Genomic DNA, 288,358 nt, shown 5'->3' on the forward strand with positions numbered 1-288,358 from the left:
CTTCTTTGGTTGAAGACATGTTCTCCTGTAGATTGTCCTGCCTGTAAGACTGTTTACAGAGAACTGAAAGTTGTTAATTCGCCTTCCAGGGAAAACTCCCATTAATACTGTATTTTTTTTACTGGATTGCTGTTTATTCCAGGATCCATTTCAAGATGTTATTACTTATTTCTAGGTGTCTCAAAGGTACAGTATAGCACTGCACTATTTGTGGGAACTCTTGAAGCCTCAGACTCCAGTAGGAGCACCCAGGTCTACAAACCAGTCCGTCCGGGATGTTATCAGATTAAGACAGAAAAACACATGTAACAGAGTATGTTCACATTGAATATCAGAGCTGTTAGCACCCTTGATCATTTTAAAATTGTCCTGACAATGTATTTTCTTATTTAGTGGCTTTTGTCACCATTGAGCATAATTTGTACAAGTGCTGATTTTATTCACGTTTGCTTCCTTTTATTTATTCATGCGTTATTGTTCTTAGTTAAGCATTTATTGTTGGGACGTTTTGTTTCATTAGTGCAAATAGATCATTAACATATGATGCTAACGAATCTTACTTTATATTCAATCTGATCGAATCCGTCAATCCATCCTCATTTCGGATGTTGTCACCGAAACAACTGAGACGAGGACTGTTGGAGCTACTCACCTGTCTAAGATCTAACCTGGCAGGGTTGGCAAGCTGAGCTCAGGCTACTCTTCCTTTTTAATGTCATTTTTTTTTTTGTAATTTTAGCTCTACTTTTCAGGTCCAGGAGCAAACATCTAGCTCTTTAGGTGTTTAACACTCCAGGATGTGAACCTGCCTATTGCTAAGTTTGTCTGTCTTGTTTTTTTTCTTTCTTTCTTTCTTTCTTTCTTTCTTTCTTTCTTTCTTTCTTTCTTTCTTTCTTTCTTTCTTTCTTTCTTTCTTTCTTTCTTTCTTTCTTTCTTTCTTTCTTTCTTTCTTTCTTTCTTTCTTTCTTTCTTTCTTTCTTTCTTTCTTTCTTTCTTTCTTTTTTTATTGCAAGGATAGCGTTTCACGGATAGCGGATTTTTAGGGCTGTTCCGCTTGTTGGGTCCGGAAATGAAGCCGATGGAAGGAGTAAAACTGAACCTGGACAGAAAGGCTGTGGAGGACAGCCAAAGCAATGACCTGACAAACACCAAAATGCTCTGCAGAGACGGTAAACACCAGTGGAAGCTAGAAGTGTGTATTCCTCAGTTTCAACAGGCTTGTTGAGAAGTTTGCTGTTAAACTAGTTTATCACTGCATAAATATTAGTAACATGACTTTATATGTAATGGTAAGGCACTATTCCAGGATCTTCTGACCTAAATATAAACAGTTCTACACTGGCACTGAGCCCCGGGGTGGCTGCAATGGGCAAGAGAGGCAAAGATCAAGATGGAGAGAGAATCATTGTGGACATAGTTTGTGGCGTCGAGCTTGTTTTTTTTTGCTCTCTGTGATGAATTTGGTTCAAACCCTTGAGATGCACAAATGAACTGTGACATGTATGACAGCCAGGGATGACGTTCGCTGCCCTGCCAGCACATCCAGAACATCCAAGTATTACCTTTGGATGGCTGTTGACAGTTTCTTAGACTAATTCAAATCCTTAAGGCTGAAAAAGCTCTGCTATCTGATGGACGTGGTGTACAGCAGCAAAATAAGAACAGTGTTTTACAGCAGTGTATTACACACACACACACACACACACACACACACACACACACACACACACACACACACACACACACACACACACACACACATATATATATGTATATATGTATATATGTATATATATATATATATATATATATATATATATATATATATATATATATATATATATATACACTGTGGTGGATATACACACACAAGACAATTGTTAATTCTCAGAGTTATAATTCACGGCGACCTCGCCCATGTTACAATGCCTTGTTGTTCCTTTTACAAGGGATATTCTTCCCTTTAATTATACGTGCTACTTTAAGAGTAGAGACACACCTCGGAGGTGTTCACGTCTTTACCTGCGCGAGAGTTTGCTGTTTGGTGGTTTTTGATTATTCACTTTGTTAATTGAATTAAATGGAGTGCTCTCCAAAGAGGAATTAATCTCCGTCATTTCTCTGCCTACATCAACCGCACTCCCACATTGGTGACCCCGTTTTTCTCTCGGACGTTTCCAGGGATTATTACTGAACATGTCTGCTTCACTGAAGTTGCCCGAATTTTGGGAACAAAACGCGAGCGCATGGTTTGCACAGGCTGAGGCTCAATTCGCCATTAAGGACATTACAGCGGATGACATAAAGTTTTATCATGTCGTGGCATCACTCACCAGCGCAACTGCAGGGAGAGTGGTGAGTCTGCTAGAACGTCCTCCGACGCGGAACAAATACACCACTCTGAAGGCACATTTACTGGACACTTTTGGACTCTCTGAATCCGAGCGGGCGCGCCAGCTCCTCTCTCTCCCCGCTCTCGGCGACAGCAAGCCTTCTGAGCGGATGGATCACATGCTGGCTCTGCTGGGAGACCACCAGCCCTGTTTCATTTTCCAGGAGATATTCCTGCAGCAGCTGCCTGACCAGGTTCGTTTGGCTCTGGCTAACTCTTCTATTACTGATTTTCGCCAGTTGGCCAGGGAGGCTGATAAATTTTTCTCCGCTGGGAAAAAGTGTTTTGCGGCCACGCCCCCTTCTACCTCAGGTGCCGCCAGTGATGCAATTATGCAGCAGCCTTTCTCCATCTCTGCAACTACAGCTGTGCCCCGACGTGCAAAGCAGTCAGGTGGATTATGTTTTTACCATGCCAAGTTTGGCAACAAAGCCAGAAAGTGCCTGGCCCCCTGTACTTTCAATGCATCGGGAAACGCCCCGGCCGCCACCTTTTAGCAGCCATGGGTGTCGGCCATATCAGCGGCTTGCTGTTTATCACTGACTCTCTCTCTGGTCGTCGTTTTCTCTGTGACACGGGCGCCCACATTAGTGCACTGCCAGCATCTGCCACGGACATTAGCGCAGGGCCACACGGTACCCCCCTGGTGGCCGCCAACGGCAGCACGATTCATACCTTTGGCACACGCACTGTGACGGTGTGTTTGGCAGGTCAGCGTTTCACCTGGGATTTTGTGTCAGCTAAGGTGTCCACCCCCCTCTTGGGTGCTGATTTCTTTTTGGCCAATAAACTTTTGGTAGATGTGAGCAACCGCCGCCTCGTCCACGCTGAGACTTTCAGCTCCCTGCCCTGCGAACACAGTGACACCGCCCCTACAAGGCTGTCCAGTGCCCTCTCACCGGCTGATGTTTTCTCGCACCTCCTCGAGGATTTCCCGGAGATCACTGCACCTACTTTCTCGTCCGCCTCCACGAAACACGGCGTGCTGCATTACATCTCCACTGATGGCCCGCCTGTGCACGCCAAGTCCCGCCGTCTGGACGCACACAAACTCGCTATAGCTAAGGCGGAGTTTGACTCCATGGAGCGGCTTGGCATCATCCGCCGGTCCAACAGCCCCTGGGCCTCTCCTCTGCACTTGGTGGCTAAGTCCAATGGTGGTTGGCGCCCGTGTGGCGACTACCGGCGCCTTAACGCAGTCACCACGCCGGACCGCTACCCTATTCCTCACATCCACGACTTCTCAGCCCACCTGGCAGGCGCGTCCATTTTTTCCAAGGTGGACCTTGTCCGGGGTTATCACCAGGTCCCCGTCCAGCCTCAGGACATTCCTAAGACGGCCGTGATCACCCCATTCGGGCTTTTTGAGTTTCTGAGGATGCCGTTTGGCCTGAAAAATGCTGCTCAGACCTTTCAGCGTTTGATGGACACTGTGTTGCGTGACTTGTCATTCGTTTTTGTCTACCTGGACGACATCCTCGTAGCCAGCAGGTCCAAGGCTGAACATTTGTCACACCTGCGTCTACTCTTCAATCGCCTTCAGCAGCACGGCTTGATCATCAACCCAGCGAAATGCCAGTTTGGACTGTCATCACTGGATTTCCTGGGCCACCACATCACCATCGCTGGGGCGATTCCACTGGCGTCGAAGGTGGAAGCAGTCCTGAAGCTCCCGCGGCCTCCCACTGTCCAGGCTCTGCAAGAGTTCTGTGGCATGGTCAATTTTTACCACCGTTTCGTGCCTCGGGCTGCCAACCTCATGCGCCCCCTGTACAGCGCTCTAAAAGGGAAAAAATCGGCAAAGCATGACATTTCTTGGTCGACGGAAATGTTGGAGGCTTTCTCTGCCACAAAGGATGCCCTCGCTGGTGCGACCATGCTGGCTCACCCCGTGCCTGGCGCTCCAGTTGCCCTGACCACGGACGCCTCGGATTATGCTGTCGGTGCGGTTCTCCAGCAGTCTGTTCATGGTGTTTGGCAACCACTTGCTTTTTTCAGCCGCCAACTGCGTTCCAGCGAGCAGAATTACAGCACTTTTGACAGAGAACTCCTCGCGCTTTATCTGGCCATCAGGCATTTCCGTTTCCTGCTGGAGGCTCGCCCGTTCACTGCCTTTGTGGACCACAAGCCTTTGATTTTTGCCATGGCCAAGGTGTCGGAACCATGGTCTGCCAGGCAGCAGCGCCACCTGGCTTTCATCTCAGAATTCACCACGGACATCCAACACGTGTCAGGCAAGGACAATGTTGTGGCCGACTGCCTCTCCCGGGTGCTCATTGGCGCTGTCCACCTGGGAATAGACTATGCCCGCATGGCTGTGGACCAGGCTTCCGACCCCGACGTTCAGTCGTACAGGACAGCAGTCACTGGCCTCCGGCTGGCGGACGTCCCGTTCGGTGAGGATACAACGCTGCTCTGTGACATCTCTCTGGCCCTCCCCCGTCCTGTGGTGCCACATATTTGGAGACGACAAGTTTTCGACGCCATACATGGCCTCTCGCACCCAGGCAGTAAGCCGTCTCAACGTCTTGTAGCTGCGAAGTTTGTCTGGCACGGCCTGAAAAAGGACATTCGCGACTGGGTCAGGACCTGTGTGGCATGCCAGCGCGCTAAGATCCATCGCCATGTTAAGGCCCCAGTGGAACATTTTGCGGTTCCTGAAAGGCGGTTTGATCATGTCAATGTTGACTTGGTGGGACCCCTTCCTCCCTCCAGGGGATTTACTCACCTGCTAACAATGGTGGACAGGACCACCCGTTGGCCAGAAGTTGTCCCGCTGTCTGCGACGACTTCAGCTGATGTAGCCAGGGCCTTTATTGGTTCCTGGATCGCCCGGTTCGGGGTCCCCTCTGACCTCTCTTCAGATCGTGGCCCTCAGTTCACCTCCGACCTCTGGACTTCTGTTGCTCGTCAGTTGGGTGTCATTCTCCACCGCACTACGGCATACCACCCGCAGGCCAACGGCATATGTGAACGCTTTCACAGGGACATGAAGGCCGCCCTCAAGGCTTCTCTCACGGACGACGGCTGGGTGGATAGACTGCCTTGGGTGATGCTGGGGATTAGAACTGCGCCTAAAGAGGACCTCCTCTCTTCCTCGGCGGAGTTGGTTTATGGCCAAACTCTCAGGGTCCCAGGTGATTTTGTCCCCCACCCCACGGTCCCCTGGTCTGCATCTGACCAACGCCGTACTTTGTTGGACTCTGCTCAAGCGTTCCGGCCCGTTCCAACCTCACACCACTGCCTGCCTCGGGTGCACATTCCCCCCGACCTGCGTGCTGCGGAGTATGTTTTCGTCCGCCACGATGCCCATCGGGGACCCCTGCAACTGCCTTACGATGGACCATATCGGGTTGTGGAGGCTGGTGATAAGACTTTTGTCATCGACGTCGGGGGCAGGATGGATTGCGTCTCAGTGGACCGTCTGAAACCGGCCCACCTCGATTTGGGCCGCCCGGTGGAAGTGGCTCAGGCACCACGGCGCGGCCGCCCCCCGGGTAAGCCTCCCTTGGAGCTGGTCCCGCCCCCTTTGGCCTCCCCACACTGCCACCCAGCACCTGCTCGCCGTCAGCAGCCTGCTCGCCGTCAGCAGCCTGCTGCCGCCACCCCCCCGCCTCGACCCCCTCTGCCTGCTCAGGGGCTTCGGAATAGCTTTGGGAGGGTCATACGGGTCCCTGGTCGTTTCACTGGGCCTGTTCTTGTGAATTCTGGGGGGACGTGTGTGGTGGATATACACACACAAGACAATTGTTAATTCTCAGAGTTATAATTCACGGCGACCTCGCCCATGTTACAATGCCTTGTTGTTCCTTTTACAAGGGATATTCTTCCCTTTAATTATACGTGCTACTTTAAGAGTAGAGACACACCTCGGAGGTGTTCACGTCTTTACCTGCGCGAGAGTTTGCTGTTTGGTGGTTTTTGATTATTCACTTTGTTAATTGAATTAAATGGAGTGCTCTCCAAAGAGGAATTAATCTCCGTCATTTCTCTGCCTACATCAACCGCACTCCCACAACACCATATTTTCTGGATTATAAGCCGCACCTGTATATAAACCGCATCAGCTCTATTTTAAAAAAAAACAATAAAAAAAAGATATATAAGCCGCACCCGTATATACGCCGCATCCGCTCTATTTAGAAAAAAAGATATGCAAGCCGCAGATATTTCTGTTGTTAGATTAGATATATACTACATGTACAGAAGGATTTTGAGCTGTAAATGATGTACATGTTTGTACCTAAATAGATCCTTTCCTAACAGTGTCTTTTAACATGGCAACAACTTTGCTGATTAAAACGGGACAGAACCAAGAGAAAATAACCGCTATTTATTTATCTATTTATCTGTTTGAAATCTGCTTCTACTTCTATCTGCTAAAGAAGAAGTAGCGTATTCTTCTTTGCATTTATTTTGTCTTAGTTAATTAATTAATTAATGCTAACCTTCAGACACATTTTGTATTAAAAAGGATATTTCAGAATATCTAACCTCTGCTTCATCTGGCTCACTGGCCGGTCCTGTCATCTCTCTTTTTACACCATTTCCATATCCAAACGGTACTCTGAGCTGCAGGACTGTGAGCAGTTCTGATTGATATGAAACTGCACATATCAATATTTATCCAGCTCTTTCTCCCGCTGCTGTCAGACACCTGAATTAACAGAAGCTGAGACTCTTTCCTGCGATTGAAACCAGTGGAACTGTTGATTTATCATAGATGACTGATTCAGTGTTTCTAATCTGCAGAGAATATTATTTATTTAAGTTATCTTCCCATACGGTCACAACTGACTAAACGCGCTGCTGTGATTCAGACTCAACATGTTTAAAATGGTTACTGCTATTCGTATTGTATTCGTATTCATATCACTTCGGTGTAGAACAATGTAGGACTAAACAAATGGGTTTCTTTCTCTGAAACGGGTAAAGGTTTTTGTTTATTTCATGTTACTGTCAGTCCCTTGCTTATGAACATGTTCTGTTCCTGCATGCTGCTCCAGAGTTTGTTTTGTAAGTCCAGTATTTTTTACTGTATAGCATTAGCAATGTGTTGATAATACCTGAGATAAAAAACACATTTTTTTCAGTTTTTTGTTCATCATCAGATGCAGGACTTGCAGGTGCTGGCCTGAATGTTGTAAAACCTGACGTTTATGGCACTGGTTCAAGCCGTCAACTGTAACATTCCGATACAAACGATCCAGTAAGCCTCTTTTTCATCAGCACCCCCGACTCCCATGGCAATGAAAGCCGTGGCTTTCATCTTCTTCAGCTGATCCACCCCTGATGAGCTGTGGACGTTTGCTGCCGAATATCCCTTTCCCTTTCCCTTTCCAAAACTTGTTTTGGTAACGAAATCATAATTAGCAGCTGCGTTTAGTCAATGCCGGGTTAGCAGAAGTTGCTGATTGTTCATTTTCATGGCATGACAATGACTGATGAAAAAGTGATGACGGTTATCCATTGGCTAAGCTAGATGTCAATCAAATGTTTATGCCCGTAATTGTACATGATTTTACTGTTTTGTACAATTTTAGCTGATGTAGTACAAAAAAATATTGCAGCACATACAGTTGTCATAGATGTAAAAATCAATGGAGACCAAAATCGTTTTTTGAAACAGACTGTAAATATGTTGTTTTCTGCTGCAAATTTGACATTTTAACACGGAGGTCAATAGAGATTGAGTCGCTTTTGAAGCCAGCTCCCAGTGGTCAATTGATGAACTGCAACTTTTCTTATTTCCACATTGGCATCAATCTGGAAGTTAGATTGTTGCGGCCCGGACGGGGACACCTTGTCATGAGCACTAAAAGTATTTTATTTATTTTTTTTATCAAGGTATCAGGTAAGTGAAAATCCTGATTTAAATTGACATAAAATAAGAATGATTTCACTTGTCCTGAATGACAAAAGCAGCTTAAGTGCTGCAAGACTATAGTACATGCAGTCCAATTAAAGTCCATGTGCATGTCCCTGGACATTAATCAACGCATTAAGTTACAGTCTGTGTTCAACAAGCGTCAGGCTTCATCTCTCAGCTGGATTGTGAATGTTTGTGCAGAAGCTGATTGTTTACACATTAGATATGCTTATTTTGCTCTGTTTCCTTCGGCCATGAGCATAAAGGAAAGCATTATCTAATGTGTGCATCCATACAGGGAACAGTCTCTGGACTACTCACTATTTTTACTCACCACTTGTGGTGGATGTCTTGTGGTCTTTTACAATTTTTGCATTTTGTGTAAGATTTTCCAGCCCAAAAACCATGATAGCTCCTATTAAGAGCATAGTCTTTTTTCCTGGACTAATAAACAATCATGGTATCAGTGTCAAAACTAACCAAGTCCTTCATCAAAAGAATATTTAATGTGAACTGCTGCCTGAAAATAAACAGTCAGTCTGAGGATGTGAGACCGAAATAATCTGAAAACAAATTGTGACACTGATATGATTTTGTAAAAGTTGCACAAATTAGTTTGTCTTTTTTTTATTCAGTCACTCCCTTTTTGCCTCTTCTATCATCAATTTTGTGAATCTATCTATATATATATATTCAGATATCATAATAAATCCAGTTTTTATGCCAATGGCAAAAGCTCTGTCCCCTATGGTGCGGCATTTGGTCCTGGAGTTGGGGGTGAGGGTGGGGATGAATCAGGCGATAGAGGAGATATGTCAGGTATGAAGGGGCAAGGTTGTTTAAACCTTGTAGGTGGTCAAGAGGATCTTGAAATGTATGCGTTGTTTTATGGTAAGCCAGTGAAGTTGACAGAGGATGGGCATGACGTGTTCTCTGGAGGGGGTGTGGGTGAGCAGTCAGGCAGTGGAGTTTCAAACATATTTCAGTTTTTTAGGAACAGTGGAGGGGAGACCATACAGGATGCTATTAAAGTAGTCGAGTCCGGAGGTGATGATGGCCCGAATTATGACACTCTTCCACTAGTACCTACTCGGCTCTACTCATCTCAGCTTAGCTCAACCCAACTTGGCCTGGTTTCTTTTCCATAACAATCCAGCACCTGGAGCAGAAGTAGGCAAGTTGGAGCGAAGCTGCTGTGACATATTTGATTGTGTGACACAAACAAAGAAGATAACAACACTAAATATGTAGAACATGGAGGACATGATATACGTGCTGCTTGATCTGTGGCTTGTGTACGACATTAAGTTAAAAAATTAGAGTAAGAGAAGGCTTCAACTGGCGATGCTTTTTAATATTTTTTTAGTTTGTCTCAGTGCTGCTGAAAAGTACGTTGATAACCGCTAGCAGCTATGAAGTGACAGAGCTCCTGGTAGATCTTGTTCATTATCGCCCCATCTAGATCCCTTTTTAATTCTCTCCTCAGCCACCTCAAGTTTATGAACACCTGCGCCCCAGTGTTGGATCACGAAACAGACTTTTGCGCTACCATTGCTTGTCAAATAAAATGAACAATAAGCCACCATCAGAGTCTCTCTTTCGCTGATGTCACATCCTGACTCAGACATCTGACTCCCAACCTCCTGACCAATCGGTGGTATGGAGTGTGATGATGACAGATACAGCCAGACTCAGCCCGCTTAGAACCTTGGCAGAGTAGTTACAGAAAAAGTATTTACTGGGCACGGTTAGACCCCGAGCAGCAAAGCGCCAAACCGAGTCGAGGCGAGCCGAGTTGGGCTGAGTAGGTAGTAGTGGAAAAGTGCCATTAGTGTTTCAGCGGCTGGGAAGGAAAGAGTGGGTTGAAGCGGTGCTATTCTCAGGAGGTTGAAGAAGGATGTTTTGGTGACGTGGTCTGTGTGACTTGAAGGAGAGTGTGGGGTCCATGTACAGTAGATGCCACGGTTTCTGACCAGGGGGGAGGGAGTGACAGAGTGAGAAGTTCTGGAAGGTGGGGAGGGTGGATTTTGGAACAAAGATTATAATTTCAGTTTTATTGCTGTTGAGTTTGAGGAAGTTGAGGTTCATCCAGGTTTTTATGTAGGTGAGGCAGTTGGTGAGGATGGAGAGAATAGCAGAGTAATGGCTTTGGTGGTGATGTAGACTTGAGTGTTGTCGTCATAGCAGTGAAAGTGAAGTCCAGGCGATGTGACCAAGTGAGAGCATGTAGAGGATGGGGCCAAGCACGGAACCTTGGGATACTCCCTGTGAGACAGGGGTGGTGTGGGATTTGTGAATGTTTATTGCGAGATAGAGATCTTTCAGACAGATATGAGTTGAACCAGGAGAGGGCAGAGATGGTGATGCCTATGGATTTCAGGCGGCTGAGGAGGATGGAGTGGTTGATGGTGTCAAAGACAGCACTAAGGTCGAGGAGGAGAAGAATGGTGAGGGGGCGGAATCAGAATATGAGGTCATTTGTGACTTTGATTAGAGCTGTTTCCGTGCTGTGGTGGGTTTGAAAGCCGAATTGGAATGTTTAATATAGGTTGTTGGAGAAGAGTTAATACTTGAGTTAAGTTGCGATGGTTCTTTCCAGTAGTTTTGAGATAATTGTGAGGTTGTAGATGGGTCTGAAATTGGTCGTCAGAGTCAAGACTAGGCTTTTTAAGGAGAGGGGTGATGGCAGCAAGATTAAGAGGTAGGGGGACAGTGCCTCAGCTAAGGCAGGAGTTGATGGTGTCAGTAATGATGAGTAAGGATGAGGCTAGAAAGAGTGTTTGATATGCAAGTGGAGGGAGAGACTGGTCAGATGGATTTAAGGTTGCTAAAAGTGATTGTGCTGTCCTGTTTGGGTTCAGGGGTGTCAATGACAAGTGTGATGGCCAGGTGGTCGAATATGGAGAGGTCGGTGCGGAGATACTATGGATTAGAAGCCAGTGGAGTAAACAAGATAATGTTATGGGTTTTTTTTGGAGGTAATCAGATCTGATCTAAATGTCCTTGCTGACATTTCCTTATCCAGATGGTTGCTAAGGGAGCCTACACTCATAGTTATGACGTAAACAAAACAAAATGCATGGTGGTGAATTGGCTTTGCAGCTACTACTACTACTACTACTACTACTACTACTACTACTGTCATTTAGCAGATGCTTTTATCCAAAGCGACTTACATCTGAGAGAACAACACAAGCACGGAATTAGGTTACAGCTGGATAAGTGCTAGTCGGACTGCTGTGAGTCCATTTGGACACAGGTGCTGTCATGCTAGTGCTTGATAATTGTTTTATTTTTTATTTTTTTCACCCAACCCAACAGTCCATTTATACAAGAGAGCTACGTTTAAGAAGACACCATCATGCGATCATCTTGTCATAAGTGCATGCAGCTTACTCAGTGCTGAGTCGTGCAAAGAGACACATTTTCTAATTAATTCTGATGGGCAGAGAAGTTTACTAGATGCAGAAGTGCTCCTTAAAGAGCTGAGTCTTTAGCTTGCTCTTAAAAGTAGATACAGACCCTGCAGATCGGACAGAGTTTGGTAGGTCGTTCTACCATCGGGGAACAATGGAGGAGAAGAGTCTAGCTACTGATTTCACGCCACCTTGTGGTGGAAGCACCAGGCATCTTTCACTGGCTGAGCGTAGCTTTCGAGAGGGAGTGTATCTCTGGATGAAAGAGTGAAGGTAGGCAGGAGCTGTTTGGGTAATTGTTTAGTAAGCCAAAAGGAGAGCTTTGAACTTGATGCGCGCTGTAATTGGAAGCTAGTGCAGGGTGATTAGCAGCAGAGTGACATGAGCTCTCTTGGGTTGGTTGAAGACCAGACATGCTGCTGCATTCTGGATCATATGCAGAGGTTTAATTGAGCATGCAGGGACTGAGCATGCAGACCAACAAGGAATTACAGTAGTCAATGCGTGACATGACCAGAGCCTGAACAAAGAGCTGTGTCGTATGTTCTTTCAGGTAGGGTCCCATGCGCATGTCCCATGCGCGCACTCGCTTCCAGCCCCCCGTGTCCACTTCCCACGGGTCCTCCTGGGCTCACAGTGTCCCAGTGTAACCCCCCCTCCCTCCCCTCTGCCACGGACCCCCAGTATGTAGTTATTATGTAGTTATTTCCAAAGCAGCTCGGTCCCATTGTGTGTGTGAGAGCGGGGAGCAGAGGCGTTAGTCCGGGATGCTGCTGCAGGACTCTCTGCCCAGCAGCAGCAGCCCGCGGGGATACGAGCAGCCGCAATGAAGCGCCGCAGCAGCTCCGGCTCGGAAGCTGTATGGGGGTACGTGGGGATGGAGACGTTTCCATCCCGGCGAGAGCAGAGAGCGGAGAGCGGTGCGCCGTAGGCCGCCACCCGCTCTCCATTCTCGCCGGGATGGAGACGCCGGTGGGCAGGATGCACGTTTGGGTGGGCACAGCCCCACCCTGCCCCCCCTTAAAACTGGCCTCGCTTACAGGTGAATGAGACATGGGGTAGTTTTGTTGAAAATGTGCTATCCAAAATGTCCTGGAAACCTCGACTCCTGCAAATGCGCGTTCCCCAAAGTTTGTCGGGGCGTGACTTTGGACGGACTCAGAAGTTGCATATTGCACCTTTAAATGTCAGCTTAAGATTCCTTGCAGAAAATGTGGGAACAAGTGTGGTGGAATCCAGCTGCACGCTTATCTGAGGAATTAAGGAATGACTGGCTGGACAGGCAATAAGCTCAGTCTTGGACAGATTTAGCTGAAGGTGACAGTCCTTCATCCATGCAGAGATATCAGAAAGACAGGCAGATATTGAGACGGCAGTGTCCCCAGGTGGGAAGGAAAGGAAAAGCTGGGTGTCATCGGCATAGCAGTGGTAGGAGAACCCTTGAGAGCTGATGATTCCACCTAGTGAAGAGGTGTGTAATGAAAAGAGAAGAGGGCCAAGCACCAATCCCTGTGGCACCCCTGTTGCCAGCTCATGCGATCTGGACACTCGTCCTTGCCATGACACTCTGACGGATCTTCCTGCAAGGTAAGACATGAACCACAGGAGGACAGATCCTGAAATGCCAAGCGTTGACAGTGTGGAGAGGAGGATGTGGTGGTTGACCGTGTCAAAGCCAGCAGACAGGTCCAGCAGTATGAGGACTGAGGATAGACCAGCAGATCTGGCTGCCCGTAGTGACTCAGTAACCGACAGAAGGGCAGTTTCAGTCAAGTGGCCCTGCCTAAAACCAGACTTATGTGGATTGTACAGGCAGTTGTCGTGAAGGAACTTTGAGACCTGACTGAAGACGGCTTGTTCTAGAATTTTAGACATGAACGGGAGCAGTGAGACTGGCCGGTACTTTTCAACCTGGGCAGGGTTGAGTGTGGGTTTTTTCAGCAGTGGGGTGACCCGAGCTTGTTTGAAGGCAGCTGTCACAAATGTGTATCAGCTGCGTACAGTTTCTACAGATTGCAAGAAAGTGCTAGAGGTGCACTGCTTTATTTCAACATCCACCTACAGACTGTTGTTGTTATCGTCATGTCAGCTGTCCACCATGTGAGAACTACACTCGTTTGGTCAGTCACATGTAGGCAGCTGACCATAAAAACGAATACACAGTAATTATCTCGTCATTCAATTTTCCTTCAAATGAAAACGACAATAGGCCCTTTTACTTTGGCGATTACCCTGTGTTTAACGTGCGGATGTAGCGTGTTGTGTGCCCCTTTTTACATTGGGTGGGGGTGGCGTGTTGAGCTGCCCTGCAAATAACTCGCCTCCAAGGGTAGTCTTTGCCGCGGGTCAGGTCTAATGTAAACAGAACTTGTGGAACTATACTGCACTGGCTACAGGGATTTCTACAGAAAATGATGATGGGGATACATGTTTTAAGATATTGTCTGTAATGCGAACATCCAGAGGATTTCATGGAGCATGCAGCTGGCTTGGAGATTCACACTGTTGCCTCACAGCAAGAGGGTTCCTGCTTCCTTCTATTACTTTAGTGTATAATGATAGTTTCGACATATTATGCGTTTGATAGTAGCCTAAATCTTCTATTTTTCTGTTTAGAGTTGAGAGGACCAGTCTGCAAATGGAATTTCTACTTTCATGAACAAAAAAAAATCATTTTCAAAAAGTATAATAATAAATGCCTTTGTGAGGAAACTCCTGGTGTGCCTGCTCTTTCAAAACCTTATTTAATATTCAGTCAAGCTGAGCAACTTTAAAGTGATAGTTAAACAGCCTGAAAACTGAATACGTTACAGTTTTTTGAACCTTGTTGCTGTGAATTCACTCTAATCTCACAGCAAGTGTGGTGGAGGGGTGTAAAGCATCCCAGAAGGGACTGTCCGCCCTGCTCCGCTAAAGATTCCCATCAAGACTACTTTGGTGGTGGACTGCAGGTAGCCTGCATAAATTTACACATAGCTGAATGAGCTGGCAGGAAATCAGACATGAGAAAGGGTAGAGAAAATCAGGTGCATTCTCAAATTTAAACACCACAATATGGGTCTGACTTGTGAATCGACATTATGTTAACCCATAGAAGCTGTGGGTCAGACATTTTTAGAGGAGAATTGAGCCACATATAAGGAAAGGATCTGTGTATAAGTCGAAAAGCCTTTTGTTTGATAGCACTCACCCTTTTGATATGTATAATTCTAGAAAGAAGAAAATAAGTTGAGATATACAGCTGTAAATGAGCAGAGTATTTTATCACAGGTTTGTGAAGCCTTGGGGTAAAATTGTAATCTCACAACCCTAGCTGAGGTGCATACAAGCTCCCTCTGCTTTTGAAACCCTCCCAGAAAGACCTGAGGATCGAGTACAATCCCTGTAAAGCTGCTACAAAGTGGACCACGACAGTTTTGTGCCCTGTGAGATCCAAACTTAAGAGCTTTCTGGGGGGTTGTGGCGGCTTTGGAGTTCTCTGGAGGACAAAATAATTTAACTGACTTTCTCTCTTATTACATGTGAACCATAGATGAGAAGCATGAAGTGACATAACCAGCCGGCATTTGGTGGACCAGTGAAAATCACTCTGTAGCATATAGGAAAGATAAATCCTGAGTTTCACTTTTGATCATTCTGTTATTTATTGTTATTTTAGATTGATAACTGTTCCTTATATGGCATTTGTTTTTTTTTTTTTACCGATGCATACAAACGTTTGAACCAACCAACAGTCTCTTCACAGACCAAATTCAGACCCTGTATTAAAATGCATTCAAAAACAATCCAATCAGACATGGCCGTTGCTAATGCAAGGTATGAACACATTTCAAGATTAATTCAGATCTGATTACTCAGCATGTGTGGTGGTTTGGGATGCTTGAATTTGCCTGCAAGTGACCGCAATAAATCTCTTTGTCATGTGTATTCTGATTTGTTTTCGCGGTAGATATTCTATATTGTATTTTATTCCCAGCATTTTCTTATTTTTTACTTTTTTATTACAGGTCTTTATTAGTGTATAGATTGGGTACAAATACATTGTCAGCCAAATTTTAATGCCAGGTGTGATCACATCCACTAAGCATTGATTTCTCAAAGCATTTTAATACAAGGCCAAATAGGGCCACAGATGTTTTTCCAGCTTTTGGGAGAACTACAATTTCCATGGTTTGTAATAACCTAGTATAGAACTTTTTGGAAGCACACTTAATAAATCATTACTATATTTCTTGAAAGATTTATTCAAACAAGACACATTGATCAACGCAGTATGAGTGCCTATAGACATTTCAGTAAGTCAGTCAAAACTTTATTTATACAGCATTTTGTATGCATGGAAAAGTCTGTTCATGACCCTTCATCCCTAAAAAACAAACAAACAAACAAAAAATCCTAGAGAAATTTGTCTTCAGTTCCAGAGAGTGATGTCAGATTTCCCAGTCTGCTTTTATATCTATAAAAAGCCCTTATATAAGCTGAGTTGTCAACATAGTTCACAGCAGACAAATGGTACAGCATACATATATACACAAGTAGTACAGAGCAATCCAAAGCAGCCTATTGCTGCCATTACAAATTATTATGAAACAATGCATGACTATTTTTTTGTTCATTTTTTTTCTTTTTTGCAAGTGCAAAAGCTGTACAAGAAATCATTGAATCTTCCCCTTCATTTTCAGCTATAGTGTTGGCAAAGCACTTAGATACAATGCAACATCTTTTTAACATTAAATACGTGAGTGCATTTTACCTACAGTAACAATGAAAATCAGAAGATCACAAGCTTCAAATATATGACATATAATGAATTTCAAAAGATCCTCTGTGATCTTTGGAGGTACATTGTGTGTCATATGTTGGGAGGGAGCGTGGGAACTGAAGGATGTGCAGCCATGAGTCTAAAATCTGGAAGCACTTTTCACTTTTCATATGTCAAATCCATGTTTCTTTTTCAACGTTTTTGACGAAAGCTCAGTCATTGAAAAACACAGTACAAAAACTGACAGAAGACGAAGAAACAATCGAACCATACACCATAATCTATATATTGCTAACGATCATGGAGCCCAAGTATCTCTACTAGGTTGCATTCAGATAACCTTGAGTAGAATACTTGCATTGTGTGTTTTCTAAAGAGAAACTTTTACAAACAACAGTCAGTTTGCTCTGAGGCGAGCGAGCGACACCATTGTCTGTTTGTTCATCAGGAGAGATTGAGTAAATGCACTCTAAGCTGACGATCCAAAGCAGTCCCAGCATTCTCACTGTTTTGGATGTTCAAGCATCAGTTAGGTGTACTCAGTTTCTCCTGATTCAAGGCTTTTGGTCCTGTTTCATGCCACAAATTTGTGGTCTTTGTGTGTAGATTGTACAGTAACTTCGAATATACTGTACCTCTGTGACTTGATGACTTGCTCCTGTGTGTTTCCGTGTATGCTTGTGCACGTGTTCAAGTATTTAGATTGTCCACACCAGAGGCTAAATTGTGACTCATCAGGGTTTTCCAGTCTAATTAACTCAACTTCACCAACTGATGTTGTTTTTGTTTAAATCCAGTTTTTGAAGGAAAGTACTCATGGAAGTCCATCCTGAACAGAAGATGGGGAAAGAAATGATCCTTCAGTGCTTCTTGACCACTGCATATTTTTTTTTTTTTTTTACATTTCCATGGCTGTTTCTTTGTAATGCAAATATCCAAACGTCACTATTCATTCACAGTGCTTTCCTAAACTGTCAGCCAACCTGGATGAGACACATTAGGCAACAGAAATTCAATGTATTCACCCGTCTCCTTTGCATCGAGGTAGCATGTCCTCAGGCTTTCTTTGTCCTCAAAGACATACTGCACTCATAATTGTAAATCCTCTAGACACCATTGTTGCCGTGTCTATGCTCCAGTTCCAAGGAATTCCAAAGAGGTCCAGGTCCAGCTGTCCAACTGTTCAGATTCAGAATAAAGAGAATAAAGAGCTACTCGTCTTTCCAACTAAAGTCACAGAACATCCCTCAAAACCGGTTCTTCTTCTTCCCAAAAAAGTGTTTGGAGTACACAGACAAATCAAAATGGAAAGCAACCATCATGATATCAGGTTTGTCCATGCAAGCACAATGCTTTTTCTTTTTTTTGTCTTCGTCTCATCTCCATCCTCTATAAGATCCTCTGTGGAGTGTATTCTTTGGCTCAGCTTGCCAGTGGGTTAATCCTATGTTTACACTGCCAGCCCGAATCTAATTTGTAGCAAATCAAGATGGGATGTAGACAGATTTGTTTTGACACTCTGCACATTCAGATGTGTTTTCAAATGTGTCTCCAATCAGATTTCCACAATAGTTTTTTTAAATTTTGTCTAAATGTTCTGGTTGCTCAAATAGGATTTTGAATACTCTTTAGTGTCAATGAGACACAAACAGCAACTTTGTCTACCAGAGGGATGGGAGTGACAGGGGTTTCCTGCATTACAGTAGTTAGTCTCAGCGGTTGTTGAGCTAATCTGACAGCTAATCAGCTAATCTGTTTGGACCATGCAACCAACCATACTGACATCTGGGAACAGCTGCTCAAAATAAAACAAATAGAACATTTTACATGTCATCTGCTTTCTTAGAATTTGTGAACATTTGGACTCCTACAGTTCAACGCAACCATTTTTGACAGCAGCAAAGCCAGTTCTCCATCCTCCGTTCTTTTTTTTTTTTACCTCAGTTCTATGTGTGCAGGCTACCATAGCAACCGTGAGTTTGCCTATGTTTCCATAGCTCTGATAACCTAACCTTTACTCCAACTCTTGCATCTGATCACTTACAGTATATCTTGAAAACGGTCAGTCAGACGGATTGGATTCTGATTGGATATGCTAGAAATCATATTTATGCCTGACAGTGTGAATTATAACATCAGTAACCTCACATTCATCCGTATCCACCTCTCAACTCTGAGCAGAGACACATAGGGATTCACCTAGTGAGTCCTTATTGCTTTACTGACGCATATTGCTTGTTTATTTACTGCCACTTTGCATGCCTTCACTACTTCTAATGCATTCAGAGTGATTAAGGACAGACCGCACGCAAGAGTTTCATGGATATTTAAGAGGCCAGTAAGCTTTTCACATGAAGTGACCCACTAAAAGTGTTTGGATCTTATGGGAATAAAAGTCAAAGAAACAAGGATGCCACATAGTAGTGCTGCAGCACAGTGCATTAGTACTATGCAGAGTTGAAGCGAGCATAAGCAGAGATGTATTTGATGCATATTCCACGCATATCCCATCGGTGCTTTTGTATTCATGATTCCCATCCTCGCTTGATGGCAGCCACCCTTAGCGCCACTCCGACAGCTTGTCTAACAGGTTTTTCACATCTTGAAGAGGTAAAGTGGAGAAGCCATTGCAGCATTACAAGCAAGCATTGTATTGCTAATGTATTCTATCTTGTTAAATTTTTACTCCGTTGTTCAGTTTATTTGCTTGAGTTCATGGGCAGAACCAATAAATTGAGATGCAAATTGGAGAATTTGGCTCACTAACCTCACCAACTCTCAGGGAATTCAAAAATAAAAAGTTCATAGTTAAGATTGGCAATAGTTTGTTTTTTTTCTTCCGATATGAAAAGGATATTGCCGAGCATCTGGTCATTCATGTCACGGTCTGCATCTGTGTGAACGTAATTATTCCTGTGTGAAAATGTGATTGAGCAGCAGGGAGTAAATCTGGAGCCTGCCATGCTTTCCCTCACTCCGTCATTCATTACAGCCGACTCCTAATGCAGACGTTCTCACATCATAGGAGTACCAATTTAGGCTTTCATGGCTTATGACAGCTTGGATCTGGGTAACAAACACAAGATGAGCACTCGGTACCCATCGCTCATCCTTTTCATGGATATGAATGCTTAGAGCGAGGTGAGAAGTCTGCCAGAAGAAAAAAAAGAGTAAAAGAGGGGCAGATGGAATAAAAGAGAAGGCGGAAAAGAGCTAAATAGTGTGTGACTCTGGGAAGCGGTGCGGTTTGATGAGGTTCCACCACCTGCCCGATGCGCCGGGCATATGCACTGCGGCATATCTGGTGTCCTCATGATAACAAATGAAGGTGAATTCAATCAGTCACTTCAGATGGTCTAGCCCATGCTCTCAAGCTGAGAAATTATTCTTCTTGGCATAATATACAGTTACCTTATAGCAAAAGAGAATTTTTTTTACATAAATCACTGAAATATTTTTAGGGATTTTAGGTTTATATCAATTTATTTTCCACAAAAGTAACCAATAACTGTATGGGTGGTACTAAGTTTATGGTCCAACCCACTGTAATTCTTTATCAAAAGCCCTGGCTTCATATTTTAAAGCACTGTCGAAAATGATAGTGAGATACATATTCTTTGTTTTTTTTATTAAATATTTTTAATAAAATATCTCCATGCCTCATCATGCAATCAAAGAAGCGTGTTGTGGAACAAAGTGTCACAGGGAACTTCATAAAAAGGTATATTTTAATGAGGGGTGTCACAGTTTCATGTGACAGATCTTGCAGAGCAGGTACTGCTGTTTATTCAGATCCACGGATCCAAACTGTAGAAGGCTGTCTGTCTTTATAGATATTCTAGTAGCTTTGTGCATTGTCTTCATCAAGGAAAATGCTGATTTAAATCATAACACTGCACAGAGAACAACAGTTCTCATGAGGGATCTAACCAGGCGTCGCACTTGAGCAGTGCAGAAGTGTTGCATTTGCCCCCTCCATAAAGGTTATGGGACATGAAATCTTAGCAAATTATTTCAAATGATTGTCTTGTAAATGAAAGTAGCCTCAGGATGGTAATTATGGTGAAGGAGTATGGATCTTTAGTACAGTCAGGGGAAACTTGCTTCATGCTGCATTTTATCAATGCTGCATTTATAAAATGTAAGTTTACTTGGAAAAATGTAATTGTAGCATTAACACTAACAAGAAATGACATTTCATTTTGGACTTTACATTGTATACAGAGGACACTGGTCACAGTCCTCTCAGTCTTAGGTTCAGCTAACAGAATAGTCAGAATAAGGGACATGGAGGACATGTAGTGATGAAGTAAATGTCTAGGGCAAAAGTGACATGGCATATGAAGGTATACTACCAGCTTTAATCAAGAGCATAGCTTTTCCAGTACAAGAACCCGTCAGAGAAAAGGACGTAGTACAACGCTTACCTCCGCCACCTATTTATGGATTTGTGGAAGACAAATGATTTAAAATGTGAGTGCATTTTTTCATATTAGTTACAACTGAACAATATTCTGAATTATTGTGAATGAGTTGAATAAAATGAAGCCAGAGCATCTGTGCGATAGCACCCTCAAATTTTGGTCGTTTTGTTAGGAAGTTACAATCGATAAAAAGTCAAATTTTTGCCAGAAAATGGCCAAAACGCAGGTGAAACACCCAAAGACAGAGTCCACCATCATGTTTCTAGGAACAGCAAAGCCTCTCTTATACATTGGGACAGCAGTCATTCAAATGCACATGTAAGAACAGTGTGTACAGTGCTCTGCCTTTGAGTTTACTCAAAAGTATAGATGGCCAAAAGAAACATAGTCAAAGTTTTGAAGAAGAGTACGATGATAGTAGCAGGTAAAGAATTCTGATCTTGAATCGAAGAACTATGTTCTTAATTATAAAAAGCAGTATATCCCTCTCCGTATGTCCCCAGCGGTGAAAATATATCTAATCCACCCTTCCCTTTATGAAATTTATAAAGTTTGAGGTGGTTTAAATTTTGGTAAATAGCTCTTCTGTGGCCCTCATTCTACGTAGCTGTTTGCCATATTAGCTGTTTGCTGTCAGTATTAGTTATTAGCAATTAGTTGTAAGCAGCTAACTTTTAGCATAACATATTAGCCATTAGCATTAGCGATTGCCTCTTAGCCTAGCTCTTCATCAGAATTTCTTTCTGATTGTTCAGTCTGAGAACTGTATTACCACTATTTAATGCAAGTAACTAAAAAAAAATAAAAAGCAAAACTCATCAGTAATTCAACCCAGGAAAAAAATAGTAAAGAGCAATCAGTTTACTAAAGGATGAAAAACTATCTGCTCTGTACATTTAAAGTACGACCACCGTCACCTGAATAGTAATCGGTGTTCCCAGCATGCATCCAAATAATGAATTACAATCATGGTTTGATTCATTGTTAGCAGTTATTCACTTGTGGTGCTACGGTGCTCAGTTTAGCTGGAGTAAAGTAAGTTGCAGTTCAAACAGCAGATGTAGGTGCACGGATCAAACACCTCCGGTTGGGAACAACCATATTGGGAACATGTTTAGTTGTATGCATCTCTGGTTCTCTTCCTACAGCCGGAAACACTCCACTGATGATTCGTGTTTGGTTATGAAAGCAGGCCTTGGTAAATGTATGGAGCTGAAAATAGCAAAGCGGATCTTGGAGGATGTACATGATCCATATTCACATACTGGATATGCAAATGGAAATTCTTTGACAGATTTGTTGAACTGGCATAGAATATTCAGATTTTTCCAATGATCTTTCTGGGTATAGGGACGACTTCACCGTTTTCCCTGACGTCAATCATTTCTTTTAGATCTAAAAACATCTACAGCCAGAGAAGAGACCATTCAACAAATCCCTACAATAACAACAACAGAGCTTTTTTTATTCATTTCCCTAGTCTCTGGGAATTAGTGTGTTGAAACTGTGTGTGTTTGTCTTAGAGAGGATGGGTATGGGGTGGGCTTGCCTGTGGCTTCTGCCAGTGCCTTGGACCTTCTGTAATTTTTGACAAATGTGTATTGTGTGTTTTCATGTGTTCACACGTGCATGTGTGTGTACATTGTTCAGATCCTTCTCATCGCATTTGCCTCTGGAATGAGATGAATCCTTCCCTCACTCCCCTACCCTCTTCCCCGGTATGAGTTGCCAGGCTGATATCTCACTCTTCCGCGGGCTGGAGGGCAATGAGAGCTGACAATACAATGGCATTTTCTCTGTTGATGGGAAGCCAGAGTCTTAGGGGAAACACTCCCCACCAGCCTTTCTGACAGCCTCCAAGTCTGGGCTATAGTTTGTGGGGTAAATGGGAGTATCTGTGTGGGATTTGAATGTTTGAATGCTCTGGAGTGGTGCTACAGAGCAGGGCAGACAGTAACTGAGCTGCAAGAGGGTTGAGAGGAGACGAAGTAGAGGCGTGCCAACACTCTTCAAAGGTCATTCCATTTTTTTTTTCTTATAAAAACGTCCATGTTCAAAGAGTCACAGCCAATTTATCTGCCTCTGCTTTGATCCAGTGCTCTTAAAAATACACATACAGTATATCGCTCACATTTTCATTACTGTTTTAGTTAAAAATGATGCGGAAATGGAGAGTTAAAAAATTTCAGTTATGATATTTGCCTGTTCCCACACACCATTCGTAACTTTGGATATAAAGGATATCAGAGCATTTTCCTTCAACTTCGTCTGTTTTTTTTTTGTTTGGTTGGTGTCTTCCCAGTCTATTTATCACCACGTTCACACCGTCACCTCCGTCTTGCTGTTGGTGGCGAGTCCCTTGTGCTTGGGATGCATGTGTGGAGAGTGCCCGTATCCCAGCGGCTGTGAGAAGAGCTCGGGCAGCGTCTCGATGCTGAACTGCCTCTTGTTGGAGTAGACCTGGCGCCGGCTGTTCTGCTGGTGCAGCGTCTGGTGCTGCTGCTGCTGCTGGATGGGGTGGTGCTGCTGCCCTACGATGCCCATGTGTGTGGCCGACGGGTGCTGGATGTGGCTCTTACTCGGGTCCCACGCTTTAAAGGCCGAGCTAGAGGTGAGAGGGTGAGTGTTGGTCTTGGAGATCTTAGGCTTGGGAATCTGGGAGGCGTTGATCGTGATGGCCAGTGGGGCATGGATGTCCGGTGGTGGGAGGAACGGTTTGTCCTTGGGGTGGAAGTTGACAGGCTGGAAAGTAGGAGGGGACTGGCGGTGGGTGTAATCTACCATCGGGTAGCTCTTGTAGTAGTCTCTTGCACCAGTGTCTGGATGATAGGAGAAATGGGGAATGGAAAAAGAGGAAAATATGTTAAATTCAAATTTTTTTCCTGATAGCTGATAAACAATAACTAGGTCATGAAGTGATTCTTATAACCTCTACGGACCAGGCATTTTAATAAATCTGTATCTTTCTGCAAGCATTAAATACTCCCTGTTCATTAAAATTACATATTTACAACTTTTACCATACAAAAAACCCTTTGAAGCTGTAAAACTGCTCAGATATAGCGCTTCATCTTTGCATCATTTAGTATATGCGATTCTATGAATATGCAAAGAGGCGCTTCCATCAGCAGCTGCATCCATTTGTCCCAACCCTTCATCTGCATTTTCTAGCAATTCAATAGTGCTTCAACAACGGGTAAAAGCAGATCACATAGTCAGCACTGCTAAAGTGTGGGATATTCCAAGCAGGAAAGGAAAAAAAGAGTGCTTCTTTACTAAACTAATTTATTATTTTTTGTTTATTTTAAATCTCGATAGCAAGAGTTCTGTGGCAGAGGGTTATCACTTCTTAATATGCTTGATTTAAAATTAAACTAATCAATGAGCCGATTCATTGACTTTTAATTTGTTGATGATGTATGATTTATTCATAGATTTTTTTTAATTAATTTTCATTTTATTAAATGTCTTGAAGTCTGGTTTAAATATTTGATTTAGTATTTGAATGCAAGTGTACCATTTATTGCTGCAGCTGCATAATTCATATGATTTGTAATAAACAACAGTTGATTACATTTTTGTTATTTTATTGTCTTGGGAAATTATTATTTAGTTTTGAAAGAAATGTTTAAGTCAAGCCTGGTGAGATGTGCAGCTTGTTAATTCAACAACAGGTGGGATCGGTGTTGGGTTTCTTCTATTCTTATCAGTCTTTGCAGAATGATGAGATAAGTGAACCACTGTCTACATTTGCAATGGTCAAACCTAATGGTTAATTTGACTGCCTTATAACCGGGGTAGATGCAAGGTGTTGAGTTTGATTGGAAAACAAGTGTTCTGTTTGCTCCTCATCACAGCTGCCTTCAACCATCATTGCCAGCATTATCCCGCTCCTCATATCCCTAACAGACACAAACAACCTTGTTTGTTTGCTCCTATTTTTCCTGGAGTCATGTTAGAGGCAGTTAGAAAATATTAAAAACACCTCATATGTTACTACCTACTTTTTATCTCTCTCTTTCTAAATGTGTTCTCTGACATGACGGGATTCCCTCATCAGCACGTACTGCTCTTATCAGTGTTACATTCAAAACAGTGTCATAACAGTAAGACTGTGCCTCCTCAGAAGATGTATAAAACGTTTGGTTTTAGGTTATTGTAGCTGGGGTCATTGAATGGATATGACTCTTACAGTTTGTGAGTAGAGATCCCAGATTTATTGTGTATTTGTTGGAACACACAATTAACCTTCGGCTGGTTTTCTGCTCTGTGGCTAAAGGTGTCAAGTCGAATTACAATAGCCAGGATGGGTGAGAACGTTTTTTTTATGTTCACTTATCCAGAAGGAGTCTTGCATCCACACGTGTCAGGACAGTGTCCAGCACTCTCACAGGCCTACAATTACTCATTGAACATCTCATATGCTTGTCCATGGACAACTCCAGGGCACTTCAACAGCAGCTGTTAGGGAAGGACGCCAAGTTCCGGGACATCATTTACTCCCTCAGAGAACTTCTCCATGCTGGCTCAAGGATTCATACAGTCTCCTACTTTTTCCAATGTCCTTCCCTTTTCATGGGGTGCCTCAGGGCTCAGTTTATGGACATGTTATATTTCTTTATATATGTTCCACATGGGGCACCAGATCTGAGGGAGCTGTGTGTTCATCATTGCTCAGAGCCAAATAGGAATGAGAAGCCTATGTGGGCCAAATGGGGCCTGTAAGGGTTACAAGTGGACTAAATAGGCATGGGCCAAAAAAGAAGGGCAATTATGTGGGTCTTATTTAGGAAAATCCTTTTTTACTGTCTTGCAGATCCTTCACTCACCGTATCTGAGCTGAGTTCAGTGAATCACACAAAGTACATATTTTCAAACTATTTTCTCTGAGAAAACATGTTCCATACACCAGGGGCATTTCTAGATATGAAGCTCTGCTGGGGCACAAGTCCCTTATTAGTCAGATTAAATATTTTTATTGTGAAGCCTTGCGACATGTTTGAACTATACAATACAATACAATACAATACAATGAAGCTTAAGGTTTTTGCTGCAGCCATACAGCTGCCGCTGAAACAGAAAAAAAACAACTGCAAATGTATTACATTAATAAATGAGTAAATTAGTAGTATATGCATATTTTTCATAGCAAAATTAATGTGCATTTGCTAAAAAAAAGTCTCAAACCCAAAAATAATTAATTTAACATCAAAGGAAAATCTTTCTGCTCTAGCATTTTTCTCATTTTAAAATAAGATTTTTATAGTTGAAATCCTTGAAAATCTCAAATTTTTAATCTTGTGTCTTCAAGGTTTGTAAAGCATTTAAACTTTGTAATAAAAATAACTTGAAATGTTGCTCATTGGATGGAAAAATATAATACTTTTGTATCAAAGATTACAATGAAAATTCTTCCTCCTGAGCCACAGTTATAGCTAAGCTTGAATTGCCTGTCTGTTTTCATGTGGAAGCACATCAAAAAAGTATTGGCTCTAAATAGTTTGGAAAAACTGCACCACTTTTGTTGCCTTTATAGTGACATTTGATGAGAAAATTACCAAAACAAAACAGAAAAGACAGATCAAATCCAAGAGCAGCGTCCTGTCAAAGGATGTGCAGCTTTTCATATTTGCAGAATCCATTCCCTGTCATATGAAAAGTTAATTGTAGTAGAGAATATGAGCAGGCAAACATATACTTTTACAGCGTAACTTAAAAAAAAAAATTACAAATTAATTCCATAAACATATAACAAAAACAAAGGAGTAGGAAGAAGACCAAATTCTTATGAGATCCTACCCCAATGCTTGAGAACTAAAAAAAAATTTAATTTCAAATATAATTGAAACATTTCTTGTTTGTACTTGTGTCTAAACTGATAAATAGTAGAACAACATTTTAAATAATTTTTCAGAGAATTCCAGTGTTTCACTCCAGCCACTGAAACATAAATCTGTTTGAGTGTGGTTCTTGCAAAAAGATGTTTGAAATCACATTTTCTTCTGGCTGTCTGACTGTTGGTAGTAAAAAGGGTTTGCAGATTATATGGTAACAGGCCATGTTTTGCTTTGTATAAATCTAATAATGTCTGTAAAACAACCACGTTTTTCAATTTTAATAATCCTCACTTCAGAAAATGTCCTATACTATGCTCTTTTGCAGCTATTGATTATTCTTATGGCTCTCTTTTCTATGAAAAATAAAGGCATTAAATTAGTAGTATATGTATTTCCCCATACCTCCAAACAATACATAAAATACGGCAACATCAAAGAGGAATGAATTATTCTCATTGCTCTATAATTCAGCACATTGTTGACTTTATTCAAAACTGCAATATTTTTTACAAACTTTCTTCTTTACGTATGCTATGTGTGACTTCTATTTTAATTTGTCATCGATGAGTACTCCTAAAAACATTAATTCAGACACCCTCTCAATACTAATTCCATCTAGACTCTAGAATCTAGTTAACATGTTCAGGACATTTTTGTATTGTGAACTAAATAAACTTTGTTTTACTTAAAGGGGACCTATTATGGCATCTAATACCTATTTTAAACAGGCCTTGAATGTCTTAAAAACAAGCTTTAGATTGTTTTTGCTAAATAAATTAGAAATTCAGCCTCTAAACCATGTCTTTATCTTCCCATTTTCTAACCTCATTCTCCATGAGGGATTCTGAGTGGGCGGGGCTATGATAATGAGGCTCTGTGCTGATTGGCTGCCTGAATGACGCGATACACCGCTACGAAAAAATGGCGGAAGCTCCGGCCGGCAGAGTTAGTTGTGGGCCTGGTTTCACGCATCGAAAGCCAACCTACAGTATGTAAATCGCTCCCGTCATTACGTAACGACGGGAGCAGAATCTCGTAGAAGCCACATCACACTGGATGGCTCATCCGGGCGGCTGTACAGACACTGCAGAATTTGGTTACTTTCCTCCTTCTCTGAGTTGGCAGGCTGAGGGGAGACCACTTTATATATGTTAAAGCAAGAAAAAACGTGTTTTTCATAACTTTAACTTTAAACTAACAGAGTTTATTTCAATTTTTTAAGTAACCCCATTTATTACTCAATAGTTTTCACTAAAGTTCTTCCCAGACAAAAACATTTCTATCATCTGCAAAGAGGACAAAAAACAATATATTTGATTTATTACAGTGGTCGTTAATATATAAAATGAAAAACTTGGGCCCCACTACAGCGCCTTGAGGAGCGCCTTGAGGAACTCTACATGAAATCATTTTTACGTTGGATTCATGGCCTACACATTCGACGTATTGTTGTTTATTTTCTAAATAACTAATAACCCAGTTTAATACTATACCTCTAATTCCATATGTTTGTGATTTAAATACCAGGATACTGTGGTCAAGAGTATCCAAAGCCTTTTTTAAGATCAATAAAAACTCCAACTATATGATTTTTATTTTCAAGTTCTGCTGTAATGTCCTCTGTGATTTTCATTAAAGCCAAAGCTGTTGAGCAAGTGCTTCTAAAACCAAACTTTGATTGCTGAATCCTTCTCAAGAAAGACAGGAGCAGAACATTGAGAACATTCAGAAAAATTAAAAATGGGTCAATGGGCTTAGCAGCATGCGCAGCGTGGCTGGTACTGGGTCTAACTGTTTGAAAAAACTGCTGTCCCATGCCGCCCAAAAAATGAGGGAACATAGCCTTGTTCTTTGTCGGCATCTGCCAGACTGACAACTGTGATTAGTAGTTGAGCCAGCAGCTCCAGGGCACTGGCACCGTATCTTGAAACTCAAAGACTGTGACAGCTAATAACAGCATAAATGTTGCCAAACTTCCTCAAGTGTCTCTACACGTACAGTCACCACATTTGTGGCTTATACATAACATTCTCCACATATACACCGTCCACAGCAATGTGTATATCATCACAGTCAAAGCAGAGGAGACAAAGTTGTTGGAGGATGGAGTTGATATGACAACATCTGAGGTGAAAACAAACATTTGTAAGCGACTGACCTGGTGTAGTGGCGGCAACGCTGGACAGTTACCTGTTCACTTTACATAGAAATGGCTCTGGTACCCTCCCCCATTCACAACCACCTCCACCAGTATCTTGATAGGGCGGGGGTGGGATTTATATGATAACTCATACAGGAACATTTCTCTACTAGGTTGGATGCCTAACCAATGCCATCCAGAGGTACACTGCAAAAACTCATTGCTAGGAGAGTTAAAAAGCCTTGTTTCAGGAAAATTTGTTTTAGAGTTGTTAGCTTTAAGAATTCTAGTCAATAATTATATTTCTTGTATGGGGGTATTATTGTTCCAATATTATTTGTGTGTCTGTATTCAGATTTGTGTGTGCGTAAAAAGATTCGTGTGTCTGTATTCAGATTTGTGTGTGCGTAAAAAGATTCGTGTGTCTGTATTCAGATTTGTGTGTGCGTAAAAAGATTTGTGTGTCTGTATTCAGATCTGTGTGTGCGTAAAAAGATTCGTGTGTCTGTATTCAGATTCGTGTGTGCGTAAAAAAAGATTTGTGTGTCCGTATTCACATTTGTGTGTGTGTAAAAAGATTTGTGTGTCTGTATTCAGATTTGTGTGTGCGCAAAAATCAGCCGGTAGCTCTCGATTGGCTGTCTTTGCACACGTGGATTTTGACACACTTCTGCCGCGGCAAATCTGTAAAAAGATCTGTGTGTAAAACGATTTGTGTGTCCGTAACTTTTCCTTTGCCCTGAGCTCGGACTCACAGGCTCTCGCCAGGCTACAGTAGCAATGCAGCCTTCACACACCACTAGTCGGCGCGTAGCTCTCAGTCAGTACGTTTACCTGCAGTTCCATCGGGTTTCTGATCATATTAGACATTGTTTGGACTTTTAAACTGCATGCAAACACCTGAACCCCATCTACTTCGGACCTATGTCGGACATTTAGTAATCGGGTTGCATATGGAGTAAGATAACTTCCAAAAAGATGTGTCCATGTTATAACTATTCGTATTCGTAATGATAAACATTTGTATGTAAATAAAAAAGTTGTACCCAAAATTCTGCTGTCACGCACATGAGTCTGATAAATTATTAGAAAATAAGAAAAATATATTTTCTCATCAACAAAGCATATTTTACATAAACATATTTAAAAAATTTCAAGTAACAAAATAACATATTTGAACAATTCTTCAGATTTTTTCAGTTCTTTTATTGTCTGAAAAATGGTTCAAATGTGTTATTTTGTTATTTGAAAAATTTGTTTTGTTGATGAGAAAATATGTTTCTCTATTCTTATTTTTGTGAGGGGGGATAGACTATTGTTTTTTTCAGCATTACCTTGTTCTCTATAGCTGATATAACATGAATTACTCCTATGTGGGATCAATAAAGTTCTTATTTTTGCCATCTGAGAAAATAAATAAATAAAATAAATAAAAAATAAAAAATAAATAAAAATATTATATTTGGTATAACATGGACACATCTTTTTGGAAGTTATCTTACTCCATATGCAACCATATGCATTCCATATGCATTACTAAATGTCCGACATAGGTCCGAAGTAGATGGGGTTCAGGTGTTTGCATGCAGTTTAAAAGTCCAAACAATGTCTAATATGATCAGAAACCCGATGGAACTGCAGGTAAACGTACTGACTGAGAGCTACGCGCCGACTAGTGGTGTGTGAAGGCTGCATTGCTACTGTAGCCTGGCGAGAGCCTGTGAGTCCGAGCTCAGGGCAAATGAAAAGTTACGGACACACAAATCGTTTTACACACAGATCTTTTTACAGATTTGCCGCGGCAGAAGTGTGTCAAAATCCACGTGTACAAAGACAGCCAATCGAGAGCTCCCGGCTGATTTTTGCGCACACATAAATATGAATACAGACACACAAATCTTTTTACACACAGACAAATGTGAATACGGACACACAAATCTTTTTTACGCACACACAAATCTGAATACAGACACACGAATCTTTTTACGCACACACAAATCTGAATACAGACACACGAATCTTTTTACGCACACACAAATCTGAATACAGACACACGAATCTTTTTACGCACACACAAATCTGAATACAGACACACAAATCTTTTTACGCACACACAGATTGAGATACGCACACACAAATAATATTGGAACAATAATACCCCCATATTCTTACCCCATTGGCAGATATACCTTTGTAAAAACTAGGATAATGTTGACAAGATTTAGGAATATTTGCCATATTTTTAGAGGGGCTGTTGGTTCGGTCTAGTTTTTTTCTCCATATGTTGGTATTTGGTGCTGCACTCTAGAAATCAAAGTCGTATCCAGGAGAGTCAGAAGCAAATATCAAAAGAATTTGGGGGTTTCCTGAAATCTCTAACCTGATCTGGCCCTTCACAAAATTATTTCTCTTTAGAGCTCATCGCTTCCAGGCCTAGATAGATACTATTCATGTCCATCAAAACCTTAATCTCTTCTTTAAAATCTGATCCACCGTCAGCATACACTTGAGGGTTTAATTATTAAATGGTTGCCTCTTTGAATCAAACAATTGAGTTCCTCAAATAGAATTGAAGGACAGAATCAGTTGGGAGTTGTCTCAGTACACCATTCCATCAAGGACGCCATTACAGAGCCGAACGTGAGAAATGCACCAGTTGTCAAACATAACAGTATTAGAAATGCAGCTAAAATGCTAATGCTCTAACTGCTGGTGCCCCGGAGATTTTATACCACTGAATGTTTCCAAAGGGTGAATAAGGAGATGACTGTCCCACCTATCTCCAGTTGTGGATGTCAAACAGTACCGCCACCTCTGGTCCTGAATGCAAATTAATTTAATGACTTATTCATGTAGAATTTCAATCCGTACCAAGTATTGTTTGTGATTATGCAACACGGCTCTGTTATAGTTAAACCTGGCTGCAGTACGTTTATAAAGACTGCAGAGCAGGTTAATCTAGATTATACCGGCTGTTTCACCTGGAAAATTGTCAGTTCCTCCATCCACACAATTCCTGCGTCCTAGCTGTGACTTTTCCTGCACAGGAAGGATCTTTGGATCCACCGGCTTGCTTATTATCCAGCAAGAGAGCTGATGAGGCAAGTGTGAAAAGATGCCTGGGAAGTTTGTACTGTTCTCCCCTGGAGCATGTAATGGATTTCCAGTTTTCTTTAAGGGAAGCAGCACAGCTGGAGAAAATTATATTAAGAGTTGTTTGGCAATTTAGGCAATAGGCCTGTTCGCGTTCCTGCTGAGGACTAAATGAAAAGATCGATACTGCTCCCAAATTCCAGTGATGTATAAAGAGAAGAAACAGAAGGGGAACAGCTCGCCTGGCTCTGCTCAAAACAAACTAAATCTGCCAACCAGCAGCTTTCAGGTTCAGTTTTACTCACTGAAAAACACGAAGAGCTCATCTGATTCAAAAACTGCATCTCTAAACTTTTCCATCCCAAATTATGAATAAAATCAACTGATATGAGTGTAAAAAAAGATAAAGATAAAGTTCTGCCAAGCTGGTTTAGATGCTCTGTCATGATATGAATGTGCAGGGATATGATTCCCCCCCACCTGCCTCACCTGGATGATTTTATTATTGATGCACATTTGCTTAGATGGTCAAATGCACATTAGAGCAGCAGCTGAGGAAGATAGAAGTATCTGAGGAGACACAGAGAGCTACAGTGCAAAGGGACGGACATGCAAGTGTTGTGTTAGGAGTTAGTGCGGGTTACGAGCACGTGGACTTGAGGAGGATCAGCGTCCACACTGAAACTGTTTGTGTGTGAGAGTCACCAGGGGCACAAAGAGGAGCGTGCGTGTCTTCAGAGAGACTGAAGTCGGTGCCTCCGCATTGAGAGAGACAGAGAGACGAAAATATTGAACCTCGGTTTGTGAGAGATTTCTGTTTCTCAGTGAAATGTGGCCGATGTTCCTTCTTGCTGCTGCTTCTGCTGCAATCAGCTTGTGTTTTCTCAGTCACTGAACAGAATAATGAGATGACTTGGTGTATTCCTTGCTCTTCTTCCCCTCGTTCAGTTTATTGGGCTCAGTTTTTCCCTACTTACTGTCCTTGTACCGGCTGTATGTTACTTCCCTCTCCTCGGGATTACTCTGGTCCTTTTTGGGGGAAACAAACACTGTTTTACTACTGGTAGCAAGCTGCTATCATGCCTTGTGGTTTTGCTCAAGAAATTAGAATTGACCTAAATCCTTCTCTGTTGCTACATCCGGGGCAGAATAACCGGATGGCCAAAACAGCCGTCTCTTTCGTTCACATCAATGGAAAAAGCGTAGTTTTTACTTGCCTTGTATCAACATTTAAATCACTGGCTTATTTTTTAAAACTTTGTATTAGTAAAAGGAACACTTCGGAGCACACTGCACACATTGTTGTGAGAGTGCAGAATATTTTTTATCGCCGAACTGGCAGAAATCTGATCCGTACTTCCAAAACAAAGTTGGCTCGGCAGCAGGTTACAACCCATAGCTACAACCGCAAAAGCCTATTATTTATTTATCTTAAAATGGTTAAGCGGTGTGCTCGGGGCGCTGGTAAAAGTAACATCCGCTACCCAGAGAGAATCACAGTAATACATTTTATCCCATTTTTTAAATTTAGACTAGCCTACAATTCTATTAGTCATTTGTCTAATCCAGGGGTCGGCAATCCGCGGCTCTAGAGCCGCATGCAGCTCTAAAGCCGCATGCGGCTCTTTAGCGCCGCCCTAGTGGCTGCTGGAGCTTTTTCAAAAATGTTTGACCTTTTTTTTTCCCTTTTTTCTTCTTTTTTCCCTTTTTTTCTTCTTTTTTTCCTTTTCTTTCTCTTTTTTCCTTTTTTTCTCCTTTTTTTCTTCTTTTTTTCGTTTTTCTTCTTTTTTTTCGACTTTTTTCTCAACATTTCAACTTTTTTCTCAACATTTCACCTTTTTTCTCGAGATTATACTTCAACATTAATCTCTCCATTTCGACTTTTTTCTCTCCATTTCGACTATTTCCTCGACATTTCGACTTTTTTCTCAACATTTTGACTTTTTTATCGAAATTTTGACTTTTTTATCGACATTTCGACTTTTTTCTCATTTGCCTTCATTCTAATACAATACTTTTCATTTTTTGCGGCTCCAGACATATTTGTTTTTTGTGTTTTTGGTCCAATATGGCTCTTTCGACATTTTGGGTTGCCAACCCCCAGTCTAATCAAAACTTCGATAAACTTAACAAATCATGAACCTGATTGAACTCCACTCTAACATGTTCCTATAAGCATCTCCGCAGCCATGCAAAGTCTTTCACTGCAGGGCTAGATATGTTGAATTTGTTGCGTTAACCTCACCAAAAGTCTCAATTCACGTATTAGTAACCACAAAATGTACAGCTCATTTTTAAACATTTTTCCAGGGCGATTATCTCTCCAATGATGTGCTACACACTGAGCTAAGCCTCAGATGCTCACAGTCTCTAGCTGTGTCCCTGCCATTAGATAATTTAGGATGATTTATCAGAGTTTATCCTTCAAAACCTGGATGTGTGCAGCTCCTCGGTCTCTGTGTCTCATATATTCTTCAGCTGTGATAGCCACTCATGTCAGTCTTTGCATAATGTAGCAATGAGGAGTCCACATACATGTGTCAGACTGCCGCTTCTTGTCTCTGTCACAGTGTCCTTATCTGTCTGGACTCATCAGATGAAAACAGCATGTGTGTCTGTGTCTACATTTCCATACTCATGTTTACAACTCTGCCCCTCAAGAGTGCTTGTCCAGCTAGAAGGGCTATAGAATACATTGTGAGTCTGGGTGTGCGGAGCGCATTTGTGTGTCATGTTTTCAAAGGGTCTGAACCGGCAGCTTCACCCGGCTCCTGTCCAGACCAGTGTCAATCACCGCGTACAAACCCTGATTCATTCAGTCTGTTACGTCTTTGTTCGCATATTTTGAAGCAGTTGAGGGTATTACCATTTAAAGTTATGTCATCATCAGCGCCGGTTTTATGGCCTCATCTTTTTTGATTTCCCCTACAGCTGACTTACAGTTACTATTTACAGAGTGGGCTGATGTCAATAGCTATCAAATTAATAATGATTGAACCCACCCATAACAAACAGTACACAGTGTTTTGAAATGGTTTTAGGGCAACAGTGATCCTAATGTTTGTTGTGCTCAATCCAGGCTCTACTCCAGTTCCATAAAGGAAATGCATCACTCCTGTAACATGGATAGACTGTATGAGCGAAAAAAACAGACATCCCCTCTGTGATGTCACCCATTGGTTTCTGATAAGTGGATTTGAAGCCCGTTGTTTTGGAGCTATAGGAGATGTAATCCAAGTTTGCTTCCTCCCCGTGTCCCATCAACCCAGCTTCTTCAGAAAGAAATGAGTGTGTGTATTGTAACTTAGGTGACCTCCGCTACGCATTCATGGGACGCTTGAAGCTGAAACTCAAACCTTACCCGGCAACAAAAAAAACTAATTTTCTGATTGGCTGATAGGTTGGTAACTCCAGACAGCTGCTCTGAGTTGAGTGCTCTGCGCACAGTTGCATGCACAATGTAGTCTACATTTGACTTGTTTGTAAGATGAGCTGTTGGAATTACTGCGCAAGTTAATTTCTCAGCGTGAGAAATGCCATGTGTGGCGTGAGAGTGCGAGACCTCGTTGAAATATGTGAGTCTCACACTCAATGCGTGAGTCTTGAGAGCCATCCTGCTGCAGTTGCCTCAAGTCAGCTATTTTAGCTCAACTTGTGCTAACTAAGAATAGCTGAGATTTGTTCTGATAAAATTAGTCCATCCATTCTTGTTTCAGGTCCTGATACCCAAACATTTCTGAAAGGAGGAGAACTGTCAGAGTCAAAACAAAGTCTACCAGAACACCAGTTTAGCTCTGCCAGAGCTACCACAGTCATCCGTCACTGGCTAGATGGCTCAGTAGAAGTAGGAAACACCCACGAAGGCAGTCGGTTGGCAGCCCCTCCGTTGCCTAAAGGCTACTTTAGTTTCTAGTTCTCAGGCCTCCAGCCAAAGGCAGCTAGCCAGTTGGTGGATGCTGCACTCGGGTGAGCGGGCCTGGAGATGCAGCTGCTGCTGGCTGCAGTGGGTGGGTTGGCAGCCAAAGGCAACTAGTCAACTAGATTAGATTAGATTAGATCTTTATTAGTCATTGTTATATAACAACAAATTAATTATTAGTGCTGTGTTATCTTTAATATAACAGTGACTGATCTCTCTGAGCTTTCAGAGCTCACATGTCAGGTTCACTGACTACGCCAATGCTAAAGTGATGACGGCTAATCATTTAAGACCATAGACTACAACATAGTTGTCACTCCAAAAAAAAGCAATAAAAAAATCATAATAATTATCCAATCCCTATCCAACTTTTTTGCGACGCACTTTTAAAAGGAACCCTGCATATTAAGACATGTAGGTCTTAAAAGATAAATGTTGGTATTGTTGAGGAACAGTTCAAAGCCCTGCAGGAGGTAGGACTGGGGCAACCTGCCCCTGCAGGGGGGCCAAGCTGTCACAATTCTTCATCAGTATCAATTATAACAATGTGATATAAAAAACCTTTTTGATGTCTTCGTTTTTATTTGAAAATATAATTTTAACACGTAGGTCGCCATTGTTGTTTACATTCTGGGTAGTTACGTCAGACGGTGGCTCCTGCTAACCCCCGTACACTGTTTTGACACCCAGAAACAGATGAAAACACAGCTAAACAGGTGACGGCGCACCAGAAACACAGATTAAAACACAGCTAAACATTAAGGTGACGGCGCACCTACAAAAAAGTAAAAAAAAAAAAAAAAAGTACAGCACCATTAAGCATGAACTATAAAAACACCATAAAACTCAGACAGACTAACCGACCACACGTTTCAACTAGCAGATAACCGATGCTACAATAAAAACCCCAGCCAGATCTGGCGTCATTAAATTAAATAAAGATGTTCTTGCCTATTTGAAGCAAAGTCTGTGCCTCCCGTTTCGTCAAAGTCCCGGGCCAGCCACGGCTGCGGCATAGCCATGGCTGGCTAGAGCCTGCAGCGCACCGCTCTTCGCTCTCCGCTCTCCGCCACCCGCCGGGATGGAGACGCCGGTGGGAGGATGCACGTTTTGCCGCCCCCCTAAAACCGGCTTCGGTGCTGGGTGACGGGTCCACCGTTTGATGACAGACCAGATGCTGAGGGGACTGGCCCGGGACTTTGACGAAACGGGAGGCGCAGACTTCGCTTCAAATAGGCAAGAACATCTTTATTTAATTTAATGACGCCAGATCTGGCTAGGGTTTTTATTGTAGCATCGGCTATCTGCTAGTTGAAACGTGTGGTCTGTTAGTCTGTGTTTTGATCTGTGTTTCTGGTGCGCCGTCACCTGTTTAGCTGTGTTTTCATCTGTTTCTGGGTGTCAAAACAGTGTACGGGGGTTAGCAGGAGCCACCGTCTGACGTAACTACCCAGAATGTAAACAACAATGGCGACCTACGTGTTAAAATTATATTTTCAAATTTTATAAAAACGAAGACATCAAAAAGGTTTTTTATATCACATAGTTATAATTGATACCAACATTTATCTTTTAAGACCTACATGTCTTAATATGCAGGGTTCCTTTTAAAACAACCACAGTGGACCAAACAGAAGAATAAATATAAAACATCCTAGATAAAAGACAAAAATGTTAAATAAAATAGGTTAAAAAGACATAAAACATTGGTAAAAGTAACATTCATACAACCAAAGAGAAAAAAATGGGATAAAAGATCAAAGAATAAAAGAATAAAATCAAGTAAAGTATACCGCTAGGTGTCAAAAGCCAAGCAAAAGAGGTGGGTTTTGACAAGGGATTATGTAATCATGCAATTATGCATTCATATGGGGGTTATAAAATTATATCTAATGAAGTACATAAAAATTCACTCACCCAAGAGCCCCCACCTACCGATGATGTGACATCACATCATAGGAACATTTATTTAGAAAATGCCATCTCACATGTTGTGGAGGTAATCAATACGGTCAATCATACTACTGAAGTCAAAGATCAACAGTGTACCTTATTTCATTGGTTAAAATCCAAATCCAACTAACAAGGTTGAAGAAACCTCACCTGTCCTAAGTGTGGCTGCTGATTATTTTCTGATTGGCTTATAGGTTGGTAACTCCAGACAGCTGCTCTGAGCTGAGCTCAGTGTAAGGTAGGGGAATGTTCCTTTGTAAAAAAAAAAAAACACTATTGTACACGAATAGTACGTCCCGGCAGAAGCCGCTCAGCAGTGTTGTCTTCATGTTCTGCAGTTCATTCCTAATGAATACTTAACAGAGCAAACACAAGCAAGTTTCCTACGAGTCTCACTACGTGCACAACGTAGTCTACATTTGATTCGTTTGTAAGATGGGCTGTTGGAATTAATGTGCGGTGAAGTTCAGCTACTGTATGTCAGCCGCTTTTTCCTTTGAGTCAACTATTTTCATGGGTTTCCCTCCTCGTTCAGACTCAATGGGTGGAGTCACGTGCTGACTTGGGTGTGACGTCATTCCAAGTTACAGTATCCGAATTTCAACGTCAATGAAACGCATCTTTATAAGCTAGAAACTCCCCACCAGTCTGTTTGAACTAAGAGGTCAAACACCTTCAAGAAACAAGAAAAGAAGTAGCTTGCCCCCAGTTTAGAAATTCCGGTTTACCATGACCTGGATGACTCAGAACCTACAGAGACAGCTTCTGAACGTAGACACAGTGTCTTCTGAGAAAAACATTTAAAGAAAAAACATAAACGGATACATTTTGCAACATTCAAAAGCTTACAGCCACAACAGAATTCAATTACCAGGTCTTAAATTAGTAGATGCTGCTGTTGCATCAGTATTTATCAAGTCTGTGCAACATTTCTTCACTGAAGAAAGAACACAAACTAATATTGAAGACTTTTCAAATTTGTTTTACATTTAATTTGCAAGCAACCCATTTTTTCTGTTGATATCACTCCTTTATGTTAGGCTATGATGTTATGATAATTGAGAAATTATTTGCTGAGAAACCCACCAACTGTTTGTACCGGCTGGTGATAGCTGGTAATGCTTTTTATATTTACGTACTGTATACCATCCATCCATCCATTATCTATACCCGCTTTATCCTTTGCAGGGTCACGGGGGTCTGCTGGAGCCTATCCCAGCTAATTTCAGGCGAGAGGCAGGGGTTACACCCTGCACAGGTCACCAGTCCATCGCAGGGCTATTTACGTATACATTTATGGATATTTATGGATCTGTATGGAAACTGAGAAGAGCTTTGGGATAATTCTGCAATTATATTTGCATACGGTAATGGTGGTTATGATCCAGTCAGGAATCAGACAGAATGTAGAAAATGAATTAACATCAGTTTGAAAAGTGGCTGCTTGGCCTTTATGAGCCAATTCTTATCCTCACTCAGTACATTTACATTCACTGAGAGAAAGTCGAATAATTGCCTTAGTCCGACTGATATCAAAGTTTTAAAAGTCATGTATACACTTTAGTCGGGCTGTCGGTCCTTGAAATCGAGCTATTCCGGCAGGTGTACACAAACCACGGTTAGCCGAGCTATTGACTGGCCCAGGACTCCCCCATCCAGAAGTGACAAGACTGCAGAAGCGGGAATAACAGTCACAGCATCACAACAGCACAGTAGCAGAAGAAGAAGAGGATGAGAAACAGCAAAGTTGAGTGGATTTTGAGTGGACAAGTGGGGTCTCCTAGTAAGAGGTTTGTTTACTAATTGTACTAACTAACCGGAATAATGCCAATGCGAAAGGGCTGTAGCGCCACCTAGCGTTGCAGAGTCAAATAATCTCACTCAATAATTCAATTCTCTTCCTGCACCTGTATACTCAGATTTCTCGGAAACTCCAGTTAAATCCTTAGCTGTTTTTTTGCCAAAAGGTCGATTTAGATGTGTGACTGTACTGACTGACCTTCACCAAGTGGTCAGTGAGTGTACAAGGCCCACTCTGCCCTGTACTTGTCTGGTCATATTCACAGTTGCATCTGTCGGCAAGGTTTCAAACATCCATATATCTAGTTATCAAAGCTCATGCATCCATGTAAATCAGCACATATTTGTTGCTGTACAGTAAGTAGTGCCACTCACCTAAAGCCTTTAGTGAGGTGTACTTGTTGAAACCAATCCCCAGGTTGTTGTGAGGGTGAGACAAGGCCATAGCTGGTCCCAGGGGAGATAAAGCTGCATTGTTCAAATGGTTGTGATCTAAAGGTGGGAAGGAGACAGACAGAGAAAGAGAGAGATTTAAACATCAAACAAGCATTTGAAGACGGAAGGAACAATGAGCACTGGCATTGGTAAAGAAATCCTCTGTAAATCTGGTGAATTGTGGCATCATGGGGTGCTATTTTTTCTTCATGAACACCCGTTTTTATATCTATCCATCCATGCAGTTATGTTTATCTGCTTCTTTCTATTCAGGCTCTCAGGTGTTAACTGTTTAAGTTTGAAAGGTGGATATACCCTGGACACGTCACCATTCCCATTGCAGAGTTTTGGCAACATATTTGAAAAAAAAAGTTTCATTAGCAATCACGATATTTACATTCATGAATTAAATTCTGTTGTTGAGAGCTTGTTTAAAGACTAGATGTAGGTGTGATAAGCAGCTGTGCATTTTCTGTCAACCTCATCTTAAAACAAAGAATAAATCTATCCATAAACCCGTTCTATGTAAAGTTTATCTACTGTAGGACTGGATGCAACATCTATTCAACAAATGCATGTACAAACTAGAGACCAGAAAACGATGTGTATGAGCGAGAACTATGCATGACACCTTTTATTTCGCTCAAACATTCTCAATACATTTTCAGTGAAAGAGTGTTCTGCAAGAATGCGCACAACTCTCACATTTTCATAAACGTGTTTAGTGGAAGTAAAGCTGCAAATGATCTTTACATGAAAAAACATTCTTGTACAGCCGATTAAAGAGCAAGGAATCAGCTGTGGTCACCATGAGGAAGGGAATGTTACTGAGCAAGGGAGCGATGCTGCCAACTTTCAATGAAACACAACATGTCAGACCACGGTTATGGGAGGTAATTACTTTTTCATTACAATTGTTTAGCCCATGTACTACAGTAAGTAGCATAGTGTACTCACATGTGCTTGTCCTTTCCTTTGTCATTATTCATTGTCTTTTCTTTTTTTTATGAATGTGGTGGCCAGAATATACCGTGCTTCACTTTTTCCTATGTTCATTCAGTTTCCATATGAACAACTCATCGTGTATGTGGTTACACCTCATGTCATGAGTGTTCTTTGCTGACTAAAGTGGTTTGGAGACCTGGGTGACCAAGTTGTTTTCAAATCCTGTAGTATGTGACCCCAGTTCCACTGTTAAATGAATAAGCTACAAGCAATGAGGTTAAAAGGATTTCCTTACCACAAGCAGCACTCTTTTACTGTCAAACCAAAAAAAAAAATTGAAGAGGAGTGGTTAAAGAGAGACAGATGGAGTGTCACACTGGCATTGCTTAATACTTAATACAATGCAGTGTTTCTTTTATATGCTATATTACGTTATAATGCTACTTGTTGTGCAATAGCATCCCTTTTGTGTATTTCTACAGTCGCAGTTGTGAACACTAAATATATCTAATGCAAAGTCACTGGAGAGTGGAGGCGACAAAAAGAGATGATCTCACGTGTGTCTTCATACTGCGATCTGGGTGTGAAAATATTAAGAGTAAAAGTTGCCGAAGGATTTGAAGTTGGGTGTTGTTGAATGGAGCAGAAACTGGATAATGCTACTCTGGTCTGGATCTATGATGCCACAAGTACCCTGGAAATCTGAACACCTCACTGAATGACAATCCAGTGACACGGAGGTGACACAGCATTGTGATAGTACAATTCTTGAGTTGGTAATCACTTAAGACACTCAAATATTCGATCTGAAGCACACCATTTTACATTTTTTTATTTTCCCTTTACTCTTTCTGGGCATCTGAATTAACAGGGTCAGAAGAGGATTACCACATTTCTCTTCCAAACATCATCTTCCCAGTAGTATCAAACTTAACTACAACTTTTCAGCAGCGAGAAATGCGCATGCACTTTCATGCACATCCATAAACACAAACAGAGACCTCATAACCGACTCCACTAGCTCCACATAAACCAAAGTAAATCGCAGAGAGTCAACTGAAGGAGGGGGGGTGGATAGAGGCAGGGAAAAAGCCGCAGAGCGAGGAATGCGACACCAGCGCTGACTCATTGAATTAAGAATAGATCTTCACTTCACCGTGTAATTGATATGCAATAATGACACGCTGTGTGTGGCGTGGTTATCGTCGTAAGTGTAAAAGGGGAGACTTTATTATCCTCGGTTAACCACTGACACCACCTACTCTCCTCGTTCACTCATGTTCCACCGCGCGGGCCAAAGGCGTTTAAAAGGTGCACGACTTTAGCTCATATAAAATATACTGTAAAAATGGGTTTATGGAATATTCAGTGATTACATAACAATCAAAGCAATAGCTTTAGCTCGTTAGGTGTCCTATATTCCAACGCCACGCTTTCAAGCGTTCTGGAGAGCCAACAACAGTGGAACTAACGAGAGGGATGGAGAAATGGAGAGAGGAACTGAAAGACAAAGCAAGTTGAAGGCAGTGACAGACAAGGGAAAAGGACCAGTTAATAGATGAAAGATCTCTGGCCGGTCTCCAGTTTGACCACAGGGTTGTTCCAGAGAGAGCAGCACGGAGACATGGAGAGAGTTTGTGTTATTACATCATAGATGCTGTAATGAGCATATCCATTTTTTTCCCCCTTTTTCTCCTAAATGGGTTATTAGCAACCTACTTTGGCAATGGAATGCCTAATAAGTCATGTTTTATTCCCTTACATGACTTTGAATAAAGTGTAGAAACTTGTCTTCAGATATGGTTTGATCTTTAAATTTCAGCTCCAACTGATGAGCCAGTAAATCTTATTTTTTTTCTGGGTTCAAAAGTCATTTTTTCCATTAGTGACAAAAAGGAAATACGAGCTCAGAAAGGTATAGTGCGTCTTTTGCGCTATATCTTTCACTGGACTGGTTTCTTACTTTCGCAAATTCTGAAAATACAACTCGGCATTAGTTTCCAGATCAGAAATGAATTTTTTAGCAACTTCATCATAGAAGTGTTGCCAGTGTTTACAACTTGGGAAATAACGTAAAGTATTTCAAAACTTGAGTCATTGCAAGCTTATTTTTATTAAGCAGGTATGAAACATCAGCGGCATTAGTAACGGACTAAGTGGTGGGCTGATCAATCATGCAGATAATTTGCCATTTTTGGGGTTATCTGCATGAGTAATGCAGACAGAACTACAGTTCATGCAGCTTTATCAGTGTGGAACATGGAACAATGTTTTGGATCAATGATACCGGCGTATTTTTGTCTCAACCATCCCACCTACCCACTCAAAAAATGTTTATCATTAGCATGAATGTGAGTGTGCTCATTTTCCCAGCCGCTGGAAAATAAAAATCCACCATCAGTGATTCCTTTGATAAATATGTGTCAGTGCTGCTAAAATTGGGCTCATTCTGAGTTTTTCCAACAGATGGGACTAAACCCCCCCCCCAAATGAATGATCTCTGGTGTGTGCAAGAGCAGTGTTTGATGTGCTTTAGATCCAGGGAAATGTCATTTATCATATGCAGATCTGACTTTGACACCATGACAAGCTCACTAAAGTCTTGCACACCGCTGGAGATCACCTGTGGACATTTATGATGCTGACACTGCACAGAGCACTATAGATCTACTGAAACAGAGACAGCGCTGACATAATAATGTTTGTTCAGACTAAGCAAGTTTTTATATTGCCGAATTTAAACAGATCATATCAAAAAAAGCAGTGATTCGGCCGGGTTTGATGATGCTTCCATGCATTTAAATCAGGTAATATTTTGCCTGGTTTCCCTGAGTTTTGTGTCTACTTTATTTTTAAAAGGAGTAATGTGTACTGTGGAGCCAGAAATTACATGTATACTCCACACTCCAATCAAAATGGGGGCAAAATAACTGCGTAAAGTGAGTTGGTCTACTCTAGCGTAAGAAATTAGAAAATGTACAGTCCCTCCTAATCACTTCTACGTCGTCAATTCTACACCGAATGTATTGCGACCCAAAACCCAAAGTCTGATCGTCAAAACCTCAAATTTCAAGTTGAAGTATATCCACAAACTGTGTGACTTCTTCGTATCTTTATGTTGTACTGAGGCCTCTATGTTGCTCACTACCACCACACATGACAGAAACTGGTATTACAAGACTTGATGACCTGAAGCTACAGTAGTTATTTAGCACACTAACTCAGTAGATATCTCAGCATGCAAATACATAGTCATCACTTTTATGGCATGACTGTTCTTATTTCTTCTAACTCTATCGCTGTTTCTTGATTATTTGGGGATATTTTAACCTAGAATCTTATACAGTACATTGCTCCTTTGAGCTACGTTTCCATTGGGCAGAACAGTTTAGTTTGGGTTGGTAAGCAATAGGGGTGTAACGATACACTAATCTCACGATACGGTACGATACACGATATTGAGGTCACGATAATGATACGATACAATATTATAGCAGTATTTTTTTAACAACCTTGAATGAGGAACATATGACTGGAAAAAATTGTCTTTTATTTGAAAGACACAAAATACAAAACAATGCTGTGCGTTTGCCCTATTGTTACCATTTGTAATGCTTTATAACTGTTTAAGTTTTAAAGAGAAAGCCAGGCCAACCATTTTCCACAAACTGAACTAAAAGTAAATGGCAGGTTTGCATTATGCATCTTCAGTTTCATACATTACAAATATTTTGCCACAAACTGAATAGTTTCTCTCATGTATGATTTGACTTTTTTCTTTTCCAGAAATTTAACAACTAACATTAAAGAAATAAATAAAAGTAAATAAATACATACAATTTTACATCATAAAAAAGATTGATTCATGCTCACCTTATAAGTGTAAGAGGAGATTTATTTTTGTTAAGAAGGTTATTTTGGTAATTCAGGGTTCATTATTTTATAAATATATTCTTTATATTCTGTAAATTAGGGACTATAATTACACTAGTCAGTTTATCTGTAGTTGTTAATATGTTTTAGATTGGGCGGAGTGATACAGCACTAGGTGCTGTGTTGATGTTCTAAAATCCTACGCTGTTGAGCGGACATTAAAGTACACTGGAACTCAAGCAGAAGTTGTCCTCGTGTTTATCCTACTCACGACCTGAAAAAGGTTTAATTTAATAAGGTAAGGCTTAACTCTACACCAGACTTACATAAGTAAAGGTTCAGAGCTCAAAACGGGGCCGCAAAACGAGACTAGTTTCTTCTGAGCGGAGTAAGATTTTGGTCCGCGGGTCGAGGCGCGGTCGCGGTCGGATGCGCGTTTCTAGTCAACACAATAAATTAATATTAATAACCCAATATCGCGATACACTTTGTCACCTCCACGACACGTATTGTTACGTTTTTGTTTCGCGAAATTTCGTGGCACGATATATTGTTACACCCCTAGTAAGCAATGATCTAACTTACATTTCCATTGCCAGATGTTGACTGTAACAGTGCAATATTGAACCTCTGTAACACTGTGCCTCCAGTTAATGAAACCAAGGTGAAAGAAACACATCAGCACACTGTGTTCTTTCGTTGTGGCAAGAAGAAGCAGAGCTACCTTTATCTCAACGTCACATGGAAGACACGACTGTTTGTAGACCGATCAACGGACTACAGTGTTTCTATTACCGGTACTGTATACCACTGGTTTCAGTGCCAAAAACCAGTAAGGTACTAGGCGCTTATTTTTGGTACAGTTTTCAACTTTACTGAACTATACCGCTTGTTGGGAAAGTTTTGTTAGTGGACCATGTAGTCGATGGCAGGTTTTTAAATGTATTTATTTAGTTTTCTATGTTTCTTCTTTTTTAATGTCATAATGATACTTTTACACATTTCACACAACCTCACGTAAAATAGTCTTCTATATTCAGTCACTGCCTATCCTGATTTGTTAACTGAAAGTACTTCCAACTGTCACAACTCCATATGATCGACATGTATCTCTCCTTTTTGTGTAGTCTTATCATTCTTTTGAATAAAATGTGATTTCATTTTGTTGTTACTGAGGAGGCTTGCTGTTTTTGTCATGCCGCTTCAGTACAAGCCCCTGCAGAAATGTGCAGCGGGAAGATTGAAAAGCACTTTATTCTTCCCCATATTCTGCATTCTTGCATAAATTCTCTCTGAATGTCCTACATTTTAGCTGCTTGTGTGTTCACTGGCATGCACATGTTTTTGATGTACCATTGTGTGGAGGCCTCAGAGGGGAAGCGCTCATAAAAATTTACATTTATGTTTATTTAGGAAAAGCACAAGCGGATGAAGGAGCGTGTAAGTGCTCGTCACATTGTGTGGAAAACGGCGAGAGTGATGAAATGTTTTTGGGCATGGTTTAGGGCTGCGCAGCTACGTGTCCACGATGCCTGCATGTGTAAACTTCCTGTGCTTTGCTGCCAGCATGAGTTTTTTTATTTTTTTATTTAAGTCTTTATCTGTGTACCTTGTTTGTGTGTGTGAGAGACGACTGTGTGTGGGTGCATGCAGGCAGCAGAGCACCGCTGGGTGATGGCCTAATTCGGGAGGGCTCAACATCAAAGAGGCTGACTGCTGCAAGGGCTACAGCCCATCTCACTCTGACATGACTACTGTCACACACACACAGATGGAGAGAGATGGAAAGAGAAAGAAAAGGAAAATAAATGCTAAGACGTCACAGGGAAAAAAGGAAGAGAGCGGAGATCAGTGTTGCCTAAAGGAGACAATGAATTAAGTCAAAAGTTGACACATATACCTGACATCTTAATTATTTATCTGAGACCTGTTTCGATGAAACTAGCGCAGAGCTTCCCTTTTCAGTCACTTGACTCCACCTTTTCTCCTCTAGCAGGATATCGGTGTTAGATGTACAGCAAATACAATCATTAAAAACTAAATGATACAGATTAGGAAGCTGGAGAAAGGGCTCTGATCTGGGTCTGTGATGTCACAGACATCACTATCCTGCACTGATGAACTGCTTTGTGAAGACGAAACTTTCAGACTTTGACCACCACAGATGTGACAAGGTATATTCAAGTAGTGGCTTAAATTACCCAAATAAATACATTATTTACCCCTGACAATTTTCTATACCCTCTTTAGGACATTCAACACACTGGAAATGTTTGTTGAATTAACACCCCACATTTGGTAAGCTGAAATGGTCTTTATATGGAGAACTGGGAAGAACACCTGTGATTTCCCACATATCCTTCCTAAAGAATGCTTTTAAGCCTCTTTTTCCCTCATACTGCGCAGCCTCATGTTGCGAATGGGTGGAACAAGCAGGCCTGGAAATGTACCTACTTTACAAATTCAACCAAACATCTATTTATTTCATTATATATGTCGCTGCTGAAACAACATTGGAAACGAGTGCTGCCAGAGCTGAGAGGAGGGATACTGATGGGACCAAACCAAGCCGAGCATCATAGCCGAGTAACTGCAGGTTCCAGAGGACCTCCTGTAGTTCTCGCTCCAGTTCTGACAGCACTGGTTTCAGATTTTGTTGGCCAGTTGTCTTGTTAGTAAACCTGCAAGGGTCCCGTAATAATCAGAGCCAAAATCTGCTCAACCTGGAGAGCAAACTAGTGCAGAAGATTTCAGAAGATTGGGAAGCTAATGTTGCTTGGCCAAGCAAGGGTCTCCTTATCAGGGATGGTTGTTTGAGGACCCAGACGGCAGGAGTTCCAAAAAACAGGGTTTATTTGACAAAAAAACAAGGACAAAAAGCACTGCTTGGCAGGATCAAAAAACTTGGACCAGCATCATGAATAACAAAACTGACGAGGAGAACATGGAGGGCGCAAACAATATGGACCGACAGGGAGCAAGGGAAAGACAAGACCAGATATACACATAGTTTGGAGAATACAGGTGTGGCCTCTGGACATATGTCCCATGTCTGCCAAGCAGTTTTCTTGCCCTTGTTACGGAAGGCTGACACAGTGTCGCATCCTGTAAATGCGTGGAAGAATAGCATTCCTTTGATCTTCTCCTGGCCAAGACAATGAATTAGGTCAAAAACATGCATGCCAAAAAAATGTTTCGTAGTTGCTAAAATGATTATTTCAAGTTCATGGCAGCCATCTTGAACACTGGACTTAGAATTTTATAATCCTACTTAAAACCCAACTTTAATAACCCTACTTAAAAAGGTTAGGAAAAAAACATTTTCATATTAGCCTACAATATTCACTGAACAACAATCAATGTTCAAATGTCTATTTCTCCCGCGAGTCTGTAAAAGTACCTATATGCTATATGCTGTATTACGAGAACCGTAGTAGATACAGACATGTATTTGGTACCAAAATTTCCGCAATGCCCAAATTTATAGTCGCACTCAATATATTTATGGGGCTTAAAATTGATGCATTTCGAGTTATAAAGGAAAAACCACATTTCTGGGCGGACATCTTGGATTTTGGAGGCCGTCCCCTTTGAATTTTGCGTGGCACGCGGTACTTTTTAATAGAGTGGGGTTTGAAGAGTATGTGTACCAATTTTCATGCTTGTTTCCGCAACTGAACGATCCTTGCTATTTTTGGCCTTAATCTGCTCCACTAACAGGGGATAAGGAGACACAGGTGCGAACAATCAGGGTAGATGGAAAACAGGCGGGGCAGAACAGAAAACATAAACTGGGGGAAATGTCAAACCCTGACACTTCTGCTTTTCCCTGTTTCCCCTTGCTTAATTTCCTTAATTTGGTCTTTACATAAAATCAGCAGAAATGAGCTATTTTAATGTTAAAATACGACTGTCAGTTTTGCTGATCTTTAGGACACATCATCTAGCTCTCTCTATCATCCCTACTATCAGCAAAAAAAGCCGCCGAATTAACTTTGAACTCGTCACCCCTTTCTTGTTACATCTATGTATCGCTTTAAGGCACTATGCCGCACTTCAACATCAATAAAGCTAAGTCACAGAATGGCAGAGGTGACTAAAAGACTCAGGAAAGTAGTAACTGAAGAGAAAATGAAAGAGAGACTGAGCAGGAGACCAGACAAGACAGTGTCAGACAGCGTTAAAACACAGAGGATTGTACAATGAAGCAAGAAGAGGTTGATAACATTCATTGAGTCTGAAGCTATGATTTGCAGACTCTCTTTCAAATTGGCTGGATCTCCACAAAATTAAGGTGAACTCATACTCTGATCCAGAGAAGGTTAAGTTCAGAGTTTCTGATTAAACTGCCTGTAAAAATTTTCATTGAGCAGAAATCAGCCCCTTTGACCTGAAGTCTATGTTTATATCTTTCTACAATCTGTGAAGTCACCACTTTATACAGAAACTTGGATTGCAACAAAAATGGGACTTATTTTCTGTAACAATAGTGCAGGATTGCTGAAGGTGTTCACTAGATAAGCAAACACTTTGGTGAAAGTATAATACCCCTCCATAAAACCAGTCTTTTGTCATTGCTTCGTCTATGTTTATTACATTTATTTGGTTGTCCGAGATGGGAGCAAGCTTCAAAGCTTGGTAGTTATCAGCTGCCAAAAACATAGTGCCTAAAGACCATAAAGGTAGTATCTAAAGTGGCTAAAGCTTAGACAACTTTACATCTTCAGTTGAACTAGCATGTGATGTTTTAGTGCTCCGTCTCCACTGTAATGATGTGATTATAATGGTCTTAACTGGCTGCACCTATCAGGCGAGCCTGAAGTTGTTTGTCTTCAAGAAATCAACTTGCTGAAATGAAAGATATGAGGATCCATCACTATTATTCTTGAAATTACTTATTGCGAGAGGAGAAAACATATTTTGCAGCAACAACGTAAAGGAAATGCACCAACTAATGTTGGCTCTGAACAAGCTTTACATAAGTGTGCCTCTTTTGCAAAAGAAAGCTTTAATTGGTCTCTTAGAAAGTATCTCCATATCTTTCATATCATATCACTTGACAAAAGTTCTGCAAAGTAATCCCTTGCCCATGTTTATTTGAGGGATTGGAGATTGCAGGGGTCTGGTTTAAGCATGGGCCCCTGACCTTTAGTAAAATTCCTCCACATTCTTTGATTCATTTTATGATATTATGGAACAAATCCCTTCTACTTGTTGAAGACATTTTTTTTTATATTTTAATAGCTATTTCACACACTTCTAACATCATTTATCCGTGCTCCTCACAGACTCAGCCTTTCATGGATTCTCTTTTTGTACCAAGTCCTCACATTACTTTAATACCTTTGGCATATGTCACTGAGATGTTTCTGTGTTAACAGTAAAGAAAACTAGCAGCATTTGTTTATGTAAAAAGTAGAAGCAAAAGGAACCAGCAAGCAGGAAGAACTCCTACAATGTAAATGACACTAACCAGCTCCCTAAAGCTCCCTTACGGGTCATTGTTTTGTTTAATATGTTGTATTCATTTAGATTCCTTTAAATACCATTGTTGGCGGTGTCCCGAGCACATACTGTATAATTGACGCTTATTTTCAGAATATTTCCCGTTTTAAATTTCAGATTTGAGCAGATGTCTTCAGAAACTGTAAGTAAGTAAGTAAGTAAGTAAGTAAGTAAGTAAGTAAGTAAGTAAGTAAGTAAGTAAGTAAGTAAGTAAGTAAGTAAGTAAAATTGATTATATACAGCACTTTTCACAGAGGATGCTCACAAAGTGCTTCACATAAAAACACAAACGTAACAAGTTAAAACCATAAAACAGATACACAGGGAAAATATAATCCATAAAAGCACAAAACCAAGACAATACCAACAGACAGAACCAGTCAGAAAAATGACTACGTCCCCTTACTAAGCATGTTTGAAGAAGTTTTATAAAAATGTCCACAGTCACTGAGAACTGTAAGGAAAAATGTAAGTGTAACCGGGAATATGTGGAATCCCTGCATTGTTTGAGCTAAAGCTTCCAGTGGGTGGTATGTGTGCAACATATGGGGCTCCTTCATTAATATTTCTTTCTGTCTCAGGGTCTTTTAAAACAAACATGATCATTTGAAGTGTTGCTGAGGATGACGTCGTCCCGTCATCTCCTTAAATCATGCACTCACCCACAGAGAAACAGCAGATGCTGCTTATTGCAGAGCTTTCCGTCAACCTGCTCTTCCTTCATCCTCTTCTTTCAACTCTCTTTATGTTTTTACATCTTTTCTTACTCACCTACTTCTTCTTGTGACTCTCGTTTCATCTTTTTTATTTTCTTTGTGAATGCAAGACAGGCCATATGTTTTCCTGCTGATTTCCACTCCACCTTACACATATTTACAAAATGTTCTCTCCATTACTTTAATACCATAATTTTTAATATACTGCTTGAAGAACTAAAGAACTGACATCTATTATTGGGTTTATATGAATATAGAGCTCCATAAACCACTCCGCTCTGTAATACCTCTTGGTTTTAGGGTAATTTTATGGCACTTTTATGGCACTTGAAGAACTGATCATCAGCAGGTGATCATCAGACGTCTATAAAAGCAGATATTTTGACTGTTTTCTGGTCTGAGCATTCAGGTATGTGTTGACACAATGCCAAAGACGGGGAGAGACATGAGCAGCGGTCTCAGAGAAGTGAAGAAGGGTTATAAAACCATATACAAGCAACTTTGGAGATCAGCGCCCTACAGTTAGAATGATTACTCACAAGTGGGAAGAATTCAGTTCATGTGGAAAGACAGTAGCCAGTCTTCCCTGGACTCATCGTCAAATGCCAAGACCATGCAATGATCAGAGGAATACAAATTTACCCTGGAGCTACATCACAAGCCCCACTGGGCGTGTTAAATGTTAAGTTGTGAGAGCACAATTAGAAGAAGACTGAACAAGCTGAGTTCATTTGGCAGGAGAAAGTCTCTCATGTCTAAATAGAACATGGAAGCAGCACTAAGGTTTGCAAAAACTTATCTGAACAAATCACAACAATTTCAGAACAATGGACAGATGAGACAAAGATGGACTTATTTGTCCTTGATGCCCAGCACTCTGTATACGAAAAGCAAAATTGTGCACTTCATCAGAAACAGTGCATGCCCACTGTGAAGCACGGTGGTGGAGGAATCATAGTTCGGGGTTGCTCTGCAGCCGCGGGACCTGGACACCTCGCAATCATTGAGTCGCCCATGAACTCCTCTACAGACAAGTGCATTTTAAAAGCAAATGCAAAGCCATCCATCCAACAGCTGAACTTTTTTGTTGGGTGACACCAAATAATGCCACGGTATAAAAAGTTATGCGCTGGTGCTCAGCTGAGGTATCTGATTAATACTAAGGCCTAGTATGATGATGGTCTTTACAATCACACACAAAAGCATGCAATTAAAATATGAGGTACAAACTTTTGAAAATGACTGTAATTACACAGTGATGTAATACATGGCTAATGGTTTAAAAGCTCTCCACTAATTCAATGCCCCCCTGTTGTTTACATGCTTTCCCAGCCTCAGTCTTGCTTGTGTGCATTAAAAATAGTATCAATTTAAGTCCTGTGATTTTAATAGGGACGCTTATCTGTTACCACTCCCTCCCTTCTATCTTTCTCTCTCACTTTCACACTCTATTTGCAGGATTTAGCTCAGAATAGCACCGTTATTTTCTGCCTTTAGCTTTCACACTGAATGCATTGAGCTTTGCTGCTCAGCACTTTCTATGATGCAATGAACAACTGAACAGCCGACTGGCAATAAATATGTCAATGGACAATGCTTTTTACTTTAGAAAAAAAGATGGCTGAATGAGGGCATGTTATGCTCAAAGTAGAGGAAAAACAGAATAATAAATGAAGATAGCTAAAAGAAGAGAAGACTGTCCTATTATGGCTTGAGAAACTAATTACAATGTGCAGCCATGATAAGTTCTCAACATGAAAGAAAGACAAAGCAAGAGATAATCCCACTTGTAAAATGTAGGATTACTGCTTCACCCAACGTTGAAGCAGGGACTAATATGTTACCTGGTTAATAAATGTTCAGAGCTGAAAAGGTAGAAAAGGTTTTAATGTAGAAGTACCGGTAATGTAGTAGTTTTACTAAAAAGAGAAAAAAAGGCTTCTTTGCCTGCTTTAGCTGAAAATTAGATGTATACTGTATAAAAAGATGATACCAGAATGGTTAAGAAGTGGGCAATAAAACAACACGGAGACGAAGGATTCTGAAAAACTTTGGGGAACTTAGAGGAGCTGCCAAGTCGGGGGATAAATCTCAGTGGCTTAGCCGCAAAGTGAATCCTTCTTAACCTCTTTATCATGTTTGATCCATTCTTGATCTGAAGTGGAAGCAGTTGCCCTATACTGTGGACTTCTGCACATGAGATAAAATAACTCAGTTAAGTATTATGCGAATAGAACTCGTGTGGTGATAGAAAAAGAGATATAACAATTGTGAACTGTGAGCACACAATTGTGGATGAAATGTGCCTGCTGGAGCCACTGCAATGTTGTTAACGGACTCAAATCTGATACACAGATGGATTTATGGATTCAATCATGATGACTGTTGGGTAATAAGCATGGGTTAATGTAAAAAAAAATCTGGTGTAATAGCCCATCTTTGGCTCTCACCTGCTGCAGATTTCACCTGGCAGGAGTCCAAGAGAGTCAGAGAATTTCCCACATCAGGATGTGGCGGTAAAAGTCCGTTCCTCACAGACTGACTTTTGGATGTCAGTCTGTGGGAAACTTATTTCCATGACAACATTGATTCCACAGGTTGTTCGTTTGTTTTTGCTCCTTTACACAATGTTTCTGCATACATTTTCAAGCATTTGTTAATGGGACTGCAACACTCATGATTGATGTTTTTTGTCACTTCCATTTCCTAAATAAACTTCAGTTGGGTATAATTATATATCTCTTTGGACTTTAACATTCAACATCCAAGTTGAGTCCAAAGCAGAACTTGGAAAAATTGCAGTTTTGCATTTGACCACTAGGGGCTAACTCTGAGAGCGAGTTCATCTCTGTTGCTCCCAATGTTATAATGTCCAAGTTTACAGCAGAAATAAACATGTTTACAGCCTCATGAAAAAAAACAAAAACGATTTTCTTCTCCAAAGCTAGATGTTTTTATGTTTTGCTGTTAATTGTACTAATAAAGATGGTAGAATTCCAGCAGTTCCTACGAGTTCCACCCATTTTTTCCCCCCCTGTCTGCATATATATATTAATGGTTAATACCAAGTTTGGTAAAACCTAAAGCATATATTTGCAAATCAATCTTCAAACAAAGGGTTTGTGTTTGTGTGTATGCGTGCATGAGTGTGTTTCCTTCACCAGCCCTCTCAACAGTCTACTATATTTTATTGTTCCCTCAAGTAAAGGAGAGAAAAACAAATCTTTCAAAGCACTCCTGTGAAAACCTGTGGGTGATGTCACAAGGAGTTTGTTGAATTCTCCTAGGATCGTCTACGGTGGACTACAGCCTGGCAGAGGGGAGAGGTCCTGTAAGCGGATCCTCCTGCACCGAGCCGTCGTCAAGCAGAACCCTCCATGACTACTGGAGGAATTACAGGGTTCAAACTCAAAAATTACAAAGATCTTTTATTATATCTAATCTTATACAGTGGAATTAAGGTAATTTTACACCTTCACCTAACATACTGTTTGTAGGTAATCTTAAATTCGACTACATTTATGTTCTTTTTTATTACTATCCTGATATGACTCTAAAATTAAGGTTATCAGGACAACAAGCCATGTTATATCTAAAATAAGAATTTATACTAAAGAGGTACATAAATACACCTGTATTGTACTGTATGTTAAATCTAAACCTGGAGAAATTAGCTATTTTTTAATTACTCCTGTTAAAAGTTGGACATTTTAACATTAATAGAGAACATTTGAAGAGTTGCATTGTTTTCATTGTTTTCAAATAGATGAAATAAGTGTGAAAGCAAGCCAGATGTGAGAATATCCCATTTCGTTTATATCAATTTTCTAGCATTATGGAAATAACCACGAAACATCCCACTTACTGCACTTTTTCACAATTTCACTGCACTTCTAGATAGCACCATCAGAGTTCTGGAAACATTTGTGCTATTCAGATCCCTACCTTCAGCTCCACTAGTTTTGAGCCAACCCATTGTAGTCAGGGATGCTACATCAGTGGAAAGTGCTGGAATTCTTCACTTTTCAGCCTATGGAATATGAAATGCCAACAATAATCACACAAAACAGCCGACTCTCTTTTTTCTCAGCTAAAAGCACATTCTGAACAGAACTTCTTCCCTGTTGGTCAAAACCTAACACCAAAGTATATTCAAAGCATAATTCTCATTTGTTTGTGAAAAAGAGGCCATGTATCATACACTAGAGTTTAATTTATCTAAACTTGTAAAGTCAGTCTCCCTGACTGAACTATTAAGTAAAAAATGTAAAATGCTGTAACCAAGGGAATACTGATGAAAAGCTTTCCTCTGAAAAGATTATTGATGCAAGGACTCCAACTTGTGTTTCTGCATGTGATCATTTGTGTGTATGAGGGAGATTGCTTTTCTTTTTTGTGCTTGTATGTGTGCGTTATGTAACAGTGAAACTAATAGTTTGAGTTAATCTAGTCATGCCATTATTTCTTTTTCATAATCTACAAAGAACTGCTTCAACCCTGACAGGCGGCTAAAGTCGCTCTCATCGCCAGACTCATTCTCGCTCTCTGTCTCCCCTCGTTTCAGAGTAAACAAAGGAAACCCATGGCCTCCTTCTTAACTTCAGAGGATTCATTTATTCACATTGTGGTAATTGCACAGCACAGTTATCTTATAGTTATGCACAAACTTAAAGACGATAACTGAGGTCTATCGGTGGATGCATTTGTCTTAACATTTTCAGTATATCTATACCCTCCAGAAAACACAAAACTTGTTGTGGGCTTCACACTCGGGGTCTTGGCGTGCTGATGGTACACGTGCAGCTTGTATGTGTGTGAATGTGAGCGTGTTGCATAATGGCCCCCAGCTCCATCTATTAGCTGCAGGAATTTGGAGAAGTAGAAAAAAAAAGCAGTTATGCAATAGCCAAAAAGAAGGTCTCAAACATTCCGCTAATTTGCATAAATTAAACTTTCATGAATGAACCTTGTTTATACATGCCTGTGTGTGTGTGTGTGTATATATATCAAAATTAAGATGTAGTGTGCAACGGAGAGGCTAATTTGATAACAATCAGCAATATTGCCGGTAAGATATTTTCTTTCTGTCTATTCTAGTTTGCCTATTTGAGTGAAATTTGGGTTCAAAGTCTAACAAATTAATGTACAATGCTGACCTACAGAAAACAATTATTTTGGTACCAGCGGCATATAAACGTTGATGATTGTAATTAACGAGGGTTTCACTGCTATTGAAGATCAGGTGTCTTGCTTATAATTAAATATAGGTGCAGTGAAAAGTCATTTTGTAAAATATCTTTTCCAAAATGTTTATTTTATACTATTACGGGCAGATGTCCAAGATGTGCACCACAGCAAGAAAAGAAATTGCATAGCCTCAGTTTCATGGAGTCTCATGAACTTTTTCTGAAATCCTTATTCACTTGCGAATCATTGTGAATTCACATATGACCGACATCATCATGAAAACTTCACTGACACAATCAACAATAAAGTTCTATATTTCAAAGCAAAAATGCTACTTAAGCAAGACAAATAAAAGACAAAATACTCAAAACAAAAGCAAGCAGGACTGGGAATCACACTGACGAAGAAGGAGCAGAGGAGAACAGATGAACAACAGACTGGCAGGGAAGGAGGGGAACGTGGGGATGATAAGACACGGGGCGTGTGGAGAATCAGGTGTGAACAATCAGGACACTTTTCTACACTTAACAGCATGTATTGTGGTGTCTGAAGTGACAACAAACATATCATATCTGTGACTTTGTTTTCGAGCAACCCAGGTTTGACAATTTCGCATCCAGTAGGTCATTCAGACCTGCAGGGAACTGTGACATCACAGATCCAGATCACAAGGACTATTAAGCGCCACCATCTTTGTCTCCGCCCAACTTTTCAATAATCCCACATTTTCTAGTCATCGCAGGTAGGTAGCGTAAAGCTATAGGACCCGTTATAAAGATGAGACTGAAGAGGGACGTAGCTTGGAGGGAAGTGTCTGACTCCAACCATTAAAAGCTGCTCTGTCAGCTGAAAGCTCAATTTCTGTTTCTCCGTTGTATCATTTATAAAATCTTTTTTCAAATGTCCCGATGCTATTTCTTCTTCGTCGTTTTCAAGTCAGGTAGAACTATAGTTTGCTGCAGTGTCTGTAAAAACGACTTGTAGCCAACTCGTGCTACCGGGATCAGCCGACAGGAATGAGGACACGAGGTTTAGCGGAGAAATGGTCGACTTTATTCGTCACCAGACACGTACACGCACACAGCAACGGTCCGCCGCTCCGTCTGGCTCCTGAGCAGGGCTGTCATGTCCGCCAGCACCTGCGTCAGCCACGCCACCCCCTTTGCGGATCCGATCCCCGCGTTCCTCAGTCATCCTGCCTCCGCCCCAAGTTGGGCGCCACTGTAGCCAACTCGTGCTACCGAGGTTTAGCGGAGAAATGGTCGACTTTATTCGTCACCAGACACGTACACACACACACACACGGCAGCCGTCGTGTCCGGGTCTCAGGCAGCTCCGTGTCATCACCCTCTGGCGGCTCCGTTTCACCCCTCCAGGGTCAGTCCACTACTTAAACACACAGGCAGGGAGGAGAGATCGATTGGACACACCTGTGCCCAATCAGCTGATCCAACCCGCGCCCCCTGTGCGCTGCTCCACCCTGCCACAGACTGATTTATACTGATTTCAGCTCCAACTTGCCAAAAATATACTTTATTTGCTCCGGTGCTATGTGTGAGCTACATATAAGGCGTACGCTCCCCCCTAATGGTTGGTGAGGTACGGATTCAACAGCCCTATGGCCCCTATTTGCGTACAGAGCAACGCGAATAGGGGCCATAGGGCTGTGGATTCCCTATGGCCGTCGCTGCTGCGCAGAAGCATAAGCTCACGATGTCTGAAGTGAAAGCCTACTACGAGCAGAGGTGTCAAAAGTATTCACATTCATTACTCAGGCAGAAGTATAGATACTAGAGTTTAAAAATACTGTACAAGTTGAAGTATCAACTCAAGTTTTTTACTCAAGTAAAAGTATAAAAGTTCTGGTTTCAAAACTACTTAAAGTATAAAAGTAAAAGTAATGTAAGGGGGAAAAAAGCCATTAAGTACAAAAGCCATTGAAAATGAATGCATCTTAATATAATGCAAATATATTAAAGAACCATATATGTGTACTATTGAGCATTAACATGTATTTCAGAGAGCAGGAGATCATTTATCATTATCATTTATCCTAACCTTTATTGGAATGTACATCCAAGTTTAGTTGCAGGAATCTGAGGGAACGGATGTAAGAACAAAACTGGACAAGAACATCTGAAACAACCACAACCAAATTCACTCTATCCGGATGGAGCAATTTAACTGGATAGTTTTTGTTTAAAGGCCGAAATGAAATAGAGTAACAAGGCTGTTTTTAAAATGTAAGGAGTAAAAAGTACAGATAATTGCGTGAAAATGTAAGGAGTAAAAGTAAAAAGTTGTCTGAAAAATAATTTCTCCAGTGAAGTATAGATAACCAAGATTTCTACTTAAGTAAGGTAACAAAGTATTTATACTTTGTTACTTGACACCTCTGACTACGAGAGGCGGCTATAAAGTTTTCTCTTTGCTCTGTAGCTGAAATCCTCACATCAGTATCTGTATATGTAGTAGTTGCTGGCTAACCCCAGCCTCAGTGCAACAAGATATCAGTCTCCGTTCTGGAGACACTGGTATGAGTGTCTCTTGTTGTAGCTGTTGTTTTTTATGTATTTGTTCTCTTAGTGTTTTTATGTGTCTGTATGTTTTTTAATGGACCTTGAAGTCTGCACAAATAAAGTTGATGATGATGATTATGAGCATTATATTTCTGGCTGCATTTACAGTATACCTTTTTGACTGACTTTTTTCTTCAGTGCTGTAGGAGGATGACCCAAATATAAATTAACTGTGGTTTCATTTATCACCAACTCCATTCCAAAAACTTGATTCTTTAATTTTCCAGCCATCCTCATGTGATGGTGTGCTTTAGATCATTGCACGGTTGCATGACCCACTTTCAAACTAAGATTCAGCTTGAACAGACAGTCACACATTTGTATCTAGAAAACTCACATGTTTAGTGAGGGATTTTATAATCTTTTCCAGATGGATTTGGATGAACAATTGCTTCTCTAAGACCATTGCTTATGATCTCTCCTTGTGACTTTATGTAAACACACCTGAATGTTTCCAGACCTCCAAACTGCAAAAAGTTATTGGCCGGGTTTCCCAGATCCAACCTCTCTTAAGGATTTAAGAGAGGTTCAAAGAGGGTTTGAACTAAGAGAGAACCCTAAGATACAGGTGTTTCCCAGATGACTTCTTAACACCGTCCTTTAGTTTCTCTCTTTCAGACGCTCTTTGGAGCAGCTGTCCGGTTCTGAAACCAAATAATCGATGTCAGGCAAATCGATCACCGATCACTATCAGCGCATTTTCACACGCAGCACTGCTACCTAACGCACTAATTCCCTGCTGCCTGTGCGTTATAATAAAAAATTAAGATGATAAATATAATTCAATGACCCTTTTTCATGATGAAAACAAGACTGCAACTAAATAAGAAGTAGTCTTGGTAAGAGAATGAGGGAATGTATTGTTTTTATTAAATGTGAAAGATGGACGAAAGGAGAAATTAACTTAACGATCATTCAGCATATAGGACCACATATCCTCCTGACTAGTAAAACAGAATCCTTCACCTCAAAAAAACATTCTGAAGTTTATTTAGCTGCTTGAATGTTTTCACCATTGCATTTATCAACGTTGTATTTGCGGATGTTTGGAGACACAGCGGGTGTGGATACGGGTTACAGTAACGCTGTTAGTTTTGCGGTAACTAATACCGCAAAATAATAAAAAGTAATGCGTTAGAGTAGGCTATCTAACGCATTACTTTTTAAATTCAGTCACGCAATTACCGCTACCAAACGGTGCGTTACTCCGTTATTTCTGGCTACAGTGAGGCTTTTTTTCCCCACACGCGGAGACCAGAGGAAACGTGGTGGGCGTGTGTGTGCGTTCAAAAACATGAGCGGTCAAGAGCCAAGAGAAGGCGAGTTTCGCAACGTGGAATTACAGCAATCCCTGGTTTTTCGCAGGGGTTATGTTCCAAAAAGAACCCGTGATAAGTGAAATTCTTTTTACAATTATAGAGGGCTTCTAATTGCGGAGATCAGCACCGCCTCGCACGTAGGCTATTCCACTGCTATCCTGACTGCTGCATCCCGACTCGGGCTGTAACGTCTTTTTATCCTAAACCCCGCGGTGCAGGTGGGTTTTTTCAAGAGAAGAAAATAGTTATGGGTTGTTGTCTTCGCTCTTTTTTCTTCTGGGCAAAAAGATTCTTTAATATAAACCGACACCATTGATTATATTTGAACTGAAGTGCTGACGCATGAATGCGTTCATAAAAACAGTTCTGCTTCGCGCGGTTGATTTGCAGAGAGAACATGCTGTATAGCAGCCAAATTATCAAATAAATGATATTCATGATGATCGTTTTATTTGTGCGTAATGCATAAAGCATATACAGGAACACACTTGTTATTCGTTATTTTTCTTTTTTTTCCCCTTTGCTGTCACCAATAAATGCTAAACAATATAAATCTAAAGTATAAAATAGATCAAAATTTGTGCGGGCTGCATTGTTTTAATATCTCATTGCTTGGTGTGATATTGATTTGCCTGACGCGGCTGGATCTGTGAGTCTTTGTTCACTAAGATGGTTGTAAAGACTGGGTCAGCAGCATCTTACATTTCCTTTTTAATGAAAGAGATTCTTAAGCTAAGAGCAACTCTGGGAAACGCGATTTTCTTTCACAGGCTCCTTAAGAAGGTTTGAAAGAAGTCTTTCGCTGTTAAGAACTACTTAACTGATCTGAGAAACCGGGCCATTTTCTGTTATTGGAGAGGTCGTCACTCATGGGGATAATCAATTTCTTAAGGTCTGAAAATTAGCAAAATCCTCATATATACAATGTAAGCAGTGAGGTGGTACTTAGGGTTGCCCACTTGATTTTTTTTTTTTGCTTTATTTTCTTAAATAAACAGTGAGCAAGTTAAACAATATTAATGCTGTTCATCTGAGATGATATTCACATAATACTAAAGCAAAAATGTGAATATTTTTCTTATGTTTTACACCAAACAAATAGCGAGCATAATTGCAAAGGACTGCATTTCAGTCGTACTCAGTTTTGACCTCCTCCCATTACTCCCAGTCTGAAATTTTTGCCAATCGATGACATCATGGCCTTGAATACTTCTGAAGCTTGTTGGAGGTTGCAGGTGACTCTTTTTAAAATAAAAACAATAGATCTGTGAAATATATTCTCAACATGTAATGACGACAGTAACTGATTTCACTTCCTTACTGTACATGTATCCATTTGCTGAACCTGCAACCGTCTTCAGTTATCAGTGTGTTACAAGTGTAACCTGTATCCGACACTTTACCCGCACCCAAACTCTGGTCTCATAAAAATTACATGGCCGTGTTTCAACATAGCCATGTAATATTACTTTGTCTTCTTTGATCATCTGTCTGAGCACATAAATCACGGCCAAAGTCGGGGCTGCTTTGAAAGATTTAAAGCCAGTTATTCTCCTCCTCCACGGATCCAGTGAAGTTGTGTTCAAGAGCTCAAGTTGCACAAGTAAAATCAGTGAGAACAAAAATAATCGTCAGATTGATTTGAAACACCTTAAGAGGATTAATAAGGAGTCCTTATTTCAGGCTGACAGAACACAGCTGCAGGCTGAAGGATAAAGAGTGAGCTTCGTTAGCGCTAAATTTGTTTAAAGAACATTTTGGTGACCGTTTCCTGGTCGGTTTTGAACGAAGAACGCTCAGTCTGCTTGGTTCACATTCTGGCGAGGCTGTCGAGTCTGTGTACAACTAATCAGCATCCAACTAGTAGATGAAGGACGGACACATGGCCAGGAACAGAGAGAACACACTCATGTTCGCTCCAACAGGTCATGTGACCTGGAGCGTCAAACTTGTCTTGAATTATTTATGAATGCAAAGAAAGGGCAGGGGATGTGCCTATTAGTTCCTCTATGAAATATTACAGTAAAGACCTTTGATGCAGCCAAAGAAGAGGAGTAAAAGATGAAAGTGGGAGAGGGAAAAGAGATGCAGAGAACAGAGGATGATGTAGAAGAGTGAAGGTGCTGGAGGTGGAAAAAGAGAGAGCTATGACAACACAGTCTCACCCCAGCTTGAGGAGGTTGGTGCATAGTCAAATTGTTGCAGTTTGACAATCAAGGTCCAACATTTTAATAATTACTGCAGTTTAGTTTAGTTTAGTTTATTGTTTTGCACAGTTTTTAAAAATATACAGGAAATATCAAATATAAATACTATAGGTGCAGGAAGAGGCAAAAAACCCAATGGGCTTATTTGAAGCCTCCACCGAAGTTATTAAAATTTCATGTGTTATAAAGAACACAAGATTAACATACAAAAACAGAAAGTATAACTACACAAAAGTGATGGCAAACGAATAATGCAATATATAAATAATAAAGAATAAAGACAAAAAAAAGTGTGTGTGACTGTGCATGGGATATTGTTTTTACAACTTATATTACTTATATTGACTCCTGAGCAAATAAGACAGCACGTGTCACTATGAGTGAAACACAAAAAAAAAACAACAAAAAGAACATGGTTACATGAACAACAAAACATTGGGAAATGTTACAAAACAGCGGTGAAGTGGTCTTTCAAACGTCTTTTGTAATATTTCAAAGAGGAAGAGCTCTTTGCCAAGTGGGAAAAATCATTCCACAATTTAGTGCACTTTATACTCTCCACAAATATTTTTAAAGGTCTGAACATGCCTATATTTCTTTTTTCATTTTTTAAATAATCACAAAAGTGATGACTCATAATTGTAACGTCTTTATGTGACCATATTTCTTCAATTTCTGACTAATTTCAGAGTTGATTTTCAATGACAACATGGTTACAAGTTTGCATCATATCGCCACAAGCCTTCTTTTACAAAAAGCAACTGTCAAAAATAAAACCTTGTCATCTCTGCAGATTGTTTTGACTGTTTTTTTCTTTTCTTTTGGAGTTCAGGACCTTCACATGTGTTTCTATGCAGCTCAAAGCTTCAGAGGTCCGAGTTCTGGTCCCTGTGCAACTGATACTCAACAACCATTGGTTCATCTGCGTTAGAGGGGCGGGGCGTACTGTTTATGAGTTATATAGGCTTCAAGTGTAGCTGTTAGTTGGGAACAGAGAAAAGGTTTTTCTTCCATGACAGCAATGAGCTGACAATTGCCACGTTAGCAACAAGCCAAGCCAAGCCCCAGACGTAAAGACCTTTACTTCCTTGTGTTGAACACCAGGGGGATGTTTGCAATTTCATATGGATTCATGTAGGGCAAATGGAAATGAGGAATTGTTGTTTATATATTCCAATATTGTTAATAATAATAATAATAATGGATTTAACTTGTAACGCACTTTCCATTCAATGAATCTCAAAGTGCTACACTTAGATCATTATTCATTCATACACATTCTCACTGGTGGTGGTAAGCTACAATTTGTAGCCACAGCTGCCCTGGGGCAGACTGACAGAAGCGTGGCTGCCATTCCGCACCAAACGGCCCCTCCGACCACCACCAACATTCATACACATTCACACACATTCACACGGGGCAAGGTGGGTAAGGTGTCTTGCCCAAGGACACTACGACAGCAACTGGGATAGAGCGGGATTCGAACCTCCGACCTTCTGATCATTGGACGACCCGCTCTACCACCTGAGCTACTGCCGCCCCGATATTGTTACTTTGCTCACTGCTTCAAAAAGATTGGAAGTTGGAATGCAGACTGTTACTGAGCAACAGTAAACTTTCTCTACTTTGCATTGTAAATAGAGAGGCTGTTTCACCATTTGGACAATAATTTGTGAACTTAAGTGAAGGTGATCCTACATCAAGTCATCCATTCATTCATACAACTGTAAGCTGATAAATGTGATGTTTTAAATCTGCCATGTATTGTTGCGGTTAGCTCACATTTAACAAGAAAAGAATGTTGATGTCTAATCAACACTTCAATAGTAATCCCACACAGAGGGATGATTCTTGTCGAAAACACAAATTTATAAATCATTCAACAGGACTTAACCATTGTATAAAAACTCTCTGGGACTTTACCAGAAAGAGGCGGTGAGTAACTGGTAAATGGAAAGTAAACCGTAGAAGACCACATGGATGCAATTTGGTACCTTTGGTCTTAATGGCTGCATGAACGATAGCAGAACATCAGTGAGGTGTTTGGACTATATCTCATGTCTGACTTAGGAAAAAAACATCCAAGATGATAGCCATCAAATCATAAATCTAAGACTACAACATATAATTCACATGACAATAAAGAGACACCAAGAAGTCAAAATATCAGTTTCAATTTCAGTTGAAGAAATAATTGCTTTCTTTACTGGTGCTTCCCAACTTTTTGTGGCCGGCCAGTAGCTTGATTGAAGTGGCACGACGTTTCGGTTCTCTCTTTTACTGCGCAGACACACACTTTATCACATTTTCCCATGTGTGTATGTTCCTGAATTTTATCCTGTGTGTGCAGGTAGCCACATTAATAATATATACAGTTGTCTGAGGCCATTTATTTCACGCGTGCTCTGTGTGCCCGTGTGTGTACGTGGGGGATTGACCTCATCCGTATTCTCCAGGCAGCATCGCGGGAATCACTCAGTTCACTGGCTTCATTCAGCACCATAAAACCTCAGCAGCCGGCATTGTCCTTCACTAAATGTCTCCCATTACAACACTTGGGCAGGCACAACTGATCAAGAATATTAACCATGTTCTTACATCAGGGTGAAACTCATGGCCTCAGTCATGTCTGCAACATAAGGGGGAAAAGAAATGGAGCGCCATGTCGCGTCCCTCTCATTCTTCACTGCTAAATCACATGAATAGCTTTTTAAATCCTCAACAGCTGCAACTCTCAAAGGAGGCGCACGTGTCAGACATTTATCGTGCTTTTGGTCTTCATGGTTTCCTACGTTTTTCCCCTCTAAGTGCAGGGACAAGGCAGGAACAGAGAAGAAAACCTCTTACAAGCAGTGTGCACATATATAAAACATTCCTGTCTGAATAGAAAACTAAATGAACCCCACATTGTAATATACTCTGAAGAATATCAAACCTTTTCCTCAATAATAGAGAACAATACATTAAGAATGACACACTGGGAACCTCCCGTCGCTCTGCTCCCTTTACTTTCCATGTCTGCCTGGTTTATCATGGTTATGCTATTACTCATTTCATTAACTTTGTCTTTTTGCTTTTCCTTCCCACAGAAGGAGTACAAGCCAGGCGTTCCTCTTTCCTGTACTCTCACCAGTGTGAGTGAGGACAGATGGCCGCCCTCCCTGGTACTGGTTCTGCTGGACAACTCTTCCTGTTGTAAGGCTGTTCTTTCTCTCCACTGTCGCCCATTACCTGCTGCGATGCCAGGAGTGGAGAGGAAGAAACTACTGGGAACTGAAGGGACGTAAAAGTTTTGATGACCTTCGCTAGTCAGATTAGCACAAATACTGATTATACTGAAAAAAATGTGTTGGATTATAATCTGGTTGAATTGGACTATGTATAACTGGATTTAAAGCTAACTTGTTTACTTTCTCTTTAAAGGTTGACAAGATGAAGAATAACGAGCTGTTGTGAGTTTGTTCTAGCTGCTAAGTGAGCATGGCCCTGGCTCTGGTCTGGTTCATTACAACTTTATGTCCCTGACTTTGCTGATTAAATTACTAAGAAATCATTTAAAAATTTTAGCTAACTACATATATAATCAAACGGACCTAGATATTGGGGAAGCAGACAAAATAATGAATAATTAATAATAATAATCAACAAAGTCCATCAATTACGGTACAACTTGTATAGTAACAAAGGTCTGTTTAAAATGTAAGGATTAGAAAGAACATTATTTGTGCTAAAAGTAACACATTTTTGGAATTTTACATAGAGGTGGGAAGCATTGGAATCTTAAGGTCATTGTATTAACTTGAAAAATAAAGAAAAAGTTCTGAGTTTTTAATTAACAACATCCTTTTTCCTTTCCTGCCCGGTTTTTCTGAATGGCCTTTTTTGGGGTTTAAACACAGGGATATACTCTTATCTTTGAGTTACATTGTTACAATTAAGAGTAAATGTTCTATTTTAGATACAATATCAATATTTATGATACTAACCACCTTACTCTTATTATTCCAGGAGCGAACTTCTTTTTTTTTCCACAGGAGTGTGAATAAAGATTTATTATTGTGTCGTAAATTCAGGTATGGTTTTTTTTTTTTTCTCAAGTGAATATGCTTCCGTAGGTTGTAAAATGACCTACTAATCATTTTCAGTGACCCTAATAAAGTTCCCGGACCGCTGGCTTGTCTATCACATAGCTTCAGAAGTGAACATGTGGTTCAGATCCTCAGAACCGGGTCTGAAGGTCGCTTGTACTTAAGTGAATTTTCAAAGATCTCGCTGACTCTTACTCAGAGCCGGATTAAATAAATGGACTACACTAGGCAGACTGTGATTTTCGGGCCCCCCTCCATCGATGTTATTTATGAAATCTTAAACTTACCAAAGTTACTAATAAAACTTAATTCACATTTTACATAGCAAAGTCATAGTCAAGTTGGTTCTTTGTATTCCAAAATAAGTCATGTGTTGTATATTAAACAGTCTATCAGACTATTTTTAGATTTGTATTATTTATACGTTATTACAATGCTCTATTAAATGCTATTAAATTATCCTTATCTTATCGATTGTGAGCATTTTGCAGAAAATCTTAATTAAATGTGTTGATTAAATTGAATAGTTAAATAAGAAGTAAAATCTACAAAGACCAATACAATTTGCAGTAAGACAAAGTGTGCTGTAGTATGTATGTCTGTATGTGTATATGTATGTATGTGTATGCGTGTGCAGAGCCGTTAGAGAGATTTGCGAGGCCCTGTGTGAAATAGCCAGGGTGGCCCTTGCGCGTGAGCGTAGCGAGCGCGCGCGAAATTTTTGGGTTTTTCGGGTCGGATCTGGTGTCTCTATGCGCAATTTTAACTCTCCAATTAGCAAAATACTGGATACCTTCCCCTGCCTCATCATCATCTGGGCTTACCTCGACGCGGGGCCCCACGGCTGCTTGAGACCCGAGCGGATCGGTGATTTTTGTAACAAATTTATCAAACGTGCCTTTCAGAGAGGCATTAAACTCTTCCATTGTCTTTAGTTTTTTTCTTTTTTCATCCCCTGATGGAAATTTCCTGAATCTGTCTCGTTTTCTCGACATTCTGTGACAGTTTGTTCCACCTCCACCCGTCTGGATCAGAGCAGCTTGTGTCTGCGCTTGGTCTGATCATTGGATTGAACAACAGACACGCGTCATCATTGCACATATATTTATTGATATGCACAGACTAGTACACATTTAGGTCTGTAATGGAACGTGACTGTTGATATTTATAAAGAAAAAAAAAAAAAATAGGGGAAAAAAAAACGGCCCATAGCGCCAGGCCCCTTGGGGCGCCAGGCCCTGTGCGGTCGCACGGTTCGCACATCCCTTGCGGCGGCCCTGTGCGTATGTATGCGTATATATATATGTATGTATACTAAATATAGTAATAATGCACATATATATATATGCCTTAGGTTTTTACCGGCATGTTATCAACCATTAATATGTGTGCAGACAAAAAAAAAAAAAAAAATTTATTTTTTTTTTATTTTTTTTTTTCCCCTCTGTCTGGGCCCCCCCCCTGTCGGGCCCTAGGCACGTGCCTACTCTGCTCTCCGTTAATCCGGCTCTGCTCTTACTGCCAGCATCTCCTGCCCAACCTTCAATGCACCAACAAGCATCTGGACTTTGATACTTCCTACAAGAAATAGTGGAATTTAAAACTTTTTAAATTAAGACATATGGGAACAAAATGCTTTTCTCATTGCTTTAAATGAAAAAGCTGAGGTGCAGTTTTTAGTTTGTCAGGAGTGTAATGTATACTGTTTTTGGAAACTTTAAGATCCTATACTGGAAATTAAATATGACATATCTCTAACAATTCTACTATTAGTTATTCATTAATATCAAAAATTATTGTAACAAAGGGGTAATATGTGGCGTTGACTTGAAACCACAGCAGAAGCCAACACTGAGAAATGCTTGGAGTGTAACTGAGGTCCTTTCATGCAGTTGCTTCTACCTGTGCACACGTTTTACAAGCAGCACATGCACACAAACCACTTGTCACACAATGTTGCTCTGAGGTTTGCATTCAAATGTTAAAGCCCTCCTAGGATCAGGCCCCGCTACTCCCATATGCTTCCTTAGGCGTGACTCTCCAGCTCGTGTGCCAAACCCACCATGTGGAAAAGTGATTGATGCTTTGCGGACGCACCATCAGGCACACGGTGCGCATGTCTGCTAGTGTGGGTGGATGTTTGACCTCTAAATCCCCCTCCCCACTACCTCCCACCTCCTGCCTATGTGTCTCCATCGTACCATGTTCTGAATTAACATGTGTCAGTGCGGCAAGGGCCGCCTGGAAGACAACTGGGTTGCGGTGTTGGGCGTTGGCTGAGGGGCGTGAGCGTGTCCTGCATAACCTGCAGAGGTGCAGGTGGGGACAGAAAGACGGGAAAGAAAGAGAAAGACCAGGATTTTCACCCTGGAGAAGTATGGTAGTCCTGAGGATAAGATGATGAAGAGAGTGAGGACTGCCACATGAAGAGAAACAGGGAGCAGATGGCTGTGAAAAAAAACAGATGACATGAGACTGACAAAGGAGCAGAAAACGAAATCACTGTATCCTGCTGCAGTTCTGTCTCCCAGAGAACACGTCTGTCCTCTTTTCAATGTGTTCATGCTTTAAGTATTGTCATCTCTTTTTTTTATTCCTCCTCTCATCAGTATAAAAAGCTGTAAATCACTGCATGCATCATCTGTCCTCCAACCGCTTTGATGCGTTCCCGATTAGTTTCAGTGTTTCACCTTTTCTTACGCTCTGCTGTTATTTACTAATCTGCTCATGTTGCCCGTCGGTTTTTCATCCCGCCTCTTCCTTCTCCTCCTGCGGTATCTGTCTCTCCTGCCTCTTTTGCTCCCCCAAGGCTGTGATTTGTGGATATGTCATACCCTGGCAGCTAGATCCCCTGTCTATCTCCCTCGGAGAGGGGGAACAGAGGCAAAGATAGCAAAAGAGAGGAAGGGTGAGGACGAAAAGGTCTAACTGAATAATCACACATCCCTTCTGTCCACGCCCTGTCATCCAAGACCAGGTTCCTGCTCTTTGTGAACTGCTTTAAATCCCTTTATTCAATTTTAAAACAAATCATGAAATAAGATTAAAGAAAATTGTCTTGTCAAGGGTTTAAATTTACAATCCTGAAGCTTACAGCTCAGAAGAAATGTAAAGATAAATGCCAATAAGAGCGCTTCTCGTGTTCACATTTTAAACCTTAATCTTTTAAATAATTGCAAATAGGCCATCTTCAGTGCAGATGTTCGGATTCGTCACAGCAACAGCACACATTATTTTTTTTTCTGGCCGTGAAACTGTCTATTAAGCCAGACTGATGAAAAACAAACATGTTTCCCACAGAAGGCACTGTGACATGACTTACTTGGTAATAGAAAGGTTTAACTAACAAAATCAGGGATGTCTTAACTTCATTTAGCAGCTTCAGATTACTGAAAGCGTACCACTGTCGTGGTTCGCCGGGACATCTGAGCTCCCCATTAACTCTTTTAGGCAGACAGTCGGGCCTTAATTCACAGCTGTAAATGAAATACTTCAAACGCTTGTTCACAGATTGTTAACGGAGAGTAAGGACACACTTTCACTCGGCAATCAGTACCTTGAGAGAGCTCGATTGGGACCTCTGAGAGTGCTCTGCTCTGTGCTCAATCACGGCCTGATTCCTGGTCTCTGGCATGGTTAAACGAGCCGTGATTGGGCATGGTATGGCTGTGCATATACGCTGAAGAGGGTGTGTGAGAAATGTATGCATAACGTGCAATGATGCTGCAGGATCCACACAGAAATGTGAGAGAGCTGTATCTAACTGCAACTACGAATAAGTCACAAAGTCAGCAGAGAGCGTGGGAGACTGGAGTAATGTGAGTTCAGAGCAACACTGGAGTCTGGAAGGAGGGTCAATCATGCCTGGGCACGACACGATACAATTCAGCAACTGTGAGCGTGCCCTCAGCGCATGATGATAGATTTCACACTTGAAGTATGGATGCTCAAATGGTCCTCTAAACAAAGTTAGAGGAATTCATTCACACGCAGCAGCTTTGGCTCTGGAGGGAAAGCAGTCATCTGCCCTTCGGAAAGTTGGTGGATTCCTGGCCTCGTGTCAAAGTTTCCTTGGGCAACACACTGAACCCTACATTTCCTTCATCGATGTAGGATTGTCTGTATGCTGGAGAACGCACTAGTTAGACTCAATCTGTACAGATCTCTTCAGGCTAAGAGAGCACTATATGGACATGTGTGCAAGGGAGGGTGAAAGTGACTTGAGTAAAAGTGTTTTGAGAGGTCAAGTCTCAAAAGTATCCCTGGAATGGGTACATTTGTACACATCTTTGAAGTGTAGTAGTGGCAGTACAAAAAGTGGCTTTTTTTTTAACACCAGCAGTGTTCATTCAATATAAGTCCAACATACAATCAGGTATTCATTAATATCTATACCAGACCCTTTGTTTTCTTATCATTAATCCTATAACCCTGTATAAAGCCTTTACCTAAATCAATCATGACAGACTACAAAGTTGACTACTGCATGACTTCTGCAACAATTAATTTTGTTTCGGGGGAATAATAAAGTATTTTTGAATTGAAAGTTGAGGAGTAAAGATCTTTGGAGAATAGATGATCAGTGGGCTTAGATTTGGTTCTCAGGCCTCCTGGCCAATTTTTAAACATGATATATCTCTTTTTATCTTATTTTCTTTTTTTACATGATGAAAACCTAACGTTTTGAGGTACTGCTGCCCACCTGCTGGGTTTTCCATAGAGGAGTGATGCACTTACTGCACGTTCTGGAGCGAGGCTTTGATGTCCATTTCTGTTAATGCAGCAGTATTGCATGTGCTGACGCACATCTGATAGGAATTCAGCCACAATCCTGTATCACGAATAACTCCACCTTTGCTTCACACTCCCGTATACAACAGAGTATTAGAAGTAAGAAGCTAAAGTTGGCCTGAGTGATGTGGACTCATGTTTGCTCTTTGTTCGAGATAATTAACCTTGGGAGTTGACTTTTGTTGTTGAAACACTACAAGGACAGATGGCTGTAATTAGAACTGATGATTTTGACGACCTGTTTGCTCTTTGGACAGTATCCTGTGGAGTTGTAATCCCCTGCATAGCTCTGTACAATTTACACCTCAGTGGAGGTCTGATCTATCAATCACAGAAGACACTCATGTGGGAGTGAAGATCTTTGTGCTGCAATGTACAGGACTGTCTCAGAAAATTAGAATATTGTGATAAAGTTCTTTATTTTCTGTAATGCAATTAAAAAAACAAAAATGTAATACATTCTGGATTCATTACAAATCAACTGAAATATTGCAAACCTTAATCTTAAACTGTAAGCCATGATCAGCAATATTAAAATAATAAAAGGCTTGCAATATTTCAGTTGATTTGTAATGAATCCAGAATGTATGACATTTTTACATTACAGAAAATAAAGGACTTAATTTTCTGAGACAGTCCTGTATGCAGATTAATTCTACAGTTTGGATTAATGTATACTTGTTGTTTTTAAGAGGTTATGTGACGTCTTTCACAACATGCTCTTCAGTGTTTCCAAGACTGAGAGGAAGTGGCTGTAACTGATAATCTTAACAGGGACACTTATCCATCCATTAACTGATTTCTGCTTTTCTGAGTTTGGGTGACAGAAGTCTAAATAAAGAGGCCTAGACTTTCATCCTTCCTCCTCCAGCTTTTCTCTGGGAATACCAAGATGTTCCCAAGCCTCCACCTGGTTGGACATTGCAGAAAAAGCCATTGAAATGGGGTCATTTAAAAAGAATCCCTTGCCCAGGCATGGATCACTGGGGTCCAACCCTGGGGCTAGACCTGTTTGGGGGTATGGCAGTGCCTGGTGACTGGTCGGGTTTAGCCCAGGTGAATAATCTGGCTTCTTCCTCCTGTAAGTCATGTAAGTCAGGAACTCTGTGAGACGGATAACAGGTCAAGGATGGACCTCAGCATTCCAACCACTAGTCACGCAAATTGGCTCATAAAGGTGACATGTTGTGAGATAATTGTGAACAAAACTATGAGACTGATTTACAAAAGGGCCACACTCTGGAAGAAACACATGGAGTAGAGTGACTCACTCTACCCACTAAAACCAGCTGCTAGGAGTAGAGCTGTAAAGACATGGTTGAGGATGGCACTTTTATACTGTATTTCCGTAGTACTTTCAACAAAACATGTCTTTTTTTTAATGTCTCAGGAAATTGGGCCACGTTTTGGACAAAGCATATAATATGCCTCCTGTAAGGGTGGTTCGTTCAGTGCCAGTGCTCCAGTGAGCTATTGAATTGATGCAACGCAGTACAGACCATAAGGGTCACGTCAAGAAGAATGTCTAAATTAATAGCTGATAAAATGACACAGAAACACAAGTTGTCCTCTTTTGTTTACTCAGCAATCGCTGTAACTACGTTTTGTAACTCCTCATGTTTGACACTGACTCCTCAGAGCCTCACAGGTGGCGTGTCCAGAGTTGAGGCCGACGGGAATAAGCAGAGGTTAAGTGAAATCACTACAACTGCACTTTTTTGCTGCTCTCAACTTTCTCGCAGGTCTCAGCGGCTGTCGATCGATTGGTCACCTTTTGTATTCACTTACTGTTTTATTGTAGTTTTCACTTTTTAACAGTTCTGCGTGATACACACGTTTGGAGAGGGAACGAGGAAGAGACGTGAATATCAGGACTGCACGTGATTCAGGGTGTTTTTGATGGAGAAGTGCACCACATCAGGGTTGTTATAAAACAGTGGGTGACATTTTTGTGACACCCATACATGCTTTATATTTTTAGTTCTTGACTGTTTTCATAAAGACCTTCTGCTAAGCCTAAATGCAATACAAGAAATTAATTGAATGTCTTGGTTTATATTGTAGCTCCAAGATATCCTACATAGTAAAAAAAATGGCATATGCCTTTTTTTTGGTATAATTTCACACATTTGCTATATATGTTTGCGCCTTGAGCGCTACTACACTGTGTTTTCATGCCCAGGAAATACACAATCTGCCTAATATAGCACACACACGTATTGAAATAAGTCAGCGGTTTCACCATGCTTGACTTTTCTCTCAGGCTGTATCCAGCACATGTAAGCTGTCCAGTGACATTTGACACACTGTGTGGCGGCAGTGAAACAAAAAGAATTGTTTCAAGTATAAACCAGGAACTAGCCAGGTTTATACAGGTTTTTTAAATCTGCATGAATACAAGCATCCTTTTTTAGATTTCATCCCTCCTTCACAGCCATCTCCTTTACCTCCCTGTTATCTTTTTCACTCTCTATATGAAGTCTATTTCCCCCAAGTCCCATCATGTTTCGCACCTCATCATCACCTTGTTGTCTCCATCTGTCACGCGTACATGCACACACATGTGCTTTGTGCACAGGGAGGCACACACTCGGATATTTTTGGCATCTGCACTTCCCCTTTTTAGCTCTTTACTTTTGTTTCCTTTCCATGTTTTTCATCCTCTTCCTGTCTCAGTTTATCTTCAGTCGTGTTGGTTTACGCTGTTGCTGGTATGAAACTTCAGTACTGCGGTTGCCTGTCAGACTGTCGGCTTGGGTTTGATTGTTTTCACTTGTGTCTCATTAGCATCTGTGCATACATATACAGTAATATAGTTTCATCTCCATCATCTCCTTTTTTTAGTCCGTATGTTCACCTTGCCTGCTAGGGGTTTGTGCACAGGCTTCATTCATCCTGCCTGTTTTACCCTCGATCCACACTTTAAGGTTACAATATGAATAGTTTTAAAAATTTGAATTAATGAAATAGTAGCTGTATTTCGATCTGGCTTGATCACCAGGGTAAACAGAGTTGGACTTGGAGAAAAATAAACAAATTTGGCACATTTGGCCCTCCCGTCTGTGGCCCGGAACAACCCTTTTCAAGTGGTGTCAAACACCACACACCACATTTGTAGTTCCTTCATACTCTATGTGTGCTCTGCACAGCTATAGCATGGACTAGTATAGTGTAGTAAAATACTCACTTGTCTGTTTTAATCATACCACAGTATTGTTTCATTCTTTTCTGCACTGACATCTGTCCTGGAGGGACAGGCGTGAGACAAAAATCAACAGTTTGACCGGAAATCAATGTTGAATCAATATCTCGTGATGCAAATTCTCGGCAGAGGGAACGCATGTGAAATCCACACTCACTGAACTCTACATATAGTTAAACAAGCTTTAGGCTATGTGTCACTTTGTTATGGGACTACTATTACAGTATATACCACAACTTTGCTGGAGTATCTATTTTCTTTATTTCTTCTGTTGTTTTAACTGCAACACAATTATATATCTTTTTCTTTTGTCTTTTCAGACACAAGCCTATGAATAAAGTGTTAGGTGAAAGGTGAATTTTAACGCATCAAATAACGTTCGTGAGATTTGCAAAGTTCTATGACATTACAGATCTGGATCATAGAAGAATTATCCAGCGTTCCCATCTTTATGTCCATTAAACTTCACATTGTGATGCATTTTCTGTATCTTGGGTGAAGGCAGCACAAGGCTGTAACACTCAGTAACATCATTTACATCTAAATCAAACTATTGGCAACAATCTAGCCAAGGATTAAACTGGAGTTTCCCAGAAATCCAAGTATACATGCAACCGATTATTGAGTGAGGTGCGTTTGATTCCTCAACGCTAGGTGGCGCCACACGCACTTTCGCGTTGACATTCTTCCGGTACAATTAGTAAACAAGCTCTAAGGAGGACAACAACATGCAAAAAAAATGGACGCTCAAGATTCAGTAAATTTTGTACATACTAAGCCTGATCATGTTGCAGGTAAGATGCACACAAAGATGCTCTCAAAGTCTCTTCTTCGTCTGTTACCGTGTTGTTGTTATGTTATTATGTTATTATTCCCGCTCCAGCGGCTCGTCACCTCTGGAAGGGGGAGTCCCCGGGCAGTCAGTAGCTCGGCTAAGCGTGGGTTGGTATACATTCCAAAATAACTCGGATTAGGACCGCATTAACTGGCACTAAAAACTCGATCTCAAGAGCTTCAGTTCGGCCCAGTAAGGTGTATACATGGCTTTTAAAACTTTGATATCGGTCGGATTAAGGCAAAAATTCGAATTTCTGTTAACGTAAACGTAATGACTGATATATTAATACGCCCCACAGAATATGTTGGGTGGCATGGTATCAAGCATCCAACTGCACCTTTAGAACTGGCTGCTGTGAACAGAAGTGTAAAGTCAGAGTGGAAAAGTGTGCATGTGTATTGTATCTCTATGGTATTTTGACCAAAGGATGTCACAGAAGTGTCATCTCCAGTTTTCCTTCCTTTCGGATTCTTGAACTGAAAAACCAAATGTTAGCCTGTTACTGACAACTCTGTTGTGCAGAATGTTTCCTCCACTTCCCACTTCCCCTCAACTCTTTTTTTGTCCTCCCCCATCAGGCGTCAGCTCATGCATGGTAGCCAATGCTGGCCCCTGTTTGATCCCCAACCATAATGCATTGTGACGGCTGTGTCGGCGCTCAGCCTGATCTCGGAGGAGCTCTCTCAGAGCAACAAGCTAAGATCAATAGCACTGTGTCACCAGGGAACTGTTCCCTCTGTTGGTCTGCTGACTCTGTCTGCCTGATTAGCTTATATTCCTACGGCTCTTCACCAAATTTTATCTTTTTAGTGTGTGTTTGTATTGTCTATCCGTCACCTTTAGGAACTTTTTAAATCCCTCGCTGCCTCTGCTTTCACTTCATTGTATTCTGCTTTTTCTGATATTTATTCAATATCTTTCACTTCCCACTCTTTTTTTAATAACACACACACTTAAGGAGGAATTCCTCAGGGCATATTACATGTGACATCATTATTAAAAGTTGAACAAAAATGCCGTCTCAGTGCTGTTTTCTACTGTTTGACTGCCGTGCTCGGTGCAACAATTTAAGCACTCAGTTTGTTTCTATTTTCTTGGAAAAGATAAAGGTACATGAGCACTCTTGAGTGAACATGGCAATTTATTTTCCAGAGTGAAGCACTTCCCAATATTGATTTTGTGCCCACAGAAAGGTCTTACTGACATGAAATACTTTCAACAACCAGCCAATAACAAAATGATGCTGGCTTTTCAATTCTAGTAAAATTGGACAGTGCTGGTATTCTAGTGAGAAAATATTTTAAAAATCACACATTATTTGCAGCTATGCAGTAGTAATTTTTTTCAGCTAAAATGAGAGAGTAAAGTGACCTTAAGTTGGGTCATTTTATTTCTTTTCTTTGTTTTCACAATACAAACAATGATACAAATATTGATGATGATGATAAATGATAAAATGAAAAGAAAAATATGCAAACACATCCTAAAATAGCTTGAAAAAAGTACACTAAAGTCAGTCTATGCAACAATGCCACTTCTAACCAAATTGAGACAGGATATCACAAGAAAGAGTCAAACGATGCAGTAAAACACAAAGAAGTGCACCGCTTATAGGACAAAGTGGCATAACAAAACCTTTCCTGTTCATTAGCACGTAGTTACTTTTTTGTCAAATCTTTGCCCCATGTGGTCAGATCTGGTATTACACAGTTAATTTTAACTGTGATAAATCATCAACTGTGATGGAAATACTTGCATTTGCTCAGTAAAGTAACTGAGCAAATATACTTTACTACGCCTGCCTGAAGGTCACTTTGCCATGCCACTGTCAGGGGCACTTTACGTTGCAAAGATTAAAACATAAGGGGACATCCCAAAAGTTTAGAAGAGCAACTAAAAACTGTCCCATGATATTCCATTTTAACAAGTAGGCCAAGACTTTTAAGCAGAAACTCCCATGAATATAATTATTATGCTGAAATTAACATCACCAAAGGCTCAACATCCCTGTGTTTCTGCACTGTGTAATGATCTCAATGAATAAATAATACATCATTATTATGTATTTTTTCTGTTGGCCTTTCATTTAGATGCTTCTCCCTGCATAACCCTAAATCATATACATACAAATCACATGTAGTGTGACATGTAGTGGAGTATTTTTACACTCTGATATATTGGTGTTAAATGTATCAACATGATCCCCTGTCATAACACATCATTATGAATTAACATGTTTCAGCACGTTACTGCAAGTGATGCTCAAACAGATGTGTTTGAGAATTTTCCTTTTAAACAGAATGAAAACCTACTATTGTCTGTGCAGACTTAATTAATAACCTTTGGATTGTACACCGACTGAAATAATATAGGTGAAATTGCAATATTGCAATAAGGGTCATGATTTTTGCTCAAACCTGGTGAAATGGTTGCTGTGGAGCTCCTGTCTTATGGTTCAGGAGTTGACGAATATCTGAATGATTGATGGGACATGTGTGACAGTAACAGTCAGGTGGAAGCATTGCATCGTAATGAAGCAATGATTTCACCTCCATTATGTTGGTTTTATATTAAAGGACCTGCTAGTTTCTGTTGTAATCACATCATACTGTATGTTTAAAAGATCAGGATGTACCGTATTTTCACGACCATACGGCGCACCGTGTGAAAAGGCGCACCCTCAGTTTTGTGTGTCATTTTTGGTTTTAAAACACACATACGGCGCACCGACCCAAAAGGCGCCGTCTACAGAGACGGAGCTGCACACACGCGTTGCACAACACACACACAAGAGTGCTTATTTAAAAATATAGTGGAAGCAAAACTTAGTTTGATATTTTATTTCACTTTTCACATCAATCAAACCCTTCAAAGGTTCATATTCTGTTTCCACATTAAAGAATTAAAAAAAATTCTGTGATAACGCGTCCCGCGTCCCGGGTCCCGCGTCCCGCGTCCCGGGTCCCGGGTCCCGCTCCGCCCCCCCGCGCTGGTCCCGCTCACACACACGCGCATGTCGGTACCGGGGTTTGTCGTTTGTATCCGACAGGAGCTCCGCTCCGCTAATTCAGCTGCGCCAGTCCGAATTTCCAGACCTGTCTCAGCCACTTGATCATCATCCCTTCATCCCATAATGACTCCGGCTGGAAGCGTCTTATGCAAAGTTTTTCTTTTAAAAATCACCATACAGTTTCTGTCCATCAGGCAGGCAAACACCACATAAATGAGAATGTGTGTGAGTCGCGCCGCGAGATCCGGTAGATCCGGTACCGGGTTTGTAACCAACAGATTTCGCTGAAAATCTCGGAGGGGGAAGCTGATCCGACCTGAGACGTACCCCTGAAATCTCTGCTCCCAAAGCGGGCGGGAACCAGGAGAATTCGATCGGACCCCACTTGGGGAACCAGGAAGTCGGGCTGGAGCAGCGCGCATCACCGCGGCTTCAACCCACACACACAAGTGTGCTTATTTAAATAGAGCGGGAGCAAAACTTAGTTTGATTGTATTTTATTTCACTTTACACATCAAGCAAATCCTTAAAAGTCTTCATCATCTGTTTCCGCATTAAACAGCTCGGTGGATGGTCTCATTCAAACCGCAACTCAAGGCTTCACCCGCCCCCTTCTCTTTTTACCGTTCTCATGGTGGCCGGCCTCACATTACCGTAATTCAGGTAATAGACACGGCGCACCGTTTCATAAGGCGCCTGGCACATTTAAAAAAAAAAAAAAAAAAAAATTATGTGCGCCTTATGGTCGCGAAAATACGGTAGGTGCATTTTTAAAACAAGCAGATGTAGAAGACAGACCGGTGTAAAGCGTTTGCTTTGTACATCTGTTACCTGTAGCGTTGTATCCAAATATCTGATGGACACCCAGTGTGGCGTTGAGTTATTTTTTGTAAATAAACGGTCAATTTAAAACTTGTGTATGTATTTGTGGCAATGATAGGAAGCTTTATAGAATGTTTTTTGTGTTGCTGGTGGATGAATGATATATGTCACATAGACACTCATATACTGGCAGTGTTTTACGGCTTCACTTTGGTGTATAATAGTATCACCTTGTCTGACATCAAATATGCTTCTGTGGGTTTCAGAGTTTGATTGATAGTAACGTCAACAAGTCAAATGGTGCAAGCAAGAATGATGAAATTGTAGTAAACTGGCTTGAAGTTTGATGGCTCTGAGTTAAACAATGTGACGTACTCAGGAATTGTAAAAACCTAACTTTTAAGCTTGTTACGCTGTTTTGTTCATTATCAGAAAGCTGCAGAAATTGTATTGCTTTTAGCATGACTGCTTTATCTTGTGCCATTTATTTATTTTTTTTCTCCATTGTGGATTAAAGCATCTTTGATTAATATTTTTGCAATTACAGGGTTTATGGTTCGCTCTTGTTTTCAGTTGCAACATATTTTATCCAGCTCTTTTCTGCATTAAATCCATAAAAAGCTCTTGCACGCAAAGCGCCTTGGCAGAGACAAAACACAAGTGACAAGTGTATAGCGGACGACTGAATATCCTTGGTTTGCTTCTTTATCTTGGTCGAGGGGTATGCATGGCTGAAGTTTGCCCCTGGTAAGGCCTCCCAAAGCATATTGGTCTTAAGGGATGAGACAGGCTATGAACTATTTAAGTATTGGATAACTGTAATTTTTAGTCTCTTTAAATAGGAAATGAAGAACAGGAAGTAATAATTTTCACATACAAAACAGTTGAAGTTAAAGCAAGTCTGCTGCAGGCCACTTTACAGTAAAGACAGCCTTGAATAGTTTGAAGCCACAAAAACAACCACTACACATCTTGAAGACAGCGGTTATCAAATCCTTTTTGAAAAAGAACAATCTGGACAAGTTGCTAAAGCAAAATTACATATTCTTGTCAAATCCTCCATTTATCAGTAAGGTTATTGGAAAAGCTGTGATATGACCATCCGCTTTGACATCTTCCAGTCTGGTTTTCGGGCTCACCACAGCATTGAGACTGCCCTCAAGGTGTTCAATGACAGCCACATAAATACAGACTGTGGAAGAACCACAGTGCTGCTATTATTGGACCTCAGCGCAGCATTTGACACCGTTGACCATAGTATATTGCTAGAGCGATTGGAGAATTGGGTCGGACTTTCTGGCACAGTACTTGACTGGTTTGAGTCTTACTTAAAGGATAGGGACTACTTTGTGTCAATAGGTAACCTTACAGTGGAATCAACAAAAATGACATGTGGAGTTCCCCAAAGTTCCATCCTAGGACCCCTCCTATTTAACATGCTAGCTCAGATAATAATAAACAACAAGACAAGTTACCATAACTATGCAGATGACACAGAACTTGACATTACAATGTCACCAGGTGACATTGAGCACATACAAGCGTTGAGTAGATGCACGGAACAAATCAATGAGTGGATGTGTTATCATTTTCTTCAGTTGAACAAAAACAAAACTGAAGGTGTTGTTTTTTGGACCAAAACAAGATAATTTAAGAGTCAGCACACAGCTTCAGGTATTACAGCTAGAAACCACTAATAAATCCCAAAAGAAAAACAATAACAAAGTCGGCCTTCTATCTTTATTTTGCCTTAAAAGTCAGACAGCTGCAGCTTACCCAGAATACTGCTGCTCTCTACATGAGAGACTTGTCGTTGTCATATCAACCATCCAGACTGTAGCATGCTCGTGCCACTGGGGTGGACCGACAGGACAGAGGACACAGGGTTTAGTGGAGGAATTCTTAATTATTTTATTTCAGCCAGGCACAGATCTGCACTCAGCACCTTCAGTAGCTCTGTCTTCTCAGCAGAGCTCCGCTCTGCGTCATTCCTCTCAGCAGAGACCTCTTGCTGGTGTGCAGCCGCTGTTCAAGTTACCAGGCAGGGGGGAGAGATTGATTGGGCACAGGTGTGCCCAATCAGCTGAGTGGCTGCACCCCGGCAGCCCACACCCAATCCTTCACCCTGCCACACAGACCTTTCAGGTCTTCTTGTTCACATTTGCTCTTTGTCCCCAGAATCAGAACCAGACATGGAGAAGCAGCATTCAGCTTCTATGCTCCACAGATCTGGAACAAACTTCTAGAAAGCTGCAGGAATGCTGAAACCCTCAGTTTCTTTAAATCAAGATTAAAAACTAATTTGTTTACAGCTGCCTTTGGCTCTTCTGAATTCTGAATTTATATTTAAAGTAGTAGTAGACTCTAACTTTAGTTTAAATCTACTTTTTCTTTACTATGCTTTTGCATTGTAACTCAATTTTTTTTATTTCTTCTCTTTACTTTTCATGTTTTCATAATGTAAAGCACCTTGAATGGCCTTGTTGCTGTAATGGCTATACAAATAAACTTGCCTTGCCATTAATTCACTAGTTTGATGTGCTTTCTGTATTACTAGTGTGTACGATCAAAGGCTGGATGAACATGACTCACTTGTTCAAAGAGTTCATTTATAATTATCAGCTTAAAAAGAGTGTGAAACAGAAACCTAATTATACATTCACTTCCTTTAATGACACTTTTTTTCTAAAGGATCATGTTAACGTGTTACTGTAGCATTAATCTTGACAGCTCCATTAATAAGCTGAGATGTTTTTTTTCACAACCTTCCCAGTTCTCTGTTGCCTCCTTTTCAACATGTTGCTGGCATTTTCTTAAAAGTCTACATAAATTTTTCAAGAAATCATAAACATGTTTAAATATACTTTTCTTTGTTAAGGAGTTTGAAAGATTGTTTTATTCTGTTCATATTTTATACAATGTGTCAAATTTTATAGATGAGAGATTTTACGTGAGAATGTTGTTTAATAAACTTTGGGCTGTTCAAGTAATTTTAAGTTATTGGAAAATTTTGAAGACATTGTCATTGTTTCACTACCTCATCCATCCATCCATCCATCCATCCATCCATCCATCCATCCATCCATCCATCCATCCATCCATCCATCCATCCATCCATCAACCCAAGTAATGTGTCTAAGAGGCATCCTTAGTAGATGCCCAAAATACCTTATATGGCTTCTCTCAATGTGACAATGTGATTCCCTCTTGAATGCTTCTCACGCTATCGCTCAAGGAGAGTCCAGCCAAATTTATTTAAACCGCTTATCTCTGTTGACATTGCACATCCCAAGAGTCAGTTTCTTTGACAGAGGGTTGGAAAACACAAGCCCCTAACTTCGGCCGCTAGCTGTTCCAGCTGACTCACATGGGGTCTCCTGTGGTGAGAGGGTGAACCCACATCAGTTGTTCAAAGTCCCATGGGTGAAGGCCCAGCCACCAGGCACTCTCAAACAACCCCCACCCCCAGCTCTGGCTCCAGGGTGGGACCCCAGTGACCCGCATCAGGCTCAGTGACACTGTTCTCAGATTTTTCTTCATATGTGTGCATTTTAAGTCTGTTTATACAGTCAATGTTATAGATAACTCCAAAATGTTCTTATTTAAATTATTGTGGCCTGTGCATTATGTAAGATGTGACAACAATCATTATGGTAACGGGGTGGCTAGCCAAAGGCCAGCGGTTATCGCTAACTGTGGCCCCACAAGCAACCAGACCCATATGTTTTCATATGTGGACAATCTACAGGTTGTCAAAGCTGATTTCAAACTTTGGGGCTGGCAGTCTAATAGTTCCCGCTGACTTCTCAAACTGTCTGACTGCCTGTCACCTGGCAACAGTGATGCTGTAGGCACCCCGGTAGGAGTGTTTCGTGAAAATGTATAGTTATTTCTAACCAACATAAGTGTACAGTCACAACATGTAAATTAAAGCTGCAAGCAGCGATGAACGGGCCCTCGCACTCATGGCCACCGCCCCCATAAGCATATCAGAAATGACACCTGTAGCAGGGCGAGTGCTACGGAGCCCGACCGACAGGACAGAGAGGACACGGGGTTTCAGTGCAGAACTCCTTTATTTCCCAAACACCCAGGACACACGTGCTTCGGCTTCAGCAGCCTCTCCAACAGCAGCCCCAGGGATCTGTGCAGCCACGCCTTATGAAGGCAGGCAGGGTGGAGAGGTTGATTGGGAACACATGTGCCCTAATCAACCTGAGTGGCTGCACCTACACCCTGCCACAACACCACCCACGACTCCTATGTCAAACCATTCAAAAGTTATAGTCAGAAAATAGGGACAACCAATCAGAAGAAGGGGCTAAATTTCACCAACTATGGTCAAGGACTCAATACCGAGTCCGATGGCACCACCCACGACTCTTTATATCAAACCATTCAAATGTTATGGCAGAGAAAAGTATTATAGGGGGCGCTGTTGAGCCATTAGGCCACGCCCATTAATGCAAACCATGAAATATCAAATTTATCGCCAGGCCTGGCTTGCCTGCCAAATTTGGTGACTTTTGGGAAACTATCAAATATGGACCAATCAGATGAAGGGGGGGGCGCGCTTTTTGGCGTCTTTGGCCACGGTAACACTTTTGAAAGAGAAAAGTAATGCGCGTAGTCGCAGGATGGAGACGCATATTTTGATGTATAACACACCTGGGTGCACGTTACGGTTCGGGCCGTATTAACTGTCGAAGGAATGGCATAAATTGCTCCAAAATTACGCGATTAATTCAGAATGTTCAAAATGGCCGACTTCCTGTTCGGTTTCGGCCATGGCGCCAAGAGACTTCTCTTTAAGTTGCGCCATGATACAGGTGTGTACCGATTTTCGTGCATGTACGTCAAACCGTATTATGGGGCTTGAGGCACAACGTTTTCTAGGAGGCGCTGTTGAGCCATTTTGCCACGCCCATTAATGCAAACCATTAAATATCAAATTTTTCACCAGGCCCGGCTTGGTGCAAAATTTGGTGACTTTTTGGGCCCGTTTAGGGGGGCAAAAAGTCCTTCCTTTCGTCAGAAGAAAGAATAAAAAATTCCTACAGATACAATAGGGCCTTCGCACTGTAAGTGCTCGGGCCCTAAAAAGGAAACTACTTGGAAACTACTTAGTAAGAAGTTGATTTTATCCCTTGGTGGTCCACTTCCAGTGAATATGCTATAAGTTACTGGCTTCACCGGGAAGTGAGGTCCTGACAGCTGACACCTTTGGGCTTCACCTGAACTACTTTTGGCATCTGCAACTCAGCTACAGGACTTACAAGTGCAAGGTGAGCCAAGTATGTCCTAAGGTTAATGAACTGAGCTGGACTTGGGTTTTAAGATTTGTTATATGAGCCAGGCGAAGTCCAAAGGGTCATAGAAAACTAAAGATAATGTGATATCTAGTGGATACGTGACTCAGTGATGTCAGTCAAGAAAATTGCAGCTTTGGACAAAATTTGGACACTTCTTTTCTCATATACTAATTCTCACACATTGTTATTCATCTACCTTTGACTAACTAGAACTAAGGATGCGTCCCAATACTCCCCCTCGCCCTCCTTTTCTTCCCTAACCCTAACTTTTGCGCGTTCCCGTGAAGGTAGTGGTGTCCCAATTCCTCTTTTCACCTAGGGGGAGGGGGCATAACGAGGGCTAGGGGCTGAGAATAGCCCCTTCAAATCGAGGGATTTCAGATGCTGACTTGGCGAGCGAGGGGGTATGAAGATTTCCCAGAATGCTTTTCGTCGTCATTTGCGGACTGAATCAAAAAAAAAAACATGGAGGACATTTCTTGTTTTTTTGGGAATAAAATCAATATTTTGAGTTAGTTTCTGCATAAAAATGCATTTTGATTACATTTCTCGGCGCAAACCGATATTTTACTTTCATAATATTCACTCAGTGAATGTACATCATCCCTTTTTTGTCCGTTGTTCGCTAAGATCGCGCCGGAATATGGTTACGTAACCTACGTAAGCGACGCCGTAGGTTACGTAAGCTACGCCGTAGGCTGCGTCTAGCTCGCCGACCGAGGAAAACATGCTTTGCAGACTCGTCTCGATTTTGAGCAAGCAAGCATTTTTTCATTTTTTTTGAGTCAAATGGCGAACCGCAAAGAGCAGGAGGATATTGAACCCACAAATGTAAGTATAATGTCCCATGGAATTAAAAAAATCACAGTGCTTTTGTATGTTTTAACAGTTTGAACAGTACATAGAAATACCACATTGTTTATTGTTTATTTTTAATACCAAAGAGTGAAATTACCGGAGTCAAATTACTTGTGGACAATGTTAGAACCTGGCCAATAAAGCTGATTCTGATTCTGAGTTAACGTAAGATAATACGTGGCTGTTCATGATGAGTCGGGTAGATAACATTGCCGTGTCCTGTTAACTACTCGTTAACTCTCATATTTTCTACAAATTTGTTGTATATTTCACATTACTATAAGGCAGCAACGTTATTTGGGGGGGGGTTACGAAGTAATAATAACGTTGCTTGCTGCCTTGTTATCATAGTTCAAACGTTTTTTTTTTGTTGTTTGTTTTTTTTTTGTTTTTTTACGAGGACGTTTGTGCATTGCAGTAATCACATTTCATTCCAGGGACTCCGGATCAGGTCCGACACCTAATAAGCTTTAGGACTACCAACGAGGAGAATTTTACAAAGAAGAAATATGCTGCTAAACCACTGTGGGAGTGAGTGATCTAGCTATCTGCTTGCAGAATATCTGTGATGGGGTCCTTAACCATGGTATAACTACTATTCATCACTGTTTTCTGTTACAGGAAACTCATCAAAGAGCTGGAACTGGAGGGGAAGGTGACCACAGCACAAATTGGCAAAAAATGGGTAGGTAATATTATCTGCTAAAGAGATGATGCTTAACAAAAAAAAAATCCATGTAAAGTATTTATTAATAGCACAGAGCTAATTTTTATTTATACAGTGATAATGAACCTGGTATGATGTTGTGGGTGTGTATGATAGTCCAGTCATGTGTGTAATCAACATGTGTATCCATCTTTTTTTATCTCAGAACACTTTGGAAGACGCCAGCACATCGGCCTCAAGCTCTGCCTCACCAGCTGGAAGAGGAAGCTGGAAGCTTCAGGCATCAGGTCCACTTTCCCCCCGATCCCCCCAAAAAAAGAAACTCTCTATGCAGGACTTCCTTCAAGCTGAGGCCGCCAAACAAGACAAAAGATGTCAAAAGAATGAAGAACACATGGACAGGTTCCTGAACCTTTTAGAGAAAATGGGGGACCAGACACCTCATCAGCAGTAGCAGCACATACACTGCAAATTTTTTTTTTTGTACATATTTCTGTGCAAATTTTTTTATATGGAACAGCACCTTTCTTTGATCTGCGTGCAATGTTTACTTTTTTCTTTTTAAAAATTGTATTTGAATATAGCAAATAAAGCCTTTTTTACTGCAGATTCTCTCACTATCCTTATTTTACTATTGATCTCGTTGTACAGTTTATAATTTGAGACATTACCTTACTTTGAGAAACCCCAGAAGAGAAAACTGTTGTGTAACAAGTTTTATTAGACAATTTAAAAGTATTTCCAAGTGAGTAAAACCACACAAGTACAAAACTATATGAAGAACACATGGACAGGTTTCTGAACCTTTTAAAGAAAATGGTGGACAGGACACCTCATCAGCAGTAGCAGCACATACACTGCAAACTTTTTTTTTTGTAAATATTTCTGTGCACATTTTTTTATATGGAATATAAGTGCCATATTAACAGCGCTACAGCTGAAATTAAAACAGCTTTTGGCTCTCAGCTTCCTGATCAGGGTAGGGATGGAAACGAGGGGTAGGGGGAGAATTGGGACAGGCACCTGGGCCAAGTGCCCTAGATTTCAAGTGCCCTAAAATCTCCCCCTTCTTTTTTAGGGCTTAGGGAAGAAAAGAAGTGCGAGTGGAGAAAAGAAGGGCGAGTGAAGGAGAATTGGGATTGGCCCTAACAGTAACAGTATTTTTTTTTCTTTTTTTAACTCCATTATTCTGATTTAACAACTGTCTTGTTCATGTGAAATAAAATATTCTTATTACAACAGGAAAACCAGAAAAACAACAAGTAAATGTGAACGTTTGTGATGCTGCTGTCACAGTGAGGTATCACTGAAGATGGTACTTTCTCTAAGCGAGATACATGTGACTGCTATTATTGTGGACACACCGGTACTTACTCCCCGGAGGTAAACACTGAATCACAGATACCACTCAGACAGTAAACAAAGCATTCCTCTGTGAGTTTTTCATTGACAAATCTGATGGGACAGAGGTCCTGCCACGTGGTTCAAGCTTCCTCACAGGTAAGTGATGTCTAAGTGAACCGTGCGATTAGGCGCTCAGTTTCGCCCGGCAGCCTTCTCTGTCTTGCTTCCTTCTGTGTCGGTCCACACGTCCGGCTCTGCTGTCACCCTGCACGGGCCTTTGTCATGCGTATGTGAGGCGACAGTGTGTCTGCGAGTGCACTAAAAGCAGCAGGGTGCTGGTCGGTGCGCTCTAAACCCTGTGGTCGTCACTCAGCACACTGCCTGTCACAACAGACCTGACTCCCCCCTCTGAGGATCACGCATGGCTGAGTGTGATTACGATAAACATGCTCTCCAAATATGACTTGATGTGATGTGGCACTGTACGCGTGCATGAAGGGGGGTCTTGGACAGAAAAGGAAACACTATGTGTCATCTATGTGGTGTTGCCAATTTAATGTTCTGCCATCATATGCTACAGCGGGGAAAAACAAATCTACTGATTTTGCCAAAATGTCGTGTGTCAAATGTAGCTTGGAATGGATACCTGGACGCTGACAGAAAAAATCCTGGTACACAACTGACCAGTCTAGTGTAACTACACGTGAAAGCTTGTCATGGTGGTCATGTGAGTGGCTTCCAGTTTTCAGTCGTGGCATGGTCGTTTTTTTGGTTGCATACTATGTACTAAAGATTATCTCAGTTCTCAGATCTCAGCTCTCTCAGTATGCAGTACATACTGAATACTGTGTTCTTTAAGCAGTATTCACTGTGAAAAATGAAGAAAAGTAACCCCCCCCCCCCCCAATGAAAACCCTGAGACCAGTGTTTCCCCATCCAGGACCTGGTAAGGCCACCACCCTGCATGCTTGAGATTTCCGCCTGCTCCACAACGGCAGGTTCAAAGCGACTTGTCCAGAACGTGATGACAGTCTGCTGATGATCCATTAATCTACAAAATTCAGGACAGTGGTTTGCTGTAAGTGGTTTTGAAGATGGCCTTTGTGTTTACCAGCTCTTGAGATGTGTGCTGGTTTTTATGGTCCCTTGTCCTTTTTGGCTATTTTGAAGCAGGTTCTGGCGCTGGGGTGGTCCTAGAACCAGTTTAGAGCTGGTTCAGTTAGGAAACATTTTACTTCTCCATGTACTCACAGTCACATCCTTATGTGTGATTTAAAACGTCCTTTTCGTGAACTGTGTATTTCTGTGAAGGGCTGGTTCTGAGTTAGGTAGTAGCTCTGAATCCACACTGGAACTGCTTTTGTGGAAAAGTCCTGTGTGTGTGTTCCAAGAAGTCCCATAATGCTTTCCAAGAGCTCTGGCTTTTTATTGTTAGAGTCTTTTCAATCAGATATGTGTCGGCATCGTTTGGCTTAGCTCGGACACACACAGTTAAACACACTCTCTGTGTCATGTAGAGCCCAACTCGGCCGCTGTTTCTTTAACGATAACCACATCAATTTAAACTCCCAGTAGGAGCAATCTTCAGAGACTGGAAACATTACTTTCAAAGGCTTCCTCATTTATTACTGATTATTGTTTTCATTTGCATGTTTCTGCTTATATGAATCAATCATAATCTTTGGAGAATCTTACACCTTTAATCTCCCAAGAACAGTTTGTTTTACCAAAAACATGGTTCGTAGCTGTGAAACAGATTCAGCGGCCACTCCCGTGGACACGTAAGGTTTTCATTTATCTGATATCATTGTTGAGCTTGTAATGGCGCGCCTGTGCTTGTTGGAGATGGCTGGATTCATTACGGAGGATTTCAGCAGCTGACAGTGAACATGACAGTGCACATGTACAGACTCTATGTAGAGCAAAGGAATTAACCGCCATGATGGGCTGATACGCTGGTGTAGACACTGAGTTTTCCAGGTCGCGGTAACTCTCAAAGCCTTGAAACAAGGCAATTAGACTTCCTTTACTTATTTCTTTTCTTCTTATTTTTTGGTTCTTGAAGATATTTTGTCTTCTATTCCAAAGGTATTCTCAATTCAAACAGACTGCTGTTCAGTTTTGAGTTTAAAAGTTGTGGCGTCGTATGCAAATCACTGACCCTACCATTAAATCTGAAAGTTTTGATTAAGTCTTTGGTAATTTATAAATACTGTAAACAGGGTTTTGCTCACATGAATCAAGGGGCAAGTGCTTGTGAAAGCATGTGGGTGGAAGATTCAAAGCTGCATTGTAGGTGTTTTGACAGGTGAAATCTAGGTCCTTTTGGTTTTTCCTCATTTGACATAGATGGCTTCTTTTAATCCTCATTCAAACATGTGTAATCACTGTCCATCATGTGTCTTTCATTGTCTTCAGAAGAGTGTTCCTTATCCTTGAGATGCAGGTGGATCAGTGAAGTTTGTCTCTCCTGTGTTGTGCCATGCCTTTGTGGAGTGTCTGTTCGGTTTCTCTGATGTAGAGGTCCATACACCCCTGACTGAGCTGGACTGTGCATACAACAAGGCTCAGTTTATGCTTGGATATTTTGTCCTTTGGGTGAACCAGTTTATGTCTGATGATATTAAGACTTCCATCCTCCTCATTATACACAGCACGGTCCAAAAATGGCTTGTTTTTCTCTGTGTCCCCTCTGATGAAGTTGATGTTCTTGTCTACTAAGTGTTGTGTTCCAGTGAAATGTCTCTTCTTCTTGGGTTCGGTTTTATCCAGGTTTTGCACACATAACTGAACCAGTGGTTTGGCGTTGTTCCTTTGTAGGAGTTCAATGCAAAATATGTAGAGGAATATGTAGATGTTGGCAACAGTGGGTGACACTGGAGAACCCATGGCACATCTGTAAGTGTTGAAAGGGTCCAGTGGGGTACAGATCTGGTCTGGAGTAAAACTGGCCTTGTCTTTTAAGGTTTCATTGTGCTCCCCTCGTTTCCTGGAAGGCTCCACTGTCTCCGATGTAAGTATGTCGGTGAAAAATGAAATGACATCAAATGACAATGGCTTCTGTGGAGTTCGGGATGTGGATGTGGTTGATGGCGGAGACATATTTTGCAACATTGTAACTTACTGATTTGATGCTGCTGGTGATAGACCAGAGTGGTGTTTCTTCCTTCGCCTTCCTTCTGTGGGATTCAATATATGCACGGAGTGGCCACCTCTGAGTAAGGTCCGTGGTAAAAAGCTCAGTTACGTTCCTTTTCTAGTTTTTCTAGTTAGTCTCTGACCTTCTACTCACTGGTGCTTGCTGCATCCCTATCTATCTCAGTCGTGCTCTCACTGGTATCTGCCGTGTTGACTACTACTACTACTGCAGGTAGATCAGTCTTTGGTCTGAGTTTTACACAACAGAGATTCTTCACCATCCCATCTAAAAGTGTTTTTTTAAAGGTTGATAATTACCTAAAGCCTTAGTGAACTAAATGTGACATGTTTTGGCCAGAATAGCACAAAGACACCGAACAAATGCACCCCTTTCAACGAACTCTTTGCACGTCATTTCATATCAGCTGCGTTGTAACCCTCTTGCACAGGTTTTGTCTCTTTAAATCAGTCAACATGTGAGATACGGTGAGGTTTAAGCATGTGCAAGGAATTATTGTGGAAATTGTTAAACTAATCTTTTACACAAGTAGCAAAAATATTGAAAAAAAATGTTTGAATGAGTACGTGTGGTGAAAAATGTCCAAGAAAAAAGAGTAAAAATGTCATGGTTGTTTATTTACCCAAGCTAAAATATATATTGTTTCCCTCACTGTCATATTCTCATCTCACTGATTAATAATAAGAGCTGTCAAGCAATAAACTGTTTAAATACACCTGATTGCTGTGTATTTCATTGAACTCCATTATTCTCAATCTACGTCCTTCTCTAATCTGTTGAAACTTCAGCCATTTGCAATCTTTTAATGCATATTGTCCATCCAGATTACTGACTAATCTTTCCCTTTCAAAAGGTGGCTTTATATCATGGGTTGCTCGTGATTCAAAGAGTACTTGTAGTCCTTACCAGGTCTTGAAATTAAATAAATACAATTAGATGAAAAACAAAACACACAGCATATTAGTATTTAGTTATCTGACTCCGGGAGAACCCATGAGCAGCTACAGAACCACCTTTAGCAACATTAACAAAGCAGCAAAGCATCCACAACAACACGAGAAACTGGTGACGTCCCAGATGAGCTCTGGTTTGCTTTGACACGCGCAGCGCTCCTCGTCTCTCTGTCCCACCATTGGATGTGGAGTCCTGTGATATTCTTTCATGCCTGGTTAGCTCTGACTACAGCTCCACTTCTCTCTTCATGCTACACTGAACGGTGGTCGGGGAGTTTCCCCGATATCCCGACCCTGCAGATAACGCTGCGTGTTTCTGCTCCATTTCTGCTCCATCGTTTGGAGAGAAATGAGAATGTAAGTGTACAAATGAGCTGTAATACTGGTACCTGACTTTGGGTCCATCCAAAGTGTGTACACACACACACACACACACACACACACACACACACACACACACACACACACACACACACACACACACAAAATATATATATATATATATATATATATATATATATATATATATATATATATAAAAACTATTAAACAAAACCATGCATTATGATTGGAAAAAAAAAATGTTGTCAGAGATTTTTAACTCATACCTAACAAAAAAAATATACCTGTGTCTAAATGCTGGGAGAAACCTGGTATAGTAGATTTATCTGTATTTTCCAAAGCTTAAAGGGGACCTATTATGAAAAACACGTTTTTTCTTGCTTTAACATATATAAAGTGGTCTCCCCTCAGCCTGCCAACTCAGAGAAGGAGGAAAGCAACCAAATTCTGCAGTGTCTGTACAGCCGCCCGGATGAGCCGTCCAGTGTGATGTGGATCTACGAGCCGTTCAGATTCTGCTCCTGTCTTGACGTCACGACAGGAGCGATGTGTGAAACCACGCCCACAACTAACTCTGCCGGCTGGAGCTTCCGCTATTTTTTCATAGCGGTGTATCGCGTCATTCAGGCAGCCAATCAGCACAGAGCCTCATTATAATAACCTCCCCGCCCACTCAGAATCCCACATAGATAATGAGGTTAGAGAATGGGAAGATAAAGACATGGCTTAAAGAATTAATTTCAATTTTTTTAGCAAAAACAATCAAAAGCTTGTTTGTAAGACATTCAAGGCCTGTTTAAAATAGGTATTAGATGCCATAATAGGTCCCCTTTAAATAGGTTTTTTCTATACAGACTAGATCATTGGCTATTCTGATTGATGAAAACAATCTCCAAATGGCTCTTCCCCCCAAGTAACTTCAGCTAAACTAATACAGACTCTTTATGAGTGATGATGATGATGATGATGATGATGATGATGATGATGATGATGATGATGATGATGATGATGATGATCAAAACACAGAGGCCCTAGCAAACTCCCGTTCAAAGTAAAACACCCACTATTCTTGTTAAATACAAAGTCTATTTTCTAACACAGCAGGCAATGGGAATGATTGACATGTGGAAGTTAAAAGATATTCAACATGAGCAGTTTGACAGCAACTCATCCGACTCCAGACGATACACACAATGGAAAAGTTTATATTGTTGATGTCCCACTTTCCAGAGCTTGATATTGTGAGTTTAGAGAGACGCTGTGACATAAACAGGGAAGCTTTAGCGGGAAGGAAGTGAACCTCTGTGTTTCTCACCCAGCAGGCTGTCGGTCTGACTTCCTCAGGCTGAAGTCCACCTGAAAATGTTCCACGTACAGTTGCAGCTTCCGGATTAGCCAAATCTCTCCCAATTCCAGTTAATGTTTGTGGAAAACTTGAATACACAGTCGTCTTTGCTGCAGCTCGTTTCCTTCTCATCAGTGCATCTAAACTGTACTCAACCAGTTATCTAGCTTACATGATCAAGGCCCTATTTTGCTTAATATTTTCAGTGTTGACATGTAAGAATGATGTGATATTATTAATAACCGAACAGCCTCTCTAAAACTCTAGCTTGTTCATTGGTGGACACAACATTATAGTATCTCTGTGTGGATGTCTGCAAATAAAGACATGATGATAGAAAAGGTGAAATATTTACTGTCTGAAACTTTTTGAATGTAAAATATTGCATTTTTTTAAATGAACTTTTTCAGTACCATCTCAACATTTTTGGAATTGAATATCATCCATAATTTGGAAGTGCACATAAATCCATTAGCACCGATTTCCTACTGTCCACCCACAAGGCTGTAAAATTAAACTACCTAATCCGTGTGCATTTATAAAATAGTCTGATATCAAGTCACATGGTGTTTGTGTGTAGATGGAAATGTTTGTAAGAAACAAAATAAATGCAAAAAAAGAAAGAAAAACATTGTACATTATATACACAAATTTTAAGTCTTGATTATTCATCCATTCATTTATTTGTCCATCTACCCATGCATTCATCCTGGCTGTATTTGTAGATTTGAATCCATATGTGTTTGATTCCCGTTTTGAGATTAGGCTATTGAATTAATTTAACACTTTTCAAAAAAATAGGCAGTGAACAAAGTTCTGGAAAAGTAAAAAAAAGTTATTTCACCGCATTTCTTTGTTTCCTTTCTTAAAGCGGCACAGAGGAACTTTCACAATCCTTATTTGGTGGTGTAAACTGTTACGCACATGTTCTTTCCAATTTTTGTCATTTCCTGTTCTGGTGTTCAGCACACGGTTACCTTTGGCCTAATGCATTTATCAGAAAAATATTGAGTCCTCCGCGAGAGGGGGTTATGTCTCTTATGATGTCATTATGACAGAATAACAGAGCTAAAATGGAGCCGAATCCTCCTCATTCACTCCATAACAGTAATACTGCCGGCGAGCCCGCAGCAGTCATGGCTAATCCTTGCCATTTAATGTATAGCCACACGCTGCACCTCAGTCGGAGGCCCTGCAGCGGCTCATATCACAACCCAGCAGAGACACACATGCTCGCACCAACACTCACACATTCATACCCTCTTCACAGGAAATACTCCCTTTGATCTGCTCATTGCTCCTTACTCATAAAAACACCCACTTCTTGCCTCTAAAGGAGTGCAAAGTGGCTTTCCATGTATGCACAGTGAACTCATCTTCAAAACACTGAACAGTTTCTTGCAGCCCAAGGTTTGAAATTTCTTCCATCTAACATCTAATACCCATCCAGCAACAGGGTATTGATGCCTGTTGTGTCATTTATACGTGGTAAAGGCTGGTGGTTTTATGCTTGCCATTTGGCTCAGTAGCATCACTGAAAAAACACGCCTGATTCTGTAAAAAATAAAAAAAATACAAAAATGTAAAATCTTGCGATAGAGATTGTGTACCAACCTGTAAATATTTTTTTTAAATATGAATGTTTTTTAACATGGAAGTCAATGTGAAAATCACTCACTCTTGGAGCCAGTCCCAAGTGGTGATTTCAGGAACTGTGCGTTTTGACACCTTCACAATAGGGTTAGCTTGTAAAATCAAATATAACTTCTTACTTTTGGGATAGCTGCAGGCAGGAAGAGACAGACATAACAAAACCTCTCACAGCTTCACTTGACATTTCACAAACAACAAAAGGCCTCATGTGCTCAGTACACGGCAGGTTGAGGCAGCACAGGCTGACAATGTCTTGCCAGTGCGTGCTCTCATTTGTCTCCATCGAGCTGCAGTTTATGAATCATCTCTTCACGCTACTGCAGTGCTTACTGCCTTGTGTGGCTGGGATGGTTTTCATGACTGCTTGTCGTGTGAAGCTACAGACTGGGTTTTGGTGTCCTTGGAATGACAGAGACAATTTACGGCACCCCCACCCCGGATCAATGCACACATCTACGCACACAAATGCACATAAAAGCAAGCTTATTCACCGTTTTTCAAATATACATCTGCCTGAAGATACTTTGCGACCCCTTTTTGTGCTCCATACCTGCCCTCCGCAGGGTTCCAAGTGTTTTACTTCACTCTTTACAGACGAGAGAACATGAAGATCCTCACACCTTCCATTACCACGACATTCTGTTCAAACATTAATGCTGCGGCGGAGTTCGTATCCTGCTGACTGCCAGTAATGGTACTTCAGCAAGAAACGCCTGCTCGCTGGTCAAAAAGCTTCGTAAACCATCCACTCGGACAATTTGTGTACATTTTTGAGTCTGCTCTGACAGTCAAACCCACTTCACAACATGAGTGGCCAGCTGTGTGGAAGTGAGGGAGGAAGACGGCTCTCGCTCTTTTTTTCATTTATTCGACTATAGTTTTCTGACGGTTTGCAATAAAACACAAGAAAATAAATTGTTAAAAAGCAGCATGACCAGTATGGAGGTCGGAAGGGATTGTTTTACATGCTTTGTACGCTTTGAAAGGGAATTTCACTTCACTTTCAAGTGTCTGGGACAATTAAACACTTGCTAAATACTTGCTGCTATAATGATAAGAAATTATAATTTATTTTCTTAATATACCAGCTATACTGATTTAACGGGGACATATGAGAAACACACACACACACACACACACACACGTATCAGAATCAGAAAATGTATGAGAATCAGATTTTTTGGGTACTGTGAAATCACAAACCCAGATATCATCCATCTCCCCGATCGTCATCTCCACCTAATCTGACTTTAAACTGTATTCCTGGTATCTTTAAAGTGAGCTGTAAAACTAGATTTCTGAAGAGGTACACCCTATGGATGAGAGGGTGCAGTCAAATGAAGTGGCTCAGCCGTGGCCCGTGAGAACTGATTCATGTCAACAGCAGTGTAAAAACAGAACATTATTAAAAAAGGTGCTTTTGTGTTGCATCTCCGTGGTATTTTGAGCAGTGTCTTTCAGACATTTTAAGTAAGATCTCATGAAATTGAGTTAACTTATGAAAAAGAGCATCACACGTCCCTTTTGACGAGACACGAACTGACAGATGTGGTAATAAACAGTATATTACTGCAGCAGATATAGAGTAAATGTGCTGGGCTGCTATCACGGTTGATGTCAGCTCTGGTAAGGTGTCTTGGACAGGCATGTCAAAGAAATGTATCTTTGACAGACATTAAAGAAGAGTTTCCCCCACTGAGAACTGGCAACTCCCAACTAATAGATCACACCATAGTTTACAGGCAGATATTAAACTCCCTTTTTTCAGAATATTCTCATGTATTTTAAAGTATTTTATTGTATTTATTATATTGTTGCTGTTCTTTTTCTTCCTTTTCTTTTCACACAAGAGCTGCATTGCCAATTTCACTAGACTTGTTCTAATGATATCCCTCACACGGAGGCACACTTCTCCAACATTCAAATTTAGCACCTAGCAGACATTTCTAGAGGCCTATTCAGGCTTCTTTGTTCTTTCTGTAATGCTAATTTCCAAACATTAACATGCTAAAATGCTAATCTAACAGACTGAGTATTGTGAAAAAAATAAATGTTATATACCTATATATATATATATATATATATATATATATATATATATATATATATATATATATATATATATATATATACATATATATATATACATATATACACACACACATACATACACACACACGTCGCTTCTTTGCCATCATTAAAGTCGGGTTTTCCAACTGAGAACTAGGAAATTCTAACTTTTGTGTTATGCACATTACTTTACAATGACAGGTTAGGGCTTTGCTGTAGGCCAACATGATAAGATAAACATGTAGCCTAAAGCTCCCCAGTGGTCAAAACTAACATAGTGTCTATCCGATAGTGATGTGCAGATCATTACTGAAATATCGATACTTCTGATACCAGATCTGTCTGCTCTAAAATCGATTCTCAAATGAAAATATCGATACTTTTGATACTTCAGTCATTTGTGGCAATGTATATCATAAACAGGAATACTGTGGAAAGTAACTAAACCATTCAGATTTTGTCTAAATGACACGCTGCTGGCAGCACTGCTTTTTTTCATTTTTATAGTTCTTATTTTTGTTTATTATTCTCTTATTTATTGTTAATTTATTTATTATAATGGCTTTATTATTTTACTTAGGATCTTTTTTTAGTGATGGAAGCACCTTGTACAAACACTGTTGTAATAGCTCGGGTACAGTATATTGTGAATGAGCCCGCTACCTCAGTATAATTCTGACTTTAAAATAAATAGCTAAATAAGTGACTCTGACATCTTTTATTCTTAATCTATCCAAAATACACAATTTTTTTAAGATTTTCCAGGCACATTATGTATTTTCAAAATGCATCGGTATCGAATCGGTATTGCCGATACCAACCTGAATTTTACTCAATATCGGATCGGAAAGGAAATCGGTGGTATCGAACACCGAGTAAAATTATGCCGCATGTGTTGGTAAAAACAGGACATGACAAAACAATCAAATAAAATGAACAGAGCTCCTTACAAGATAAGAATCTTACTTAATACTTCTTAGTACATTTTGTTTTGTCTAAATTGCTTTGTCAAGGCTACAGGAGCTGGCAGTGGCTAGTGAAGACAAAGCTTAAGACTCCACCCTGAAAAAACAAATAAACTCTGCAGTGTCTTTAACCTCTGAAGAGATTTCTCAGCTCAAAGTTTGCAGCTTAACTCAGAAATAGATAAGCCACTGCATGTAGAAGAGGAACCTGGCAAAAAGTCAACAGCAGCAACGACTCAGACAGAGTTTCAGCTCAATGCTCAAAATGAAGCCCACAGCAGCCACTTTTAGAGTTTGACATCACATCATCAGGCCGGAAGCCAATGAGATGATTTTCACCATGAAAGAAGAGCTGCAAAACATGAGACTTAACATGGCGTCACAGATCCTTTTGAGAAGGATATCAGAATAAGAGAGGCCTGACATTAAATTTCATGAGACTTAGATGTGATTAGTAAGTCAGCTTTATACATAGTTAGACCAAATATGAAATATTGCCCAACATGTGACTTGTAGAGTGAAGTCTTTGTAAAAAGCTGAGCAGAATAAAGGCTCTGCCATAATCCCGATGTGCGAGAAGCCTTGTGAAGGATGATAGGAAACCAAATCACTGAAGGACACTATAAAACCACATCCACTGGAGTCACATGGTCAAGACCTGTTTCCTTCTTTACTCCTCAGACAAAGTGTTGACTGTGTCTTTAATCAAACCATCCCCCCTGCACTTATGTCTTAGCAAGTGTATGTTTTTGTCCCCCAGTCTCATGCGTTTGCTCTGGTGCTTCACTGCAGCTGTAATCTGCCACTGTGCTGGTATATTAATGAGCTTATTTTGGATGTTTTCCTTCTGAGAGCTGGTTGACTTTCAGCAGCTTCGGCACAAGGATCATCACAGAACGGGGATCCACAGAGGAGACCACTTACTGTATGTCCAAGCCCACTGGTTCACTGAATTATATATTTGTTCGTTCATGCTGCAGACATTTTAATTGAATGCTTTTCATTCCCCCTGTATTTTAATTTGAAATAATATTTCTTGCACCTCTTTCTTGCACCACATTGCATTTACTCGTCATGCTTTCTTTCTGTTTGTGCTGTGCTCACATCTGGGTGCTTATTCCCAGATAATCCCCTTTGGAACACCAGAATGAACGCGGACGCGTACTGTTCTGCCATCATTGTAGGGTCACCTCATAGTTCAAGCACAACATGAGGGATAACACAGCAGTGGAGAGAGTAAGGAAAGGACAGACATGAAAAGGGGAGAGGGGCAAATGAAAGCAAAGGGAACAGAAAATGCAAAACAAGAGAAAGAGGCCTTGGGAAAGCGAGGGAGAAAGAAGGTAGAAGATCAGAAGATTGGCAGCTAATGAGCTTGAACTGGAAAGGGAAAGGCCGAGATGAGGATTAGAGATACTGCAGCTACTGATGCACGATTGAATTATTAGCCTGATTTACACCGGATTTACACTTCGCTCAAAAATCTGTGGGAGCATCTTAATCCTGCTGTATCTTTGATAGTGGAAGTTTTCACCACCCTAAATGAGTCAGAGACTGAAAGTAGTGCATCTAGATTCATCTTATTTGGAGAAATCAGAAATTAGACAGGCTGACATCTCCACTTCCTATGTCAAAAACCAGTGGATTATTAAAAATCTCATATGTATTCAGTATGAGAATTCCTCAGGTTTGCTGCAATAAGGACTAGTGAGGTCATTCCTACGATGACCGCCTTATGCAATGTCTGTGTAAAGAGAAAGTTTATGATATGGCTATTTCTTCCATTTAATTATTATTTAATCTCCATCCTTTATACTTTCAAAATATAATTTCTCTTTGGGGATTAAAAAGTACGATTGAATCGAATCAAATGAAGGTCAAAAGACCCCAAAACCCAGTGAGAGAAGTAGAAAAGAACTGCAGCAACCAACTAAAGGTGAGCTGCAAGGAGGAGGCAAACCCAGATTGGTAGGAGATTAAGGTATTAAAAGAGAAAAATGCAGATAAAAAGGAGATGACGTTAGTAATACAGCAAGCCAGAAATACGCAGAACGTTTGCAGGGTTTTTTTTTTTCTGCAGTCTTTGAGCCTAACCTTTCTGTTCGTCGGGCGTTTCTTCCAGCTATATATCCATATCAATGTATAAAGAATATTCTGCTGTGAATGAAACATTTCACACAATTCACAATTTACTCAAACCAATAAAGCAAGATAAATCCACTAAAAGCTGCACTTGACCTGGAACTGAAAATATATGAACCAGCAAGAAAAACCAAGCGAAATGTCATTTTTCTTCAAAAATACGATGAAAGGTACAAACATACAGTTGGATCTCTCTTAAACTAGCATCAGAGCAAACAGGACAAAAATAGATTCTTCATTTATGCCAATGACAGACTGGGGATATATATTGTGTCTCTTGGTGATGTGACCATTTCCAACCCTGGCTTTCGCAGAAGAAGGCTGGGATAGGCTCCAGCAGATTTCCATGACCCTAAATAGAAATAGGTTGTTGTGGATGGCTCAGGACTTCAGTGATGCTGCAGAGCCCGGGCTAGGCTGGGTATAATAGTAGGCAATAGTACAGTCCATGTTATAGTCTTATGCTCAGCTGCAACCCTTTAAAGATCAGTTTGCTTGTCTCAGATAGACCAGAGCATAAGGGAATTTCAACAAATGAACAATGTGTGTTATAATACAGTTACCCAAAGATTGAATGTGATGTGCTTGATATGGTCTCAACCTGGTCTCGTCACACAAATACTTAAAATGCTTCATATTCAGTGGAAAGTACTATTTTTCTGCACTCTTAAGATACAAGGTCAAGTGTATGTATGTATATGTATAATCAGCACAGCTTGCTAACATCAAAACACTATTCTTGTGGGGGATGGAGCATCAAAATTTTGGTTTCCTTTGCTGTCTCAGAGTCTGGGTCGCTTGCTCTAATTGACTTGAAAAGGAATCCAGAGTTCAACAAATACCCTATGGATAACTTCAGGATGGCTGAGGCTTGGTAGAGTTTGAGTGATGCAACAGAACAATGAACTCCACCCCACCCCCACAAGCAATGACGTAAATCAGTGTGTGTTGCCATCTTAAGTGCACTGCGTTTAATTATTATTTTGACATTGGTGAAGGTCAGATCACATTTTGTATCAAGTCAATGCAGAAAGCCAGTCAATTCTGAAGGGTTTACATGTTATTTATTCACATTGGTTACGTTTAAACTGAGTGTGGATAAAAAGCTAGACTTTCTCTATCTTCTTTTGTCCAAAAATACTGAATAGTTTTCATGAAGAATTGTTTTTAGTCTAACAATGGGACAGTTTCCATTTTTCCAATGCCAGGAAAAATGAAATAAATAAATTAGCATTATGTTCATTTATGGCTTCTTTGCATGATAGTCTCAGTCTGTATTTGATGATGAAACTGCAAACTATGTTCTAACTAATGTCTTAAACCCAGATAATGATTTTGATTACAGAATCACGTCTTTTTATAATGCAGTGTTGCCTGAGGGCCTGAAGATCATGGAGATACAACGCATACGGCGATTTCTCCAGATTCCCAGAATCTTTCCATGTTATGAGCTGCAGATGATGAGATATGGTTTTTGTTCAGGGTGAAAAAAAAGATGTGTTTAGATAACATTTTTGTGTTGATATTTGTATTTTTGACACAGGAATGGATCTCTTTGCAGTGACTGCTACATTCAACGGTGTTGGTTTTTCATATCAAAGCTAACGGAGCTACATCATACACTCTAATGTGTGTTTATATGTTATAGCCGCCAAGTCTGTTTAGACACATTCCGGTTCTTTCCACATGTGTGACTCTTCAGCGTTAAGTCTGATCATATTAATCCAGCAGTTGAAGGCTGAAGGTTGGTCAATGGACCCAACAGGGTCAGTTAGGTCTAAATGAGTCATTCCTGGTTACTGTTCACACACAGTCAGATGTTTTTAAGATAACACAAACTGATATAGCAGCACACTGGGTTGCAGTCATTCACTCAGTTTTACATAATAATTAGAGCGTACTTTGTTTAGAAAACAGGTTCGCCACCTGATGTGGAAACTGTACAGCACACTCACGCATGAGCGACTGTTTTCATGCTTGTTTGAACATATACATGCATGTTAATGCATTCTGAAACCAGTGTCACTCTTTTTAACGCTCTCTCTGTCTCTGGTGGTGTGTGGTTGACAGTCTCAGTGTGAATATAATTGGCACTGGCCCCATGTGGCACTATAATGACAATCCACAGGAATCAAGGACATACATGCAAGCAAATACTCTTTCACACAGATATGCCATCACACACGCAAACATTGTATCTATAGTACACTTTTCACTTAACGCCCATTCTCCAGGTTCCTGTGATACTCATTTCCTTCCTGATTTCAATGTCACATCTCACCTCTCCATTCTCTGCATCAAACGCTCCTCCCCTCTCCCCGTCTATATGTCTTTCTTCCTCTTCCTCTATTTTCTCTCTCCCATCTCGACCTCCCTTTCTCCCCCTCTCCCTCTGATGTTTGCTTCCTTTTTTTCCGTTTCTACCTCTCTGTTTCCTCTCTCGCAGGCTATAGCAACATGCAAATCATGACCCACAAATGCAAATCCTTCCCCATCTCAGAAAGACCTCCAGTAGAGAAGAGTCCTATGAGCACAGATATTCCCCACTCGATTCTTCCCCTTTTCTTACACAGAGCCATCGCTTGAGTCAAGGTTGCCCTTGGGAACTGCCGAATAAAGAATTACAGGGGCGCATTAGTAAGACAGGGATACTAATCCAATCTTTTAAATGTAAGTTGGCGTAACAAGCAGGGCACAGATTTATGTGTATTACACAACAACTGGAACATGTGAAAATGTTTTTATTCTAACTAACCGTAGCTAACAAATTAAAAACCCTTATAGGCTAATTAATATGTCTTGTTCTCCATCTTTAGGTTCATAAGATTAATATTACTGATGGTCAATAACCCATAGGCCATACCTTGTTAATGCAGTTATGTTAATCTACATTTAATTAGAATAGAACAAAATGTTCAACCGCAGCTAATTGAAGGTCATTATTTTTGCTGGTTTTAAATTCCAACCCATAATAATAACTACTGTGTGATGGTGATAATTCATGAAAAACAGAGTCAAGTAGTGTCAGTTAATACCTAAGTAAGTTAAGACCCAAGCTATTGTGTGGAATTGTTATTTCTCATCGTTTCGCCCATCCCCCTATTTGCCCTTCAGTACAGACAATGAAGGTGCATGAAGGTAAAAATAAAGTACCGGTAACTCTTGTAGAATTCCATTTATGTCAAAAATGTAGCCTAAATGTTGTTGCTTTACTATACATTTGTCAGGTTTTAATCAGAGGTGAAAACTCTGATGTTGAAACCGTAAAAGAGCCGGCCACCTCTAATGTCCTTTTGAGCCGTTGCGTCTGCATCAAAGTGAAGGACCTGTTAGGATCCATTGACTTGGCAAACTGACACTCCATATCACTTGGTGGCAGTAATGCACCACTTTTACTTTCCTCTTTGCTGGATTTGCATACACAACGGTGGTGGAGATAAAAAAGAAGACTCAAACTTGAATGGACATTGAGATGTCTGAGCAGTGTCATCTGCTGCCTTTAGCATACACAAGCATGCTATATAAAAAGGTTTTGACATGTCTGGAATGAATCAATAAATGAAATAAAGTCAACACCACCCCCTCTTGATGCAGAGTTGTTGCTGGTAAAGGAGATTACAGTTTATTCCTGTAAGACTACCACAGATACGTCCCTAAAATAAACCACCAAATGAAGTTTCCCAGCACCCTTTTGAAAGGTGCTGTCCATGGTGCTGAAACCAGTCTTGGCTGCAGTCAGTGATACAATAAATCAGCTGTAGCACACCCTGCTTTCACACTACCAGTCTGAGGGGACATGTATCTGTTTGTGTTTCCTTTTGTCTGAACAGATTTGTTCCAGGGCTGTGTGAACAAAAAACTTTGACATGCATTTGAAATGATCAGATCTGAATGATAGAACTTCACCAGGTAGTCTTGAATATGCAACATGTGGCCAGGAGACTTGGGTAAGAACGGAACGATAAGAATTCATGCAGACTTTCCTTTATGTGCATGTGCTAAACCCTGCCCATCATTTTTGTAATCAAATCAGATCTTTAACAAATCAGTATTGTATCCGAATTGAACAATGTGGCTGGTAGTAAACATAAACTATATCATGCAGGAATGTTTTTTGCATTCCCGGCTTTTCATATTCCTTCCTGCATTTCTTTCCTGCCATCTGTTATTCTCTTAGTCCTCCTCCTCCACCACACTTTCTTATCCCACCACATGATTTCCCCACTGTTCCTGTTCTTGGTTTTATGTTGTTGCGCAGTATCTCACTTACGCACACCATATGTCTTCATTTCAGTTTGCCTGATATCTACTCTTCAGCTCTAGTATCAAGTTTGCTGAGTGAAAACTTTATGAAAAGACAGGAATAGTTCCCATCCGGATATCTTTTATTAATTTTAACGGTCTGTAAGCAGATTTGCATATGCATGTAACTCAAGGCTCAGTGTTACTTTACATATTGTTGTGCCATTTTTATAACAATGTGTATGTCCATGCAGCTTTATCTCTGTGTTTAAAGGGGGTAGTGTGTGTATGTGTTTGAGCAGAAAAGATGACTGTCCTTAGGGCAGCTCTCCACACCAGAACAAGAGCAGCTGACCAGCTGTCCCCCTTGCAGCTAGCAGCATGTTGTCTCTTCTATCTCCGTTACTATCATTCCTTCCTCATTCTCTCTCAAATACTTCCCCCTTTTCACTACATCTCTTACTCAATGTAAATACTACTATTGCTGTCTCTAGCCCCCCACCATTTGAAAAAAAAAATAAACGTGTATTTCTTTCTTGGTCATAGCTCGGTCTCTTAACCTAATGTAATCCTCACCTCCTCCCTCCTATCTCTTTCCATTCCCTGTGCCTCTTTTATAACATATTATAAAGTATTTTGATACTTGTTAGAGCTAATGTCATGAAGGTATTCTACAGCTGGTGCCATCACTTATATCAATCTTTCTTGCTTTCTTTCTAGTCTAAAGGGCCATAACTTGTTAATCATTGAACAGAACTGTGCATTTGTTTGCAAATGTTGACATTAAGATGGTTTAATCCCAGAAAAAAACCTTACAGAGCATATCTGATCATTATTAGAACAGGTTTTCTGCTTTGAAGGTCTTTAACAATGACTTCCAAATCCCTATAGATTATAAAATATTTAGATATCTTTATTTAGCTCATGTATTAGGAAGATGAACAAATGATGATGAACAAACACAAAATGGCATTGTCCTTTTCATTTGAATGGAAACTTCCTTATATCTTTATTCAGCAAATTCCATCTGTTTGCCCTTTATCTTCTCCTCTCGCTATTATCTCTCTACAAAATTCTATCTCCATAAAAAAAAGGTTCTCATTTTTCCAATTCAGTCACAATATTAGACCTTGACTGCTCCCTCACTTCCTACTTCCTGTCAACTTCAGACTCAGAATCCACTTTTGTGTCTTGGCTTCATCTCTTGTATTCTATTAAAAATGGATGTACCTTAAAAATGAGCACAAGTGAAAAAGGAAAAGGGCACACAAGATGAGAGGATTTTGTTTCTCTTTTGGCAGCTGACTTTCTCAGAAAGAGACTAAGAACTTGTTTGTGTTTCTTCCTAATCAGTTCCCCTCTTGCTCTGCACGCTTTGTACTTGGAGAGCTACAGCCTGCGGAAAGCTACAGAGCATAACTGGCCATAGTGTATATTAAATATAGTTATGATTTTTAATTCACTTGTAAGATACATTATAGTTATAGTTAAGATACATTATAGTTATTTGAACCCGACTTTAAGAATTTGTGCTAATTTTGCTGGTCATTCAAACGATCCGTCTCTCATGAAATATTCTTTTTTTCTGATGAGCATTATCCAGGGTCCACACAGTCAGAAACTCTCAGGAAACCATATCTTAGATGTAGACATCTTTTATTTATTACATCTTGGGGAGGGCACTGGATGATTAGCAATTCCTGCAGTGAAGGATAGTGATTTAAGATGTTTGATCCATTATCAAGCTGCAGATATTTCCCAAACATGTTGTCAAAAGGTTTCTAATATTTTTTTTAGAACTTGCTACAGATTCTGTTCGCTCGTGTCTTTATTCCACCCCACTATGCCTGTGTGAGATGCATGGAAGCAGAATGGCATGACATTTTGTTCTGTTGTGCGCTAACTGGATAGGTGGTAGCATCAGAGGATACAAGTGCTGTGTTCTTATGCGATCCATAAAGGCATAACAAGGTGCGTGATGATTACTCCAAGCTCCAAAGAGGATACAACAGGCTAGCACATCATGGGGACATGAGTGTTGTTAGAACAGGCAAAAAAAACAAAAAAAAACAAGTGGCAAACGAGCTAAAGACACCAGAAAAACTAAAGAAACTAAACCAGATTTGTGATTACAGTGGTCAGAGACACCGTGGACTGGCTGTATTACTACATTTGTTCCTCGGTTTGGGGCACTACCCTTTCCGGTGAACTGTGTTGTCCTGCTTATCAACCTGGAAGAGTCACCACCTGCTGAGGCCAGCACCGCTGGGTAAAACATTTTTAATTAGTGATTCTGCATTGATGAATAGGTGTTAGCATGTATGGTTGCTCGTGGTGTTTGTCTTTGTGATGGACGGTGTGATGACAGCTTGGAAAGACTGCAGTCTTCCCATGACCTTGAACAGGATAAAGTGGCTATGGAAAATGGATGGATGGCTGAATGGATAAGGACTTTTCAATACGTTTGCACTGCTATTCATTGAACTTTTGTCCTTTGAGATTAGTGCCAAAGCCAACATGTGGTCTGGGGCAGAAAATGAGATATACTATAATTCCTTTCCTGTTGCAGTTTGACAAAAAAAAACTCCCATCCAGGAACTTGGAGCACTTTGGATTTCTAGTGGCAAAGAGAGAAGAGCATGTAACCTACTGCAGTTTTGATAACAATGTTAACAGGCATGTGGTTCAATGTTCAATCAAACAGAATTACTTAAGTAAATGTATTTGCATGTAACAGACAGTTGTTGGAATCAGTCATCAGAATGGGTAAGTAAAAAAAAAACAAAATAAAAACAACTGGAAATCAATAACAACAGAGGAGAGTTTTAGTATTATGAAATGTCATAATGAAAGTTAAAGAAAAATACAAGCACATAAACTAAGCCCTATAAAGCCAAGACATAATTACAACTAAGAGATAATTCCTTTCATTCTCATAAACATTCATCATTTACTGCAGTGTGTGTTACTTACTAGCCACATAAAGGACAGTCTGATGGGCTTATCTGTATAATCTTGTCCTTATTTTCAGTGCTTAGAGAGATATTCAGTGAATATAAAAATATTATCAAAAAGGTGCTGAATTAAACCTCCCCTCTTGACATGTACCTTATTTAATTTGCCGTCTTAAGAAGTCCTTTCATCTTTAGTCTCTTTTTGTTTGAATCTGGAGCAGAAATATCTTAAATATTAAATGTGCTTGTTCTTCATACTGTATGTGTAATCTTTCTTGTATAAAGTTTTCATTGTAGGATTTCGGCCGGCTTTGTCAGGGTTTAGGCACATTTACACACATTTTGGACAAGCTACAGTACAGCTCAACTACGCTGTTTAATTGGACTAATTTCTTTGTCCACATACATGGGTGTGAGGAGGATTGATTTACGGACCGACACATCAGTCTCCGCCATCCGTCAGATTGTTAGCACTGAGCTTTTTTGATGGTTGATCTATTATGCCAGACACCATAGACGACATACATAGCTCTGGTTTAGGAACAGTGGCTGAACTAAAGTCCTTTTCTGGATTTCCAGTGACAAAGAGAGCAGACCTGTGACTTGACTCAGATCTCAGCTGTTGACCTGGATTTGAACTCAGATTTGCAATTTGGAGTGATTTACAGTAGTCAGATTATTTAACAGTCCAAAATGGTTTGGTAGAAGATAAGAGCTACATTGTGCTTAGTACTCCTTTTATGGAAGATGCAATTTCCCACATGCCATCAGTTCATGCCATGAGTGCGTCATGTTTAGTAATAAGCTAATGTCAGCTAATGCTGATACAAGAATTCATCCAGTGGGAAAAGTACTACAATAAGGTCATAGAGAGGGCAGAGTGGTAGTTTATGGCTGTGAGGCGGTAAGTTGCTGACTTTGATTTAAAACTCTCTTTTGTTGTCTTCTTTCTCAAGCTGCTGACCTGCTGTTACCGTGCAGAGCTGCAGCTGACTTGGATTTGAAGTTTGGTGACTCAAGGACTGAACTGCTATAGATTTGATGTTTTTAATTATAATAATGTTTCAAACTGGGCAATTAAACACCAAGCTAATAGAAAATGCAGAAATGCCAGGCTCGTATGTTTCACCACAAATGTGTCTTTCATCAATAAATGATTTCCACGTTGGCAGAAACACAAGGTAGTCTTTTTCAATGTTCCATCGCTCTAATAATATATTAAATAGGTTCATAGTGGATCTGTGAATGTTAAATGGAGTCAAATTGTTGGACCCAATATGTTACAGATTGTGGTCCCTAGTTGTTCGTCCCGTCATTACCACCTGCAGTTATATGTGTTTCTGTTATCCGTGTTGGCTTTTCCCAGTAGTTCAGGGTCAAAGCCTGGTAGGAAACTACAGGAGAGCACGTGGGCCAGTTTCAGTCCAGTTGAACGTTTACCTGCAGGTATTGGCTTGATTTTAACTGCTGTATCTGTTTATGTCAGTTCAACTTTGAGAAGTCCAGTCTAGTTTGAGTTCAGCTGAACTAATATGTATTTAAAACTAAAAATTCAGTTGGAAAAGTGCTTTTTTTGTTGTTAGTGAATACACTGACTGCCATTCACCAAAACCCGCTGCTTTTTTAAATGATTAACTCCACAGTCCGTTGGCATGTTTACGCCTTCGTTATCGTTGCTGAGGTTAATTCAAGGACGAGGGCATTCTTTTTTTTTCCAATCAGCTTCTGCTGAAAAAGTACTTCCACTCTAGCTTTTAAACATCTATCACCATCTATCTATCTATCTTTTCTCATTCTTCTCCTGCCTCCTCCCCTTTCTCGTTGTTTTCCTCTCTTTCTTTCCTTCTAAGTGGCCTGGAGGATTAAATGTGTTTAATTACGAGGTGATTATTTATGACGGCTGACACAGCAGGATCAAGATGACTTCATCCTTTTCTGTGACTCTCATCCCCCTGCCCCCCATCCCCATCATCATCACCATCATCACTATATACGCACACGCAAGCAGGCAGACTCTGATAGTAAGTCTTTATCTGGCCAACACACACACACACACACACACGCACACGCACACGCACGCGCACGCGCACGCGCACGCACACGCACACGCACACGCACACGCACACGCACACGCACACGCACACGCACACACACACACACACACACACACACACACACACACACACACACACACACACACACACACACCACCCTCCATATGTTGGCGTTGCCCTCCCCACAACATTACTTCCTCACTCATCATGATGTTTTTAATCCGATCTTAATTGCAAAGGAAACGTGCTATGGACGCAGGTGGAATAGAAAATGCAGTATATGGACCTATTTCCATTAGCTCTCTGATACGCCTCCTCATAGTTTCACATTATGTGTGTATTTATACTGTTGTTCATTCAGTAAAAGTTAACGGATAAAACAGAAGGTCTGTGTCTGTCTCGGTATTCTTAAAGACGCACCAGAAAACTTTATCTGAGCCGTTGATTTCTGAAGCATGTTCTGGAGATCATTCAGCTTATTCCAAAGTAGGAATGGGTGATATTTTACCGTTCACGATAAACCGTCAAAAAAATTCCTCACGATAAGAATTTGTCATCTTACGGTAAAAACGATAAATTCCTGTTGATGACGTTTTTGTGTAAAACTGATTTATGGTTCTGCGTTAAATCCATGCACAACGTACGTGAAGGAAGGAAGGAAGGAAGGAAGGAAGGAAGGAAGGAAGGAAGGAAGGAAGGAAGGAAGGAAGGAAGGAAGGAAGGAAGGAAGGAAGGAAGGAAGGAAGGAAGGAAGGAAGGAAGGAAGGAAGGAAGGAAGGAAGGAAGGAAGGGAAAAAAGAAGGAAGGAAGGAAGGAAAGGGGAGAAGGAAGGGAGAAAACAAGGAAAGGAGGAAGGAAGGGAGAAAAGAGGAAGGGAAGAAGGAAGGAAATGAGCCAGAAAGAAAGAAAGAAAGAAAGAAAGAAAGAAAGAAAGAAAGAAAGAAAGAAAGAAAGAAAGAAAGAAAGAAAGAAAGAAAGAAAGAAAGAAAGAAAGAAAGAAAGAAAGAAAGAAAGAAAGAAAGAAAGAAACAAACATTCCCGTTGATGACGTTTTTTTTAACAAACATGGCGGATCTGAGAGCGAGATAGATTTATAGTTGAAAAGGTGGAGTTGAATTGGTATTTTTTTTATCGTCATTTTTATCGTTATCGGGATAAATGCCAGAAATTATCGTGATACATTTTTTAGTCCATACCGCCCATCCCTATTCCAAAGTAGAGAATATAAAGAGAATTGGATTAATCCTCTATGACATAGCCCATACGTTTCTGAAAAGTACTTTTGCAGTCTTAGATGTAGATGTAGTAGATGGCATTTTGGCAAGAGTTGACTCCACCCAACCACAGTTACCAAGTCAGATCCACCTCGCCTTGTGGCCTTTTATTCCTTGGAGGCCAGTCAAGAGCGAGTTGTGGCAGTCTGTTAGAAAAGTTAACAGCAAAAGCATATCTCTAAAATAAGAGTTATTAGTTATTAGGCCCGATAGCTGCATTGCAGTGTTGAGTGAAGGGTTCGATAGCAGATATGAATGTATGTATCTAGCTTAGATCACATTTTTTATCCATACAAAATTGAGGCCTCAAACTGACATGAAAACATCAGCATCCTTTTTTTTTTTAAAGCTCACATATCCACCAGTTGATTCTGATGCCACATGGAAGAACAAAGTGTCCTACAAATGAGGGTAAATGCAGTGTGGACTCACACTCTAGCAGGAGCATCGTGGAATCTGTTCTTCTTTCAACATAGATGTGAAACCTGTTTTGTTGTAAACCTCATCTTTTGGACATTCAGATTCTAAATGAGCATTTTGTAACCAGACAAATAAGGAGAAATCAACTTTGTTTGATTGTCTCAGCAACACCAAACCACCAGCAAAGCTCATCAAATCATGCATAAATGTAATATAACTTATTTAAGTTCTTATTAGTCCATATCATGGATCCAGATTTTAATGTGCATTCTTGTGTGCTGCTGAAGACTTTGTCCGGTGATTATACTGGAGCCAAATGTGTCCTGTGTTTGTGTGGATGTTCTCAATGCCAGGGCGAGCCTGGTTTTAATGCTTTTCCAGATAAATCTAAATACATTTGTTGACAGTCTAAACAGCAAAAAAAGAACACACCGAAATGCAATTCTTCCAAATCTGATTCAAACCAAATGTGAATCCAGGTGTGTCTCTGCCTGAAGGGTCCACATGCTCATATCTAGTCCATCATTTGCAATGCAACATGCACAACAACTGCATCTCCCTGATGACCAAAGTTATGTCTCAGAGCATTAAATAATTTCTGTTTTGACCTGTTTGAGTCAGTCTGGGGGATCAGATTTTGATTGAATATGAATAAAAAGGTTTAAGGCTTGAATCTGAACGCAGCCTTTGTTTACATCCAGATAATATATCAATTCTGCATAAGTGGAATTTATTTGCATGTATTTTCTTTAGCTGAAGTATTTTGGATTTTCAGGGTCACCACGAGTTTGTTGCTAAAAAGCTAATGATGTTGAAGATAAAAGAGTCATCACACCAAGACCGAGTAAAGTGAGTGAGAAAGAAGGGGAGGTTAAAGAAGAGGATTCAAAAGAAAAGGAGAAAAAAAGAAATGGAAAGACCAAGTGGAGGCAGGACACAACAAAGGGAAGTGCTAATAAGCAGAGGATGAGGGGTGAAAACGAGGCTGAGATCTTGTTTCTGTCAGCGGTGGGAGGATGAAAGTGGAGGGAAGTCTTTCCATTCACAGTTATTGACCGTATAAAATAAAACCGTGAATTACGTTGAAGGTTTGGAACATGGTATCATTGTCACTGTACATGTGCTGGTGTGTTTGATCAATAGCTGTCATATTCAGTGATATCAAATAGCTTTGTTTCTGCTATTAGTGAGAAACCTGAACCAACTATAAAGGCAGTTGTCTGTCAAATATTCATAATCGTGGGAGTTTTATTTTAAAAGCAGCTGGGCGACTGTAGTACGAACTGATGAGCACATAACTGAGGCAGCAGGGATCTTTGTCCTTTAAACATGCACTCAGTCTTGTCAGAGATGAGCCCTCAGGATGAAAGGCCACTAAATTAAGTCTCAATACTCCAAAGAAGCACAGGGTTATATTGAGAAGGAGTGTGTGTGTGTTTGTGTGTGTTTGTGTGTGTGGGTGTGGGTGGTCAAAGCATCTACAGAAAGATGCAAACAGATGGGTCACACAGTTGTCCCTCTGTGAGTTTGGAGCTGGAACAGCTAATTACATCTTAATTAAATATGACCCGCCTGTCCCTGCTCCTCCTCGTCCACAGATGACACGTGTTTTTGTTTATCAGTACACATTGAGACGGTGTGAAAGGACTAAATTAGTAAACATGTGCCCGTACGGATGCCACGGTATTTCATGGAAATGGAAATGGTATCAGCAGGGAATTATTTCACTTCCAAATTTTATTGCCATATTTAGAAAAATAAATGTTTTTTTTTTTATTCTTTTTTATTTTTGAGAACATTTCATAATTTTATAATTATAATCATAATATTATCAAGTTATATGTTGGTTGTTTTAAATCTGCTTTATACATAAACTTGACTTGACTTATACATTACAAGAAAAACATTTATTATTGCAAGGATGAAATCAGATTTATGAGAAAAAGTTTTTATAGTGAAATTTTATGAAAAATGTCCATCGATATTTTACAGCATGGATCTAATTTTTCTGACAGTTTTGTTCTAAAGTTAAAAGGAAAAATCATTATGTGAAAATTCATACATAACAGTACAAAAAAAGTTTTAATAATGTGTGGGGAAAGTCCTAATTTCATAAAATAAAGTATACTGTCAGAATAAAATCAAATGTTTTCATTGAAAAATGTCATTTTTGAGAAAAATGAGAAATGAATAACATCACAAGAAAGGAGTAGAAGATTTATGAAATGAAATAGCAATGTTATACTGTAAGTCAGTATGCAAAAACTAAGTCATTATATTACAAAGAAAAAAAATGATTAAAAAAAACAAAAAAAAAACGTGATAATTGAGTCCTAACTTTATGAGAAAAGAACAATCAGAACCTGACAAAAACAAAAGCAGCATTATCACACAAATTAATCCTTTCTGAGCAAGAGCGTTGTTTAATACGGGAAAAAGTCAGAATAACGTCTTAATTTTGTAAGGAAAATTTCTATTGCGAGAATAATGTCAAACATTAGGAGACAAAAATCATAACTTGAAAAAATTGAATAATCTAAGAAGAAGAAAATAATTTTACATTCTAATGTGACAGAAAAAAGCCATACATTTATGAGAATACTTGTAAATTCACAAGAAAAAAATCACAATGATCTGACAAACGTAATTAGAATAGTTATGATTATACACATTCAAAGTTATTTTTATGATAAATAAGTCACAAGGAATATGTTACGAGGAAGGGAGTCGAGAAGTGTAACAGTAATGCTCCAAAGAACTAGTTGTGATGTTGTGTTTTTTATGAAAATAAAGTCATGATTTGTCATTGTATTTGTTTTGTGCGTTACTTACATTATTAAACATCTTTATTAAATTGAGCAGTATTTTTTTGTATTTCATGCACCCATTTACTCACTAATACCTGCCAGTTTGAGTGAATATGTTTGTTCCCGTTGGCATGTAGTTCCCCAACCAGTCAGGAAATATGAAGTGATAAAGCTGAAGACTTTGCATGTTCAATATCCGCCAGCTTGTTGACACACCAGAGGTGGTGAGACACCTGGTTGCACACTTTTGGTAAAAAAAATAGAAGACTCCACTGACAAACAACAGTGCAGCTTCGATCTCTCATAAAAGCCGGGAAAGATCAGAGATACAGCAGGAGAAATTGGATGCCTTTTGTTTGGAATTCATGATCAAGGAAAAGCCAAATGTGGCTGGTGAGGACAGCCGACCCTCGTCACCTCCAGTAAGAGAACGTGAACGCCGGGGGAGCTCAGAGAACTCAGACACTTAAACCTTCCTGTTAATGAAGCTGTCATGCTCTCGCTTCTGCAGCTCCCGGCTGAACTCGTACCGCTGTGGGAAAGTCAGGGAGCGCTCCACTAGTTTCAAAACTTTACTCATGAGTTTAATGAGGAATAGACTGAATCAGTCTCATCAAGTGATGAATGTAAAAACTGACTGACTCACTTTTTCGTAGCGCAAACCTTGATAACTGAGTCTCCTTAACAAAGTTGACATTTAACATCAGTGATACTTCCACTGTTCCCCAGAGGATCAGTGGATGTGTGAGCTGCTTCGGGGTCACTCTGGTCTCCTTGTAACCTTTTCCAGCTGCTTCAACACGTGTTTGGACGAGGTCAACAGAAATCCTTATTTTTGATAACCACTGTAACCATGTGCTGTTGTGATGAGTCACTGATAGAAACTTGCTCTAAAAATATAACACGACTTCATCCCATAAACACTAGAACCGCTGAGGCAGTCTCACAGACAGTTAGGGGTTTTATTACATCAAGAACTTTGTCTAAACCAAATCTACAGGTCTGAATCTCCTTGACGTTTCCTAAATATGTGTGTTTTATATTTTCTAAAATACACAAGTTCTGAGCTAATTTTCCTCGGACTGCCACAGCGGTGCTGACTACAGATACACAGACTACTGGTGCTCCAAGAGTTATAGATACATTGGGGATCATTACAATTCATTTTCACTGTTCAGTGCATTTTTCCCCATCTCATTTTATCCTCTTTTTCCTAATTTTACACTGTACTGTATATCCTGATCTGAAGAGGGAAAGACAGAGAGGAAATGAGAAGCCATTTTACAGATCAGATTTGGAAAACTAGCAAACACGCCCAGAAAAAGACATGTGGATAGCGGAAAAAGAAAAGACTACTGTAGAAGAAACGTCGCAACTTTTGGCAAATGAGCGAAGGGGAGGGATGGAGGAGGTTCAGAGTTGGAGGTTTCAGACTGGACTGCAGGACTGGACTGACGAGAAAAGCTCCGAGAGCCGCATTGACCTTGGCAGGTGAGAGACCTCAGAAAGCATGAAAGAGACAAAAAACGTTCGCTCCTCAAATAGATATGAATGAGATGGTAGAAGTGTGGAAGTGAGCATCAAATGCTGCTCTGCTTTGCCTTACTGGGCCACCTCCTTCAACACAGAGGTTTGTGAGGTCATCTTATTTGATTGCCATTTGGAAAAAAAACAGCTACACCTGCATACTAGGTCCATTGTGTTCTCGTTATGTTCCCCCAGCGCATAAGGTTAATGACGAATTAATGCATCACCTGTGAAAATCCATCCCTCCAAGCTGAAAGGCCAGGGTTCGGTACCTTTGATAGTTACAGTGTGTTTAACACTAACAAAGGTCTTGAGGACTGGGGATGGTCCAGCATGTCTTGTCATACTTCTTTGTCCCACCAGAGCAGATATAAATCACTTTAACAGTCAATTTCCTTCATAGATTTAAATGAGGAAGACGTCACGCGGCCTGAGAGGGTCATTAATGTTGAGTATACTGGACTGGTAGATAGTTCAGTTGATGGTCACCCATCTGCACCTGAGTGTTAAGAATGCTCAGGAGGGAGCAAAAGAATCATGATTGCATTGAAAAGACCTACTACGTCAACGCCACATGAACCCTTTCATGATTTACTACCCATTTGGTCTGGAGTCATGGAGTCACGTGCCTTTGAAATGCTAAAACAAGAAGCAAGAACAAATAGACGAACAGCTCAAACACTGTATTTGACAAAAAAACCTCTATCCAGTCAATAGAATTAACAATGTTTTTGCCCTTGGATGTACAGCGGCTCAGCTGACACACACACACACACACGCACACACACATAGAAGTCCTACCATTGTTTGATCGCAGTGTCCTGGCCGCGATGCCATTCGTCCCTATCGGATGATGAACGCCGGCGCCGTCCACCATCCCTGCCTCCCCCGGCTGCTTCAGGAGCTCCGTCAGAGTCCTGGAGGGAGGGAGGGAAAATATTTATGATTACAAAGTCATAATACAAGCTTGTCCAAGTGCATCCGAGCAACTCCATCTATGTTTCTGAGGAGAAGAGCATGAAGGAGACTGGAGAGCAGGACGTGATGATCCAGAACGTGGATGCAATACTTTAAACTGATGTTGTTTTCAAACGGTGATAAATAATGCACCCGCCCATTACACCGTCTTTTAGTGAAAGAAAACCTTCACATATCTCATGTGAAATGCTTTCAAGATTGTAAACAGTGATTTCAGTTAAAACAAGCTTGTGGTCTGCTACAGTATTACATTCCCCCCTGCTGCTATTTTCTATTAAATAAAAATCAAACCAACACAAGAAATAAAGAAACCACAAACCACAGCAGCAGCGGAGCCTTTTCTGTCTCCACAACTGACTTGTTAGTTTTTATTTCATTCCTGTAAACCACCCAGTGTTTGTGGACATTGTGAAGCACCAAAATAATTGCATGTACATCTTCAAGAAAGCTCCTAATTAAGGTGTTGTTGTACGCAAAGAAATGATGGGAATATACTCTACACACCAGCTGTGACCTCCGATATGCTCTCCAGAGACTCTTGAGTACTTTATTCCAGTTAATTCCCCCGTTGAAACCTTCATGCAGCTCAAGTGCCTCTGAGAAATTGTCTTTTGATTAGCCTGGAGTGGAATATTTGTGTGGCCTCATGAGAGTCACACACGCAAAAAACATCAGCACAGTATAATGTAATCCCACACAAATGATGCGCAAGAGGAACCAAAAACTCAAAACCTTCAAGTCCTAGTAGAAGGTCTAACATGTGTATACACACATTTATATTAAATATGGACAGATAACCACCTTTGTGAATGGATTTGCTGTAAATCCACACTGAATTTAATCCAACATTCTTTCAAAACCTTCAGAAAAAACCTTTATATACACAAAATCCCCTGCACAGTTTGATCCAAAGCTCGTCGTTTTAGTAATAATAATATTAGTGGAGAGTTTAGGACAACCGCACAGCAGGAATCATGGGAAAGGAAAAACGATACAGAAACTTTAAGTGTTCAATAAGAATCAACTAACAGTGCACAGAAACTCAATTCACTGGGCTGCAAGAGAGGAGAAATGATTTCAAGACAGGAATATAAATTAATTTTGACAACATTGAAGTGGGCTGAGTATTAAATTGAATGCTGCTATCTTCAAGCTCAGAGACCAGGGAGCTTAAGGGTTCCGTGTCCCAGCTTGTCTGGGACCGCACCACCCTGACCACAGATCTCCAGTGGTGTCCCCACTGGAGATCTGGAGGGGGGGACATTCTCCCAGTTTGGGGGTTCCAGCCTTGAATACTCTCATCATTACAGATGTCACTGTTTGCTTCATTTTTTACAAATTCCTCTGCCAGCTCCTGGTATTGTCAGGCTTCTCATGTTCCTTTCCCTTGATGTTGCTGCTGCTGCTGCTTTCTTCTCAAGTTTGTTGTGCACCAAAATGTTTGGTTGGTCAGTTATTGTACAGTTTACAGTCTGGATTCTCTGCAGGAAGGGAAAGACCCTCAATCAAGATTAAAACTCATTTATTTACAGCTGCCTTTTACTTAACTATTTGAAACATTCTGAATTTAAATTAATTAATTTCAGTACAACATGGTAACTCTAGCTCAAAGGGGACCTATTATGAAAAACACGTTTTCTCTTGCTTTAACATATATAAAGTGGTCTCCCCTCAACCTGCCAACTCAGAGAAGGAGGAAAGCAACCAAATTCTGCAGTGTCTGTACAGCCGCCCGGATGAGCCGTCCAGTGTGATGTGGATCTACGAGCCGTTCAGATTCTGCCCCCGTCGTTACGTAACCAAAATGCAATTTACATCAGTTGGCCTCCAATGCGTGAAACCACGCCCACAACTAACTCTGGCCGGAACAACAACAACTCCGCCGGCCGGAGCTTCAGCCATTATTTCGTAGCGGTATATCGCGTCATTCACGTCAGGCAGCCAATCAGCACAGTGCCTCATTATCATAGCCCCGCCCACTCAGAATCCTGCATAGAGAATGAGGTTAGAGAATGGGAAGATAAAGACATGGCTCAGAGGCTGAATTTCTAATTTATTTAGCAAAAACAATCAAAAGCTTGTTTTTAAGACATTCAAGGCCTGTTTAAAATAGGTATTAGATGCCATAATAGGTCCCCTTTAAGTCTAACTTTTCTTTATTATACCACTGCAGTGTAACTCTATTTTGTCTATTTACTTTTCATGTTTTCATTATGTAAATGAATTGAAATGTGCTACAGAAATAAATGTGCCTTCCCTCGCCTCTGTCATTCTCCATCACTAGCCACTTTTACATCGGGGGATACCCAGCGTTTAATGTGAGGATCCAATATGTCGCCTGTACAGAGACCGACGCGGGGTGGATCCACCAATAACTCTCCTCCAAGGGTTAGGGTTAGGGTTAGGGGTTAACCCTAACCCTTCACTGCGGGTCAGGTCTAATGTAAACAGAACTAAGCAAGTAGGAGGGTTTTTAAGTTGTCATTATTATTTCATAAAATAAGGAAACAGCTGATGAGTGTAACAGCAGCAGCAGGAAGTCACAGGTTGGATCTATATTTGCTAGATGAGTAACTGGGGAGACGAGGAGATCCAGGAGCTGCTCAGCCTCGGGACCGAGGACACCATGAACCGCCGTATGTCTGGAACCACAAAGGACGGTCCATTGTTTGAACAACTGGTCACAAAAATGACAAATTGCAAGAAAGCAAAACTCGGCCAAAAGACGCTCATCCCAATGTTCATCCATCCTCGTTTTGAAAATTACACCTGTCTGACGGAGTATAAATCCTGCTGAGTTAGGGATAATACTTCATTCTACACGCCCACACAGCTTACGTTATGTTACACGGATAACGCCTCCCGACTCGCCTTCAGGCCTGAAGTGACAAATATCACACCTTACGCTTATATTACCCAACGCGTGTAAAACGCGTGTTCATCATCCAGCAATAATAGCGGGATCCAATCTAAAAGCGCTTACTTTTGGATGTCTCAACCTTTTTGATTTCTCACACCAACTCAATGTTTCTGCCCACTACACGCTACTGTAAATGTCACATTCCATGTACAGAACATGTACCTCCATCTTTGCCCTTTTTAATCGGTACAAGTCATACCTGGAGACCTGGGGTAATTTGTAATAATCATCGAGAATCTTGTGTGATATTAACCCAGTACAAATGCACTGCCATGTCTCTGTTCCAGTGTAAGACTCCGTGGGATTCACTGAATCAGCATAGCAACGTGCTGTACCACTCAGTGCTGGTAAGGCACCTCTTTCACGCCATGCCGATAAAAGAAAGGAAGAAAAAATCAATCAAAAGAAGAGAGGAAGCAAACTCGAATGACCAGATAAACATGGAAGCAGTTAAGATGATTGCTGTTGCTGCTTTTTGTGTTTGCATACGCTGTGATAAATAGGAAGAAAATATTCAAACCTGAGGCGGACCTGAGGAGGGCTGAACATCATCTTCTGCCTAAAACAACCAGCAGTTGTTGGGGGTCACACTTGGGTACCAAATCCATTGCAGGGACTGGTCCAGGCGCCACAGAAGTTTCCAAACATCTGCATTGTGAGGACTGAAAATATCTGAATCTGAAAATATTTAGGACTGTAAGGGCCCGATTTACTAAGATCCTAAATAAAGAGTACTAAATTGCGTGTGCACTGAAAAAGTTTGCGCGTGCTGTTGTTGTGTGTTTTGCGGGTGATCAACTAAGATTGCGTGCGCAATTGATAACAGGTGCAAACCTCAGTATTTAAATGAGGTGTTGCGCGTCTTACGGTTTGCGGCGCAAACTTTGCGCCATTGAGAGTGGATGGAAAGCAGGATAGTTGCAAGCGCAAAATGAAATTTGACGAGTTGGAGTTAGAGATATTAGTGGAAGAGGCAAATTGTTGTGCCGTATTCAGCACCCCTGCCGTGAAAAGCACCCCCTCGTATATTCAATGATAAGTAGACCAAGAAAAAAAACAACACACTGACACTTCAATATATTTATATATACACACTCACACAAACACATACTTAGGAGTTTATATTATATATATTTACAAATATTATGGAAGACAACACAGTAAGCAGGCTATTAATTAATGACATCAATTACCCGATTTTTTTTTTTACCCGAATCCATGAGCGCATTTAAACATGAATCATTAACACAAAACTGGACGCTAAACAGAACATGGACAACAGAACATGAACAGAACACGGAATGAGAATATCATTTTTGTCAGACGAGGGGGTGCTTTTCACGGCAGGGGTGCTGAATACGGCACAACACCGGGGTATGACAACTGCAGAACAAGTATAGGCGCACAATGAGAAACACTTTTTTCTCCATGAAAACACGTGATTTATTTATTATCACAAATAAAAAAATGAATGTGCCTCCTGTGGCAACCTTTTGCTGAATAATACTCGATTTAACATTCAAATTAGGGATGCAAATTATCGATTATTTCATTAATTGATAGTTGATAACCTTATCGATCGATCATCGATTAGTTGATAAGCGGCGTTTTTCCCCCATCTGAGATACAAACATAATTTTTTTTGCTTATATAAAATACAAAGGACATTTTAATGTATTCCTTAATCAAATATTTATTTGATACAAAAGTAACAAAAAGACATTTTTGTACCACAAGGAATATAATATAAAGTGCACTTCAAGGCTATTAGTAGTAGCAGCAGCCATAATAGTGTCATTTGTGTCAAGCAAATTTTAAGTTCTAGTTACGTTTTAAGTTAGAGTTTCTGCAGTGCTCAAAATAAAATGATGAGACCTGCTGTATTGGAGCACATTTTCTTTTAGTTAAAACTGTAGCGGGGACAGATGTTTAGAGAAACCTATGTATGTACCGGGTGAAGGCTGATTTATGGTTCCGCGTTACAACGACGCAGAGCCTACACCGTAGGCTACGGCGGCGGCTCTGCATCGATTTAAGGCGGAACCATAATTCAGGCTTTAGGGGAACATATCGGAGAACAACCAGAAGAATATAGAGTGGATTAAAAATAAAAGTTAAGCACAGAGCTACATGTGTCTCCCGTCTGGGCCATTGCAGACTCATTGCCTGAGCATGATGTTACTAAAACCAAACATATCCGCCGTCTCTTTCTTCTGTGCGCGCCGCGGTGGCAGCGTGTTGTGTCGCATTAAATGTGGTCCGGGCGTAATACCAGCTGGTGAAATTAAACGAAAAAAATAAATAAATAAATAAATAGATTAATTGTAATCGTTAATTTTAATCGGGTAATTTCATAACGGCAATTAATCGAAAATCGATTAATTATTAACATCCCTAATTCAAATAAAATATTTCTCCTTTTGCATGTGCAGATTAGCACCTTCCTTTCGAACGTATTAAATACAGACGCAATCACAATCCACGCAAAAACTTTCAGGCTTGGTAAATCTCATTGCGCATGGTAAATGGACCAATTTGCATCTTTCCCTCCCAGTATTTAGCAATGTCTGGTGGGTACGCCCCATATTGATTGATCAGGGCAAAAGTACTAAATGAACAGCGTGTGCTATTTTGCGCATTTGAGAGGCGCAGTCCTCTTTGCACGCTGTTAGTAGATCAGCTGGCACTTTGGTTTGTGGGTGCTGTCAAGTTTGCACAAGTTTTTACACATGCAAACCTTTAGTAAATCGGGCCCTAAGTGTCTAGTTTTGGTTAAATATTGGCTCAAGTCCTGATAATGTCACTCTATTGTAAAAACACAAAAAAGCTCTTTTGTAATTCAAAGATTGACTGATTCACTCACTTTTGAGATGCTGATGCTAAAATATTTGTTTCATGTTTTTTTATTTCCAAAGTTACATAGTCCCTTCATGTGATATCAGGCTTATTGTTTTACTAAAAGCCCAAACCTTAATATAACCTTAACCTTAATATGAGGTTGGAAATATCTTGTTTAATAGTGAACTTCTTGCCTTTCTCTCAACATTTTTCACACAGCTGAGGTGTCATTAAGCTGCTCCACTGGAGCTGCACAGCGGCCAGCAGTCGCCTGCCGTGTCATATGAATGAGAAAGAAAATGTTGCTGAAAAACACACAGCTCATCAAATTCTCTCCTGCATAAATTAACATCAGGAAAACATTGATTTAGAATTAAAGCCCTGGGAGAAAGTCAGGCAAGGGTGAGTTCCAGACCCGGAAAAGCGGGAAGCTGCTCCGGCATTCATTGGCAATAAAAAATAAATAAATAATGCAAAATTAATATTGAGTATTGTTTTACTTTGAGTTTCTTTTTCGGCCATTTGCTCTGAAGGTTTCAGGCAACATCAGAATTTACAGGTTCTGTAAAGGGATCATTTTATAACTGTTGATGTTTGACAAAGTTAGGAAATTGGGTTTCTTTTGAGACAGCAGAAAAGCACAATAAAAAAAACATGAAATATGTCCAGAGGCTGTAAACTGTGTGATGCAAGACCGCACAATACCCTACATGCATCTCAACGGCCTTCATGTTTCCAGGTTTGCTTGCCAAGCCGTTTTCTCCTTCTCATCTCATTAATATCTGTCCACTTCCAATCCATTAATTCATCCGTCTTCCACTCCTCTCTCATTCATGGTGATCATAAAACAAACGTGTCTGTCATTCTCTCTTCTCCCTACAGAAAAAGCTAACGAGCTTGGTATTGTTCAGCGTTTGTTGTTTTCTTCGCTCCACATCTCCCAGAAAACATCGTCTCATCCTTTCGCTTCTCTTTTTATCTTTCCTATCTCCTCAGCATTCCTCACCCTGTTATCTCTCCCATTATTTATTTTATATTTCATTGCTGCTAGACTCTTATCTCTCCCTGTATTACTTCCTCAAGGCTTCCTGTGTCTTTCCTCTCCTCTTAGCCCGCTGATTTGGCTTCTCTTGCTCTCTCGTCGTTTAGTCTCCCTTTCTGAGTCTTACCCTTTGGGCCACTTTTGCTCCCTCTCCCCCTCTTTCTTTTTCTTTAGTATTCTCACCCTTTCCTCCAGCATTTCTCTTCCCCTCTCCGAAGGAACTGTCACATAAACTATTCCAACTTGCAATGTTAGCTCTCTTGAAATGATACATAGTGTTATGAGAACAGCAGAGGCCCATATACAACCCCAGAGGACTTAAACCGTAAAGAGATCTTTGAATTATTGGCGCATAATTTACCTCATGGTTCAAAGAGGCCATGAACTTTTTCTACATTGTTACGTTATGTTGCATGAGGTAAAGCACGGCTGAGTGCATGAATATGCAAAGGAACGATGCAAATGTGCAAAAGCTGAAGTAGTGGGGGTGGGGATAAAGAAAAAAAAAATCAAGCATTGTGTAAACCCCAGATAAGAATAGCATCTACCCCGTCTATACAGGGGAAAAATCTGGCTCTTTTCTGATAAGTAGGTTGAAACTGGCTGTGTTGACAAGCAGCAACTCAAAACAACACATGCAACACATTGTTCTGATACGAATGAAGGCAAAATGCAACAAAGCACCTACTACATACATGCCTCGTTACATCTTTGATTATGTCCATTTTTCCCAACAACAGGACTGCAAACGTTTCGCTCCGATATGTGTAAAGTGTACACCATTTCTGGCTCCAAAGGAATTAAGGAGGTAATTGCTGGCCAGCTGCTACCAATCAGCTTCACTTGATTAATTGATCATCGGCAAGTGTATGCACCTTTATAAGAAACAGACGTTTTGGCAGCCTGCAGCCTTGGAGCAGATGTGTGATAACCCAGCGCCAGAGAGGTAAGACGGTCCCAGAGAACCGACCAGTTCTGCTCTTCAATCCTGGAAGGGTCATCCAGCTTTTTCCAACCCATCCAAAGCCCATCATTGTACAATGAAAAACATTTTTAAAAGAGGAAAACATTCATCATAGGGGTTAGGTGTCATCTAGGGCTGCACGATTAATCGTTAAAAAATCGCGATCTCGATTCATGCTTGAACGCAATCTCATTTCCAAATGACGACGATTTAAATTTTTTTTTTTTTTTTTTTTTTTTTTTTTTTTTAAAAGATGGCTGCATAAAAAAAGGACTAGGCCTATGTTCTAGGTTGTTGTAGTCCTGTCATGGTCAACTATCATGTCATGTTTGTTATATTTTGTTAATGATTGTGGATTACATTTGGAGAAACATCTACCTTTCTCATCACCTGACACATATTGCACATAAATATTGTTAAAATTGTTATTTTTAAAATTATTTAAAGACTAGGGAGATGTTTATTGTTTTTATGTTCAATGTCAGCTATTACAGCAAAAAGCAGCCAGAGGAATAATTTGTTGCCTCAGAACTACAGGATCTGTTACAAGTCCCCTTTCTGAAAGGGTGTTCAACTCAGGGAGGAACAAATATTGTTCAAAATTGTTATTATTGTTTAAATTATTCAAAGGTTTGTGTAAAGAAGACAAGAGATGTTTATTGTTATTATATTTTTGTTCAGCTGTTGCAAAGTAATAAGTGCAATAAATTTTATATTGGAAAAAAATCGTGAGAGAATCGTGATCTCAATTCTAAGCAAAAAAATCGTGATTCTCATTTTGTCCAGAATCGTGCAGCCATAGTGTCATCCCAATGTCAGACTGTGCGATGCTGCTAATAAAGAAAAAAACAAACAAAAGAGGCTTTGGCTTTGTTTAGATTTGATATCAACATCCATCCTGAGTGATCCAATGACAAGCGGACAGCTCTTAGCACGTCTGTCCACACCTGGCGTTAAGAAGAGTCTCCACATGTGTTCAGATCTCACTACTCCCCCCAACTGTATTATGCAAATAAGCTGGTAGATGATTCCCGCCTGAAAAGACCAAAGTTGTTCTGTTTGTTTTCAACGAGGCTGCAGCCGTGCACTAAAGTGTACCTCGTAACCACGATAGGGAACATGAACACCCTCTCTCCAATTTTCTCCAGCTTTATTTAACAGGTGAACTGTATGTACACAATAATAAGAAATAAACAAAAGCTTCAGAAAATCGAAACGGAAACATATATGTCTGAATTTAAAAGAAGAAGAGGAAGTGAGGCACGACCGGTCCATGATGTGTGTTGTTTTTGGTGGTTCTGGCTCCTTTTTGTTGTTTGGCAACTTCCATTTGATGCCCTTGCTGCGTACATGAGTACGTCCCCCTTCCTACGCAGAAGACATCAGTTATGTAGGCGGACCTTCAACGTGAACTAGGACATGCTGTGTTTACACATGCAGTCCGTCTGCTAACCTGGTTGAGGCTGGGCGAGTTTATACCTCCACTTATGGGTGTCCACTGTTGATCAGATCCTTCAGGATGGATTTTACACTGCAAAAACTCAAAATCTTAACAAGAATATTTGTCTTATTTCTAGTTAGAATGTCTCATTTTTAGTAAAAAAAAAATCTCATTACACTTAAAACAAGACTCATCACTGGAAAAAAAAAACAATTTTCACCTGTTTCAAGTAGATTTTCATTTAAAATAAGTAGAAAAATCTGCTAGTGGAACAAGATTTTTTTGCTTGTAATGAGAAGATAAATCTTGTCCCACTGGCAGATTTTTCTACTTATTTCAAGTGAAAATTTACTTGAAAAAGGTGAAAATTGTCAAATAAGTTATTTTTCTGATGATGACTCTTGTTTTAAGTGTAATGAGATTTTTTGACTAAAAATGAGACATTTTAACTAGAAATAAGACAAATATTCCTGGTACGATTTTGAGTTTTTGCAGTGTAATACCAGGTGTAAACCGGGCCTGTATGTTATATGTATAAGTTCAGCACAATAAGATTTTATAATACATTAAACAGAAGACTCCACCAGTATGACTTTGTAAAGGATCCCAGATAAAAGCTGATTTCTCTGAAACAACCATGGCAGCAAGACTCAGTTGCATATGAACAAACTATTACACTTGGTAAAAAAGCATTGTGAGGTTGTTTGGTCAAGATTTGTTGAAGGGGGTTTGCCTGCAGTTACAGAGTTTGGACACCTTACAGTGAGTCAACCATAAACTCCGCTGTATGCTGCAGTGGTCTATAATCAAATGTCACGCCATCTAATGTTTAGCCTTAACTGGGTCATGCAACAGAGTAATGATCCCAAACACACCAGCAAATCTACAACAGAGTGAAGAAAATAACGTTGCACTGGCCCAGTCAAAATCCTGACGCGTACAGGACGGAAACTCTGTGATGGAGACTCGAGAGAGCCGTGAATAAATGAAAGCCTGCAAACCTGAATGAAATGAGGCAATGTCGCAAAGAAAAAGTGGGCCACCACCGTGTCAGAGACTGAGCTGTTGCTGTTCAGGGTGCACTTACATTAAAACCTGCTTCGGATCAGATGTTTTTTTAATTATATTTTGATCTGGAATACTTTGGAAATGAAAGATTTTGTCCTTTTGTTTTCACAGGACTGAATATTTTATGATAAATACACTTTTGAAGCAACAAAAAAAAGACAGCAGTTCAGAGTTGAGTAAGTTATTTTGATAGTAATTGTGGTTCGGCCTCCTGCGTTCGTAGACATATGTGTGTGGGGAGACACAGCAGATCTGTATCAGCTACGAGGTAATGGAGCGAACAAAATGCAGTCTGCTTAAAATGATATTTTATTCTGTTGAAGGCTGTTAAAGAAACATGACTGAAACAAGTCTGTATGGAGAATAAAGTGGACGTAAGATGTGAGTTGGTGTGCAGGTCAGCGTAGAAATGACTCTATTTTCTGTTACCAGTGAACATAAGTTTAATATCTCATTTCACTATCAAAACATGATCACAACATGTCAGAGCTGTCTGATACGACAACTCTGACATGCAGAGTTTCTGATGGATGAACATCAGGGGCTTTAGTTGTTCTGACACACTAAAGGAGACTGAGCTGAGTGGGCTATTAAAACCTGGAACCAGATCAACTCTTTTAAAGCATTTAAAGCAAGTTTTTACAACTAGAAGAGCCTTGCTTTGTAGCTATAACCGTCAAAAATATTCTAAATTTATTGTGAATAATTTCCAAACATATAACTTAAATGAAACGTTCTTGGGGTAGCTGTCTTTTATGTAGTTATGGTCAGAATGTGTCATCTTTGTCCATGTGGAAAACTGAATTTTTTTTAATGAAATTGGCATTTACACAAGACCTGCTGAACCTCATTACTGACTAAACTTTTGAAAAGTGGATTTTGATGTTATACATGACGAATAAAAAAAAAAAAAGTAAAAGTAAAACTTTAAGGAGTAATCTGATAGTATTGAAGATTGTGTGAGCTCTAGGAGTATGGCACCAATCACAGTATAAAAGCAATAAACTATGCCAGACTGTACAGGCCCGCGGCTTGTCCTGGCGGAGCGGACACCATCGCAAACGATACTGCGATGCGTTCACGGTAGTATGTGGAAGTGGGAAATGTCAAACTTTAAAGTGTGGCTGTTGAACTGTACAGTCTGGCATAGTTTATTGCTTTTATACTGCGATTGGTGCCAAGTATGGTCTAAAACAGCTTTTAAACAGAAATGTGTCACTAATATCAGTTTTTCCCACTGCCAATCACATCAATATGGTGTATATACAGTGTTGAATCATACTTCTACTCATAACTTCTGCAACCTACGTTTCCTGAAGGCAACATGACTGAGGAACGTCCCCAGCCTTCTCTGTTATGCTGTCACTCATGATGCCACGCCCCTCTCAGTTGATGCCACGCCCCCCACGCCAGATCGGGGCCAAAAGTCTAAAACTGAAAAAAAAAATCTGAAACTGAAAAAAAAAGATCTGAAACTGAAAAAACGATCTGATACTGAAAAAAAAAAATTAAAACTGTAAAAAAATATTTTCAGGTTCAAATTTTATTTTCAAATTAGCAAAACTTTTGGCCTTGATTTGGCTCCATATAGGAGGCGCTATTGAGTTCCTCTTGCAAGCGATACCATTGATACCATGTCAATCGACGTTCTGAACGCTAAAGTCCCACAGGGTGCAGCAGCGTTGTGAACTGGCTGAACCGCAGCAGCCGCTGTGAATCATGGCCTCTCCCGTCAATGAGAGCGGTCTGACAGGCGTTGCCACGGAGCAGTTTGGGAACATCCCAGCTGCAAAAACGGGCCGCGCTGCTTCCACCCCCCAAGGGACCACTGATACACGACTGATGCTTTCTTTTCTCTTTTTATTTTTGGGAAATAATCTCAAAAATATGCCTGGTTAACATCTGATCTCACATAAGTATGTATTGTCTTCTATTTGGGATTTAGTCCCAAAGTATTTAGCCCTAACTTACTTGTCAGTTGCATGGAAGCATCCATCTGACAGAGTTCAATGTGTAAATAGCCTTAAAAAGTCAAAAAACAAAAATAAAGCATTGTTTAAGTGGAGCCACATGACTGGCTTCAAGGATAACAGATAGTTTGTTTTTTATGGCGAGTAAAGATAAATGATTATTTTACAGTCCAGTTGCATATCAGGCAGAGCTGTGAAGTTCAACACAGCAGCCCTGCGGTTGCTCATCCCTGGTCATGGGACTAAATGTGCTCCGTTATTTTCAATTGTCAGAGAGTGTTTGATGGTAAAAATAAAGCGGGGAAAAATACCCCATGGTCATGTAGAAAGGCATTTGTTCTACACACACGCACACGAATACACGCGTTTAATCCCCGGCTCTACGGCAGCGTTTCGTGGCTGAATCACTCTTTGCCGTCACAGCAGGTTAGCTTACATTACAAGGCCCCCCACAGAAGATTCCTGGGGCCCCGCACCCTCACGTGGAGATGAAAAAACCCGCTGTTATGGATATAACTGTGTGAAGCTGCTCGCCACAGCGGAGATGCTGCTCGCCACCTACAGCAGTGCCACTCGTCCAACCTTCACAAATCAGCACGGCACATACGGCGCATGGGCAGACACACGCACACTAACGCAGAGTTGTAACCCGGAGGGAGTTAATTGATGCCAGAAGCAGCAAGTCACCTTAAATGTCATGGGTGGCAATTTAGAGAGGTTGCAATGCGTGGGGATTGTCATTTGTGTGTGATTTTCAAAGAATTTGACAGAAAAGAAACTTTTTTCTGTTTTAATTTTAGAGGCTTCACCGAAATATTTCATTTTCCATTTAGGAATTTTTAGCAAAGTACCTCTAATATCAGTGGCATTAATGTGAATATACACATTAGGCTTTAACTATTTCTCGTATAGACTTATGTTGTTGTTGTTCAACCTAACAGTGGTTTAATTTACTTTCATTCAGGTCATCTTGATGTTGGTGGTTCCAGTCAAACAGCTTCCAATTTCAACTCCAGACCTTTTTATATCTTTCATCATTTCATCTTCAGGTAAAGAGGGAATGTACTGTATCTTGTTACTTGACTTGTTTTCACTCAGAAAGCTTAAAATGGCTGGCATTGCTCCGTGGTACCTTATTATTAAAAAACCTTAAACCTTAAATCAAAGCTGAACATCTACAGTTTAATCTCACCTTGATGGTATTACTTCAAAGTGGTGCATACAATAAAGGACAAAATTATTACAAGCATAAGTGCTGTTTTTTGATCAATTATTCATTTGAATGCTCGACCGAAAACAAAAACAGAAAGAAATGAAGATATTTTCCGTGGATGAAATCATCTTCTTCCGATCCTCCTCTTCAATAAAACACAATGCGCTTGTGTGATTTGTTTTGAAAATTGTTCAGTTCTAATATGATCCAGGCAGCAGGACTCTCATCCCCCTTCATGTGGGCTTCAGTGCACAGCTTCTCTTTCAACAGCTGATTGTTATGTAAATTAAATTGAAGTTCATAGTTGTTCCAAAAACTGCTGCCTTTGAAATAGCGCTTTAAACAAGAATGGTAAATGAAGCCTTTGAAACTAGGAGAACGCAGAGATATGATGCGTATTTGTGTGTGCGTGCGTGTCCTATATAAGTTCGCCTGCCACTACATCGCCTCATCCTTCCCTTTATCCTGCACTGTTATGAAATGGCAGAAGTCAATACTTGAAGTCTCTTTTCATCAGTAATTCACTGCGTTTTATTCCACAAAGCCTCAAACATAAACAAACGGAGGACCAGATCTCTCACATAGATGCAAGGTAATCAAATATTGTGATGGTGCAAAAGTAGCGTGCATAATTTCAGGAGAGGGTCTTATACCGATGCTGTTCTGACTCAGAAACATCCCCGCTCTTGTGGATGCGTGCACGACCATGAGTAATGGTGAGATTTGAGACCTTTTTTGCGTTCACAACAGACATGCTGATTTGCCGTAGCTGCCAGATAGTGCACCCATGCAGGCTTGGTGCAGAGCCTGGAACTGTCTCCCACCCTGCTATTCTCCTATTAGAGCTGACAGCTGCCAAATAATGTCCCTTGGCATCGCTGAGTGCTTATCATGCCAGGGCCGGTTTGTGTTCATGCGTGCAATCGTTTCTCATCCACTCTCACAAGTGTGCATGTCCATGTGTACGAGCTCACACTGGAAGAGTTTCATTCCAATTTGTATAATTATAAAGAATATATGAATGCATTATTAAAATATTAATAGTGCAGTCAAAAAAAAAGTTTTAATTTGAGAAGAGGCCACATAGTGGGGGTGGGAAGTGCAGTGTATAAAATAATAGGAACTAAACTATCTACAAGCTGTGGACGTCATAGTCACCCATCCACTCACTTTCATTCATGCTCAACAGGTGGACTAACTGACTCGACAATTCACAAGGATTTAACCCTGTAATGTCTGATGTATGCACTTTTGAGACCTCTGTGCCACTCTTAGAACCACAGATAAAGGCTTTAAAGGGTTAAAGGATCATGAAACTCACTTGCTTGCCTGCTTCACATCATTACTCTACTAAATATATTCAATGTAGTCTGAAGAGTATTTGTGAGATCTGAGACTTTTACTTAAATATGACAACTTTGCATAAGGTTGGGTGAGCTCCCAGACCACCAGTCTTCTGTTTGGTTGGAATTTCAGTTTGGACTTGATCGACAACCACAGTGATTTTGCTTCGCTTAAATGGTGCAGAGCTAAAACCAGTTGGTGAAAACTGGTTGTATTTCCACTACTGGTGAAACTCTTGTGTGAGCCACCTGGAGGTCAAAAGACAAGATTTAGGCTAAAAAGGGTTAAAGTTATATATTTTTTCTGTGTATGTATTAAAATGTCTGTGAAGAAAATTGTATGTATTGAATAGTTTATATTGAAAAAATGTATAAAAATGAAAACAACACACAAGACAACAAATGCATTCTAAAAGCACTTTAGAATGAGCACTAGAGTGTTTTTCTTTTTTAGTTCTCCTCTTTAAGTTTGGTCTAGTTGAACTTTAGTTGGAAAATAAATGTCTACATGCATTTAAAAGCTACAGTTTTAAGTTGGACTAATGCAAAATTTTAAATGAAATTTTGTTTTATTACATTGTGATTTTTATGAAGTTATCTGCATGACCAGAGACTTTTTACAGCAAGATACAATGAGTTGGAGGTGAGTAAAATAAAACAGTGAGTTTTTCAATGGATCTCCTGCAGCGGGGCTACATGCTGCAGACAAGCAGGCAGTTCGTCTCTAAGAGGAGGAACTCATTGAAGAGAAGCGTGAAGGAGTGCCTTAACAACACCCTGCCGGCAACCAGGAAATCATGAAACCAGCCGTGCTGATTGGTTGGCAGCACCTCAAGTTTACAAATAAAACATTTACACACACCAAGTTGGTGGTAATTTAATTACAACTTTCTTGCTTCAAATAAGACTATTTAAGAATTCCCACCGTCGCCCATTTCCATTTACTCAAATGTTTGATGTTGTTGGTAAAATGAATTCCTAGAACATTTATAAACTGATGGAATGCAATTGTAAATGAAAGACAAGCAGAAGTTGATGAGACAAAAAGAAGCTGACAATGAAAAGGAGACACTCGCTGCCAACACGCTTCAATCTGCACGAACCAGTCGCTGGCAAGATCTCAGCGCCGAGGCTGCAATGTTGCAGAAGATGATGTCACAGAAAATACCATATGTCACTGCCTGAGTCACTGCTTGCGCTCATTATTTTGGGCCATCTTTATTTTAGAAACAACGAAACACACACACATGCAGACACACAGATTCACACTCCTCAAGGGATTTGTTCCATAACATTCACTGGAGTGACGCACACATAGCCCACATGTGAGCACACCTACGCGCAGACACATATGCTTACGCAGTTTCGTCAGCAGAATACTGGCCGTGAAGTCTTTGACGTTATTGATGATTTTCAGTGATCTCAGTGGGGAGATCGACAGGATATTATTGATCTTAACCATGCATGGCAGCTTGACACTGATTTGTTGCAAGTTGCTGTCAAACTGAGCAGAACGTGAAAGAGTTTAGAGTATTACAGTCATCTTGTTGTGTTCTCTGTGTATAATACACACATAGTTGGCAATAAAATGTGTAGTTATAGTTTTATAGTCGATGACATAGTTAGTTAATATTTAGTGTAGGGGGGTTCAACCCGGACATGCCGCCAACCTAACTCATCTCAGGGAACTTTAAAGTGAACAAGTTCAGTGCTCCCATTGCATACTGTACAGCCAGGCTGAAATCCCATTACACTCCAGGAGAAGCAAACGTTTTCTATTCTATTTCCTGGTCAGTTAATTCCAGTTCTTATCCAATTTATATTTTTATTATTCATAAAAATGCCAATTCATAAAAAACTGCCGAGCAAAGGTACCCAACAGACTGGTTTGAATGTCCGCTTTGATTCAGTCCCACATTCTGGTTCCTAAACCATCCTAAAGTTTATTGGATTAAGGATTTTTTTAAATTTTTTTAATGACTGCAAATTTGAATTTGATCTGCAGTCTGGGAGAATTTCAACCGGGACAACTCCCCCTGAACAACAACTCAACTGTGCAATCTTTCAACCTACATGAAACACCTGCACATGTCACGTACTGTCAACGTGTTATGACATGGCCCGAACTGAAAAATGAGCAGCACGACAGTGCTCTAATATGTTCACACTGACATGCTATAACAGCTGTGGCGTGGTGTATGCTAGTGACCTTGTATCAGAACCTTAGGCACTAACACGTGGCACTGGCATGGCCAGTTCGCCCGGGGTGTTTTATGCTCTGCATAGGAAGGTAAGATTCGCGCAACTGAAAAAAAAAAAAAAAAAAAAAACATAACACGGATGGACGGATATACGGCAGATCTGAGCTCGGCCCAAGCGGGATGCAGTTTGCACGAGCATCCATCTTCCATTCCCACTGCATTCTGTTTGGTCCCACGAGGGGCCGTCTGGGTGAAGCCCAGGTGTGGACATGTGGAGAATGTACAAACTCCACACAGGAAGGACCCAGGTGGGATCTGATGGGGAACTTGCGGTGAAGCAACATTGCTAACTATTGTGCTTCCTCTGCCATTTTTTGGAGCTAAGGAAAATACTTCAGCTGCAATACTGCAACTAAACAGCTGCAGACCAAATTTGGCAAAATGGATTTAAAATATTGTAGCCTACTTTTCCATCCAGAAGTGATGCTCTTCTTTTCTTTTTTCTTTTCTTTGCAAAAGAGAGCTGCAATGTCAATTTTCCTAAACTTGTATAACGACAATAAAGACATATATTCTATTCTATTCTATTCAGTAGTCATTCATTGAGAAATAAACTCAAAATTAAAAATATATCTGGCTGTAAGTATGGTACGTCAGTTGCAGTGCTGGTTGCTACGTGGATTCGCTGCGCTTTTTGTTTTTTTGCTTCCTAAACTACGACTTTCCAAGTTTAAACCACAGCTGCAGTTCATTTGTCTCTAAAAGAATCATCTGGCGGTACGAGGTATCCGTGCACATGCAAAACCATTGAACACGATTGTAATGTCAAAATAAGCACACGTTTAGCATTTTAAACGGTCTGGAATGCCAACATTAACCCAGTGGAGTCAGAAGAGCCTATGGGAATGAGAACGTACAAACTTGACTTGACTTCCTCCAGAAATAAGATTTATTCACTCTTAACCCATTAAGTCCCAGTGCGATTTATTTTCTTTTTACGCTGGGCCCCCATTAGGAAATGAAATATTATGCTAGACAACAAAATGTGTGATGTTTACATGATATGTGTCCGCCAGGTCTTAAGAGGTAAATTAAATGGACATGTACTGAATCCCGTCATCATTAGACTGTTTTAAATGGAACTGATCGAACTAATCAAATGTTTAGTCAAGACTGACATTGCAATTTAAACAAAAAGAGCTATAAGCAGAAGTAACATGAATATAATTGTTCATGTTCCAATCTGTGTAATAATCCTGGTGAATAAATGATGTGAATATACAGTATATTCATGAAATACTTATTTTTTTCTGTTTATCTTTAACTTAAAGGCTGGGCAGAAACTGCTGAACACAGGACCAAAATGAGTGTGCAAGGTGCTATAAATTAAGAGAAATTACTTAAAGATCAGGTTAACACAACATAAAAAGAGTACCTAAACCTTTTAGCTGCAGATTAATATTATAAAATAAATATAAAATATATTATAAACAGTCCAATTGGGTCACTCATTTTCAAAGAGTGTTTTGACACACCTTAAACTCTGAACAACACTTAACGTAGCGACAATGCAGCTTGCAAATTAAAGGATTATTTCAAAGTTAAACCAATCCTATTACTATTATTAACTATTAATGTCACTTTCGTTACAGACTAAAATGACGTTGACTGATGCAGCTTTGAGTTAACAAAATACTGCATGTCAGCAGCAAAATGGAGTCTATACAAAGTGTAAGTCCAAACTTTGATAGTTAATTAGGAATGAGTTAAGATGCTACCTTAGAAACTGAAGGACCTTCCTGAACTACAAGTCCTTTTTCATACACTTTTTGTACACATTTCTTAGTCTTGTCTGTGGCATCAATTCTGACGTTTCTGAGCTAACATTAAATGTATTGTTTTCAAAATTGCATTTATTCATGTCGTATGTTGCTGTACGCTATAAGGCCTTAAAACTTTGTGGTTTATTGAACCAGGATGGCCTCTCTATCAGCTGTAGTTTTAAATGCCTCTACGCTGACTCCCCTTTCAGTCCTGGACATTGCTTTTTGACAGTACTTTATTCCTTAAGATGCAAGTCAAGTCAATATCATCCGACAAATAAGTACAGAGAGCATGAATCTATATGACAAGCAAATAATTATCTGTAGTTCACATTTCTTCCTGTCCAATGCAGAAAAAATGTCAAACTTTAAAAGGATGCTTAGAATAAACTAAAAAAACAGTTCTGTTTGATAACGAAGGAAGAAGTCTTACAAAAACTGGTAAGAGACAAAATGTGCCATTTCTAAATAATTCAGACTAAAAAGTTAAAAACAGTGCATCTCAGCTTCATCCCAAATTGCATTTTTAAACGCTATGTTCTACTGTCTTCTCGCCTTTCATCTCCAAAGACTAAATTAACCTTGTCTGATTAATGTAACTGAGTTCCTCAGACACAGATGCAAAAAAAAACTCTGTTTGACGCAGTCCAATTAATTCGATGCCATGTAATGTAATGCGACAGACGGCGGCACTACAAAAAGCTTTTGCAGTGCAACACAACAAGAGTGGGAGCCATCAATCAACCTATGTTTAGCTCATAATACACATTCATACATGCAGAAACATGATTTCACCCCACATTCATTCAGCTCAAGGTTTTTCTGTGTACATAGACATCAAACCTCAGTGCAATATCTATTTTGACACTGCGTTTACATATAGAAACACGTACCTATTACAGTACAGCGAGTGCAAGGACACTCTGACACTGCAGTATAATACACTAATGGAGAAAAGACTCCCACTGCCAACTCTTGTTCCTTGTTTTTCACTGAGGCATGTGTGTAAAGTATATGTGATTTTGTCTCTTCCCTTCGAAGATTTAATTTAGTAATTGCAACAAAAATTCACACTTGCCTCATAATGTTTTAACACAAGAGGAGACTTGTCAAATTCAGTGTGAAATGTTCTGCAAACATTTTCCTGGTCAACACTTGACAATATTTGATTCAGAGAAAAGAAGCAAATATCACAAACATAAATCAAACTTTGCTCACATGCTTAATTGGTGACAATAATCTCCAGTTATGTATCATCCATCCATCCATCCATCTATTATCTATACCCACTTGACTTCTATTGAGGGTCATGGGAGTCCTAACCCTGCTGTCATCGGGCGAAAGGCAGGGTGTACCCGAGATGGGCTACTATTCCCACACAGAGATCCAGTTCAATTGATTTCATGACAATGTAGTGATGTAAAGTAATTCTTAAAAGTCCTTAGTCTCACTAAGGAAACAAACAGATTGCACTGAATCTTCACCTGAATTCGATCCCCGGTCATTTGTGGTGCAGTGGGTGACAGTGATAAACTCAGCAACAGAAGTGTTGCGAGAGCTGGGAAGATAACATCCGTTTAAAAAAAAAAGAAAAGAAAAGAAAACTACCACAGATGCTACCACGTAAGATGGGGCAACATTTTGACATGTGACAGCTGCAAACAAAATGAGTAAAAAAACAACTGAAATGCAGAAAAGAACAGGAAGTACGGCAAAATAGCATATAGGACTTAAACAGTGCATAATATGAAAACATTCAAAGCATGTGGAGAAATTTCTGTGTGTGGGGGACAAGGCTGAAAATAAATGTCTGGAGCCTCTGATTTTCATGTCCTGTCTACATTACAAAATAGACTAAACAGGAGAGGGTCCACCTGGATTGATGTTTCATGGTGTTGGGGGGCATTTGTATTTATGAAATGGGCAGCTTGAACATCTGGACAGGAAAATGCAATGCTGTAGGGCATAAATACTGTACAGGGTTCAGAGGAACATGTGCTCCCATCCAGACAATTCCTTCTTCAGGGAAGGCCTTGCATCTTTCAACAAGACAACTTTAAACTGCATACTGCATCCACTACAAACGCATGGGCTGTTAGTAAAGTAAGTGCTGGATTGGTCTGCAGTCCAGATTACTCACTTATTAACAGAATATGACAAAGAAGACTGTGGACTGTTGAACAGCTCCAATCCTGAAATAAACTTTATTCCCCGTTCAAACTCTTGTTTTGTCTGCTGCCATCAAATTCAAAAACTGCCTTTTTTTTTTCTTCAGATGACACTTACCCTGAGTTGATGTGTTTTCTATTCTCACCCATAAAATATGGGTTAATGGGTCTGCAAAAAACCACATTCTGTTTTTTTAATGTATGTTTTAGAGTCCCCATTTTTTTTCAGAATTGTGCTTGCAGGAATATCAAAGATCAACTACTACAAGGATCTCTGCCACGCACAGAGAAAATAACACCCTGTATCCTCAGTGTGGGTGAGAAACATCTAATAGTTAAAACGGAAGTATCAAAATAAACTGAAATTTGTGGAGGTGCATAACCATTAGGTGGTAATTCTAGTGTCTTACGCTCACGTATTCTGTCTCATAATACACGTCTCTTATTTTGATCTGTCTGCATTCAGCTCCCACACGCAGCTTCATCGCCTCGGTTCTGCGGGGAAGGCTTTCCCTCCGCTTTCCTGGTTTTAAGTGATGTTATTAAAAGGCGAATCACACTTGTTCGCTTCTCGTGCGTGAGCCGCACTTGTTAGGTCACAAGCAGCTCTGGTGGGGAGGGGGTCGTCGCTCCCTTCCCCCCACCCCACCAAAAAAACAAAACAAAACTTCAAATATTAATTGCAAACTTGAGCCGAAGCTCCAGAAGCTATGAATGGTGTCGGGACCAGCCCTGCAACCAACTCTGTACATCCCAGTGACTTCATTATCTGTTTTTTAAGGCTGTTCTAAAATGAGTTTCCTCATGAAAAATGCTTTGTGAAAAATAAAAAAATATGAATATTATGTAAACTCCCACATCATTGAAAGTATTTTAATGGAGGGGAAATGAGATGAACATTTAAAAAGGATGGAATGAGGGACGTACAGATTAATATTGCGATGGTATGAAAAATTAACTCGCCCATTCCTCTCTTTTGATAAAATGCTAATTAACCAGTCTCTTTCCTTAGTTAATCTCATATCCTGTCTTTCCCAGGCTCCCTGTTTTGCTCAAATTCTCTCTTGTTCTCTCTCTCCCTCTCTCTCTCTCCATCCATCATGCCTCTTCGTTGTTTTCCTCTCTCGTCTGCGTGTTTTTTTGTTTTTTCTTATTAATGGCTTCAACTGCCCCTTCCCTTCATTTTCTCACACTGGTGTTTTGTCCATCCCTCCTTCCTGGTCTCACGGACACTCTTGCTTTCTTAATTATATTTTTGATCCGTCGGACCGTCGTTATCTCTACTGACCGCCACCCCCCTCCACCCCGTCTCTCTCTCATCCTCTCTGTTATGTGTGCTGTTTAGCTGCGCTTAGCTTCACCTGTCAGCTCGGATCAGGGCTGTGGAGCAGCAACATGACAAACTGCCCTCTGATTCACTTACACAGTCACACACACACACACACATGTAAACACATGCACACACACACACACACACACACAAACACACACACTTGTGGCGTCCCCCCCGCCTCCTTTCTTCAACCACCTCTTTCCTTCCTCTGTCCATCTTTGATTTTATTGCTTTGTTTTGATGCAGTCGTAGATTTATGTGTCTGGGGAGAGTTGCAGAGACACACAATCAAGTTTGTCCTTTTAGTGGAATTTTAAAATAGAATTAGATTCAATTTAATTTTGTTCTGGTTTTTGTTTTTATTAGGAACAGCTCATTAGGTGACTTACATGTGAGAAAAGCTGCTGAACTCAAAATGCACAGAGAGCTAATCAACAGTGTTTCTGGGTGGAAAAGTTAAGATTATAATGCTGCAGTTCAGTAATAATAGCAACTCAGACACAAACTGCCATTAGTGCACTGGGAATGGTCCCACAAGTAGCCCGCTAATAGACCTCAAAGCAGTATAAAGAAACGTTAGCACTTCAGTTTCTTGTAGAGGCGGTAAAGCTTCACTTTCACAACAGTAGCTAAGATTTAGATTCATGTTCATTCCCTCATTTGTTTACTTCTGTAATTAGGGCCCGAGCACCTTCAGTGCGAAGGCCCTATTGTATCTGTAGGAATTTTTCTTTCTTTTTTCTTTCTTTTTTCTTTTTTCTTCTGACGAAAGGAGGGCCTTTTTGCCCCCCTAAACGTGCCCAAAAAGTCACCAAATTTTGCATGCAAGTCAGGCCTGGCGAAAAATTTGATATTTAATGGTTTACATTAATGGGCGTGGCAAAATGGCTCAACAGCGCCCCCCGGAAAACTTTGTGCCTCAAGCCCCACAATACGGTTTGACGTACATGCACGAAAATCGCTACACACCTGTATCAGTACACAACTTAAAGAAAAGTCTCTTGTCGACATGGCCGAAACCGAACAGGAAGTCAGCCATTTTGAATTAATCGTGTCACTTTGGCGCAATTTATGCCATTCCTTCGGCAGTTAATACGGCCCGAACCGTAACGTGCCCCCAAGTGTGTTATACATCAAAACGTGCGTCTCCATCCTGCGACAACACGCATTACTTTTCTCTTTCAAAAGCGTTACCGTGGCGACGCTAGACGCCAAAAAGCGCGCCCACCCTTCATCTGGTTGGTTCAGACAGAAAAAACTTTGTGCCTCAAGCCCCATAATACGGTTTGACGTACATGAACGAAAATCGGTACACACCTGTATCATGTTGCAACTTAAAGAAAAGTCTCTTGGCGCCATGGCCGAAACCGAACAGGAAGTCGGCCATTTTGAACATTCTGAATTAATCGCGTAATTTTGGAGCAATATGAGCCATTCCTTCAAGAATTAATACGGCCCGAACCGTAACGTGCACCCAGGTGTGTTATACATCAAAATGTGCGTCTCCATCCTGCGACTACGCGCATTACTTTTCTCTTTCAAAAGTGTTACCGTGGCGACACTAGATGCCAAAAAGCGCGCCCCCCTTCATCTGATTGGTCCATATTTGATAGTTCCCCAAAAGTCACCAAATTTTGCATGCAAGGCAGGCCTGGCGATAAATTTGATATTTCATGGTTTGTATTAATGGGCGTGGCAAAATGGCTCAACAGCGCCCCCCGGAAAACTTTGTGCCTCAAGCCCCACAATACGGTTTGACGTACATGCACGAAAATCGGTACACACTTGCATCATGTCGCAACTTAAAGAAAAGTCTCTTGGCGCCATGGCCAAAACCGAACAGGAAGTCGGCCATTTTGAATTAATTGTGTAATGTTGGTGCAATTTATGCCATTCTTTCGGCAATTAATACGGCCCGAACCGTAACGTGCAACCAGGTGTGTTATACATCAAAATGTGCGTCTTCATCTTGCGACTAAGAGCATTACTTTTCTCTTTCAAAAGTGTTACCGTGGCGACGCTAGACGCCAAAAAGCGTGCCCCCCTTCATCTGATTGGTCCATATTTGATAGTTCTCCAAAAGTCACCAAATTTTGCATGCAAGCCAGGCCTGGCGATAAATTTGATATTTCATGGTTTGCATTAATGGGCGTGGCCTAACGGCTCAACAGCGCCCCCTAGAATACTTTTCTCTGCCATAACTTTTGAAAGGTTTGACATAAAGAGTCGTGGGTGGTGTCATGGGACTCGGTATTGAGTCCTTGACCATAATTGGTGAAAATTAGCCCCGCCCCTTCTTCGGATTGGTTGTCCCGATTTTCTGCTATAACTTTTGAATGGTTTGACATAGAGAGTCGTGGGTGGTATCATCAGATTCTGTATGGAGTCCTTGACCTTCATTGGCCTGAATTAGCCCCGCCCCTTCTTCTGATTGGCTGTCCCTTTTTTCTGCTATATCTTTTGAATGGTTTGACATAGGAAGTCGTGGGTGGTGTCATTTCTGATATGCTTATGGGGGCGGTGGCCGGGAGTGCGAGGGCCCGTTCATCGCTGCTTGCAGCTTTAATTACTTCTTAAATCTCTACCAAGATGTCTCCTACCCTCATCGCAATTGATGCTCAATGTAGTGCTGTAAAACCACACGCAGCTGTACCACTGGGCCAGGAGCTTAAAGTTACTTTGGCTGGGTTTTCCCATAGCAGGGATAAAAGATGTTATTTAGTTCTCTTTTTTTATTGATAAAATTTTAGTCCTGGGCTGATTTTGAAACCACATTGCACTATGAGATCCAGCATGTGTAGCAGACGAGTCAGCTCCATACTAGAACAAGCACACTATCTGTCTTTTCTTTGCGTAACACATACTCTTATTAGTCATTTAGCATAGTGTACCGTCACAAATAAGTCAGAGTTTAAGTGTTGAGAAACTGAGAAATCCTTTGATGTCTTTGATTTTTCAATCTACCACTTGAATCATTGGTTGTGCAACAGTTGGGTAGCAATTAATAGGTGTTTGACATTAGCCAACACACTAAACACAGAGGAAAGGAAAGTGTGAAATCCAGGTCTTATCAATTCAATATCTGAGGTATCAGTTGGGATGGGATTTTGAAGAACCGTCTGGCTGTTACGTGTCTGCGGTCCAGTGTTTTTACATCCTGAGTTGGTTCATGGCTCGTAACAACAACGTGCCTGAAAGAGGGACAACTGTATGTGACTGGACTGAAGGCATGTGAAGTGTAAATATTCGAATTAAATCTAAAGGAACTTTTGAATATCTATAGCAGTGTTGAGGAGTCAGACAAAAATATGCACCGTGATATTGAGGTTAGAGTAATTATTGCACTTTGAAAATGAATGTTTAAACAAAACAAAAAGATAGAAAGATGGACAGATAGAAAAAGAAAAAAGTCTGAGAAAAATTGAGGAAATAGTTACTCAAGATGATGCATGTGCAATATTTAATTTGTTGGACTGATGAATCATTAGTGTTTGAACATCTACGTTAAGACAGACCATGTTTATTCTTAGCGAATGGACACAAGATCAACTTTTTTGTTTTCTTTTAAAATCAAATACCCCTGGTATTTGATTTTGCAGCCTTAATGTAGCCAAGCATCCGAGATGGTCTTTTGTGTTCGTGTTTTATCAATATTATTAATAATAATTCAACTATAATTAATGTTTCATTTGTTGGAATGAATCCGTGTTTGGAAGTTCTGGGGAATAAAGAAGTTTCTCAACAATGGCTGATTTCATCTATGGATAACAGCAACAATACGTTTCAGATATATCCAAGAATTGGTCACAGCAGGCTATAGGTTATAGCCGTGTGATAGTGCTGACGTGATGTCTTGCTTATGTGATCAAATCTCAGAAGGACATCTATAAACTATATGCGTAATGTCACATTAACATATCAACACTTGTGTTTGCGGTTCATATAACTGTTGGGCCACAGTCTCATGTGGTTATGAAGTTATGTGAACTATGTGATTATGTGGAATTCGACTTTAAAGCCTGTTCTGAGACCAGCCTCGAGTTTACGACACCTAACCACATGGTTTGAAACAAAGGAAAACCCCCATGGACTCAAAGCTCAAGCAGAATTTGCATCTAAGGCCCTGCAGTGATAAGGAACAACGCTCTGATTGGACACGGACCCCAAACTGCAGGAAGGGCCGCATCGACTTCCTGGGCGCAGCTATAAAGGGCAAGGCCCCCCTCTTCTCCTCTCTTCACTTTTTTTGCTCTTTCCTACAGGATGTCTGCACCTTGGACCTGCCGAGAGGTTCCCAGTGAGCGACTAGCCACGACCGGCCTCCCTTCCAGGATCGTTGACCGAAGAAGCGTCCGTTTTGCAGCACTGCAGTAAGTAACCCACGAGGTTCCGAGCCCCAGAAAGCCAAACCAGGGACCCTGCATGCCTCGACGTGAACGCCTTTGGACCGACCTGGAGCTGAAGGAGGCCAAGCTGCTGTGCCATGCTGCTATCCCCTCATCCACAGCACGGATAACGGGGGAGAGTGAGGGCCGCTCTTATCAGGATCGCCTGCTGAGCATAACTACCCTTTGTTCAATAAAGAACGCCGACCAGCCTGACCAAACCACCTTTTCTTCATTTACAAGATCCACGTAAGAGGCTGTTCTGTGTCTGGGCAGAGAAACTTAGTTAACACAAGTTTAGTTTTACGTTGTGAGCTGGACCGCTGGTCCCATCACAGCTGTGTTTATTAGCTTGAGTGTTTTTGTTTATCTGATTGTTTGTCTACTGTTGCATCCATGTTGCTGGATCTTGATGACAGATTCTTCCACAACAGAAAACAAAGCCCTTCCTCATTTCCCAGTCGAATGACCAGAGGTCACATGTGAAGTTAGTTTCACATTGGTGCATTTCTATGTGGGAGAGATCAGAAGAACTTGGTTTTCTGGTGGTGGGAAGTTATTCTAGTGTCTTGGGTTTTACTTTCTTCTCTATTTCTCTCAACATCTTCTACTAAAACAAAAGCTTACCTTTATTTATGTTATTTTACTTTTAAAAGAAAAATTTAGGTGCATTTTGCCTTTTGTGTTTATCAAAATTTGTAGCTCCAGTTGGCTGAAAATGTTGAGCGATCGCAGATAATTTTTAAACCTACCAGCATATTACTCATCTATATAGGCCTCATTTAGATCTTGCACGCTTCAGGCCTTCCTATGTGCAGAATCCATCCAAAGACTCAATAAGGCAATCGCAGACGAGAAAGTGACTGAGTAAGAGACAGAACAAGAGTAAATCTTGGAAAGATGTCACAGACATTTAATAACCTCAGTGAGCTGAGTGAGCAAGGCCCAGTTTCTGTCTCCATCATTCAAAGTAAGCAAGCAGCCAAGCATATTTTCAATAAAAGTTATCCTTAAATCAAGAATTTTTTAATCATTCAGTATACACTCTTCAACAGGAACATTTGGTTCAAATATCGGAACGCAAGAAAGCAAATGCATGTGCAATCTGCTTAAAAGCACTTTATTAAAATAAATCCCCCATAGTTTAAACATATTTACTCATCATCTTCTTGGTTTCTGTTCTTACTTTTTATTAGTATCTTTAACTTGCCTTGTCTTAAGAAATGTAACATCTGCTGCAAGATCAAAATGCATAAATATATCTTATCAATAAAGGTTTTACCAAATCATGGTACTAACCATTAATATATGTGCATACAGCTGAAAGATAAATAAATGAATAACTCGCCTCATCTGTATCTGCAGCAGTGAGACGTGACTGTGTGCACCATCAATTACAGACCAGAGACCTCTTCTTCCCTCCTTTCCTCTTCCTCATGCAACTGATTTCACTTGGTATGTGTGAGCACCGGGATCGATGGCTGGAGAGTCACCGCTCCTTGCTCCAGTGACACTGGTGCACATAAATGAGACACCCTGTTGCATCATGGGGCCCTATGCACAGCACATCTTTTACATTTAGGGTGTGGTGTCCCTGCACCCCAATTAACATGTTCTCTCCCGCCATGAGAACAGACTATATGTACAGTATTCGCAGGAAGACAGGGTATTGATTAGGAGTCATCAGCTTTCTATAGCTCTTAGACCAGAGGAGAGCCATAAATCTACTTAATGGCTGGAGAAATTAACATGAGCTAAGCAGGTGGGGTGGATATCTATCAAAGTAAGAGAGATGGATGGAGGGAGATATCTGTATGGTGAAACATCATAAGGGTATTCGGCTGAATAGTGGTTTTCTTTCATTCCTCTTGCTCACCTTTGCATCATTAAGACATAATGAACCCCAGCCTTTACCCTGAACATTTTCTGATCTCAGTATCAGCCTAAAAACTCAGGCAGTCCTTTAAATGACTGTTAGAGTTGGGAAGGTCGGAAGGCTTCTAAACACCTCGATAATGGATGGATAAAATAAAAATAAGCAAAATGCTTTTTGAATTTTTTTTTATGCTATTTGGTACTGCCTGAAACATAACTGACTAAGAATGCAGTACATTCAAAAACAAAACCATGTTTAAGTGCACTGAAATGTGACAGATCCCTGTGTTAGTACTGCATATCATATAACAGGTTCCTACTGCAGACGATTTTGAGTGTGGTGCAGCCTGTTGGCTGCGCTGCTTTTTTGCCCAGGGAGCTCTTAGATGTTTTGGACTGTTGTCAAAATGGGGAAGTGGCTGTTCAAAGTGCCTTTTTTCGAGCCACTTCCACTGCCAGAGATGGAAGAAGGCTGTTGGAAGAGTAAAACATAATGCACTGATGCTTTTTCTTTGAATCGGCTTCCTTTGGCCATTTTCAGCCGTATACAGACCAATTTACAATTCATATGACAGTTGAAAAAGGCCAGTGGTATAATTTAGTTGTTTTTTTTCTTTTTCAATATTGCACTCTTTTTCAATATTGCACATTTCTTATAATGTCTTCTGTAACGAAGGAAGAACTTAAGCAGGAACTGGAATTTATGTACAGGTTTGAGCACAATCAAATGGTCCTTTTCCTTCTTCAAGCAATTACTATGTTTACTTTCTTCAGTTTTCAACATTCTAAATGTGTTTCAGCAAAATTTTAAATGTATATATTAAATTTAAAAAAGGTAAACATCAGTGGTAATCCTATAGTAAGTCTTTTTTTTAAATAGGCCCTATCTTTAAAGAACAGAAGACTACATTTTCTTTTGGAGTCAAATGTATTTTGGCAACCTCATCTTCAGCTTTTTTTTTACCTCTTTACTGCCAAAGTTTTCTAACTCAGTTGTCATTTTACTGAAGTTCTCCCTTGACACTTATTACACAGGCTTATCAAAACAAATAAACAAAACATTTTCATTGCATAGTTGCTGAAAGACTGTCAAATGAACTAATCTGTAATGTTACACATTAGGAAACCAGCACAGCATTTACTGAACAGAGAGATCCAGATGTAAGATTTGTGCTGGTGCTTCGTTTGTCTGCCCATTTGACAATATTTGTATCTAACCAGCAACGGGAGTTGTTTGCCTTTAGCTCCTCCTATCAGCAGGCCTCCAGGGATTCAGCCAATCAAAATACACTTGAGCCAATGATACTCATTTTCTGGAGGAACATTTCCTTGTGATTTGAGGTCTTTGGCACAGCAGTTGAAGCTCTCGAGGAAACGATTAAAACAAGATAATTCTCTTTTGCATGTGTGACATCGGAGGGTTGAGAGTTTGAGAAAGACAACAGGGAAGCAGGAGAAGGAGGGCAGCAGGGACGAAGCATGGACGTGATGGATTGAGAGAGAGATGATTGCAGAGAGGGAGGAGTGGATGGATGACGTGTGGTGTAATTTGCCCATCATGGTTGACAAGTTGAGATGAGAAACCTTACTTCTCCTGACATTTAGCATTGATTCTGTCTATTCCATGGGTACCACACAGAAAAAGGGATTGTTTTTACTCAGCTCAGGGATATCTTTTCAGTTCTCATCTCATTTTTCACCCATTCATGTGTTTATTATTTTTCCTTCCTTTCTACCCTTCTTCTTTTCTTCCTTCCTTAATTTCTTCCCTTTCCTTTCCTGCCTTTTTTTCTTCATTCCTTTCTAATCTTCATTTCATTTCCTTCTTTCCTTCTTCATCTTCCCTTCTTTAAATTTGTTTTCCTTCTTTTTCATACATTCTTTCCTTTCTTTCTTTTTCATTGTTTTCTTCCACCATTTCCTCTCCTTGTATCATGCTACTTCCTTCCTCATTCCTTCTTGTGCTTTGTTAATGTCTTCTTTCCTTCTACCCATTTATCTGTCCTTCCTTCTTTCCTTTACTTTCTTTTGTTTTTACTTGCATCCTCCTTCTTTTCTTTCTTTTTGACTTCCTTCTCGCTTTCATTTTCTCCCTTTTCCCTTCATTTCTAATTTGTTCCTTCTTCCTTTCACCCCCCCCTCCCTCCCTTTCTCCTTGTGTAATTTCCCCCAATCCTCCTTACATTCTTACTTCCTTTCTTAATTTCTTGCTTCCTTCCCTTTTGGTCCCTTCCTACCTACTTCCTTCCTCACAGAGGTTGGTTTCCCTTGACAACCGTTAGTGTTGTGTCACGCTGGCATCGAATGTTGATGCAGCATCAGTATAATTAGAACCGTATTGACTGTGTGAGTGAAGCCAAACATGATGGTGGTATATGTGCTAACCCACATGTCTGCACTGAAATTTGGACTTATAGCAGTTTTAACTTGAAATAAACCATCTGAAGACGCAATACTCTTAAAAGTGTGTTGCTTGTCTTTTGCTTTCACAACTCGCCAGAAGACTCACTTTTTTTCACCCTCTAAAGTTTTTAATCATTGTGACAAACAGTGAAATGTGAGGAGTTGCCAGCGCACCAGGAAGCGGTCTGCAGTGGTGACGGGAGGCTTACTGAGACTAAGCGAATCTAATACTTGACTGGACAGAGTACACATTAGATCCTGCACACAACGGCCTTTGTGCCGTATACCTGCAGGGCTGAAACCTGATTGATCCTCATTATAGCTCGACCAGTGTTATTATCCCCGAGTAAAAAACAAATACAAGCCTGTATAAAACAAAAGCCTGTATAAAACAAAAAGGTACATGCTGTAGAAACAGACTTACATGTATACACTGATCTAATGTTGTGTTTTAGTTCAGACAGAAAAAACAAGATCTGTATGGATAACATATCATTTTGATTCATCGACATCCCAGTGGTAATAGATACAAAATGTTTTTTTAGCTGAAGTGAATTCTTCATACTTGTTTTACGTACTAAAGAGGAGAACTTGAAAAATGTGTCTGTTCACTCCTCTCTTCCTCCTCGAGCTGATTATAAAGTAAGATGGATAATCTAGCTAAAGGTAAGAAAACTACTGAGGAGATCTGCCTAAATATTTTTACAGGGACTGGGCTCTTTGACCTGTCAAAACAAATGTATGTGTTATTGTGCATGAAGGTGTACCTCTATGACTCAATCTGTTTACACGCGAACAACTGTGCAGTGCAGCAAAAATCTACTTGAATCAACAAAAAGGAACATTTATTCAGGTTAGAATGTTGGGTTTAAAATGACCTTAACCCCAGTTTAAAGGCTGGACAAGAGAGCAGGTTCATGTGATAGCAGTGAGAGAAAAAAGAATGCCTATGCATCGACAAAAGTGCATATATCTGATGTTATGTAATGTTTGCTGAGAATTTGTCAACTGGTTTCTAAAATAGGGAAATTAACGGTAAAGCCTAATCGGTTTCATACCTCAATTATGGAGAAAAAATATTTTTGTTTCAAATACAAAAATTTGCTTTAAAGGACTTATATCTTATTCCTATTTATGTGTAATTTACTGTAGTGTCTCACAGGTTTGGAAAATAACTTTGTTGAGCATCTGCCACAGGTCTCTTTTTTTACTGGTCACTTTTACTGGCATCATGTGACTGCATGTGAAAAAATACTATAGTAAATACTCCAATATACAGGCACAATTGTTGCACAACCAAATGACATGTTTTATTTCATTAAATGAGGCTACCCCCTTGGGAGCAAGTTCAGGCAAGCTCATGTCTGCTCAAAAAAAATCATGCCTCGTCTCCAGCATCCACCTGGAACCTTTATGGACTTGGGGTGGTAAGTTAGGTTACCCCTCCTTGTATTTTTTGGCATGCCTAATAAGAGAGAATTGATGATACTGGATGAGTGGCAGCTATAGAAACCCAGGCGATATCATCCATAGGTTTTTTGGTTTCTCTTCTCCTTCGTACTGTGCAGTGGCATGTTGCAAATGGGTATAAGGTGCAGCTGGCACACACCCACCTTATGTACGTCACAATTAACTTTTTTAGCTTGGCTGGCTTAACTAATGCTAAAATATGATACTAGATAATATGACTTCAATCAATCAATCAATTACCAGCATCGGCAGGACTTGGAGCTCTCAAGTCTCCCGACAGCTCTGGTTGAACGGCTCGACAAACCATCTCCGATCGCGCTGTTTTCTTTACCGAGATCACAAGAAAAGCAGAGCAGTGATCTCCTCTCCATCACGTGTTGCTGTTTTGTTTTTTTATCTTTACTCCACCAACTCGAAATATTGAATCACTTTTCTAAGCGAACGACGCAAACGCAGTTCAAACAGCAGGTGTTTCCGCCCCTTTAATCTGATTGGTTTACGAGTAAATCGACCCCCACGTGGGGTGCGCTCTTATGATTGGCTGAAACAAAGGAAGATATCTGATTGGTTGCAGATCCTTCTGTGTTAAAAAAAATATATTTGTGAATCGAGTCACGTCAGGGGAGTCTCAAAAGTCACATGCAAATCCAGCACAGCTCACAGACAAAAAAACGTTTGTAGTCAGGTTATAGTTGTGTGTGCATCAAAAATACATTTGTGTATCTTGTCCTACGTATGTGTGAATTGTTCTGTGCATTTGTGAATCTTGTCCTGTGAATTTGCGGATCAGCGTGTGCATTTGTGAATCGGTCTGTGCATTTGTGAATTTTGTCCTGTGCATTTGTGAATTATGAGACTGTTCTAGCCCCATAGAAGACACACCTATTTTCAGCTGCATTTGAATAAAGCTCCAAATCTGCAGTTCCAAAACATGATCATGTTTACCTACTGATTTTATCAGATTTTCATCTGTTGTTCTTATTTCTTTGTTTTTTCTTAAAATTATAAATCATGCTTTTTATTTATGTTTTAATGTCTTTATAAAGCACTTTGAATCACGTTGTAGTTGAATTGAGCTATATAAATGAACTTGCCTTGCCTCGTCATCGTGCTTTGTCAGAGTAAAATGTGAAATACCCCAAGGATGTTGTAAACTTGTTTTTTTGTTTGTTTGTTGATATTTTGTTTCCAATTGGGGGAAAACTGTGAAATGTACAATGTTTACAAACGTGTAGCTTGTATTCAAGAGGCCCAATGCAATGCATTGCCTGATACTTTGAAGTGCATATATGAAAGTGGTCTGTGAGTGTGTGTAGCCCCATGTAGGGAGATCAGAAGCATTGGGTCACGTGACCCACTGGTTTCTGAAGAACGGTTTTGAAGCCTGTTTGCCGTCAAACAGAGTGCAGTCTTGTTGCTCAGCAAGCCAACGGGAACACGCCCATTACATGTCAATCAACTTAGCTGCGCACCCATCTCCTGCAGTTTAACACCGTGGAAATATCTGCATAGCTCAACAACGTATCTGCATAGCGTTTAGCCGACCCTGGGTTTGTACAAATAGGGGGTCGCTTCGCTAAGTGTGGTAGCATGACGATTATGGATAGGGAAGTGATATTGGCTTGCCATTGGCTGAGCCGACTGCCAATCAATGATATAAAACATAAATGTATTGGTTGATATAAACTCTCCTGGCATGGGTGTGAAATCAAATGATTGAGACCTACTGTACACGGGTTTTGAACCAGGCTGTAAATATATGTATTTCTGTTCTAAATTTTAAAAGCATTTTAACATGGGAGTCACTGGAGATTGACTCGCTTTTGCAGCCAGCCTCTATCAGCCTTACAAGAAACTGCAACGTAACTCAATTCAAAAGTTAGATGCTTGGCGTTTGGTCAGAAGTTGTGATAAAGTCAGCTTTACACATCTGTCGCTTTGAAAGTGCGTGTGTGTTTTAATAAAACACACTTAATTTAACAAAAATGTTCATAATTAAGTTCACTTGCAAAGAGCTTAATATGGAGCCACCCATGCAATTTTCAGGTAATTATATGAAAGAAAACCAAAATTATGACATATTAACTTTTGAAAACAGTTGAACTTGACCCAAAGACAACAGCTCCCAGAGGGTCAACTCATTTCCAGCTCATCATTGTGTTGCCCTGGGAACCTGGTCGTGATCTACTTATCTCATGTAAAAAAGCCCCGGTGAAACAAACAAACTCAGGATGCAATCTCTCTTGTAGAATGTCAAAAGCTGTTAATTTATTATTTTTTTCACTATTTGTTGATACCCGGGACACTAGCTGCAAGTTTGAGAACCCACATTTGGCACATTTCCAACTCTATTTCCCACTCCTGTGGACATAATGCAATCCTTTAACAAATTAATGATTTGCGAACAAATGTGGATCTGTTTTCTTCTTTCAACAGAATAAATTAAAAAAAATAAAATGAACAGTTGCTCAATATCGCCTTTAACACATCCCCTTTCATTTTTATGCACTTGCTCCTGGGTGGACAACATGGCTTTAAGTCCTCTGAATGGTAAGCTTGTTCAGTGCTAAACATTGAATGGATGTGAGAAGACTCCCTGATGTCCACTAAAGTGACTAACATACAACTACATAATATATTAATACATTATTAATAATAATATGAAGTATACATGAAAATATTAAAAGACGATATTATCCTTTGGATGATCTCTGTATTATACAGCACCTACATTATTACTACGTTATTACACATACACCTATATTATTACACATTATTATGACTACAGCACTTACAGCAGCTCTGTGTTGTAACCAAAGCACCTTTTGTCAAGTCTGAAAATTTCTGTCTACTCTGATCGGTCAGAAATTGTCAGAGCATTTTGGTTAGTGCTTCAACCTAAACACTAGACCAGTATTATGGAAATGTGTCGCATGGTGATATAATAAAAAGTCAGTTCAGGAGTAGCGTTTTCTGTCGTAAAAAAATAACTGCCTTTGGGAGGACTTTAGGCTTTTAAATTTTGCAGACCTTTTACATGACTAGAAAAGCTTCAATGTACTGAAATGACAGGGGAAGACCTTTTTTAAATAATTATCAGATGACGTCTTTGGCATCGCTGTACTCTAAATATAGATGTAATTTTGCATGTCAAAAACACGTAGAGGGCAAAGAACTGGAACTGCGGGTGAGAACTAGCAACAACACAGGAAAAAAGACTCAGGAGGGTAAAGTAACGAGAAAAAGGAACTACGAAAGTCCAACTGGGAATGCAGCAAGCACAAGCTTAGGAATATGAAAAGCAAACAGAACGAGAGTGAGATGATGGTAGGGGATGAAGAAAGAGGGCAAAGTAAAGATGTGAATTCCTCTTCGCTGGATCGTCCAGTTCTTCTTGGTTTCCCTTAGTCTACACCCATCACGCTTCTTTGTTTCATCTCTTTTTCTGCAAAATACTTTAGCTGCACAGCGGTCTGAAAGGGGTAATTAGTGTTTGCACTGTGGATAAAAGGGAGAGGGGATGGATGGAGGAATCTGAACAGCATGGGATGGATGTGTCTTTTGTTTGATCTGCGTGTATGGTTAAGCTTTCCTGTAGATTTGATGTTGCTTGGAGATCAAAGCTAAGACATCCAACATGCCACCACAACATTGGGGTTGAAGCCCTCCAAGGTAAAAAGATACGCAAAAAATCCACAAGAAATGCTTTTGTGGAGTTCTTTGATGCCCTTCATTTGCTTCTGTACTGTGATGATTTGCAGATACAATGATGAGGATAAAAGTATTGCATTGTTATTAGACCCAATAGGAAGACAAACCTTGTAAAAAATTTCTTTTTTGGAATAAAGAATCACAAATTGTATAATGAATACGTTTTCATTCCCTACAGAGGACCTACTTTTGTTTTGCTAACTAATGACGTCCATGTGTTAAATCTTGCTACATCCTTCACCTTACTTTGGACAAAAATGCTCAGGAGGCTGGAAAGGTGTTCTGTGGCATTACTCGACTGACTTCCTTACTTGAATGGCCAGTTAAACATCAACCCAAAACAACGGTGGGTTCTGCCACAATTCGTCTCAGCTTCTCAGTCTTCTCAGCCCAAACAACCCAAACAGAAGCTTGGTTCTTGAAGAAGTTACACCTTCCATCCAAAGTAACAAGTCAACATGCTTTGGACTGCAAATATACACAATGAGGAAGTAAGCATCAACATTGTGGTGTACTGTACAAGAAACATAAAACACACACACACAGACCATTATCAGCTGTCTGAACCACATACAGCAGCACCAACCGTACACCACCAGAACTAGTCCCACTAAGACAGAGGGAAAAGAAAAGGAGTTCAAATGCAGCAAGGTTACAATTCAAACCTGCGGCTATCCAAACTGGGCCTTTGTCAAGTCGGCAAGAAAACCTGAAAAAAATAAAAATACCAAAGCTAAAAAATGGAAAAAGGAAAGAAGTTGCCATCCCATGTGTGGTAGGAACATCTAAAACACTTAAAAGCTTCTTTCCAAACAGCATCCCGGTGCACTTCAAAAGACCCTCAGAAAATAACTAGTTCACCGTATAGATAAAACACCCCCACAGATATGGAGAACATGCCCTCTAGTGCAGTGAGGACAGTAATGAGGCAGTACACATATTATACAGGGGGCCTGATAGCAGAATAAAAGAAAAAAATTGGGACATGGCATGCTGCTGAAACTTGAAATGATCAGTTCCTTCCAGTTTCACAAATTCTTTATTTTATAATTATTTAGATGTCCTGGAATGGCTGAGAAGGTGAGGGTTGAAGTGCAGATTATAAAGAAATTAACTGAGACACTAGTCTGATAAATCAGTGTGGCAGGGTGGAGGAGCTGCAGCCACTCAGGTTGATTAGGGCACAGGTGGGCCCAATCAACCTCTCCACCCTGCCTGCCTTCATAAGGCATGGCTGCACAGCAGCAAGAGGTCTCTCGTCTGCTGTGAAGGAGCTGAAGCACGTGTTGGTGGTTGGTGAATAAAAAGTGGTTTGTGCACTGAAACTCTGTGTCCTCTCTGTCCTGTCGGTCGGGCCCCCGTAGCACTCGCCCTGCTACAATCAGACTCTCATCTAGGAAGATGTCAGGTCTGAAACTGATCCTTAGGACCTCCCCATCTGAAAGGTGGCACCAACGGTTGCTTCTCAAACTACCTTTGCATGCAGTTGGTTATCTCTATGAACAATCAGAGCAACAAACAAGGTGACATATTCAAAGAGACGGAAATATGTCAAAGCAAGAATGATTATCTAGAAAAAGAAATTAAACTTTTTCCATAGAAACAGCAAACACAACTGCCTGGCTGATTTGAGTTCCATCTGCTGTTCAATTGCAACTTGTTTACATCGTCATCGTGTTAAGTTCGCTTAGAGACTCTCTCTGCAAGGACAGACTGGTTTGATTGGCTCTCAAAGACTTTTGGGTATAGTTAATGCACAGCAGTGCTCAGCCATGTCTACATGTGTTTCTGCGTGCGTGTCTTTGTGTGTAACCTGGGTGAATTGTGGTGTGTGTGCGGGGAGGGGGGGGGCATTAATACGTTTTATGTTTGTATTTGTTTTATGTAAAGCACTTTGTGCTGCATTCTATGCATGAAAGGTGCTTTATAAATAAAGTTTGATTTGATTTGATTTGACAGCCAATTTAAAGGGGACCTATTATGAAAAACAAGTTTTTTCTTGCTTTAACATATATAAAGTGGTCTCCCCTCAGCCTGTCAACTCAGAGAAGGAGGAAAGCAACCAAATTCTGCAGTGTCTGTACAGCCGCCCGGATGAGCCATCCAGTGTGATGTGACTTCTACGAGCCGTTCAGATTCTGCACATTTTCGTTACGTAGCCGAAATGCAAACCACGCCCACAACTATAAAACCGTGTAACTGCATGCGAGTGTCCGACTATCGCGTAGCACTGCGTGACATCAGACGCTCTCTGTCCATCTCCCTCCAGCCAGCTGCCACTTTATTGAGGTTTTTTTAGTGAAATGAGGAGGAATCATAGAGATAACTTCTCATTTCAACTAACTGGATCAGCTGTTCCTCATCATGACTGTTTCCTACAGCGCTTTCAACCGGCTTTCAACCGGCTTTCAACGCGAGCGACAGGAAGAAAATAGAACCGGGGCGCCCGACAAATGTTCAGCTCAAAACGTTGCAGCGCGTCGTGCAGCGCGTCGTGCAGCGCGTCGTGCAGCGCAGCGCTGCATCGCTGCGGCCAGTCAGGACAGTCCAATAGAAAATAAAGCAATGGAATTGATTTTGCTGTTGACGCTCGCTCGCATCGCATGCAGTTAGGACACGGTAACTCCGCCGGCCGGAGCTTCCGCCATTTTTTCGTAGCGGTGTATCGCGTCATTCAGGCAGCCAATCAGCACAGTGCCTCATTATCATAGCCCCGCCGCCCACTCAGAATCCCGCATAGATAAGGAGGTTAGAGAATGGGAAGATAAAGACATGGCTCAGAGGCTGAATTTCTAATTTATTTAGCAAAAACAATCAAAAGCTTGTTTTTAAGACATTCAAGACCTGTTTAAAATAGGGATTAGATGCCATAATAGGTCCCCTTTAAATGTACTACTGGTATATCTAAATTTCTAGCATACTGGGAGACCACTATCAGCAGGATCACTGGAGTGATAGAGGAGCCTTTGTTAGGCGACATGGCCCAAAAGGCCATGGAGACTGTACAGGCATACACAGATTTATGCTATCACAAAGAGGCTCACAAACACATGTAATGGATAGTTTACCCACTCCTGAGGAGTTATTAAACTGCTGTTGGACTAAACATAGATGGGATTATATTCACTGACTTTAACAATGGAGCTTCCCACAGAGGAACTCCTACAGAGCCTCCAAATTACAAAGTCAGGAATGACACTGATTGTTGTTAACAGCCCACAACCAAGCTCAAAAATAAACCTCTCAGTATGGAATAACCGCACTTACTCTGCTACATTTTATGTTCAAACATAAACTTTAGTATAAAGGTTTAAATATCTGCTCATTTTGGTAAATGTACTGTAAATCAATAAAAGAAAATCATTTTGTATAAGATAGGGTTGATGAATTTTTGGATGCATTGTTTTGAAAAGGAGGCAAGTACAAGAAAGAAAGAAAAATTTGCGCCATTTTAGCGTGTACAGCTGTTTGACATATGCATATGCGGGTTGTTTAAGGGAGAGGTTTCCTTTTGCAACCCTTTTATTGCCTAAAAAAGTGGTTTTATGTTAGTATGACGCTGTTCCTCTTTTCTGATATACACACCACAATTACCTCCATCAACAATGAAGATAAGCCTCTAAGTAGCACAAGATAAAAAACTGTGGAAAAGAAAGTCTGCCAAGCTCTCACAAAGCCAATTAGCTCATTGTGAAACCAGTAATTACTCCAAGTAATTCAGATTAGTTTATCGGCAGTTTTATCAGCTTAGAGAATAGTGTTCATTTAGACCTCGGTCACTAAGACGATCAACCTGAAAGAATAAAAAAATGGAGGGAAGAACAATAAATCCCAGTGCCCTTGTATCTCATTCACATATCCCTCTAAAGAACCGTTATTGGCATTTGCATGCACTTTCATGTTAATTAGTGTTTTCTTCTTAAATGTTCTCACCCACCTCCTTCATATTTTACGACTGTAGTGATGTGCATAATGTGCTCTCAGGGATAATATTAATACCGCAACAATCATATTTTATTCATGAGATGCCACGACAGAATAAGTGAGAAGGCTGAGAGATGAGGCAAAGAGGAATAATAAGAAATTTGAAATGGGCCGAATGAAAGAGGGAGGAGGAGGGTAACATTCTGGGGATACTGGGAACACTTAATTATCCCAGGGTCCCACGGTCGAGCTATGCCATGGTATTGCTCCATCTCCTCCACAACCTCAGGTCCCACTAAGAGTGTTTCAGAAGCAAATCATTTCACATGACATTTTTCAATTGGATTCATGAGTTTGAAAAGTGTACCCCATAATCTCAAGATCACATAAAAACGTGTGATCTGTTCCTTAAAATACGTAATCATGAGATCACGTATCCATTTGTCCGGTTTAACACCAAAGAGCCTACAATTGTAACAGGGCCAACTTCCCCATCAGACCTTTCAGATGTTGTGTTTCCATTAGAGCTGCGGAGCTAGTAGGATGTTCCGACTTCATAAACTACCACTTTACACCACCTGTTTGCTGTTTCTGCAATATTAACAATTACTGAGAAAAGACGATTTGTACTTGAAGGGGAAATTAGACAGCCTACAGTTTTGCTGAAATCTGATTAAAGACGTCATAGATGCCAGCAGAGCTCTGCTAGTCCTCGTTTCAGCTCTGACAGCACTCTTTTTAGATATCACTTTGGTTATGAAACTTGAAATTATAATGTTGGACTCATTTGATTGGAATGAATGAAAATTGATTTAAATTAGCATCATCAGGTTAACATAAGCTACGTTGTCCAAGCTAAAATGGCTCACTTTTATTGACTTGAGGTCTATGTGTTCCAGCTGGCTTTCCAGGCCTGTCCATTTGCAACATGGTGCCACGCAGTACAAGGAAAACAAGGCTTCAAATGTATTCCTCAGAAAGCACATGGGTGAGATCAAAAGAGGTTTGTCCAGTTCTTGGGCTCTGAACTCTGCCCTGCTCCTATCAAATGGGAATGTAGCCAAAGATAGTCCACCACCTGAAGAAAGTAGAGGTCTTGTGAAAGAAGTGGTTTGTTTGGGTAAAATCATTTGGGCTCTGAAGGCAATGTCATTTTGTTCTCATTGTTTCTATTACGTATCATTTTAATGGCTTGGCATCATTATAAGTGGGCGTGCTGACTTGCACCAGTAGTTTCTGCTGTTTAGTTTGTTTTAACTTGTTGTTGCAGCTGTGGATATTTTCCACATAGATGAATATTCCTTGTGTGTTATTACCCATTTTATGTTGCGCATTTTCACCCTGCTGACTCTTTCCTTACACAGTAACACCGTGGGTTTAATCAGTCACAGAAAGCGTGGGGGATCAGCTGACGTTGTGGTGATCCTCTGCAGCAACAGTTAACATGAGGAACTTCAAGGCTCTGCAGCAATCTGTCTCACTGAGCACTGCTGCACTGAGGTGTGGTGTGGAGTTACAATCACACACAGAGCTGAAACAGCTGGCGCTAAGAGGAAAGGAATTCACAACTGTCTAAATATACTGAATATAATTGTTCAGTGGATGGAGCTGCATCTAAAGCTCTGCATTCATTAACTTTGTCAAGCTCTCTGCATTTTTGTTCTCTCTTGGTTTTCATGAAAGGCAAGGTCCAATTACCTGGCCCTCACACTGTTTATTGCATCCCATGATATGTAGCTCAAGAAATGGCCACATCTGGCTCAGTTAATTTGTGGCACCACATTGGGCCCAGTTCATTAAGTTTGGGACCTTTGGCCCATATGCTTTGGATTCCCAACCACTTAAACCGCAACAGTTTCATTCTAATAATTTATGTAAATTCTTCACCTATGTGCTTACTGAATTTGTTTCTGTATTTGGGTCCTCTACTAAAATCTTCACAAGCTCCTGGAGCTGTTAACCGTAGCCCTGCTGATTGGAGTATTTTCAATATTTTATTTAGATGTGCCAATTCCAATAACCAAAATACATGAAAGAAAGCTTCCAGGCTACTCTGCAAAGCAGGCACTCAGCTAAAAGTGTGTTTGTTTGTAGCCTTTTGATATCTCTTTGGCCTTGTTGCTTTTCCAAAAGCTGATTTAGTACAACATGAGGGAAAATTAAGCTAGTAATAACCTCTGAAGGCACAGAAGTGGCTCTTTGGAAATATTTACCGTCGTAACTTCTTCCTTAAGTAGGTGAAAAAGCTGGTAAAAAGGCATAAATAATTTCTAGACGATTTATTTGTGCACTTTGAGAGGATCAGAATATATTTCTTACTACGCTGAGCATTGAAAATGTTTATTTGCATTCAGACTGAGTGTTAAGGGAGAAGTCACTTCAACAGACATTAAATGAATGTGGCGGCTTCTCGGAAAACACAGGAGCTCTTGTAGATGACATGTGAGAATAGCAGAAACTTTGGTGATATTTGCAGCGAAGCCCGAAGACATGTTTTACATCTGTGACGACTTTCTGTTTCTTCTTCTAGCTTTGCTTAAAATCATAACCCAGATCTGGTTCTTATGTAAAACACAAGCCCACTCACGTTCCGACAAAATAATCAAATCTAACAAAATGTCCGGTCCATCTGGCCAATGCTGTGATGGTGCCAAGAGAAAGCCCATGTTTATGTCAAACATCTGTCACAGGTGATGATGAAAGCAGCATTGCAGCTGAACAATAACGGAAACAGAAAACACTGCTGATGAAACACAATACAGTCAAAGAAGTGAACAGCTGGCGGAAGTGGTTGTTTAGGTCCCCAGTGGGTCATTCAGTCGTCTGTGCCCTTGAACACAGAGCTCTTGAGTGGAATAATTTATGATAAGTGGTCCAGGGTGAAGGAGATGAGAGTAACTGAAGGTGCTGCGTGAAATGAGCGTTTGTGGGAAAGAGCGTCAATCACATTCTAGGTCTATTTGTGAATTCATGTTTGAAGTGGTTGTCCAGTAAACAAGAACAGAGAGGGAACTTGAGTGGTTGAAGACAACACCACCACCACATAAGAGCAACTCTTACATTTCAGAAAACGCATACAAAGAACTGTGCCTGCCTTTGCTGAGGTTTTGATGCAACGAGGTGTTAAACCCTCCTATAATCTCTGTAAGTGCATGTTAAACTACAGTTGCAGGCTATGGTTAGTTTGTGTTCAAGCACTGTTCCAAAAAAATGTATACATTTTTTTTTTTTTAAGAAAAAAAAAACACACAAACCTAACCCTAACTCATACGTAAGTGTGGTGCCAGTTCAACCCCATATTCATTAAGAATCACATCTAAAATATCCAGCTTCTAAAAAGTAAAAAACAGATTCTCTGTTATGTTTTGTAAATCTCTTAACCATTTTGGATGGTTTTTGTCAGTTACGCGTTTCCTTTTACTTGCGCTCAGTTCTAAGAAGATTCGGCTGCCACAGCACTTTACGTCAGTGTCAGTGGCTACTTAATGCTCCCAAATAATGTAGCATGTTGGGTGTAGTTTCTGAGCATGCTCCAGGCAGCGTGGTACAAGGTGAACTTGATATCCTTGTTTATCATTTTTCCGAGTGTCAATGCTGTGATTTGTCAGTATTTTTTTACACAAGTTGTGCTGTTTTTTTCTGAAGTGCAAAACACCTGGAAGTCCAGCACACAAACCACAACAGAAACAGTACAGTTACAACACGGCAGCTATGACAAAGGTGACAGTTTTTGATGATTCGTACATTATTGTTTTGTATTTTAATATAATTCCGCCTACTGTACATCTGTTTTCGAGCTGTAATTTGTTATTTTCTAAGGATGACAGGCAATTTCCACAACATGTACCACAGCATGACGTGCACCTCTCCATAAATATGTCAACCCATCAATTTGATGTAGATCACAACAAGTCTGATTTGGACCATTTAAGAAGAATTATATCTATTATGGCTGCTACTGCTTTAATTGGCTAGTTTGTAAAGTCATAGGGTTTCTGACAAATACAGAAAATGATCTCAGTCAGATTTTAGTTGCAAGACTTTTGAGACGACATTTGCGGAACTGCTCGTACTACGATGAAAGAAAACACAAAAATTGTTTCAGAGCGGCCATATTTCAACAGCAACGGCCCAGAATCATCAAGTGCATATCTGGCATTATTCGAGCAAACTTCTGCCCGTTGGCTTTTAATAATCTTATTTACTTCTTGAGTCCATGAAGGATCCATGAGCCCTCTTTTGTCTACAGCCCCATCAGAGATTCTGCACTCTGAAAAATCCTGAACCAAGCTGCCGTTAATGTAATAAACATTCGATGTGGCTTTTTAATTCCTGCAGCTGCACCGGAGGACGTAACTGATTTCACATGGAGCTTTGCAGAAGTTCTCACGCAGGAGACACAGTGGCCGTGGTTGTGGAGCTCAGAAGCGCTGGAGTGGCGGGTGTGTGTGTATGGTGTGTGTGGATGCACAGGTTCACACGTGTGGTTTACGCTTTCAATCACTGAACCGATGCCAGTTGTAATTGCCTGACCCAAGGTTGCGGCGCATTACCACGTCATCAGCTTTGTGGCGGTTGAGTGTTCAACCACGCACATTTACCGCTCAGCTCGCATACCTTCGCTGCTCACAGCTGGGTCAAGGTGCCTCTTTAGCTTTATCAAACACATGGAGGTCAAGAAAGACCCCCATGCATCAATGTTATTAACAATTTCACCTGGACTAATCTTTGCTGCTAGCGTAGAGCATCTTTCAAACTAAACAAGTCTCTGGCCATATCGATATCGAGTCAATTCCAGCATTTTTTTTTTTCATCTTGACACAGGTACTGGAACTCCTTCAGCAGACAGATTTCAGCAGGACCTGCTATTATCCTCCACAGTTTGTGTTTGTCTGGGCTAATCTATAGTGGCATAAACATTTTCTTTCCCTTTTTTTTTCCATTTCCAGGCCTGCAGCACACATTTGGATTAACACCTCTAGTTGTTGGTAAGCAGCCACCCAGATTACATTTTTTGACAACTGGTCATAAATATTTTCCCAGCGCCCCCTAGACAGACTTTCTTGTAAATTTAGAAGTAAAAGCACAACCATGTCTTCTGCATCTATCAATGGCAAATCATCCATCAACATCTAAGCCCCTCGCTCTTTCTGCAGTTTTGAATTGACATCCTTGCTTCTCCTTTCTACTCACTACTTCTTCATGCTCCAGCAGACGGTTTGCATCGGTACATGGTTTGGCTCTTGTGCTTCTGTCTCCTCTATGTCTTTGTCTCTCTTTCACACACTCACACACACACACACACACACACACGCACACACACACACACACACACACACACACACACACATGATGTAAACAGCTGTGTTTGGCAACTGGGCTGTAAAATGAGCGGGTCCCCAGTGTCACTTCATCTCATCCCTCTGTTCTTTGTATATCAAACTCGTGTTTTTCTTCCTCTGTCCTTCCTTTGCAAATATCACTCTCCGTCACCATCTCTCCAGCTTATCAGTTAAAAAGTAAACTAATGATACAAGGAAGCACCTCAGAGACCGCGTCAAGGGCTTATTTGTAACTGTTTATCTCTTGATACAATGCCCTTGAACCAGTGGGAAGACGCTGGGCTCAGACGCTCAACAGCATCCCTCTCTGCAGAAGAGCAAGACATCCACACTGACAGCATTATACGTTGTTGGCAGTCATTTCAAAGGAGTCTCTTTTGGATCACATAGTTGATACATCCTTGGTTATTTGCAGATTCACATGTTTTACCAGCCATGGTGAATATCCGTGGGGTGTTTTTGCATCGTGGTATGATGATGTTGTCTCTCAATAGTTAATTTTGTCTCTTTATCGTTGTTTTTCATCCATGATATCAATGAATCGATTTATTATGCTACGATCCAAATACAACAGTAGGTGCTCGGAAACAGGCCAGCTGACAGTCTTGCCGGGGCCCCGGACAAAATAATCTAAGATGGGCCCCCCTGCGCCCGGATCTCTCCTTCTCTCCTCTTCCTCTCCTCTCCCTCTGCTCTTCAGGTTTTTATACAAGCTAATGGACATTAACATTAGAGCTAGCCAGTTAGGTTAAGTTACAAGGTTGGTAAACGTTGGCTGCGCTGTTTCTTACCTTGCTCTATGCTGACTTTATTAATTCCAGCTTCACCGTCACCACCCTTTTGAAAATATTTGTGTAGAGAATCTCTGAGGCCTCTATTTTCTTCCTCTCTTCTTCTCTTTTTTGTCTTCTTTTCTGAGCACCGGACTTGTGCTGACCGGACATTTTGACCATTCTAATGGTTGAATTAAATGATAACATCAAATTTTGATCAGCGGCCAAACCATTTTTGTGTTGGGGGTTCTTGACCACAAGGACAATTAGGAAGAAAACAAATAACAAGCTTTTATGTAACTCAAATACTACATATGTTTTCCACAAATAGGCATATTTTGAAACATTTAGAAAAATGATTCCATAATTTAATGAGAATATTTTTTTTCTTTTCTCCAGTTCAATCGATTGTATTGATACTAAGAAATAATGCCGTGGATTTAAGCACATCAGACTTAATATTGATGTGTGTTTTTTTTAATGACAAAGGCTTCAATATGCCTGTGTGTGATCAGCAGCAGCACAAGGTGTGAGCTCTACAGAAGCCTCAGGCGTCGCCAGCATGTTTAGTCAGAAACCAGGCCAAACCTTATTATTTTTTATTTTTATTATTATTTTAGCAACTTAAATTGTTGCACTTGCACTTGCCACTAATTGTTGTTTACTTGTTTGTTTTTATCCATAATTATACCTGATTCCCTCTACATGAATCTAGAAAACTTCCCCTGCACTGTCCAGTATCCAGGTATTTATTTCGGTCTCAGTGCTTTCCTTTTTGGCTAAAACGTTACTTAATTGTTTCGGATCGTATCATTTTAAATGAACAAAAATCTCCCTTGTATCGTATAGGCAACAATGAATTGCATTTCGAATTGAATCGTTAAAACGAATCGTTACACCCTTAGATGTAAGATCATTAATGCTTGCAAAATATGCTGCAGATAAGGGGACCCTGAAAAATTGGCATTTTCTCTACCCGCACTAAAACGTAAAGGGGACCTATTATGAAAAACACGTTTTTTCTTGCTTTAACATATAAAAAGTGGTCTCCCCTCAGCCTGCCAACTCAGAGAAGGAGGAAAGCAACCAAATTCTGCAGTGTCTGTACAGCCGCCCGGATGAGCCGTCCAGTGTGATGTGGATCTACGAGCCGTTCAGATTCTGCTCCCTTTCGTTACGTAATGAAAATGCGATTTGCATTGGTTGGCCTTCAACAAAGTCCGCCGACCGGAGCTTCCGCCATTTATTCGTAGCGCTGTATCGTGTCATTCAGGCAGCCAATCAGCACAGAGCCTCATTATCATAGCCCCGCCCACTCAGAATCCTGCATAGATAATGAGGTTAGAGAATGGGATGATAAAGATATGGCTCAGAGGCTGAATTTCTAATTTATTTAGCAAATATTTTAGCACATTTTGCCATAATAGGTCCCCTTTAAGGTTGGAATGCATCTGCCACAACATCTTACCTTATGCCAGATTTGTTTTTCAGTTTTGACAGGTCAAATTTATGGTGATTATTCCCACCATATTCCTCGAGGGGGAACCTGTGGAAGTTGCTCCAGGAGTTTGGGATGTTGGGTTTGTTGTTGTTATTCCGGTCATCTGGACAAATGCATCAGCATTGCATTGCAATGCATTGGGTCATTAACTCCAGGATAATTTGTTTCTTTAACATCACATTTTAAATGTTTCTTTGCATCGTGCTGCTTGTTCTATATAACGTGCTTTGAATTGCCTTGTACATGAAATGTGCTGTACAAATAAACTTGCCTTGCCAGTATTGATCAGCTGTGCTCAAGGTAAACCTCGCATAGACGTTTGGAGCGCCTGACAGCGCAGAATGATTTGAAATGATCTTTACCAGGAAAGAGCAATTCTCTTTTTCTATTCCACAATGTCAAAGATGGCATTTTAATGCACATCATGCGTGTGGCGGATGGAGGGGGCCAGATACAGTGTGCAATGGAGCATCTTTGACTGTGGTGGTGGTTACAAAGTCAAGGCACCCATTAACTGTGTCACGGTTTAAGGGTTCTGACAGAATATATTCTTTGGAGATCTGGCTTTTTCTTATGTAGATAAACTATATAAAGCTGGGGTTCAGCATTCAGGCGGTATAGGATAACCAAAACAATCTGAAGCATGGCTTCATCTGTCACAGCAGCGTCTCTTCCCAGTGCTAAATCCATCAGTAAACCATAATTTTATGAAGTTTAGGCCTGCAGCTATTAGTTTATATATTCACCATAGTCAATTATGAAAATATGATGACTTTAATTTTTAGTGGAATTGATGTATATAACCCCATAAATGTCAAGAACTAAAAGCTCTGGCTGTAGCTAAGATGGCCATGTTTATTTGTTGTTGTAATGCTCTACAAGACATGAAGGGGGCAGTGTTGCTCATCTGCAATGATGAAGAACTGCAACACACTGAAGAAGAGTCTATGAACAGCAAACGCTGTTGCTTTAATGGCAGATGTGTTGTGTACATCTCATTGTTGCTTAACTGCCCCCTTGGGATTCCCTTCCTCACAGTAACCTCATCCGATACCTCACTGTCTCATTGGATGTAGCTAGAACAGGGATTCCCCTGCTGGTTCTGGACATTTGTCATGTTTAATATCCATCAGGCATTAGCAAGCATATTTGATGAGATTTTAAGTTGTTCACATATAACGACCCTGAACACGTGCCGATTTACAACCGATGCATCGGTGAGCTCTACAACTGGCAAACTGGACCTCAAATGAAAAGCTCCTGCTGATAAAAAAGCTGTTGCAGCCCTGATCAGGTCTTCACGTACACGCATAATGGCTCTGACATCCTTGAACATTTCTGCTTTAAATATTCAAAATCTCTCTCGCATTTTGTTTTCAGAATGTTACATTTTCATACATGTCGATACTTTAGCAATACAAATGTGATTTGAGCCATGATGGTCATCTACAAAAGCAGAACATTAAGTCTACCAACACCCGTATTTGTCTGCTAAGGCTGCCAAGACATGCCGCTTTTATCGCCTTATTGGTGATTCAGAGCAGTTTAACATTAAGGGTGTCCCCTACTTACTCCACGTCTTCCTGCATTGTGAAGTTGAGAGAGGATCACGTACTGACAGGATTTAAAAGGATCCCCATGTGCCGACTCTTAACACAGAAAAGGCCAGCTGGTCACAGGCAGTGTCCCCCACCTCTCTCTCTCTCTCTCTCTCTCTCTCTCTCTCTACTGTGCACACACACACAAACAAACACACACCCCTGCTCTTCGTACTAGCTGCTGGCTGCTTTCCAGGCAGATACGCTCAATATTCCACCCTTCCCGAAACCACCCTCACACTCTTTTTTTCATTGTTCTCTGGAGGCCACACATTGGCACAATCACAGTTGTGTCACAGCAATCAATCAGCCATCGGTGCCAAACTGCTACACCAATACAGTGAAAATACAGTAACTTTGTACTGTCATTTCCCCCCAATTTTTCTCCTGAAATATCATTTTAATGATCTTTTTTCCCCCTCTGTATGCCAGTTGTTTTGACATGGTTATAAACTTCCTTCACACTTAATTTCATGCTCATTATCACTTCAGTGTTATCCTACCAGTGGCATTCATTGCAGAAATGCAGAAACATGCAGTGCTTTACACAACAAATGTAAATCTGCAACCTGTATTTACATCACAAATTAATCTCCTTAATGCTCATTTACCATTGGAAGCATTTGGGTACCGAATGAAAGAGGCCCGGAGAGTAATATAATTAATTGCTAGTGGTGCTGAGCAAGCTTTGAACCCATTATTTTCTCATTAGTTTTCAGTTTTATAAGTAATAGCATATGCACTTGGTCAGGTTTAGTCCTTCATGTGGGAGTGTTCCTTCTTTAATTTAAATTTTTTTTTTTTTTTTTTTTTTTTTTTTTTTTCATTTCAAATATTTGGTCGCTGCTTTGTGAGAGTTGGGAAGGGACCATAGATGGTAACTCCAAACAAAACCTACTAGGACATTACTATGTATATATATATATATTAGAAAAAGAAGCAAAAAACAAAAGCATTTTTAGCCACTTACAATGCAAACACAACATACAATATGTGTAAATGACCAACTGAAACTAAACTATAACCCTTTCTTTTTCATACCTCAAAACTTGAACTTGACATCTTAGGGACATTTTGAACAGCTCAGTAAAACATAAGTAAAAGTGGTGGTTGTCCACGCTGCCAAGTGTTCCCAACATCCTCCTGTATCAGAGATACATATCTGGCTGGAGCCTGCAGATGTTTAACCTAGTTTAGCACGAATGACGAAGAGTGGAAGAAAGAACTGGCTGACGTTGCACGACAAACTAGGCCCTCTTGTTTTTAGTTTTTGTGCTAAGCTAACCTAACTGACTGCTGGGTGGAGTCAGATGCTTCACAGTTATAAACGTTTTCATTAAATCTAAAGGAATAAGCCCAAAAGGGCATTATGCAGGATCTATTTGTAAATGTACATCCATCCATCCATCCATCCATCCATCCATCCACCGCTCTTGGTTCCTACCTGGAGTTGGTCATGTCTGTTTGTCCTCCCTGGCTCTTCTCCAGTCCAAGCTTTGTGAAAATCCCCACCAGTACCATGATGGCCACCACTCCACAGATAATATATACGATCATGTGGGTCCGATCCCGGTCCGGTTCCTGGTGGACCTCTGTGACAGCTGCCACCGGTTTCCCAGTGTTAGCCCACACAGGTGTGTCATAGTTCGAACAGGAGGTCTGGTCCAAACTGTGCACTTGGAACTGGCAGCAGAAGCGATAGAAGCAGGAACCACAACAGAAACTGTAGATACCTGCATTACAGTTGAAAGGTGGGTCCCACTGGCCCATGACGTCGTAGTAACCCCAGCAGCGCATCAGACTACTAGTCTGTTCTTTTTCATCCTCAACAACGGTGTCTCCTGGCGTGGGTGTTGCCAGCGCTGCCTCCGGTAACGTAGAGGGTTCTGTCGTCTGGTTGCTGGACAAATCTTGAGCCAGTGCTTGGCCTGATAACCTTGGATTCAGTTCACTCAGAGAGGTCAAACCCAAGAAAATGACCAATGAGAAGTTTACCAAGAGTGGAAGTATGGAGCCTGCCATCTTAGATTTACTCCAAGTTCTTGCAAGATCTCAGTACTGATGAGTAAGAGTTAGTAAAGGGACCAAAAGCTCCTGCAGTGTGAGAAATGACAAAGAGATTAAAAGTTAAACACCCCAGGGGTTGGATAACTGACACTAAATGAATCTGTGAACTTTACTATGGCTAAAAGAAAGAAACAGCGTAATAATCTGGAAGAGCTTTGTCTATATAATACTACTTCATAGAGTTACAGAGTGAAGTGAGGAAAACAAATCAGTCCCATCCCAACATGCTCCTAGTTGGAGTGAAGGAGCTCCTTGAGGACAAGAACTCATAAACACACCACAGTTACTTTATTTTGTCTTTGTAAAAATTCAGGAGACATCACCTTTCACAAATGTCATCAGCAGACAGCGTCGGCGTTTCAAGACAAATCCAAATCCCGCAGGAGGATCCAATTTAGGAGGGCAAGTTACTTATGGATGAACTTCCCTCTGGCATTTCCGACAATGAGCTCCCCAACTGAGTAGATGTATAATCCTTCAAAAGAGGCTCCCCGAGTCGATTCCTGTTAAAGTCGCTGATTAACACAGGCACCCATGTGGAAGGTGTCTCCCAGCAGAGATGGACTTCATATTCCTGAGTGGCTGACAAACTCAACACAAGAATTTAATCAGTTCTCATGTCCAGAGAAAACATAATATCACAGATCAGAAAAGTGTTGCGTCTTCCACTTCTCAGATCCTAACTCGCATCTATCATCCAGCTACTTTCAGAGTCACTTGTCAACAGCAGATGTTTTATCCTTGAGGTCGGCATCTTCTTACTGTAGTCCACTTTGGCGAATGTCACTCCTTCTCTATAACCGTTGCTTCAGTCTTTCAATCACTGGCGTCTTTATGAGCGGTGTACTTTAAAATGTGCTAAAAAAAAAAGCACATTTGTTTTTCTAACAGGTGACCAGAGCTCTGGAAAGTCTTTAGAACATCTCTCCAGGTTCTCCTCAAGCTGAAATCCTGTGGTGATCACAGTCCACCAGCGTCCATCTTGCACCTGAGGCTCGTCGTCTCTTGCACATGCACACTCGTACTCTCACGAACACACATTTTACAAACAGCTCGAGTTCCCTGATGTCAGTACACTGCCAGTACCAGTCTGGAGCTTTTAAGGGACACGCGAGAGTCCAGCGGCTTTTTGTGCTTGGCAGGGCGCTGGGCTCCTGTTGCTGTTTGCGCTCCACTGAAACCCCTCCTCTCCCTTGGTTCAAGGATCGCTAATAGAACCAGGACACCAGTTGGGTACTGTGACTGCTCCGTCCTGCCCTGCAAGAGTTAGATGGAGGGGTAAAGAGATAGGGGTAAGGGGGGAAGGAACGACGGTCGTTCTGCTAAAACCTTTTATCCTAATTCTAAGAGGTGCTCTATTCAACACTCAGGAGAAGCTTTGATGCAGAATTATTTTCCCAGGATGAAGCAATTGGAGGAATTGATCACTCCTTCTTTTATTGTCCAGTTTTTTTTTCTTTTCTAAATCTCCTTCCAGCCTTTCTTTGATGTTTTTATTTTTGCTTTTTTCTGTCTCTACCACAACTTACCTCCCCCCTTTCCTCTCAGTGGGACTTTAGCCGTGGCTGAGGAAATATCAGCGTGGGGTCAGGGAGCCCGTGGACTGCCCTCTGCACTTTCAGCAGCAGACTAGCACAAGCCTCGCTGGAATATTACTAGCCCAGCCCTCGCGGACGAGAAAGACAAGTGGAGATGCGACAGTCAAACAGCAGCGTGCCACTGAAGGCAGATCAAAAAATGTCTTCTGTTTTCAAAAGAAGCCCCTTTGAAAGTAAAGGACACCGTGCAGCTCTTTCTTGAAGCTCTTTGTTTATATTGTTAAAACCAACTACTCACTTGCCAATTTTACAAATTTTCCATTTGCATCAGTTTTTTTTTCTTTTTTCTTTGTCTTTATACCCCCACTGTGCAGATTTAGTGAGGAAAAAAAATCTCAAAGCATTAAAATGCAACAGTTTTCAAGCAAATGCTGCATATTATCTTCCAATTTTTCATGCAATTAGCCATCAATTCAGTCCTTGTCCGGCTGCAGCTTCTTTGAAAACAGGCATAATTTGATATATATGTATAGGAATTTTATATATATATCATATGTATGTGTTTTCACTGGTGCTCTGGTTGTGGAAAGCTCCAAACAAAGGTGTGAAGCGCTTGGAGAAGCAATAAGATGCCTTTTTGTTTTTATTCCATCCTGTCCCTTTGTTTGTGCTTCTTCATCAGCGTGTATTCCCGTATTTCCTCACTGCCTCAGTCAGTGCGCCTGTATCTGGTCCGCCGGAGATTGTTGCGCTGCCACCGCCGCTGTTGCTGCTGATGCTGTTCTCTGGCAGGACTGGCTGACAATATCTCACACACTCACTCCCTTTCTCTCCCTCCTCCCTCGACCAAGTCACTCCCCCCTCTCTCACTCACTCACTCCTCCCCCTTTGCTCTTGGTGTCTTTTTCTGAGAGACACACACACGTTCACATATTTTTTTGTGCACAAATGAGCACAGCTCTCATTTGCTGACTATCCCTTTTATCTCTCCACCTCCCTCCCCAAGCATATGTCACCAGCACTCTCATTTCTTAATTGTGTCCATGTGGCTAGATCCAGCTTGCTAAACTGATGCCATTGTGGAAGTACCAAAGCATGCATTTTCTTGAATGACCACTAGGGGCTGGCTCCAGGTTGAGTCGTACAGTACATCTCTACTGACCACAGTATCAAAATTTCCAGCGTTACTGCCGAAATAAACAAATTGTCAAACACCACCATGGATATAAAATCTTGGTATGGAGACCTCAACTATCTTCTGTACCTAACCCTAATATATGTATATATGTATATGTATATGTGTATATGTATATATATATATATATATATATATATATATATATACATATATATGTATATACATATACACACACATACATACACACACATTGTGTTTAACGCCGTTGTTGTGGATGTAAAATTAGGGCAGCCACTAACCACTATTTTCTTGTTGATTAATATATCGATTATTTTTTCAGTTAATCAATTAATCTTTTTTTTATGATTTTTTTTCCCCCCACTTTTTGATGCATCTTTCTGTTATATGCCACAAATAATACATTTTACCATTCTCACAAATGTTTTGCTTTTAAATGTGAAAAAATAAAATAAATTGCATACATAAACCAAAGCAAAAGTGTCTTAGGGCATTATTTGGTTTATTCAAAACAATCTCCATGAATCTAAGATGCCCAGAAGAAGCCCAGGAAGTGCAAATATTGTTTAAGACATCACTTTGTGTAAAAGTCCATAATTCTGACATAAATTTTACCCAATGTTGTAAGTCTGAATGGTTTTCCATCACAAGCGTTAATCACTGCACAATTCAGGTTGAATATGTAGTTACTTTTTTAATCTTAAATTGTGTTTTTTCAGGTGATAGCACACAAAGAGGTATGTATATTTGCCAACTGTTACATTAACAGACAGCACAAATATGACATTAATAGAAATCAATATTTTTTAGTTTTAAGTGCTCAAAAAATAGGCTGGAACACTTTGCAGGTAAGCCGTTAGCGTCATCAGTTTATTTTTTACACCAGGAAATGATCAAGCCACGACTTACACGTGGAAACTATAAAATAACAAACTACATTTAACGCGGCTAATAAGTTTACTGTCACTTAATAATTAGGTAAATGCTATATTGTTGTATGGTTGTCACTATAAGGTTTGAGAACCAGCAACTATTGAGATGCTCACGCATGGCGGTTGTGCTGCTGTGATACACTATTTCGGTTTTACTGAGCGTACAGAGCACCATTTTGTTAGGTTTCACCCTGAAAAAATCTTAAATCTGATGCTCAAATATGGTTTTATTAGGTAGAAGTTTCATTCGATTAATGTATGCTACTTGTACTCGCCGTTGTCAGGGTGTTGTGTACATGTGGCATGCGACACATCGATGCTCTTTATGCAAGTTGACGTATTTACGTAATCGATTATGTTAACATGTCGTTGCAGTTCTATGTGAAATCAAATAATACAAACCAGAGCAGTTTTTTGGACAAGGCTGTAAATATGCAAATGAAAAACTGCTTAAAAATGGGTGATGTTTATTTGGACAATATTTTGTGTTAGATTTACCCAAACCACATCACTGGTTGTTTGTCCCAAAAGTTTGCCCTCTTTAGACTTTCATGATATCCATCCATCCATCCATTATCTATACCCGTTCTATTCTTTGCAGGGTCACGGGGTCTGCTGGAGCCTATCCCAGCTCATTACAGGCGAGAAGCAGGGGTTCATCCTGGACAGGTCGCCAGTCTATCGCAGGGCCACATATGCAGAGAAACAACCATGGATGCTCACATTTACATCTTCGGGCAATATAGAATCATCAATCAACCTACTACGCATGTTTTTGGACTGTGGCAGGAAGCCCGAGTACCCGGAGGGAACCCAAGCAAGCACCAGGAACCTTCTTGCTGTGAAGCAACAGTGCTAAACACTAAGCCACTGCGCTGTTTTTTCAGATATGTTTTTGTAAAATAATAATATAACAATTTGTTTAATGCAAAGATAATTAAAAAACAAAAGTATTTATGTAATTAAGGGTGAATTAATTATGAAAAAAAATATTAGTTTTGGGGGAAAAGGCTGGTTGATTGGAGCAGCTGCAAGAACCGGTTAGTTCCACTTAGATGCTAGCTCAGCCGGCGTAGCCAGCAGCCACCACCTCCGCCTTACGCTGAAGGCCGCTAGCCAGTGCTTCCGAATGTGGCAAACCAGATTTGGAGACTGACCCCTGAGCCAAGCTAGCAGCAAAAGTCACTTTCAGCCTGCAGCTCTGGGTGAGCCGCGTCCATCCCCGCACACTTCCAGGTCCGGGCGTCTCCTGCAGTCTGACTGCTATTTCTGCCGGCTGCTCTCTGGTTAGCAATGACTGTCCATGGCTAGCCCAGGAGAGCTTAGCCTGGATCCTACAAGTACTGTTTTCAAAAGCTATTTTGGTCAAGACATCTAAAATGAGGATGGGTGGACAGGTTCAACAAGAATGAATGTAACTTAGTTAGCATCACAGGTTAGCTGAGCTAAACTAGCCAGCTTGTGGTAACTGAGCTAAGAAAAGCATGTTACAACTAACTGCCAGGCTTGTTCATTTGGCCCATTTGGCCATTTTTAGATCAACCAGGGTCAGGAGTCAGTTAGCTCCTGCCAAGATGGTGTCCCCTATAACTGCAAAACATAGGCTTCAAAACTAATCCTTACATACGTGTGGTTGCAGTCAAAGACGATTTATCCACTTCCCTTAATGAAGGCTATGATTTTTTGTTCTTTCTAATTACATATTTTTGCAGATTATCAAGACTCATCGCCATTATCTCCTGTTTGCTTTGGCCACCTTCCACTGCTTTGTAGACGTGCTTTCCTTTCTCCACTTCCTGCGTGCCACGTTGTAATGAAGTCACACTCCCATGTCCATGCGTGTGTGTTGAGTGTGTGTGCTGATGCGTATTTACTGCACCAACACCTCTGCATATCGTTCTCTTTGAGGGAGCATGTGTGGAGCATGTGCGCCACTGCAGTCTATCATGGTAGATTTGAGGAAAAGGAGTGAGGGAGAAGGAGAGTGGAAGCAGGAGTGAGATAAACAGAGAACAGGAGGAAGAGGGGAAGGGAGGGAGGAAGTGAGGGAGAAGAGGGATGGAGAAAGCGGGACAGCGATTGCCTAGAAGAGACCTTTTACAGAAAGGAGCAGGGGAGAGAAAATGGAGAGGAATTATCGTTTGGAATGGGAAGAGGATTAAGAAACATCGGAATAGCTACCAGAATAGGAGTTGACAGAGGGATAGGAGGAGGGAGTAAGGAAGAGATTTAGAAAGGAATTGAGTTCAGACAGGTGAGAGAAAAGCCATCTCAGGGGAATGTGACAAATGAAATAGTAGTTAAATAATTGGGAATGTTGCTTGAAGAAATACATATCAGAAAGACGGAGGCTACAGAAGATTCCTAGAGATGTGAGCCAGTTAATTTTGAATTTTGAACTATCCCAGCTACAGCCCAGCACCTGAACTAAATGTTGAAGCAGAAATAGAGTAGTAGTTCCATTGGGTCCTACAACAAACAGAAAAAATAAATAAATCTCAAACTGTTTGCCTTTCAGTTTAAAAGCACTTCTCTTATTTCCTTTTTTCTTTGTCTTTTTTTAATTTGGCTATACCGTTCTATTCAGAAAGAAAATAAAAGGGACTGTATAAATATGCGTGTCAGTGAGAATGAAAAGAGAGCTTATCCCTGGGTTTTAATGGAGTTAATTGGCGTCCATGCAGTCGTGTCCTTATGAGCTCACTTGCTTGAGCAGACCGATATGCACTTGTAAAAACTGTATAATCATTCATATGCTAAAGGGTTGCCACCGAGCTTCACATGAGTTCACATTTCAGTTCCACAGAGTACTTTACTGGTATTTTCTCATGTCATCATTTAATAAACATATGGCTCCGTGTTGAATCCACTTATTTGTCTCAGTTCTCTACTGATTTTTCAAAAGCCGTCTTTACTCAATGAACATCAAACAAACAATTTTAACAACATATTCCGGACCACGAAATTAAAAAAAACACTTTGTAGTTTGATGTAGGTGTTTTTTACAACAGAAAATCCAAGCAATGCTTTCAATAATTTCGTGAAAATGTCAGAAGACCAAAAACAAAAAAGGACTTTCCAATAAGGAAATGTTACATTCATACAAAGTATGAATATTGCTGATACTTTGGTTTATAGTTTTTTTCTATTGTCATAGTTAATGATCAAATAAGGACTTAATATTTGATGGGCATGATAGAGTAGATACCACAGTTGCCACAGTTGATGGAGTTCCTTTCAAGTTTTGGCCCTAAACTTAAATTTGTATTCCAAAACCTGAATAAAGATGCAAAATGACTGTTTCCATTAAGTTACATTTTACCATATAGTTGGGTTTTAATGGAAAGGAATGGGGTTTTATTTCTACTTGGGAAAAAAAACAGATACATACATGTTCAGAATGTTCGATGGATTTAGATAACTGGCCCAACTTTTGACAAGATTTGTGAAGCACTAAGACCGCGTTCAGACTGCCAGCCAATATCCGATTTTTAGCCCATCCAGATTGAAACTGGATGACTCTTTTGAAGTCTGAACAGTCCCAAACCGCATGAGATCCGATTTTTGCAAATCAGATCGAAACCACCTCTAAGTGATCTTCTCGCCACAAACCACACAATGTCAGTGAAAATTATTTTCCTTTTTTTGTTATATCATATCTTTATATGCCACCATATGGGTTGAGGTTTTTTTTTGCAATTCCAATTTGCACAATATTAAGGGTATCTGCATTCCTCATACACCTCAGCTGGTCATGGTGTTCCACAGGGTTCTGTACTAGGGCTGTTACTTTTCACTCTTTGCATGCTTCAGTTATGCAGAATAAACTTGCATTGCTATGCAGATGATATTCAGGTATACCTGTCCATGAAGCCAGATGAGAACAATATGATTTCTCGATAATGTTAAAATTCTAATGACATACAGATGTGGATAACTGCTAATTTCCTGTTTCTAGACTCAGACAAGCCTGGGGTTGTTTTATCTGAACTTGAGCACTTAAGTTGTTAAGTAACTCTGGTTTGTTTTACTTAGGAACCTTGGTGTAATTTTGAACTGCTTTATTCCAGCTCTAAAATCTTATTCAGTGATGCAGAAATACTAGTCCATGTTTTTTTTTTTATTTCAAGACTGGACCACTACAGATCTTTATTAGTAAGATGTCCTGGAATTACTCTGAACTACATTCAGTTGATCTCATCAAATTATATTTCCACTTCACTTTGTGATTTCCTGTTATCTACATGGATAACCTTCTTAGAAACTCTCTTTAGTGCCCTGTAAATGCCATATACAATGTATCATTCATGTATGCCACTCTCCCTCTGTGTTGCTAACTTTTGTTTGCACATAAGTTGTGAACATTGTGGAGCAAGTCTGGGTTCCTGAGCTGGTGTCCTCTACAACCTCTACCTTCCCTGCAACAGTAAGACATTGTACACCTGCCATTGATTTGGTCCAGACACAGATAAATGAGTCCACATGCACACACACACAAACCTACTGTTGACACTGAGAAGATGACTGCGTGGATGTGTACAAGCATAGCCCAAGAAAGTTATTTCTTGTTGGTAAGTAAATGGACTATTGCCATGCTAAAGATGATGATAATGCTGATCATATGATTGTTGCTTATTTCCTCAACATTTCTTCTTTTTTTTAATGCGATATAAAGTCATGTAAAAGAGGACATAAACCCCTTTTCTTTTTTTTTTTACCTTGTCTGCACCATATTAACGGTTGATACCATTCCGGTAAAAACCTAAGGCATATATATATGTGCATTATTACTATTACATAAACCCATTTTCAATTTCAAGGTTTTACATATCAGATCACTATAAAAACAAAAACATGAATCGTTTCTTACCAGGTCTTTAAATTAAGTTAAAAAAAACAACCACAGCATTGTGCCATTATTTATTGCATAAAAACTAAAGCAACTAACTGATCATCAAAATCAGTGTGTTGTTCTGGAGCATGCATGAGCATGATTTTAAGGAAGTGTCTGCCTATCAAAATGTGAACAGTTATGTAGTCATTTCCAACCAGTCCATTGTTTTAAATTGAGAGATTATTCTGTGGAAGAAAACAAATACAGTAAAGGTTGTCAAACTTCCCAGTGGAATGCCCAGCAAGTTACAGAGCAAGATCAGCTCATCCAATGATCTGAAAATATTTAAAGACATTTCCAAAGAGACGGATCAGTTTTGGTTTGTCTGGAAGGTTGCCGGGAGAAAGCCTCTTCTCACTAAAAAACTAAAATGCCAGTATAGCTTAGAATTGCATTAAAAAAAAAAAATTACATTGTTCTTCAAGAAAATGGGACCAAAGTAGAAATACTTAACCATAACACACAGGACCAAGTTTAGTAAATCATCAGCACAGCATATCATCAGCAAAACCTCAACTGTGAAGAAAAGTTGATGATTTGAAACCTTTTTTGGGGACCATGGGAGATGGGCATCATGCAGTCATTGAATCAAGTATGAACTATATCATAGAGTCATATGAGGCCATCTTTTAAACATCTAGAGCTTGGCTGAAACTGGGTGATGCAGCAGGTCACTCATTTTAAGTAAACCAACAAATCTACAACATTAAAGGCTGAAATATGCTTCTGCGTCACACCAACGCAGAGCACACGCCACAGCCGTGACGCCGTGCTGAACCCTTCAGACTTCTCCGTCTCTCCGTTTGGTCGCGGTGCAGTACCCCCCGCGGCCGCTAGTTAGCGATCTTTTTCTGAATGGTTTATCCGACTTTTTCCGGTCACAGTAAATCAAAGAAATAAGGACAACTATTGTGCAAAAAACCAAAACAAAAAAAATCACATATAAACGAAGAAAAGAGCCCTGGAAGTTCACTACTGCTTCAAACCGGAAACCGGAAATGCTTCGCTTTCAAACGAACCAATCACAGCCCTCTCTGTCTGCGTGTGGTCTGCGTCTCCTCGACGCGTAGTTACAATTTTCGGGAGGTGCACCTCATTGACGGCGCAGGTGACGGCGTGTCCTCTGCGTCGATCCAAACCACACGCCGTAGGCACGGCGCCATTTTGACGCAGAAGCATAATTCAGCCTTAAGGCTGAAAAAGTGAAGAATTAAGGTGTTGCAAACGCCCAATGAAAGCCCTGACATCAACTCACTTGATGCTTGATGCTCATACTGTGGCAGGACTTTAGCGATAGAGCTGTGCATAAACCAATGTGCACCAGCCTCATTGAACTTAAAGCAAAAATGAAAACATTTGGTCAAAATTCCTCCACAACATCTTAGAGAAAATTATTACTTTACATGATTGCTGCTAAAAGCTGTTCTACAGAATACTGAATAGGGGTTCACAGTTGTGTTGGCCTATTTACTGTAGCTAAGAAATGTTTAGGTGACCAAAAGCCTTTTCAAAAATGTATTTAGTACAAGATATAATATCACCAACTGCAGGGCATAAAAAAAGTCAAAGGAAAATTGCTTTATGGGTTTGGATATTCTGCTTGTCTGCAGTATTTCTATAAGAACTTTTCAAGTTCTCCTTAATATGTGGGTCTCATCTTAGTGCCTTTTTTCTTCACACAGTCAGAGACTAATTGGTGTCTCACAGAAATACTTGGTTGTGTATTTATGCTAATAACAGACTAAAGTGTGGAGCAGTAATCTCCATACCCTTTTAAATTCTGCCCAGAACACCATTTGCACAGTAACTAGTTTAAACGGTGCCAGCAGTCATCAACAGCAGATCGTCCCTCATCATCTTTGTAGGAGTTATATGTCATTAACTGACAGTTTCTGTTTCACCCTGTTGCTGTCCCAGCCTCCTGCAAAGCCAGTCACTTTGTGTTTGCTGCTGTTAATCAGCCACAGTAACATAATACCCCAGTTGGAGATGAGATCTGTCCTCGCTTGTGCTTCAGAAAGGGAGGCAGAGTAAGGAGGGATGCAGATATTGTGTGAAAGAAACGTGGACAGGTCGTTCAAAGGTGGCCAAAATGAAACAGACGTGATGTGGTAGATTAAAGATAGGAAAGAGGAACTTAAGTACAGTATGGAGTGACACTTAAAAGAGCATGACTCCTGCAAATGAGCAACACTCACATCCATCCATCCTCTAGAGTCTATACCCACATCATCATTCAAGATCACATCTCTGCTGGTATTGGGCAGAAGGGGAAGTACAGTTTGGATGAAAGTTCATCACTCAGAGGACACACAGAGACAAATGAAACAACCATCTACTGTCACCTATGGTAAATTTAGAATCCCTACATGAACATGCATGTTTTAAGAGGATAACACACAAACGCCATACAAGAAGACCCAACCAAGATTCAACCCAACGCAATATCATACCTTGGTGTAATTGTCTTTTCAAACTTATTCTAAACTACATTCCATTAAAACCACATTGTGTGTTTCTTCATGGTCCCTAGCCGTGGTTATTGTAATAACTTTGTATTTATTGTTTGTCTTTGAAGTATTTTTCCACGTTTTCCCTGCACGTTTTACCTTCCATTAAAACCACATTGTGTGTTTCTTCATGGTCCCTAGCCATGGTTATTGTAATAACTTTGTATTTATTGTTTGTCTTTGAAGTATTTTTCCACATTTTCCCTGCATGAATTCCCCTAACTTTTTAAAAGTACGTTAACCCTGCAACCCTACAGATGTGCATTGAATCCAGTAGTTAGTTTTGTATGATGTTAGGACGTTAGGCAGTGGGACTCAGGGAACAAGCAAAAGAAACAAAGGAACCCTTTAGGAAGCTGATACCAATCCATTCCATGTTGGTCCAATGCTCTCTATTGAATGAAACCTTTGTGACACACAGCAGATTTATAAAATCCAGTCGATCTTCACTGCAGCTTGGAGAAATATGCACAGACACACACACACACACACACACACACACACACACACAGGTGGAGAAGTTAAGTCTTCAATTTAGCATGATAAGCACCATCCATCAGGTCATGTCTATAACTCACATTAGCATATGTCGTTTTTTCCATAATTAATCTCTTGTTCGTTTAAAATGATCTATGCAGGCACTGCTTTGGTTTGCCAGTACTTATATATGTGTGCTTTCAGTTCAAATCACTGGATTTGAGTGGATTGGCCTAATTCAGGGATGAAGTTTTCATCACAGAGGCTCCCAGACTTGTGGACGGCTCATATTCAGTCCAGTGTTGCTAATCAACATACATCTTGTGGTTATACTTCTCCATTAAGCTGTTCAACTCTATGTACCGGTACATAATCTCACCACGATCAGAGACACAAAACCTGCAGTGTTGATTACCTATACGGCCTGAAGAGCTTTGGAACATCTTTAAGTTTTCATGAATCCAAGTAAACCAGAGTAAATGATACATTTTATAGCAGTCATGTGCAAAGTTAGTACCCTGATTTTTAATGCTATATATGTGTGTGTGCGTGCAATCGTATAAACATAGTAAAAATCATCTGATCATGGAGGTTCTCAGGATTAACCAAATACAATCTCAGAAGAAACAGTTTTTTCACTTGGCTATTATTATTTTTTTTACAAAAATGTAATATTATGTGGGTAACACTAACTATCCCCTTGCTGCTTCCATGGGTTTTAACAGGGTACATTGCAGCATGGTGCTCCTTATCATCAAACCTTGATGAACTGATAATCAGCAGATTGGCAGATCTCTATAAACACAGATATTTTAGCAGTTTACTCGTCTTGAAGCACTTAATTATTTGCATCTGCAGAAAACAAAATAAAAACATTACTTTCTGACGCCCTATATAGAACACATTTACAAACCATTTAGATTTCTATGTTCTACAGAGAAAGATTATTCATAAATGGAAAGTATCCAAGACGAAAGTCTCTCCAGAAATGGATATCCTAGCAAATTTAGCCCACAGTCAGATCATGCAATGCTCAGAGAAATTCAAAATCACTCAAAGGCTAAATCTCCGACCCTACAGTACATGGCTTTTGAAGTCCTTGAGAGCAAATTTAGAAAAATACAGAAAAAGTATAGTTCGTTTGGAAACGTGCCTGGGGATTTTCTGTCTAAGAAGAACATGGAAGCACAACTGATGTCTGCAAAACTGCATCTGAACAAATCACAAGACTTTTGGAACAATGAGAAGAGATGAGACCAAAGAGGAGTTATTTGATCCTTATGACCCAAACACTGCTTTTAAACAGAAACAACCCACATGGGCACCTGGCAACACTGAACTGGACACGGAATCTGTCCAGGAGCAAAAACATGGTCGAAATTAGATCATAGATCATGTAACATGATGAAAGTCCAGACCTCAACCTGGCTGAAATGCTGTGGTGGTACAGAGAGCTGTGACTGTCCAGAAGCAACATTCGTTAGTAGAAACGACTACTTCAACTTTTTGAAGCTGAAGGTGGATCTACGAACATCATCATCAATCAATCAATTACTTTATTTGTCCCCAAGGGGGTAATTCATTTCGCGACAGGAGAAGCACACAATGTTAAATATACATAAAATATACATAATAAATTAAATTAGTAGTATAGACCTAAGCTTGAGAGTGAAGGCTTTTTCACCCACTACCTTCTCTTTGATGACGACGACAAGTTATATATGTTGCTGTTCACCTGACGTTATAATTCCCTAATACTAATACAGACTAGAATCAGATGATTTTATGATATGTTTAGAAAAAAGTAGGATTAAAGGAGGGGCGTCTAACTTTTGCACATGACGAAGATGTTCCTAATGTAATCTATAAAGCTCAGACTGCAACAGCCGTTCACCCGTGAGATATCATCTTCAAAGAGGAAGCCCAGTTTCAATTGTGGCAATTCCTCAATTACTTATAGGTTTTTTTTCCCCTAATTTTTGTAAGAGGGTTGACATTTTCATGATATTTCATGGTTAAACTTGAGACTGAAATATTCAAAATTTCACTAAAATAATTTATTGAATACATTCAAATATTTATTCAGAGATCCAACATTTATAATTCAACGAGATCATCTTCATTTAGACACCAGATACGAGCAATTTGCCATTCAGTGGTGCATACTTTGCATGAAAATAGTATTAGTGAGCAGAAGAATATCTTATAATTCTCAAACAATTAAGACAAGTGTAGTGAAAACACAAAGTATCTACTCAGGTAATAGTTTAGGTTAATTAAACGAACATCTCCTTTTTTATGTCTGACTGAAAAGGAGAATGTGAGTATTCAGAGATACAGCTGCGACCAAAAAAGTATACGCAGTTTGGAAAAAGACAAATAAAAGTTTTGCTTTTGACGGTTGGGGAAACTTACCTGCTGGATGTCAGTGACGATCCCTGGATTTGCTTCTTTATAAAGCATCAGCATTTTTCTTTTTATTCTTTGTGTTACTGTGCTTATCGTGTTCCTCTTTGTTTTTTTTTTCTTGTTTTTTTTTTACCTTATTGCACTTTCGAGCGCTAAAATGAACTTTGCAAGTTAATGAGCGTCCCCCCAACGGCATCCTGGAAATATTTCACAATAAAAGCATTTTAAACAAATGAAGGGTATATGCCCACTGAAACGCTAGGGTGCTTCTAATTTGAAAAGGATGCAGATCGTGTTACGTTTGTATTAACAGTGTCATGCAATAACTTCAACAATGCAAACTGGTGCAAGATTTCTTATTGAAATACAACAAATTAAAGAGTAAAAGAAGGTAACGTGCAGTTTAGGTAGATAAAAGTCTCGGTCTCATTTGAATAAAATAATAATCTTTTTCTATAAATGTCAGATGAACTTTTTTTTAAATATATATTTTATCACGGACCCCTTGCAATTACACCACTGACCACCTGCAGTAAAATCAGAAAGGGATGCAGAGTAAGGTTGGTTGATTTTAACTTTTAACATGTAGCACTTTGAGATTTATTTTAATGAAAAGTGCACTAGAAATAAAATGTATTATTATTATTATTAAACGTGTTCTGTACTGACATAAGTTGAAAGACCATGCAGTAAAAGAAAGTCCCTGCTCCAAAAAAAACTTTAAAAAGAACATGAAAAGAGTGTACAGCTGCAAGTGTGGATAAAGATCTTAACTTTTGGAGACATGTCCTGTGGTCTGTTGCGATTAAAATGAAAGTGTTTGGTCAAAATGATCATTGTGTATGTTTGAAGGATAAAAAAAGGGGAAACAATGGGGGGTGGCAGCATCGTGGTGTGGGCTTGCTTTGCTGCAGGAACGTCCAGTGCAGTTCGCAAAATAGATGACCTGATGAAAGAAGATTATCTGGAAGATAAAGAATAAAAACAACCAAGAACACAAAATCTTAGGTGTGGTTAGGTCTTTTAAGTACGGAAGAGTATTAGGGCCATGCAGGAGAAAAATATTTGAGAGGGGAAGATTTTTTTTTTTATTGTGCACTTCGAGAAAAAAGTCCAAATGTCGAGATTAATGTTGAAATACAATTTCAAGAATAAAGTCGAAATTTCGTGAATAAAGTCGGAATTTCGAGAATAAAGTTGAAATACAATTTCGTGAATAAAGTCAAAATTTCATGAATAATGTCGAAATTTCGAGAATAAAGTTGAAATGTCGAGAAAAAAGTCGAAATGTTGAGATTAATGTTGAAAAAGAATTTCAAAAATAAAGTCGAAATTTCGTGTATAAAGCCGAAATTTCGTGAATAAAGTCGGGACTTCGAGAATAAAGTTGAAATACATTTCGACTTTTTTCTCAACATTTTGACTTTTTTCTCGACATTTCAACTTTTTTCTCGAAGTGCATAATGAAAAAAAAATCTTCCTCCTCCAAAATATTATTTTTATTTTTCTCCTGTCTGGCCCTAATACTCCGTATTTTAACTTTTTAACTCTAAATTAACCATTTCTTTTCGATTTAATTCTTATTTTTTTCCACTTTATATATTTCTGTCTTATGAGCTGCTTTAACAAGTGAATTTCCCCAATGTGGGATCAATAGTGTACCAAAAACACATTTTAATCAAGTTAAACAGTTTGAAGACGATTCCAACAAACTCTGATCAAGTGCATGTAAATTACTTACTTTGAGGATAGTCGTTAAAAATTATCTTAATTATAATTTACATTATACATTTTACAAATGAAAAAAAAAATCTTACTAACTGATCTCTAACAGTAAAAGTTACTGTCAGACACGGAGAAAAAAATAAGGTCTTCTGGCTACAATTTGCAGCCTTTACAGTCCAGGTTAGTGAGGTCTCATCTCTTCATCTCTTTATTATTGCAAACATGTTTCCATTCACACCTACTTTATTACAGACCCCAACAAAAGTGGCATAAACAGTTTGACGCCATCGAATTAGTAACCTCAGTGTGCCGTTGGAATGTAAAAGCTCCTCGGAAACTGATTAATTTCAAGATCTGGCTTCATTTATCAGGAGAATACAAAAAAACTTAATTGAAATGAGATCTGGGCTTGTAGCTTGTAGGCATATCCCATTCCCCTACGAGAGGTTTAAATTACTTTTAGTTATACCACACACAAAAGACACCCAGCTGAATAAAAAGGATTTTATTACCGTCAACCACAGTCATGTGTAACTATCATAAAATCCTGACCTTTTCAGCTAAAAAATTGCGTTATGGTAGTACAGTATGTTGACCATTGATGAGGGCTTCTCTGGGCCCTCGAAATGACCTCTTCTACACTACACCTGCACTTGTTCATTCATTTAATTTCATTCATTTCATTGTGATCCCCAGCAGCTTCCAGCTAACAGCTGAGGTCAGATGAGGTTACAGCATAGACCTAATGGGCACAAGGACAAAAACATATCAGATTCCATTAGCCAGAGAGAGGTGTGGGGGGTGGGGGGGCATGACAGTTGTGACATGTAGGACATTAGAGGCAACAACTAAAAAAAAAAAAAAATCAAATGATGCGCTCCAGCTGAGGCCATAGTCATACTCACTCTCAGATAATAGCTTGCTGTGATGATTTAAATGTCACAGGTCAACAATAATACAATATTCAAAAAAAGGGCATCTTCCTGGCTTATTGATGATATAAGCTAAATAAAGTGAATGGAAGGAGCCAGTCATTGAAAAATTTTCTTTCTAAATAGTAGATCCTTTTTCCCCCCCTTAATTTTAAGCCAATTTATGTCTCTTGGGTACATTCAAAACTGAAGGTGGGATATGCAGGGTGGATATTGCCCGCACATATGTTTTTATCTATTTATCTTTTTCTTTCTATTATAGTTTTCTATGTGATTTTGTGTCTTAGGTGCATTAAAAAGAGAGGGGGTCATGTGAGGTGGATGATCCCTGCATGTCCCAACCACTAACTTAAATGTATGTTTTGTAATTTTTTTTCCCCTCCTCTCCCAGTGTTAATTTCTTGGTGTATATTAGTGTTGTGAGTCAGTGCTTTAAAAAGAAAGTGGGGCATGCAGGGGGAACCCTTGTTGACTTTTAATGGAAATTACAAAATCCAATGTTATTATAACAGTGGAGGGGTGACATACTGTATGTATTATGAATTTGAAGATGTAGTTAAATTCATCTACACTTTGTCAATATTGGAAGTTTGGTTTTTAATTGAGGCAGATAGTTTTTCCATTGATGTGAAAAATGTATTAAATACGTTTTTCCAGAAGGTATTATTGATGGAGTTTTCGGGTTTTTCCAGTTCATGAGGTTTGTGTTGTTGGTGATGATTAGAGCAATATAAAGGATTCTATTGGAGTTGTTATCCAGTGTTATTGTAGAGAGATCTTCCAAGAAACACAGCGAGGGTGGCAGTGGCAGAGACTGTTCGCTGTCGAAACAAGAAAAAGGAAGTTGGGAGAGGTTTCTTTTCAGAAACAAATGTCTTCAACGCATCCAACTATCAGTGTAAATGAAAGATTTATGAAGAGAGTCACATTAGCTACGATGTCACCTGCGGAGGTTCCACATTTAGATGGCGTAGGCGCATAAAGCCCTAATGCACAAGTACCAACGCCTTTTATATTTCCAAGAGTGGAATTTTACGGTGGGCTCCATCTCCCGCTGCTATCTCCAACATGCTGAGATTCCCCAGAGTTCATCTTTGCAACCTTGATTTTCAAACTAGAGCGATGGGTTTTGAAGAGGAAATTTGCAATATATTCAAAATGATTCATTTGTAAGAATATATTTTCAAAATAAGGTTTAAAGTTGTTGTGCAAAATAATCGTCCACGTGCGCATGTGTCACTTACAGCATTGTTAAAACAGAAGCTTTTATAAGCATACTTAACATTTCCCAGCTGACTCCAGCTCAGGCACAGCACGGTGCTTATTCACAGTAAGGTTTATTTGATGACATCTGTTCCATAAATCCTTTAACACCTCAACTCATGACAAAAATCAGTTTAACACTTGCACAAGCAGCCTCACACTGGGACACCAGCTCCACATGCTCTATTCCTGTGTTCCGTACAGAAAGGTGATGAAAGGCAACGAATAGTTTATGGGTAGTTTGTACTGGATTTCATTGTAATCTCTTTGCAGCTCATTTAAATATAAACCGACTTGGTGCTGTTTCTGGAACAAATGCTGGCACATTGTTTTTTTTTTCCTTCAGTTAATCCTTTCGCCATGACATTTATGGCCCTTGCAGCTAAAAGTCAATCCAATGTCAGTAATGACACTTGACAAAGAAAAAGACTCACACATTTTTAAAATGAGCCGTAGCCTTTTCATTCGCAGTCAGCTTAGCCAATTGCTATCAATTATCACTTCCTCATCAGTTATCGTTATGCTTTGAAACTAAGTGACGCAATTGGCAGTTTATACTTTATACTCCACCATCAGCTAACATAGCGGCCATTTCTGATTTCGCCTCCGAAACGTCATCTGAAATGGAAAATTCAGCTGTAGCCTATAGTGTAAAATAAATGATTTAACAAAATGAGTGTGTCTTTGTAAAACTTGCTTACAGACACGCAGAAAAGACATATTCTGAAAACGAAGTCATTGAGATGAAGCTAACCTTCGGTTGTAGTTCAAACTACAACAGTTAATGGCCCGGTTTCCCAGATCAGTTAAGTAGTTCTTAACAGCGAAAGACTTCTTTCAAACCATCTTAAGGAGCCTGTGAAAGAAGTCTTTCGCTGTTAAGAACTACTTAACTGATCTGGGAAACCGGGCCAATATCAGTGAGACAGGAATTAAGCAGTTAAATAACCTTTGACAACAAGTTGGCGTCTAACACGGTTATACTTTAACCCTCAGCTAAGCTATAAACTGTAACTGGCACTGAACACAATGTTTTCTGCCTAGCGAGACCATTAGCTTGCTTCACAGTCTACTGAGTAGACAAGTGAACAACAGTGAAGAACTAGATCTGTGGCCCATCTGGGAATTGAGAAGAAAACCAGCACTTGGGCTGTGCGATGTAATTGGTTGCACAAGGCCCTTCCTGAGCACTTCCTGGGAGCTGCATGCACTTGGCCATCTCTAAATCCAAAAGTCAGTACATGAACGCGTTAGACATGTTTCACGAGATGAAAATACCTAGAGAGAGTATTCCACCGCAAGCATCTAAAGTTTAATATTTTGTTCACTCAAAATAAATGGAGGGAATCTTGCCAAACTCTTTGATTGCTGCCAGGGGTGACGACTGAACAGAAAGCTGTTCAAATATTTACACACCTTTATGCCACGAAACAGACATAGGCTCCCCCCCCACCATCAATTAAAGAGCATGTTTCATCCAAACTCATGCAGTATGAGGTTTGAAAACAGCTCATGTTGTTTGTTTGGAGTTGAGGGATGTCGATATCAAGACCAATAAATATATTGATACCTGCAGTAGTAATGACCATCCACACTACAGAGATGATGTGCCGCATACAGTGTGGCTCAACATGCCCTGGACACCACATCTGAATCCAGGTCCAAAAATGTATTTTGAACAGAGGAGTTAATATAATCAACCACTCTGTTGTAAGACCTATCTTTTGAGGACATAACTTATATTTTATACTTTAATAAGAGCATCCGTTTGATATCCTGACAGCCATGGTCATGACAAACATCAGTGAAGACCACACTTCCTAAACCCCATCAACATCAATGCCCACTTGGCAGTGCGCCGCAGGTAATTTGACACTTCATGTCTAACTCATGCCTAAGTCATAAGTTTAATAAGATATATCCTCTTGTCACGACGTGGAGTTTCAGAGAACGGCATTTTCTGAACCATCTAATTAGCTCTCAAAAGAGGTGCCAAATGCCAAACATGACAAGTAAAATACATGATATCACTAATGATGATAAGAAAATCCTGTTGCTTACAGCAACTTGAATAACAGTACTGTGGAAAAGAGGATTTGATCCCGACTGTGTTCAACATGATTTCAGTTTTGGTCTTTTATAATTCATTTAATTTCAATAACATCATAACCATATCACTTTTATGATTGTAATTGTTGGTGTGGATAGTTTACCGCTGCTACTATAGCTATTATTCTAGTTTACTTGATTTAGGAATAGGAATTATTGTAGTTTGCAGTTATTCTGCAGTAATCTTATAGATATAAATGTATCATTGCACTTGCTAAAAATGTGCACATATAACAGTAAACACAAATGCATGAAATGACCTTGATTATTCTTAAAGTTAGTCATTGCATAGTAATTTGTCGGGGATGCAAGCTGTGACTGCTCAGTATTCATGGGTTAAACTGTTACCATCTTCAGTCTGAAATGCATACATCTTAATGCTGGTCAACACTGGGCATCATAGCTCATTTGACCTGAGATGAAAGTCATGCATGGGTTAACATGTGCGTATTTGAAATCTCGGAGCCAGCTGCTTTTCCAGGGATTAAGATAACTCCAGGCTACTGTGTCTGCGTGCTGTATGAACAGCTCTACCACTGCTCTCACATATCAATAAGTAGGGTTGCATTGCAAATGCACTGCTGTCATTTCAGTCAGTTTACATAATACTAGGTTATGCTATGACACATAATTGCTCTCCTTTTTTTCTTCACTATGTGACATAGTTACATGACAGTTAATACTCAATGGTCGTGAGACCAGAGTGTTCATTGATGCAGAGTTTATCCAAGTGAAGCCAAAATCAACAGGAGTCACCATTCATCAGTCAGGTTTATTAGTCAGTCTGTCCATTTTCTGTCACTTATTCTAGGGGTTGTAGGGGCAACACTGGGCAGAGATCCTCAAACCTTTTTCACTCTAGCTATCTCCTCTGAGCTATCCTTAAGCTATCTCCTCAAGACAGTGCAGAGATTGAATCTCTGGTGAGTCCTCAGTCTGCTTTAAGGCCTCCTTCTGGTTAAAAACCTCCACTGCTACATCCCCTGGAAAGCATCTGGAAGGCAAACTGACCCAAAACTACATCAACAGGCTTCTTTAGAAACAACTGTACTTTGGTCTTGACCATCTTAGCTGAATGAGTGCTAAGTCTCTCCTTAAAGATGAGGCTACCCATATTTTTTTTTAAGATTTCTGCCACTTGTAGTAGCTTGTTTCCTTCCATGAGTCACCAACCTGCCATGGTGGAGGGTTTTGAATGCCTTTTAGATCCCTAGTACTATTGACATTGGATGAGATGCTTAAAGTGCAATTGAAAAGCCAATATGATGAATTTAATAGAGGACCTAGACACTTTAACTGAGTAAGGGATACCGGCTCAGAACCTTCAGGGTTCTGTGTTATGTGGATATCTGAGGCATGGGTCTTGGTGATGTCTTAACTGGCCTTTGGGATCTATAATATCAAAAAATCATTTTTAAAAATCAAGGAACAAAAAACCAAGATGCCTCCGTTAATACTGTGGTACAAAATCACAGTATAAGCTGTGTGCTGGGACGTTGCCATCGGGAAAGTACACTCCCTAGATGGGTTAGACAAGCTGTTGAATCGAGGAACGCTCAAACACTAAGATGGAAAATTGTAAGAATAGAGGGGCTAAGGGACAGAGAAGACTGGCTGACACGAAGGTGCCTTTCAGTTTAATTAGGGGTGTAAAATTAATTAGCAACAGAATGCTTATTAATTATAGAACCAAAGGCAGTTTAAAGACAATGCCACAAGGAGCCACTAGAGAGGTCCCACAAGATTTTACAGTTTGTTGCACCCCAAGCCTCAGCCAATTAATTCTCAATTAAATCAGTCCCCTTTCTAACAATTCCTTCATATTTTTTGTTCGTTTCTCTTCATTGGATTTACCTCAGCCTTGTCACTATTACTCATTTACATCCCTGTTGATTGTACACTTAGTAGTGAACTTTGTATTTGAATCCAGGTTCTGCCTTTTTGAAACATACTAATTTTGTCATGTTGACCAGTTTAATTTTAAATGATAAACTTGGGTCAAAGAAGATGTTTCTCTATCTCAAATACTAGATCTAAATTGGAGTGAAAAAGTGAACGACTCTGGTGTGTGACATTTTTATTGATTTCATTTCCCATGCTTCTACTCCACTACTTTCTGTTTGTTGAATTAAAGCCAACATAACTTGGTTTGCAATGAGTGAGTGGGTAACACTGATCCAGACTGTAACAATATTATTGAAAATGAATCCTCTGGAGACCACAAAAGGCCTCTTCAGAATGTCTTTACTCCAAAACCACTGATGCAATTCTCCAATCTTTCAGGGTTAGTTATGTTGTCAGTGTAACACAGATAAATGGTTCTAAATACTCTGAGATACACTTCCTGTGCTACATGATCACTGTTTCTGTTGTTTGCTCGATGGTCATCTTCATTAGAAAAGTATCTGAAGCATTTTTTCATGTCAGGGTCATGATAGCAAGTCTGTTGTCTAACTTTGTCCTCGTCAGACACCATCATTTCTTTATCCCAGGACGCAGTGGGTGGTACTCAACCATGAAAACCAAGAAATAAAAACAATCAGAAATTAAACAATTAGAATTACTAGAATTACTAATAATAACCAGTATTTTACTGCATTTAATCACTTACAGTATGTGTTTTTTTTATGAATCCATTAATTGTGTACATCAGTAAATACCACAAAGAGGCAAACTTCAAGTGCAGTTCACAATGTTGCTACAAAATTCAAGACAGCAATATCACTCCACGTGAATCTTTCCTTCGCCTCGAGCTACATCCCGTTTTCATGCAGACAGCTTGAGGGATGACCGTTGGGTTGTGAACCAACTGAGCAGCGTGCCAGGACTATCAATGTAAATCTCTTTTAAGGCCTAAAGTCACAGCCTTTATTTTTCATTTCAAGAATGAAGTTTGCATGTGAAAAATCAATGGTCAACTTTCATCCATACATTTATCACGACAGCTGGCTCACTGTGGTATCCTAAGTTTGTGAAACAGAAATATTTACAGTGCTGATAAGCTTCAGATGTCAATCACTGATTGATCAAGCTCAGAAAAGCCATTCTAAGGAGGTAATTTTAAGCTGATTTTCAGCCATGAAATAATAAAACTGCAAGTGGTAAAATGTTTATGCTTTGGAGCATTTAAAATTCAACCAAATGAATGTAAGCATAAAAGGAGAACAATTGCTTTGATTCCACGTGTTGACAAAAGAGCCCCTCAAAATAATGTGCTGAGGAGATGGGGACAGACCAGCAAGCCTTACAATACCCCTTTATTCCACTGGAGGTTAATTTAATCCTTGTACCATTTGGTCTACCTCTGTACATTCAAATAAACAAGACAAAATTATGCTGGCTGAAGGCATAGATTGTAGAAGAGGAACTGAACAAACCCCTTCTTGTGAAGTCACGTGACCCATTGGTTTGGCAAGAGTGCTTTCAAAGCCTCTTTTTGCTTGTGCTGTGTGCAGCCATGTTGCCCGGAAAGCCAAAGGGAATACAGATCAAAGTGGTGCCTACCTGTTCCTTCCGCCAATCCCCACCAAAATATCTGTATCACTGCAGGCAGACATTTACAGCAGAATATCCCATTTCACATGTTGGCAACATCAAAAATGACTGATGCATTTATCCACGGGGTTAGTACACACTGCTTGCTTTGGTAAGTTAAGTAGCATGATGATAACAGGTGAGGAAGTAATAATTACTAGCCACTGGCTGAGCCGATGGTCAGTCATGGTAGAAATAAATATGTTGCTTTATGTAACCAATCAGTTGGAGTTGAACATTTTACCATGGGAGTCAATGGATATTTTGGAGCCAGCCTCCAGTGACCAGTTGAGGAACTGCAACAAATCTTATGGGACTTTTCGACCAGTACGTACTCAGCTTAGATCCGCTCAACTCTACTCAATTTTCCACTAGGTGATAGTAACGGTTAGTACCTCTTTTTTCACACCTACTTGGCCGGGGTTCTAACCTAGATGCGTTGGTCTGAAAATGCAATGTCACCAGGCTGCGGGCCACTGATTGGCCAGATAGTAATGTCTTTCACTGTCATTACATCAGGAAATGGAGAATCTTAATGCAGGAGTTTTAGGTGGCAGGATTTCCAAACAAAATTATTTTATCGATAAAGGTGCTGCATGGCCAGGAATCCAAACCAAAAACAAGTGAAGTCCTTGAAAAATAAAGATAATAAACTAACCGGGCAGAGAACCAAACAGAAACTATTGCAAGAACCAGTCAGGAACCAAACAGTACGCACCATCAAGGAGGAAGGGAAAGACATGGCCAGATATACTTACAGGAATTGACAAGACAAACAACCAGGGCAGATGGGAACAGGGGAAGTCAAACTGATAACAAAACATACGGACACAGACATTCAAAATATGAAAGTAAACAAATCCAAAAATCGGGGACCACAGTTGGGAAACACTGTTCTAAAGAGTGCTTTTAAAGCATCTTTTTTCCGAGAGGTCACGTGACCGGCCGGACAAGATGGCAGCTAGGCTCTTCGCGCTTGCCCCAAACCACACACAAATACAAAAAAAAACACCCCCCCCACACCAACCCACCTTTACCCGGATATTGAACGTTAATCCTTGTGCAAAATGACGGAGGCAATACGATAACAGGAGCTCAACGAAGCGACAAGGAGCTCGTGTTTCCGAACAGGAAGCTATGGCAGACATGCTAGGAAGAGACAACGTGAAATATCTAGAGCCGCGGTTCGTACAACTCAACGAGACGGCTAAATCCACAGAGGACAAGCTGGACACGATTCAATCTGAGCTGACCTCACTATCGGCCAGTATTGGTGTGGTGAAAGCGGATATTTTGACTCTGAAAAGCACCGTCAATGATAACTCGAGGACGGTTGCAAACCACGAGGCGGCGCTGGGCGCACTGGAACTCAAGATGGCGGACATGGAGGACAGGAATAGACGCTGCAACATACGCATCATCGGCTTGAAAGAGGGTGTCGAGGGATCGAACGGCGTGCAATACCTGAACCGCACACTCCCGAAGTGGTTCCCGTCTCTTCAGCCTGGGCAACCGGAGATCATGCGGGCCCACCGCATATACAATGGACGTCCTGCAGGAGACCGGCCCCGCACTCTCATCTTCAACGTACTCCGCTACACGACACGGCAGGATATTCTCCGGGCGGCGAGGAAAGACCCGGTCACCATTGACGGCAGGAGAGTGAGATTTGCCGCCAATTATAGTAATCACACAGTCAAGCGGCGTCAGGCTTTCACCCAGGCGATGGACACCGCGCGCGAGAGAGGGGTTGAATTTTTCCTCCTCTATCCAGCGACCCTCAAAGTCAAGGATGGTTCGGATTATCGTGTCTTCAACAACCCCAGAGAAGCGGAGGATTTCCTCAACTCTCAGCCGAGAACGACGCAGGAGAGGTCCCCTCGGGCTCTGGCTGGCGGGGCTGTGAGCCGACACACGCGGGCCGGCGCCGCGCAGGCGGCGGCGGCGGAGGATCCATAGCGTCCCCGTCACATCGCCTGGATGGATGTGGGACTCATCAGCTGATAATATTCCTGAACGATGTATGCCGCAACGGATCACGGTGAATGGACATCTCTTTTTCTTTCACGCTTCATATTCCATTTAACTTTATGCGCTGGCTCTAGTGGTGGAACAAGGTAATTCGCATATAAGACTTTATTTCTGCATTTTGAACATTCTTAAAGTGACTGTTTAGTTTAAAGACTGGATTTCTCCAGATGCGGGTTTAATCCCTCTTATATATTTTTTTTTCTACTGCTCTTATTGACAGTCTGAGTTGCTCTAATATTTTAATTTATTTTATTTATTTATTTATTTTTAATTGATTGATTTATTTATTTTTTCTTTCTAAAGTGTCAGTCACTGCTGTCATAGTTATAAGTTGGCGACGTATATGCTCAGCATTTTGAACTTTCTTGAAGGGACTGTTTAGCTTCAAGGCTGGACATTTTTTATTTTTTTTTATTTTTTTTTATTTTATTTTTTTTAAATTGATTTAATTATTTATTTTTTTTTTTTTTTAATTGATTTATTTATTTTTTCTTTCTAAAATGTCAGTCACTGCTGTCATAGTTATAAGTTGGCGACGTATATGCTCAACATTTTGAACATTCTTAAAGTGACTGTTTAGTTTAAAGATTGGATTTCTCCAGATGCGGGTTTAATCCCTTTTATAAGGCGAAAATCCCCCTTTTTTTATTTCTAAGGCTCTTATTAACAGTCTGAGTTGTTCTAATATTTTAATTTATTTTATTTATTTATTTATTTTTAATTGATTTATTTATTTATTTTTTCTTTCTAAAGTGTCAGTCACTGCTGTCATAGTTATAAGTTGGCGTCGTATATGCTCAGCATTTTGAACTTTCTTGAAGGGACTGTTTAGCTTCAAGGCTGGACATTTTTTTTTTTTTTTTTTTTTTTTTTTTAATTGATTTATTTATTTATTTTTTTTTTTTTTTTAATTGATTTATTTATTTTTTCTTTCTAAAATGTCAGTCACTGCTGTCATAGTTATAAGTTGGCGACGTATATGCTCAACATTTTGAACATTCTTAAAGTGACTGTTTAGTTTAAAGATTGGATTTCTCCAGATGCGGGTTTAATCCCTTTTATAAGGCGAAAATCCCCCTTTTTTTATTTCTACGGCTCTTATTAACAGTCTGAGTTGTTCTAATATTTTAATTTATTTTATTTATTTATTTAATTTTTATTTTATTTAAAGACTGGATTTCTCCAGATGCGGGTTTAATCCCTCTTATATATTTTTTTTTTCTACTGCTCTTATTGACAGTCTGAGTTGCTCTAATATTTTAATTTATTTTATTTATTTATTTATTTTTTTTAATTGATTTATTAATTTTTTCTTTCTAAAATGTCACTCACTGCTGTCATAGTTATAAGTTGGCGACGTATATGCTCAACATTTTGAACTTCTTAAAGTGACTGTTTAGCTTCAAGACTGGATAGATTTTTTTTTTTTTTTTTTTTTCTCTTTCTCTCTCTTCTAATAATATCAGTCACTGCTGTCATGGTTATGTGCAATGTCAACAACTTTGATCTTCATGAGTGTTATAAGTTACCGTTGTCACCACAGAATTCCTGCTGGATTTGATTTATCTTTAGTTTTATGGTATATTGCAGCCTTAGCAGAGGGGCATATCTGTTTTTACACGCTCAAGAGATTTTCTCACATCAGGGGGTAGATCTCAGTTTTGCCCTTGGTGTAGCCAACACTTTAATGGTAAAGCAGCTACCTCAGTCTTATAGTTTTAATTATGGCTATTGTGTTGTATCTCATGCATCATAAATAGGTCGGTACATTTTTACACGCAGCTCCTTGTGCACGGTTCATGCATGTAGTTCTAAGTTTTGAAGGGATGACTTCTTTGACATGTTTTTCGTTATTGATACAGTCTGGGAGGGGAGGGGCTGGCTGCTGCTGCCCTACTGCTGCCCTATTTCCGACTATGGTCACGGAATCAAGTATTAGGGAAGGTTTGTTAGTTAGGGCATATTTCTGGCCCTTTCGGGGGGTGGGTTGGGTGGGGGTTGGGTTTAAACGTTTATTTTATTTTTTCACTATTTGTTTTGATGTGGAGCGGCTCACATCGTGGATTTTGTGTTCACATTCTGTTTGTGTGGTGGGAGAGAGGCTTGACTGTTTTAAGTTATACTCACATCTGCTTGGGTTCATCATTTCAGAGGGTCGCAGGGGCTGTTTTCATGTCTCTGTCCGCATCCGCTATAGAGGCTTCATTCTAAATTATGCCTGAACTTAATATTTTGAGCTGGAACGCGGGCGGCCTGAATAGCCCTCACAAGAGGATTAGCACCTTGAGTTTAGCACCTTGAGTTTATTTCGCAGAAGGAGAATAGATGTTGCATTGGTACAGGAGACGCATCTCTTGGCTGCTGATGTCAGACGCCTGGCAGATAAACATTATCATGTGATAGCTTCCTCCTCGTCTGGTACGAAGACCAAGGGTGTGGCGGTTGTTGCCAGACGTAACTTTAAAGTTAAAATCCATGACACATGCTCTGACAAGGAGGGCAGGCTGGCAATTGTGAAGACAGAAATTAGCAGCAGGAAAGTTGCCTTCATATCGGTGTATGCACCAAACTGTTTTGATAGGGTCTTTTACGAAAACTTGACAAATAGTATGCTGGAACTGAATGATTATTCGTTAGTGGTGGGGGGAAACTTTAACGCTGTTTGGAGTGCAGCCAATGACAGGTCAAGTAAATCCGAGACAAGGGATCAGAAACTAGCGTCCACAGCTTTACAGACGTGGGCTAGCAGCTTGGGGCTCACAGATCTGTGGCGTTCGACTAATCCATCAATCAAAGACTACTCCTTTTTCTCTGCTCGACACAAATCTTGCTCAAGAATTGACTACATATTTGCGTCCCCTAAACTCTTTTCTAATATTCACAGTGTTTCTCTGCTTCCCATGGCCCTCTCCGATCATAAAGGTGTGCTTTGTTCATCGGTGCTCATTAACGCTTCCCCTCGTGCACCAAAATGGCGCCTTAACACGACCCTGTTAAGACAAGAAGAGTTTGGGGCACAATTTACAGAAAAACTTAAGGAATTCTTGGAGTTCAATGTTGGTTCAGTCGACGATCCTAGAATACTTTGGGACTCAATTAAAGGTTTTATCAGGGGTAATGCCACATGGTTTTCCTCCAACCAGCGCAAGATGCAAATTTCTAAATTACATGAATTGGAAAACAAACTTGCAAAACTAGAATCCGCGTTGTCTGCTAATTACTCAGAACAGATAGTCTTGCAGCGTGAGGTGATCAAAAAAGAAATCAATGCCATCCTCAGACGCCGATCAGAATTCTTAATCCACAGGACTAGGCAGCGTTATTATTTTCATGGGTCAAGGCCCAGCCACCTTTTGGCGATGAAGATTAGGTCAAATGAGCAGTTTTCAGATATCTCCTCTATCAAATTACAGTCAGGAGCTATTACCACTGACCCAATGCAGATTAATGACTCTTTTCGCAGTTTTTACTCTGACCTGTATGAATCAGACATACTTTTCGACAAAGATAAATGTGACGATTATTTGGCCCAATTAAAGTTACCTCGTCTTGCGGTGGAGGCGGCAAATGAGTTGGCAAAACCATTTTCTCTTGAAGAACTTAAGAGGGCTGTGCTCAGTATGCAAAGGGGCAAATCACCGGGTCTCGATGGCATTCCGCCAGAATTTTACGCGGCCTTCTGGGACCTTCTTGGCCCGCTGCTTCTCAGTATGATCCATTTTTCGATGGAGAAGGGCTCTTTTTCTAGGGATGTGAATACAGCTGTAATCACCTTACTACTGAAAAAGGATAAAAACCCGACGGAATGTGGTAATTACAGGCCCCTTAGTCTGTTGAACGCCGACGTAAAAATTTATGCCAAGGCTCTCTCTCGACGTCTGCAACCGCATATCTCGTCACTGGTTCACTGTGACCAGACAGGCTTTATGAAATCGCGTCTAGCCTCTGACAATGTCCGCCGACTGTTGCACGTAATCGACGCCGCAACAGACATCAAACATCCGGCAGCTGTTTTATCCCTTGACGCGATGAAGGCGTTCGATCGCCTTGAGTGGTCCTTTTTGTGGTCGGTGTTGGGGGCGATGGGTTTTGGAGACGATTTTGTGAAAATGGTACAGCTATTATACTCAAACCCCTCTGCAATGGTTCTTACAGGTAACATTTGCTCCACTCTGTTCCCAGTAACTAGATCATCTCGTCAGGGCTGTCCTTTGAGCCCGACGCTGTTTGCTCTGTCTCTTGAACCCCTAGCGCAGATGATCCGATTATCACCGGTTATTGAGCCCATAACTGTTCATAACACACTCCACCACCTGGCGCTTTACGCTGACGATATTTTAATCTTTCTTGGCGACCCGTTACAGTCTGCCCCCCACCTCTTATCAATGTTGGATGAATTTGGCTCGTTATCAGGGTTCAAAATTAATTGGTCGAAGTCGGCTCTGCTGCCATTGAACAAAGTGACTAGGGACTCTGTTTTACCTCCTAATATTCCCTCGGTTCCACATTTCAAATATTTGGGCATTGAGATATTTCCCTCTTTACACCTTATTGTGAAGCACAATTATACTGAGGTACTGAATAAGGTCTTGAGTGATTTGGAGAGATGGTCCAGCCTGCCCAACTCACTTCAGGCTCGCATTTCTATTGTCAAAATGAATGTATTGCCCAGAATAAACTTTGTTAGCTCTATGGTCCCCCTCCCTCCCCCTACTGGATACTGGGGTAAACTGCAGGCGGCTGTTTCAAGATTTATCTGGAATGGCAAGAGACCCCGCCTCAGATCTGCCACTGTCCAGCGCAAGAGATTAGATGGAGGTTTAGCAGTTCCCAACTTCAAATTTTATCATTGGTCTTTCTCTCTCAGACCCCTGGTCACATGGTTTGACTCTCAGACGTCGGTTTCCTGGCGCACGATGGAAGAAAGAATGGTGCACCCTTGGTCTTTGGCAGATGTTTTATTTGCGAATATCTCTGTGAGGCAGTGTCAGCTGCGCTGCGGCCCCATTGTGTCCCATCTGATTCGGGTTTGGCGCTCTGTAGAAAGGATTTGTAATATATCTTGTAGATGGCACCTACAATCACCAATTTTCAATAATAAGGACTTGCTGATCGGGGGGAGACCTATCACCTATTCTCAGTGGGAAAGGGGAGGTGTACAGTTTTTGGGTGATATATTCAGCTTAGATGGTTTACGCTCTTTTCAGGACATTAAGAATAACTTCAATTTACCAGGCACTTCCTTTTTTTTTTATTTGCAGCTGAGAGCTTCTCTTAAAGCACACGGTGTACCTTGGCAGCACCCGCTACCTACACATCCACTTCACGAGTTGATCATTACTAATAGACCCTCGAGGGGAATGGTATCCACTTTGTATTTGTACATGCTTGAGGCCTCCTACAAAACGCTTCCAGTAGACAGGTTGTGGAGGGGTGATGTCCCCGGACTGGTTCAGGATTTTGACTGGGACGAGGTGTGGGCCAATATCAAACTTGCCTCTCGAAATCCTGACCATCAACAGATCCATCATAATTTTGTGCATAGGACCTACCTGACCCCTCGTAGGCTACATTTTATGAAAGTTATCAGTGATCCCTCATGCACCCTGTGTACATTAAAAACTCCTGGCACTTTTCTCCACATGGTGTGGGAGTGCCCCCCCGTCGCTCGTTTTTGGCAGGGCGTGGCCGCTGAGCTGACGACACTCATATCAGAGACATTACCTGTGACCATACCAGTGTTATTACTGAATGATCTTTACGCACTTCCAGTCCCTGAACGTCAGAAACGGGTCATATTAGCAGGTCTAACAGCTGCTAAGAAAATGATAGCAGTACGTTGGAAGCCCCCTCATACTTTGTCCATCAAACAATGGATCTTGACTTTTCTTGATGTTACTTACATGGAGTTATCGACAGCCCGTATAAATGGGGCCAAAGAGGCGAATGTGAATATGTGGCTCACCACAGCTGAAGCACTGAAGCGCTTGCTTTGATCCTCATGTCTTTTTTTTTTGTTGTGTATTTGACTTAACTTGCTTAGCACCGTGAGGTTCTATATTCACTGTTTCACAAATCCGCGACTCTCTCTCTCTTTTTTTTTTTTTTTTTTTTTTTTTTTTTTTTTTGTTGCTTGCTTTAGCCGCCCTGTCTCGATTTTATTTTGATTTCATAGGTGATTTCCTGGTCTGTAATAGTTTATTTCATTTTATGTGTGTCCGGGTGGGTAGGGTGGGGGTGGGGGGATTGATGTAACATTCTGTTTGAGTGAAAATAAAATAAAAATTTGATCAAAAAAAAAAAAAGCATCTTTTTTCCCATACTGCAGGTGGCACCATGTTGCAAATGGGTGGAATGAGCAAGCCTGGAAGCCGGCTGGAGCACACCCACTTTATTTCGGTCACTGCAAGTTAGCTAGTTGAGCTTGGTTGGTGTACTTTATCCTAACCTATGATGCTTATTAATTATTATTACTTTTCATTCATTCTCATCAATGTATTCAAATATTTCCAGTCCAAGTGTTCACACCCTGTACCATTGTCATAGATGTGAAGTCTAGCTATGGAGGCCAAAAGTGTTTGTTTGTTTTAGCACAGCCTGTAACCAGTGGTGGCTGGTGATAACACATTTTGGGGGGGGCACTGGCGAGTGGGGATTACAACATAACTATAAACTCTACTTTTTTTTTTTTTAAACTTCGTTTATTAAGATTTTCACTTGCCTGGTGCTGGATTTTTAGGTCTGGTTGGTCCGGTCCAAGCTCCTTAATTTGCTTCTTTTCCTCCGGCGAACGCCTCGGGAAATTATTATTTTTTAACGAAACAACCAAGTTTACTTTTTCTGCTGCCATTGTCTGCTGTCTTGTGGTTGTGACTCCGTTTGTATGCGAATCAGCGGTCACTGTCAGGGGCGTGTGACTTTGATTGACAGCTCATGAATCAATCAGATTGGATGAAGAATGACAGAAAACACGCTTGATTGGCCAGGGGCGCAGAGAGCTGTGCCCGGAGGAGAGGCTTTGAGTAACCAATTAGAGACCAGCATGAAGTCACATGGAAGAAAAGTATATGAACATGCAATACACACTCATTTGGCCGGCGCCCCTCGCCATTGAAACCTATGTATTTCAGTCTGCGGAAAAAACAATTCTGAATAAACTCAGTATGGGATGGGAAGGCTTGAAAAATTGAAAGTCAGGCACATTTTATGAGTGCACAGATGTGATAATTACTTTTTGTTACGTAATTTATGTGTACTGTGTCTATATATATATATATATTTTTTTTTTTTTTTTTTTTTTTTTCCCTGTAATTTTAATGCCCTAGCGCCCCCTATTGACAAGCCGCCACTGCCTGTAACTATGTTAATTTTTGCTGGAAACATTTTAACATGGAGTCAATATGGTTTGACCTGCTTTTGGATCCAGCCCATATAAGTCAGTCAAGGAACTGAAACCTTTTAAAATTCTGCATTGAGCTCATCCTGGAAGACCATTGAAGACTTTCCCCTTGGCTCAGAGATTGGGACACTTGTCAGTTAGTGATCATTACTGTATGTGTAGACGACACTTGCCAATAAACCATCTCCAGCTTCTGATGGATATTTGTTTTGTCAGGAGAATCCCCAATTGAGCAACAGCCAATAAGGTAATAATGAATGAACTGATGTCTCAGTGAGAAGGGGAGTCACGCAGACCAAGGAGGAAAGGCTTTATCACAGTACACCATTCCACAGTTTGAATAGGTGAATCATTTTTCATTATGAACAGTTTTTCACTTTCCACCACTCTCCAGAGTGCACTTCACTGTGTCTTATGTCAAGGGCTGAAAAGGCTCAAAAAGGCTATAATTATATTGGAACAACCGACACCAAGAACTGTTAAACCTGCAGTTGTGAACAATCCAAATATAATTTAGTTAATGTCTCTTTGAAACCATGAGTGTTTGAGTATCATTATCAAAATGTTCTACATGATTAAATGATTCTAATGAGATACAAATATGTCCAGACTATTATAGAATATTGTTCTGAACTGAGCAATAAACCACAGACTGATAAGGTCAGGGCTGGAATAATGACCAGATTCATGTGAGACCCATCAGTGACACAGAGCCCAGCATAAAATGGCAATAATGAACCTCATGTGTGCAAAGTAAAGAGTACTTGTGTATAAAGCAAATGTGTGTCTATGCTGGATTTATGTGTGCACGGAAGGGTTGACTGTGAAAGCTCAATATGGCAAAACTTCAGCCTTTCCAAACCTCCTGTCTGGAAAACAATAGCTCTCCTGCTAAATATAGAACGTCTGCATTTTACCTCACCCTTGTTTCTCGCTCCTTCCTACCAGCCTCTAACACTCACCTATCTCTCCAAATGTAACATAATTCTTCCAAACTCTCACCATTTGTCCTTGCATTCTGCCATCCTTTTAGCTGTGCTCGAGGCATAGCTCCAGGGCTAGTAGGAATGGGCCCAACACTTTGATCCCTCTGAATTACTGAGAAATTTGGCTCGATTTATATGATCGCAGGGGGATTAATCACTGACTCATCAGCTAAATTATCCACTAATCAGACACAACATTTGCCCATATTTACTCGGTCCACTCTGTGCAGTCAGAACAGTTAGGGCTCATCCAAAGTCTGAGTATCAACCACATACAGTAAATACCGAGACCCAATGCTTCCCAGCAGAACATTCAACCTCTGTGGTGTCACCAATATTAATCCCATCATCTGTTAGTTGTTGCAATGTTTAGGCCGACTGGAGAAAAAACATTTAGTTTTTGAGTAGAAACTGTATCTCAAAAAGTACTACTCTAGGGTATTAGCTAAATGTTAATGACAGCTTAGCAGACACATTTTGACTAAGACAACAGCATATCATCACTATTGTAAAAGCCTTAATCATACATTGTGGGGTTTATTCTGTACTTTATTCATATTAGTAAGAGATAATGCCTGACGAGGTGTACATTATCAGAAATATATGGACAAGTGAAGTCCATATATTTATGTTAATGTAAACCTCGAAGGGCATTATCTCGCTTATACCACGGTCACTTACCAAAAAACATAAATATTAAATTTATTCATGCTTTAATGTGTTTTCAGTTGAAATCATTAGTTTTATAACAATCCACAGCTGAGCGGACTATTTAATCTCTCGTCGGCAGCCATTGTAACCTGGTAAATTACAAAGTTTTTTAGCAAGCTATAACTCAGTTTCCTTGGTAACGGGGGATATTCTAGTCCGCTCAGCTCCGCTCGGCTATTTTATTTTCTCTCCTCTTCTGCATCCCAGTCATCAAAATTGTTGAATTCACCAAATAAATTAAAAGAAATTACAAAATCACTCATGTCGCCGTCCTGCGCCGGCTCTTCTTCTCTGAATCTCCGTTGCCATGGTTACCACCTGGCAGTTGATCCAATGCAATGATATTAAAGTTATCAGGCAATTTGACCGAACTTGTTTTCTAGGGGTAGGTTATAAGTGATAACCTACACCTAGGTGTACGTTATCACTTATAGCTTACACCTGCCAGCCAATCAGAATCGAGTATTCACACAGACCGTGGTATAATTGTTTATATGAATGTATGTGTAGAATGTTCCAAGAGTCCAAAACCCACACCAAAGCATGGCCAAGATGAGATGTGGAGGAACAAGGAGATGTTGGTCATACTTGTTGGCAGGCCTGGCTTTTCTTTCCTTACCTAAAATATCACAATTAAACAAATTAGAAAAATTGCTGCTGAGTAGTTACTGTGACACAGCTCTGAAAAAGATCCTCTCCCCTCGTAATCCTTCATCCAAATGATCCCCAACTTGTTCAGCCAGAAGGCCACCATCTACATCTACGTATGAGTCTGGTTCACCTGGAGGTTTCTTGTTAATGAGGGGGTTTTCCTCACCACTTGGTGCTTGCTCAGGACAGGATATCTGTTGGGTTTCTTGACTAGGCTGTTTTATGAATAAACATCATACTAGTTCGGAATTTGGACTCAACTTGAATCATGTGGATTTTAACTCAGTTACAACAAACTGGAGTGAATTGGAATATAATTCAACTGTATTTGATTGGGTTGCCCTGAACTCATTTGCCTTCTGTGTAAAGTACCTTCAGGTGACCTTTTGTGAATTAGGGCCTATATTATGCAATTTTTACATTGTGTAAGGTGTAAATAAAAAATAATAAATAATAATAAAAAATCCCAAGCAAAGTTAGGGACAACAAATTTAATTCAACACTTAGACAGCACCATGCTGCAGGACATGTTCAGTGTTTTGAAACTAGCAAGCAAGTAAGTGGTCTCGGAAGAGCGGACCCTCAGGAAAAACAAAAATTGGAATTGGCAAATAAAATTGCAATTGGTTCACTTCTATTTCTGGAGCTGTTTGCTAACTGTATCTGTTTGATGTTGAGCTAATTTACAAACCAGACAGCTAAGTAATGATTTTATACAGACAAAAGCTCTTTAATGTCAACCCAAGATACAGTTTCACATGAAAATGCTCTTTACTGATGCACATAATCCCTTCTGGATTAGCCTACATGTTGTTTCCACACTGCCATTTAAAAATAATTTGTTATTGCTTTGAAACAGATTGAGTTTTGATATCAGTTTGGTATTTTTGACCTTCATCCATGGAAACACATTCAAGCTATGTAAAACAAATAAAAAAATAAGTTGCATTTGATACAGTCTGTCCTGCTCCACTGAAATTGTGATCTTTGCAATCTAAGCTTGTCATAGTAGCCAATGGGGTCACAGTGACACTAATAGCTTTAATACGTGTTTTATTGTTGCTCTGCAACCTTTCTCACTGCCTCATTACCATTCCTCTCTAGCCACTGTGTCAGCATTTTTCTCAATATCCATACTGCATTGGCATATGTACAAAGAATATATATGTGTCTCTGCACTTAAAAGTGAGAATGTGCTCATATTTATTGTAGATATACTGTAGATGGATTGGAGCATCTGTTATTTATTTTTTCCCCTCACTTTTTTTTAAGGAAAACCATATATGAATAGTTATAAGAGCAACCTCTTTCATCTTTGGTAAGAATGGGCTGATAGAATTAATTTCCATTTCATCGCTATTGAATGCCAGACTTACCACCAGTTGAAGGTTATATCTAATACTTTATGCAAGGCAGCAGAAGCCTGTGTTCTTTTCCGTCATACCTGTTGTTTAAACAGAGAAGCTTTTTATGTCATTTAGACAGTTTCATTAAACTGGATCATGAACATAAATGTTTATAACATTTGTCATTGAACCAATGATTATGTATCTTCTGTAGGGATGGGAATCGAGAACCGGGTCTTGTTGAGAACCGGTTCCCAGTGTTTCAATTCCTTGGAATCGTTTGCCTTTTTCGCAAACGATTCCCTTATCGATTCCACTGGGCGCAAATGACGTCACCAAGCACGTTGCGCAATGTGCGCATTCACGCCCAGCAGGAAAACACACGGACAAAGCGGCATAAACGCTCGAAAGTTTGGTTACATTTTACCAAAAAGCATGACAACAGGGCGACAATACTTGCAATGTGGATATTTCAACAAAGGGGGGAAACTGTCAGGACTCGGCCGGCTGATGCGCTGGGAGCACGGAGTCAGCCGACGTGTTATAAGGCTGATTTATGGTCCACGTTACACCAACGGAGACCCTACGGCGTAGGGTACGCAGCGACACGCACCGTACGGTGTACCCTACGCCGTAGGCTCTGCGTCGATTTAACGCGGAACCATAATTCATGCTTTAGAAGAGCTCGGCGCTTGGCCACATGGACGTGCCGGGCGCTCCTGACACAGCTGCAGCTCGTCAGCTCATCTATGGAGAAGTTAAAGAGCATCTACCGCTAGCTTCTCCTTTCATCAAGGCAGGGAAGAGTATGATCCAGGCTAGAATAGATGAATGTCACCAGCAGTGACTAAGTTTGTGGTGTTGAACATGTTACTGGACATTCTTGTGTAATTGCCACAAAATAATTTGTTGTATTTAGTTAATTTCTACAGAAAAATATTTATTTTATTATTATTATCTTATATTAAATACATATTTTATATTACAAATAATTTCGTGGGGATCCCCTGGCACCATGGAGGAGCCCAAGGCTGGGGGCGTCTTAAGACCTCACTTATATTTTTTTGTTCAAAGATATAAAACAAAGTTGATACTAAAATTGTTTGTTCTCCTTTTTTCCAAATGAGAATCGATAAGAGAATCGATAAAGAATCGAATCGTTAAGCAGAATCAAAAATGGAATCGGAATCGGAAAAATCTTATCAATTCCCATCCCTAATCTTCTGTCAAGATTTGGGAATTGTTGCAGCAAATGTAGGCGAGGGGGCATAAAGTGAAGTTAAACTAATAATTTCCTAAACAAAAAACGTTACTAGACATCTGTAAATATAAAGGCAAGGAGGGTGAAGTGTCTTGCCCTAGAACACAACAACAGACAACTGGGCCAGAGCGGGGTTCAAACTGCCAATCTTTGGATAACTGGATGACCCGCTCTACCACCTGAGCCAGTGCCGGCCCAAACAAAATGGGTTACCATAACTATGCAGATGACACACAAATCTATATCACCATCTCATCAGGAGACTTTAATCCAATTCAAACATTGATCAAATGCATTGATCAAATTAAAGAGTGGATGTGCAGATTTTTTCTTCAGATAAATGAAGACAAAATCAGAAATAATAGTATTTGGATCCGAGGAAGAAAGATTAAAAGTCAACTGGCTTCAAGCAGTAAAGCTACAAACCAATAGCCAAGCCAGAAATCTGGGAGTTGTTCTGGACTCAGACCTGAATTTTAACATTGAGAAAGCCTATTATACACTAAAAACATATCAAGACTTAAAGGCCTGATATCTCAGCAGGTCTTACAAAAACGTGTCCATGCTTTTATCTTCAGTAGACTGGACTAATGTAACGCTGTTCTCACGGGTCTCCCCAAAACATCCATCAAAACAGCTACAGTTAGTTCAGAGCGCTGCAGCCAGAGTCCTCACTAAGACCAAGAAAGTTGTCCATATCACTCTAGTTCTTACATCTTTACACTGGCTTCCTATCTGTCACAGAATAGATTTCATAATCCTGCTGTTGGTTTATAAATCTCTGAATGGTCTCGGGCCAAAATATAACTGATCTCCTGGTCCATGATGAACCAACCAGAACCCTTAGATCATACCTACTTTTACCCAGAGTTAGAAGTAAACATTGTGAGGCATCATTCAGGTTTTATGTTCCTAATCTGTGGAATAAACTCCAAGAATGCATCAGGGCCACTGAAACCTAGTTGCTTAAAGTGAAGTTTGAACACCTTTTTATTTACTGCTGCATTTCAGTAATCTCCCACAATGCACTGTACCTTTTATGTCTTCCATCTCACTTGTTGTATTCTTTTTAACTGTCTATCGGTCTCTAATTCTGTTTTTAAACTCTTTACTTTTTATTGAGTTTAAAAACGTTTTTTATGTAAAGCACTTTGAATTATCTTGTACATAAAACATGCAATACAAATAAACTTGCCTTGGCTTGCCTCAGTTCCCAAACTCTTTAAGAGTAATAGTAAACAGTCAAATGGGACAATGTTTTAAAACCTCTTCCTCACATTAAGATCAAAATATAAAGAAATACTTCAAAAATAAAAACAAAAACATATCTGTATTTCATGCTTTTAATTCATGATTTGTGGTCATGTTGTAATATTTACCTGAACCCTGTTTCAGTTTAATACTGCCGCTTGCTAACTACTCTAAAGGCCCCTGATACACTCCCCGGCTCCTACAGACATATAAAATGATCTCATGCCACGTTGTATGACCTGCATCTTCTTAATCTCAGATATAATTTCAAGAATATTTTGAGTGCAATGATGGCCCTCCCTGATCTAGGCTATGAGAAAGGCTGAATAGTTTAATCAGCATATGCTGATTGTAAACAGAAGAAAAACTAAATAAGAAAATGAAATGCGTTTAGAAAGAGCTTTTATGTGTGCCAGAATTACTTCAATAAAGAGGAGGGAGATTGTATTCCTGGTCATGGTTCGGGAGAACAGAAAAGTTGCATGAATGAATAAATCATTTCATGTTGTGTTATGACTGGTAGGTCAGTAGATGGGGACGTATGATTACCGACACTGTCAGAAAACTCAGGCAATCACCAGACAGCCATCAGAAATTGCTGAAGTTGCAAACGTGAATGCAATAAAGTCAGTGATGAGGTTGATAGTCTAGAGGGCGTACAAAGTTCCATTCATGTCATGTGCATTTCCTTCACAATGCCGTGCCAATTTTTGAATGAGGCTTTGAATTATGTGGCTCTCATTCTTTGATTTTCCATGAATTATGAATAAATTAACAATATACAGCATTTCTATACTTTCAAAGTCACATTTCTCCATACCAAACAAAATATGGTTGTTTGTTAATGCTATAAGGCAAGGTGTATCATATTTGTTTGATACATTTTTAAGACACTTGAACCACCCGAAAAAAAAAAATAATAAAAGAAGATTTATATAATGAAAATAACTACCAAAAAAAATGAAAACCCTATATATTTGAAAACCCTATATATTCACAATTATATTATACATGTTATTTAGAAACTGTAAATACATAATTTGGGGTGTTTTTGATTTCAATATATAATAAAATAAAATAATAAATGGAATTTTCTGAGCATTTTTTCATATTTCAATCATTAAAGGGTTAAAGATATGTTCACACCCTTTCTATGAAAGACAGTTCATGTCAGTCCTTTTTTTGGAATTGCTCAAGAATCTTTTCTTATATGAGTGCAATTCCATAAAAGATTTAGCAACGTATCTTCACTGATTTTACAAAATGTATATTCCAAAATTTGATGGAATCAAATTTTTATTTACACTTCTTAATTTAAATGCTTTCACTGGTTAACACTTACGTTGTTTTTAAAAAGAGATCCCCGTTACTTTGTTAACTAGTAGATATGTTCTTGGCCCCCCAGTGAAAACCATTTTTTTAATGATAGCCTCAAAAATGTTCCACAAAGAGGTATTCAGGACGATGAAGACATGATGTCTACCAGCACTAAGATTTTGATATTCTTGTTGGATATTTTTTGTTGATCAAGAAACATGTATGCTCTATATTGGATCAATTGTACATACTAATTGGTCCCAAAATTAGAAATTGCACCATCTGAGGCGTGCTTTCACTGTTCCTCAGATGATTTTTACTTTGGTTAGCAACCAGAAAACTGGGCGGAGTGAACGAAGGAATATTTCTTCTAAATTTTCAAACTAATTCTTACCCACTTCCCCTGTCCTCCTTTACTTAAACAAAAGATGTAGCCCTTTTCCTCTTTTCCTAACATTCTTTCCCAGGTAATTTTTCCTCCATTGTGTCCCGTGGCTCTTCCCTGAATCATTTGCAAGTTTGACCTTTTCAGGTTGACTGCAGTGTGTGCACAGCCTAGTCAGATATTTTCTGTGTAATGAATGTTTCTGTGCGTCCCTCCCCTCAAACAAGATATGACTATATTTCCCCCCAATGGCCCTGAATTTCCCTCTTGTCAACATGACTATGAAATAGTCTCATTCTGTGTCTTTGATCTGTCAATGTTCTTGCCAGCTAGTTGGAATATATTCTCTGGATTTTATCTCCATCCAACATAGTTTCAACTTTATCTTCATTGTCTGTGATAACATTAATTGTTTGGCTAATATGTCAACTTCCTCATTAACCTTGATTACTATTCAGCAGTTACAATTTTCACGAAGCAGTTTGAGATATTTCAAGTAAGATATCATGTCTTTGTGATGCCTAAAAGATTTAAAACCTTTAAATTTTGAAAGATTGTTAGAAGAAATTGTTCATTTTATGAATATTTCTGTCAAATCAGCTGAATTTATGATGAATGGTTGGATGTCCAGCTCTTGATAGCTACTTTGCACTTTGGGTGGAGGAGTCCTACACTTTACACACAATTTTATGGAATTTTGAACCAACTATGACAATGACTAACATCAGAAAAATGTGATTTCTGTACTGTGTCCATGCTTTTATCAGTTTAGGCTCATTTTTATGTATTTATGTCTTTTACTGATATTGATAGTATCAAAGTCATTTTAAGTACCGTAATTTAAAATACAGTTAGAGCAGTATATTGATACTGATGCAGTTTTGTTATTTTCCCCTGTTTGCGCACTACAGTTATAGAAGTCTTAAAGGGCCAACTCTCATCACTGTGGCTCCCCATCCAGTACAACTTCAGATCCCACCACACTGGTTAAACCTCGTCAAATTATGAGTTAACCCAAAAGTTTCGAAATTCACATGAGAATCATGCCTTCATGCTCTAATTTATTTACTTACAGATGCAAATTTAATGTCATATTAACATTCCAGTTCAAAAACTACAGGTATTTCTCACCATATGAGTCTTTTTTCATATTAATCCTTATTAAAAACACTGGGTGGAGCAAAATAAAATGTGCTTATCAAGTCCTAAAATGAATCTCTTCTCATCTAATGTAAATGTAGGCGTATGCGTGTGGTATTTTATTATGAGTATGGTGAAAATGTCCAGTGTGTTACCAACTAGTCTGTCTAGAAATTAAGTGACAATGTGCAAATACTACTGGCCCATTTTTGGGTAAACTAAATATGCAGAGGTAGTCTTACATGTCACTGTTTATAACACAGTGCGTTTATCCTTTGCTGGACAGGTCGTTTAAAAAAAATAATAAAATTGGGGCATAAATTGAGAGTATACCCACTTCTTCAGGGACCACTACACCACTGTGAATACTGTATCCAATAATCCAGTGCACGCCCACAGCACTCGGGTGTCACATCAGTAAGAAAAAAAGAAGAAAAATTGCAGTTAGTGCTTCGTTTTTTGCTTTTTTTTTTGTCTGTTTGTTTTTTTGATTTCAGCCACGACTGGATACCAAAATAGACTCTGCACACACCTTACCCTGCATTCACACTGGCTGCCATTCATTGTCTATGAAAACGGGCGTCGAGGAGCGGCGGGAGCGGCGGGAGCGGCGGGAGCGGCGGGAGCGGCGGGAGCGGCGGGAGCGGCGGGAGCGGCGAGGGCGGCGGAGGCAGCGGGAGCGTCGCGTCAATTTGAAGTTGAAAAATCTGAACTTTATGCAAATGAGCAGCGGTGACGCCGAGGCGTCGTCCAATCACAGACCAGGATTCCCGAAGCGAGAACCCTCAATGCAGATTGTACTTTCATGTTCACACAAACGTACACTCATTCACATGCGTACAGGAGCAGAGCTGTCACTAACACACTTATTTTATCAGGAATTAATATATTTCATCCAGCAAAATGACATTTTTGCTGATTTGACTGCCGTTTTTACCTGAACTGATCACGTGAAACACGTAACTGATGGGTGAGGAGCTGGATGGTCCCAACAATTTTATTTGCTACATTGATCCAACGAAAAATAATTAAAACCCGTGCATATACAGTAAATCACAAAACACAGGTTAAACATCATGACCAAATCCGCTCCGACCCGGTGTGTCAGTATCAGCGCAGACAGACTGCAGCTTCGCCTGAATTATGGTTCCGCGTTAAATCGACGGCGTAGGGTCGCGGTGTGATGTGCGTCGTTGCGTACCCTACGCCGTCGGTTCTGCGTTGGTGTGACGCGGAACCATAAATCAGCCACCGGGAGCAAGGGCTCGCTGGGTTGATGTTGATCCGCGGACCAAACTTGTTAAGGAGCATCAAACTCACTCTTATCTACGCGTAAATAACGCTAAAATATAAAGAAGGCGTCCCAAAGTGTGATCTATGGTGAAATAGGAAAATGAAGATGTGTACGCTATATATGTAGGCTGTTCCCACTGTTCCCTCCAGTTCTGCAGCGCAGTTTGAAACCCCGCCCACCCCCGCCCCGCTGCAGGCACTTGCGCTTTCAGTGTGACTGCACCAAGCGGCGAGATGCTGGCGTCGGGACGCCCGTGACGCTTTCAGTGTGAACGCAGGGTTAAGCAGAGCAGAACAAAGGATTATTCATGGCGCTGGTGTAACCGGACGTTTGACTGAATAGCCGTTTCATGACCACGAGTAGGCTTTTTCCACTAGTGTGTTTTTGATTTCACATGCCACATTTTAGAAAGTGAAGCTCCTACATGTAGTCACATAGGCTTTTAATGCCAGTAAAACACAGGTTGTTTTTTAAACTACATAAACTAACCTACATACTTTGTACTACACACACTAGAGTAGGCAGTATGTGTAACAGTGTCAACGTTTTAATCTTGGGTTATTTAAAGTACGTTAATTTATCCGGTTTGGTTAAATTTGAGCTCCTTTACCTACACTACAAAAACAGTCCATATAGAAATAAGCCCAATAGTCCTAAACCAAGTAGAATTTTCTTATTTTGAGCAAAAACGTCTCTGCCAATAAGGTAAGAAAAACACGTTGACTATAATTCTTAAAACTAGCAAAGTAGTCTAAAATAGTCTTCTAATTTTCCTGAATGAGGAATTTTTACTTTCTTCAAAATTTGTTTAGCAGATGTTTTGTGTTTTCCCCTGTGAGTGGCATCTATTTTAAATGTTCCTTTATTTGCTCCTGGCTATTGTTTCTTCTTCTCCTCTGTGATTTCTTGCATTGTCAATTGCATTATTTACTATTTTGCAGCCTCTTTTTTTTATGTAGTTTTTGCAGTAGGTTTTTTTTATTTATTCCTTCTTTTCTTTTTCGGTTTCTCTTAAGAATAAAAACAGGATTATAATCAACACTGCTCTTGATCTCCTGCAGTTTGGGTCCATTCCCTGCACATCCAGACAGCACATACTGCCTGGTATTTACACACTATCTCATCTTAAAGGTGATGGTGTTTTTTTTTTACCAGTTTAGAGTGTTTAGGTGCAGTTTCAAGTTTTAGAAAATGAACTGTACTGTTTTGTTATTTTTTTCAATTAACTTCCTACGGTTACGACTGTTGAGGGCACATTGGATTATGGGATACAGCTAGTGTATTGTGTACTGGAACACCATCTGGAGAATTATTTTGTGCATCCTGCAGATTGTGTAATTGTTAGCGTATGCTGACAATTAGCATATCTAATCAGCACATGCAAATTCCGAGATAATAGCAATACAACTTTGTACTCCATACAACAAGAACAGATGACTGCAGGATATTACTCTTAAAATACTCTTTTTCTTTTTGGTGCAAATATTTTTTATGCCTGAATATTAAAAAAGGTCAGATCAGACTTTACTAAAAAGAAAACGTCTCAAAAAAAAAATCACTTCTGGAACAACATCCTGCTGACATATGAAACTATAATAACTAACATAATCCTGCTCAAGAAATGACTTGACAGTTTTCTGCAGTAATGGTAGGGAGTTCAAGGGAAGATTTAATGAAGTACAAATAACATTTAATTTAAAGTCAAAAGAACACAAGGCGCGGGCGGCTCGGTGGCAGTGGTGGGTTAAGCAAGCGGCTCATATACTGAGGCTACAGTCTTCCTGCAGCGGTCGCAGGTTCGAATCCCAGCCTGCACACCCTTGCTGCATGCAGGGACGGACTGGGACTAAAAAACGGCCCTGGGCTTTGACTAGGCCCGGCCCAAAGCAATCGGCGCGTGGAAACTCAACAACAATAACGCCTGGCATGAGTGTCACAATACTTAATTGTGGCTCATGATACTATACCATCCAAATTATAGCAATAGCACTGATTTGATTAGATGTTGTGTTAAGAGCATAGTATTCTAGTTTAACTTGAATACTCTCTCACGGTTGAACCAATACAAAACAGGTATCTGAAATACACAACACTGTATGAGTTATGATAAATCACAATGTAAAGAGGGTGTAAATATACAGTTTAACTTGAATACTCACATAGAAATGAAGGTTGAATGTTAACCTAAAAAAACAAACCAGCAATGCCATTTTTCTCAATGTTTAGGGATAAGGAGTTTCTTCAACAGGTCACTTTTTTTCTGCAACTCTGTCATTGTCAAGGGACATGAGGATGTCTTTCTCTGTGGTCATAAGCATGGTGTTCTTGTGACTGTGTGCTCCCCCTCACAAAAGAAAAAAAGAAACAAAGAAACATATTTTCTCATGAACAAATTTAATTGTCTGAAAGATGGTTCAAATATTATTTAATTGCCCGAAAAATATGTTATTTTGTTACTTGGAAAATTTTAAATATGTTTTGTTGGTGAGAAAATATGTTTCTCTATTTTTCTTATTTTTGTGAGGGGGGATATAGTATATTGTTTTTCGGCACTACCTTGTTCTCTATAGCTGATATAACATGAATTACTCCTATGTGGAATCAATAAAGTTCTTATTTTTGCCATCTGAGAAAATTAAATATATTATATTTGGTGCCCAACTGTTTCCAACAATCTTTTTCATGTGGGAAGTCAGGATGACATTCCCTTCATCCAAATGCACTTTTGTTCTTATTCTACCAAAGTCCATGTTGTGCACCTTTCCAAAAAGACACATGTTTACAGCACCAATAATTTCTGTATTAATTCTGATTTTTGATCGATTTCTTTTTATTATTTGAAGATAATTTAAAAAATAAAACCGGGTTAAACTTTAGGCAAAACGAGGCGTAGTTTAATAGAAAAACACAGAAAAACTCCCACAGGGAACTCAGAACTTCTTCACAAATAACTTAAAAATCACAGAGAGGAAAAAAAACCACCAGCAAACTAACAAACAAAGCAACAAAGCTCAGAGTTAACAAAACAAACCAGCACTGAACAACTGGCAGCCCCGCTGTTTAACCTGCTTATGAGCTGATGGGCTGCAGGTGGTTTAAGGATGATTTATGGTTCCGCGTTAAATCCACGCAGAGCCTACGGCGTAGGTTACGCGGAGACGCGCGCCGTACGTTGCGCGTCGCCGCGTAACCTACGGCGTAGGTTCTGCGTCGATTTAACGCTGAACCATAAATCAGGCTTCACAGCGCGACTCACTGTCCGCCGCGCAGCTCCTCGCCACGCCGACTCCGCGCTCATATATTTAATAAATTTATAAAGCCCATATATTTATGAAGCCCCGCCTGGCCGAGCCCTAACACTGTGGCCGGCCACCGGCCATCCTGGAGTACCGGCCGTTCTGTGATTCTCCAGATCACACAGATGGCCAGTCCGCCCCTGGCTGCATGTCATCCCCATTCTCTCTCTCTACCCCCTTCCTCTCTGCAACTTGATTAAATGGCCACTAGAGCCGCAAAAAATCTTTAAAACAAACAAAAAAAAAATAGAACACAAGGCGCTGTGGTAAAAGAAGCTGGTTATTAAAACATCAAAATATATAATAAAATAAAATTAAAAGTATAATGAAGGGCAAATAAAACAAGACAAGATGCTTTTTCATAATAAAGCAAGATTTACAAGAAATTACAATGAACCAAAACTAAAACCCAAACAGCATTATGCAAACATATCACAGTTTTGGTATTTAGTTCTTGTTTTATTTTGAAAACCTGTGTCCTTGTGTTTCAGTTTTGTCGTGACTTCCCTTGTCCCCTTCTGCCCTGATTGTTTGCACCTCTTTCTCTTCAAGCCTTCTGTGTATATCTGGTCTCGTCTTTCCCTTGCTCCCTGCTGGTCCGTACTGTTCCCACCCTCCTTGCGTCCTGTCAGGTTTTTGGTAAACTCTTGTTGTAACGGCCCGGCAGAGAACCCAAATGCAACACACAGAGTACATAGCAGTAGCTTGTCCGGTTCATTTTATTCACCACAACAGAGGCGAAGAGCAGGCAGGATACCAGGACAAGGAGCAGGCAATAATCAGCGTCAGCTTCGGAAGACTAAGTCAGGTACCGGGGAACAGGAGCCAAGGCAGAGTCCAAAAACAGGCAGGGTCAGCAATGGGAAGTCAGAATGGAGAACACTGGAGAGTGTTGCATAGAGATGGCTAGGAACTATCAATGAGAGTGAATGGAGCAGGAGACTGAATAGTGGCAGAGTAATGAGCGGCAAGTAAGAGTGATCCGTCCTGATTGCAGAGTGTGGAGTGGAGTGTGGGCGTGGCAGAGTCAATGAATGAATGAGTAGAAGCAGAGTGCAGCTTGTGACACTCGTGGTTTTTGTTAACCTTGCTCCGCAGCGCTTCTAGTTTGTTTGGCATAATCAATCATCCATCTATCCCTTTTCTATACCTGCTTTATCCTTTGCAGGGTCACGGGGGTCTGCTGGAGCTTATCCCAGCTCATTACAGGCGAGAGGCAGGGGTTCACCCTGGACAGGTCGCCAGTCCATCACACATTTATACAAACAACCAGACACACTCACACCTACGGGCAATTTAAAATCATCAATGAACCTACTACGCATGTCTTTGGACTGTGGGAGGAAGCCGGAGTAACCGAAGGGAACCCACGCAAGCACAGGGAGAACATGTAAACTCCACACAGAAAGACCAGTCCATGGCATATACTCTGTAAGAGATCTGATAATGCAAACATTTTTATATTTTTGACATTGTCTATATTTTCCACATCAACAATTCTCTTAAAGGGACGAGTGTGTGTTTGCCACGACATCCTGTTTATTTATCCAATTTAATCTCTGTCCTTATGAGCAAAAACCTTTTTTCATTTAAGACTGTTTCCAGGCTAGTATTTTCAATATTCTGATGTGGTGCTACTAATCAGGACAACAAGCAGATGATGGATTAGAGGGGAGGGTGGAGATGCACTAGAAGCAAAACTGTCAGTGGCTTCAAACAGCATCTCAGAAGTGATTAAAAATGTTGTGACTTCTGCAAGTGACAACTGAGGACAATTAAAGATGATTAGAAGATAGCTTTTGTAATTATTCATGGGAACTCCCAAAATTGCTCTGAAACATGCAGTATATGCTCACAAAAGGCCAAAGCTCCTCAAAAACATTTAAAAATGTGAAATTGTCTGCTGGTATACTGCAAAAACGAATTTCTAAGTATGGGAAGAAAAACTCTCTTCAACAAAATGTGAATTGTTTTAGACTAGTTTGTTAGTTTTCAGAATTCAAGTCAAACATTTTCTTACCCTGCGGAGTGCGGACAAAGACATTTTTGGTAAAAATAAGATGATTTTGACTAGATTTATGCAATTTGTTTATTTCTAGAGGGCCTGTAACAAGTAAGTCCAGAATACACAGTATACTGCATTTGCTTATTTGCATGTATTCATGCTAAAAGTCTGTTGGTTTGCAAGTTAAATAGCATGCTCTGTGGCACACATTTCCCAACCTCCTGACACATGTATTGGAAATCAATATTGTCTATGCTGTCAAAATACTGTATACAGCCGCATTGTGCTGTTTGCTTCAAGCAATAAAGAAGTAAATACTGACCCAATAATAACCTGCCTTCTTGTCAGAATCACTTAAACACTGTAAAATATAAATACACACATATATATATATATATATATATATATATATATATATATATATATATATATATATATATATATATATATATATATATATATTACAAATTTGCATATTAAAGCAACACCAAATACTGTATTACTGTGTTTCTACATGATTTAATGTTCATTTGAAGGAATATTAGTTTTTAAGATCTGCCATCTACCTTTTGACATCTTCCATTGCTGCTATTGGTGAAAAACAAAAACACAAAGTAACTTTGAACATTTCATGCACAACTGGAAAACGATCAAGCAACGTTTCCTAGAGTTGCTTTCAATATTAAAGTGGTACGCTTTAATAAAACTATAATCAGACAGAATTAATAATCACCACAGTCAATTAATCAATTACAATTATTCCCTCACAATGATGTGACTTATGAAGTCATTCGGTAAATACATTTTTTATGTCATTGCTGTTCTAGGTCTCAAAGTCTAAATTAAAACCATCCACTGTTTTCCACTATACGTTTGAACTACATTTTATTGAAATACATAATGGCATGGTTAAAACACCTATACTTTGATATTAAGGTTGTATTTGCCTGATTGCGTGACAATAAGACCAGTGACAACCAGTGTATTTAAAAAAAAAATGATTACACAAAAAGAAGACTAACTTTTGCACATAACTGTATGTGTTGGTATTTTACTCCTGCTTGGTCTGTCTCTATCTCTTCTTGCCATCTCTCTTGGAGAGTTTTGTGAATGTTTTCTTTATGTGAGCCCCTCAGCTAAGCAAGTCAAATCAAGTCAAGTCGTGATTGCAATCAAATATTGTTGCCAAGCTGTCACCCATAGCTTTTCGGAATTTTTGGTCTCTCTCCATGGTGCTGTAATCTTACATTCAGGACTCTGTTCTCTCTTATGTCTAGTGCATGGCCTTGCCGTGAGTGTGGTGGAGTACCATTGAACAACTTTTGCCTCAGATTTTTTCCAGACGGACCTGCAGTAACTAAGCTCGCAATAACTACAACGGGCCTAGTCTCACAATTAGCAGGTCAAGTCATCATTTTAGCTCTTTTTAAGATGTTTCAGTAGCAACATTAGAAATTAGGACATTTTGTACAGGTTTGTCAGAATGGATGTAATGGATACAACATTACTTTGGCATCACAGGTCAGAGAGGCTAAGCCAGCTGAGCTAAAATTGCCAACTTGGGATAACTGAAAAAAGCTGGGTGTGTTCCAGCTGGCTTCCAGGCATGGTCAGTCCACCTATTTGCAAAATGGTGCTGCACAGTGCCAGAAAAAAAAAGAAGCTGCAGAAGCTCTCTTTCGAAAACCTATGGCTGACATGTAGAGGTTTGTCCAGTTCTTTTTATACAATCCGTGGATAAAACTAAGAGGTGATGAAAGGGACTTATTTAAGGTATGCATTACTGAGGGTAATGATAAAATAGTGATTTTATCAATGAAGTGTATCAAACTATAAATACGCTGGATGACAACAAAGCAAGTGATTTAGATAACATCTCAGCTGAACATCTTTAGCATGCCAGTATGAAGATAAACTTCCTCTTCTTGTAATCTCTTTAACTGGCTCCATGTTTCTTAGCTTCTTATCAGACTCGCCGTTATCTGTTCTCTTCTGTTATCTGTTCTGCAGGCCCATTGCTTTAGCCCAGATCCAAAACCAGATTCAAAACCCTTAAAAAAAAATCATCTGCATCTGCAATTTTAGATGAATTTATTCTTGTGTACAGCAGCATTTGAGCTGGACATGGCACTGAGAACTGTGTAGATGCCCTTGAAGGAATTAAAAAAAAGGTAGAAATGTATACGTTTACAACCTTTTCATCGTGTTAACCATTTAAATATTTTAGGCTGAGTAAAAAAGGACTGCCTAACTGCCCTCTGGTATGTTCTACCATGCAAATTAAATGTGGCTGTAGTGTCTTTGACATTTTAGGTCAGCAATGGTGTCACAATTCACCATTTATTCACGAAGATATTGATTGGTAATGCTATTACATGCATGACCTAAATGCAAAAGAGTTATACATGTATTACTTCATCTTTTTGATTGTATTTGTATGTTATATGTTTTTATTTATTCTAGGTAGTGTCTTGTTTGTACCATGGATCTTGAGTAATGAAAATTTTGAAATTTAAAAGTGGAATTATATGATTTGAATTTCACCTTCAGACTGATGTCAAATCTTAGCTTTGGTGAAGAGGAGGAGGATAAGCTCCCTACTTGAGCTTTCACATGTATCACAAATACCTCTTTGGATGTTTGAGAGTGGGGAAGGGAAAGAAACAGACTCATTGATCTTGCCAGAGGATTTTTCAGACTGGGGTGAAAGTGAAAAACAGCTATTATTAACTATTATTATGTGATTGCAGCTTAGTCCTAATTTGGAGTGTGTTACTCTTTTAAAAAAGCTGTGAAGGTGTTGCCTTGAAGGGATTTATGAACCATGTGGACAGGAAGGCAGCACTACACAATATGATCTTATCTACAATTGCCCTCAGAAAGCCCAAATTAACAACACATTTATACCGCTGCAGTTTCTATTCAGCTTCAACCTTATACTGTACCTCTGAGTGTAACTTCACCTGACTCAGTCAGGAGCAGTCACTCTCCCACTTAAAATGTTAGGAGGGACAGTAAAAATAAATAGCCTATTTTATTCCCAGGACATAGCATTCTGTCTTTGTGAAAGCCACTTTCATCTTGGAGACGTTCACAAAGTTGAAATTGGTCCCTGTTACAGTAGCAGCAACAGATCACACATATGTCATTATAAACTAAACAAACTGAAACTAAACAGTGTCCTGCTAGTGAGTGGCCACTACAGCATCATATTAACGTTTTTATTTGAAGGGAAGGGGGAAGTAGGCTTCGGAAGTAAGGCTTATGTTTGAGACCAACTTTGTATAACTGCTATTACACTTCCTTGTTTTCCTTTTGTTCTTTTTGTTTTATTTTGTTTGTTTGTTTGTTTTTGTTATTTAGTTGCAGATTCACTCTCTTGCACACACTGTTTGGTTGGTTAAGTTTAGATAGATACCTTTATTTGTCACTGTATCAGGAAGCAGTGAAATTACAGACATGACAGCTGTGTGCTTAGCCTTAGGCCACAACATTTAGGTCAAATAACGTGTAGATTTAGGAACTAAAGTTACTTAGAAAAAAAAGATAGTGGCAAGTTACACTGCTGCATAATTTTAACATTACCTTTTAGATGGTATTATTGTTCATTGTGTTTAACTGGTGTGTAGAAATCTGATGTTCCACTTAAAGGAGACCTATTATGGCATTTAATGTATATTTTAAACAGGCCTTGAATGTCTTAAAAACAATCTAATGCTTGTTTTTTCTACATAAATCATAAATCCAGCCTGTGGGCCCTGTCTATAGTTTTACCGCTTCTAACCTCTTTTTCTGCGCCTCATTTTTAGGGAAGGGGGGGGTATGATAATGAGGCTCTGTGCTGATTGGCTCCCTGAATGACGTGTAGCAGGGGAGGAGCATAAACCTCGCTCCGCCAGAGCAGCCCGAGCCTGTAAATAAATACAACACTGAATTTTCACAAATGGAAACTTTATTGTTAAAAAAATAAAATATGAGTTGTATATAAATAACATTTATGCACTATTTCAGCCGGATCTGCCCGGCGGATGCTGAACGCTGGCCCCGGAGCCACGCCGGGCGCCCAGCATGGCTCCGGGGCGCATCGCCCGTTACCGGGGATCAAACCGACAGATTTCTCTGAAAATCTCGGAGGGTGAAGCTGATCCAGCCTGGGACGTACCCCAGAAATCCCTGCTCCCAAAGCGGCTGGGAACCTGGACAATTTAGTCGGACGGACCGCGCTTTGGGAACCAGGAAGTAAGCTGGAGCAGCGTGCATCCCCGCAGCTTCAACCGGGGAATTTGACCGGTTCCGACCGGCCGGGACCGCAGGAACCCGCCTGGACTGGTAGCAGGGACTCCCGGGGACCGACCAGCGGAATTTCAGCCGGATCTGCCCGGCGGATGCTGCGCGACGGGCGCCGGAACCCCACGGCGGGCACACAGATCGCCTCCGGAGCGCATCCGTGGCGCATCGCCCGTTACCGGTGATCAAACCGACAGATTTGGCTGAAAATCTTTGAGGGTGAAGCTGGTCCGACCTGGGACGGACCCCCGAGGACCCAGCTCCCAAACCACCCGGGAACCTGGATGATTTAAGCTGGATCCGCGGCGCCGTCCGACTGGCTGAAGGAGCGACCGCTCCAGCCAGAGCCAGAGAGCTGGTTGTGGGCGTGGTTTCAGCAGCGGAGGCTGAACCTATGGAAATGAGCGCCTATGGTGACGTCACCCTAGGCGCAGATTCAGAATGGCTCAAAAAAAGGTCACGTGACACTGGGGGACTCTGTAAGGCGGGGGTCAGAGACCCTGCAGAATTTCATGGTATTTTGTCTCCCCTGTGCTGGCAGGGTGAGGGGAGACCACTTTATATATGTTAAAACAAGAAAAAACGTGTTTTTCATAATAGGTCCCCTTTAACTGATTTGCAAAGCCCTTAAAATATTACTAAAAACAGCAGTATATGACAGGGTACAGATGGAAGTTTTGTTTTGTGTGATAACATGTTGTGAAGTATTCAGATTCAGATTAATTTTATTGTCATTGAGTCAGCGGCCCAACACAGCCAAATGTGTTCCACTACAGCCTGTCCAAAACATGTTGTTTTAAAGTCCTAAAATTTAAAAACAGTAGTATGTTGATAGCAGTTTCCACAGTTTTCTCCTGCTGGTATCCTCATTCTTATAGGGGACCATGTGCTCCACTTTAGAAATCAAAAGGCAGCAAATCAAACACCTGCATCAGAGTCATACATCTTACAACTGTCAACTGTTGTTACAGGAAATAAAATATGCTGTATGAAGCAATATTTCATATAGTAGGGAATGAATAATAGTTGAATGGGTCACAAATCTTATTTTATAAAAATTGTTTTGTGAGAACAATGATATATATTTTTCTCCAATGTTGAATTGTTTAAAAGGGGTACATTTGTTTTAATAGTACAAATTGTAAATAGCATTCTTTTATGCAAGATAAGTACAATTATTGAAGGACTGATCATGGAAATGCCATGAAGCAGATCATCAAGCTAGGTCTGAGTAGTCTTTGCAACGACTGCATCCACTTAATTTTAGTACTTATTTTCAAAGGTCTCAAACTTATATGAAACCAATGACTTTTAGCAAAGATTTTGAATCTCTTTGTATGGCAGACCGATCTCAAAACACATTTTTAAAAACCTCTCCTTCCGTGTCTACAGTGCCGCAAGTAAACAACAAGTAAATATCCCATATCATTATTGCGAGGAAACGCAAAAACGGTTGCAAGTTAACGCACAAGAAAATCTCCCCGTGAACCCCCCAGGGGCTCCGTATAACTACCACCATGCATTTGTATAGATATTTATCAGGATTTCTCTTTTTCTGATTTTAGTCTTTTTCACATTGTCAATCATGACAGCAGCTGAATGAGGTGGAACAAGCAGATCCACAGAGCAGCAACATGTGTGTTGAAGTTTCTCTGTGGATTCAGGGGGACAGAATCTAGCCAGTTTTATGGTCTAGGTGCTGATGCAGTAATGATAACGTTTATTTAATGCTAGAATAGCCAACAAGAACATCTTGAACTGCCTTCTGTAACTCCATAACACTGTAGAAGTGCAAAATCAATGCTTTGTACAATGATGCGTGAAGTTGTTCTAAGAGCCATATATTTAAGGTGAACATATGTTGTAGATTACTACAGCACTCATGATTCTTTTTCTATATTTGTTTCTCAAAGACTCTGCCTTTTGTGGATACTGTGTTTGTATATATAAACATATATAGGGCCAAATCCACAAAAGGATTGCGCGGCTTTTGCGGCCGCTAAACCGGTGCAAATGAGACAAAAAGAGAGCGTCTAATTCACAAAGCACCCGCAAACGGGGAATTGCTCCACAAACTGCGCTGCCAAGCAAATAGTGGCAGTCTGCGCCGGTACCATTTGCATGCATGCAAATTAGGTAATTCGGCGAAAAATTGCCCCCTCTCTATGCAAATAAGCCTCATTGCAAAAAGCGCCTAATTCACAAAGGCCAGGGCTATTTGCCACACGCAAAAATAGTGGAGCAAATACCGTCTTTCAGAAGCGTGTATTAAACTGCGCGCAAACTCCTCAATCCCCGTCTCTCTGTTTCTCTCTCTCAATGTCATTCAAGCCTGTGTGATACTGAATGATATTAAGGGTGAAATCTACAGTCAGACATGACTGTACACAGTCAGATCAAGTGGGGTTGTGGACTTATCTCGGATTTAAAAATAAAAATAACAGGACGGAGCTCAGGATTCATCCATACAGTAGGGGCTGCTTTATTACAAACAATTCCACCATATAAACATAATCTAGAATGTGTGTGTTTAACAGCTTAATAATGTCATCACATATCACAACATATATCAGACTTAAAATAATAAAATAATAAATTAAAATAGCGCTGATCGTGTCCCTCTGTGTGAAGCTCAGTCAGTCAGGACTCTGGTGCTGCTGCTGCTGCTGCCGTGGTGACATGCGGGGAACCTCCTCACACTTTAGGACAGAACAAATGAGGGGCTGCGTTTAGGGAGCCCCACGGAGCCCCTAAAGGGACTCAGATTTTTTTTTCATATATATGAGTTTTACTCGCGCGTGAAACCTTTACGTGCAGGTGTATGGTGCCTAAATTAGGGTCCCGCGTTAAAACGACGCAGAGCCTACGCCGTAGGGCACGCGGCGACGCGCACCTACGCTGTAGGCTCTGCGTTAAAGGAACGCAGAACCATAAACCCGCCCTGAGCAGCTCTGAGGGGAGATGGGAGAGGAGGAGAGGGAGCGGGGGGTGAAGCGGGGCTGCGGGGCCGTTTTCGTATCGCTTTCATACAGTGTACACATACAGCTTTCATACGTGTAGCAAAACAAAGAACATGAATTACCATTAGATCCTGATCTGATCCCGATCCAGTGTTAATGAAGTTACTGGTGCTGTGCCTTGTGCGTATATGCGCACAGCCTCTTAACATTTGACATTTCATTAGCTTATGTCATACAGACACTGAGGTATTTTCTTTCTATCTATCTATCTATCTATCTATCTATCTATCTATCTATCTATCTATCTATCTATCTATCTATCTATCTATCTATCTATCTATCTATCTATCTATCTATCTATCTATCTATCTATCTATCTATCTATCTATCTATCTATCTATCTATCTATCTATCTGCATGCAAAATACTAGAAGTACAAATAGGCTACGTGAAAGTTGAGGCTATTGTGCTCTCTGCAGTTTTCATTATGGACCAATGTGTGTGCTGAAATACGGAGAACACTGGAAACAGCTCCGCTCACTCAGACAAGTCCAAATTGCACTCAGCCGCAAAACTTTATGGGCGTGTTTGCGCCGGTATATCATTAGAGCAAAATCTTTTGTGAATAGGACCTTAAAGCAGGGCAAATTGCGGGCGCTAATGCAGCGCAATTCACAGCGCTATTTGCGGGCGCAATCTGTTCTTTGTGGATTTACCCCATAGTGTATATATATGCATTGCAGATATGAAATGCAAAAGATGATGTATGTTGACACATAAAACAGAATTAGGGTTCGTACAGTCTGCAGTTACAAAAACATTTTACTGTTTACTTCCGTTGTTCATAATTTTCAGATGATTTGTGGTTGAGCTCCAGTTCAATTTCCAAGTGAAAATGGAATTAGCCGTTGAACAAAAAAAAAAAAAAGTTAAATAAATAAAAAAAGGCTGTTTCTCACCGGATGAAACTGAAAAAAGCAACCTTTTATAATATGAGACATGAGCCATTTCGGTGGCATAGCCAAAAGGACAGATGCACACACAGACTTATGAGATAAAACATCAACCTGACAGATACCCAGACCAGATGATGTGCACATGACTGTAAGCAGATGGGAGGCCTGGATGCTGAGCTGCCTGGATGCTGAGATGCCTTTCTGCATCCCTGTCCTCTTGGTCTTGGACAGTTTTGTTGAGCAGAGGGAGAAAGTATGGAAGCTGTCAGGGGTCATATGATGCTGCCTGTGCGGTTTACACATGGAGACAGACTGATGGCAAAGAGGACATCAAAACAAAACCTTTTTCACCTTAGGTTCATAGTATGAAAATCCTTCTGATGTTACACTGACTTTCATTAGAGTGAATGGGACCACTGCTACTGATGAAGCAAGCCCTGTTTGACTGGAATTGCACCAAAGTTGGAGTCCAGCCATCATTACTCTAGCAAAAACACAAATCTTGTTACAGCAACAGATCACACACCATGTCGACAAGGTGCTTCTTCCGGGTGACCTTAAGATCATGTTTTTCCCATACCTCACGTAATTGTTGCTGTTCACTCCCCTTTCTTGTCCTCTCAACCACCAACCGGTCGAGGCAGATGGCTGCCCTTCCTGAATCTGGTTCTGCCAGATGTTTGCTCCTCTTAAGGGACGTTTTTCCTTTCCACAGTCACCTAGTGCCTGCTCAGGACAGGCCATGTTGATATATACCGGTACTGTTTGTCGATATCACGCTGGACCAGACCCAAACTAAAGGGGGCACCTAAGAGCAAAAAGAGACCATATTGTGCTTTGTGGGGCTTTAAGTCATAAACAAGGTTAAAGGGTGCACACTGCACCAGCAGCCAGTGTAGAGTTTGTTATCACGTTTCTATTTGATGGATGCCCTTTTTGTCAGGTAATATACACAATACAGTATGTGGTAAAGGTCAGCGCCATCTCCACCTCCTGGCTGACCTAGATTCAAAAGGCCCTTTATGTGTGCGTTTGATGGTGTGCACATCTGTGTGTGCGTAGAAACGGGGTGAGTGGGTGGTCTGATGTCGTCTGTGTATAATCCTTCTGGTAGCGTTGGGTTTTAGGAGAACAGTCAGAGGCTCCGTTTGCAAGACTCCTGACCTACATCGGCTGCTCAGCGCGCTAAAGCTGACACATGAAGTCACACTTAACGTATCCTCCTGCTGTCAAGAATGTGTTTTTATGTGTGTCTTAGCTCTTCTTAAACACATACACACATACGCATGCACACACACGGAAAATGTTCAACAGTTTAGTAATGATGGTAGTTTCATGGAAATGCTGCTGTCACATTAAGGCGAGGATTAGATTCTCCTTAAGCTTTTCTCAGCAGGCTGTCTCTTTCCAGGTGGTTAACAGGAGAGGTATAATCTCCACACACATATACACACGTGCACACAGTGACAGGAACACAGAGAGAATTACCAGCATTGAATCATCGTGACTCGACATGCAGCCTTTACAAGACAGTTTTAAAAATGTCTTGTAAAGCCAGGAAAGAAATGCAGGGGGGGAAAAATACCTCTCACACATGAATGTATCCAGAGCACAAGTACGTCTACACAACGGCACACACCTTTCTTATTGTGTAGATGTGCAGCAGTAATTAGAGGTGTGACAACCAGACATGTCTAGGTGATGCTAATGGGCAGTTATTTCTGTTATCCACTCTCCTCCTCTCCACATCAGTATGTCGTCTTCCTGTGTCTCGCCTGCTGACAAATCCACGCAGCTGTCAATCACCCACCTCTGGTTAAGGGGGAGCTGAAAGGTTCCTGAAAAACCAATCCCACAGCACGCATGCACCTCCTTTATGTTATTGTTATTTCCTGTTCTTTCATGCCAGCTGAGTTTGTATTTCACTTACACATACATACATACATACATACATACATACATACATACATACATACATACATACATACATACATACATACATACATACATACATACATACATACATACATACATACATACATACATACATACATACATACATACATACATACATACATACATACATACATACATACATACATACATACATACATAATTTACGTAATAAACATGCTGGTGATGATTTAAGAGGTCGTACCATCGTCAACTATATCATCCTTTGTGAGTTATTAGATTTTGCTGTTTGATCAAGCTAAGGAGCCTCAACAACAGTCCATCACATTCAGGAAATGAAATCTTCTGTTAGTGGGGCTCTTTTAAATGAGTCAAGTTGTCTGAGTCAGCAGGTTGCATGTCAGCAGAACCAGTTGCATGTTATATGCCATTCTGTGTAATGTTTTAGTGATGTGACCCCACTACTTGGTTTCTGCCCTTGCCTGTGGCATCCATCTAATGGCAGCTGCACACGTCACTCTAAGAAGGGCTTCATCTTAACACTCCTATTCACTGTACCCGCTTTATCCACTTAAAACTCCCAGGGGTCTGAAATTGGTCCCAAGTGGGCCACGTGTGACCTGACTTGGTCACACACACAGAGATACTTTAACCAAGACCTTCCTTCTGAAGCCACCATGACACCTTCAACACTATGTAACACATCAGCAACTATGCTACAGCGGACATCACAGCAGACGCAATTAAATTCATGGTTTGGGTTTACATCTGTTCCTGTTTTATTTTGAAAGCCTGTGTCCTTATGTTTTAGACTGTTTTGAATTCTCTTGTTCCATCTGCCCTGATTGTGTGCACCTGTCTCTTGTCAGTCCTGTGAATATATCATGGCTTTCCCTTACTCCCTGCTGGTCTGTACCGTTTCTTGCCATGGTTACTGTTTTGTTCATGTACGCCGTCCCGGTTCTGTCTAGTTTGTTTCTGGTTTGTCAAGTTCAGGCTTTTTGTTTGTTTCTTTGTTTTCCTGCATTGAAGTGCTTTTGTTTAAATCACTTTTAATTGGGAATCCTTCCGCCTCTGTCTCCTGAACCCTTAAGTTATGACAATTAGGACAAGCATTGACAGAAGAGAAAATGATAGAGACAGAGTAAGAGTCCAAAGAAGAGTAATTCTTGGAAGGTTTTGTAGAAGTGACTTAACATCTTAACCTCTACACTTATATGGGATCCATTGATCTAAAAATGACAAAAGCTCCTTTAGGAAAATCTCTTGCTTGTTGTCTGGTTTGCCCGTGTGCATGTCAACTGCATGTGCAACTGACAGTTGGCATCAGCATTTAGTCTCTTCATGCAGATGGAACTGAAGTCCAATTCTTCAGTGTGTGTGTGTGTGTGTGTGTGTGTGTGTGTGTGTGTGTGTGTGTGTGTGTGTGTGTGTGTGTGTGTGTGTGTGTGTGTGTGTGTGTGTGTGTGTGTTGTCTTCATGTGCCTGTACAGACATGTCCTCACAGCAGGGCTCCCTTTGAGTGACCCAGATTTCGTACTTCATCTGTCATCTGAACATAGACCACTTTCACCTTGAATATCTTACATTAAATACATATCAAAGGCTGTTTACTCTTTCATCCATCCTTTCATTTCATGGTCCTTGATTTTTTTTCTACATCTTTGTGTGCATCTCTTTCCCCAGGAAGAGCGGTTCTTCAATAGGTAGATATTCTTAGCCTGAATGCTAACAGGAATTAATTTCAATCCTATTATCGACTATAGAGGTGTCATGATGTGTGGTTTGAAATTACCTGCACTTTCAGAAGACTGTCACATTTAATTGAGAACAGCAGCAGCAGGTCTGATAGCTTTTGGGCATTGCAGGTGACCAATTGGTCTTTTCTCAAGATTCATTTTTGTCTGTACTTTTATTAATGTAAAACGTTGTCAGAGGAAAAGTACTTTGTCAATTCGACATCCACTGACAGCCAAGAATGGTCAAAATCCCTGGATGTGTTTTTGCTCTGCTCATTTTATCAAGAATGAAGCCAGTAGATACTTGTGTAGACTTGAGATGGCAACAACATATCCCACCATGAATTTTGCATCAAGGAGATAGGACGTAATGGAGCATGAGAAAGCTCAGATATGCTCACATGCTTTGAGTTGTAGATGAGATGTCATGTGAGAAGGTAGTCCTTGCTTTCAATTTGTAGTTATCAAGACAGATCCTGATTAATTAAACAACTCTACTTAATATATACCTAGAGTCGGATCAACTCCAACCAGAAAGTCACCATATCGAATCCCAACCTAACATTTCCCCAGGTAGATAATTTCAACCAAACTAAGCCACTACGGGGTCACAAGCTAGCGTTCTCATAATCCTGGAACTGAACTTCCCAAACTGCACGTAAATGTCATTTTAGTGACATTTAGCTTCTCTTATTTGAAAATTGTCCTATCTGCACCTACTTTGTGATCTACTGTGTTACTGTGACATGATTGTATTCCTCACTTTGAATAAACGCATCTGCTAAATGTAATGTGTTGTAAAAGCTTGGATAAATGGGATGGTTTCAGGAAAGCAGAGGGTCTGCAACCCGTAAAGGAAAAAGCTGAAGGAAGTTGCTTCTCAATATAATGTCTATTTGAAATTTTCCACTAAAGTTTCAAACATATGTGGGTCAACTTGTGGAAAACTACTTTGCCATTCCAGAAGTAGAAAGACTGACGTATGTTGAGTCGGACCTGTCAAGTATGACCTACCGTGTACCATGTCCAAACTGGATAAAGGTCCATTGTACAAGATTCAGAGGTATTGACTGTCTACAGATCAGTTTTTTAACAAGTGTTTAACATGTTTTTGGGTCCAGTTACTGCTGGTAGCCTCTTGCTGTCATTTAGTCAGTCATGAACTCAATTGTATAGTATAGTATAGAGTTCTAGACTCAAATGTGACGCAACCTTATGTTAAAGTTTGGCTGTAGCTAGGTCATGCAAAAGGGAAATAAACAATAAAAAAAACAACATAAAATCTACAAAACAGTGACCGAAAAAGAAATTCTTGTATTCCACAGACCCAAAGTCCAGACCTGAGCCAGACTGAAATCCTCTGGTGTCACTTAAAGAGACCTGTGCCTAAATGAATGAGTGCAGGCTTCAAGGAAATGAAGAAATGCAGGAAGGTTTAAACTAGTGTTCCTCCAACCCTGGTACTAAATTTTCTCTGTCCTGCATTTTTTAGATGTTTCCCTGCTGCAGCACACGCTGCTACAAATGACTGTGTCTTTAACAGACTTGTGTAGACTTTGATGACAAGAGGCTGGCGACCATTAATTAGAGTCAGGTGTGTTGAAACTGGGAGACTTCTAAAGTATCCAGGGCAGGAGACCTCTGTTTTCAGTGTTCCTCAAAATGTTTATGGTCATGAGGGAAAGGACTTAGTGATGGCTGGTGATTGCTGGCAGGTGGTGGCTGACTAGGGATGGGATGGGTGCTCCAGTGGTCCTTGGAAATGTTAGGTTGATAGATCAGACCCACATCTAGAAAGATGCAGTGTCTGAAAACAACCCACAGGGCCTCCCAATCCAAGGGGGCGGCACCAACAGTTGCTTATCAAACTGGCTTTGCACGCCATTGGTTAGTGCTACGACCAGAGAGACAAACAAGGTGACATGTTCAGAGTGATGGAAACAAGTCAGCGGGAGAATGTGTTGTTTAGACGAGTAAGAAACTTTTGCTGTAGCCTACCAGCTAAGCAGAAAGTACATCTGCCTTGCGAATGTGGAAGAGCTAAGTGGTTAGGGTGACTTGACCACCCAACAATGTCAATTGGGAAAATATGAGGAATCTGATCTAATAGTTCAGCAACACAAGTTAAACACTGATGTTTTACAGACCATGGGTCCAAAAGCAGATACATTTATTGACTCTTTAATGAAAAAGCTGCAAGTGTCTATAGAGAGAAATGGTAAAAAATGTAAGATAAATGCCAGATTATAATTAGAAAAGGGCAGCTAATATTTTATTACAATTTTACAAGGCTATTTGTAGGGGAGGCCCCCTCCTTTAGAGTGTGTTCCTGAAGTGCAACCCACCACCACACGCGTGTGCACAGCATTAAGCTATTCATGGCAAACAGACAAAATATTAAAAGGCAAAACGGCAGCTGAACAAAACCTGATATGAAAACACACTTCATGTTAATGTAAAACAAAAACATCTGAATAAAAACCTCTGGTGAGAGACAGCAATACCAGACAGACGGCAGGCAGGCTCAAACAGGAGACTATGGCAAAGAAAACGAGTTGATGGCTAAAAGCTGACAGAACCTGAGTTAAAACAACCCTTAAGTAAACCTAAAAATAACATCACCGACCTTGGAGTCAGGGAGAGATACCACGTGGTAACCAGCAAGCAGGAAGTCAGGCCCGAGGCCACAGGTGTTTCAAACACCCTCAGGCTGATGAGGAGAGCTGGACCGGGGAGGAGCTGACCTAGATCTGTTGGAGATGCGTTAACAACTCTTAGGGATGCAAATACAAGCTAGAACAGTGCTACTAAACAAAAGGATGGTTTGTGTGCCGTCTTCTGTTCAATTTTTAAAGAAGTCAGAACCTTTAACTGGTAAACAGCTTCTAATCATTAGCTGCATCTTACGCGCTTGACATCCAGATAACATTGTCATTGTCTTAAGTACACCCAAAGACTCTCTGCAAAGACAGACCAATTTAATTGGCTCCCATGGCTTTTGTGCATAGTTAATGAGCGACAGTCGATGGTATTGAGACATACCTTCAAAGCAAATATTAATTTGCTTGTGTTACATCTACATTGTAAGCCACGGAAATGTCTAAAGCAGTATAGAAATTTCACATAGGTGGTCAAACTCCAGGCGCTGATTGAACCAAGCAGGTCTTTCCAACTTTAGGTACTAAAGGGGTGTGACTCAAAGGTACTCCAAAGATCTTCAACACGGGGAGAAAACAGGATGAGTCCAAGCAAATATGTTTCGCATAACTTGTATGCTGTGGTTACTTTACTCAGACACAAAGTACCATCTGAAGTGGACTTGCTGGTGCACAGCGTGCCCTAAAAGCTTCATGACGAATTGAGCTGAAGGGGAACCACAGCCAGGAGGTGTCTGCTGAGGGATCTGCAAGGCAGATATATCAAGAATGGTAGACAATAGAACAGAGGGAGACGAAGAGCAGGGAAAAGGAATAGGGAAAGACATATCCAGGGATAGCAGCCAGAGTGGACAAAAATCCCTCCACAGTGATTTATACTGCATTCGGCTCATCTCTATAGGAGTGTGATATCACACACAAAATGCAGTTATTTCTGCCGAATGATAGAGTGCCCTTAGTTTTTCCACAATGGTCGCCCATTTTGTTTAGTTTAGTTTAATAAATAACAACACAGCTTAATATATCATCTATTGTTCTTCATCTGATGTCGTATTGACCGAGACTTGGTGAGAACCACAGGATTATGTATTCATTTATTTATATCGTGACACTCAAACTTTCTTTTAGACATGACAGCATATCTGAGTGTCTCTGTATTTAAGAAATATATGTGTGTGCACAAATGTGTTTGTCTGGGTGTTAGCACACTTCTACAGCAGAGAGAGGACGACTGCTGTTGAGTTTAGATGCATCAAAGCAACACAAGAATCACTTCAGGCTGTCTGAATGTAGAAACTCCCCTTCAGCTCTGTTGAACCGTTAAACTTTGGGTTTAAGGATGTGTGCGTTTGTTTGGTTGTATGTGTGTGTGTGCGTGCGTGCGTGCGTGCGTGCGTGCGTGTGTGTGTGCGTGCTTGTGTGTGTGTGTGCGTGTGTGCGTGCGTGCTTGTGGGTGTGCGTGCGTGCGTGCGTGCGTGTGTGCGTGCGTGCGTGCGTGCGTGCGTGCGTGCGTGCGTGCGTGCGTGCGTGCGTGCGTGCGTGCGTGCGTGCGTGCGTGTGTGCGTGGGTGCGTGTGTGTGTGTTTTAAGAAGAGCTAAGACACACATAAAAACACATTCTTGACACATTCTAAGACCTCATCTTACGGTATATTCATACTGCAGAGGTAGAGAGAATGGGACACTAACCAGATCCCTTATTTCTGGGTGGAAGGTGAAACGTCTTCAAGACAGAAGAAAAGGAGTTCAATTGCCTTGAATCAAGCCTTTGAGAATTTATTTTATATAATTACACTACATTTGAAGACTCAGAAGTCGACATTGCAAAGTCTTAACTGACCAACAAGATTGGACTTGCTCCAATATTAATACCAGCATCAGAAATACCGATAATGCCAAAAATAAGGGCATCAATGACGGTGGGAATTTATTTTCTATGCACCATTCTAATAACAGGTCATTTAAAAAAAAAAAAAAAAAGAATCCCAATTCATCTTTGTCGATTTAAAAGCACTGGAAGTTACACTTTGCAATTTCCGGTCTGCCGTCACTGGGAGGAGAATCAATGGCTGTCGTAGGCTACAGTACATTAGCATTATGCTAGCAATGTGGGATTATTTTCAGGTGGAAAGTCGCACCAGGACAACTATGACCTGCTCATTTCAGTAGGTTGTGGTATCCAAAGGTGCGACTTATGTTGCTAAACGTTATCCTTATCCTTTAATAAGCTTTTACGAAACTCCTTTTACATTGGTGGATCCCTCACGTTAAACACGTGGATCTAACATGTCTCCTGTCCTTTTCACAATGACTGACGCAGGGTGGCGTCTCGAGCTACCCGGCAAATAACTCGCCTCCGAGGGTACACTTAACTGGGGGTCAGGTCTAATGTAAACAGAACTAATGCAGGGTAATGAGTCATGGGAAGGATTTCTTGACCATGTAACCTGAGTACAACCCACCAGGGGGAGTTTTTTTTCTTTATTATTGATTGATTGATTGATTGATTTCTCCCATAGATTTGTCTTCACTGACAGTACATTTATTGTCTCAGCAACAATGGACACTACATACACACCAACAATACATAAATGACATGTATACCAACAAAGACAACATAAATGACAGCACAAAAGCAGGCAGATGTATCAGCGAGGCCTGCTGTTCAGGGCAGCTATGGCTGCAAGGATCAGGCTTTTCCCCAGCCGGGCCGTCCTGAACTTGATGGTTGTGTACCTGCCCTGAGTGTACTGGGATGATATATTGGTTCAGTGGGTGAGTGATGTCTCGTGCTATATTTGCAAGATGAGTAACTGGGGAGACAGGGAGATCTCAGCCTTGGAGCCGAGGACACCATAAACCAGCATGTGTCCGGAACCATAAAGGATGGTTCGTTGTTTGAACAACTGGCCACAAAAATGACAAACCGGGGCTTTGCGAGAAGCAAAACCCAGCCAAAGAACACTCATCCACATGTTCATCCATCTTCATTTTTGAAAACTACACAAGTCTGACTGCGTACAATCTTGCTGATGTAGGGATAATACGTCATTTTACACAATTTATCTTATATTATGCAGATAACGCCTCCCGGCTAGCCTTCCCTCCCCCTCAACCTGCCTTCAGGCGCGAGGTGACAAATACCATGGTTTGCATTTATATTACCAACACTTGTTAAACGTGCGTTCATCAGCGATATTAGCGGGATACAATTTAAAAACACTTTATGTAAAATAATGAATTTATCAAGTTGAAGAGAAATACAAGTGAACTGTAGCAAAGTCTGGAGTGTGTTTTTCAGACCTTAGAGAAATTCCCCCAAAGAAAGCCAGAAATCAGAAATCTTTGCTGTGATGGACAAAACTGTAGAATTTGTTGACAGTTATTGATAAAGCCGATAGGCGATCATTCATTGATTCGTTCATTCTAAAGCACTGTTACAGTTACCACATAAAGTTTAAAGTCGACAAACTGGGACGTCTGTGTATCACCATGGTGATGGGATGTCATTCACCCATCTCGGCTGAGGCTGAGTTTAGTGGTCATTCTTTCTGAGGCAGATGTTGTTTTCTTTGCCCCAGATCCAAGTACAACTGAATACAAATTTAGTTTTACTAATAAAAAAAAATGTACATAAAGAAAAGGAATAAGAACTGTCTCCAGCCAAAGGCTGCACCAGCTGAGTTACGTAGCTGGTGCAGCCTTCCACCTCCAAACCTCCACACTAACCCACAATTTACCTCACAACAAGACAAATTATCTTTAAAATAAGAATGATTATGCTGTTTAAGCTTTTCATTTGCATTTCAGGAGTCATGTTAATGCTAAGCATTAAATAGCCAAAGTTATGATGGGTACTTAATTATAAATAATTAACTGCAAAGAAGCTGATGAGGTTCATAAAAATTCATTTCTCGTTCAGTTGTCGAGGATGTGATTTGGAGACCTAAACTGTTTTTTCACACAAAGGAACACATATGTTTATTTCTGCTGTAAAGCTGGACATTTTAAAATGGGAATCAATGGAAATTGATTCACTTTTGGAGCCAGCCCCTAGTGGTCAGTCGAGGAATGCACATCTTGCCACTTCAGGGCTGGTTACCGGTTATCAAGGCAGATGTCGGCACTGGGAGCGATTCTTAGGTTATCAGGTCTCAGTGCCCTCGTTGTGTGTTAGCTACAGCTTGTTATCAATCCAAATTAAGCTCTGTACAGCTATGTGTATTTTTACTCTAAATATAACATTTCCTTTCTAACAAATCAAACAGGTTTGCAATATTTTCCCTGAGTGTGTTGAAGCATTTTTCTCCTTGCAACACTGAACAGAAACCCATTGGGTTCTGCCGTTAGACCTAGAGGCGTCATTGAATATTTAACAACAGAGGGCAGCCTGCAGATGTTCCTGCCTTTTCTAATAAAAGCCTAAAGTTAGTCTTAACTTTAGTGTGTTAGGGCCAGTAGTCATAGCTGCAGCTACAGAGCAAGACTACAGCAGGTTGGTCTTAAACATAGCTTGGTGGTAGATATGCTGCTAAAGGCCTGTGCTGCAGGGGGACTCCAACATGATCCACTAAATGGTGCCCCTCACCCCTTGTTCTCTTCTCTTCTTCACTTTTCTTTCTTCAGCTCAGTCCACAGATATTGATTAGAAGTATCTCATCAGCATAAGGGTTTGTTGTGCTGGTCTTGCCCCTCTTTTTCTCTTTTGTAGGTGTTTGTAGACCAGAGCTTCCAGAGCTGCATGCTGACCTGCGGTCCCACGCTCTGATCACCTCAGTAGGCGTTTTTAGATTGCATCCCGCTATTATGGATGATGAACTCGTGTTAAACCCACGTTAAGGTGTATTGTTTGTCACCTCATGCCTAAAGGTGAGTTGAGGGAAGGAAAGGTGAGTCGGGTGGCGTTATCCATGTAACATAACCTGTGTGGGCCTGTAGAATGATGTATTGTCCCTACGTCAGCGAGATTTATCTGCCATCAGACAGGTGTCATTTTCAAAATGAGGATGGATGAATTTACCTTTGAATGTGCCTTTGGCAATATACTGTATCAGTGTCTCCTCTCCATCTTTCTGGTCTCCCTTTTCCTGCTCTGCCCGGCTGGTCTTCAGCAGGAGGGTCCCCCCTTATCCAGGTCTTAAGGGTCCCCCCGTTATCCAGGTCTTAAGGGTCCCCCCTTATGATCCAGGTCCTTCTCAAGGTTTCTTCCCTCTTACAGGGGAGGTTTTTCTTGCCACTGTTTGGCTTAAGATTTTTCTCCCACTAAGAGTTTTTACCTGGCATTAGTTATGTAATAATTAGTCAGGGGTCATGCGCTAGGTGTCTGGAAAGCACCTAAAGGCAACTTCTATTGTAATAGATGCTATATAAATAAAAGTGAATTGAATTAATCACTTTTGTTCTCAGTTGATGGTCAATGCTGATTATTAAAAATGGTTAATAATTTATCCCATTCAATGACTAATGAGCCAAAGTGAAATTATAGCACTATAAATTAGTCAAGTCTCTAAAAAGAGTCCACAGTAGTTATTGTTAAGAGGTTAGGAGTTTGGTATGATCAGAAATGAATGCTCGTACGAAGCTTTATCAGCCCCACAATCACGGACAAGACCACAAGTCATTTTTAATATGTTAGAGATGGTAAATACAAGAGCAGTATATGTATCACTCAAATTTACGACCTTTCTGCAGATACTTTTAACATCAGGGCTACTTATATTTTATTATTAAATGACCCTTTTACAAAAATAAATCCTGATATTTGAAGTGGAAACAAAGCTGAAGCAGTTTGCCCACAAATCTCCCCCAGTCTTGAATGAGATGGTTTGACAGAATATTAAGCAGAAAAGTGCCTAAAAAGATGCATACAGCTTCATTCTTATACATTTTACTTGTCCTATCAAATTTAAAATCGTATCAGTTAAACCTGAAAGTAACAAAATACTATCGCTCACAGCAAAAACATTTTTGTCAAATAAGGACAAAAAAAGTAGGAGTGTTTCACAGAAAGAAAAGACAATAACTAAAGAACTGTACAAACAATTGTGTCCTATCATACATGCCCAGTGCCTAAATAAATGTGTTATTACTGCGGTGTAAACTTAAAAAAGCAACACCTAAATAAAATGTATTTTTGACAGAAGTACTGATACAGTACGAGGCCGACAGAAGCTACCGAAGACTGACAAAAGTCTCTAAGAAAACAATAGTTCAACTAAGCAAATCATCAATAATTCATGAAGCTGGAGGGGTTTCCCTCAGGACGATAATGAAACTACAACATGGCCATTTTCAAGACAAGAGCAGTGCAAGCGTGGATACGACAAAAACTCTCAAACAAGATTGTATTCTGAGGGCTTTGTAAGACAGTTACATTAGATATACATACGAACAAGCTGTTTTTATTTATTTTTCAAGACATACTAAATAATACACACATTGAAACTGATGTAGTAAAAAGAAAAAAGATAAGGCTTTGTGTTTCACTTTATATATTCAGAATGATAAAATAGCAAATATCAGTTTTCAATTATTTTTAAATTGTGCCAAAGACAGGGGATCAAAGTTTATTTAGCTGTTAATCGTGAACTTGCATGGCTGTCCATGTGTGCACGTTACTAAACCTTTACTCAGTGATTCCTTGCTGGTTGTTTGTTTCTGTTGATCAGTCTGAATATATAACGTGTCCCACATTGAAAATGACTGGCAGTTTAAAAAAAACAACAACTACAAAATATCTTTTTTTCTCATAACAAGGGATTTGAAATGTTGTTTTTCCTTTTGAAACTCCAGAGCAGCAGAGGGGGCGTACTGGATTCATGTTACATAGTTCCTCAACAATAATGCCTTTAAAGATAGTCATAATAAACTGAAGTAATAAAAACACAGTTTTAATAAGATATCGTCGTTCTCAGAAGACTTGAAGATGTCCTTTTAAAGTGTGTTTCTGTAGATAAAACTTCAGTTGCTAAAAAATAAAATTAAAATTAAAAATCCCAGCTATGGTTTTAAAAAAGTTTTCTTTTACTGTTGAACATTCTGGCTTTCATGAATCTTGAGGCTGCTTTTGGAAAGCTAACTTTTGTTTGATGAAGGTCCTGTGAAACACAACGACTTCTTCACTCTCTCTTTCTCATATCTCTTTTTTCCTGCTCCCAGTCTGCCCTCCGGCAGGAGGATCCCCCTTATGATCCAGGTCCTGCTCAAGGTTTCTTCCCTCCTAAAGGGGAGTTTTTTACCTGCCATTGTTAATGTTTATGTAATAATTTCTCAGGGGTCATGTTCTGGGTCTCTGGAAAGATCCTAGAGACAACTTGTATGGTAATAGATTCTATATAAATAAAACAGAATTAACTATGTGAAGAAAACCAGCACATTTCTACCCTCCATGGTATGGAGCTGTGTAATGGGTGAAGAAGCAGGAAAGATGGCAGCCATTAACAATTACAAGTACATATATATAATCGTTAATGTATATAATGCATATTTTGAAGGAAATTTCCAAAACTTTTTGCTCCTGCAATCAAAAGTAGGTTTGGTGATAATGAAGTAGTTTTTCAGAAGTAGTGTATCAGAAATATCCTGTTGCAATATTTTCATAATAACATATTAGTTTTAAATGCAAGAAATATTTGTTTTTATTTTAGGAAAAATTTTCTAGATCTCATGGTCTCTTGTCCTTACTATCAACGAAAACCACCCAAAGTAAATTTGGAAAGTAACCGTTGTCTCTCGCATCAACTGAGAATCACTTTATGGCGCTATAACTCACATTAACAACAATGGTCAATGATGGATGATAGACTAAAAATAACCCAAAACTATAGTGGATATCAATGGTAGAGACAGCTGGGACTGAAGGAAGTAATGATGGAAGAGGGGTCAGAAGGCCTTATCCGCGCAACATAATGTAACACGCGTGGGCATGTTGAATGATGTGTCATTCCCACATCAACAGGATAAAATCTCTCAGACAGGTGTGTTTTCATGTGAGTGGGGGTACTGTGGTATGGCGGTGGAGAAGAGCGGTTTCATGCTGATAGATGGTGGTGTACAGGGCTGTGTTGCAGGAGCATGTGCATATCCATTCAATTTGTGCAAGAAAGCGGATTGGGACTGCAGGTCCCGTTGCATGCTATGGAACATGTTGCCCAACACCGACATTTGTTTAGTCCACTCCTGTCTGTCGGCCTCCTGTGCATGTTGTTACTATGATTAGCTATTTCATTAAAACAGAAAACAAAACAACCTCCTGGTTGCACTCAGGTTATATATATACATACTGTATATATATATACCCGACCTAGGACCCACCATTCTGTGTCATTCTGTTTTCATTAGGCCTGACCTGCGATTAAGTACTGTATAACCTCGGGGGCAAGTTATTTGCGGGGCCAGCTCAGCACGGGGCCTGGCAGTTAATGTCAAAAGAACCGACAACACACAAGAATCAGGTATCCGCCGATGTCGAAGCGGCTAAAGTTAACTGTGGCTACCAGCTCCTTTAGCAGATCCCCACCAAACTTTTACAACAGAATATCCAGTTTCACACGTTGATTCGATGGCAAAATAAAAAAATGAAAGCTGCATTTTTAGATATGACTATGACTTTTAATTCATTGGGTTTTATTAATCAATGTATTTATTTAAATTTTAAATAAGTCTCACGTCCGAACACTTTTCTGTAGAGTCACTTTACGCCACAATTACGCCACTCATTTTCCTGTAGGTCAGCTTTGGTTATTGATTACCAATAACTCGTTAACAGGAAAAACATTGGTTAGCTTCAGGGCATCTACAAAGAAGTCCATCTTCTATTTAGACACAGATGTTTTCAAGGTGTTTGTACAACATAAAGACATAATCCCAGTTAAAAGCACAAAAGTCCGTCATAACCCTTGTTGAAGAAGTGAGAACACAGTCAGGACCGGCCTAATAAGTGTTCCAAATATCCACTGAAGTGCTTGAAGAGGAAAACACCAGTGTGAGATGTTACAGACAAAAAACTGTGATCAAGAACTGAAACCTATCAATTTGCTTACCATCCCTGAGGTTATGGCTACTCTTCCTCAAGCCTTAGTCCTCTTCCAGAGACCTGGGAGCTTGAAGGTTCAACTGAGCTCTTCTGGATAGAGATCTCTGATGCTTCTCCTGGAGCCATTTGGGGGCTAACGACCCTGAGAGTTCCCATTACCACTACTGCTTTCATAAAGGTATTTAATCTTTCTACTTCTGGTGTTCCCTTTTCTTTCTTCTTACAACACGGCAATGTCTGGTTCTTTAGCAATCTTTCTTATAAGTCTGGATTTGGAAATCCCAAAGGATATTTGCTCTTGTGGTCTGTACCACCTTTGGAGGTATCTCCCATTCTGACTTTGGGACTTCCAACGTATATTTGACAGAGATGTTCTAAAACATTATTCCAGCTACTTGGTTCTGGGGTTCCCATAGACCGTAAAAAGAAGTGTAAAGCCCCTCTGGGATGTCACCCATAGGCTTTTGAAGATTGGTTTTGAAGGCTATCTTTGGACCAGTGGAGGGAAGCCATTTGGCCGGAGCTGACTCCACCAAAATGAGCAAACAGGGTGGACAAACACACCTAGAACATGCCTGTTTGACTTAAGATACTACAAGATAGCTTTTTTTAGCTTAGCATGCTGACATATAACACTTACAAATCCTACCTTACTTTATTCTGATCAAAACTGTCCATTGATTGTCGGTTTTGGCTACCAACGTGGCCTCCAGCCACTAGTTTGGCTGCTGGCCAAAGGCCAGTCAGCAGAAGTCGCACCCAGCCAACAGTGACACTTGGCCACCAGCCGCACTTGGTCAAGCTAATAACCAAAGTCTGCTTGCTGGCGTTAGCCATATCACCTTTAAAATATTAATGAGTGTGGTCTCTTTATTTGCAGGTCACGTGTGAAGTTCTAAGTAGCTAAAGTCATCACAGCTAAACGTCTGGTACCTTAGATTGCAATGTAGCTGTCACTCAAAAAAGGAAGAAACTTAAATTAATCCAAAACATGTCCATAATTATGCACAAATTGGTGGCCGTAAAATTGTTAAATTTAATATTGACTCGGTTCTGGAGCCAACCCCTATTGGTCATTTAAGGAACTGTATGAATGACATTTCTGTATTGGTGTCAGATTATAAAACCACATTTACTCCTTTTCCACCAAACCAGTTCCAGGGCTGGTTCTGGGACAGTGCTGAGTTTGGAACGGGGCTTTCTGTCTCCACGGACAAAAAACTGGGTCCAGGCCAGAAAAAACGGTTCCAAGGTAGCACCAACTCTTTGCTGGGCTAGAGGAAAGAACCGCTTACGTGAGCGGAGGGGGCAGAGTTATTAAGACCAACGGCAATAGCAAGACTGCGAGACAGTGACATTTTCAAATAAGCGACAAATTAATATGGATGCAGCAAAGCAGCAGTGGTTTGTGGAGGAGACAAGCTGTCTTTTAGCGATATGGTCCATGGAGGGTGCTACGCAGACCATGTCCGTATCAGAGCAAATACGTAGTTGTTGCTTCCTATTTTTGCGCCAATGCAAACGCAACAACGTAAGTGACGTTTTCAGTGATGTGGCTCCCCTTAGCACACGAGCAATGAAAAAGCGAACCATTTCTCAGCTCAGTTTCTCAGCACTGGCCCAGAACCAGCCCTGGAACCGGTTTGGTGGAAAAGGGGTAATTGAGCCCCTTTGGGGTTCCATGTAGGTTTTACCTGCCTGTATTTTACACCCAGCTGTTACATGCTGAATCGTCTCAGAGCCACATTCTACACGCGGCGTCTGGTGTCTTAGACCACAAATTTAATGCTTTGCCTCAGACCAGCCTTTTTTTTCCACTGATATGACTTCTCAATGGAGTGACTCCTTCAATCTGCTGGTACAACGTGGCATGTATTAGTCCTTTTATGATAGTTCCTTAATTTTTTCTTCCTCCTCAATGAGTTTCTGTTACCTAAGATGTTCAGTTAGCAGTTCACTGCTGGAGACCATCTTCTTGATGTATAAAAGTAAACTGAGTTGACTTGAAAGCTCCCGAAGAGAGGCTCCAAGAGACATTCACGACCCTGAATAGGAAGAAGCAGGTATGGATAATGGATGGATGGACGAAGTGGTCGCTGATCACTGCTGTAGCTGTGTTAATGCACTCATCTTCGTCTGGATTGCACTTTTCTGAGTGCTGCTTGCTATAGGCAAGAGTCCCAGTGTATGTGGAGGTCAGAACTATCCAGGAAGTCTGTAGAGAAAACACTAAGAGGGGTTTGGGAGCCAAGTGGACCCAGTGTGGGAGTTTCTTCATCCTTGTCTCTCTCCATGGTGAGGTCCAACCAGTCTGCAATGTCTAACATTTGCTGCCCCTCTCCTGCCATTTCAAAGGTATCCATGGGAAACATAGGGTCGTCCAGGATGCTGGGAGTGCACAGCAATTGACTGTGGAGGTCATCGATCAACGTTAACAGGCCACCAGGCTCCACCCCCAGAAGAGGCTTTCCAGTGGTGCTTTCCAAAAAGTCCTCCAGGCGTCCATTTAAAGAGTGACTGAGATGCGGTGGTTTCTCTTTTGTGGTGTCAGCACAAGCTCGCAGCTCAGACTGCGGGGAGGGGACAGGTTCTGGGGTGTTGCAACTAGGAGGGATGGGGGGAGACAGCAACAGATGGAGCGGAGAGGAAGGAAGAGAAGAAACTGAGTTGTCTGGTTGGAGTTGGTCCTGAGAGGGTTCTGAAGCAGGTGTGAAGGTGTTGGACATTCCTGAGAAAAAAATTCAAAAAACACAGAACACTTACTTGTGAAAAAAACTTTTATCAAAGTTTTTCAAGAAGTAATTGAAGTTTTATTATTGAGTCAACAATAGCACAGTTGCTGCGTCTACCTTTATCCTGCAAGATGTTATCAATGAAATCCTCTTCATTCTCTTTATCCTGATGACAGACACATAAAACAAGATGTCAGACGTCAAAACGGTCTGAAAGGTTCACATAACCCACGAAATGGCGGACGTATGTGAGCAACCATGATGTACAGAGAATACTACGGTAAAACCAAAATAAGAAAGTCAAATAAGAACATTCAAATTGTCTTGCAGCATAATGAACCAGCTCATTTTTAAAAGAATATTAGGCATAAAACACATCTCACTTTGTCAGGCGGTGAAGCTGTTGTCTTCTCAGAAACTGGAGACAGAGGACTCAACAAGGCAGCGAGACCATGGGTAATCTAAATGATGAGAGAAATGAAAATCTACCATGTTCCTTTATGAAAAAAAACTTGCAAGATCATGCATTTGACTGTTGGAGTGCTTACAGTTTGAGAATAAGGTGAGATGTTTTTCATCCAGTAAGCTGACCCCTGGTCCTTGAAGAACAGCTGCAGACCGGGTGGGGCCGACAGACAACCAGGTAGTTCCTGCTGCGGTGGCTCCACAGATACCTGAAGTGCTCCATTCTGTGTCTTCAAGGAGATAAAGTACAATATCATTCAGCTGGGAGACTTGGACAATTCTTTTACTTTGTTCAATGAGATTTTCAGCAACTTTCAGACCAGTTTAGAGTAAACATCCAAGATAAACCTTTTAACTACACATTACCATTCATTCACTGATGACGACCAATCGGATGATCAGAAAAAGTTGTATGAAAAAAACAAGATGCGTGTGAAGCCAGTGAAGTCTTTCAGTTACTTTGTCACAATGTTTCTGCAAACATGTGTCAAACAGTCCGGTATTGTTCCAGCTGCATTTTTCATGTAAAAAAATCCCTCCTCTCTCTGTTGGGTCGGGAAACAGAGGTCAGGATTACAAGCATGGAAGACTGATTGTTGCGACCACAGTAAACATTTTATAGCTTAATGCTCCGTCCCAGATGCCTCCGAGTCCAAAGATGTCAAAACTGCCTCTAGACAAGGTTAGTATATGGACTTTTCTTTGCCTAAATAAAATTTCAAGTGGCACTTATGAATGTAACTCCATATTTTAGTGCTTGAAAAAGGCTTCTAAAATAATTATATGTAGTCAGTCAACTGTTGATAAATGCCTTTTGAAAGATCACAGCTTCTACCCTCATGCCTTCACCCTGACAGCATGCACTGTAAAGAAAAAGAAATCCCTTCAGATTTCTCTTTGTTGAACAATGTTTTTAAATATTTTAATAATTGTTTGGGATATTTATTGAAAACGGCTCTCATGGATTTTTAACAAAGAATCATTATTACCTGTTTAAAATAACATTGGCCTCACACCAACTTCTTTTTAAATGTCTTACAAATAAAATAAATTGCAATAAAAAGTGAAGTATAATACCAAATTACAGGAAGGTGATGAGAAAAAAAGACATGAATTATCTTGGATCTGTACCATCTAGAAATAGAAGTCAAAGTAAATAGTTGTATCATTTTAATAATAATAATAATACAGCCTGATATTCATCATCATCATCATCATCATCATCATCATCATCATCATCATCATCATCATCATCATCATCACCATCATCATGAGCCAATTTACAGCATTTTGATTAAACTCAAATTTATTGCAGAGCATCAGTCTGTGTTTGCTGTGGTTTAAAAGGTTCTCGTCTAATTTAGATTTGTCAACAGGAACTTTATCCAGGATATTCCAGATCTGGAAATATCATACATTTCGCAATTTTAAGATAAGTAACACCATCCTGAGTATCTTAGAAGTTGTGAAGAAAGAAGGAAAGGTTGCATCCCATAAGGTATCTATAACAAGGGCATTATACTCTCAAGAACAAGTGCCCGGTACACCTAAACTCTACGGGAGATAAACCTCCCGTAGACCTGACTAACCTCCCGTTAGTCAGGGTGAGCTGGACTCTTTATTCCTCACCTGTTAATACCATGAGAATGACAGTGACAGAGGATGTCATTGGTGTAATTAGCAAAGTAACGATAACATCATCAGGGTGCTGTCAGTCATTTATCATTGTCCTGAACAGCGTACATCATTAATTTCCACAGGAATGGGATTCACAGGAGCAGTTCTCTTGGTCTCCTGTGTTTCTGTGGAGCATTAACAGGCTGCTCTGTTACTATAACACAGACAGAAAAAGAGACTCTGGGGCTCTATGGTTTAGCAGAAAAATGCAATGTAACACTGGGGTTTATATAAAAAATGGTAGGCTACGCTATGAATATTGAAAACATGTCTCCCTCCCTCAGTGGACGACTTCACCTGAACTTAGTGCCTCCATTTGGGGGAATCAGTTAACATCTTTCCTTTAAATAGTTTATGTATTCAATAAATTGCTGTCTTCTAATACAGCACTCTGTTACTGTTACAAAGCTAAATATGCAGTATATGACAATGAATTACTGTAGGAGCTGTGCATAATTTCCCTCTTGTTTTAAAACACTAATGCTACTAAAGCCATTTTAAGTGGGCTGCATAGTCGGATTTATTAGCCTTTATCAGAACCTCACCTTTGGTTTTAGCTGTTTCAAAAATCCCACATTCATCTGCTGTTTGGTCCCACTGTCTGCCCTGGAAACCTGAACAGAGCGTTGACCCGGGAGTTTGGCTGGCACAGACTGGACCCGCTACGGGAAAAACAAGTCAAACAGTTAGAAATGTTTTTTTTAATTAAAATGAAGTGATTGAAAAGCTAAGAAAAGTCCTATCACTTTGCATCAGGCCAATAAAGACAAAGTTTTTGTTCATCTTCTTGGTTTATCATCTACACCACTGAGCTGACAGTTGTCGCCGCTTGCAGCTGCAGTAACAGACGGCATCTGAAAAGACCAGTCTGACTGCTGTGATCATCTGCAGATCCGAGTGTAGCTTTCCCTCTGGGAGAGTCACTGACTTTATCTTGATGCTTCCTTGTGGCCGAGTACTGATAAAGGATTCATTTCCTACATCTATAACCATGTCAGTTGGCTGATGACAGAAAAACCCACAATGGTCTTTCTTTAATATGAGGGCACCAACACATTTGTCCACACGAGCATACATTTATAAAACTGCATGCTCGGTCAAATTAAACCCCATAAATTTCTCAGTACACAAATCGTCATGGGCATGAACACACGGTCATGAGTAAACATCAGCACCCCCATGATTTAATGGCTTGTGGCTCCACCTATAACAGCAATAACTGAAAATATTTAAATCCTGTATGCAGAGCCGTCTTTGAGAGATTTGTGAGGCCCTGTGCGAAATGGTCGGGGGGGGCGTGAGCGTAGCGAGCGTGCGCGAAATTTTGGGGTTTTTCGGGTCGGATCGGGTGTCTATATGCACAATTTTAACTCTCCAATTAGCAAAATACTGGATATCTTCCCCTGCCTCATCATCTGGGCTTGCCTCGACGCGGGGCCCCACGGCTGCTTGAGACCCGGTCGGATCGGTGATTTTTGTAACAAATGTATCAAACGAGCCTTTCAGAGAGGCATTAAACTCTTCTTTTCTTTAGTTTTTTTTCTTTTTTCATCCCCTGATGGAAATTTCCTGAATCTGTCTCGTTCTCTCTACATTGTGTGACAGTTTGTTCCAACTCCACCCGTCTGGATCAGAGCAGCTTGTGTCTGCGCTTGGTCTGATCAGTTGTATTGAACAACCGACACGCGCATCATTGCACCTATATTTATGGATATGCACAGACTAGTACACATTTAGGTCTGTAATGTAACGTGACTGTTGATATTTATAAGAGAAAAAACTAAAAAAAACTAAAAAAAAAAAAAAAACGCCCATAGGGCGAGGCCCCTTGGGGCGCGAGGCCCCGTGCGGTCCCACGGTTCGCACACCCCTTGCGGCGGCCCATCACAGCCTTTCAATTGGGTTTCATTTTCGCAAATAATAATCTTTCTTATTTTAGAACTTCTTATTTTGAACTCCAAATTGTTTGTAAATGATTGTACACTGTAACTGAATCGAAGTTTATATAATTAATACATAATCTGTAACTAAGAATTTAGAAGAAGATCTGCCTATGAAATAATAGTTTCCAGACTGATATGTTGCAAAAATTTAGTGTTTAGAATCTACTGTCTTGGACCATTGCTTATGTCCTTCCCTCTTGGCATTGTATTAATATAAATCTGAGAGCTCCAGACCAGCAACCTATCATAGCGTCTGCTTTTATAGAGATCTGCAAATCTGATAATGACCAAAAACATCCAGGAATGATGCTTAGCAGCACCTGGCTGCAGCCAACCCTCTTAAATCCCATAGAGGCAAGAAGGGGCACTTAGTATTGCCAACATTTATTTTCTTTTTGGCTTAATTTTTTTTCTTAAATATATGCTCATCTGACATTGTATTACACCGAGACCCACTACAGATGACAGATCAGATGAAAGGAAAGTTATGACTTGTATTAGGTTTTTACACGAGAAACATTCAATCTGGTGGTACTAGATTGTGTACACAAATGTATATTTTCAACCATAAGCAAGGAGTTCATGTACCTGTAATGTAATGTGACTTGCCGCATTTCCCTCTGAGGTGTCAGTTCTTTGGCCCCCATTATCCTGATTGGTCAGTGAAATTAGAAAGTGGTTGCCGTTGGTGTCGCTGACTAGAGTTGGGATGGACTCGCTCTTTAGATGATCCAGCGTGAAGGAGGGAGCAGAACCAGACTGCTTGCTAAGGTTTGTTTGAGGTGCCTGTACGAAAAAGAAGGAATATATTACATGTTTTGATTTTTTTGTAAGATTTCCTATATTTCCTTAATACCTGATGTATCATATTTGACACATACATTTCTGCAGCCTCTGCATCATCCCCATAAACAAAACAGGAACAAAAAAAAAACTAAAAGTTATAAAACGTAAAGAGAAAGGGGAAATAACTAAATGTAGGCCTATTTATGGAGATTTAAAAAAATATATAGAAACTAAATTGTTAATATAAACATTTCAAATCACTCCAAACGTTTCTTTAATGTCAAAGTTTATCCCTCCTGGCAAAGCTGGGGGAAGAGTCAGATTTTAGAGCATTCTTGCTCCCATATTGTCTGTCTTTCAGGCTTTGCCCACACATTTGCTATAGGACAGGCTTTGTGATAGCTGTTTTGAGTCAAGCTTCCCTCTTGTCTCTTGTCTTTCAAACACGATAATGACAATTATGACCAAACACAACAATTTTATTCTCATGTGACCACAGAACATCTGTGTAAACTTGTGCAGCTGGAAACTGTAATCTGGCTTTTTTAAGGTGGTTTTGGAGCAGCGGCCTTCCCTCTCTGCTTGGCCTTTAAGCTTGTGTTGGTACAGAAAGGTACAGCAAGGGCTTCATTTGCATAACTCACACCAAATCATCTTATGAGCCAAAAGTCATTTACTTCCTGAGAAGTAAGGTGTGTCCCCCTGCTGTTTATACTTTTACATTATTGCTCGGAGAGATTAACGTGGGACCTTTAGGCCTCTGGAAACCCAAACCAGACCTGAATGTTCACAAATCTCTTCCTGAAAATTATATTCAGAAATCTCAACTGACATAAACGTGGAAAGACTTCATCCATTTTACAGTCAGAAAAAACTAATTGAAGTATTTTTGTAAACAGAATACAGAGTTCTTAGCACAACTGTAAAAGCCATTCCTGCTGCATTTACCTGGTTCTGCTTCAAGTGTATTTGGATTTGTTGCCGTTGGTTGGACTGTAGCTGCCGCTGCTCGGGCTGCTGATTCTGTGGCTTTGGCACAATTGTTTGCTTCACTTGCAGTGGACGTTCAGGCTGCTGACGCTGTTGTTGTTTGGGCTGCAGCTTTTGAGTCTTCTTCTGTTTCACCTGACAGAGTTCCTGCTGAGCGTCTGCTACCTGAATGTGGCTCTGAAACATTTGCTGCTTCTGCAGGACTTTCTGCAAGGCCTGCTGCTGAGCCCTCTGCAGAGCCGACTGCTGGGGAGAAACGCTTTTTCGTCTTTTCTGGTCCGGCTTGGGCTGCAAATGCGTTTTGTCCGGCACCTTCTGGGTCTGAACCGAAGACGGCTGCGGTCCGAGACCGCCCGCATCTGCAATCTGCACTGATGCTTCAGTTCCAGTTATGTCGGCCTCAACAGCTTCCTGTTTGACGGTTACCTTGGAAACATCTGCCCCACATGGAAAAGACAATAACTGAGGGGGAAGTGATGTATGGATACTCGACAAAGCAGCACCAGAATTATCAGGAGGTTCTTCTTTCACTCTGAGAAGAACCAGCTGCTCTGGATCTTCTCTGTTCCCGTTCTCCAGCTGCATCTTCAGGGCCTCAACCAGCTGCTGCTTCTGCCTCAGCATCCTGGTAAGCTCTGCAATCTGCTTATCTTTCTCCCACAGCATTCTGTCCTTGTCCACAGTCAGAGGAGGAGCTGCAGGTGTGGCGGTGGCCACAGCCGAAGAAGTCCTGCGGGCTTTCTGGATAGAGGCAGACTTTAAGGATAACTGACAAGGTGCCGCAGTGAAGCATGTGCGCTCCTCTTTAATGTTAGCCGGGAGGTGAGCTGCTGAAGATGGCTGGAGGCTGAGCTCGGCGAGAGGAGAGCTCATCTAGAGAGAAAAAAAGAGACGATTTTGAATACCATTTGAGTTGTTGATAGAATTTTTGTTTGTAGATGTGAGCAAAATATATATTTTGGCTGGACCCAATAAATTAACCTGAACTTATTTCTTAAAGTAAGATTCTTTAGAAATCCTTTTTAAAAATACCGGGACAGTTCATGCATCAACCCCGGGAGTAAAAAACACCTCTAGTGGCCTCTCTGAAGAGGCGGTATGAGTACAGCTATCAGCAAACTCTGGTGCGTTTCAGTTATGGTGTTAGAGCTCTGCGGCCTCAGTCCGACCCATACGGGGTCACGTTTTTTATTAGGGCCCGAGCACTGACAGTGCGAAGGCCCTATTGTATTTGTAGGAATTGTTCTCGTTTTTATTTTTCCGACGAAATGAGGGCCTTTTTGCCCCCCTAAACGTGCCCCAAAAGTCACCAAATTTTGCACGCAAGCCAGGCCTGGTGATAAATTTGATATTTCATGGTTTGCATTAATGGGCGTGTCCTAATGGCTCAACAGCGCCCCCTAGAAAACTTTGTGCCTCAAGCCCCACAATACGGTTTGACGTACATGCACGAAAATCGGTACACACCTGTATCATGTCGCAACTTAAAGAAAAGTCTCTTGGCGCCATGGCCAAAACCAAACAGTAAGTTGGCCATTTTGAATTAATCGTGTCATTTTGGTGCAATTTATGACATTTCTTCGGCCGTTAATACGGCCCGAACCGTAACGTGCACCCAGGTGTGTTATACATCAAAATGTGCGTCTCCATCCTGCGACGATGCGCATTACTTTTCTCAGTCAAAAGCGTTACCGTGGTGATGCTAGACGCCAAAAAGCGCGCCCCCCCTTCATCTGATTGGTCCATATTTGATAGTTCCTACTTTCTGCCATAACTTTTGAATGGTTTGACATAAAGAGTCATCGGACTTAGTTTTGAGTCCTGACTTTTATTGGTGAAAATTGCACGCGCGATGGCCCGTTCATTGCTGCTTGCAGCTTTAATTTTTTTTATTTTTATATTTTCGATCACAACAAGAGGGGTATACTGTACATACATAGAACACAAACCCCCACATCTCAACTTCCAATAAAAAATTAAGTCAGTCAAAGTTCATACACAACAAGACATATTTCATAGTGCTATAATCATGCCAAATATTCAAACCAAAAATTCTACTCATTGCACTAATTGAAAATACCAGATAGTACTACCATATCAATGACTCTGAAATAATAATTAAAAAGTTAAATAGTCTTCCTACCATACTTCACGATGAAGAGGACTTATAAAAAAAAAAGTAGGAAACACTTCATGTCATAATTTCCTATCTTAAGTTGGGGCTGGTCCGTTAAAGAACCAAAATGATATCCAAACATATACCCTCAAAACAAAACCTAACAAAACAAACGGACATAAACGGTAGGAAACCCCCACTACGGGGTCACGTTTGAGCTAAGAAGCTTCTTCAGTCAGCAGAGCAGGGCATTATAAGTTGTGATGGACTGCAAAAATAAATATGTCAAAAGAAAGTAACGTTAGAAAGTTTCTGCTTCAGTCACAAACTGTATAATTTGCCAAGAGTGGTACGAACAAACGATGGCGCGCAGCAGGGACAAAAATGCAGTTACTGTGTACTCTTAGGTCTTAGCTTCAGGATGGTTCTCAAGGAAACAATACACTACACTCAGACTGATGTTATTGAATGGCAACACTGGCCGTTGCCACGTGAGGCAGCGTTTGGGTAAGAGTGAAAATACCTGAATGAACACCAGCTGAACTAACTGAAAACTGAAACAATGTAATGTGGTGAACATTGAGGCTGCACTCTAATGACGCTTTTCCACTAGTACCTACTCGCCTCGCCTTAACTTGGTTTCGGCACTTTTCCACTAGGGGTCTAACGTGCCGAGTAGATACTTTTCTGTAACTACTCAGCTGAGGTTCTAAGCGGCTGACTCGGCTGTATCTGACCTCATCACACTACAGGCCACCGATTGGTCGGGGGGTTGGAGTCAGACGTCTGAGTCAGGATGTGACATCAGCTGACTCTGACGGCGGATTCTTGTTCATTTTATTCGACAGGCAATGGCAGCTCAAAAGTTTGTTTGGTGATCCAACTCTGAGGTGCAGATGTTCATAAACCTGGTGGCTGAGGAGAGAATTAAAAAGGGATCTAGACGGGCGATAAGGAACGACCAGATCTACCAGGAGCTCTGTTACTTCATAGCTGCCCACGGCTCCCAACGGACTTTTCAGCAGCGCCGAGACGAACTAAAAAAGAATAAAAAGCGGTGCTTGAAGCTTCTCTCACTCTCATTCTTTTACTTGATATCAAAAACAAGCCACAGTGAGTCCCAAGGACCAAGTCTGGTGCAGAAAGAAGCTAAGAAATGAGTTGAAACTTTCTGGTGTCTCCTAAAAACTTTAAAAGTACATATTTTCCAAAACTTCGTCATTAAAAGTCTATTATATTCTACTCTATTATATTCTGCCCTAAAAAAGAGAAAAAGGGATTTTTCTTCTTAAAACGCTTCTGTCGAGGACACGCATTGCATTGTTTTCAGTATTTAACTGGGAACCAGATTTCTGTTTCATTTCCTCCGGAAGAATGCGATTAGCTTTTTCTCTGCCTTCACCAGTACTGATTTGATTGATAGATTTGATGGATGGGATATGACAAAACTAGTGAAAGGAAGCACACAGCTCAGAGACGTTTCATCGCTCTGATTGGTTTAAGGTCCATCTAGAATTGCTTTAATTTAGAGCCAACAGATAAGAAAAAATAAAGTTACATTTTCACATCTCCCTCTTGATGCTGATGTGTCTTGATAAAAAATACTCCTTAGGGTACATTATAGCATGAAGACATTGACAAATCTTGACAGAAGTTCTGAAATAATTCACATATGTTTGAGTGCGTCTGCACATGAAGTTAGGTGTTGGGTTACAACAAAAAAACAAGAGTCTGACCAGTTCTTCTGACGGGTTGCCATGAAAGCTGGCATCTTTCGGGCTCAAAGCAGACGGTGAGTTGGACTGAGGGGTGAGAGGGTTGAGGTTGCTGCCACCTATCATGAGCTGCTGAGGAGTTGCTGCAGTTGGACTGAAACATCTGCCAGCATCTGCTGCACAGGAATAGAAGAAAATAGACTTTAGGGAGACGGAGCAGTGTAATTTATTTTTCAGCTCTTAATGTATAATTCATCCTTAGAAAGTCAATGGAGTAACTGACAGTTCCTGAATAAAAAAAACACCTACGACTAAAATACTATTCTCTTTCCTTTGACTGCTTGGATGTAATATATGAGCGTGCCTTGAATTATTCCACTGACCGTTAAGCGAAGATGTCTGAAACTGCTGTTGGCGTGTTGTGCTCGTGTTAGTGGTGGTGGTTAAGGCAGCTTTGGGGGATCTCCTTGCTGCCTCGGGCCCCGGCCCTGTGAGACCTCCTGCTGTCGGAGGGGAGGTAGTGCTGGCGCCTTGGCTCAGTTCCTGGTAGGTCCTCAGCCTCTCAATGAGGTCGTTTTTGGTGCCAGAGACGGGCAAGCTGCGAAGCTTCAGCTCACACTTAAGCTCTGCGACCTGACAGGAGGCAAAATAAAAGACAAATTGGCCTCGGCGGTGGAGACGGAGGAAAAGAAAATTGTATGAGATCAAAGGCAAAAAGGGAAGAGAAAACAAGTAGCCGGAATAATCTGTCACTGTCTCTTTTTAACAGCTCTGAGGTGCGGGGGCACTTTTTCTGTGACACAACTTTAACAACAGAAGATCTTTCACTTGGTTTAAGCTCTGCCAGCCTGCTGCTGTCGGACTGACCTTCATTCCATCCAGATTTGGATGCAGCGGCACTGCGTTGGTCCCACCTACAGGAGCAGAGCTCAGGCAGAGGTGGCTGCACTGGTTAGACAGGACCGTTGGAGGAGCAGCTACAGGGGAGCTGGGTGAGGAGGCGGTATTGGGGGAGGAAAAGGAGGACGTCTTCTGATCTCTGTTGGGAGAGAGTAAGTCAAACAAACCTTTCACATATGCTAACAGAACTCACGCTGCAAACTCCCCACTCACTTGGGTGGTGCAGGCAGGATGGTTGGGTACCTGTAGCTCTGCTGCTGCTGCTTCTGCTGCTGCTGCTGCTGCTGCTGCTGCTGCTGCTGCTGCTGCTGCTGCTGCTGCTGCTGCTGCTGCTGCTGCTGCTGCTGCTGCTGCTGCTGCTGCTGCTGCTGCTGCTGCTGCTGCTGCTGCTGCTGCTGCTGCTGCTGGCCCAGGATCTGGAGCTGCAGGTACAGCTGCTGCTGCTGGAGGATCTTGGTGTAGGATGAGTCCAGATGGGGAGGAGGCCCTGCATCTCCCTTCTGGTCAGGAGGAATGTACTGATGGTACTTTAACTTCTTTATCTGGAAAGTGATGCATTAACAACTTTAGGCTTTAACGACATTCTGTACACATGCCGAAAACAAATTTAAAAGAAAACTGTACCTTTGGTTTGTTGTCCCTGCTTTTCTTGTGTCTCTGGGAAAGGCGATCAGGATTTGGTTTTGGCTGGGATAATTCAAAGAAAAAAGTTGTTGATGTCTGTTTGCATGCAGTTTTTTGAAAATGTGTATTACATGCAACAGATGTCGTGTATGTCAAGCAGCAAATACGGTGACAAACAGCTGCGATGGATAAGGCCACGTTTACACATTTACAGAAACGGATATTTCCCCCTCTACGTTTTGAAAAATATCCTTGTTTACATGAACCCGCATAAATCCGCTGTTAAGGTGCAATGAGCATCCAAACCTGCAGGGGGCAGTGTAACGAGAAGCATAAAGCCATGCTGCCAATCAGAATCCTGGAAAAAAACTTCAACAAATGACACGTGTGAAGCCTGAATAATAGGGTTCCGCGTTAAATCGACGGCGTAGCCTACATGTACGTACGGTGCGCTTCGCCGCGTACTCTACGCCGTATGCTCTGTGTTGGTGTAACGCGGAACCATAAATCAGCCTTGACTGCCAGTTACTTCCAAGGCGGAACAAGAGTCTTTCGTTTGGAGTGACAGAGAAGTGGACTTACTTTTAAGTGTGACTTTATAATATAAAACAGGTAAAATACAAGAAAATATTGAAGGTGGCCAAAGAAATTGTAAACACAGGTTGCACACATGACGCTGGTGACGTTTCTGTTGCATAATGTGACGTTTTGAAGCCTAAATCTCCGTTTCCCTCCGTTTACAAGCAAACGTGAAAACAGAGTTTTTGAAAATCTCCACTTTGGCCGGAGTTTTCAGAAATTATGGTTTTTGGTGACTTTGTGTTTCGTTTTCGTGTAAACGAGCGGCCAAAACGCATGAAAACGCCACCGTTTTTGCTCCGTGTAAACGGAGCCTCAGTCTTTCTGTAGCAAAAATCCAGCTGATAGCTTCCCCTGCCTATACCGTTTGAGATTATAAAAAGGTCATAAAAATCAAACCCATTAGTGAAAAGAGTAATTCATAGACTGGAAACAATGTGGCTTAACAAGTGCTTCCTGTTATTTGCAACACTGAGCAGCCATTGTGCCAGTTAAACTGTCACTAGCACTAATGTCAATATTACCCCTAATTTTGCAGGGTTCTTATTGACATTGTAGCGTACTTCTGGTTTTCAGCCAGTTTAACAGTGAATAAGCTAAACCTTAATTGCATCAACACACTACAATCACATTCATGTCCAAACTAAACTCAAAGTCCTGGGGATCTAGTAAAACCATCTTGAACAAGGCAGGGTTAGCCACACGCTAACTGGCGGTGCAGTTGGCCCATCAGAGAGAAGCAGGAGCACAAACGAAGCAACTACTGGCAACTTTAGCGAATATGAACAGCAAGCATATTTTTTATATTTCCCAGACAAAAGAAATAGTTATTGATAAATGTCGCTTACTTTGATGAGAGGGTTTGCACCCATACTCTGGACGGATGGTGCTACCGTCCCGTTGGACAGCTTCAGAGAACCGGCGGCTCCAGAGATCGGTGTAAAAGTAAGAGTTGATGAAGGAACCTGATTTAGAGGATAATGGAGAATTTGTATGAGGAATGCAGACGTATCGTTCGAAGAGCGTGCTCATTAAAGTAGATCAAATAAACAGTATGCTTGTTTGCGATTCAACACTAATCTGCGTTGGTCCTGATAGACTGATAGACTGGTCATTATGGACATCAGCTGGTTGCATCTTTTTTTTCCGTAGATCAGTTTTTGAATCTTGGCCACAGAACTGGAAACTCCCATAGGGGCTAATTAAAATGTGCAACCAAACAATAATTTACTCTGCATACTCAATCTACCCCCAGCAAACACAAAATGTAATTTTTTGTTGTGACTGCGACAAAAGAATCCCATTTACTCTGACCTCTAGGTTTAGGCGGTGCGCAACACTGCCTCTTTGAGTGATCATACCTGAGTTGGAGATGGGATGATGCTCTGCGCCAGTTTCCCTGTTGGAGAGCACACGGGTTCTGAGCCCAGAGGACAATCCTGGTTTACCGGTTGCCCTGGAGACAGACTGTCATTACTGTGCTCATCGCATGATGAGTTCTCCCCTGATGCCTTTGGAAACTGTGTCTCTAAGTGGGAAAGGAGGGATTATGAGGAGTGGTGGAAGGGAAATAATTTATGTCCCGCTAAACATGAGAAACGGCTGCTGTTATCAGCCTCCTTGCATGCATTTGTATACATCACCTGCCTTTCATGTGTACATCCTCAAAATGAGATGCTAATTACTCAACTCTTATCGCTTGCGTTTACAGGTTCTCCTTTTAATTCGTTGGGTTTCTTTCAAATCGAGACCTAGCGCCCCCGGTAATTTGTTAATAGACTACAAATTAGCACCAGTGTTTTCCAGCCACCCACACACTCGTACTGGTTTTCATGTGACAGATGCCGTCTCTCTCTCTCTACACGGATAATACGATACTCTAAGTTCTGGAGGATCTTTCCTGTAACTTATGTGTTTACGTGATAGCTCCGACTGTTTGCCTGCAATTAAGAATATTCTCTTTTCAGGATAATTTTCCAGGCCAGAATTTAAAATGAATAGATGAGGGTTAACAAGTAATGCAAAGATATAGTCATCCCACAGTACAGCGCAGCAATATATCAAAGTCCAGATAATCTTTCCTTCAGGCGCACATATAAGCGTAACGTTATTATGCAGATACATGACTCTCCAGTGGGACTGAGGGAATATTAATGCCTGCAAGGATCCCCTGGACTGCTGGAGAGACCGTCTTTGTAACAGTTGTGTGTTATTAAGTTATCCTCTGCTATGGGGTGCAGAGGTTGGCTATGTAGAGCAGACTGTTGGTCATTAATTTGCCATCAGCAGGCGATGATGGAAGCGCAACATGGGGCTGATTTAATATCCTCTGATCCAATAATGGGATGACTTGCCCACTGCCGTGCTGTGTTTGTGCACGCATGTGTGCATGCTGTGACCCGTGTAGTTATATCTTTGCATGTCAACTGTGTAAATCTCAGAGCTTCCACAGAAAAGTGGCAGTAATGTAATAGTGTTTATTGTGTATCGGTGACAGAGATGGATAATCCAGCAGCATCACCTGTTATTGAATCTCTGAACTCTTCCAGCAGCGCATCAATCAAGTAACTGGCTTCTTTTCTTTTTTCTTACTCAGTTCTGACGCAGGACTGAGCACATTTAAAATGCGTTCTAAATATAAGTCTATGTACAAATCTGCTCTGACAGTACCATCCCCTGTTTATTTTGTTACTGCATGGAAAATTCAAAGACTGGGGCTCATTAAATCAGATTGATCAGCTTCATTAAGCGCTGCGATTCTCCTAATAAAAGGTTCTGTATTTTATTCACAGACACCGTGACTATTTAAAGCTGACAGCTGAAATGAAACTGATGTCTTCCCCAGTCGTCTGTCAAGCAGGGATGAGAGGCCATGAATGATTCACTGTACTCCACTTTAACCTTTCTAAACCCTCAGAGGGTGCAGTTTGAAGCATGACCACTGAGTCAGGGGGGCTTTGTGTGCCAGTTTGTGAATGTGTGTATTTGTTCATTGTAGAGTGAATGTGTCTGAATGTGTGTGAATGTGTGTGCACATGTGTGCGATGGGCACAGCTGAAGCATCTGACGGGCAGCGTCAGTGTGATGATAGCCAGAGGAGGGCACATCCTGTCAGGATATTAACCGTGTGGGTGTGCTGTGATACATTACAATGTTAGATTTATATTGCACTTCCCTTCTCCCCATTTATACAGGGCATATAACAAATAATCATGTTGTTTTTCATATAAATGCAGCTGTTGCGTCATTTAAATTTTACCATTTACTGGGCAAATGACTATATTGGGTAATTTCAGTAGCGAAATATATAAATACTCTTGTAGGTGTTGTAAAACCACTTAGCCCTCCACAGCTTTAGAGGGACCATCTAAAATGTGCAAAGTTCCTTTGTGCCGTTTTAAGTTTGACAGACTCTCGGTGGAAAAACAGGTAATTGTGTTTTGACTTCTTGCTGCCTGTTGAGGGCATCACTCATCAGGGTCCAAGCACATTCACAGCCATCACAACCCACGGCTTCATCCAGTTGCCGCTATAGCTCCAGTAAACAGGTGAAGCCTTCTAAAAATATGCCAAATTTCCAATTTGTAACTTCTTTATGGCCAACATTTTACAACATCTGCTATGCTTCCAGAGAGTCGCACAGTGAAAGTCATTATTTTTCTGATTTTGAATCATGACATCATAAGATACAGGTCAAACAGTGACATTGGAACACAACCATGAATTGTGTGCATCATTGAAACAGATGCTCCAATCCAAATCTTTTTCAAAACTTTTCATTAGCGTTGTCTTTAAATGAACTGTCTCAAAATGTATGAAAATTATCCTCATATTAATTGAAATTACTTTCACTTCCTGTTTAATGAAAACGACAAGACAAATTTGAAAGACAGAAATAGCACAAATGGGACTGATTGCTGATCTTCCAACAAATCAGAAGATTTATCATGCAGGCTAGCTGCATGGTTCTTGAGATGTCATGTATGCGCAGATTTTCTTGTTATAAAGCAAATTTGAAATTTTCTTTCAAAATGCCATTATGAATGAGCCTATTTTCATTAATATCGCACTTTAATATTCATAACGACTCTCTGAATGTGATTTTCTGTAAAGCAGATGTTTTGAAAAGTTATTCAGGTTGTACTTTAGGTTTTGTTTTCAGTTGAACATTTGTTCAAGGACAACACATTTCATATTTGTATCTTCAACAGATCATTAGCTGTTGGCAGGTGTGAGTCGTAACACTCCCTATGGATGAAATTTCTCTAAATGTGGCTTGCTTGCAAAGAATGTTGTACTGATGTTTTTGTAAGTTTGGATCATTAGATTAAATTTTATTGGACAAAAAGTACATTCAAGTCACACTCAGAACTGTTGAGTTGACTTTAACTTTAAAACAGGTCATCCAATCAAGATTCTTACAAGTTTCTATCGAGATAAGTTGAGAAATGTTGCCAAGTTTCATGAGAATACCATGAATGGCCTCAGTTTAGTGCATTTTACTTTCACTCTCAGTCTTTTCATAATGGTGGGGAAATCAGGCTGACAGAAATGGACATAGCTAGGTCATTTAAACCCAGGACCTTACAAGGAATCAAACCATAAAAGAAATACCAGATAGCCCATATTATTCTTGAGATATGTACCAAAATCCAAATGATCTTATTGCAGTGCCACCTAGAGGCCTGACAAATATGTACAGAGGGAAGTTTGCTATTTTGAATTTATGTACCAAGTTTCGTATCTATATGATTTTCCCACCCAACCACTGTGCTGCCCAGAAACAACATTTAAATACATCACAAGTACAGCTGAATATAGCAGAGGTCCAAAATCATTCAGGGAATGTCCTGGCTCACCTATGATGACCTGTTTAATGCTGGAGTGAACAGGTATGATGTTTTTGTGGATCAGCTCCATGGGCCCTGGCCGGTGGGCGATCTTATCGTTTAAATCCTCAGCGAGGCGAGCTCTCTTCAACTGCAGCTGCTTGGTCTGGAGAGATTGCTCTACTGCCGTGTCTAGGAACATGCATGGACCAAACGAGGAGGGTTTTCATGAAGGAGCAAGGGTGCTTGAGCGTTACTCACTGGTTCCAAAGAGATCCAGAGAAGCTATCACTATGTGTGCTTACCATCTAAGATGTGCATCCTGATCAATTCAGATCTCTCTGGACGACTCTTGATCTTCCTCTTGAGATAGTGTTCAGTCTGGAGGGAGACACATTTAAACCAATTATCCAGTCATATATTGTTAGGTGCATATCCCTTCTAGGCTGAAGACACAGTTGTCAGAACGATATAAGAGTTGAGATTACTGTCGTATTTATGTATTCATCATATATTAAAACACATCCAAACAGAAGTGTCGATTTATTGGGTTTGACTACTCTGCAGTCTCTCCATGTGCCTCATAACTGCAGATCACGGAGTGTGTACCTTTGCATTGCCCCTCACACTCCAATAAGAACATTCATCTCCTGTGCAGATGCCCTCATCTCCCCTCTCTTACTTCTCTACTCCAGCTTTACTGAATCACAGGATTATACCAGAGTTGTTTTAATGATGTCACGTGTTACAACGCCAGTCAAAGACGGAGAACGCCTGGGCTGGCTTTGACTGCGGTGACGGTTTTGAGGATGACACACTCACCCGTGCTCGTTCCAGGCTCCGTCTCTGCTCGTGGAGGGCAGCTGAACTTTTAAGTGCTTGAAGAAGAAAAAAGAGAGGGGATTATCATTACAATGTGTTTTCATGCTAGTGAGGAGAGCAAAATAGGTTTAAATGGCTCTTTGCTTCCACAGTCCAGTATAAATAGGTTTATTGATGGGGATGATTTTAGCTTGTTTATAACCAAAGCTTTTCCTGATTACCATATCACCATAGTAAATGCCTGCTCTCATTGTACAGGTTTATGTAATGTACTTGTGCACCATGACAGAACAAACTGCAGAATATCCAGGGTACTGGTCCCGGGAGGAGTGCTGGAAAAAGCAAAAGAAAAATAAAAAAAATCCCAGAGTCAAAATAGAAATCTAATGGGATGGAGCCTGAAGGCTTCAGCCAAAGAAGCGAAACCAAAGCAGATGAATTTCTGCAAACTGTTCAACTCTCACAAAGGACTTCAGCATGACTTCCTGTAGGTCTGCGATTATGCAAAAACCTTGAGGTTAGTAGCACTTCAGATCTTACACCATAAACAAAACTGTTATGAAATTAAATTGCTGAGTCAGCCGCTCTATATCAGTCCTGAATTAATTTTTTTTTTAACAATAATAGTTGAAAACATCTGGTTTGGAAGGAATGAAGGAAGATAAGGCAATATGCCAACAACCACAAACTATAAACTGAGTAATGACATCAATATTACATCCATTAAGGAACAATAGCTAATTCCTTTCATTTTATTACCTTTTTACTTTTTAGATGTGGATTTTTATGCAGATACACCTGTAAGTAAAGGTCAGATTGCAGTGTCCACTATTTCCTCCCCAAGCACATAAACTTCTCCAGTTTGAAGGGCTGGCACTACATGCTGCCCTTCTGGCCTGTAGGCATCAATGTAGCCGTAAAATGGAGAAATAAACAAAACTGAAATGACTTCAGCTCATGAATCTGCTGTTGGATCAGTGTGCCCCTTGTGTAATAGTCTGAAAACACACGCTGATGTAGTTACAAACATGCGGGTTAGCACGTTTAGCATTCCGCATCTTGTGTGTTGATTGAGGAGCTTCATTACGCTTTCTAGTTTGACACGATCCACAAATGCCAGAGCACATTGTTTCTCAAATGACCACTAGTGACTGGATGTAAAAGCTAATCAATCTACAATAACTTGCATGTTAAAACTTTTTCTGCAGAAAAAAAATGGTTTTGGTCTCCATAGACAGATTTCACATACCAATATGTTTTCATGTACCTCATTAGATAAATAATCTCACAAATGTCACAAATCTCTATGTAATTGGGGTGTCTTTCTGAGTGACAGCAGTCTATGGCATCAACAGCTAGCTGTCATCACTTTAGATAGTTGTAGCACTCAGCATTTTGAATTAATTTGACATCTTAGAGAGCATGATCACTCGTATTAAAAATATGTGGCTTGTTGTACTGACAATTACTACTATGTTATACTCACAGACTTGCTCTGAGGTTGCCTCTCTGAAGCCACCAAGTTTCTAGGATAGTTAAGTTTAGCCAAGAAGCCACGTCTTTCAGTTAGAGAGAAGAGTAGAGGGATAAAGGATAATTTATGTGCTGGTGACGGCAAGGTGACTCAGTCCACCTAGATCTCCCGCTTTCCCACCAAGGTGTTTTGAAATGACTAACTTTTAATTGGATAGGCAGGTTACAGCCCACATGCTATTGTTTGTACCCTAATGTCCCCAGTCAGAACCACCGGTACGCACACTGCTCTTGCAGGACTATATTTGGTTCTATTTGGGATCTCTATCTGGATATTTAAAGAGATATAAAGAATTTACAGTAGTACACACCATGTGTTATGGTGGCTAAAGAACACGATCATTAAAGATGTCAAATGTAATTTCATGAGCTGTTTTTGAAACTATTCCCCATGCTAACAGTGTGTACTGATTGTCTATTAGTGGCAAAATACCTGGATTATGTTCTACTAAAATATCCAACCCACAACTAAGCGGTCTATCCTGTAATGGAGGTGAGCCGCTAAAGTGGAAGCTGTCTGCAGCTGTCACCGCCCTGTGCTTGCTAGAAATAGAGGCTGGACACAGATGCTGTAGCACAATGGCTTTTATGGTAGCATAGTTGCACTTAACGATGACCGCCGCACTAGAACCAGTAAATACTGTATACTCTGCGCAGTAGGAATGGGCGATATTTTACTGTTCACAATATACCGTCAAAAAAATTCCTCACAATAAGAATTTGTCATCTCGTGGTAAAAATGATAAATTCCCGTTGATGACGTCTTTGTGTAAAGCTGATTTTTGGAAGGAAGGAAGGAAGGAAGGAAGGAAGGAAGGAAGGAAGGAAGGAAGGAAGGAAGGAAGGAAGGAAGGAGAGAGCAGGAGGAAAGAAGGAAGGAAGGAAGGAAGGAAGGAAGGAAGGAAGGAAGGAAGGAAGGAAGGAAGGAAGGAAGGAAGGAAGGAAGGAAGGAAGGAAGGAAGGAAGGAAGGAAGGAAGGAAGGAAGGAGAGAGCAGGAGGAAGGAAGGAAGGAAGGAAGGAAGGAAGGAAGGAAGGAAGGAAGGAAGGAAAGGGGAGAAGGAAGGGAGAAAACAAGGAAAGGAGGAAGAAAGAAAGAAAGAAAGAAAGAAAGAAAGAAAGAAAGAAAGAAAGAAAGAAAGAAAGAAAGAAAGAAAGAAAGAAAGAAAGAAAGAAAGAAAGAAAGAAAGAAAGAAAGAAAGAAGGATAAATTCCCGTTGATGACGTTTTTGTGTAACAAACATGGCGGATCTGAGAGCGAGATAGATTTATAGTTACAAAGGTGGAGTTGAATTGGTATTTTTTTTATCGTAATTTTTATCGTTATCGGGATAAATGCCAGAAATTATTGTGATACATTTTTTAGTCCATACCGCCCATCCCTACTGCGCAGCATAATATTTTGTAATCGGGCATAGTTGGAGTTTAACTTCACATCCAACTCACTGGCACTCACACTTCAGAAAATGTTTTGCTTTCCTAATACCTTCTGACTGTACGGTACAGACATAAACACACACACACATAGTGGTGACTGGATTAGCAAACCCAGAGCAAGACTGCAGGTACCTGCTCAAGCCTCAGTTCACGTCACTGAGCACTGTCACACTGCTGGTATACACTCACTCTTGAACACCCCAGAGACAACAGGCCTCTCAGACCTCTCACCCCTCTACGACGGGGGGGTGTGCAGCTTCCTTGAGGGCACATGAACGTGCCTGTCAGTCAGCTATACTGGAAATGAGTGGTGGGATCCAGGAAGGGATGGATGGATGAGCAGAGAGTTAGGATCTTAGAAGTAGAGCTGAAACTGAAAGGCAGAGGGATGAATATGAAGAAGATGAAGAAATGAAGAACAGACCAAGAGAAGATAAATGAGGAGAGGCAGCTGGAAGAAAAATGGACCAACAGAAGGGACTGAAGGGAAAATAAAGGAGGAGGAAGTAAAGAGCGTTACGATGAGGTCAGAGCGAAAAGATGCCATTATGTGCATGAGTGGCTGACCAACATTGCTGGTCTTTAAACTTTGAGGACGTTGAGCTGCATTGCTTCCTCTGGCATTGATGGGTTATTTTATGTTGAGTCCACTGCTGACTGGGGCTTTTCCTTTGTGGTTTCACTGAAATGCTCCTCTTTATTCTACTTTATTGCCCTACGACTCGGCTGATTAATCGCCTCTCTATTTGTAAACTTCACAGGCTGCACACAAAGACCAGACATCAGATGCTTCTCTGATGCCAGTGAGCTTGAACTTGAACCCGGACACATTCAGATTTATGTATTCATTAGAGTATCAACTGCAGAGCCAAAAACCTGTGAACCAACTGCAGCAGTAAAACTTGGTTTATCACTTTTAGCAGGTTGTGAACTTCCAGTGCATTTTTTGCGGTTAAAAACAACCCTAATGTACAACATGACATTCAGAAGTTGGAAACAAACCTCCACAGTCACCCACTCACCCCGTACAAGGTTCATGGTCTGGTACTAAGAAACACGAGGCCAAAAAGCATATCAACAAAAAGTGTCAGGCATCATCCAATGATGGAAATAGGCTTTAGATGACATGAATCAAGTGGGGGGGGGGGGTGGGGGGGGGGGTTTCCCTTGAAAAGGATATATGATGTCCGAACACAAAAGATAAAACTGAATTCAGAATTTTAAAAGTAAAACTAATTTTTTGACTCAGTGAGTTCTTACTGGTGATCCTTACACTGCTGCAACATGTGGACTCAGTTTTAAATTGTGCCATTGTTTGTACGATGTAGCAAATGCAAGCTTTCTTTTTATGACGTCTTACTTAGGCCGCTTGGAGCAGGAATTGCATTTGATCAGAGCTGACCTTTTCCCATTTCTCTTGTGTGCTGCAAGAGTACATTATGTCATTATTTGCCTGATTTATCTAGTATCTGCGTCTCCTGCCACCAGATATGGGGGTGTGCATTAGCTACAAGTAAAATGGACATTGGAGGGCTGAACCAGCACATGAACCAAAGTCATCTTGTGCCAGTGAATCCCAACAATCTCCAAATATTTGCTGCTTCCCAAAATCAAGTTACATTAAACCCTCAACCTCTACTTTTGTCACAGTGTGGTAGAGTTGGACCCAGATGCAGGAGAGACAAGGTGGCAGGAGTTCCTGTAACGTGATTTATTTAACTTGAACCAAGAAAAGCGCTGCTTAGCAGGATTTCAAAAAACATGAACATGACAAAATCCAAAATAGCCTGACCTCACACATGGGGGGTAGAACAGTACGGAGCAGTAAGGTGCAAGGGAAAGACAAGACAAGATATACACAGAAGGCTTGATGAGACACAGATGCACACAATCAGGGAAGATGGGAACAAGGAAAGTCAAGACATAACTTAAACACAAGGACATGGGGTTTCAAAATAAAACAGAAACTTAAAAACCAAAAATGAAAAACTGTGAGTTTAACTCAAAACCGTGACAACTTTAGCTGTACACTTCGGTTCGACTGCCGAATGACTAGCAAATATATAGTCAGTCGAACGTGGGAGAAGTTTTATGAATTGAGGCATGTAGACAAGATGACCTGCTGGGGTTGAAACCAGGCATCAAATGGGGAATAAAGGGGATTTAATAAACTTTAAACACAGCACAGTTGTTGTTGCCAGAAGGCCTGGTCTGGGTTTTTCAGGAACTTTTGACCTACTATGTTTTTTTATAATGAAACAATCATCATTAAGGGTTTAGATAGTATGGTCAAAGAAAGAAACTGGGACGCTGTGGGCGCTGAGTGCGTGTTAGTTCCCCCATGACTTCAGCATGACCCACACCCTGGGTGGGGTTGGTGAAAGGACCTTTCTGTGTGGAGTTTGCATGTTCTCCCCGTGTTACCTTGGTAGCTAATGTGAGCTACCCTCACAAAAACATGCACACAGTCCTGGGCTATACATGCCCCCTCTGGCCAACCGGGGAACAGATGGGGTGGGGAGGATCCGGCCGGAATAACGTGATCCTTCCACGCGCTACGTCCGGCTGGAGAAACCCCACCCTGTCTGGTGAAAAGAAGCAGCCTGCTCACTCCTCAGGTTAAGAAGGAGACCTGAGCTCAGTGCAGGGCCCTCCCGTGGTTGGTAGAGGAAATGCCCAGGACTGACTTAGGTAGGAGCACTGGGTGATAAAATGGGGAAAAAATCGGGATAAAAATATTTGAAAAAGAAAGAAAGAATCCAGTGTTCACTAGTTATCTAGAGAGAAAAGGACGTTTTGATACCAGAGGTCAGAGCAGAGGGGCCAGACCGGTTCAAAATTAAGAAAAATACAATAGTAGTATAAACAACCACTCGTTACAACCAATGTACTGAGGTCCATCTGTGAACACTGACGCTGAAGCTTAAAGCAGATTAGCCACAGCAGCAGAACACTACATCTGGTGCCACTTCTATCAGCTAAGAACAAGATACCAATTTGCACCAACTCACCAAAATGATGATGGAAATGGTGGTAAAAACATTCCCTGGTCTGATAAGCCTTTTATTTTGCTTCACTATTCAGATGGTATTCATGATAGAATGTAACCACATGAAATCATTGATCCGTGCTACCTTGTATCAGTGTGTCAGGTCGGGGATGGTAGTACGATGGGATAAGGTATGTTTTCTTATTAAACTTTAGGCCCTTTAGTACTACTGATTATCATTTCAGTGTGGTTGGTGACTATGTTCTTTCATTTATCATTGCAGTGTACCCGTCTTCTGATGCTCACTTCCAACAGGATAAAGCAACGTGCCACACAGCTCACATCATATTAAACTGGTTTCCTGGGCCTGATATTGAGGTCACTGTACTCAGGTAACCTCCAAAGTTGACAGATTTCAACCTGACTGAGCACCTTTGAGCTGCGCTTGTAGGCTGGGTTTTTGTTGGCGGTGTGGTGGGAGATATACATCTTGAATGTGCAGCCAACAAACCTGCAAAAACTGGGTGATCCAATCAGATCAATGTGACCAAACATCTCTGAAGAATGTTGTCAGCACCTTGCTGAGTTTACGCCACTCCCCATTTATCTAAGGGATTGGAACATCAGGGCCAATGTAAGATTCAATGCCATCTCCAAGGACACGTCGACATGTTATAGTATCACCCAGTGCGCCAATGCTGCTCCAGGTAAGGTTTCAGATAATTACAAGAAATAAATCAGGAAGAATAAATGCTATCATCATTTTTTTTAATGCTAAAGTCTGCTTTATTTACAAATCCACTCTTCCAAACTGTGTTCAAGCTTTGGTTAAGAAGCATGGAAAGACGTGTGTTACAGTAATTGAGTGAAATGACACAAAGAACCATTTTGATCCCTGTGAGTTTCTAAAAAGAGGCAGAGCAGAAGGAAACAGGAAACGCATGTCAAGGCAGGTAGGCGGTTGGATAGCACTTGCTCCAGCCACAGCTCCACTATGACTTTGTCTTGGCTCATTCTCACACATGCGGTACACTACCCACATAGTGAAACCTCAGCTGTCTGCTCATTGTCAACAATAGAAAATTACATTATGAACATTCTATTTTCACACTCTGAAAACCTGCAAATTAACGTTGTCTGCCAGTGAAGATAAGAACCAGCAAGTGCATTAAGAAAAGAAAATATTTAGAAAAGTAAAAATTGTGTCTGTATTTTGTGTAGTTCTACAAATGTGAGGGGAATGCATGAAAAGGTCAACATGAGTCATTGACAGCTTGATAATTCAACCATTTACCTGGTGAGAAGATTTTTTTTTTTATGTATACAAGCAGTTAATACGTGCAGCGAAGAGCTTCCTGTGTCACCGCTCATTTTCTACAGACTTCTATGAAGAACATGATACGTTCTTTGGAGTACCAAAGTCTTAATCTCAAAGTCTTATTTAGTTCAAACAGGTTAAAACAAAAACAAAATAATCAGAATACATAAAATGTATATATGAATGAATGAATGAATAAATGAATGAATGAATGAATGAATGAATGAATGAATGAATGAATGAATGAAATGGAAAGGTACAAAAGGGAAGCAGTTGTCAGCATTCTTGAGCTGAATGGTTAAAGGGCTATTATCTCTCAAGCAGCTGAAAAGCAGTTCAGGGGACTTGGCAGTGGCAGTTGCAGTATGACTTTGATTCACCGGCTTTGAAGATCGAAACTGTCGTCTGTCTGGAGACGATGGCACCGTCTTAACCGCAATCCAAAAGACTTCAGAAGAGCTCAGGTGCAGAGATTGAGCCTGAGTTTGAAACAGCGTGGCAGATTCTCTCGGTGCTGACTGAAGGGGAAACCTCAAAACGAAGCCACTCTTGTGAAAACGGCAGACTTCTCAGTCGGCAGTGTTTTTAGCTGCTCACAATGAGTAAAATGGTTTTATACCGATGTTATTTTTAGTTGAATATCATTGTGGGAACTAATTATTTTCTATTGCATTTTATATGTTTTATATGTAAAGTTATTCTAGTGGCCTTTTTGGTATCTTCGATGTATAACAGCAGGTTTACTTGGTGTGATACACACTTTGAGTTTACCTTGAAATTTCACAAAAACCATGAAGGTTTGTGTTTGCTACTGTATCATCTACTCACGTGGCATGATCCCCTGGCTGACCAGTTCGTCTCTGGTTCGTCTCTGTTGCAACTTAAGCTGCAGAACTGCACACAAAGACACAAACACACACACACAAACAGAGGAGATCGCAAAAGTAAGAAACTGCAGAATGAACAGAAACCATCAAAGAGCAACTTGTGCATCATTTCTTGCTTCTTTGTGAGTCACTTTTAGAAAAAAAACGGTAGCTACAATGCTTGAAGGTTTAAAAGAGGAATTTAAAAGCTTAAATCTAAAACATAAGAGGCAATAAAAGTTACATTTCTACCCTGTTGGCTGCAGCTCAAATTCGTGGTGTTCTTTGAAAGGATCCACAAAGGTTGTGTCACACACTACAAAGGGAAGTCAAACACACACGCCGGCATACAAACTAACAGTTTCCTGTTTCACATTTTTGATTAGACAACAGCACACCAGCCTTTGACATTTGGGCATTGCAGAGAATGTAAAAAAAAAAAATAGTAACATTGAATAATTTAACCATAAATTTATTTACACGATTATCGCAGGTTTTCATCAATGATTTACTCTGTCAAAGACACACAGAAGCTCTTTACCTGTCCTGCTCCAGCCTCACCGTTCCTCAAATGACAATACATCTGCAAAATGTTGTTGTGAGAGACTTGACTACAATTGTGACAGGAAATGATTATCTAATACGATCACATCAACCTGTATCATGAGATCAGCGGCAGCTGGCAGCATTTTTACTAGAGAAAATCTTTTCACGTTGCCCAACCATGTGCAGCTCCGATAAAAGCTCAAATCTGTAGCTGTAACATTTGAACGTGTTTATTTGGATTTAACTTTAATTCGCTGACGAAAAAACTTCAACTCCCTGCTTGGTCATTATGTCTGATCTTTGATCTGAAAGGACAAATCCATAAAGTCTGAATTTACAGCTGTACCTTCTGGCCTGAGCCAGTTTGTCCCTCATGACATTCTCACAGAAGCTCGTCTTTCACCAGCAGGCCCCAAGTGGGGTCACTTGATCACCAGGCAAGGACATAAAACCAACAGGATTATACTTATCGCCTGATTTGTAGAAGAACTGCTACTGAAATGAGGGGCACATGCCAAGTAAGTAATAAACAGACTGGCACACCAAAGAGCTAATTATTATGTAACAAATAGTCGTAGAGCTACTTTATTTTTGAAAGAAAGTGGGAGATCTGGAACACCAGACAAAGCCAATGAGCTACAAAGTCAGGTAATCACTAACTTATTGTTAATCAGAGTTCTTCAAAAACACTGATTGCGTCGCTCTAAGCTCCCGCTCATGATCATTTTTACAGTAAAGTGGGAGCCTGTGGTACCAGACAGTATTAAGGATAAAGGAAAGTTGGTTGCTTAGGGCATCGGAAAAGCTGAAATCCCATTTCACCTTCTAGTAGACGGCATTCAAAGTTAAAAGTATTAGGAAGTCGATCTGATTGGGATATGAGCAACCAGCTTACAGCTAATGATGCCATAAAAGAGGGAATTTTCACCATCTGAAACGAGCCAAGACTCATTTGTGCTTCACAGCAGTTCTAGTGAACGCTGTGAACATTGTATTACTTGTATTACTTTGTAGGACGGCTTTAAACAACTTCAGTTAATTATCATTTTTTTAATACCAGGTATAAATGATAAAAAAAAAGTTGGTTCTAACAAACACTGTCTCACATAACAGACTGCTTACTCTGTCACTACGTCTTTATTGCAAAACATCCGTGTTGAGAAAGTTACATAAGAATGGACGTGACGTTTGGTCAACGACTTATGACATTTTCAAGGTTTGAGTTTTTTCAGATGTTGGAAATTCACTTCTATGTGCAGCTCATTCTCAGTCGCTGTTTGCTGATAGAGAATCTGACGCTGAGCTAACAGTCATTAGTCTAGATCCCCATTAAACATATTCGTGCCCTGGTTCCAAAAACGTGTTTGCTGTCCTTTTTTTTATTTTTTAACCACGTCCAGTTAATTTATATAAACAAACAAGTGTATATTTAGCAGTATTATGTATGAGTAATTATGATATATTACGGTTTTGATTGGCAGCCAGCTCAGCCAATGGCTAGCTATCATCACTTCCTCATCATCCATCATCATGCTATAGACCCCTTTCCAGCCTACGTCATCACAGGATGCGCGCGCATTGTTGCGGCGGAAGTGCTGAAGAAGTTGCATGAGTTTGAATAGAGCGAGGGAAGATTTGTTTCTTAAGTTGCGTTTTTGGAGTTGCAGTAACGTTATAGAAGAACAACATGCCCACCAGCTGTTGTGTGTACGGGTGTACAAATCGAAATCCCGAGGAACATAATTTTTTTGCAATTCCCAGAGGAAACAGGCCATTTCAAAAGCACCGACTGGACCGAGGATCATCAAGCATGCCCGCGTTTGCAGTGCTCATTTCATATCTGGTGAGTTATCGTGGCTATCTGGTTCAGCTTTACTTGAATGCCTTTAATTGAGTAGCTGTAGGTAGAGTAAGTGTATTGTAAGTGTTTGCTACCATAGACTGTAAGTTTACTACTGGTGCTAGCTAGTAGCTAACTTATACAGCTGAGAGCTTCAGTGTGGTGTACATAATAATTATTAATATTATTAATATTATTAATATTATAGATCCATGGGTGTACAGCAGCTCCACGTAACTTAACAGCGTTAACGCTCTAGCATCATTGTTGTTTAGGATGTGTGCCCTGGTTGTCTTTTCTCTGATTTGAGCATCTCAGAACACTTAAGAAACTTGAAAAGTGGTTATCTGGTGTTATTTGGCTAATGTGTTTCTTTCTTTTTACAGGTGAGATGTCACTGGACCACGACAGTCCTGATTTTGTGCCCTCTATTTTTTCATACACTAAACAAAACCAAAACCCCGATGCAAAGATCAAAAGGTAAAATACAATAAATGAGACCTAGCTGTTTGTGTTTTTAGCTTAACCTAATGACATGATTAACTCATGAATATTAAGGGTTTACTTATTTTGGTATTAAGCAAACCATAACCGATAATTAAGATGGGAATGTATTGTATTACAGCTTGAGATCAGTATTTTTGTTCATTTGAGTTTTTTTATGTGAAGGTACCAAAGAAAAAAGAAATGGAGTGAAAGACTTCTGGTTGCTTCACCAAATCAACCTGCTCCTGCTCCTGGAGCTCCAGAGGAAGTCACCGGCATGGATCACAGTCCTAGTAAGTGTAGCCACTGTTGTGTCATTTCATGTCTCATTGCATTGTATAATGGTTCAACCATGTTGAGTATTCTCCCCTTATGCTGATCTCCACATCCATTCTTTTCTTTACAACCCATATTTATGCACAGTGTAGACTAACACAGTTGCAATTAATCTTATGTCTATGTATGTGACAAATAAAATCTCCTTGTCCCTGTCCTTTTCTCCTCTCCTATTCACAACTGTCCTCTACTGATTCCAATGCCCCTCTTGTGTTCTCTATACACCTCTCCATCCATCCATCCATCCATCTCGTCTTCAATTCTCAACTGTTCTCTTTTCTGCTAAAGCTGAAGTGGACATCCCAGTCACGAGGACAGAATACAATGACCTGAACCTGAGGTACACCGAGCTGAAGAGTGACTACGTCAACCTGCAGGAAAAGTATCAACAGCTGCGAGATGAAAATGAGAGACTTAAAGAGGAGCTAAAGAAGTCTACATTTTCATACTCAAATATTAAGTGCAACATGGTACAACTGTTGTTTATCACTAGAATAATATCTGTGCTCTTTGACTGGTTGTGCACCAAAATTGCAGGAAGTGTAAAAATATTCAGCAAGAAGCTCTCTCTACAGGATCATCTTTTGATAGTGTTAATGAAATTAAGGTTGCAGCTCATGGTGCCACCCTTCGCATTCCAGCTTTCACCAAAGGCAAACGGCAACTTTCTGCACAGGAGGTCGACACATCAAGACAACTGTCACGTGTCAGGATACATGTTGAACGTGTTATAGGGAGATGGAAGAACTTCAGAATTTTGCAGACAAGAATTCCACTGTCACAGGCTGACCTTCTAGATGATATTGTTATTGTGTGTGCTAGTCTCACAAACCTTAGCAAAAGTGTTGTTCCGAAAAAATCTAAGAAATAAGGGTTCTGAATAATAACATCAAGTCTTGACATTTTTTTATTTTCTCATCAGTGATTTGGAGCTGTGACTATGAATTGAATATCAGCCATTAATGATTTACTTGACTATTAAAGTTTTGCTAATAAACTACCGGAGTTATTTGTTTTTTCCTCACTGATTGTGTAAATGTATTGATTTTCTCTTTTTAAAGCTACAAACATTCAACTTCCACAGCTGTAAATATGCTGCACAAATATACATATATTCACTATATGTGTTGTATATCAAACTCAGGTACATTATAGATATATTAATCCCCACAAACCCTCAAATAAAAATAATTAATTTACCTAAAAATAATGAACTAAGTTTTAAAAAACAGTATTTTGCATTATATGCCTTTTAATGTTTTTCTTTTTATCATATTAGTGGGAATAGGTTTCTGTAAATTAATGGTGATAATGTGAGATGCAGGATGGACAATAAAGCTCATATAATTTTTATTTATTTTTATTTTTTTAAATAACTATCAACTTCATTCAGCCAGCACAGACAAAGGTACACATGACATGGCTTTCATTCAAAGGCAATGCTTAATGAAACTCATTAAGAAACAAAGGGGACACAGTAATTTAACAAAAATAATAAGATAAATAAATATGAAATAATATAATAACTTAAAATGTCTAGTGTATAAAATACATTCAGTTGACTGTCATAATTCTTTACAAACTTCAGCTGTGACAGCTGCTGACAGTGTCGCAGCTTCTCCTGAGTGTAAACACTAGGTTTCTCAACCAAATACGGATGAATATCCGGCCATTGGACATCGGGCCACTTTGTGATATCTTCCTCCGGGAAGGAAGTTGCTTTCCATCCGCCAAAGTTAGTTTAGTAACGTAATTTCCACGATCTTTTTCCGTCAATCGGCTGGTGTAAACTGTGATGAACTCCGTCTTTCTGCCGCAACAATGCGCGCGCAGCTTGCTTGTTTACAAACACGGAAAGGGGTCTATAGAGCTATGCTAAGCAATCAGCTATTTGTGCCTCTGATTATGCCACCAAAACGACATTTGAAATAGGATATTCGACTGCAACCATTCGCCAGGAACGCCGCAGCTCCTCCATGGACTGGCTGAAGAAGCTGTTAGCCACGGCTAACTTGGATTAACATATGGTGGGCGTTTCACAGTTTTGACAAAAAAAGGGGGTCACGAAGGGCAGTCCAGTCAACGCCTGTGACCACTATAAGACAGGAACGACTCAGAGGTTCTTCACACAACTGCACTTCAAAATAATGAAACTTAAATATTCCTTCATTCAGTATGTGCTTCCCCCTTCAGGGATTAATAAAGTATTATTGAACTGAATTGCATTTTAAGTTAACCCCCCTAAAGGAAGACTTTCTTCTGACTTTAAACAGGCAGCTCACAAGCTTTAGACTGAGGAAGTGCACCACAGTATTGAACCACTTATATTTCATATACAGGACTGTCTCAGAAAATTTGAATATTGTGATTTTCTGTAATGCAATTACAAAAACAAAAATGTCATACATTCTGGATTCATTAAAAATCAACTGAAATATTGCAAGCCTTTTATTATTTTAATATTGCTGATCATGGCTTACAGCTTAAGAAAACTCAAATATCCTATCTCAAAAAATTTTAATATTCTGGGAATCTTAATCTTAAACTGTAAGCCATAATCAGCAATATTAAAATAATAAAAGACTTGCAATATTTCAGTTGATTTGTAATGAATCCAGAATGTATGACATTTTTGTTTTTTCAATTGCAATTGCAAAAGGACTTTATCACAATATTCTAATTTTCTGAGACAGTCCTGTATTGTCAAGGAAGGATTACTTCTAGCCTTTAAAAGAAAACTAAAGGTATGTACAAGCAAGACATATAAAACAAAAGACAACAAGCAAAAATATATCATTGAGTATTACAAAAATGTAATTAATAAAAATATTCCAGGTTGCAGGATAGATGAAACCGGATGAAAGGACCTCGTTCTGCAGGTTTGCAGGACTGATGAGAAGTCCAGTCATCTGGGAGTGACTCAGAGTGTTGTAGGTGGGTTGAGGACAGCCCCTAGACACCTTCTGGGGAGGTCTTTCAGGCATGTTTAACTTAGACGCCGCCTTGGGACAGACCCAGGACACACTGCAGATGGTAACTCTTGGCTGAACCGGGAACACCTCAGTATTACAGCGGAAGAGCTGGAGGAGGTGGCTGTGGAGAGGGAGCTCTGGGCCTCCCTGCTTAGTCTGCTGTTCCCATGACCCAAATTTGGGAAAGTTACTAACATCTCAACTCTGCAGCAGCAGAAAATATAGAAAACTATGATAGGCTCCCTTCAAAACCAGGTAACAATGGTGCTGAACTAATCTGAGTTTCTAACTGTTTTTAGCCAAATATCTTCACCCTACATTTGAATTCAAACCTGCATCTTTCTTTTTGACCATACTTCTAGCTTTTGTCCATCTCCAGACAAATCGACATTATTCTTTGACAAAACACAACCTTCTCTCCCTCTTTCACTTGGTTGCCCCTAACAACAAACAGTCCAGCCTCATCTTTTCTTTTTCTTTTTCATGCCTCTGTGGTCTCACTTAGGCAGCAGAGGGAAGAGTTTCCGTCTTTGTCATGCATATCGGCCTCTCTCTCCTTCATTCACATCATGTCTGTATACTTTAAACGTCCACATTTGTGTTTCATTATTCAGATTTTTTCTCTCTACATTTTCTGTCCCCAGAATCTTCAGTCGGTCTCTAAGCCTGTCCTGCAGTAGCATGACATAAAAACATCCAGATGTCTTTGATTTCTGGGATGAAGATGTGGCTGACGCAGGATCGTGCAGTGTCTCCCCCTGGGCAGCAAGAAAGTTTTTGCTGGCTCCTGCAGGCGAGGATGAGCAAACTAACAAAACAAACCCTGTCACATATGCTTGCTACAGGCACGAAAAACGCACAAACACAGTAGTCTGCATAAAATGTGCTCAAATAAAGACCACTTGTTTTGATACCTCCACTTAAAGAAGCAGCATTGTGTGCACGCATAGGCAAGCATGCAACATAACCAGGTGCATGCACATACACAAAACACTTGTTTTTGAGGCGAGTGATTTGTGCATAGGGATGACATGACGGTGATGCAATGTTCTGATACAGGATCTGTTCTGGGAAAGTGTCCTCATCGCTCAAATACCACTGCCTAGCAGAGAGTGTACATTTACCCGACGACAGTTTCTGCAGACTAACTGTACAGTTGATTACCACACGCGCTACACGAGAGGAAATCTTTGCTTAGCATTTGCAATTATTCAAACTTGCAGACTATACTGCATTTTATTTGGTTTTGTGACTCAGTGCTGCAAAATATCCTGTGGATATGTCACCAAGGCAACCGAGAGTGCAGAGCATAATGTATATAGAAAAGTACATTTTAGCCCAAACTATGACGTTTCACTAATTCTTACCAACTGCTTTTGTTGCCTAAAGTCATAGACTGTGTAAGAGACCTTGACAAACCCTTGTATGATGTCACCAATAGGTTTCTGAAGAGTAGTTTTGAAGCACGAACTGATTCCTGCTCAACCTCATGATCCTCAGTTAATCCAAAAATGGACAAATGGGCAAAGTTAACTGGCAAAAACTAGTGAGTTTTTCTTGTCTTAGCTCATGTGAGACTATGACGCTAAGTAACATTACCTTACATTCATTCTGCTTGAATCCATTCATCTATTCGTGTTTCAGAGGCCCCAGGGAAATGATAACTGAAATAAGAACAGCTGATATCTGAAACTTGTGGCTCCATCCAGAGCTCTGGCCAAGGTCTGCCGTGACTCCAGCTGCTGCTGCAGCCAGAACTGTGACCAAGGTTTCAGTCCAGTCAGTACAATTAACAGCACTATCATTGATCTGAAATCTAGCTAAACGAACCAAAACCGATTTTTGTACCAGGCTGTAAATATATTTATTTCTGCTGTAAAATTAGACATTTTCAACATGGTCAATTGAACTTGACTCACTTTTGGAGTCAACCCCTTTGGTCATTCAAGGAACTGCACTAACTCAACACTCATTTCAAAAAAGGAAAACCACCGTTAGGCCTTTACCTACAGCAAACTGAAGAAAGAGGAAAGATTTAAGAGAATAAAATAGAATAGAATAGAAGACTTTATTTATCTCCCAGAGGAGAAATTCAGTCGTGCAGCAGCCAAAACACACACACACAGAAAAAGAGTACAAGAGAGAAAAAAATAGTAAACACAAAAAAAAAGGGATAATATTTACAAAAAATTTACAAATATTTTCAAAAATACTTGAGGTATTTGAAGTATTTACTGGTTATTGCACTTATAAAGAGACAGGTTTATTGCACATGGGTGGCTACAGTTGGTCATTATAGAGTCTGATGGCTGTGGGGATGAAGGACCTGCGGTAGCATTCCTTCTTGCAATATGATGAACAATAAAACTTTTAATCCAAATCCAAAATAAGTGCCTAATGGCTGGGGGCCTATAACTGGGACCCCTATGTTGGACAGGTAAATGCAGTTATCCAACTATCGCTTAGCGGACACCTACTGGTTTATTAAGCGTTTCATTTGCACATGTTGGAGAGAATTTGTGTCGGAAGCTGTCGCAGAGCAATAATCAATAGATTGATAATTATCTCTGGGTAGGACACTGAACCCCAGATTGCCCCCGCTGTCCCAGCCACTCATAGTGTCAGTCGCAGGCCCAGATAAAAGTGTTGCATCAGGAAGGGCATTCAACACAGAAACGTGTGCCAAATCAATATGCTGAACACAACAATCCCAAGTGGCGACCCCTTCACAGGATGAAGCCGAAGTTGGCTGCCTTCTTGTTAGTTGCACTCCAACTCAAAATATGAGACAAAATTCCTGTATTGCAAGGTAGTTTTTGCGCATCCTTTGCCTATGATATATCTTAAGTGGCTTGATTCCGAGTCATGCTTTATGTTTCAAGAAATATGTGTAAAACCAGTTTTGATAACTGGAGATTTAAAAACTGCCTTATATATTCCAGCATATATATAGCTCATGCTTTGTCTTTCTTACAGTTTGTTTTCTGGGAGCCACATCAGTTCAAAACATGGTTTCCAATGGATTTTCATAAAAAACATTTAAGTTGAAAGAGTTTTGTTAAACCATTGATTTTCTTCAGCACCAGCTTAAAAACTGTCTATACATGGTGATGGTTTCAGTAAGGTTGCACTTCCTAGAAGTGGACGTTTGAAGCTTAAAGACATCACCTAAGCTGGCAAACATCTCTGGTCACGAGCCTGTGATACATAAGTCGTTGAAGAGCCAGGGTGTCAATGGCATGTATTGGAAAAATCTCAATTTACCAAGTAGACAGAGTCTCTGAAGTTTCATTTAGAAGTTTAACTTTCATGAGGGTACCAGATTGACTGACTCTTCAGTAGGTGCAGGCCGTATCTAAGGCTTAACCACACTCTGAATGAGCACACACACATACAGACAATAGAGTCAACGTGCAAACAGAAGATACACCGTCTGGGCAGCTGGAAGTTTTTCTCACAGGTCTGCTAACTGCAGTTGCTTCCCCCTCTCAAGCAGCTTCCCGCTATCCCACAGGAAGAGCAGAGACAGGTGTCAACAAACACACATCCAGCCCACATCCTCTGTCTCAGGAAGGTGTCAACAGTTGTTCAATAGTTTAACTCACTATTTTTCCATCAGCAGAGCGCCACAGACGAAGCCACTGCTCTCCAAAACATGAGAGTTTTGTCAGGGAGCTAAACAACGGGAATCAAAGCAGTTTTTAATTACAATGAAATTTATGTTTGGAGCAAAATGGCTTTGACTTACTGGAGGGAAAGGAACCGACGAGCAGAATATATTGCTGTTTTGCGCTTCTGGCAACTTTTTTTAATGTCATTTCACTTAAAGGGGACCTATTATGGCATCTAATACCTATTTTAAACAGGCCTTGAATGTCTTAAAAACAAGCTTTTGATTGTTTTTGCTAAATAAATTAGACATTCAGCCTCTTAGCCATGTCTTTATCTTCCCATTCTCTAACCTATGATAATGAGGCTCTGTGCTAATTGGCTGCCTGAATGACGCGATACACCTCTACGAAAAAATGGCGGAAGCTCCGGCCGGCGGAGTTAGTTGTGGACGTGGTTTCATGCATCGGAGGTCAACCTCTGTAAATCGCTCCCGTCGTTACGTAACGACGGGAGCAGAATCTGAACGGCTCGTAGATCCACATCACACTGGACGGCTCATCCGGGCGGCTGTACAGACACTGCAGAATTTGGTTGCTTTCCTCCTTCTCTGATTTGGCAGGCTGAGGGGAGACCACTTTATATATGTTAAAGGAGCATGAGGCTCCTTTTAAGAAAGTAGACTCTCTAGCGCCACCCTTCACCACGACGGCCGCCGGGGGTACTGCAGCCAACAGCGAAGCCGGCACGGGAGAACGGGGAGAACGCGCATGCAGCGTCATGTGACGTCACATCCGCAGCCCAGCTCGGAAAATTTGGGCCCGAATTGCAGCACATTTTGCAGCACACAGCCTGTTCAAGGCAACGGAGAGATACGCTAGAGGGCTCATTCGTTTGGGTTTGGAACGCTTCATCTGATATTATTACTAGAAAACTTAAAGGAGCTGTATGTAAGAGCAATAATAAAACGAATCATAAAATGACCCCGATATGTCAACAGACCTTTAAAAATCATGTTCATTTCAAATACTTATGTCACTGACAACAGCACTCAAGCCAGGATATTCCAGTTTAAAAAGAGGAGTTGCAGCCCTCAACTGATGTTTATGTTGTCATTTTTTGTTTTGGACTGAAGCTCCACCCTCCACCTATCTCCCAATCACCAAGTCAGTATTGTTTCTGAAGCTCCACCCTCCACCTATCTCCCAATCACCAAGTTAGTATTGTTTCTGAAGCTCCACCCTCCACCTATCTCCCAATCACCAAGTCAGTATTGTTTCTGAAGCTCCACCCTCCACCTATCTCCCAATCACCAAGTCAGTATTGTTTCTGAAGCTCCACCCTCCACCTATCTCCCAATCACCAAGTTAGTATTGTTTCTGAAGCTCCACCCTCCACCTATCTCCCAATCACCAAGTCAGTATTGTTTCTGAAGCTCCACCCTCCACCTATCTCTCAATCACCAAGTCAGTATTGTTTCTGAAGCTCCACCCTCCACCTATCTCCCAATCACCAAGTCAGTATTGTTTCGGCATCCGGGTTGCCAGCTCGGCTCTAATTATCGCAGCCATGGCAGCCTACGTTCCTGCTGCATTCTGCAGCCTACCTGGTAAACCTCTGGTCAGGGGGAGGAGGGGGAGGGTACACGCCGCTCAACAATATTTTGAAAGTGACTGCAGTACCAGTTTTGGCCATTTCTTACAGACGGCTCATTTAAAACGTATACGAATTTTTTTCATAACTCCTGCCTCAATCCCGCCTCAAGCTCCTTTAAAGCAAGAGAAAACGTGTTTTTCATAATAGGTCCCCTTTAAAAGATAGTGTGGATAGGTTCCCTTTACACTCATTATCATCTACTAATAGACCCTGGGTTGAGTTTTCTTTAGAGATGCTGTGGAATGACCTCATGATGACAGCCGTTCACACCAGACATCAAACGTGTCCGAGCTGAAACTCCCCATGAATGTTGTACAGGTTTGTTTTAGAGTCTACCTAAAGTCCTCCTTCGAAATATTTGGTGCCGAAGAAGTTTCAACAATCTCTTAACTCCAAGAGTTCACTTACTTTTTCCTCCTGCACTGTGACCGTTTGTTGGTTGTGTTCAATAAAGACTCTAGAAATGTTCGTTTGTGTTATAGGCTTAAGCACATTGCATTTGACTTCTATGGTGATTTAGAGGAAGATTAGATCATATTTTATTGCAAATTAATGCAAAAGTGTTCACATACTTTTCTCATATTCACTGTATCTCCCTTTAACCCTATTGACGTGATGGCAATGCCCAAGCCTTTACAAAGAAGTTTTTGACCGTAATTTCCATTTTTATCACCTTTGATGAAGGGAAACTTTTCAGTGTACTGTCCGCTTACTGTGGATTGAGGTCTGCAAGGGCTGCAGACGCACTACAGGTTTCTGAGTTCATGCACTCACAGAACAGTGTGTTACACACAGCCTGGCTGCATCCCATCTGTAACCGAGCCACATGTAGAGCATTTGATCCACTTAACGCCTCGGCCCAGAAAATAAACCTGGACAGCACATGCAGGAAGACCTATTCTGTGCAGCGTGTGAAGGACATGTATTTCCGTGTATTTTCTCAAAGCATTACAGTTGAGCATGAAACCAATTCATGATACAAGTAATATAAAGGTGTTCCTTTATGTGGGACAGGATTCATGAAGTCAACGGGTATCTCACCTTTTCTGAGGCTTTGACAGGCCTGGCGCTCCAACTCAAACCGAATGGCGCTCTCATCCATGTTGCAGCTGATTGGCTGGGGCCTGAGGGGGGCAGGGTTGATGCGAACACACGGGAGATGCTCCACCATCGCGAGGGAAACCAGACTAAAAATCTAATCAGCGTGCCTCATCAACAAAAGTATGATGAGATGGGTAAGATCTTCAGTTTCAGTTGGTTTGGCAGTGACTGGTGTGCTGTATCCACCCGCATTCCCTCTGTGCAGCATACTAGGTCTGTCTTGACTTAAAATGGAGTTAACAGGGAAAGAAAGCCACCCCAGTCTGACATGTGGGGCCTGAAGAAAGCCGAACACAAAGAGGAGAAATTACACAGAGACGCAGAGTTGCAGGAGCAGCGCCTTCAAAAAGCAGCTCGGAGTTCAGGTGCTAGATTTATGCAGCCGTCAGAGCAAAGCAATCCTCTTACTGAGCTCCGCTCTGGGTAACCATAGTTATGAGTCAAATAAAGGAGTAATATCCTTCAACGGGAGGAAACTTGTCACAGGACGATCAAAGATGATCAAAAGAGATGTTTTCCTCAAAACAGCCGCTTCCATCCATTTCTTTCAAAAAAAGAAAGAAAGAAAACTCCCCTGATAGTCAATAAGAGCCCCCGTGCAGCCGTGGAAGCGCAGGGCTCGTCAGTACCAGACTGACTGAGACATGTATGTGCCTCCATGTGTCAAATGTCGTGAGTGTATTGGGGCTGCCGTCACAGCTGTTGCTCTGTTCGGTCATTCAACCGCTGACAGACACGGACAGGCGCACACGAACACACGCGCACGCACGCCCTCCTCACCAAATTCCTCTCACTTAGCACTTCTGATCTGGGCTCAGTGCGGTGTCAGAGTTGTGCACCTGTGTGAACATTCATCCTTCGTTGTTTCCGAAAGGCCTAAAATCCTTAAACACAGAAAACCGAGCTACTCCTGCAACTCTGCGTCTCTGTGTACTTTCTCCTCTTTGTGTTTGGCTGTCTTCAGGCCCCACATGTCCGACTCAGACAGCTTTCCTCTCCTGTTAACCCCGTCCCAAGTCCAGTCAGAATCAGGATGTTTGGCTTTTTTACGCTGTGCAGGGAGAACACTGATATTACAAATGCAAAGCACGGCGCCAGTTACTGCCAAACCGACTGAAATCAAAGATCTTGACCATCTGTCAAGCAAACTGTGCTCCTCCACCAGGGGTACAGCTAAATCTACTTTAATTAGTACCATATTAGTGGTGGAACAGGGTGAAAACTAAAACACCCTCTCTGCTATTTCACAACTTGGCATTCAGGTTGGTGTCCAGGGAAATATTTGACATAATTTCTCAGCAGGGAGATGATCCACATGTGCATCTTCATATTGCTGGACAAATACAAGTCCATATTTACAGCTTTATGGACTGGTGGACTCAGTTTGACAAAGCTGTTTTATTTGTATTTGTACTAATATACATATACCTCTAGGATTCAACACCTTGAAGTAGCTGTTTCCAGTATGAATGAGTCATTGTCTTGTTGCAGAAGCCAATTTCAGCCAAGCTGTGCCTATCCGACAGATGGCTTTACATTTGCCTGTAGAAAACTCTGGTGTTGATAAACAGAAGAGTTCATGGTCAGCTAAATTACTGTTGGGGGCCAAGGTCGACCGGCAGCAAGGCAAACCCCAAACCATCACACCTCTACCACCGTGCTTGACAGTGGGTATGAGGTGTTTCTACTGAAATGCTGTGTTCTGTTTCTCTCCAAACATAAAACAGGGTAATACGACCATACAATCCACTTTGGTCTCTGCCCATAGGTTATTGATGCACAACTCGTCTTGTCCAGATGCAGTTTTGCGAACCTCAGCCACACCCACTAACTGCACTTTTTCCATATTCTTCTCATTATGGTGTCATGGACTTTAACATTAAACAGGCTCAGTGAGGTGTATTGGCTCTGCACTCCAAAGAAATTGCCTTGAAAGTTTTCTACTCATGGATAATCTTTCTCGCGGCAGAAAATCAAACAACAATCTGTTGGTAAGTGGTTTCGTACTCCTTTTTAGACTGATTTACTTCTCTAAGTGTCACAGTTTTGGTGTTTAGTTGCTGTTTTATTTTAAACCCTGTTTCCTTGTGTTTAAATTATGTTTTGACTTCCCTTGTTCCCATCTGCTATCGTTTGCGCCTGTGTCTCGTTAAGCTTTCTGTGTAAATCTTGTCTTGTCTTTCCTTTACTCCCTGCTGGTCCATACTGTTTTTCCACCCCTCTTGTGTCCTGTCAGGTTTTTCTCTAGTGATAAGCTCTGGTGTTTTTTGTGGAGATCCTGCTCAGAAGCGCTTTTTTACGGACAATAATAATAACATGTGCAACAACTAGATGTGCAATAATCATATGTGCAATATCCATGGTATACCTGTCTACCTCACACTCATCCTACCTGCTTTTTTGCACTGTTTTTCTTTCCTTTGCACTATTTTTTTATCTTATATGTTTTATCTTTTTCATCTCCACTGCAATGTATATATTGTCCATATTTTGTAATTATATATATCTTTAACTTTTTTACCTTCCCCGCATGCGTGTGTGTGTGTGTGTGTGTGTGTGTGTGTGTGTGTGTGTGTGTGTGTGTGTGTGTGTGTGTGTGTGTGTGTGTGTGTGTGTGTGTGTGTGTGTGTGTGTGTACTGCTGCTAACACGTGAGTTTCCCTATTGAGGGAGTAATAAAGGACTCTCATCTCATCTTATCTTATCTTTTGGTTTGTTTTCCTTAATAAATCACCTTTTTTGCAACTCCTCCCTGTGCGTATCTCCAGCGTTTGTGTCCTACACCCACCATCTGTAACACTAAGACCATTGCTTTTGTCCTTCCCTCTTGACATTGTGTTAACGCATCTGAATACTCGAGAGCAGTGTTTCCCCATCCTGGTCCTTGGGGACCCCTGTCCTGCATGTTTTAGAGGTTTCCCTGCATCGGCACACCTCATTCTAATTAATGGTCCTCATTAGTATGTCATCGATATCTACACAACTCTGTTGATGACACAGCTACTTGTATCACAGTGTGCTGAGTATCAGAGTAGCATGTAAAACACGCAGGACAGGGCTCCCAGAGGACCAGGCTGGGAAACACTGCTCTAGAGTATCAAGGTGCCAAAACTCAATTCATGAACGACTGATAATTAGCCGCACCTGGCTACAACTAACCCTCTTAAATCCTTTGGGAAGTAGTAAGGGGGTACTTGGTATTGCACATATTAAAAAAAGTTATAATTTTTCTGAGGCTGCATCTGGCTAATACTAAGGTCCACTATGATGTGAGGATTTCCTTCACTATAAAGTCGCTTTTGTTCATGACTGTGTGTCTACTTTAAGGTTAAACAGCATGCAGGAACATTCAGGTAAAAGGCTACGCTGCATGCTAAATTGGATGTCAAGGGCTCCTGACCAAGCATCTGTATGGAGGAGATGACAGCAGTCTCCAGTCCATCATGCCACGGCTCACACGTGTTCTTCAGTGGAAACATGAAAACAAAGAACACCTATAAGTTCACTGTAAGAAGTGAAAAAAGCATGAAAATTTGATTTTTTATGATCCCAAATGGAGACGCTAACACGTGGAACCTGTGGTAGATCAACAAATCACCATGGAAACCATTAGTTCTTACGATGAGACTTGAAGACTTCAACACTATTGTTTTTTGTAACAACAGCTTTCATTATTGCAGACAAAACAAACAGGTGAAGAATGAACGTATCTGCTCCCCTTTAAAAAAGTTAAAAATGAACACTTTTAAAACCCATTAAGAAAGACTGTAACATGTTCTTCTCCATGTCAGACCTGGAAACACATTTACATGATTCTTGCTTATATTTCAGATGCAAGACTCACATAATTTTAAAACAAACCAGCAATGTTAATTCTATACCTTTTCGAGAATACTGATTTAAAAAATGTTTGATTATTTACAATAGAAGTAGAACATTTGACTTTTAAGAGTTATTTCAGGGGGTTAAAAATAAAGTTTCTGGTAAATATGAACAATTCCCTCAAGTCAAGTCATCAGCCCAGAGGAGGTTGTTGTCAATCAATACTTTAGACTTTAGACGTTTGTTTTTCTATTATTTTAAAGGCTAACTTTGGTATTAACAGGTTAAAGCTGACAGCAGTGTGACTCCTGCGCCCCTCGCCTGTCAGTAAGCATTGTCCCATGTGATGTCACGTAGCAGGAGATGACATTAAAAGGTCAAAGACAGCCTTCTCAAGGTGCAGCGCTCATCTTTTTAATAGAGAAAAATAAGAAAACAGTCGGCGGTGCTTCATAAATGTTAAACTTAGTAAAGAAAAATGCACCTGAATAAAAACACATCCTGCAAAAGACCTGATATCCCCGGCTGGAGTCTTTATGTTTAATATGCACAATGATTTTTGTGTGTCCGTCCTCGTTACAGAGTGTTGATATGCAAGAAGTGTTTTCCCCAGGCAAGAAAATAACTCCTCAATCTGACAAAAAGAGGGGAAACGAATCAGGACTCTGATCCACCATTCCTTCAGATAAGGCCTCAACCGCAATGCTGTGATAATCCTCCGCTGCCGCTTGTGTGCGGGTGTGTGTTTGGGTGGGTGTCTGATTGACTCTTCTTTTATCTGCATGTGCAATGGATCCAAGTCTGCAATATATCTGGATAATTTATGTGGAAAGCTGTGTCTAAAAGTGTCTGCACATCTTTGCTCGTCTGTCACAGACGGCGTGAAGTGTGTGTCCGCGTGTCGGTTATAAACGTTGACGTAAAACCGTCAAACTTCCTTTCTCTTCTTGCTTTTGCACACAAAGCCTTGTCATGTTGCTCAGAGCAGACAGATATGAATCTGTTTATTGACGTATGGAAGGTGGGTTTTGGTGAAGTGAGATTTTTTTGGTCATCAGAGGTGCAGAGTAAATGAGGTGAACACAGAGGAGTTTCATCAGGCACTCAAACTGAGTCTTGGGGAAGATTTGTTCATCATTTATAAAGATGACACTGTTTCCTTGGTAACTGGGGTGAAATATTCATCACCAAGCTGACAATACTAATTTGTACTTTAGGCAGATGCTGTTCATTCTGTGCTGCTTTGGTAATTCAGTTGAATTCAATAACATAATTGCCTCGCAAAATATATCATTATGATGATGAATACATTATTTCCATCAGGGACAGAAATACTCAACAGGATAATCCGGGAAAATAGATGGAGGGGAAGAATTTATATATATCACGTCCTTTAAATGGGGAGGTTTTATTTGACTTGAATCGACATTCACGTTTGATGCCTTGCAGGTGATGCTTTTGGGACATGATGTAACTTGCTATCATTGTGGAGTCATGTCGCACAGAGCTGTAGCCTCATCCGTCTACACGTAGAAGCCTTTTACTTATGATTTAATCTTCTTTATTGCCTGGTTATAACTGGTTGGAGACAAAGGTAAATCAGGATGGAGATGTACAAACCAAATCCAGTGAAAACACATCAAAACTGTCCACAATGCTTGACTCCAGCGTCAGAGTCTCCGTTTTTAGGGTATGAATCTGTTAAAAAGATCGCTGCTGCATCTCAGAGAGCGCCTGAAAAGATAAGCGGTCAACAGACATTGCTATAAGTTGCTCTAAACTTCAGTCTAACCGTGTTTATTATAAATGAGATTTAGGCTCTTCAGAGAGAGTGCCAGTGACCTTCTGTTCAGGCCTCAAGGCATTAATCTAATACCACTGGTATCAAGATACAGTTTGCTATATTAAAGCCACAGATCTAATCCTTGGTTGATGAGGAGGTCCAGTCCTGGAAATTCATTTACATGGTTTACATATGAATATGAGTCGTCACACTTTCATGTTTAACTTTTGTCTAAAAGCTAAAGAGAGAGAATTAGCACGGGTGTGCTTCACTTTCTAATGACCAAACTAAAGCAATAAAACAAGTGAGCAATTTCAACAATTGTCCACCTTGTTTTACTGTCAAGTTAACTGCAACACCTGGTTATGGGAATCGAGAACCGTTTCTTGTCCAGAGCCGGTTCCCAGTGTTTCAATTCCTTTTTGATTCCAGTGGGCACGAATGACGTCATCAAGCAAGTTGTGTTGCTTACGCACGTTGCTGGCTACGTTCCGTAAGCTAAGTTGCAATGTAAGCCAGCTGTCAATAGAAAACATGGCGCCCAAGCGATTCCAACGCTCGAAAGTCTGGTTACATTTCAGTAAAAAAGATGAGAAAAGGGCAACTTTCAATACTTGCCAAGTGAATATTTGGTCAAAGGGAGGAAATACTACCAACATGCTAAAACATTTCCGCACACAGCATGCAATAACAATCAATAAATGTTGCGTTTTCGATCCGCTCCGGACCAACGTCAGTAAGTCTCAACCCAGTAGCAGCAGCAGCAACGTTAGCATGTCTTTGGCTAATAATACTGCAGGTAATTAATTAACTAACAAACACTGCCTATCATATTAGTGCCATTTGGCTCATTGTTTTAATTTTTTTCTAAATGAGAACTGATAAGGGAATTGATAAAGAACCGAATCGTTAAGCAGAAGCGAATGGAATTGGAGTCATAAAAATCGTATCAATTTCCATCCCTACGCCTGGTTGTCTTCCTTGTGGTATCATGATTCCCTGGTATCAGATCGTATCAGCCTTATTTAGGAAGATGGATAAACTTTTGTTGTTTGGTTTAACGACCACCTGTACCTGCCCTCACTTTTCATTCATTTAACTGTCTTTTTTCCCCTCAAGGCTCTAGAAAGTACTGTTAAGGTCAAAAGTATTTGACCCCCAGGAACTATGGAAGAGTCCCTCAAAATATTGATAAATGAGTGTTTCCTCAGTGTTAAGGCACTGGCCTTTAAACCTGACCTAAGCAATCAACCAGAATCCCTGGATGACTACAGAGACGATGCGACTGAATTGACTTCTCCTTTAAAAAACTGTAAAACCAAAGTCGTGGAGCCCAAAAGTCAGTCCTGTTGAGACCCTATGAGAACTGCTCATGGTCAGGGGAAACCCTGCGAAACCATGCAAGGTGGACGATCCGGAGCACTGAGACACGCAAATATGGACTAAGATCCCTCAACAGACACGTGAGTTTATTTAGCAGTAACCGTGAGAGATGTAAGAAACAAAAACTGTACTAGTGATTGTCAACTGTCAGGAGGAAAATTGTTGGCTCTGGCAGTGTTTTTGTTTTTATTTTTCAACTTTACTTCATAGAGAATTCTCTCTGTTTTAGTTGTTTAACCAAATAAAGTATAAACATTTTTATTCATGTTGTTTCCAGGGAGATGTTAATGGGTTGGTTTCATTTCATAACAGGGGCTAATTATTTTGACATTAACTGTGATTCACTCCACAATTTAAAGAAAAAGAATCAATTGATCCCTTTATATCATTTATATGCATCAAAGAAGGAAATAAATTCAATCTTATTGTGACATCTGAAAAAGATTCATTGACTTTCATGTTTTGCCTCTAAACTTTCAAAGTTAACGAGTTCACTATTGTGGTCCACACTTTCTAAGACCTAATATTAACTTTTATTTTCCCTGATATCATTGGCTCTGTTCAGTAGTATCTCTGCCAACAACACCCCCCCCCCCCCCCCCCCCCCTTCCCCCGACCCCTCCTCTTACATTACAGCTGCCTTTCCTCTTAACTGCTGTACCCGCTGCCACGAGTTTAAATAGAAAGACCAACTGGTCACATCGCTATATCCAGGACCTCTTTTTCTGCACACACTGGGCCGGAGGTTAGGATTACACCAGCATCGTACACACATACACACACACACACACACACACACAACAGTACAACATTTGGAAAGCTTGTCCAGATGAAGGGTGTCTGAAATTA

At 40.6% G+C, this 288,358-nt stretch overlaps 2 protein-coding genes across 4 annotated transcripts; both read right to left on the minus strand.

Annotated features, from left to right (window-relative positions):
* Positions 1-15,946: 15,946 nt before the first annotated feature.
* LOC133422071 (protein shisa-8) lies at positions 15,947-169,865 on the minus strand. Its single transcript, XM_061711969.1, has 5 exons — positions 167,883-169,865; positions 166,937-167,586; positions 116,010-116,125; positions 39,981-40,097; positions 15,947-23,682 (listed from the first exon to the last, which is right to left on the minus strand). The coding sequence occupies exons 2-5, from the start codon at positions 167,512-167,514 to the stop codon at positions 23,183-23,185; spliced, it is 1,311 nt and encodes a 436-aa protein (XP_061567953.1). The 5' UTR covers positions 167,515-167,586; positions 167,883-169,865; the 3' UTR covers positions 15,947-23,182.
* Positions 169,866-241,209: 71,344 nt separating this feature from the next.
* LOC133421975 (myocardin-related transcription factor A-like) lies at positions 241,210-281,112 on the minus strand. Of its 3 annotated transcripts, none has more exons than XM_061711802.1 (19): positions 280,463-281,112; positions 267,939-268,004; positions 259,836-259,891; positions 259,319-259,394; positions 259,044-259,205; positions 255,546-255,640; positions 255,033-255,149; positions 253,606-253,668; positions 253,195-253,523; positions 252,949-253,120; positions 252,465-252,714; positions 252,103-252,257; positions 248,209-249,123; positions 247,063-247,260; positions 245,077-245,193; positions 242,938-243,084; positions 242,773-242,850; positions 242,507-242,555; positions 241,210-242,385 (listed from the first exon to the last, which is right to left on the minus strand). In XM_061711802.1, exons 1-19 carry the CDS (start codon positions 280,590-280,592, stop codon positions 241,823-241,825), a joined length of 3,738 nt encoding a protein of 1,245 aa, XP_061567786.1. In that variant the 5' UTR covers positions 280,593-281,112; the 3' UTR covers positions 241,210-241,822. The 3 variants fall into 3 exon arrangements, with proteins under 3 accessions (XP_061567786.1, XP_061567785.1, XP_061567783.1); XM_061711801.1 differs by having other exon boundaries at positions 253,225-253,523; positions 255,546-255,712; XM_061711799.1 differs by having other exon boundaries at positions 255,546-255,712.
* Positions 281,113-288,358: the final 7,246 nt, after the last annotated feature.

Source organism: Cololabis saira, chromosome 21 (genome assembly GCF_033807715.1).
Source record: "Cololabis saira isolate AMF1-May2022 chromosome 21, fColSai1.1, whole genome shotgun sequence".
NCBI classification, from domain to species: Eukaryota; Metazoa; Chordata; class Actinopteri; order Beloniformes; family Belonidae; genus Cololabis; species Cololabis saira.

Excerpts from the sequence above, each read along its gene's own strand:
- LOC133422071 (XM_061711969.1), bottom strand. The coding sequence starts at position 167,514 with ATGGCAGGCTCCATACTTCCACTCTTGGTAAACTTCTCATTGGTCATT. Across the intron at positions 40,098-116,009 it reads GACACTGCGATCAAACAATG|ATCACAACCATTTGAACAAT; the intron begins GTAGGACTTCTA and ends TCCCACCTTTAG. Across the intron at positions 23,683-39,980 it reads CACCTCACTAAAGGCTTTAG|ACACTGGTGCAAGAGACTAC; the intron begins GTGAGTGGCACT and ends CCTATCATCCAG.
- LOC133421975 (XM_061711799.1), bottom strand. The coding sequence starts at position 280,592 with ATGGTGGAGCATCTCCCGTGTGTTCGCATCAACCCTGCCCCCCTCAGG. Across the intron at positions 259,206-259,318 it reads CAGGATGCACATCTTAGATG|ACACGGCAGTAGAGCAATCT; the intron begins GTAAGCACACAT and ends GCATGTTCCTAG. Across the intron at positions 253,524-253,605 it reads GCAGGGACAACAAACCAAAG|ATAAAGAAGTTAAAGTACCA; the intron begins GTACAGTTTTCT and ends ATCACTTTCCAG.